The 288,358-nt window shown below is 35.2% G+C and overlaps 15 protein-coding genes, 1 non-coding gene and 1 pseudogene across 18 annotated transcripts; 8 read left to right on the top strand and 9 right to left on the bottom strand.

Moving 5' to 3' along the window:
* Nucleotides 1–6,982: 6,982 nt before the first annotated feature.
* Nucleotides 6,983–7,056, bottom strand: TRNAN-GUU (transfer RNA asparagine (anticodon GUU)). Its single transcript has one exon. It is a non-coding gene; the product is annotated as a tRNA-Asn (tRNA).
* A 46,672-nt stretch (nt 7,057–53,728) lies between these two features.
* fid (class I SAM-dependent methyltransferase fire dancer) lies at nt 53,729–61,389 on the top strand. Its single transcript, XM_090116872.1, has 6 exons — nt 53,729–53,915; nt 55,680–55,783; nt 56,453–56,656; nt 56,889–56,971; nt 57,091–59,078; nt 59,231–61,389. The coding sequence occupies exons 1-6, from the start codon at nt 53,729–53,731 to the stop codon at nt 61,096–61,098; spliced, it is 4,434 nt and encodes a 1,477-aa protein (XP_089972998.1). The 3' UTR covers nt 61,099–61,389.
* Nucleotides 61,390–65,829: 4,440 nt separating this feature from the next.
* On the bottom strand, nt 65,830–84,544 carry Top3beta (DNA topoisomerase 3-beta). Of its 2 annotated transcripts, XM_090116693.1 has the most exons (15): nt 84,313–84,544; nt 83,949–84,238; nt 83,201–83,420; nt 82,260–82,506; nt 76,830–76,947; nt 76,332–76,414; nt 75,980–76,116; nt 75,487–75,674; nt 74,821–74,937; nt 74,054–74,209; nt 73,009–73,263; nt 71,329–71,516; nt 70,417–70,566; nt 67,025–67,205; nt 65,830–66,466 (listed from the first exon to the last, which is right to left on the bottom strand). In XM_090116693.1, the coding sequence occupies exons 1-15, from the start codon at nt 84,401–84,403 to the stop codon at nt 66,335–66,337; spliced, it is 2,553 nt and encodes an 850-aa protein (XP_089972819.1). In that variant the 5' UTR covers nt 84,404–84,544; the 3' UTR covers nt 65,830–66,334. The 2 variants fall into 2 exon arrangements, with proteins under 2 accessions (XP_089972819.1, XP_089972818.1); XM_090116692.1 differs by lacking the exon at nt 65,830–66,466 and having other exon boundaries at nt 66,722–67,205.
* A 1,359-nt stretch (nt 84,545–85,903) lies between these two features.
* Nucleotides 85,904–92,916, top strand: Ndfip (Nedd4 family interacting protein). The gene is made up of 6 exons (XM_090116723.1): nt 85,904–86,121; nt 86,221–86,320; nt 87,694–87,824; nt 88,464–88,590; nt 90,687–90,872; nt 92,404–92,916. The coding sequence occupies exons 1-6, from the start codon at nt 86,119–86,121 to the stop codon at nt 92,505–92,507; spliced, it is 651 nt and encodes a 216-aa protein (XP_089972849.1). The 5' UTR covers nt 85,904–86,118; the 3' UTR covers nt 92,508–92,916.
* Nucleotides 92,917–107,793: 14,877 nt separating this feature from the next.
* On the top strand, nt 107,794–127,813 carry Mdr49 (Multi drug resistance 49). The gene is made up of 23 exons (XM_090116757.1): nt 107,794–107,963; nt 108,540–108,585; nt 109,021–109,214; nt 109,560–109,704; nt 110,049–110,149; nt 110,401–110,572; nt 111,039–111,163; nt 111,469–111,658; nt 111,977–112,198; nt 112,536–112,777; nt 113,212–113,299; nt 113,728–113,936; nt 114,375–114,547; nt 115,127–115,407; nt 115,614–115,765; nt 116,320–116,434; nt 116,924–117,173; nt 117,497–117,692; nt 118,430–118,592; nt 119,270–119,464; nt 121,156–121,365; nt 121,881–122,027; nt 127,313–127,813. The coding sequence occupies exons 1-23, from the start codon at nt 107,800–107,802 to the stop codon at nt 127,550–127,552; spliced, it is 4,020 nt and encodes a 1,339-aa protein (XP_089972883.1). The 5' UTR covers nt 107,794–107,799; the 3' UTR covers nt 127,553–127,813.
* Nucleotides 127,814–130,431: 2,618 nt separating this feature from the next.
* Nucleotides 130,432–139,644, bottom strand: LOC149897163 (putative pyruvate dehydrogenase E1 component subunit alpha, mitochondrial). The gene is made up of 8 exons (XM_090116720.1): nt 139,463–139,644; nt 139,305–139,379; nt 138,798–138,966; nt 137,474–137,697; nt 136,682–136,853; nt 135,520–135,669; nt 132,871–133,046; nt 130,432–131,877 (listed from the first exon to the last, which is right to left on the bottom strand). The coding sequence occupies exons 1-8, from the start codon at nt 139,514–139,516 to the stop codon at nt 131,698–131,700; spliced, it is 1,200 nt and encodes a 399-aa protein (XP_089972846.1). The 5' UTR covers nt 139,517–139,644; the 3' UTR covers nt 130,432–131,697.
* A 2,677-nt stretch (nt 139,645–142,321) lies between these two features.
* LOC149897162 (uncharacterized) lies at nt 142,322–143,200 on the top strand. Its single transcript, XM_090117035.1, has one exon. It carries the CDS (start codon nt 142,322–142,324, stop codon nt 143,198–143,200), a length of 879 nt encoding a protein of 292 aa, XP_089973161.1.
* A 9,914-nt stretch (nt 143,201–153,114) lies between these two features.
* LOC149897161 (U4/U6.U5 tri-snRNP-associated protein 1-like) lies at nt 153,115–194,418 on the bottom strand (annotated as a pseudogene). Its single transcript, XR_016458240.1, has 16 exons — nt 194,127–194,418; nt 186,165–186,264; nt 185,638–185,777; nt 184,522–184,657; nt 184,021–184,126; nt 182,196–182,284; nt 181,960–182,011; nt 181,441–181,553; nt 180,666–180,866; nt 179,745–179,873; nt 178,685–178,771; nt 176,754–176,921; nt 175,804–175,909; nt 169,629–169,803; nt 169,013–169,240; nt 153,115–153,591 (listed from the first exon to the last, which is right to left on the bottom strand). The product of XR_016458240.1 is annotated as a U4/U6.U5 tri-snRNP-associated protein 1-like (transcript).
* A 6,716-nt stretch (nt 194,419–201,134) lies between these two features.
* On the bottom strand, nt 201,135–221,194 carry LOC149897158 (WD repeat-containing protein on Y chromosome-like). The gene is given in 9 exon segments (XM_090116772.1): nt 201,135–201,661; nt 201,891–202,088; nt 202,352–202,493; nt 202,804–202,985; nt 203,233–203,444; nt 203,673–203,839; nt 204,181–204,306; nt 204,592–204,786; nt 221,071–221,194. Coding segments are annotated over 8 exon segments (1,356 nt in total). The 5' UTR covers nt 204,783–204,786; nt 221,071–221,194; the 3' UTR covers nt 201,135–201,523.
* Nucleotides 207,708–210,483, top strand: LOC149897160 (AN1-type zinc finger protein 2A-like). The gene is made up of 6 exons (XM_090116770.1): nt 207,708–207,957; nt 208,126–208,168; nt 208,858–209,044; nt 209,461–209,615; nt 209,899–209,998; nt 210,342–210,483. The coding sequence occupies exons 1-6, from the start codon at nt 207,903–207,905 to the stop codon at nt 210,477–210,479; spliced, it is 678 nt and encodes a 225-aa protein (XP_089972896.1). The 5' UTR covers nt 207,708–207,902; the 3' UTR covers nt 210,480–210,483.
* LOC149897159 (uncharacterized) lies at nt 215,664–216,465 on the top strand. Its single transcript, XM_090117034.1, has 2 exons — nt 215,664–215,800; nt 215,898–216,465. The coding sequence occupies exons 1-2, from the start codon at nt 215,691–215,693 to the stop codon at nt 216,463–216,465; spliced, it is 678 nt and encodes a 225-aa protein (XP_089973160.1). The 5' UTR covers nt 215,664–215,690.
* On the bottom strand, nt 220,141–225,723 carry LOC149897157 (ureidoglycolate lyase-like). The gene is made up of 7 exons (XM_090116767.1): nt 225,122–225,723; nt 224,704–224,962; nt 223,741–224,068; nt 223,238–223,412; nt 222,619–222,727; nt 221,734–221,988; nt 220,141–221,212 (listed from the first exon to the last, which is right to left on the bottom strand). Exons 1-7 carry the CDS (start codon nt 225,370–225,372, stop codon nt 220,961–220,963), a joined length of 1,629 nt encoding a protein of 542 aa, XP_089972893.1. The 5' UTR covers nt 225,373–225,723; the 3' UTR covers nt 220,141–220,960.
* Nucleotides 225,724–228,499: 2,776 nt separating this feature from the next.
* Nucleotides 228,500–237,764, top strand: LOC149897156 (splicing factor C9orf78). The gene is made up of 2 exons (XM_090116769.1): nt 228,500–229,042; nt 235,636–237,764. The coding sequence occupies exons 1-2, from the start codon at nt 228,622–228,624 to the stop codon at nt 236,133–236,135; spliced, it is 921 nt and encodes a 306-aa protein (XP_089972895.1). The 5' UTR covers nt 228,500–228,621; the 3' UTR covers nt 236,136–237,764.
* A 320-nt stretch (nt 237,765–238,084) lies between these two features.
* LOC149897155 (uncharacterized) lies at nt 238,085–238,969 on the bottom strand. The gene has a single exon (XM_090117033.1). The coding sequence runs from the start codon at nt 238,967–238,969 to the stop codon at nt 238,085–238,087; it is 885 nt and encodes a 294-aa protein (XP_089973159.1).
* A 4,892-nt stretch (nt 238,970–243,861) lies between these two features.
* On the top strand, nt 243,862–246,238 carry LOC149897154 (uncharacterized). The gene is made up of 3 exons (XM_090116656.1): nt 243,862–244,134; nt 244,217–244,529; nt 245,406–246,238. The coding sequence occupies exons 1-3, from the start codon at nt 243,863–243,865 to the stop codon at nt 246,195–246,197; spliced, it is 1,377 nt and encodes a 458-aa protein (XP_089972782.1). The 5' UTR covers nt 243,862; the 3' UTR covers nt 246,198–246,238.
* LOC149897153 (uncharacterized) lies at nt 244,538–247,513 on the bottom strand. The gene is made up of 3 exons (XM_090116657.1): nt 247,008–247,513; nt 246,777–246,877; nt 244,538–245,350 (listed from the first exon to the last, which is right to left on the bottom strand). The coding sequence occupies exons 1-3, from the start codon at nt 247,246–247,248 to the stop codon at nt 244,658–244,660; spliced, it is 1,035 nt and encodes a 344-aa protein (XP_089972783.1). The 5' UTR covers nt 247,249–247,513; the 3' UTR covers nt 244,538–244,657.
* Nucleotides 247,514–253,392: 5,879 nt separating this feature from the next.
* Nucleotides 253,393–254,982, bottom strand: LOC149897152 (uncharacterized). The gene is made up of 2 exons (XM_090117032.1): nt 254,883–254,982; nt 253,393–253,766 (listed from the first exon to the last, which is right to left on the bottom strand). The coding sequence occupies exons 1-2, from the start codon at nt 254,980–254,982 to the stop codon at nt 253,393–253,395; spliced, it is 474 nt and encodes a 157-aa protein (XP_089973158.1).
* Between the last annotated feature and the right edge of the window lie 33,376 nt (nt 254,983–288,358).

Here is a 288,358-nt window from a genome sequence, read left to right as displayed (position 1 = left end):
CAGTCCCTGACGAGGATTTTTTGTTTCACTGATTGGTATCTTTTTAAATACAAAATGCGAGGAAAAAAGAAGGTGCAGCGGGAGAGGTTTGAGATCCGTTTAGTATGGTCAAGGTTATTAGCGCATGTATAAGCCTTAAAAAACAGCTTTTTCCGTTCAGAAATGAATTTAAATTCATTTTAACTTTTTGTCACTAATATATTAATTGCTTGCTAATGTTTTTGATGCTGTTAAAATATTATATTGATATACATTATTGTAATTTACATGTAAAAAAAAAGATTTAAATAATCCAGCATCATTTTAATGTATTTTATGCCTGGGTGAATTAGTAAACGGAAGCTCTTATTTTGATATTTATAATAGTCCGGGATACATCGCCCATTTTTGCAAGTGATTACTATCAAGCTAATTTTTCGTGAGTAGCTTTATTTTGATGAGATGCCCAATAATTTCATGTACAAAACTCTCGATTGTGGTAGCTACCAGAGGAAACAAGGATAAAATATTTTGATTTGATGGTTCTCAAATATTAATTACTAACTGAATGTTTTTTTTTGTTCAATCTCAAGATAATTATCTAAATTATTCGAAAAAATATTTGTCCTACAAAATCTATGGTTTGATCAAAGAGTCCCCCTTTCCAATGTGTATCGATAACGAAGTCATCATAAATGATTACTAACCAGCTGATTTTTTTTATTTTCACTTATTTAATACTTATATAATTCAACAGACGTATTGTCCTACAAATTGCGTAATAAATATTTGAGAACCGTCAAATCAAAAATTTTTATCCTTGTTACCTCTGTAAGCTACCACAATCGAGAGTTTCGTACATGAAATTATCGGGCATCTCATCAAAATAAAGCTACTCACGAAAAATTAGCTTGATAGTAATCACTTGCAAAAATGGGCGATGTATCCCGGACTATAATTGTGAAAAACCGGATTTGAATTTAAATACCGTCTACATAATATATTATTTATTCCTCGTATCATTTTATAGATACCTATAGGTATACTAAAAAATTAAAAATGTTGAAACTATTGAAACTTAGTAGGTATTAATATTTCTATACTATAATATTATAAAGCTGAAGAGTTCGTTTGTTTGTTTGATCGCGCTAATCTCAGGAACAACTGGTCCCATTTGAAAAATTTTTTCGGTGTTAGATAGCCCATTCATGGAGAAAGGTTATAGAGGTATCATCACGCTAAGACCAAAAGGAGCAGAGCCACGCGGGTAAAACCGCGAGGCACAGCTAGTTATGTATATTAAGCAACACGACGTTATTTTTTTTTTATTTGCCTAATATTTTTGTACGTAAACAACTCCATAAAATTAACATTCAAAACCACCAAATACGCAAATATTACAAATAAGACTTCCTTTTTTGACTAAATAAGGCTCCATACGAGACGCGACCGACGCGACGGTACGATTAGGTAACGTGCGCGTGCGCCGTTTAGTTCTTTTCTAGCACAGCTATGTGGAACAGATAAATTATGTGACATAATCACAGATCTTAATAAATTACATGTTTGGATTGAATGTGTTAAAAAAATATATGTGAAAAATGCGGAAAATTAAATTACGTAAAAATCATACTTATTATTAAAAAGTGGCAGGTTTAATAGACCGCAACGTGTGCATAATATAGAAAGTAAAATTATTTTCTTTCGTTGCATAAGCATGTCGTACGGAATGTTTCTGTAATAAATAAGTTAATTATCTAAATAAATACACATTTCTTTTGAAAAAGTTAGTTCAATTATTTTATTTATTTTGCTTATGAAATGCCTCTATGTTATTAAATAAATGTATCTGTTAAAAATTCAATGACATTTTAATAATTTCTAATAACTCAATTTTATATAATAAATAACCAATGATGCGATTATAAAATCTCTCCGTAAATAAAATCGAAATGTAAACACGCTATATCGTGATCGAAGAAATTTAATTAGCCATTGAACCTTGCTAAAAAAAATCACTCACCGTAAGGGAGACGATGACACTACGATATCAAAATCCTATTCCCAAAATTACACTCACTTACTCGTTCGTGAACGAATTGAACCACAGTTCTATGGGACTGAACTTGAATGGTGCTTGGCGCAAGCAGTCGCGTTCCCAACGAAACGTCGACTGGCGTTTGGTGCTAAAGAACTTGGTTCCCCCGCGCATCGGTCAATACGCTACCAAGTAACCACACTTTCAAAGAACGACCACCCCACCTTTAACACAATCTACTACTCCTCCAGCTCTCAACTAACGTTTTAACACAGAAACGAACCAGCAATGTACTGCTGTTAATCTTTGTTTCCGCGGGACACATAAATCTTGTCACGCATCGTAAAAAAATTAACAGTAAAATGTTTTTTGTGAATTAAATTTTATTAATATTTCAAAATATATCCTTCAGATTTACGATAACATCCAAATTCTGCTCGTGTTCCTGCTATTTTGTTGGTTCGTTGTTTCGGGGTTCATTAGCAAATAATAAACATATACTTAACTGAAATAAATTTACATTTTATCGATTATATCTGAGGAGGAAATAAATTAATATAAAAACAATACGGTATAACCTTCTCTTTATGCATGCGAACTTTAATTGGATGTCTTAAGAGGACAACCAAGTTTGCATTCTATACAAAAGACTGATTTTTTGTTGTATCAATTCAAAGAACGTTGTACTTTTAAAAAGCTTGATAAAAAAAATGCTCTAGCCTCTATATATGGATGTCATGGATTGTGAGTCGAACTGCATGGTTGCAAGTTGCCATACTGTTTCACTACTTTTTTGGTGAAAATAACAGCAAAAATGTACGCCTTTATTTGTATATAGATAACCAAGAGATGGAGTCCCTTTAAAGGCGTTATGGGATATGATTTAATATTGAAATAAATCTTCTCAGTTTAGTTGACCGATACATCTTCTTTTGTATCGTTTTTAACGCAAACGAATCAGTGTTCTAAAGCCTTAAATAAAAACCTTATATATTTTTATTTGGTTTAGATTTATCTTACAATTTAGTATAATCCTCTAACTCTATCAATGTAAAAAATAAATATAATAATGTCATTATATGTGGGTTTGTTTATCTGATAAGTGAGTAATACCTTGTGTTGCATGCAGAATTACAATTACATATTATTTAATACAGTAAATATAGTTGCATGTGAAGTCCAAGGTCTGATTTAGATGATTATATTTTCTTAATATCAAAGACAACCTCAGTATAGTTAATTATTATCTTATATTTGTGTAATAAACTCGAAAACACGTAAAAATGTTTGTTTATCTCTCACGCGAAAGCTTCTGAACAGATTTTGACGATACTTGGCTGTGGTATTATTGTGGTACTATAAGCTTATGTACCAGAATAACATATAGATAAAAAAGCTTGTATAATAACAGGATCGTCCTCGGGTGAAACCGCGTGGCAAAGCTAGTGCATGTTTGTTACTCTTTCATGGGAAAACCACGGAACGCATTTTGATGATACTTGGCAGTGTTGTAGCTTATGTGCCAGAATAACACATACCTAGCTAAAACAGCTTGCTTTTACAGGATCTTCCTCGGATGAAACCGCGCGGCACAGCTCGTGTTATGTAATATAATAATATACAATTGATAATCTATTACGAAGAACTAGATATTATATAAATATCATACTATTTTAATTATATATTGAAGAAGAATAATTAAATGCAGAATAGTTTTTATAATCAATTTAATAAAAAATCAATGAAAAGTTTTTTAAGCGAATCTCCATTGAATAGTTTTTTTAGAACCTTCATAATAATTTTAAAAGTTAAAGTGTTTATCAAGGTTTTAATAACTCACGCTGTTATAAATTATATTTTTATTGTATAATATAATTTTATAGACAAATTATATTATTAGCCACGAATAATATGTTTATTAAGTTTGTGGTGTTGTTGACTTCGAATAATTATTTGAAGTACATAGGTATATAAATAAGAACAAAAAAGGGAGGACCAAATCAAAACACATCATACATATTTAAACGAAAAACCCCGACACAAAACGTCATCTTTATTTTATTTCTTCGAAGTATCAAATTCTACAATTTTATTTATGACCAATATACATACGATTCTGATGTTCAGGCAAAGTTCAAGCCTCTTTAAATGGGATGTAATTATACACATTGTACTCGGAAGGAATATTTCCTGCCTTTTCATGAACAAGGGCGAGGTCAATGACCCCGAGACCTTGAAGTTTACAAATAACATCTTCAAGTTTAGTCCTTCCTTTATTTGTAGAAATGAATGATTTTAAAGCGTACAAGCGAGCCTTTTTCTGACTTTTTCATAAGGTTTTTGGCAATGACCGTCAGATATCAATCAAATATGTACGAGTATGTATAGGAAATGCGTAATTTTAACACTTGATAAAAACAATAAGTAATTACCTATGCTGTATTTTTTTGTAATCTGTAGATTTCTATACGGATTTGCTGTTATAGAGTTATAGAGTCGAAAATCATAATACTTCGCGTTCGTAGTAAAGTAGGTATATTTAAATATATCTAATATATACTCTTAGATATACATCTATAGAGTATACACGTACGTATATGTTTCTATAGATGTATGTATGTATGTATGTATGTATGTACACTCTATAGAAACATACGAAATACCACGACACATTTAGAATGAACTCTTAATCTGAATTGTCTGATATGACAATTAAACTAGATATAAAATTCAGACTATACCACAAATATTGACCCAACATTTTGACTGATACTATTGATACTTCCAGCTACAGCTAATATTACTGGTTTCGTAAACATATTGAATTTATCTTGAACCCAGTTCAAAGTAATGCTGTGGCCATATTATTTAACATAATGTTTGTTCGCGAATATAGTACAATATGTAATTAATAGATTTTCTATTGTGTCTGTGATTCCGGGGCCTGAGCTATTAACAGAAAAGGTACAATATGTTAAATTATACTGTATACCTTCTTGTAAAGTACTAATACAAAATGTAACGAAACATATACAATACTAGCTTTCCGCCCGCGGCTTCGCCCGCGTTTTCAAAGAAAAACCTGCATAGTTCCCGTTCCCGTGGGATTTCCGAGTACTAATAGAAGAACTTGAAGACAACGACAAGCTAATAGGTATGTTAGTAAAATATTTGGGGCACTTATTTCAATTAGATAAAACAAATGAATAAAATTTAAGTCAGTCATAAATTGGCAAAATTTTGTCTAATAAATCAAATTAATTATCCTCTTATATGTATAATACAAATTCCAATTTTCTATGTTTCCGATAATATTCAGAAATGCTGATTCGCTCACAGAAAGCTACTCTACACAAAGGACACAGGTTATTTTTTCTGTAAGAGATAACACCCCAAATTTTGAAATTCACTACTATAGAGTCGATAGAACGATATAAATATTCATTGAATTGACTAGGTACTAATATTTTGCATAATAACTTCGAAGTATTCTAGTGTGGGCATATTATCTCAAATCGAATGTTGTAACAAGGTCATATAATATTTACGCTACACTTTCATGTCTGTTTGTTTCGTAATTCCGTTTATTTTCAGCTTACACTTTTCAACACAGTTAGTTGTTTATTATTTTGTATTGAATACATTTAAATCTATTATAATAAGTAATAACAAACGCATGATGCGTATGGTGCGTAATCTTATAAAAATAAAAAAAAGTCATAACTACAACGTTACAATATTAAATTAATGTTATTAACAGAAAAGGTACAATATTATACTGTATACCTGCTTGTAAAGTATTAATACAAAATGTAACGAAATATATACAATATTAATATTAATTTATGAGTATAGATGTGTAGGAGGATATTATAGCTACTTCGACTGAATTTAGAAATATAAATTGGTTAAATTTCATTAAATTGCTCTGAGCATTTGAAAAAAAAAGTCACTCGACTGAATACCTATAGGTAATATTTTTCGATAATCGGTTTTCAATAGTTATATATTTTATAATACTTATACAAACATACGCAGATAATAGATTTATAAGAGAATAATGGGAAGAAAATTCAGATTACTTAAAACTAAATCCAGAAAATTCTGGAGTTAATTTATATTTTACACAAGTAAAATAAAATCACTTTACACTTTGCTGAACCTCAAGTGGACTAAGGATATATGTTTAATATTATATTCCACATAAAAATAAAGGTTCATTGTCCTTTTTATCACAAAGATGGATCACTAAATAACTGTGAGAACGAGTTGCTTAATATTCAATGGTTTCGTAAATTAATGACAAATAATTTACGAGTTTGTCTTTTATAATGAATCCGTTATTTAAAGTTACCTAATGTTAATTATTATTTCGTCTATATTGAATAACGGTATTTTCACTACAAGTTCTTCGAGGATAAAATTTCATGAGACTTAGAAAATAAAAATACATATTTTATATTTTAATATACCTAGTTATGTAACTACTTTAAATCTAAAAAATTAAAAGTAAAATTAACCGTAAGTATCTCACATTACAAACAGACACAATTTGATTTTGATTATTAATTAGTTGTAAATTACATATCTATGTAATTGATTAAATTAATGGCATAAAATATAAAATATAAGGAAGCATTAATTAATGGTGATAGTGACAACAATTTAAATCAATTGCAAAAATAATAGAAACAAAATTGTTAAAAAAATATCTAAAGTGTCTCTACAAAATAGGTATCTCATTATTCAATTATTGCGTATAATATTATTTTTAAGTATTTATACGTATAAACATAAATCATTACAATTTTGATAATAATGTAAAAACAGTTGTTTTACATTTCATTTTTTTAAACTGTGCAATAAATGATATTAAATTTGAAAAATGCTTAATTATTTCACAATACACCACTATAAAAACAACATTGTAGATTATTTAGGTAAAATAAAAATTAAAAAAGTTTACGCCCCCGGGTGGGCTCGAACCACCAACCTTTCGGTTAACAGCCGAACGCGCTAGCCGATTGCGCCACGGAGGCAGATGAGCATGCATGTAAAATTACCAATTACCATCATCTATTGGTAGAGTTTTTTCAGAAAACAAAGTGCGCACGCGCGGGCGGCCTCCCGCATCGTTCATTGGGCGCGGGTTTTTGAATTATGAGCAAAACTGTACATTATAGGGCGTGGAGTTGACAGCCGTAAATTTTTTTGTGGTTAGCTATTGTCCTATGGAACCTAAATCTGATATTTCACACCGCGCAAACTTTTAGTTTTTGAGTTACGAATTTTTGAAAATTGGAAAATTTTACTCCATTTTAGCTTTGAAACGCGAACTTACTGTTATGACAGTGTCAAATTGACATACAGCGATTGTCAAACGCGTTTCATTTCAGGTAAAACATTTCTATCTAACAAAAAAAAATTATAATTTAAATTTTATTTATGAAATGTATATTTTTTAATAACAACATTAAAAATAATTATTATTAAGTATAGTTATTGTAAAATAGATTAAATAAAATAAAATTATTAATATTCGCAATTTATAATTTAACAAAAATATTAATTGTACGCTTTGTACCGTGGAACAAAACAATAACGACGTCATTTTCAGTTACCGTTCGTTTGCCGCCTTTCAGTCGAGATCGTTTCGTGCGTACTCCTGTTAAGCCCTAAAACTGTACAAAACTATTAAACTTTTACTTTTAGTATTCAAATAGGTAGCGAGGAGCGAAGCGACGAGCGTGTTAGGTTAACATTTGCGATTCCCACTCAAACAAAAAAAAACTACAGGTTAAGAAACTAAAAAGAAAAGCAGTTTACTATGAAAAGTCCCTTTATCGATTAGACACCTCAAAATAATGAAATTCAGGGAGCATGTTTCAAAAATTTAACCATAATGTTTATTACATTAAATCTGTCATATTTCAAATCAAAGAGCTAATGCAATATTACTAGTATTGAAAACTATTATTGTAAAGTAATAATTAATATTAATTGCTTCAGATCAATGTGGAACTGGAAAAAAATACATGCTTTAGTTATAAATTGATGTTAATTTGCATCCTTGCCTGCCAAAAAGTGGTAACAATCCAACATAACCTCAAAAACTTCATTTGTAAATATCTCGAAAACTATTAATTTCCGCGCCCCCCCCTTTACAGGGAAAGTTCCTAGTACCTACCCCCCTCCCTCCACCCCCAAATTCCACGCCCTATAATGTACAGTTTTACCGAATTATTTGATATCAAAAAAATTGGTTGTTTGTAAAAACAATACATAGGTTTACGATCGAGATGTTTACGTGATAACATAATGCAGTGGCAGCGCTCGAGATGAGACGGGAGATCGGTCCGTCTCTCTCTCGTTATACCTGCGATCGCGCTCGTGAGGTTTTGGTGTGACACAAGTTTATGAACATGTCACCCGACTAAAACGATTTTAAAAACGTTATCACGTTAAAAATTAAAAAAATTCAAAATTATGTATTTCTTTCCTTTACATAAACAAATTTGTGATTGGAACACTCCTAGTAAGCAAATAAAATGCTTGTGTCAGGAGGTTCCGCTCTTCCTTAACACTATTACAGAAACAGAAATAAAACAATATGAATGAATACAATGCAAAAACATAAAAGAAAAGAAAGAATTTAATAAAAAAATATCGGTATCGGTTGATTTATTATCGGCGATACCGATATATCGGCTTGCCGATATATCGGCCGATATATCGGTATCGGTATCGGTATCGTTACATCCCTACAATAATTATTTATCACAATTCGTTTAAGGGCTGATTTTTCAATCCTTGGTTAAAACTTATTCGTCGAATAATGTATAATACTATCTACCATTTACCATTTTTTATAGTGTAAAATTAACTCACATGATTTATTGTGGAAATCAGTCAGAGCAAACATTTACCGTTTACAATCGAAAACAGTTAGTTAATTTTGCTTAAAACTTATTTAATAGCTGTAACGACTACCAAATTATAATATTATACTTTTTGATAAGCTACTTATAGAATAAAATCAAATCTGTATTTGATTTGAGTAGATATAGATTATTATTATATTTTAATTTTTAAGTGTTCATAAAATATTGTTCAATTGTTAAAAAAAGAACTAGAATCATTCAGTAAATTGATATACTTTGTAATCAAATTTAAAGGGCATTGTATCTCTGAAGTCTAAAATAAGGAAAGGGCGTTGTTTGTTAAATATAATCACACATAAAATATTACAACATGTCCGTTCCATTTAGTCCGCAATTCCCATAGCCTTACCAACTGTCCTTCACCTTTAGGGAAAACTGGGCCAAAACACGATTTGCACAATCACTTCCTTAAAGGTTGACCTATGAGCTTTTAGCTATTAACATTATCTCTAAAATAAATTGAATTTAATAACATAGGCAGCAGATAAACTCAAAAATCGAAGCACTCTATCAAAACTTCCTCAGTCGTTACATTTGTTTTTTCTTGTTTTAACAAACGACCTATATCCTGCCTAAAACATTTTTTTCCTCTCCTAATACATACTAAGCATTTTTATAGTATATTTAATTCTTTAGTAAGATATAGATAGTAGATGCAGATATACTAAGAGTGACACACGTGTGCACTGTGCACACTGCACGTGTCTTTCGCTGCTCAGAATCCTAATTGTTGCCCTAATATGGTATATGACATAAGACTGAATCGTTAGTAAGGACAAGAAACAGCGTGATGCAATTGGTAGAAGATAAATGATTAGTTATTTGATAAACTATATCTATATATATAAAACTCAAAGGTGACTGATATAGTGATCTATCAACGCACAGCCCAAACCACTGGACGTATCGGGCTGAAATTTGGCATGCAGGTAGATGTTAGGACGTAGGCATCCACTAAGAAAGGATTTCCCGAAATTCTTGCGGGAATACGAAAAACGGGGATGCACGTACAAAGTCGTGGGCGGAAGCTAGTTCTACTATAATTTTGATTCTACTGAACTTCAGACAGAAGATTATCCTTATGAATCTAACGTCCACTAGGAAATATGTATTAGGGGTAAGTATTTTTATAAAACGGTTTTTTTAATATATATTTCACGTTTTGAAATTTTACATATTATAATATTGTAAGTATTATAATTTATACGTATTGAGTAATTTATGCGTAAATCTCTTATATTGTACTTCCATTTCATTATGTTCTGTATCTTTTGTCTTCAAATAGAGGCCAAGTGATGAAACACATAAAACTTGACCAATTCTGGGTCGTTAAGTACTTTATAAATTGTATTGTTAGTTTAAATAGATGACAGGTGATGGCTATATGAATAAAAAGAAGAATAGGGGGAACACTTTCATAAACTTTAAAGTTTTATTAAATTCCTCACATACAATAATAAATGGATTTGTCTGCCTCTTTATATTTTGTTAGTAGGTTAAGTTGTTCAAATAACTTCATACAATAATTAAACAATATTTTTCAATAGGTAAACAGTAGGTAGGTTTCAAACAAGCATTAGAACACACAAAATATAAGCCAACTCTTCGTAATTCTCAGATTCCCTCAGCTCTATAAAGCTCTATCAAGTGATATATCAAACTAAAACATAATTAAAACGAACCACACATTATTCCATCTATTAAATACAATCAAAAGTATGTTACAATGCTATTGGACATAACAATGGCCACCATTCAATCACGAAATTTCCCATCGTCAAAAGATAGAAATACTCTGGCCTATTGTTGCAATATTACAAAAAATAATATATTACAATACCAAGTAGATATACAAATTAATATCAATTTGGTATCATTAAAGATTTACAAATATGTAATCCTTATAATTGACATAATTGTAGGAACATAAAAACTGGAAATAGAGTATTGAATTGTAAAAAATATCTCGTTTAATATTAAGAGATTATCTTAGCTTAAAGATCGATATAATTAAAACAAAATAAAAAATAATAGAAATAATTGATATAGTTCGATTCAAATGGCGGTTCGGGAGTCAGGTGCGGGTGCGAGTGCGGGTGCGCACAGGTCCCATAACGTCCCGCTAATACCTAAAATTGTTTTCTGCGCATCGGATCTCGATCGTACGATGTTCCGAACCGCCATCAAGTTTGAATCGTACTATACAATAACTTTTTATTCAATAACTATCGCAAAGCTCCACCACCTAACTTCATATATAATTTTCGTTGCCATAAATTCCGTTACGCTGATCACCCGAACATATGCAACGTCAACATTTATTAATATATTTATTTATTTTATATTTATACCTATTTAGATTAAAACAACCATAATTATAAAATAGAAAAAAGGGCTCAGAGCGCTAAGAATAATTATAAAACAAGCATCACATATAGAATTATTGCCCATTGTTTGTAAATAACTTATGTACCTATGCTTTTTTCTTTAACTTTATCTACTGTAAAATGTATACTTTCTTTTCTCAACCCATCGATGTGATAAATGAAATCTAAAGAGTAACTTAGTACAAGTTTAGAGTTGAATTATTAGGAAACAGATGCTAGCATGCATACATAAAGCCCAAACGAAACCTCTTATTTTGAGGTGGCTATTTTACCCAAAAAACGGTTACGAGCCTTAAAAGCGTTGAGCCCAAAGATGCAAAATTATTACTTAAAACACATTCAACCTTTATTACAATTAATGTTGTACCCATGTTGTACCTAATATTATTATTACTTACAGGCTTTTGAAAATAAGATTATTATTACTCGCAGTTGTAATCTTTCAGTATAAATAAGTAGGTTTAAAGGAATTTCTTCGTTTTTTACTGGTAGTTGGAGTCGATGACACAATTGGAACCAGTCTCGTCAGGGAAAGATATAAAATTAAAATTTATAATACTAAGTAAATTATTGATATCCGCTTACATCAACGGAAAAGGTAGGTGACCTCATAAAATATTTTTATTCGAATAATAGGATGATTTAGTATTCCGTAGGTAAATTGTAAAAAGTTTTGCACAATAAAGTGAGCTTAGTAGAGCTACTTAATGCTTTTATTAAATTTACGTATACTTAAATATAAGTGTAACACAACTTACTGTAATTTATGAAAGAAATGGTGTTAGCATTTCATAATTAGACATTGCAATACAATTTGATAAACATTTAATACATATATACTTGAAGCTCCATATTACAAAATAAAGACATTTTAAGTTTGAAAAATCAGATGTTTTGCGCGAAGTGACAGTAGTACCCACCTCAACGCTTCGCTTATGAGGCGTGCAATAAATATCTATACTTTTTAGGCTAGCTCTATTTAAAATAATTTTCCAATTTACGCAACATTTTTAACGATGAGCAGTCTGCTTTTACAGGTCGTAGCGCTTTGTAATAATATCTCATGGCCTTCTTCAATAAATGGATTTATCACAATCCCACAAAAATATACATATTTCAAGTACAGTTCCTGACATTAGCGCCATCAACCTATCAAACAAACAAACTCTTCAGCTTTATAATATTACAAACAGTAAATGGATTGATTGGATATTTAAAAATGGTAATTAATTCTTACGGTCTCTTATTTTTTTATGTATATTGACATAATACACAAATAGCAAAAATATTTTTCGCTTCATCTAGGTATGTAGAAATAATTTATTAATGATGTCAATGACATCAGATGTTCTGAATTATTACTTAAGGGCTTGGTCTAGTAGTGCAAACAAATGCATCCTGTCATCCTATATGTAAATAATACAAATGTACTAAGGGAAAGTTGCTCCACTTAATTTTTAAAAATTAAATCATTCGTATAATTTAATATTCGTAACAAGTACCAAAAATGACAATTTGAAACAATTTTCGTGAAAATTACACCGGGTGATTTTTTTTTATCAGTACACAAGATTTGCGAATACTTTCTATTGATATCTTCAACTTCATGTTTATATAACTGATCAACTTTTACAAAGAAATTTGGACGAAATATAAAAAAAAATAAGCTTTCCATACAAAATGCATAACTCTATACATTTTTTTCGATCTAAGTTTCTTAGTGAAAGTTGTTCAGTTTAACTAATAAAACGGATAAACAAATTTTGTATAGATATAATAAAAAAAATGTAATGTTTGTGTTAAAAATTATAAAATAGAAAAATACAGAAATGAAAACAAAAGATATTTATTTCTGACTAGCTTCCGCCCGCGACTCCGTCCGCGCGGATGTCGCGTCTTCTACAGATTTATTATATTATGTATAATATATTATGTATAATATATAATATAATATATATATTTATAAACCTAATAAATCTTTTGCTAGCATTCTGATGCTTTATCGGTTGCACTGGATTTATCTCTTTTTTTTCAATCGCTTGAATGATATAGGATGGGTCCTTGATGGCATCGAATGCTGAAGTCTCGAATCAATCAATTCTGACAGTAGGCAATTTATGTAAAATCTTGATAATGGTCCATCATTTTATTTTGCCTAAACGTTACATACTTTTTTATATATTCTATTTTTAACGAATGATTCACTCCAGTCCAAACAGCAAATAAGCAGACTTCTGCTTCTGCAACGTTTAGTTGTCCCTGAATTTGGAAAAAATAGTCATGATTCTTATCTATGACAAAAGTGTTATTTTTTGCATTGTATTTCAAATATTAATTTTTTTTTAACCGCAACTTCCGCATTCATGTCTTTTGCCGGAATTAGACATTTAACTTCTACTAGTCCCATTTTCCCTTTTTGATATGGGAGTGTATAAAGTAATTTTTTTAGATATTTCTCGTTATACTTTTAAAAAGTTATTATTGTTATTTTGTTCATTAGGTAAAGTAATTTCGATATCAGTTTTAAGTTTTTTGATACCTGCAATAATAACGTCATAATCGCCTGCACATACTTATCGATTACACCCTGTATACAATCCACCATCCACATTCATAATGTTTTCCTGTCCTCCTCTCCTTTACGCTGTTCACCGATACATTTTAAATGAGTAAATCTGCAATCACTGAAGGATGTTTCATTGTGATCAGCAAATTTTCACCACTGTTGTCGATTATTTGTTTTTCATTTTTAATCAGCAATTGGGAATCATCAGTTTTGTTTTTTGCAGATTGGTGATGTACCCTAACAATACGTCGAAAAGGGAAAGCATCAACGAATTATCGTTTTTGTCCTCTTTTTTTATTCTTCGCGTCTCTGTTACTTCTGTTTGTTTAGTTCTCAACACCCACTGAATTTTCTATGTTATTGTGATCTTCCATTACATCTCAGTTTTGATGATGTGATGATAGTCCATTCGTTTTAATATTGGTACTTAGAGTTGGTAGACTAAACTAGAAATGGCGGACTAAATTTGTCAGCGCGTCTGTAAGATCAGAATATAAAACCAACATCCTGTATTTAAGTTACAAAATTAATAATCAAACAACATGCCGCTACGTTGAAAATGACTAGAAGAAAAAATTAAAACACCTCGGATCAATTTTGGAGTAAACAAATCATTTTCCCCGTATGGGGATTTCCCCGGATGAACTTGGGAAGTTCAAGTTCTCAATACAAGTTTATATTATATTTCGTATTTCTTAAACGAAAAATAAATATTTTTGGAACTTCAAAAAAATTATATTATAAGAAAATTTATGAGCTTACTTTAGTTTTAAAGAAATATACATCCCTTTACTGACACCCCGTAAAATAAAGAAATTGTTGCCAATCACCTTTGCAATCTATTTGGTTTCATTAACTTTATGTTCGAAGATAATTTTTTTTCTAGTAGTTACACGCGTATTTTTTTCGTTTATTTTCCATATCGAAATCAAATGTTTAAAAATACGAATATTTGCACAAAACTAAGATAAAAATAATCAATTAACAAAAATATTAAATTTAATGAAGTAGAGCAACTTTCATTTCGGTATGAAGGAAAATCGAGCGTAGAGCACACGTCAGAACGCTCCGGCCCAAGGAGCGCGACTAAAGAAATTCGCTAGGATTTTTCCTAATTATTTTAAATATATTTTAATATTTAAAGAATTATGAAAATTCAGAAAAAAAAATTTTTAAAGGATTAATACTCATTGGTCTTCAACCAACTCGAATAAATTAATGGAAAAAATAACTTTTAGCAGTATTTATCAATAGATTTTGTAAGGCAAAAAATGGGAAATTTAATGAATTTATAACGTTCTAATTAAGAAAATCATAAGTTTTTCGGCAATTGTATTCAGCAGTTTTTAATAACGACTATATAAGGATAACTAATAATGTGCTGATCAGATTGTGTAAATTGTAATCGGTTGCAACGTAGTGAGTGCACAAACTTAGCTCGAAATGTCTTTGGCGGAAAGAGACTTATCTTGAAGGCCTGATTAAGATAACATAAAGTAACTTTATAAATGTGAAAAAATTCACGTGCATTGCGTATATAACACTAATTGATAAACAAGAAAAAAAAAATTCAGTTTATCATTTCATTAGCCGGGAAAAAATTGTCAAATAACTTGTTGAAAACGCAATTTTGCTAGACTGCAGCCTTAAATCTAAAAAAAAATTGCTTCGGTTTTTCACCTTTACATAACATAATAAATAACTAAGTGTTTTCGATAGACTGGTTTTATTGACGTACTAATTATAAAGCTGCAGTATATTTTGATATTCTACCTATAGACTGGGGTAGAAGCCTTTGAAAATAATGAAAAGATAAAAAAAATCGCAGTCGGATGAAACCCATTAGAAAAGGAGGGGAATATGATAAAAATTTAAGGAAAAATAAATTACGGTCAATCCGAGTTCGGGAAGCGGGAGGGGGGAGCTTTTAAGAGAAAAAAATGGTTTCTCTCGATTTCCGACAAAACTACAAGTCCTATAGAAAAAAGTTCAATGTCAAAGTTGTAGGTAATTAAAAGTTCTACAACTTTTGTATTCACAATTTTTTCACATAACCTAAAAATTTAGGTGAAAAATTCAAAAAACCAAGTTTTTGGTCTTTTATTTCTATCTACTTCAAAATTTATTTTTTTTCTACGAAATTTGGTGGAAACTTACTTTATTATGTCCCAAATACACTGTAATTTATTTGATTGAAAATATTTATTTTTTCGCCTTATTTTGAATGAATACCAAAAAAATAACCTAATTTTCAATCGAAAAGTCACCTGTCAAAATATCAGCTTTTTTCAAAAACTTGGAGTGCCTTTTATTCATTGAAATCTCTACTTTCATATGGTGTAAAAAAAATAAACACCACCATAGTAAATGTTCTCAGGAAATGCATACAAACAGTGTGATAATGAGCTTTTACTAAATCAGGCACACTTCTTGAACTCTATATCTTCTCTTGTATCGGCTTTTCGGTAATATTTCAAAAGAAAAATAATTATCTGTTCTATGTTTAATATTTTACAGCATATTCAAAAGCAAAATGATGTCGATAAAAACATTTCAGGTAGTTCGAGAAGTGTGCCTGAATAGGTAAAAGCTAATTTTCAGACTGTTTGTATGCACTTCCTGAGAACATTTACTATGGTGGTGTTTATTTTTTTTACACCATATGAAAGTAGAGATTTCAATGAATAAAAGGCACCCCAAGTTTTTGAAAAAAGCTGATATTTTGACGGGTGACTTTTCGATTGAAAATTAGGTTGTTTTTTTGGTATTCATTCAAAATAAGGCGAAAAAATAAATATATTCAATCAAATAAATTACAGTGTATTTGGGACATAATAAAGTAAGTTTCCACCAAATTTCGTAGAAAAAAAATAAATTTTGAAGTAGATAGAAATAAAAGACCAAAAACTTGGTTTTTTGAATTTTTCACCTAAATTTTTAGGTTATGTGAAAAAATTGTGAATACAAAAGTTGTAGAACTTTTAATTACCTACAACTTTGCCATTGCACTTTTTTCTATAGGACTTGTAGTTTTGTCGGAAATCGAGAGAAACCATTTTTTTCTCTTAAAAGCTCCCCCCTCCCGCTTCCCGAACTCGGATTGACCGTAATTTATTTTTCCTTAAATTTTTATCATATTCCCCTCCTTTTCTAATGGGTTTCATCCGACTGCGATTTTTTTTTGTTTCAAAAATTATCTACTCTAGTCTACTACCTATTCATCTTACAGCCGATTTTTCAATGCTTGGATAAAATTTATTCGTCGAATAATGTATAAAACTGCCATTTTAAAAACGTATTCTAATTGCCCGTATTTGACAGTTTACGTGACATTTTAATATTATCGTGTAATACTTTATTGGACGGATAAGTTTTATCCAAGCATTGAAAAATCGGCCCTTAATGAAATAAAATTTATTTATTATCTACTGATAAAAACTGTACCCATCATTTTGTTGATACATATTTTAATAATTAATGTCCTTTGCGATCAGCTGATGGTAGATATTATCACAGTATTACCATTATTTTATTGTAATACTTTGATATTATTGTCTTGCATTGAAAAATATTCTTATTGAGTTAAAACGGTTGGAATTACTCTTCTCAAGCTTTTCTTCCCTGAGATACCTTGAAATACTGAAAGCATTTCTTATTGTGTTCATATAGTAGATCATACATCAAAATTGTATATAGGTATAATTACATATTATGTAGAGACAGTGTTGAAAGGGAAGTTATTTTAGCGTTATCAGCAAGGACACATCATTGTATTCTACTAAAACAAATAAAAAACATCCACTTAGTTAATTTCACGCGTGATTATCGGCGGATCTTGTATCATTAGCAAAAATAACTACTTGACCTTCACTCTTTCGACCAAACAAGGATCTCGTTAATGCCTCCGAGGAATCTAAATTCAGAGATAAATTCAATAGTTTTATATTTATTTTTTTCCTTTTTTATTAACATTTTTGCATAAATGTAACATTTCTCTGACCAGTTTGAAATGTCAAATGTCATTGGCCAGTAATAATGGGAATGCTTTTTTAAAAAACAAAAATTTTCTGTTGGTTTCCCCACGTGGAGCCTTATGTCACCGTTGCCTTTTTCAGGTAAGGATTAATAATAATAAAAAATATTTTTATTTATTGCTTCATGTTCTTAGGTACTCACTTGTTACGAAAATATTTAAATTTTGGCCACAAATTGTCCTTGGTTTTCACTTATCAAACAAAAAAAAATAGTTCCAAAAATAAAAGAATTTTTCAAAACTTTTGTAAATTTTTGATACAGTATGGATTAAAAAAACCTTGAAGGTTTTCTTAGGTACAATTTCAGAAATCCAGTTCCGAGAAATCCACTGAACTTTACCTTTTGAAAAAAGCGCCATCTGTTGATGTATAATAGTATCTCCATGTATTAGAAAGGCATTTAAGATGTCATGAGTAAAATATATAGATGGCGCTCTTCAAATGTTGTAAATCTTATAGGATACCCGAGGATACCCTATGTACCTAGAGATTAATAATTTGATAATAATTAATAATGGTAATACATGATTTAGAATTTACTATTCCGATATGAATACAAAATTATTATTTATTTTCTTTTCTTTTCCAAACTCCACAATATAGGTAGGTAGGTAATTAATTAAGATTGATGCTAATCCTTTCCACCAATGACTTAAATTATTTATTTTGATAATAATTTACATCTACTTTAGAATTGATACCTGAAGAGATAATGTAATTTTTTTTTATTTTATTGCACATTCTAAGTAATTTATCTATTTTTACTTTAATACTTAAAATAAACTAACTAGATAATATTTATGCATTATTATGCATTCATAATCTTTTAATAAAGAGACAATTTTTTTAGAGATGATGTATATTTTTATCCCTGACTATTCAGTATTCCTTCAGTAATTTGCACTTCTTCGTCGCGCCTTTTCCTCACTTTGCGATTGGCGGAAACGGCGTGACGTCATCGCGCCCACGCGGTCTGTGTGACGCAATCCGATCGATGATATAGCTATCCCGCTCACACCTATGAAAAGCAATGGTGTTACGTTTCATTCTTGAAGGAATGTTTCCAAATTCAAAAATCGTAGGCGTCCTCGTGCGTAGTCGATCCGTTTGTCAATGTAGTCTGCAACCATGCTCAAGAAAGGCTCAAGATTTTAAACCCTGTTTATTTACAATGTGTAATAACAACAATGTTTTTCGTTGTTATTTTAAATTTGATTTCATTTCTGGAACATTTAAGTTGTTTTATTTTAATGAATTTCAGTAGGAGTTGAATATCACTGCATCTAATATTTTAAAGACTCACCCTTCTTTGAAGAAAAAGCTTTTATTGAACATTGTGATTCTATATATGTAATTGAAAATATTTGGTTGAAAAGCAATGAATAGAAAACTGGAAAAGGGATAGATAGGTAGGTATCTAACGGGGGTTTGTTTTTTACTAAGTAATAAGCGTATTATGTGCTAAAGAATAAGGATAATTAAAATTATATATTAAACGTATATAATATATTCAATCATTGAACGGAGCTTTTATATGAATGGGAGGCTGACAGGCGTAGGACCGATGAAAATAATTTATTAAGTATTTTCCTTAGGTATTTTCATTGACAAGACGTGGTAAGAAAAACAAGGGTGTTGTGTTTAAAATAAGAAGTAAGAACATTGTGAAACAATTTACTCGATTTTCACTTGATCAAGTTTAATTTAAATACTGCCAATTAAGAACATAAACATAAGAACTTATACACTGTATTATATACTTAAAAATTGCTGTTATTTTGTTGCAATACCTACCTGCTTTACTTTTGTATGCAAGTAGGTGTAACAACTGCTATTTTGTCATTTTAAGGTGATGAATTAATTTTTCTAACATTTACGGCCCTTTTTAAACCTTCGTAATTTTTATATTATTAAAGTTGTCGTGATGAAAATTCTTGACAAGAAAGTTCAATAGTAACACAATACGTCTACCGTTTTAGAAACATGATTCCATGATATTTTCTCGATAGAAAAAAAATACAAAGTTCTCATTGTTATTTTTTTATAATCTCTGGCATCTTCAAAATAACAAACGTAAAGTTACGACTTTTTGGATATTAACTATAAAATATACAACCTATACGTCTACCGATTTAGAATTTTGAAATATGCGATGGTTTTGAAATAAACAAGAAATACTTGAAATTAGCGCGCGACCAGCCAATATAGCGAGAGCCGCCCTGTACCTTCCTACCCCGATCGCTGCACGAGTCATTCCCGCTACGGCCGTCACACGGGGAACTTGTGTCGCTCGCGCAATCGTAAAAAAGGGTGACAACACGATAAGACAAATGGGGACAATAAAGAAAATAAGAAGAAGAAACATAAAGGTTGGAGGAAAAAGAATGCTTACAATTGGAACAAATTAATGAAGTAAGTTGGTTTTATTTTAAATTTGATGATAATTGTATTATAGACGATGTTTGATATGTACCCCTGTTTTAAGTACATAACGAATGTGTAAGATTTTTTCATTTATAGCATAGATAATCTTTTCAGAAATCCGGAATCCAGAAGGAAAATAAACCCACTGATTGTTCACAATGTGAACCCACTCCTTCGTAAGTACCTTAATTCAGTCAAAAATGTATGTTATCAACGTTCTACTGGTTTTATCGCATGATTCCATTTTTAGCAAAAAGCAACAAAGTGCAAAGAAATAAAAAATCATGGTGAACTTAGTGGAAGTATGGCGGACATAATATGGAACAGGAGCTCATTGGAGTAGTATTATATTTAAAAAAAATACGAAATAATTTCAAGAATTACATTTCTTAGAAGGTGGTAGATAAGTATGTTGTATAAAGAATTTGATGTTGATATTTATTTCATTTATACTTACTACACCTGTGCGGGAAATTGCTTAGTAATAAAACAGGTTTATATTCATATTTACATAGTAATGTGAGTTTTCATTTCGAAAAATTTTGTGTAAGTATATTAAATTGAGTTCCTGGGTGATCTGGAAACACAATTGGGCCCGGAAGATGGCGCTGCAGTCACTCCTCCTAATGACATGAACCGATTTGGATGAATATTTGTGTGCACATTTCATTTTTGTGGGATGATTGGTTGATTCGCTTTCACATTAGCTAATATTATGTATTTTTGTTGTTAGAAAGTAAACTTAATTTAATGTTTATAATACATTATTATTGGTATAAATAAGCCAGTGTTCGTCTCACATTGCTGTACCTGCCTTAGGTAGGCAGGTACAGGGCCTAACTTTGTTCTGGCTATTTTATTTTGATTATTTGTAATGAATAATTACAATTATAATAGAGTGCAAAAAATAAATACATGCGTCAATATATTTTGTGTTTTTTTTTAAACAATTTTTTTATTTAAAAAAATATCATTCCGACCGCGGCTTTGCCCGCGTGGAATTGAGTATTTGAATGAAATTTTTTTTTGTGATAAATGGAAAGATTATATATTAGTTTTATAACAAAACTGTTTTTATTTTTATTTTTTTTGCAATAATTCAAAAGTTATTTCAAAATAAAAATTAGTCTTTGAATCCAGTACCGAAGACACGCCGACAACTCCCGAAGCGTCACCCGAGCGCGTGTGACGTCATAATGTTAGTTTTCACTCATTGCAGTTGATAGAAAAATAAATATATAGTTTGAAAAACTAAACAGGATAATAAGATAAATTCATGAAATTATTGTATTGTTACCGGGTTTTTATAAGTATACAAATTTAAATTAAATCCGTCGGTTTAGTGGGTTTAAATCGAATCGAAAGGAGAATTGGTTACATACAAACATATGTTTTAAGCTGATCCTGGCGATCCTTATCAGGATAAAAGGATAAATTTATGATATTATTGTATTGTCATCGGACCTTGATAAGTGTTCAAAATTTGAACAAAATCCGTCGGTTTTAAGTGGGTCAAAATCGAGTCGAAACTTCGAAAGGAGTCGGTTACATACAAACATACAGGACACAGGTGAAGCTAATAAAAGCGTGTTAATAATAATAATAAATACAGTGTTTTGATCTATTTAATTTTGTTGTCATTATTAAATTACATATTAATTACTAGCGGTCCGCCCCGGCTTCGCCCGTGGTACCTACATGTTTAAACTATCCTATCTCTCAAGTTGGATCGAACTGCACATGGTGTGCGAATTTTATTATAATCGGTTAAGTGGTTTAGGAGTCCATTGAGGACAAACATTGTGACACGAGATGTATATATATTAAGATATTAATTGTTAATAATATTATTTAAATTTATATTAAAAATGGCGAACCTCAAAAGTTATCGTTTTGTACCATTATGTACGAATACTACAAAGGCAACTCCTGACAAAAATCGGTGATCATAAATTGTATATCAACATCAAGAATATTATTTTCGTAACTAACTAACTAATTCGGAACCAACAAACAAATCGTATCTTAGCAATAAATTTTCAATATTATTGTCTAGTCACGTGTAATAGCCGTAAACGATATGTACTGCAGTTAATAGCTATAACATTATGACGTCACAATCTATGGTGACCAGTCATGGCGCGTTTGTAGTCACGTGATTCTAATTTAAATTTCATCAATTTTTAATTGCTTATAATTAACGGAAAAATAATTTTTTGAAGTTATTTGCATTAAATATCAATATTATTAATAATAAAGTTTCAAAATACATAAAAAAAATTAATAATTTTTTTTTATTCAAATACTCAATTAGGTTGTATCGTGAATCCTGTTTTATCCCACAGAAGTGTTCAGTTCGGATAAAAAGTATCCTATGTGTAAATCCAGGCAATTAGCTATATTTTATCAAAATTGGTAATGTAGTCTTGACGTGATTAAGTAACAACTAACAAAAAAATATACAAATTAACATCCATGATATCTTCCACTCTTGACTTTGACTGAGAAGAATTAGGGTTTATAACTTCTTTCAGAAATAGTACCTTTCATTTCTGGGCATGATGTAATATCTACGTCAGCATCAAATTCTATCTAAATCAATTCAGTAGTCCGCGTTATTGAGTACCATTTCATTTTTTCAGAGTAACAATATTTTTTGTTATTTTAAAGATGATTTATAACCTGTATTATTTTGTAATAAAGTAAACATTACGAAATAATAATAATTATTAATAATGTCTAAGTAGTTGTTGGAAAGAAGATTATTTGTTTATAAGCAAGAAAATAAAACCAATAAATCAACAATTGAATAAATGTATAACAATATTATAACTGTATGACGACTCCATACATGTTTGTCCCGAGTCGGCCAGCGGCAGCGCGGCGAGTTTGCAAGAATGACTTCGCGCACACCGGCGTTCGCGATAGCGAGCTATTAGACTCCGCCCGCCAAGCAGTGGATTTTTTTTTGTGTATCGTCTTAAATTACTTTTTCATTAAATTACCTTTACCATGGTCCGTTAACTATTTACAAACAAATTATCAATGTTATATTGTTAATCAAATCAAAGTGGTAAGGCGAACGGCCCGTGGAGTCATAAAATTAGTCACATTTCTACGAAAAACAGATAATCGACGTACGTTTATATGAGGTCATCAATTAAGCTATCGATTTAGTAAAAAACTATAATAGCTTTGTATATAAATACTGACTTATTGTTAGAAAATGTACTGTTGAATGATTTTAGTAGGGTAATATAGTATACGGTACCTAATGTGTGCAAGAGTCTCGAGTACTCTTTAATGAGAGTTTCACATTGCAGGAGAAATCAGAGGAATACAATATATGTATATAAAAGTGTATTATAGTGTATTAATGTGTGTAATAAATTTTATTAAACTTTCATTGTCTGAATCTCTATTTTATGTAAAGATTATGGATTTGCTTTCCTAAAAGGTTGACAAATCTTTTAAATGAATCAAAACTTCAAACGGTTATGAAATTTATAAAGTTACAGAATGGCTGAGAATAATGCTCATTTTATTTAGGCGCGGGACAGACACAAGCGTCGCGGCGCGCATCGGGCGCACTGCCGGCGTGCATCGGGTGCGCTATTGGCTATTTCCAAAGTTCTTTCATACAAAATGCACCACGTTTTGCACCACGTCCTTCTTCTACAGAAGGACGTGGTGCAAAGAGGTGCGCTTATGGCACGCCCGCGCCCGCGCCGCTTGTGTTTGACCCGCACCTTAGATTTAACCTATAGTCTCAACCCGAATAGATTCTGGGCTAGCGGTTTGTAAACTATAACTTGTAAGTCTTTTAAGATTGTGGACTTGATTTTATCGAGTGAAATCAAGCGCAGATAGCTAAAGAGGTTTTTTCTCTTCTACCTATTAGAAATCGAACTCATGCTGAGATTGATATGATTTTTATGTTTAGAGATAGCTAGGAGCTTAGATCTCATTCCCATAGGAAGATCCATTATGATGAGCATTTTAATAGCTCCAGAATTTATCCTTAACTTCGATAGGTGGCGCTACATTAAAAATGTGACGCGTATGGTAACTGTTAATTTTCTTTGACATAGCGGGCGGAACTGTAGACGATAGCTTGTCTAAATATAATACAAATGAATCGCCAAATGTGTTGTTAAACCTAAAACTCGTGAACGACCGATTTGGCTATTTTTAATGCCTTCTTAGGGCACAAGGAAAGTTCTATGAGAAAATTACGAAAAACAGGCAAAAGGGCAGGACAACGCCTGCTGGGGCTAGTACTAAATAAAATTGATAAAATATGATTTCTAGCCGTTTGTATGTGTGCACCATATCTGACCTTGATGTCCCATTGTCGAACTCTTCGCACTTGGCATCCAACTTGGCCCTACTATTTGGTTAAAAGAAAGATAAATGATCTTAATGTTAGGGCTGCCACGTTCCAATTTTAAGCCTAATCTATGGTTTTAAATACTATGGTAATTTCATAATTTATGGCATATATAATACAGTAAAGAGTATCATTGTATACTTGATATATTAGTCGATCACAATTTTTTCTACAATGCAACGACTACTAACTTACGTAGGTTTATTCCTACATTTGTCTTTACATTGTTTAAATAATGTTAAGCTAGTTTTAATATAAATTATAATTTTAACCTTTATTCACCGACTTATCCGATTGAATGAACGTAGTAGGCGTTAACTTTTGATATTTGGCCGATACTTCATAAGTCAACTTAATAAAAATCTAGTGAAGCATCTATGAGTAGGACTTGATATTTAAATATTAAGCAACCAATAGCATAATGAAACAAAAAAGTGTAGGTTATTATAAATAGATTTATAGTCTAGTAGTAGTCTAGTCACTTCGCTACTAATATAATGCATATGAAGAGCGATACTTTTTAGTCATACGTAAAATCAAAGCAAATGAGCAATCGGTTTAAGAAAAAACTGAAGCATTAATATTTCTATATTATGAGTTACAAATGGTCAGTTCATTATCAGCTGTTCTTCTTTTAATTTTATACGTATAATTTGCTCTACGATTCCAAATTAAATTCATACCAGTTGTATTCTAGCTGTAGGAACTATTATTTACACTTAAATGTATTCCAGATGTATTCTAGCTGTAAGTTGTGGTTGTATCTATTAGGTACTATGTATTCTATTATATGTCTTCCAGTTGTATTCTAGTTGTATCTATTACTATGTATTCTATGTATTCTATTAAAAGTATTTCAGATGTATTCTAGCTGTAAGTTGTGGTTGTATCTATTACTATGTATTCTATTATATGTATTCCGGTTGAATTCTAGTTGTAGCAGCCCTAAAAGTGCGAGCTATTTTTTGGCTCCAGCAAGTTGCGTCTAACCTCGGTCTAGCCAGACCGGCGCCGGAGCGTCTATTCCTGGCTTATCTGTGACATTGCGACTTATTGACGAAAGTAATGACATGTGTATGATGTTGGTATGTGTGTTGGTACCTTTGCTGCAATTCCTTAATGAAAAACTAGTAGAAAAAAAACACGAAAAAAGATAGAATTCAAGTTCCTTATAAAATCAGTGAATTTACACCACAACGTAGTATATATCTGTCAACTGTGTTTACACGCAGGTTTTTCATGTACCTACTAGATGTTATGAAATTTGAATTTTGAAATAATTATGTTCTCGATTGTTTGTTTTCAAAGCATAGGAAGGAAGAAGGAAGGAAGCTTTAAAAAGCACTCCTCCTTTCAGGTATATTTTTAATAGTTATATTGATGTGTAGACTGTACCTACTTAAATGCATAGATATATGTAAAAATATTATTGTAGATCAAAAAACAAGAGATATGTAAGGATTAAGTATTGTGCAACTTAACATGATTCACGCGCATGACGTAAATATTGCATAATGTACTTATTCAAAGCTAATCTTAAGAAAAACAAACACACATAATCCAATAATATCCAAGAATAATTGTTATTGATATAAACCTGTTTTTAGATTTAGGGCCGATTTTTCAATGCTTGGATAAAACTTATCCGTCCAATAAAGTATTACACGATAATATTAAAATGTCACGTAAACTGTCAAATACGGGCAATTAGAATACGTTTTTAAAATGGTAGTTTTATACATTATTCGACGAATAAGTTTTAGCCAAGGATTGAAAAATTAGCCCTTACATGAATATCGAGTATCAATACCAAATCAATATCAAAACGTAAATATAATAAGGGTAATATTAAAAATCACACATACATGAAACAAATTAAAAACAAAATTTGATAATAAATAATGACATGATAACATTAGTAAAATGATCATAAAGTAAATCATCCTCATAATGATTAATATATTATTGATTATATTATATTATTGAGCTTCTGCGTAGACTGAATAAATACCATCACTAATATTATTATCGGCTAAAAATACCTTCATATACCTTATAATAAAAACTTGCTTATGATAAAGCACGAAAATAGTTTACAAAAACCTCCGCTCCAGTTTTACAAATAAACCTTTATGTGTCAATAATGCCTTTCTTCGTAAGGGCAAATATTTTTAGTAAGGCTACGTCGTAGCTCCCGTAGCACGCTACGATAGTTAAAAATAGATAATTGATGTCATCCAAGCTAACCTCCGCTAATTTAGTCACCACATTTGATTGTTTTAATTTATTTAACATGTGGATTTTTTTAATTCTCAATAATTAGCCCAAATGACGTAATACGGCAGGTCATGGTTTATCAGGTAATGGCAAAATGTATGGAAGTTTTGAACGGAAGGCTCAGCTTATGTCCGTACATACATGCGCGTAGGTGTATTTTGGCGGGTAGTCAGTTCGCATGCGTGATCCGCGGCCGTCCGCAGTCCTGCCACCATTCTTTAGTTGCATACCGACCTCCTTCGCGAGAGAACGTATCGGTTTCACGCGTTTTCCACCAACCGTTTCACCAACAAAAAGTGTTTTTTAAACAGAAAATTGTACAGCAAAATTTGTGTTAAAAGCAAGAGGAGACGGAACAGAAGTCGATCGTGTTCAAATTAGCTCGCAGGAGCGACCAGGGAGGCGGAAAACGGTAAACAAATAGGTTCTGTGCTGTAGCGATTTTTGTGAATGAATTTAAGATGGTGGACGGCTATGCGCGATCGCGGAGGTGGCGTCGCCGTCGAGTTTTATGACCGTCGTAGACCAGTGTAGTGGTTGTTGGGATTTTTTTGGGTTTTCGGTGTAAGGTGGTGGTCAGGCGAGGCAGCGGGCGTGGCGAAGCGTGCGGTGCGCGAGTGTGCGTGCGATCGAATTGAATGAATGGAAATGACGTGCGGGCGGCTAATGTATGTTTGATAACTGCACGGTTATCGGACACTCTAGCCTTCTGAAGTATTATTAGATCAATTTCGCCTTCTTATATCGCTTTTATACTGCTCACTATCCCTGTCTCTATGTAAATGATGACTTAATGGAAATTCTGTGAAGTCTTTAAAAATAGATTAAGCTTCTGTGGCGAGCCGCGTTATTATTTTGGGATACATAAGTATAGTCTATAGGTAGTTATTTAATTGTACCGTCCTTATTTAGAAGACTCTGTATGATTGTGTATTTGCGTGTTTTGGGGCACGTTGGGATCGAAACAAATTGTTTACACTTATATACATAATATGAAACATACTTTTATTCTAATTTTAACTATTCAATCAATCTGGGTAACCATTTACTACATTCTTAAATTAATTTGAAATGTTAAGTTACAGTTAGCTAATTCCAAAGCGATGAAATTCTCATAGTTTTTTATCATTTTTTTTTATAAATAAATCCTAGTATACACGGCTTTTTATAAAATCCAATATTTTTCTATTCCATGTATATGCAAATCCGCTTGAAGCAGCATTAACAAACACAATGTCACACCAAGTAGTAACTTACAATCAATATTGCAGCCTTGTATTCAGATAGTCTGTTTGCATTTATGACGATTTTAACACGCGATTTATTTCTGTCCCTTTAAATCCGTGGCCATAAACGTTTGTTAAATTGAAACGGATACGGGGAACTTTATTTAAGGGACTCGTAATAAAACTAGGAGAATCCAATCTGTTTTATATTGATAGCTGGAAGCTTTTGTTTAATTATTAGATAGTCCGATAAAGGATATTTAAAAGTTATATTGTACTTATAAGTACATTTACAATTAATTGATGTACATTTACAATAATTTAAAATATTATGCCATAATAATGGCATACCATTATTATTACATAATATTTTTGCGAAATATTATGTAATAATAATGGCATATAATATGCTTCTAAAATTTTAAACTTATAAAGACAAAAGTTGACTGTCTTTCCGTCTTTTACGCCATGACGTTCAACGCATCAATTCGGATGTTTAACAAAAATATTTGAAGAAAGGGTCAAAGGTCACTTGCTGTTCATGTTTCTATCGCGGGTGAAACCGCGAGGTTGAGCGAGTATTCTCATATGTTGATCCCTTGTAAATTTATTTATTGCTTCTGTATGCACTGCTTGGGAAGCATTACTTACAATATTACTTTCTAAAATACGGGCTCTATCTAATGCCTTGTTACTACGTTGGAATACATTTAATTTTTCTAAATATCATAGAGACACTCGTTTAACGAATTTTAAATTTTAGGTATTTATTCAAACACCAAAACAAAGTAATAATCTGTTAAGTTTACACCTTTGTAAAAGAACATAAATTACTACAACCCTTATACCTCCAGAGTCCAGATATCGTATATTGTTATTAAGGTCATTATAACGAATATTAAAAAAAATCGAATCATCTTTCTTAATAAAAACGGCTAAGGAATGGAACTCTCTCCCTAGCTCCATATTTCCCTCACAATACGATCTGGACCTTTTTAAAGCGAGGGTGAACAGGCTACTTCTAGGCAGACGTGCATCCAAGTAGACCACATCGCCGCTTCTCATCAGGTGGGATCGTGGTCAAACGTCTGCCTATTCATTATAAAAAAAATCTTAAAATAACAGTTATATACCATCATACCACTAATTAAATATTTAAAACCAATTTTAACTGGGGCAACGCGCAAAGAAAGTTCACCAAATATAAGTTTACTACTTTTAAAAGCTCTAACATAGGTATTACAATTATATAGTACATAGAATGCAGTACTGTGAATCCGCATTTATACAGAGTAATCTATTTGAAGCCTCTAAATCTCATTTAATCTATCCCTTATTGCTATAAACGGAATTAAATTTTATGTATGACGTTTATACCACGGTTTCGGTTTAAAATAAGTGAATGTGTGAAATTAAAACTATGTGAGTTTTCATACGCTAGTCTTTTGGCTTGAAAATAAAACAATTAAGCGCGTCACACACGGTGAAGATACTATAATATTTTATCTTAAGATACTGTTATATTTTATATTACAGTATCTTAACGCATCCGGTATCAGCGTTCGGACCATCATTTTTCTTTTTTGTCATTGCGTACGACTCCTGTAGAACCGCCATCCTGTTACAAATGACCCACAAAATTTCGCGTCATAAAATATTATAGTATCTTCACCGTGTGTGACGCGCTTTATTGTAGTATAAAAAGCAGGGTTTGATCCACTATAAAGCATTTTATATAAATATATCTTACCCCTTCTAGTGAGCTCTATCTAACTCTGTTCGAAATTCTATAGATATATTACATTCTTATTTACATTATAATAGAATGGATGCATTCCAATAATAACTTATAACTTATTATAGGAATGGATCCTCAACATGTTTATGTTTATTTATTACTAATATATATAATGACATTTAAACTTCTTGAGGCGCGATATGAGTAATATTTCAAAGCCGCGTCATGGCAATTCCGTCACGTCATGTAGTAATGCGATGATTTTGGTTTCTTAGAATCTTGCTAAAGAAGTTGACATACTTCTGACACTTGTGCTCGGCACACACGCTCTTTTTTGATTTACTAAATGAATAAAGCATATCTACCTACCCCAAAAAAGTATGCATGCATGCATTCAGTATAGTTTTCCTCGTACTAAAATGTTATAAACACTAATAAAAACCCTCTCTTTCAGATCCACAGAACCTCCCTGAATAATCAAGCGAGCCACGTTGGAAATGTAAACCTTATTGCATACGTGAATACGGTTTAAATTCAGTTGACGATAACAAATGCGCTTGGTCAAGCACCATCGTGCCTGGTGCACACTATGACACGCTCGTTACAACATCACGACCTCAGAATATGATAAAGGTATGTTTTGTTTATATATATTAATTTCGTGAAATATTTAAAATATTGTCGTGGTCTGTGGACTATTTAACTCCGGTATTTTTAGGTTACAGGTACTAAGCGTACAATATTCTGCGAATAAGTTGAATACTACATGTTCGCTTTCAAAGTTTTTACTTACTTTGTTTTTAGGAAGAGTTTGAGCAGCTTATTTTGAATCTAATCATCATCATCACTACATAGTATAAAACAAAGTCACTTTCCCTGTCCCTATGTCCCTATGTCCCTTTGTACGCTTAAATCTTTGAAACTACGCAACGGATTTTGATGCGGTTTTTTTTAATAGATAGAGTGATTCAAGAGGAAGGTTTATATGTATAATAAGATCCATTAAGTAGTGGAGAAGTACTGTTATTTTTGAGGTTTCTAATGTGATGTCGTAAAAAATTACATTTATTCCGCTTACATTGCAAACGCAGGCTGAACCCTACGAGTTTTATCAAAATAATGTACTAAGTATTATACACATTGAAAAGGTCTACAGAAAAGTCCGCGATGGTATATGTCTATCTCTTATGGATAACCCACAATAACTTTTTTTTGTCATTTACTTTTTACGACAAATAATGGCTAATTTTTGAAGCGATTTTAACCAATACAGCATTAATCCTTAACCAATTAAATACCATGGATACATTGTTCATTTAATATAGATCTATATGGCCCTTTACACCGTATGATTTAAGTGAATATTTTCGAAGATATTACAGATTTAAAAATTGCGGGACGTAGCGTTTGCGGCCGCCCAGCTATGTATTTTATACCCGTGCGATGCCGGAGCGGGCCGCTATATTTTTATACCTATACAACGTTCACAATTTTTCTGTAGTGTATTTAGTATCAGCATTGCACCCGTGCGAAGCCGGGGCGGGTCGCTAGTATATATTATAAAAGCGAAAGTTTGTAAGGATGTATGGATGTATGGATGTATGGATGTTTGTTACTCTTTCACGTAAAAACTACTGAACAGATTACAATGAAATTTAGCACACATATAGAAGGTAACTTGGATTAACACATAGGATAGTTTTTATCCCGGAAATCCCACGGGAACGGGAACTATGCGGGTTTTCCTTTGCAAACGCGGGCGAAGCCGCGGGCGGAAATCTAGTATTAAATAAAACATTGTAGGGATGTGACATTTAAATTTAAAACAAAAATATAAGGATATCAATAGAGAATGAAAAATTCTACTTGACTTAAGAAGCTTTAAACAAGCTTTATTATATCCAAACACACTGCATAGTCCATAACGTGTCACGAAAATATGTACCGTAAATTAATTATTTACTTAATGGATAAGCTCCAAGAAACAAGGCAGTTATATTATAGTGTAGCATATGCCAAACATCTAGGTCGTGGACCGGGCGCTCAGCCAACCCTGTCAGAGGCAGGCGAAACCGCCAAATTTCGTTTCTTACAATACTTGTAACTTTCACAAACTGGCTGGATTTTTTTTCTTTTGGAATGTTCTGGCACGTTTGATATTCAAATTTCGAATTATTAAAAAAAAGAAAACAAAACGATCTGGATTCCTTTTTTACTAGTGAGTATTCAGTTGAGGTTAACGATTTTTAATTAATTAATGTTACAGCATATAAGTTTTAAGGATCATGTGTTTCATAGTTTGTTGGCATTCTTCGCTATTATTTATAGCATAACTATTAAGAATTCCGAAAAATGCATAAATTCGCTCAACCCGGGATAAGAAAAATAGCTCTACATGATTTCAAGAGTGATAAGTGACTGAATAGTCTGCTTTTTGTTTGTCAAATTTTCATGATCAGATCAGTGCTTCCAAGTATTACCCTCTACAAAATACGAAGTTGTAAACTTAAGCTCTTTTTCTTTAATTTATAAGAATACATTTAAATAAATTACGTTCATTTTGATAATATTACCTTTAATAACGAGTTATCATACATTTTCACACCTAAAAGTGTTTTTCTTTGACGTCACCAAGAAACTAGTGTAAAAAATAAACAGCCTATTAGGGAACCTCTCACATAAGATGCGGGCCACTTCTGTTGCGAACGCATCGTTGCATACAGTTTTCATAAAATATTTACCAAACTGTAATGCAAACTTTTTCTTGGAAATTGTAATATATTCTGCGAGATTTTGCGGTAACTTGACTTTATAGGATACTTAGAATAAGGAATTTATAATGTACATATAAGTTATGCCGCGCGGTTTCACACACGGAATAGCTAGTATTTCTTTACGTAGGTATGTGTTATTCTGGTATATAAACTACTTCACGAACAAGTATCATAAAAAATCGTTTGCTGGTTTTCGCGTGAAAGAATAACAAACATACATACACTCTCACAAACTTTCGCTTTTATAATATAACAAATACAAATAGTAGGATAGGATGAAGCATGTAAATACCTGAGCTATTTTATATAAGAATTAATACGTTGATATAAACAGGGTTGCGAATAATCGATAACTCTCAACATAATGAACATCACACGTTTTATATAGCTACCTACATATTAAGTATTGCATGCAAATTATGTATGTATTTCCATTACTCATTCACACACTTCAACCATAGATATAAATAAATAAATAATTTTTCACACACGGCACAATCTGACCCCATACTAAGCTTTCGCTTGTGTTATGGAAACCAGATGGCTGATAAACATACATAATATAATGTTTTAAATAAATACTTATATAGATAATTAACACCCAGACACAGAGCAAACATCTATGTTCATCACACAAATATTTGCCCCGGGTGGGAATCGAACCCACGACCTCTGATATATATAGCTATATATCAGATAAACCAAAGACAATCAGACATTTTGAGCCATCAAAATTCTAGTAAACGAAAAAATCTGTTCCCTCATTGAACGCTACCAGATTAATTGAAAACAATTCATTCAACAAAAATAGGTACACGTATTAATAGACTAATATAAATAACCAACTCTTCTAAAATAAAGTTCATAATTAAATTCGATATAGTACGAAATATTGACTACAAATAACCGTGTCTACATATTTTATCAACTCGGCATTTAATTGATATGGACGCCTATTTTATTGGTTTAATTGAGCTCGATAACAAACATTGATATAAGGTGGAAGTTTTATTTGCTAGTGAATAACAATGGAACTTTATGGAAACTTCTTTCTAGAAGATACAGATAAGGACTATATGCCTTTTGATTGATTTGTTATTTATTTAAATACTTTATTGTCTACTGCTAACAAAAAATACAAAAATACAAAAAAAAACTTAATATATGAATAGATTACCCAATAAGCAGTTATAATGAAATGAGTAATTTCTTATTAAATCTTTCTTGTAACGACAAATATACACGCTATTCTCTAAAATATTAGTGAAGTCCCGTGTCCCCAAGTGGGGTAAAGGGCAGATGCATATATCTAAAACATTAAAGATGGTAATATACCTACAGAGAATTTGCAAAAATACACTAAAAAAATTAAAATCTCTCACATTGTCATGATAAATAATAAATAATCTCTATCATCACACATTGTCATGATAAATAAATAAATAAATAAATAAAAATACAATTTTAAGGGCTGATTTTTCAATCCTTAGTTAATATTTATTCGTCGAATAACGTATTAAACTACCATCTCAAAAATGTATTCTTTGCCCGTCTTTGACAGTTTACGGGTGACATTTTAATATTATCGTGTAATACTTTATTGGGCGGATAAGTTTTAAACATGGATTGAAAAATCAGCCCTAAGTTGTCATTCGCAAAAGATAACATTTAACTACGAAATGCACCTATAGCTATTGGAGCGTGTCCAAACTTTACCAATTATTTCTAAAGTGTCATAATATTATAGCAACGTATAATTATAGTGACCTAGATGGTATATACAGTTGTTAATGCATATCCCCTATGTATGTTGAAATCTTTTAAACAATGCAACGCATTTTGATGCGTTTTTGCGTTTATTTGATAGATATAAGATAGAGTGATTCAGAGGAAGGTTTTAGTATATAATTCATTAGGTTTTAGACAAAAGCGGAAAACTAGTAGAAGTATATACACCTAATGTTAACTTATTTAACAATTATTCAAGATCAAGCGTAGAGTGAACAGGTACCTTGTAGGAAGTGCGTACCATCTTAGACCACATCTCAGCTTAACATCAGGCGAGATTGTACTCAAGTGCTTCCATATTCTCAATAAAAAAAACTAATTGATGCTATATCATCCGATCTTTCCAATTTACAGCCACCTTCAAAAATTCTTCAACAAAACCTTCACATAATTTGACGACCTCAATCGTATAAAAATTGAAATCATTTACCCAATGACGAGTAGCTCATTTCCCAAATACGGTAAACGTAAAGAGTATAAAGACTACAGTATAAAGACAACCTTGGCTCGGCCTCCAAGCTTTTTATGTAATGTAAAAGCTTCGCTAAAACTGACAGTCACAAAGCAAACTTTACCAGTGTCTGAGTTGTAATTCGTGGTTGGACATTTTCATCTACCATCATGTCTACGTTTATAGGTTAGGTTTTCAAATCTAGAAGTGATTAAGTATATTTCTTTTTTATTTTTTAAGAAAGGCGTTTGAAGATGAACAAAAACTATGAGAAGGTTTTTTAACAGCTTATACTTTGGCGTCCAAACCAAATTGACCAAATGTTACTATTACTCTAAATGCTTTGAAGGTATGGTGATCTAACTATTTCGTAAAAAAATAAGCATTTTATTAGAATCATTCAATGTATTATGCATAAAATTAATATAAACACCTTCGTACGTCATCTCCTGAACTAGAATTTTCTATTTCTATATTCACTTCAAGTCAACTTTTTATAACGGTGTAACATTTCCATAATATTTATATACCATATACCATATTTATATCGACCAACTTAATGTAACTCAATACTAATATCGTAACTTACTTTACTCTGGGATGACGTCATAACACACCTTCATTGATAAGGTGACCGATGATACTCAAAGTCGATACTATGCAAGCATGAATGGATTTTTCAAAGGTTAAGGGTGACAAATCAACATCGAGCTATGCTGCGCTGTACTGCGTTGTGCTGTGCTGTGTTTCTTAAGCTACGTTTTTTTAACAATTAAACGATGCTGCGCTGTACTGCGCTGTGATGTGCTGTGTTTCTTAAGCTACGTTTTTTAACCTTCCTATACTCGCGCGTTGGTCTGTGAGACCGACGAAACACATTTTCGTAATTATTTTTATGCAGGTAAATCCTGTGAAGTCGAGTTCCTTGCTAGTTTCCGGATTTGGGGCTAACTTCATTTTAGTGCACGTCGCGTGGTCGGCAGAAGTTCACGTGTCATAGCATTTGGCGCCAATCGGTCCATGAGACCGACGCGAGTATAGGTGCAACTTTTTGTGTAAGTATTAATATTATATATTTTGTACATTTATATATTTTTACAGACTTTGAATTCTTTATGAAGTATGTATAGTAAAATATATGTATGAATGTTGCTCTAAATTATATTTTGGCCAATTTTTTAGGCCATACTTCATGTCAAAATGAACGATGATCAAATCAGATTGTTGCTGGAAGAATCAAGTTCTGGTTCTGCTATGAAGACGAAAATGACAGTGAGGTGGAAGACAACGTGGAGGTACAAGAAGAGACATACGAAACCGAGCAAGACGATGACAATGAAGAGATATCTGAGGAAAAACACAGTGAAGTTCCAGTGATTTTTACTTGGGAAAAGATGGACAGACAAGGCTCAAAACTAAGCCAAACATAGATAAATATTATGTGCTTTGATATGTTTATTATTATTATTTAGAAGTTTATTTTGTTTTGAAAAAGAAGTTCTGTTTTTAATTTAGTTTTCCCTAGTACTTAAGAAAAACATCTCAAATTCGAGGACTGATTTGTGATAGACTATAAGTCAATAAAATAATTAATAAACTAAGTATGATCAATACTATTTTGTTTCAGTACATCCTAAACAATCTAGCTCAGTATAAAGTAATCAGCAGCTCGTGTAGTCGTTTATCTCGTCAAATATGACCCTATTTTCAAAAAAACGTAAACATATATACATAGTTGAATCCGATGAAGATGAAAGTGAAGAAGAAGCGGATATGGATATTTTATGTGTTATTTTGTCGTTAAAAGAGCCCAGTCACGGTAGCTTGTTACCTCACACCATACGTGGAAAAAAAGGAAAATTTTAATGAATTTAATGCGGCGATGGAGGGGCACGCAGCGTGCTCCAAACCTAGCATAGCTCGACACAGCGCAGCATGGCAGAGCTCCATAAAAACATAGCACAGTTCGGCACAGCGCGGCCCAGCACGGCGGGTAGCGCGCCTCGCTCGAGACTGCTGCGTTTTTAAACAGAGCGTAGCCTCACACAGCGCAGCACAGCATGGTTTGTTTGTATCCTCATTAAAATATTAGACGAGCGAGTTGACCAAACACAGCACAGCGCAGTACAGCGCAGCATAGCTCGATGTTGATTTGTCACCCTAAAGAACGGGCGTGTTCTTAATAGTATGGTATACAATTTACTGGAGTATCAACTATATGTTAACTAATTAACTAAATAGCTATTTAAATTAGTACAATAAAATCGTTAATGATGGCTTTAGTAACAAATACATTAAACAACCGATGTTATGAACATGTTATGAACATGTTCCGTATCCCAATTATTATATTATTAATTATTATATTCAATTAAGAAGTAGGAAAGCCAGAAACTAGTTACGGTTAAAAGCTTACCGTATGTAGAGCAAAGGTTTATAGATGTGTAAGAGATAAAATCGAAAACTTTCTTACCAAGTTTATCATTGTTTTTATTATTTCTTATAAGATAGGTTATTTTTTGTTCGATATTCATTGTTTAAATCACGGCCTTATTACGGCATTGCCAGGAAAAAATCGAGGCTAATATTAATACTACGAATTCTTCGTTCTAATAATACCTACGTATCGTATTGCACTTTTTTTATGTCTCTCTATTAAGCTTGCTAATAATACAGGCGCAAAAATAACCGTAGAGAGCTTAATTTATTTATTCTCGATGAATTTGATAGCTTCAAAATCAAACAACGCTAGGTATGCGAATCAAAATACATTATAGATAACACATGACCACCTGAAAAGAGGTCGATCAAGTAGCAAACATGATATGAGATGTCCTTTTCCATAATAATTTTAAATATTTTCAATAAAATAATTACTTAATACTAATGCAATGGTGTAATGAAAAAGAATACAATGTTTAGTCACAGTCAATTTCTACGTTACCGGTAAACATGAACAAGTTTTATGAATGATAATTATTTTTTTGTTACACGTGTAGCATTACAGATCACGCAAGTGTATGTCAAAACATATTTCTAGTTATTTCAATGGTGAAGGTTTTAGGATGCATAATTATTATAGTTTCCATGTCATTAATTCTCCACCTATAAAGATGAGGACAGAAACAGATATCAGTGCAGTTTATCTTAAAAAAATGTAAATTTTGGCTATAAATTCAACATTTTAGTTTTTTCAGCGGCGTCTTTCGAAACACAATCATAATGACATGAAATTTATTGTGTAATTATTAATCTTATATATAAAAATGAATCGCAAAATGTGTTGGTAAGCGCATAACTCGAGAACGGCTGAACCGATTTCGATAATTCTTTTTTTATTATATTCCTTGAAGTACGAGGATGGTTCTTATGTAGAGAAAACGTAAATATTATGTACCACGGGCGAAGCCGGGGCGGACCGCTAGTTATTAATAATTATTAATTGATAAATCTATTCAAAAATAGCTTATTTATCTAACCATACAACTTTAAGTTTAAACCAAGCAAATTGAGTTTAATTTATATTAAAAACTTTCAACTTATACACGAGTGTATAAACATCTGCAATACAACGATTAATATTATGCAAGTAACTTGAACCATAAACAACAATAAGTCACAAATAATTCAAAATGACCTAAATATGGTAAAGTACGATCTGCACAAACTTTATTCAGATTTCTGGAAGGTTTCCAAACACAAAACTAATCTACATATTGTAAAATAACTAGTAAATGATAATACAGCGACGTTCGTGAAGCGGATGTACTAGCGAACTTTGACCATTAAATAGTGCGTTTGGATTTTTTAAATTTTAATAAATCATCCTTTATAATATTTATGTAGAAACTTTATGGTATTTTATACTCTTCAAATTATACTAATGCAAGTTGTTTTACATATCCTTCGTTTCGTTTTGACCCTTGTTCTAAATAAAAGAAATATTGCAAAAAAGTAATATAATATTCAGAAATAATATACGTATACATAATATTTTAATAAATTTTCTAACGATTAAAATAAGAACGGTTATTTAGAACGATGCACCTGTCTTGCTTGTATCATACAATCGTCATTTACATTATGCTTTTAATCTTAATTTATAAAACAACATCTTTGCTAATCTTTCTCTCTTAATCTTCTTTTTCTATCTTCATTAGTGTTACGACTCAGATCAATTCTTGGTTACCAGAATCCCGTCCAGAGCACAGAAGAATCTATCTTCTGCCTCCTCAACTTAAGACTTAACTACGCCTGGTTGAAGATCACCACCTCCAAAGGTGCACTTTACCCCCAGAGTATCGTTACTGTCCCGCTAAGCGTTAAACAATCAATAAAAAGAAGAACAATTCTAAACCCAATTGACTTGGCCGCATACTGTATGCTTCTAAAGGTGAAGCCACACGAAACAAAGCTGCACCATACCCCCAGGATACCACTCTGACCTGTGCTAAGCATTAAACAATCAATAAAAACAAGAACTGAATGTAGATCAGTAGACTCAATGAGGTCACCGCATTGCGCGTGCCTGGCTCGGTTCGTTCAACCCATCTGCATCAGTGCACCGCATCAATGCACGTGTACGAAATATTATCATTTATGGTCCATTCAGGTACATATTGCCTTAACAGTGTTACCACAACAATGTGATTACCTCCTTGGTTTTAGTTAGCGCGGGGTGGAATCGATACACTCGATCAAATGTGAAGAGCGGGCTAGCAGCTTATGAAGTTGTATATAATATATGAGTATGTACACAGTGTATGTATTTAAATACTAGCTGTGCTCCGCGGTTTCACCCGCATTGCTCCGCTCCTGATGGTCTTAGCGTGATGATAACTATATAGTCTTCCTCGATAATTGGGCTATCTAACACCGAAATAATTTTTCAAATCGGACTAGTAGTTTCTGAGATTAGCGCGTTCAAACAAACAAACTCTTCAGCTTTATAATATTAGTATAGATAGTATTTGTAATATGTGTGTCGTATCCCATTCAGACGCTTTACTCATTCTATACTATTGCTTGAGGTGGTAAACTACGAATCGTTGTAACAAAATATGCTATGAGCTAGGTACTCCGGCTGTCCATTAAGGTACTTGGTAGTGAAAAGCTGTTAGTACATTGTCCCTCTCACTCATTCCTCCTATCTCACTCTATCCTTCAATTCTTTTAAAAGCGCAATAATTTGTTATTATGGATGCGTGTGGGCGATGCATAACTTTAAAGAAATATTACCGCTCTTATCCTGATGTAGAAGATAATTTCAAAAATTTATTTTGAGTGAAATGAAGAATTCACTACACGTTTGAATTTATGGTCTGTACTAAAACTAAAGTTATTTTTTTTATTCTTAAAAAGACATACAATATCAATTGTACACTCGTAATATCATTTAATGAGAACAATCTCTTACACGCAGTTTCGACCCGTTGATTTTCAAGAAAATATATGTATAACAATATTTTTCATTCAATGCTCCAAATAAATTTCTGAGAATACGAGTTTTACGAAATAATGTTTGTATTTACTTCGAATTCATAACTGCGCAATTAATAAACTTAACACAATTGTATGGTTTCAATAAAATTATGGAAGTAATCGTATTTTTTTACTAATTGGGAAATTTTTTGTAGTATTTAAATTGAATATACGCATGATCAGTTTTGTTATAGAGGATGCGCTATTTAATCAAATATTATTTGTAGAAACAATAAAACAATAAAAATATACAATTCTTAATAACTAAAAAAACTATTAAATTATAATAACATAGTATTTAATAATACTGATTCAATAATATCCGTTGCCAAACTAACACCGTATTCCGAAGCCAAGCCTTATTTTAAGAACTTTGTAACTTTTAATTAATGTTGGCACTGCCTCCCAGTCACACGTGGCCAAAGATAATATTTTTTGTCGGTTTTACACCGAAAACTTTTGTTCTGAATAATGAAAATTTCATAACAAAAGGTGCAGGTTAAACAACTTGCACCACAGTTCTTTAATGATAAACAAATAATTATATTAAAATTATGTTGATTGCCTATTCAGAGTCATCTATATAATATACGTAGAGGTATAAAAATGAAACCCATTTTCCTTGGTCACGGAATCACGTGTGAACAGGTGGACCGATTTCGATAATTCTTTTTTTATTATATTCCTTGAAGTACGAGGATGGTTCTTATGCAGAGAAAACGTAAATATGTACCACGGGCGAACCTGGGGCGGAACGCTAGTTCGTGATAATTTTGTTTTTATACCTAATGTACACAGACACACACAATGTAGAAATAAATGAACACTCGAAAAGAAACAAATAAACGTACTACCGTTGATTTATTTATTTTTAATAAAATTACGTTAAGATATTTATAACGTTAAATTCAACTCGTTTATGGCTACGCCGTAGCGTCAGTCTACGTTTTTTCGTAGCTAGATAGTGTTTTCTCAATTGATGTTACACACATGTTTTAAAGTAGAGTTTTTTAAACAATATCATTCTATGTTCTTTTAAATCAAATCAACATTGTTTAATATAACATAAATAGAACATGCTCATAAAGCCCTCATACCATACCAAAATGAGTAGATTTTTCTTCAATGTTTTGATCAAATACTCAATGCATGAAATAACAATTTCATTATTTTTTCCGTTTCATACAACATTCCAATTTCTACTCCTCTATATAATATAATGTGTAATAGATAATGTAATATTATACTAGGTTTACATTCTCTATTATAATACCAGCTGTGCTACGCGGTTTTACTCGCATTGTTCCGCTGCTATTGGTCTTAGCGTGATGATAATATATTTATAGCCTTCCTCGATCAATGGGTTATCCAACAGAGAAATATTTAAAAAAATCGGACCCATGGTTCCTGAGATTACCGCGTTCAACCAACCAAACAAACTTTTCAATAATATTAATAGATTTAAAACTCAAAAAATATCATCGCATTGCGCGTGCACTGTCACCACGGGGTCATTGACCCGCTAGTCGCATCACTGCAGGATGTTTTTAAATGCTTTACACTGAAAACACCTCTCACCTCCTTACATAACTTTATGCTCAGGAAAGTATGGAATCCTTGAATGCAAACTCTATGAAAAACAAAAATAACTTTGAAGATGAATTTTGAATTTTTATAAAGAAGCTTTTCATTTGATAAAATAGTTTCAGTAAGTTCAAATAGTCAAGCACATAGACATCTTCTAGCAAATAATTGTAATAAATTGTAAGAAACAAATCAATAGTCCTATTTAGTATTTACTATCTACTGATTATGTCTTTAAAATAATAAACTTTATGCATTTCATCACCCTTATTTCCGAGGAAGCGTAAATCTTCATTTTATTAATGCGGGGAATTTTGTATCATAAGAAAATAAAACTTGCAGTATGAATTAACCCGGAAATTCAAATTTAACTAACCCCCTGTATTACCTTATTGCAGTACACACTTCAAACACACAGTATCGATTCATGAAAGCATCAAATACAGATACCTAACTAGAACGCAGGTTCGATGACTCGTAATCCCTTGAAGCCATAATTCGATTCGATTGTATATCCGACCTGAGGGACTCAGTCTTTATTCGATTCCCTTCATTTTCCAGCCGGATTAAAACGGGAAATTGCACTATGCATCATTGGCTTAAAGACTGTTAAAGGATAGAATATGGTTACTAGGGAATAAATAATGTGACATAGTAGCTAGATTGTATATTAGTAATATATTATGTATTGTGATTGAAAATTTAGAAAAATAAATAGTTTTATGTATAAATCTACACTAATATTATAAAGAGGAAAAGTTTGTAATTATGTATGTATGGTTTTCACGCATAAACTACTGGAACGATTTTGATGAAATTTGGCACAGATAATCTTTAGACCCTGAGAAAGAAAATAGGCTACCTTTTATTGCGAAATATGTACCACGGGCGAAGCCGGGGCGGACCGCTAGTAACGAATATAACTAGAAAGCTAAGTTTCTAATAGATATAATAAGAAATTGATAAGAACAATAATCGTGAAAATTGTAGCATTAGGTACCTACGAATTTTCACCTCTACACTGTTTTACATACTGCAAAATAACTACTCAAAAATTATTTTTGTGTTTATTGAAGAAGGTGGAAAATATGGTTCTTTTTTTAGAGTAAAACCATTATTTTGAGGAAAAATGAGAAGTTCCATATGTTCGCCAGTAACATGACATTTAATTTATAAAATAAAAATAAATAGATCACATGAACACCAACATTGTAAATCCCACATCAATTATCGGCAAAGCTCAAATGTAACAAACACGTGGCGCTCCAGTTACTATAATATGTATTGTGTTATTTTTATTGCACGTGTATCATAAATCACTTTGTATTTCCCTAATTATCCATGTTTGTATTGAATCAACGTAGCTTCATAATAATAGAGTCGATATAATTTTAGCCTCGAAAAGGACACATTAGTTTTATGTTTACTTCCCCGTGTTTATATCCCATTTTGAACAAAGAAGGAACTTTCTTTTTCTGAAAAATATTGTACGACGAACTTTGTGTTTATCGTGTGGGTGTTGTGTATTTATAAAATATGGTTAAGAATGGATAGTTATCGAAGTTCAAGCTTAGCATAGTTTATGAATATAGATATTCCTAGAATAGCATTGTGTGAAAGATCCAGAAATATTCTTTTATGTGCTTATATTATCAGCTTATTTACATCCTTAACAAGAAACAAGGTATTTATATAAATAAATATTTCAGGACATTTTTCACACACGGCACGAACTATAACTCATATCTTTCCCATACTAAGCTTTTGCATGTGTTATGGGAACCAAATGGCTGTTAAAAATACATATACAATTTTTAAATAAATACTTATATAGATAATAAATATGCAGTTATTAAATGTTACATTTGCAGTTATTAAATATTGCATATGCAGTTGCGTAGACCACCGTAGCAATGACGATGTAAAGCCTTCGTTTACGTAAGGTACCTATTTTTAGCTACAATCGACCGTTGCAACTTATTTGGATTTGATCATATCTTATCTATGCATGTTAATAATTGTGGGGGACCTATTTCATAGGTTGTACATCAACAATATATTAGAAATAATATGTAGTAGCTTCTTAATGCTTAAAGATTAAACTTTTACGCTTTCTTCTATAAGGTTTACGTTTATTTATATATTTTAACCAGTATAGAGTCACTCAGACTATTAGTAGCAGATAATTTGTTGACAAAGTACGAATAACACGTTACAATTAACACTGAATGCATACGGAGACTTATAAGTGAGATTTCATATGAACTTGACAAATTGATAACTTATTAGGTACCTACAAATGTTTGTAGTTCTATAATATGATTCTAACTGAATTCTGAACTAACTACTGATATCTCGTTGCATGAAATGATCCTTCAATTTTCATTATTCAGTTAAATCACAAACTATCTAACAACCGCAATCAATTGAATAACTATTATGCACCATATAAAATAACAAAAACTAGGTCTATGAAAACGCAGTTTATTTTTACACACCCGATCACTGCAGCCGAACGCTATTTAAATACGGGTTGATCGATTATTCATCGTTTTGATTTGAACTCGATGCTTTTTGGAGTAATCTCAGTTTAATATCATCGATATAAACGTCAAGCAAATTGTGGATTGATTCATTGACTTGCATAAAATGTCGCGGATTCTATCGAATATTTATCAAGCGGAGGCATGACGGTTTTTGTTCTACTTTTTTAATGTTTAACAAGGGTTTAACTCAACTGTTGTTTTTATTACTAGACTTATTAAGTAACATTGGTGCCTAATTAAATTCCTTCTAAATAAATTTCCGACTATATCACATTTAAATTGAAATAATAAGCACTTGTTTATAAATCCGAACCATAATAAATTAAATGTATTTTAATGCTACAAAACTTAAAGTAAAGCCCTATTATATTCATATTAACACGATACATTAACTAGATAACTTCCACTATGCGAGGTATCAGCTAACGTTATCAGCGCATACATCAGCCACCGTTAAGAGGTGAAGGTTCCGACCTGAATTCGTCCTAGATGCGTTGCCGCGACAACACCCCTCCCCTTTAAACGTATTATGGGCCCTCTTCACGATGGGCAGCGTTGGCCCAACAATGATGGATGTTTGCCGCCATTACGGCGATAAATAAACAATGATAGTCGATTATGGACATTTAGACCCTCTACAAGTCTACATAATCGTGATTGCATTTACTCGCCCAACGCGTGTAATAAGGTCAATAAAAAAAAAATCAAATTCAGGTCAAATTGTAAATAAGGTCTATTAGACTACTCTGATGATCAAAATGTGACCTATACATACCTACATACCGTATAAGATTCAAAACGTGTTTTTTAAACTATTACATAAATAAAATTGTATACATGTTCATAGGCGAGTATTTTGGTAGGTTTTATATCGTTAATAAATAGTATACTATTCATAAGTAGGCCAATAGTGGAATGACCGCAACTACTATTTCCACAGGGAAAAACGTGTATGTAGCATGTATGTAGAGTATTTTCCTGATGTAGATAGGTACCCATAGGAAGATGTAGGTCATCTATTATTTATGTAATAATATAAGATTAACAATAACTAAACAAGAGATTAAAATAGATATAATTATATGGAAACGAAATTTAGGAAATATTGTCATTTCTCTTCTTGTAACCATAAAATTTATAGCCATCCAAAAATAGCATTGAATCCTTGCTAACATTATACAATGCTGTGCTATAAAAAGAATTATTCCAGCACGCAAAAATACATCCATTTTCATAGCAACATAGAATTTAAACACGATATTTTATAGAGTTGAATCTCTAAAGAATTTGTTTACATAAACAAAATAAACAAATAGTAAACTTTCTATCACATTTTCTGTCTTTTTGTATGTTGTTTATAGAAATAAAGAAACTGCTGATTCAATTTTGAGTTACTGCTTTACAAAGTTCACCATTCACACAAGTACACAATTCCTACTACGCATGGCTGGAGAAATAAAACTTAATTCTTATTTAAGTCCTATCCTCGAGAGCGTATAAAATATAAATAAAGTGAATCTATAAAAGCAGCAGCTGGCCACCAATCCTGTCCACGACTCGAGCTGTTCGCATCAGCGTTTCTCGCATAATAAAATTTTACCTACGTTATTGTTGAAACACAAAAGATGATATGAATGGCTTCTGAAATTGCCTACATTATTTCAATCTTTTAAATAGGACGTGTATTTGATTCTCTCATTGTGATGGATTTCTGCAGCTATACCCTAGTTTGTTTTATTTCGATTTTGTTCGTGGATAATGCTAGATTTTTGTTTGTTTTTTTTTGTAGATATAATATTACTATAAAGAAGTACATTAATTAGGTTGAGATTATGTTAGAATATGATATATTAATTACAGCGCTTATAATGATTTTATAATTAATTTTAACTGACTTTACAATGTACATAAGAGATTGTTATAAATAAATATTTCAGGACAATTTTCACACACGGCACGATCTTCTTCTGATTCTGATTCCATACTAAGCTTTCGCTTGTGTTATGGAAACCAGATGGCTGATAAACATACATATATAATTTTAAATAAATACTTATATACCTAGATAATTAACTCCCAGACACAGAGCAAATAAATATGTTCATCACACAAATATTTGCCCCGGGTGGGAATCGAACCCACGACCTCTGGCTTGGAAGGCAGGACCACTACCAACCAAGCCAACCGGTCAGTCAAACCTATAAATAAACCTATAACCTATAAACCTCAAAATATCTTTAAAGCACACGATACCACAGCTTAACCTAATTTTACAACTTATCATTTGAAATCATTTACATTTCCTGTAAATTTAAAATCTTCAACGAAATCAATTTTCCAATACATTAGATAATATAATCTGTGATCACTTTGAGTTCCGGGAATTCCCGTAAACCAGGTCACCAAGTGAGATACAGTGGAGTCATAAATCCACGGACGTGATCGCGCTCGCACAAAACGGTACTTTTACCTTATAATTTAACTAGCGGTTTGCCCCGGATTCACCCGTGGTACATAAATAACCTTTTGCACTTAGGGAACACGTACATATCCGTAGTGATGAAAGATTGCTTGAAATATTTCCAGTAGTTCCTGAGATGACCGTGGTCAAACAAACAAATTCGTCAGATTCATATTATTAACTAATTACTTATTAGTATAATCGAAGCATTTAGTACCTACCTATCTGCCCACGGCTTGGCCCGCGTAGTCAAAGGAACTTCCTTTAAGAATGATGTATTTAACCGCGACAATAAGTTATTATCCAGCCTCCTTAACCCTACAATAGTCGCGTATCTAAAAGTGAGGTGTATGGTCTACAAGGGTATACCTACCATTCTAAGAAAACACAAATAAATTAAAAAGTCTGTTCTTTTATTTATCTTCATTACTATATCTACATATATTTTCTATTTAAAATAATCAACAAAATATACAATCCATAAATAATATTATCATAAAATTGATCCGTTACGACGCATAAAGAAAAGCAAACAAACAAACACTTTCGCATTTAAAAAGGAAAAAGAGGCATTCATAATATAACTAAGGATGGATCAATTCTATGCTAAATCTAAACGTAGCATAGCGATCTGCGAATGAATCCAGAAAGTTGCATAGCGATCACTATTTTCAGTCACCTTCGACGGAACACCGTTACTGCGTTGAATAATGCAGTTTTCCATTTCAATATAGAATCGATTCTATTTGTGACTGCGGCTTAGTCCTTGTAAATCAATATAGCTTTAACGGAATAAAATATAAAATAATTTTCAAATGGGAGATTTTAATCTGTACTTATAATATTACATTGTTTGTAAGGACCGAAAATGTATTGTACTACTTTACTGATTTTGAAAATTCTATAAACAACTGCTCAATCTTAAGATTTTTTTCAAACTGTTATCTGTGTGGCAATAATAGCATTTTAAATAACCTTAAACGTTCTTAATATGCTATTTAGTATTTACCAAAGCAGTGTAAAATCAAACCATACGTGAAATTATAGGCGGATTTTCATTATTTACATCAAACATTGCAAGCTTTGTGTTCTTATTAGTTTAACAAAATCAATGCGAATCCGTGTATCTGTAGCTTAAAATAGAACCGGCTATAATTTGAGACTGGTCACAAAAGCGCATGTTTCCAATGCAAATGCTATTTAGGCGACCAATTGTCCATACTTTACTGTTGCGGTTCTAACTAAATTCTACCAATTGCAATGGGAACTGTTTATCTATAGCCTATGCTAATGCAATAGAATTATATAAAACTGCCTTACATTTAGATTGTAGATATTATAACTATGTGGACTTTTCGTAAACAAAGTTCCTAGCTTTGTCATCACCTATTTATAACTAAAATACTTTTTTTGTTTATAAACAATAGTTAAAATAATAAAAACAGGAAAAGTGCATGAAATAATGTTATGTCTATTTTTGTCTATTTTCACGTTATAGGTAATTGATGAAGATTAAATCATTCTGTGTCGAACATAGCTTTTAATGGAAACGTATAAATAGTATGTCGCAATGCATTATAAATATTTTATTTGCTACAACTTGTCCGAATGTAACTATTTAATAGGATTATTACAATCTCTTATCTATACATATAATAAAATCGTAGGAAAGTCAAAACTGTACATTGAATATTTTTTTAAAAGAATACATAATCCATGATCTATAATCGATATAGAAGCCAAAAACATAGTTTTTAGAATTTTTGTCTGTTTGTCTGTTTGTCTGTTTGTCTGTTTGTCTGTTTGTCTGTATGTTTGTCCAGGCTAATCTCGAAAAGTACTGCATAGATTGACTTCAAATTTTGCATGAATATTACTAACAGGTCGGGTGAGGCTTTTTTAAACATATTATCATGCTATCACCTCCGGGGGAGGAGCTGTGAACCTTTTTTTTTTCTTACGTATTCCGTGTATTACGACAGCGTACAATCTAAAGACTCATGTTTAAATGTTGGTTTCGGGTAAGCCATGCTATTATCTAGCTTTGCACAATAAAAACTATGTCATTTACGTAATTTGGGCAGAGAATCAGTTTAATGAATTTATTAGTATACAAATTTGAAACAGCGCCATCTATGAGATTTCGTAAAAATCAAATCAATTTACATGTTAACACTACTGAACACAATGTTAAAAATTAATAATTTAAATATAATTATGTTATGTTATTTATTTAACTCTTTAACCCATATCTTCCCTTCCCTATAAGGTGCGCTTATAATTCGTGTGAATATACTACATTTTTAAAAGTGAGGGTAGATGTTTATTATTTTAAGTCAAACTAGACACCATTACAGTTAATCTAATATTGATTGTGTTCATTGGTTACATTTTTAAAAATCTTCGTGTTTTAAAAATTCGATAACGAGGCGGGACTCGAACCAGCATTCTTTAGTGGTCGATTTTTTTCTATTCTTTATAAATTTATTGTTTATGAATTTATATTTATAAACAATAATACAAAAAGGTTAGTTCGTTGATAATTATTATTCCTTCATCATTTACATGTTGTAAGTAAAAATATACTTTGACTGTTAATACTTTTGTTCAGTATTTACCTGTATGATTATTGCTTGGTAATTAATATATTTTCATGTCGTATACCTAATTAAAAACATAAGTTTGATGTGAAACTAGCTGGATTTATTTTTACACACTCACAGTCTTATATTTTGTGTTAATGTTAAAATAGTATTTATAGTGTAAATCATAATATTTTTTCACAATTAAAAATATTTCCTTTTTTTGATGGTGTTGGCATCGAATTAAACCGCGCTGTCGTTTCGTTCACAAAAAGTGAAGTTATGAGGACCGAATATGTAGCCGCCTCAACTTACGGAAACGAGAGTAACCTGCGTTGTCTGTTAGTTATTGTATAGTCGAATTTAACGTTACATGGAAATTGGCATCTAATTATATGAATAATACTTATATTAAATCTGTAGAGGTCAATTCTGTACATGAAATATATTTCCTAAATAACTATCACGAGGTGATTAGGGATCGACACTGACGCCAAAAATTTTTGTCCGTCTGTCTGTCTGTATAACCGTTATAGAAACAAAAACTACTCGACGGATTTAAACGAAACTTGGTACAATTATTAGTATGAAAGAAATGTTCTCCATATTATATAAAAAATATCTCCCGACATCATAATTAATGTCTATCTTTTATGGTTGAGCTTAGGAGTTCAAAGCTTTCTGATTATATTTGTCTACTAGCTGTGCCCGCGACTTCGTCCGCGTGGAATAGTGACTATGGGACCTATGACCATGGGCTCAGGGTGGGGCAACAATATTTTTTTTTATTTTCATGCTTCCACTCCCACGCCCACTCCCAGGCCCACGCCAACGCCCACGCCCACTCCCCTTCACAATTGGTACCTACCAGATCAAAGCCAGGGTAAGCGCCCCACCCAGCCCCACCGTGGCTACGCCCATGCTGAATTACTACTTAACATACAATTATTGAGTAAATACGTACTACCATAAATAATTAAAAGAATTGTTATTAAAATTTCTTACTAAACTGAGCTAAAAAACTTACGTACCAACTTATATATAAAATAGTTACTACATAATATTGTAATTAAAAATTATGATTAGTATATAATATCGAAAATCAAAAAAGAAATGCCTATATAACTAATTCTACGTAAAATTTCTTTTAAATTATGTCATATTATTTTTTAGGAACCAGGGGGGGAGAGGAGCAAATTCTATTTCCTTCCTTTCTTAAATGGATGTTTTTAATAATGTATGGTGTAGCCACTGATCAGCTTAATCGATACTCAATTTTTATCAAATCCAGCAACAAATCCAAATTAGATGTTTCCTGTCTCACGCACGTAACTAAAGGCTGAAGAGAGAGAGAGGGAGCACGTAACTTAACCGTTTAGACGAAGAAAAGTGTATAGAAAAAGGAATAAATAATTTCATAAACTTCCCAACGATCTTTAAAAATAAATTATTATATCAATTTTTTCATTCCCACTTTTACCCCTATGTAGGTATAATAAGTGGATGAACCGATTTCGATACAATTTATCTAAGAACCAGCGTCGGAAAATATGCTGCCTAACAAAAAAAAGCCGCATCTAATTCGGTTTACCTGTTAGCCAGCTACGGTGCCATAGACAGACACACACACACACACACAGAAATACATAGCAGTCAAACACATAACACCCATCTTTTTGCGTCGGGGGTTAAAAATATAATACGACATAATAGGACATTTTGTGTGGAAAATTTACCTATTAGAAGTAACCATAATGTTAATTTGACCCCGCCCCCCCTACTACCTCAGCTTACCCCCAAACCCTTGGGGAATTTTGATATGATCATCTGGACATGTAAAGGAATAACTGTAGCGTATAACAGATAAATTACGTTTTATCGTACACTGTACAGTGTACAATAGAATGCCTTAGCAAATGTTCGCCGTGATTACTTATAAATTGTCATAACTTTTTTATTTATGAACCGATTGACATGAAATAAACACTAACTGTTAAATGAAGATTACCACAATACATTAGTGAAAACCGCATCTAAATCGGATAAGCCGTTTCTGAGATTAGCGTGCACAAACATACAGACAAACAGACAAAAAAATTTTTAACTACAGTTTTGGGTTCAACATCGATTTAATAATAACACCTGCTAATTTTTTTCTACATATTTTCATTGTACAGACATCGCTTTTCCACAATTTTATTATATGTATTGATGATGATGATGATTGATGATTATAACACTCTCAGTCCGTTTTAACTTAATTTTTATTTACTCGCATCAGTGCCACCTAAAAAATCTTTATATCGAAATTCGAGCAAAGCTAAGAAAATGAGAAATAAGAGTTCTCAAGGATCGTTAGAGGTAAGAGGCTTACTATTGACCGAAAACAACATATTATGTTATGCCGAGAACCTGAAACCGCTTCACAACGAGAATTGCGGCTCACAGCTGACCGCGAACGGCATGTACTATCCTGTGAGACCGAAACCTTCACTGAGAGGGTATAACGTCTCACAGCTGATCGCAAATGGCATATTTTATCTCGATAATCTGAAACTTTTACTCAATATGAAGACCGATTGACAAATGATAGGGTGCACCATAATATTATTCGATCTCTTGAAGATGAACATGAGCATAAGCAATGACTAGAGTAGGGACGCGAATATTACCATTATTTGAGACAAGATTATTTGAGACAAGTACGATTAATAAGTTTGTTTAATGAAAGATTAAGAATTGAAACTATTTGGTCTCTTGAAACGGACGAATAGCGAGAGGCCCGTCTTACTGTAGACAGATTTCGACAGTCTTAATGACTTAAGAGGTAAACATAGAAGATCAATCTACGAATTCGGTGGTGGGGTCCGACAAATATAAAAGTGGGTTTGCTTATAACCTCACAATTGATTACAGATCATCTTCTGTATAGGCGATATTAACGTAGTATGTTCTTTTTGTAATGCTTTAAAGAGGAGTAAGGAGTCGGCTTTCGTTTGAAGATACACCAGAACCTTTGAAATCACTACTTTTAGAGGAACATGTGCAATCTAAACAGTTCTTAGACAATATTCGCTCTTATAGTAGTGCGTTTTAAATGATCCTTTGGTGCTCAACAATTATCAGAGGATCCTTTCATGCTTACTTTTAAGATACAAGGTCAAGTTTATCATTTGATAGGATCCCTTTTGCCTGAAGGCCAACCTAAGTTTCTTCAAATATATTTTGTATTCGACTACAACGAATAGTCGAATACAAGAAATCAATATTTCTCGAATTTAAAATATTACAATTTTTCCTACAGTAGGGCGACGAATGTATTTTCGCATAGTAACGGAGGGGAACTCGCGGGGGGTCAAGTGATGCGGGCCACGTACCACAAACATGCTTAGTTTGTTGTACCGAGCGCGAAAGAAAGTCATCGTGTTTTTAGTAAAATTACTATGTAAACTAACGTAATTTAATACTTAGGTACATATTATATAATGATGCGCTCAAACTGTTAATCTACATTTAATTTAGATTATTATTTGAATTACTAAGTAATGTAGAATTTAAATCAAATTCATGTTTTCCTCAGATTTTCGATGTCCTCCGATTTTAAGATTTTCTTATCAGAGTATTCAATTTTAATGTAGTTTATTTTTATAAGAGACAATTAAGAACATTCAAAAATAAAGTGTCACGTATTTTTTTTAAACGACGAATGACGAAAAACGACGTAATCGCGGACGAAGTCGCGGGCAACAGCTAGTTAATTGAATAAGTAAAGAATAATGCTGATTACAATTTAATTAATCTGTACTAATATTATAAAGCTGAAGAATTTGTTGTTTGTTTGAACGCGCTAATCTCTACTACTGGTCTGATTTGAAAAATTCTTTCGGTTTTAGATAATTCATTTATCGAGGAAGGCTATAAGGCTATAATCATCTCGCTAAGACCAACAGGAGCGGAACAAAACCGCGGAGCACATCTAGTATAGGTACTGTATATTTATCTATTTTCTGACAATTAACTGTAATAAACCGTTTGCAGCGCGTAGCAATGGCGGTGCGGTGATGGCAGATGGCGCGGGCGCGGTGGCGGGCGCAGGCGAGTGCGCGGCGCGCGGCGCGGCGCTCGAGCGCGCCTACGTGCACGACGTGTACGAGCAGGCGGGCGAGGACGACGCGCCCAGCGCGCCGGCGCCCGCCGTGCGCGCCTTCCTCTCCGACCTGGACCCGGGCAGCCTTGTGTGCGACGTCGGTACGTCTCCCTGTTTCTTTTTTTGACGTGACAACGTCTTATAATTAGATAGAGCCGGCTGCACGCACGAAAAAACATGACTCGTGTGGCGTTACCTCGCTCTGAGGCGTTCCGTGCAAGTGAGAGCGCGGAACGAGCGATAAAGAAGCTTAAAAGTTAAAACGTTGTCATGTTCAACTATCGTCAGTAAACCGACTTTACAGACAACCAATTTTAGGTTTAAGTTCACGGCTACATCATGTTTTCGAAATTTCCCCATCCACTAACTCACAGTGTCATATCGCCATCAAAAATCTAACTCACATTGTAATTTCAATAAGCGCAAGATTTTATTTTTAAAACATTTTGATGATAAGAAAATTAAACAAAAAGAACGCGCTACATCGTTTCAGGAATTCGCTTCAAACCCCTATATTTAATTCAATTCTAAATATATTTTAAACGAAAACAATTTAGAGTCGAACACAAAATTATTATAAGCGCTAGGACACATGTACTGAATAATTAATTTGAGTTTGAGTAAACCTTAAAGTGGATATATGTATTATTAAACCGTATTGTGGAAGCAGGATATGAATATGATACATTGGATGCAACACACCTTATTCATCCATGTACGAATTCAAATGTTTAATTTAGTTTCCATCTACAATCTATTTTCCCCGTAACCGAGCGAATTAACAGTAGATATTAAACGATGCTCTACATAGTCTTAAGTCGCTAATCTCACTTGTCTTGGCCACTAATGTCTAATTCTCGTAGGTATTGTGAATAAGTGGGCGCGTTAATATCATCTTCCCACTCAGTTTGGTAAATATGTAATAATAACAGATAATTAGCATTTCAGCAGTACAGGCAAATGTCAAAACGTGGGAGTGACCTCGTGAATGAATAAAAATGTTTTTTCATGTCATAATTAGGATTGTTAAGTACGATTGAATGATGAACGTGATAAAAATTAATTGATTGGTTCCAATTATATTTGTTGTTTGTTTATTATTTTAATAAGTTTGTTTTTATATGATTCATTCATTGCTCTATACGGCCAAGAAATAATAGTACCTCATCCAGAAGTCTCACATAATTTATTTACATCTGTGTTATCACATTCTTAATTTATTCTATTTCTTTATTCAGTTCTTGGTCGTCAATTATCAGATTTTTCCAGGGGATTCTATAGATTATTTTTCCGACCCAAATATTGACCAATAGAATTGCACCATTCGACGTCACGTGGTACAACCTACATGGTATTATACTGATAATTTTTTGAAAATTTTCTCTGGTCGTTGACGTCAAACTGTTCAATTCTTCAATTCAATTGTGAAATTATTGGCCGACATTTGGGACGGAAAAATAATCTCCCGAATACCACACGAGCTTCAAAATTATCTGGGATTTCCCTCAAGGTTCCCTGCAAACAAATAAAGTCGTCAAGTTTTTCAGGAAAAATCACTCGCGCTTCGCGCTCGTGATTTTTTAACCTTGACTATAAACTTGACTCCTTCATTTGTTTGCAACGAACCTATCGGAAAATACCCGATAATTTTGAAGCTCTTGTGGTATTATAAGTGAATATTTAATATTATATAATTGATTTCTTTATTTTATACGATATTTTTTACATTTGAGTCAGTCATTACAGACGTTCATATCATACCATGGATGATGACTGATACATACATCATTATCTTCCAAAATATTAATAAATTATATGTAAATTACAAGACTAGTCTATTTTTACATTTAAATATAATATTTCAGGGTGCGGAAATGGAAAATACTTGAGTGTGAATCCTTCCGTGTTCGCGGTCGGCGGCGACAGGTGCTCGAGACTATCAGCGCAAGCCCACCAGAACAATAATGAGGTAAATAATATCTACTCAATCATAATACCTAATTATAATTAAGTAGTTAAAAACGCACATATAGGTTCTACGTATAGTGATATTTAACTATTAATCATAGTTACTGTGACTGAACAAATTCTATGCTCTATAATGACTAGGTTCCTTATAAAATACTATCTACTCTACCTATCATGTATCATTATCTATTATCAGCTAATACTACACATCTAGCCCTGAAAGCAATATAGGGATCAAATTAATTACTTTGAATAACTATCACTGCACTATAAATGAAACATCAACAAAAGTTGAAAAACTGTAATTTATTCTGCGACAACCTGCTCCCATATCGCGACGATTCATTTCATTGCTTTTCCTAACGCTTGGGCATCACATTTATCTGTATGTCACCGAATTGTGGAATGCAACTTACAGTTACACATGTACCTCTCAAAACTATTTTTGACGTGACAACGTCTTATAATTCGATAAAGCCGGCTGCACGCACGAAAAAACATGACTCATGCGGCGTTACCTCGCTCTGACTCATCTGAGGCGTTCCATGTAAGGCTTGAAGTGCGAGCGAGAGCGCGGAACGAGCGAAAAAGAAGCACAATCGGACGTTGTCACGTTCAACTATCGTCAGTAAACCGACTTTACAGACAACCAATTTTTTTGTTTATCCAGGTGGTCGTATGTGACAACCTCAGCCTCCCGTTCCGCGACGAGTCGTTCGACGCAGTGCTCTCTATCGCGGTGGTGCATCACTTCGCGACGGTGGAGCGCCGCGCGATGGCGCTGCGGGAGCTCGCGCGGATCACGCGGATCGGCGGCCGGCTGCTGCTCACCGTGTGGGCCATGGAGCATGAGGGACGGAACTTTCATTCACAGGTAGGTCAGGTTTATTTTGTATTGTATTGTATTTTTAGTTAAGAGCGGTGGCTGGTAGTTCGCCTAATGGGGGTCATAGCCACCCATGAACATTTGCAAAGGAGCCTATATAGGAGATTTTAGTATAATTAAAATAGTACTAAGTTATTTAAAAGTAAATTCATACGTTTAGATAATTCAATTTTTAATTAGATACTCTAAAATACATCCTCATTTTGAATATTTTTTTCAGGACGTCCTGATTCCATGGCACAGACCAGTGACGCTCTGTCCGCCTCCGCCTGGTCCGCGATTCCTGTCTGTTGAAAATGAGCAGTAAGTATCTAATTTTATAACGAAAATTAATTTACACCATAAAACGTTAAAATATTTGCACATATAATAAAAGCACTATATTAAATTGTTTTGTAGTCTAATATGAAATGTTTTTACAGGACAGCGGAACCATGGAAAAGCCGGGATGGCTCACCAGGTTCGTCGTCCTTGTCTTCACCAAATGAAACGTGCTATTCATTTGTGAGGCGAGCGTTACAGCGGTTAGCTGGCCGGCGATCCTTCCTGCCTTCGTGGAACCTAGGGACTAGGGTTAACACTAGACCGTGTCCTCGCGGTCAACCAGAACCACCAGCAGCAGATCTTCCAATCGAATTACGAAGATTAGACGAAGTTCTACCTCCTAGATTAATTGCACAACCATCTGACTCAACCACTTTAAAATCAAGAAGTCTCACGGACATTGCTGACATAGAACGTCACGCGATGGTGCGATCGAGGTCCAGTTTACCCAGTCTTGGTGCTGAAGAACGCGAACCACCGCCTTCCGAACCTCCACCCGTTGAAACTACGGAACGTAAGAAACCCAAATTAGTTAAACAAAAGAAATCTATTAACGAAGATGACGCGGAAGAAGATCTCGATAAACCTACTGACATGAAAAGTCTAGTCGAAGAAATGCCCAATTTTAAGGTTCATACATATAAAATGCAATCAAGAAAGCCTGGGGTATTTAAACAAACTTCATTAAACGAGGAACTCATGTCAGCAGAAAGGCTAAGAGAAAAGGAGCGATTAAGAAAAAATATACAAAAACAAGCGTCCCTCAATGAAGAGTATTTATATAGACGACCAGGAACTCTCGATTCAATACGTGACTCGATTTTCTCGACATCGGCTACAACTGCTAAAAAATTTCAGTCCCTAAAAAACGGCCTCACAAATAAGTTCAAAACTTCCACAACGAATATAGATAAGGTTACGGTATTTGTACGAATGCTGCAAGGTTGGAAAAATCATGGTCCTGTACCGGAAGTTCCTACACCAAGTGACAATAATACAACTAATGAAAAAAGCTGTCCTGAGCGACGACATTCTAGAGAAGATGGTTCCGATTCATCTAAAGATAGTAGTTTACAAAGTGATACTAGTGTCGATTCAGAAGACAGTTTCGCTTCAGTAATATATGTACCAAAAGCGGACGGCAGTGGCGATCCTTTATCACCGACTCCATTATCACCAGGTCCTACTTCCCCTCGATTAAAAGTATCATCGGTACCTACTTCACCACGTATGAAAAGCTCACCAGGATTACCATCTCCAAGAATAAAGCAAGCATTTCCATTGATTCGACCACCATCTTCACCCAATGCAGTACAAGCTGCTGCGAATTTTAACAAAATACTCGTCGCACAATACAGTCTTAAAAACTATTCCACAACAAATAACGTCCCTGTTGTACCTTTAAAACCTCAATCAAAGAGTCAACCTAATTCTCCACCAAAACCTGAAGAACAAGAGAAAATGATAATACCTCCAATTGAAAACCTGCCTATTATAAACAAAACTAAACCCATTCCTGTTCCTGAAATATTGGAAGAAATTGACACAATATCACCTATACAAGAAGAAGAAGAAACATCAACGGACGTTACAAATGAGCTTATTGCAGAAATAAACAAAGACATTGAAGAAATTCATAAGCTCACATTAGAAACTAATGATTTAGAACCTCGAATACTTCAAGACACGAAGCCGTATCCAAAAATAACACTTCAAACTGTGGCTGAACTACCAGAAATACCTCAATTCAAGCCTAAAGAAAGCAACAAATCCCCTGTCTCGGATAATTTAGATTCTAGATTGGCAGACAAAAGACGAAAAGAAAGAATACGACAAATAAAAGAAATGTTGAATAAAGGAATTCCTTCAATAAACACAAGTCGTCGACCACCGTTTCCCATTGTTCGTACAACCGGCAAATCTGAACCCATTGCTAAAAGCCATCCAAAGCTCATGTCATTGGAACTATTCAACCCAGCTATAGACGATATGGATAGTGACTCTAGTGGAGTTTCTTCACCTGATTCAGTCGATAGCGTAATAAGCGTAGTACCAGAGGAATTACGCAAGACTGCAGTTGAAAAAGGTAATTTTAAAAGGTTTTTTTATAATTAAAATAAACAAGTGACTGAATTTAATTTTGTATATTTAAAAAAAAACCATTTCTAATAGTATGGTGTTTGACCGATAAAAATAAATTATTTCTTCATTTGTATTCATGTGATATTTTTATTTCAGATTTGTCAGCATCCGAATTGCAAACCAAGAAGGAGGAAACTACCACTGAAGAAAAAACGCCTTTGATACTAAATACTCCGCAAAACCTCATAGAAGCAGTTGCGGAAGTTGCACAAACACTTGATGAAACATGTGAAACTGTTATACAGTCAAGTCCAAGATCCAAAAGGAAAAATTTAGATAAAATTGAAAGCACAGAGGCCATGGCAATTGTACAAGGAGCTTCTAGTAGCAGTAGCAGCAGTAACTGGAGCCTTAATAAGCTTTCGCCTGGTGATTTAAGAATATTGGAAGATAAATCAAGGTCTCAATCTCATACAAGTTCAAGTGGAAGTTCTTCGAGCTTAGAACGTCTGTCCCCTGGACGACGATCTAAGGATAGGTCCCCGAAACAAGGAAGTACCAGCAATTCAACATGGAGCTTAAATAGGTTGTCACCGAACCGACCAGAAGGACGTTCATTAGATGAAAACTATACCAAAAATCATCGTAGTCCGACACGCTTACCGTATGATTCTATCTCAATATCAAGTACAGACTCGGAGAAATCAATTTCAAAATCTGAAAGTTTTAACAGAATCCAAGCGAATGAACCCCTGGTAACGTGTAAATCAGATATGATTGCAAAGGACGAAGAATGGGTTGATCAAAATCGTGGTCAACATCTCACAGAGTTTGCTGAAAAATTGAGCGAAAAGTTACTGCAAGAAATAGACCAATATTCCAAACGAATAAACGAAGAAGATTTCGATCTTCCAAGTAGCAGTAGTAGTGAAAAAAGTATTTCACTGCGATTGAAGCGAGAAGAAGAGGACAGAAATACACAAAAAATATTGGATGAACTATCTGATAGTTTGCAACACCTTGAGGACCCATATTTATCTAAAGGCGGAAATGATGGAAATAATTTTGGTAAATTTAGCGACAAAACAAAATACGTAACGTGCTTACAAGACTCTCAAGAAATGGATATAAATAAATTATTTCCTAAGTGCAGCACTAAAACAAAGACCAAGAAAAGATCAAAGGACGTCGATCCGATTATTAACAAATACAGGGAACTCAAGAAAACTATGAAAGTAACTAGCGAAGAAGATATTTTCTTAAATAATTGTGCCAATATACAATATAACGTAAAGACAATCACAGATGATAAGACGCCCGAATTGACAGATATTAAAAACCCGGATGAAGACAGTGCAATATCATCGAGTAACGGAAATCCAGAAATAACGATCGATTCGGGCGCATATGACACAAGTCAATCCCTCGAAACTGGATATTCCTTAGAGTCAGAAATAAGCGTAGACTCACTTTGTACAAGCACGGATAAACGATCATCATTAAAAGTAGGACAATCTACCGACTCAAGCGATTTGGAGAAAATGGAGATAAGTCCGGAATCCATGACTTCCCGTTCCAGCACGAGCACGGCGCCATTAAAATCAGGGTTTTCAATAGAATCCAGTGACACGTCTGCCGGAAGCGACTGGAGTCGAAGAGACAAAACGGGAAGTACTGCGTCTCTGGGGTGTGCGAGTTTGGCATCGTTGCCTTCGTGCAGTGAATGTTCTAAAGACAGAAAATTCCTGGAAACGCGATCTTCGTCAGAAGACACTGCAACCATGCCCGTCGCGCCGCCCCGGCTGCCCCACGCGCCGCTGCTGCCTTCGCTCAGCGACGGGTCGGACAGCCTGCCCTCGGAAGGAGGAGCGGTGACCTACCATCGATACTACCACGTATTCAAGAAGGGAGAGCTCGATCAGTTAATCGAGAAATACGTGGAGAGCCTTCACGTGGTATCGTCGTACTACGATCAAGCGAGTTGGTGCGTTATAGCTGAAAAAGTTCAAGTGTGGACTATTTAAGTGTGGTGTGTCTTACGAACGTCATTTATTTTCGATGATCAACATTCCAAAGTAACCATTGCGACGTTAGACACTTTAGTGATGAATATTTCCAAGTGACCTTTCTTATGAACGCTTATCGAGTGACGAGGACCGTTTGGGATATTCGGATCTTTACCGTGTGTAAAACTACGCAAATGCCAAAGCGAAGCTTTTGTTTTTAAAAATATTCTAGTCACTATACTATAATAATTGTTATCTCTATGTAATCGTATTTACTCGCCCACTACGGAGGATAACACCCCTGTTTAAAGAAGGGCCTTCGGTGTTCTATGCGATTATAGAACTCGCATAAAAAGAAAACTAAGAGCTTTAAATAGTGAAAATATTAATTATAATATACTATATACTTCAGAGGCTCAAATAATATAAGCTACTCATAGCTTATTTATTGTAATCTACCGAACATGTATACCTGCTGTAATATTTCGTAGACATCTAATTACGTTTATACCGTTATTCAACACGAAACTGTTAAGGTCCATTCAACTGTGCTTAGGTATTCTATGACAATAACACGATTTCATTGCTTAAAATATTTAATATTGTGTAACATAATATCCGAACGAATTACTTGTGAAATTTTTATTTTAAGTTTTGAACAATGGTATAAACATTTAAAATTTTAATCGTATTTAAATAAAATGTAAATTATTTTCAGTATTATAATACCAAAGAGCTGGCCTCGCTGTTGAAGTTTTGTAAAAAGTATGTTATCTGCGTATCGTACCTTACTTTGTTGTTGTAATTAATCTGAACAATGTAAATTTTAGATTGCATGTACAGCTGTTTGGAAATACGTAATATTTTGTGCTGATATCTATTTGAATTTGATTATAATAAGAATATTAAGCGATCGTGTGGGCAAAATCTTAAGCACATGTTATCCAGTGATTATATTACATCAACTTATATAATATGTTCCCAATCTACAGCTATATAAAAATAAGTCGGGTTTTCCTTCTTGACGCTATAACTCCAGAACGCACGAACCGATTTCCACGGTTTTGCATTCATTGGAAAGGTCTCGGGCTCCGTGATGTTTATAGCAAAGAAACACAAACAAACAACAAAGACTTTTCTATTGAAATGGTTCTACCACTTTAAATTCTATTCGTGATGAAGATTTTGCGATGTTTTATTATATACTTATAATTTATATAACTATAAAAAATTTGAGTAAAAACAAAATAATTTCTCATGATACGACAATACTTATATATTCTTATTATAGCCATGTTCTACAATCTACAAAATACACCAAGCACTCTTATTGTAATACTTATTTATAGCTGTCATTATAATTTCGATTAATAGAGCAGTTAATTTTTTATTTTCCTTTTAAACGCTTTCGTGTCGACTTAATTGTATATTATTAATTAAACAATAATTAATAGTTTAAACTTTAACGTACATATAGGAAAAAATTACCTTTACAATAACTTAATATTTTCATTTGAATTATTTATAACTGCTCTACAAATCGTTATCGCAAATTATCTTTACCTTATATAATACTTGAAAGTACAAAATACTCAATATGTACCTACTTTTAAGTGTACTTTGCGCTGTTAAAAGAATAACATTCGTTTTGATACAAATATTTACTTAGACAATTTTCTTATTTGTTTCCAAATAATTGAATAAGACAAAACGAATTATATATTTTATTTTAATTATTAATAATTAGATAAGTTTATTTGTAATTAATGCATTATAAATATCTAAACACGTTACATAGACATTCGATATAACCAAAAAATAAAATGGCCGTCGCTTCGCATTAGACTATAATATTGCCTGAACATTTGTTGATAATGTAAATAATCGCTATAAGTACATGAAGCTATTAGAGTAATTATATTATCAGAATCAGTGAGATTATCATTAACATAGTATAGATAAATAATGATGCTGTACCTTTAATCTTTTACAGAAAGAACAATTTAATAAATGGAATACCTATGTCAATTCACAAATATTTCTATGATCAACATAATTTAATTTGATCATCCGATATAAATTTTGAGTACCCTTTACCTTTTCTTCGTTACTCAACTTGTTATTTCATTGCTTGACTTGATTATAATTAACTATTTGACAAAGCATTATATTACGATTGGGCTAAGGTAAAAATACAATGAAAGAATCTCAAGGCGTAAATATTAAATGTACAGCTGTGTCTACTTACACTAGAGTAATTTTAGAAAATAAATACAATACTATAGTGAATAGGACAAATTTTATGCACAATATAATTATAAATGTCCAATAATTCTCAGTCGTCACCTAAAACGACATTACAAAATAATATTTTGATACAAATAATTACTTTCATATTCTTTTCAGACAATATTAACATTTTTTATTAATATGTGCATATTTCTTGTGAATAGAGAAAAATAATTAATCGGTCATATTTTAAAATAGCAAAGTTGGCTAAGGAAATTTGGATCGAAATTTACGAGACTGCATTCATAAGAAAAATGCATTATTTATAATCTATAATAATATATATTTGACTATAGAGCGTAATGTAGAACAATCTAATAAGAAATTAAGCATGCAATTTATGCTATAAACAGTAATCAATTAACAAAATCACATACCTAATATTACCTACCTACAATGTTTTATCAACGCATATCAAATCGACTTTCCTTTGCGAGTTTCTTTTCGATCATTAATATTCATTTAAATGATTCATACAGGGTGATGCTTTTTAATTACAACAATTTAAATTTTAGTTGAAGGCACGTAGAAATAATTAGGTAATTAATATCCTTTTCTCCATGTGACCAAATCGCTATATATTTTCTGTTATTATCTATTGAAGTATATTTTATCTATGGTATAGATACTCTTTTCCATTAAAAATGTAATTAATTGTAAACAAAAATCTAAGGGCGTATTCAGAAAGAAAGCTTGAAACTTATAAGCGCTTATCGGCGCTTGTCATGTTCATATATTTTCCTGTCAGTGCTGGTAACCCGCGCAGGAAAATATATGAACATGACAAGCGCCGATAAGCGCTTATAAGTTTCAAGCTTTCTTTCTGAATACGCCCTAAGATCTTATTCATTAATGACAGATTAAGATACAAATTATAAAACTATAAATATTATACTTAAATTATTCTCAAAATAAAACTTTGTCTACACTAGACCAATATCAGCCTTACTTAATAAGAAAATAGATTATTCCTATTAGTGATTAAACGTTTTGGAAAAGGGTAAGAGTATCCATAAATTTATTTTTTCGTATCGCTACATACATTTGTAAATATAGTTTATGCAGTACGTAATAACATGCAGTTGCTGATCATTGGCTTGTCTGTGATAAAAATATTGTTATAATATTGGCACAATACCGCGATTACTCAAATACCTACTTTGTTTTATCCAGCAGAATGTAAATGTTGCCATTTTATAGTTATATTGTAGAAATACCGATTAAAACAAAGGGTTTCAAAATATTTCTTAAACATAAAAAATAAAGATAAATTACTACTATAAAACTATGTACCTATTGCAGTATTTTAAAATCACATAACCTACATGCATTTTTTGTTCATATTAGCACTATGAGTGAGAGAAGATTTTATAGAAAAGTTTATGATGTTTTTATTTAATATCACTGTAAAATGGCAACATACTGACATGATTTTCTTACACATAGATAAATGGATTTTAGAAATACATAGTACCTAGCTCTTCATTTACTATCATAGGGCGTATTCAGAAAGAAAGCTTGAAACTTATAAGCGCTTATCGGCGCTTATAAGTTTCAAGCTTTCTTTCTGAATACGCCCATAGACGCTAAAATTATTATAACGAAATCGAAAATTACATTGTGATATTTTATTAGTTTATTTTGAAACATTAATCCATGTTAATGCACAATTTAAAATAATAAATTTATAATGATTAAAAATTTTCCTCACGATGTTAACAGATAGCAAATTAGGTTTCAATAAATACATAGAATCGATCTTTTACGAAACGAAATTCGTTCAACAAAATATACAGTAATAAATTGTAAGCTTATTATACTGTATCTATACATTAGGTGACAACATTCACAATAAAATGAAGACTCAAATAATGAACTTGAAGTTTTATTTAGTCATACATACCTTACTAGCTTTAAGTGTTTCTAGAAATAAGGTATACCATACTTGTGTTTGGTAGTTACATATTAGTCCAACTTAAGGACATTTACAGAAACCTACTTCACGCTGGAGAAACTTATGACATTAGTACGCAGTAATGTGTTGAATTTTTAGTGTAATACAAACTATAGCTTGACCGCAACCGCTGTACCGCGCGCGCCCTAGGTATGTGCGGTGAGGCGGGGAGCGGGTAAGAAAGAGCACGAGTTATGAGTTAGAAAGAAACGGAACGGTCGGTACTCTCCCCCGCCTCGCCGCGCACATACAGCGGTACAGCCTTTTTTTTATAACGAAACTAGCTGTCTCTGCAATTTTTTTTGTTAATTTTTATTTCAATGCTAATGATAACACTGTGCCCATAAGCATTACGCGAAATATATTTATAAAAAATGTTGCAATAATTAAAAATTATTTCAAATCCTAATCTATCTCAATTTCTTGAAGACAAATACTGTTTTAATTTGACTTATAAAAAGTAAAGGAAAATATAAAATAAAACAAAGATATTCTTAAATGTTAAAAGTTTATTTTCTTTTAGTATAAATATTACTTACAACGAAATGCATTACTTAGCTTAAATATTACTGACAAAAATGCACATAGACACGACATACATAGTTCTACAATCAAAGTAAAACCAAGTGAGATGATGTTAGTAATAAATATAATTAGAAATGATCCACCTATTCTTGTTTTACATACCTCAATTTTTTTTACTATTTTGACGTTTAGTAATAGAAATTTAAAGGACACTGGTTAAAAATAATATCTGCAGGAAAGCATATATGAGAAAGATACAGCTTTCTAAAAATTAATTTTTATTTATTTCTGTAATAAATTAAGGGGACATGAACATCTTGTGAGTTATATGTATATTACATACGCACAGTCTCACAGAAAGTACGTTAAAAACGAGCGTTATATGTAAGCACATAACATTCACACTAATAAAATCTTTATAGTATGGTTGTATGTCTATATAAACGTATTTTCTTTCAACACGTTTTGAATATACGCATATAACATTCACACGAAGTACGCAGCGAGTTGCGCCATCTTGTCCTTGGGCTGCTTATTACGATGTTTGTTATTTCGTGCCCTCCCTCCCCGCCCGCGCGCCCCCCCACCGCGTGACGTCACCGCACGGTGCTTCTCCACCTGTAAGGGGAAATGTGCCTTATTTCTATAGAAATAGAGTTCATTTTCACTTTGCGGTGATTCTTAGAATAGTTACAAGTGCATAGGCTTATGGACATAGAGTTCATTTTTGTTCAGTTAAATGTGTTTGTGATATGTTTATTTTCTTAGAATTATACAGTCATCTCCCTGCGGGAAAAGGGGGTTATTATCAAAGGCATAAAGATTTATCGATTTAAATCTGTCAAGGTTGTGCTATTTGCAAGGTATTGTTATTTTTATAAAGGTAAACAGGCGCGTGCGCTCGGCCCGATACTCCACGTGACGAGCTAGTGAGGGCACAGTACCAGCGCGGTGAACGCCGGCTCGCAGTACAGGCACGCGGTCATGTCGGTGAGCGCGGCGGGCAGGCGCGTGCGCTCGGCCCGATACTCCACGTGACGAGCTAGTGAGGGCACAGTACCAGCGCGGTGAACGCCGGCTCGCAGTACAGGCACGCGGTCATGTCGGTGAGCGCGGCGGGCAGGCGCGTGCGCTCGGCCCGATACTCCACGTGACGAGCTAGTGAGGGCACAGTACCAGCGCGGTGAACGCCGGCTCGCAGTACAGGCACGCGGTCATGTCGGTGAGCGCGGCGGGCAGGCGCGTGCGCTCGGCCCGATACTCCACGCTCACTAGTTGCGCGCCGCAGTCACCGCACGCCTGCTCGCTGACCGTCACGCGAGATGCGTCCTCGAACACGTTTATTATCACGTCGCATCTGAAAATCGATCAGATTATACGGTTTAGTGTGCTTGTGAAACGTTTAAATATTGGTCCTTCGAGCCGGATGGTAGAGAAAATGTGGTCACATCATTTGGGGGCTCGTCCGGGAATGAATATGAATATGAATCAAAAGAACAATAATGGTTCATCATCAGGTCGCATCTGCAAATCGATCAAATTATACGGTTTAGTGTGCTTTTTAAACGTTTGAATATTGGTCCTTTGAGCCGGATATTGATGATAAAAAAGGATTCAACCACGATAATGATCACGTCGTGTTGTAATAGACGGGTAAAACACAGTTGACAAATACATACAGTTAGGAAACTAAGCCCCTGTGATGAAATTATAACGTAAGCACTGTCAAAGCTATAGGGCGGTTACCTTTTTGATATTTAACTGACTTCAAAATAAAGGAGGAGGTTGTCAATTCGGCCGATATATTTTGTTTGTTTTTTTTTTCAAAGTTGCATTTTGTGGTAATTTCGAGATTGAAACCCGTAAAGATACAATAATGGTGTCCTTTTTTGTATCGAAGATATTAATTTACAAGAAGAAATATTTCGAATATATACACAGGTTTAAATGAAATGAAATGAAATGAAATGAAATAATGTACCTACGATTTTATCCTTGTTTTCCTTGTTTTACTAAATACCTGCTAGTAATGGACGCAGAACGCTATTTAATGTGCCAATTGTTTTAGCTCAATATTTGTAGAGATTGTCTAATCTAAAAATGAACGCCCCTCCACTAAACTTAATTGTTTCAATGTGTGAGGACAAATAATTATTGAACCACTTTATATGTGTGCGCGCGTCGATTCTACTGCAAACTTTGACACTCGCGCACTGATTTGTCAACTAATCGGGCGATCAGTTCAGGTGCCTAGCATTGTATGGCGGGGAGAGCGCGCTATGTACGGAATGACACGTCCGTTCTGTCGTGCATCGCGTCATTTATGCACTAGTTGGCCAACTGGTCCTGTCGTTCGGGCATGGACGGGACTGGAGGACTGAACGACCAATGAGGCAGACCAATTTGTGTGTATTGCGTCTATACACGTACTTTGAATGTGAGCGTAAACACAGTGGAGGGGCGTTCATTTTTAGATTAGACAATCTCTACTTATATTCAATAATTATTTTTGACCAGTATTTACAATAAAATTTATATTATGTAAACTAAATTATATTTAAAACGAAAAATTAAACCAAATTCGTAAAAGCAAATATGCAAAAATAAATTAGTATAATTATTTTAGAGGAGCATAGAACCTCGTCCTTTGTGTTAATTTAGGATGAAAAAGAAAACAATTTGTCAGGCTAGTGCTTGACAAAGTGGTGACGTCACGATTATCGATAAAAATATACCTTTTATGTATTTATATACAAATCATATGAGGAGACACAACATCATCATACAATTATTAAACCAAGAAACTGTTACTGTCGTGTGTTAAATATAAATATGCCATCAGGTCTACCAGAATCTGATGGCATATTTATATTTAAGAAATAAAAGATTTTCATGTGGCAACTTATTTGACAACTATCAAATTGGTTGTCAAATTATTTGTCTTTTTTGCAGTTGATAAATAATTTTTAGGATTTTGTCTAAAAAAATCTTCGAAAATGTCGAAAAAGCCGCTGTGATCACAAGCAAGAGGTGTTGTTTATAATGTGTATAGAAAAATATTTGATGAAGAAGGGTCAAACACATCACAATTTTCAATTTAGAAGATTTTATTGGTAAATTGGACTTACCCGCTTTGATACTTTCAATTAAAAAATATTATATGTAGGTAACTATAATATTGTTTGTTGATTGGAATATAATTTTATGAAAACTTATTACAGGAGTTTCCAATACGGCTATTCGTCAAGTCCAAGCAGTCCAAGTAAATTTTATAATGTGTGTATCTGTTATAATACTTACGAAAATAAACATAGTTTTATATGGTTTTATTTTAATTATTAAAAATTATAAGCAGTCTAGTTTTCTATCGATATAACATCGATATTTTCACATGGCATAATGATAATGAACATACAAATATAGGTAATAGGTATGTGTAAATAATAATATGTATTACCTGTATAAAAGTAATATGTATAATATTATACATGTAAGTATGTACCTACATAATATTAAGTGGATATCTCATTATTAAGTACATACAGTATTGTCCACTTATGTAATGTGACTAATGATATTGAGAACAAACTAAAAAATAAGCAGTATCAAGATCGTTCAGTCCATTTTCCCTAGGGTTGCACACTCAAAATTTTGATTTCCCTAATTGCCATCAGATTCTGGTTTACCTATATATTACCGTATATATGTCGTGGCCAAGAAGCTTATATCTAATACTCTGGAGATTTCACTATGAACGTTTACTTGTCACGGGAAGGTATGACTTTGAATAACGCCTGGTTGTTCCTTCATCCCTTTCACACCAACTTGCCAAGTTAGGTGTGAAAGGGACAAATAACTTAAGTGTTAACTACACTTAAGTTTCACAATCGTTTTTTTTTTGCATATAAAATAATGGTCCTTCGAACCGCATCGCATAGGTAATGTAGGTAATAGGAATCCAAAATATGTCGCAACTGGAGATCAATGTTGTTGCCAGTTTATTTAATACTTCATAATCTAAATGTTGCAGTTATTTTTTGGAACGAAGTTGCGAAAAGGGGCTAGAGGGAGATAACTAAGACGAAAAGTTGTAACGACACTTTTTGTTTTTTTGTTAGGCGTGCGCGTGTTTCACTGTCTCACAGAAAGCAAGCCAGTTATTTTAGTAACTGCGTTCCATCCGTTAGTCTCTTGACACCTCTCAAGTATTTTATTTTTTTTATATTGGTCCTTCGAACCGAATGGTATCTGAACATAAAACAGCTGAAAAACTGTGTTGTAAGATGGTTAAAATACGCTGGTGAAATGAAATGAAGTCGTGACGAATTTTTTGCTTGTAACATATTGGTCCTTCAAACCGGATTCTACAATGATTTAAATCGACAAACTATTTAAAAATTTGCTTTACTAAAATTTTTGATAGTTGAAGTATTAAATGGACTTTAATACAACAAGAAATTTATTATTAACATTAACTGTTGCGGGGAAACATCGATCTTTCAAGAAATCTAATAAGATACGTAACTGAACTGAACACTAATTTAAACACATAGCAATCGCATACATACCTATTACAGGCCAATTTCCATTTAGGAGCGGACGGGTCGAGTACCAACACACCATCACAGTCCAAACAACCGGACACACCTGTCGAGTTCACGCCGTACGGGCACGTCGGGTGCGTACACGAGTTACAACCGAAGCCTTTCTTCATGTCCCTGGAGGAAAATAATGTTTTTATTAAATACTTTTTTACACATTCCCTCACGCTTTAATAACTCAGGCCCCGGAATCACAGACACAATAGAAAATCTACCGATCGATGGACCGATCGGGCCGTTCGGGGCTCAATGGGTTAATAGGTTATGGAAAGCATAAGCTGCAAGCACTCAAAACACAATTTTTGATTTGATTTGACATTTGCTATCAAATAGTGATATGTATTAAAAAAAATTATTTGCAGCTGTACGGGCACCCAGACCTAGCTGTAAGGGCATATTTACCTGAGCAACCATTAGTGTTATAGTAGAAGGGAAAGACTATCAGGCACATATTATTATCTACAACAACACGCTTTTCACATAAAATGTGCCTGTACCGTTTATAGCATTAGGGGCAGACGGCACCTGTAGGGGCATTCACCTGAACGGCGGGTGGTTGTAGCAGTAGGGGCAGACAGTAGTACCTCTAGGCACATATCTAAAGGGCGCATGATTATAGCAATATGGTAGACTAGCTTTCCGCCCGCGGCTTCGCCCGCGTTTTAAAAGAAAACCCCGCATAGTTTCCGTTCCTGTGGGATTTCCGGGATAAAACCTATCCTATGTGTTAATCCAAGTTACCCTCTATATGTGTGCTAAATTTCATTGTAATCGGTTCAGTAGTATTTGCGTGAAAGAGTAACAAACATCCATACATCCATACTTACAAACTTTCGCCTTTATAATAGTAGTAGGACTATACAGCTGTAGGGGCATCACCTGAACGGCGGGTGGTTGTAGCAGTAGGGGCAGAGCGGGAAGCTCTTGCCCTTGGAGCCGGTGGACCAGGAGAGCAGCTCGAAGTCGTCGAGTGGACACTTGAGCTCGCGGTAGATGCGCACTGTGCCCTGCTGCGGCAGCGTGTACGTGTCGTCGCAGTGCGAGCAGTGCAGGCGCGCGGGCTTCGCCTGGAAACAAAAAAAATAAAATTTATTTGCAACTTCAAATATAACATTACAATATTGCTCTGCCTTCTGAACTAGGTAAATACCTGTATCTCAGAAGGCAGTGCCTTCCGTTACAACTTCCATATTACATTATATTTGGCAAGTTAACAAAATAAATTTTAGTGACTAATGATGAAAGAATACAAATTAAAAGATTAAAAAATAAAAGTATAATTATGATTTGGGCCGATGGACATAGTGTGTGAAAGTGTGAGTATGTGTGAGTATACAATATATTCATTAACTAGCTTACCGCCCGCGGCTTCGCCCGCTTTGTCTAAAACCTAATAAATTATATACTAAAACCTTCTTGAACCACTATCTATTAAAAGAGACCGCATCAAAATCCGTTGCGTAGTTTTAAAGATTTAAGCATACAAAGGGACATAGGGAAAGAAAAAGCGACTTTGTTTTATACTATGTAGTGATGAATTAATGAATATTCGAAAATTGTACACGCAAAAAATACATTTACAGGGTTGTAATAGTGGATTATTTAGTACTAGCGTGAAAGGATGGGAAGATGGGATCGCCCCGCATCCCTCAACTAGGGTTCCCGGTCTACACTATCTTCTTCTTCTTATATATAAAAATGAATCGCAAAATGTGTTGGTAAGCGCATAACTCGAGAACGGCTGAACCGATTTCGATAATTCTTTTTTTATTACATTCCTTGAAGTACGAGGATGGTTCTTATGTAGAGAAAACGTAAACATGTACCACGGGCGAAGCCGGGGCGGACCGCTAGTTTTATATAAAATTAAGAAAAATCTAATCTGCCGCTTGCGTCCTATGTACGATTTTTTTCGTTTAATATGTTCTAAAATAACGGTATTCCTAAATTATGTTAAAAAAATTCAATTTCTTACAATAGTTTTTATGTCGCTTTAATACATGCAGTATTTCCAAAGCTATAACGTTGAGAAGTTTAGGTTTAAGTTTTTGCATTTCTAGGATCACGCGCGCTCTTGCCATGTCTGGCACCGCGACCCTACTTATTTATAAATACATTTTTTTTTCTTTCGTCTTCGTTTTCCAATAACCTCTAGGCTAGTGTGCTTGTATTTGAAAGAAATATTATAACTGACCCGCTCCCACTTAGTACTTGAGCGTCCAAGCATATTGTAATCAAGATATAATCTTTTGACAAGTTGTATAAACCGACACACAATGTATAAAATGTCATTTCTTATTTTTCTACTTATAATTATGTAAAAGTTAATCTCTATACCCTAAATAAATATAACAAAAAAGACGGGTTGCACTCCGGGAGTGCCGGCAGAAGTGAAAACTTGATTATTAATGTTGAGCATGTTTGATATTTTGGAATGGTATCCGTCTTACGCTTTTTCGATCGGGTCACGTGTGTGTCCTGGCGCGAGTTTAAGATTTTATACCCCCATTACAGAAAAAAAGAAGTTTTCACTTCAACAAGACGCGAAATTCCAATTACCTGAATGTATCTCATATACCGTCGACACTTTCCACACCTGGAAAGCGCTTTTCCGCTAGTTTTAAGCGACGAAAAGCTAACTTCAAACAGCTGATCCATCGCTTCCATACTCCTCACAAAGTATTGGAACTTTCTACGGAATATTTCTGTGGTGTGCGATAATACTGCGTGGAAATCTGCTCGACCAATGGCGATAAGGTTCAATTGTTCTTCTACCGCTGAACGCATCGTTGGCAATACTAGCTCGGGGTCAATCTGAAAAATATATCAAACTTTTTGTATGACTTTTTAATATTAATTACTCTGTCAATAAAAGAGCTGAAGAATTTTTCAAATAAACAGATATTTTATTTAATACAGTACTTTTATTATAAACCTTATTTCTCAAACCAAACATTTATATGTAACTAGCGGTCCGCCCCGGCTTCGCCCGTGGTACATATTTACGTTTTCTCTTCATAAAAACCATCCTCGTACTTCAAGGAATATAATAAAAAAAGAATTATCGAAATCGGTTCAGCCGTTCTCGAGTTATGCGCTTACCAACACATTTTGCGATTCATTTTTATATATAAGAAGATTATAATCTATACATGTAATAGTAACATGATTATTAATGACATGAACAACATATATACTTACATAATTTAATTTGAAAGTAACCAGTAAATAGAAAACGATTTTTTAGTTGAATTTGAATTTGATTTTTATATGATTTTTTTACGTTTTGTTTTATTTCTATTACACAACAAATGTAAAATAGATTACGCAACAGGCTCAATGAAAATAAAAAAGATGGGTTGCACTCCGGGAGTGCCGGCAGAAGTGAAAACTTGATTATTAACGTTCAGCATGTTTGATATTTTGGAATGGTATCCGTCTTACGCATGGAATATAAGGGCTAAAAAAAAAAACATCCGTCTTACGCTTTTTCGATCAGGCCACGTGTCCTGACGCGAGTTTAAGATTTTATATCCAACGCCGCTAAAGAAGTTTTCACTTCAACAAGAATGTAATAGAGCAAATAATAATTCATACAACTTACCTTCTGATACCCATGTACAAGAACCACTCCCAAGCTGGTTGGCACCAACCGCCTGCCGCTGCCAACATTCACATAATTTCGTTGGCAGATGTTGTTTATATGTACTGGTATAGACGCATCTGTGCCTATACCGTGCTTCTCCATTAGTGTGATCAACTGAAATGAATTTTGTATTTGGTATACAGTGAGTATTTATTTTATTTAGTTAATTTAGTAATTAATTCTTTATGTATATGGTATACAGATTATTTATAAGGGGTGCATTAAGTTACCATCAATGCATAGTATCCTTAATAGATTGGAACAGAGTGTGTTTGAGCTTTGTTTATCATTATAAATAAATTAAACAATCCATACTAATATTATAAATGCGAAAGTAACTCTGTCTGTCTGTCTGGTACTCAATCACGCCTAAACTACTGAACCAATTTGCATGAAATTTGGTATGGAGATATTTGGATACCCGAGAAAGGACATAGGCTACCTTTTATTGCGAAATATGTACCACGGGCGAAGCCGGGGCGGACCTCTAGTATAATATAAATAGATCTATATACTATAATATTATAAAGCTGAAGAGTTTGTTTGTTTGTTTGAACGCGCTAATCACGGGAACTACGGGTGCGATTTGAACAATTCTTTCGGTGTTAGATAGCCCATTTATCGAGGAAGGCTATAGGCTATATTATATCATCACGCTAAGACCAACAGGAGCGGAGCACTGCGGGTAAAACCGCAGAGCACAGCTAGTTAAATATAATATGTACCTCAGCTTCAGTCAGATAATCAGGTGGTGATGTTTGACACTCGACTAGTCTGTGATCATGAGCACGTAATTCTTCGCCTACATTGAGAATTGGTACGAATTCGTCTTTACCGAATGCCTGCAAAATAATGAGATGTTATTTATATTACAATAGGAAAATAAATAAAAAAGTATGTTTGTGCAAATAATTTTAATTTAAATAAAATGCATCAAGTTCATAAAAAAAGTTGTTCTGTTTCATTAGATGATTATAATAATGTAATGCCTAATTTTTTATAGTAAATTAAGAAAATGACAAGTATGTTGTCTGCTGTAGATATAAATAAATATTATACAGACATCTTTGTTTATTAATTTTCTATTTAACAGTGTGTATAACATCATTTAAATTTGAACACTGAATCCTACTAATATTATAAATGCGAAAGTTTGTGAGGATGTATGTGTTTGTTACTCTTTCACGCAAATACTACTGAACCGATTACAATGAAATTTAGCACAAATAGAGAGGGTAACTTGGATTAACATATAGGAAAGGTTTTATCCTGAAAACCCACGGGAACGGGAACTATGCGGGTTTTTCTTTGAAAACGCGGGCGAATCCGCGGGCGGTAAGCTAGTGTAAATATAAACAGTGCACAACTCAGTGTTTCCATAAAAGCCTCACCTGCCAATGCATAATCTCTGTATAACCAGGATCAACCAGAGTGTTGCCAGTATAATGAAACGTCTCCGTGCCCACTTGAAAAGTGATAACAGTAGATAGATATTTGCAATCTCGACTCAGTGTTGCTATAAAATGTCTCGTCACATAGTCGTATATACGCCACATGTCACCGTCTAGTTCTGATTCGGCTGTAATGTTCATAAATAAGCTGTTAATAACTTAATTTAACATAAAAACAACGAAAATGTAATAAAACATCTTTAGAAATGGGAAGACACGATAGAGGAAAGTCATTTATCTAAGTACTGATTGTTTATATTTTACTAGCTGTGCCCCGCGGTTTTACCCGCCGTGCTACGCTTTATTGGTCTTAGCTAAACTAAAAAGACGAAAAAAAGATTGTAAAATTATATTGTTAATCTATTTTTACAAAATGGGAGAATTCATCCAAAAATAGGGTATTCAAAGAAAAATAAAAAAAATATATACATACTTGCTGGTTTCATAGGTGTAATAGGTGGATGGTCGCCTACATCCTTGCCTTTCTTTGGCTTATTAATACCATTCGCTATGAGGGCTTTAACTTCCGTGCCCCATTTATTTGAGTTCTGTTGCTGACGAAGTGTGCCCCTAAAAAAATAATTGATGAATAAAACATTAAATTCAAATGCTGTTATAGAACTTAGTAAATAATGCACATTTATAACATAGATTGAGTGTTAATTTGGTACAAGAAACCCACTGTCGCACCTTTATCAGAAGTAATTCTCACAAACTGTTTGTAAGTTCTATCAATTTAAAAATTTTGAACAAAAGAAAATCACGAAAATATCTTTTGTACTCACATCAAATCATAATTTTCTGGATAGCTGGTTGTTTCGGTACGAGGATACGAAATGTAACCTTGTGTGTAAAGACGTTCTGCAATCTGAAAATATTTTTACATTTATTTTTTCTTCTAAACTAGCAGTCCGCCCGGCTTCGCCCGTGGTACATATTAACGTTTTCTCTACATAAGAACTATCGAAATCGGTCCACCCGTCCACGCGTGATGTCTTGACCAAGGAAAACGAGTTTGATAATTCTTTTGTGTTTGCTATTGTCAGGGGATAGATCTTAAAAAAAAAAAAAACTTTAAACTTTATGCATTTGACAGTTCGCGCAAATACAGGACAATATCTGCTGGTATTTAACAAAAAGTCTAAGTTATTAACATTTAAACTCATTCTTCTAGTCGAAATTTTGCTCCAAAATACATAATATAGTCTGGATAACCACATTGGCTACTTTGTAAACACATATAGATAGAAGTAAACCCACATGCCACAGCTAGTCACACATACCTGCATTGCACTATGAGGTCCAATACCCAAGCCCGCACTGGCCACTCTCATCAACTCCACTGTGTTTAGAGCCACTGGACGAGCTTTCACCTTTTCTTTAGCCTGAATGTTAGTAACGCTGTAAAATAAAATAGTTAAGAAAATGAGTTTAGATCCTACTATCCTATCCTATCCTACTATAATATTATTAATGCGAAAGTTTCTGAGGATGGATGTATGTGTGTATGTTTACTCTTTCACGCAAATACTACTGAACCGAATACAATGAAATTTAACACACATATAGAGGGTTACTTGGATTAACACATAGGATAGGTTTTATTCCGGAAATCCCACGGGAACTATGCGGCTTTTTCTTTAAAAACGCAGGTGAAGCTGCGGGCGGATAGCTAGTATTTTATAATAATTGTTTAATATACTCTCAGTGCCTAGGGAATATATTTTTTAAATTATGCCCTTGTTTTGTCCTAAATTAAAAACTTAAACGCACAACCTACTACCATATAACTAACTTTATGAAATTGAATCAGTTTTTATCCATTCAACACTGATTTTGAATAGAACTTTTTAGAAAAGATAATTTTGCGATTCATTAGTTTCAGCTTTTACATCTGAATTTTGTTATGTGTAAAATTGTAAACATTTATCAACTAACACATAATCTTATACACACACAATTCTAAATAAACTTCAGATTTGTTAAATAACCCATATATTAGAAATCTATACATATAATAAAATCGTAGGAAAGTCAAAACTGTACATTGAATATTTTTTTAAAAGAATACATAATCCATGATCTATAATCGATATAGAAGCCAAAAACATAGTTTTTAGAATTTTTGTCTGTTTGTCTGTTTGTCTGTTTGTCTGTTTGTCTGTTTGTCTGTATGTTTGTCCAGGCTAATCTCGAAAAGTACTGCATAGATTGACTTCAAATTTTGCATGAATATTACTAACAGGTCGGGTGAGGCTTTTTTAAACATATTATCATGCTATCACCTCCGGGGGAGGAGCTGTGAACCTTTTTTTTTTCTTACGTATTCCGTGTATTACGACAGCGTACAATCTAAAGACTCATGTTTAAATGTTGGTTTCGGGTAAGCCATGCTATTATCTAGCTTTGCACAATAAAAACTATGTCATTTACGTAATTTGGGCAGAGAATCAGTTTAATGAATTTATTAGTATACAAATTTGAAACAGCGCCATCTATGAGATTTCGTAAAAATCAAATCAATTTACATGTTAACACTACTGAACACAATGTTAAAAATTAATAATTTAAATATAATTATGTTATGTTATTTATTTAACTCTTTAACCCATATCTTCCCTTCCCTATAAGGTGCGCTTATAATTCGTGTGAATATACTACATTTTTAAAAGTGAGGGTAGATGTTTATTATTTTAAGTCAAACTAGACACCATTACAGTTAATCTAATATTGATTGTGTTCATTGGTTACATTTTTAAAAATCTTCGTGTTTTAAAAATTCGATAACGAGGCGGGACTCGAACCAGCATTCTTTAGTGGTCGATTTTTTTCTATTCTTTATAAATTTATTGTTTATGAATTTATATTTATAAACAATAATACAAAAAGGTTAGTTCGTTGATAATTATTATTCCTTCATCATTTACATGTTGTAAGTAAAAATATACTTTGACTGTTAATACTTTTGTTCAGTATTTACCTGTATGATTATTGCTTGGTAATTAATATATTTTCATGTCGTATACCTAATTAAAAACATAAGTTTGATGTGAAACTAGCTGGATTTATTTTTACACACTCACAGTCTTATATTTTGTGTTAATGTTAAAATAGTATTTATAGTGTAAATCATAATATTTTTTCACAATTAAAAATATTTCCTTTTTTTGATGGTGTTGGCATCGAATTAAACCGCGCTGTCGTTTCGTTCACAAAAAGTGAAGTTATGAGGACCGAATATGTAGCCGCCTCAACTTACGGAAACGAGAGTAACCTGCGTTGTCTGTTAGTTATTGTATAGTCGAATTTAACGTTACATGGAAATTGGCATCTAATTATATGAATAATACTTATATTAAATCTGTAGAGGTCAATTCTGTACATGAAATATATTTCCTAAATAACTATCACGAGGTGATTAGGGATCGACACTGACGCCAAAAATTTTTGTCCGTCTGTCTGTCTGTATAACCGTTATAGAAACAAAAACTACTCGACGGATTTAAACGAAACTTGGTACAATTATTAGTATGAAAGAAATGTTCTCCATATTATATAAAAAATATCTCCCGACATCATAATTAATGTCTATCTTTTATGGTTGAGCTTAGGAGTTCAAAGCTTTCTGATTATATTTGTCTACTAGCTGTGCCCGCGACTTCGTCCGCGTGGAATAGTGACTATGGGACCTATGACCATGGGCTCAGGGTGGGGCAACAATATTTTTTTTTATTTTCATGCTTCCACTCCCACGCCCACTCCCAGGCCCACGCCAACGCCCACGCCCACTCCCCTTCACAATTGGTACCTACCAGATCAAAGCCAGGGTAAGCGCCCCACCCAGCCCCACCGTGGCTACGCCCATGCTGAATTACTACTTAACATACAATTATTGAGTAAATACGTACTACCATAAATAATTAAAAGAATTGTTATTAAAATTTCTTACTAAACTGAGCTAAAAAACTTACGTACCAACTTATATATAAAATAGTTACTACATAATATTGTAATTAAAAATTATGATTAGTATATAATATCGAAAATCAAAAAAGAAATGCCTATATAACTAATTCTACGTAAAATTTCTTTTAAATTATGTCATATTATTTTTTAGGAACCAGGGGGGGAGAGGAGCAAATTCTATTTCCTTCCTTTCTTAAATGGATGTTTTTAATAATGTATGGTGTAGCCACTGATCAGCTTAATCGATACTCAATTTTTATCAAATCCAGCAACAAATCCAAATTAGATGTTTCCTGTCTCACGCACGTAACTAAAGGCTGAAGAGAGAGAGAGGGAGCACGTAACTTAACCGTTTAGACGAAGAAAAGTGTATAGAAAAAGGAATAAATAATTTCATAAACTTCCCAACGATCTTTAAAAATAAATTATTATATCAATTTTTTCATTCCCACTTTTACCCCTATGTAGGTATAATAAGTGGATGAACCGATTTCGATACAATTTATCTAAGAACCAGCGTCGGAAAATATGCTGCCTAACAAAAAAAAGCCGCATCTAATTCGGTTTACCTGTTAGCCAGCTACGGTGCCATAGACAGACACACACACACACACACAGAAATACATAGCAGTCAAACACATAACACCCATCTTTTTGCGTCGGGGGTTAAAAATATAATACGACATAATAGGACATTTTGTGTGGAAAATTTACCTATTAGAAGTAACCATAATGTTAATTTGACCCCGCCCCCCCTACTACCTCAGCTTACCCCCAAACCCTTGGGGAATTTTGATATGATCATCTGGACATGTAAAGGAATAACTGTAGCGTATAACAGATAAATTACGTTTTATCGTACACTGTACAGTGTACAATAGAATGCCTTAGCAAATGTTCGCCGTGATTACTTATAAATTGTCATAACTTTTTTATTTATGAACCGATTGACATGAAATAAACACTAACTGTTAAATGAAGATTACCACAATACATTAGTGAAAACCGCATCTAAATCGGATAAGCCGTTTCTGAGATTAGCGTGCACAAACATACAGACAAACAGACAAAAAAATTTTTAACTACAGTTTTGGGTTCAACATCGATTTAATAATAACACCTGCTAATTTTTTTCTACATATTTTCATTGTACAGACATCGCTTTTCCACAATTTTATTATATGTATTGATGATGATGATGATTGATGATTATAACACTCTCAGTCCGTTTTAACTTAATTTTTATTTACTCGCATCAGTGCCACCTAAAAAATCTTTATATCGAAATTCGAGCAAAGCTAAGAAAATGAGAAATAAGAGTTCTCAAGGATCGTTAGAGGTAAGAGGCTTACTATTGACCGAAAACAACATATTATGTTATGCCGAGAACCTGAAACCGCTTCACAACGAGAATTGCGGCTCACAGCTGACCGCGAACGGCATGTACTATCCTGTGAGACCGAAACCTTCACTGAGAGGGTATAACGTCTCACAGCTGATCGCAAATGGCATATTTTATCTCGATAATCTGAAACTTTTACTCAATATGAAGACCGATTGACAAATGATAGGGTGCACCATAATATTATTCGATCTCTTGAAGATGAACATGAGCATAAGCAATGACTAGAGTAGGGACGCGAATATTACCATTATTTGAGACAAGATTATTTGAGACAAGTACGATTAATAAGTTTGTTTAATGAAAGATTAAGAATTGAAACTATTTGGTCTCTTGAAACGGACGAATAGCGAGAGGCCCGTCTTACTGTAGACAGATTTCGACAGTCTTAATGACTTAAGAGGTAAACATAGAAGATCAATCTACGAATTCGGTGGTGGGGTCCGACAAATATAAAAGTGGGTTTGCTTATAACCTCACAATTGATTACAGATCATCTTCTGTATAGGCGATATTAACGTAGTATGTTCTTTTTGTAATGCTTTAAAGAGGAGTAAGGAGTCGGCTTTCGTTTGAAGATACACCAGAACCTTTGAAATCACTACTTTTAGAGGAACATGTGCAATCTAAACAGTTCTTAGACAATATTCGCTCTTATAGTAGTGCGTTTTAAATGATCCTTTGGTGCTCAACAATTATCAGAGGATCCTTTCATGCTTACTTTTAAGATACAAGGTCAAGTTTATCATTTGATAGGATCCCTTTTGCCTGAAGGCCAACCTAAGTTTCTTCAAATATATTTTGTATTCGACTACAACGAATAGTCGAATACAAGAAATCAATATTTCTCGAATTTAAAATATTACAATTTTTCCTACAGTAGGGCGACGAATGTATTTTCGCATAGTAACGGAGGGGAACTCGCGGGGGGTCAAGTGATGCGGGCCACGTACCACAAACATGCTTAGTTTGTTGTACCGAGCGCGAAAGAAAGTCATCGTGTTTTTAGTAAAATTACTATGTAAACTAACGTAATTTAATACTTAGGTACATATTATATAATGATGCGCTCAAACTGTTAATCTACATTTAATTTAGATTATTATTTGAATTACTAAGTAATGTAGAATTTAAATCAAATTCATGTTTTCCTCAGATTTTCGATGTCCTCCGATTTTAAGATTTTCTTATCAGAGTATTCAATTTTAATGTAGTTTATTTTTATAAGAGACAATTAAGAACATTCAAAAATAAAGTGTCACGTATTTTTTTTAAACGACGAATGACGAAAAACGACGTAATCGCGGACGAAGTCGCGGGCAACAGCTAGTAATCAAATACATACACAGCCTCCTTTATCTCCTTGATACCAGCAAGGAACATATTGGCAATGTCTTTTTCGAACACGCGGACCCTCTTCCATTCAAGCGGCAGTTCACGGCCTTCACTTGTGGAGGCCGTGACTCTTAATACCCAATACGTCTCCGGTTTGAATGTCTGGATGTCGTCGTGACGTTGAACACAGAATCCTAGAGTTGGTGTTTGACACGGCCCATATGATATTAGGGATGAATCGAGGTCCCCATATCGTCCTATGAAAAATGAAAAAAAATTAGCCAAAAAAGTTTCGTATAATTTTTTTTCGGAAACATGAATTGTGTTAAAATTAAAATGATGAATGTTAAGCATTATTAAAATTAAAATTGTATATTTTTTGCACTATAAGTGAAACTACTTGTGATTTGTATTTATTGCTCATGCAATAGAAACTTTGTCATGCAAGTTTACATGTCTGAGTATGTCATAACATTTAAATACTCGTAACTTGCTTTATTAAATTTCCTGTTGCTTGTTAAAATATTGCTTACCAGCAAGTGAAAGAGTAATTAAAATTGACCCAGTCCTATAAAAGTTTACCCACAACATTCATACAAACATGGAGACATGATATTATATTATTAGAATGTTTCATTCTTATTACATACTAACTGTTCCCCACGGTTTCACCCGCATTGCTCCGCTCCTGTTGGTCTTAGCGTGATGATATAAAGCCTATGGCCTTCATCGATAAATGGGCTATTGAACACTGAAAGAATTTTTCAAATCGGACCAGTAATTCCTGAGATTAGCGCGTTCAAACAAACAAACTCTTCAGCTTAATAATATTAGTATAGATTGTAATATTTGTAAGAATTTGATTTTCTATACATTCGCTGAGCTATGGTTCACATTATAAAAGTCCTATTGCTTCAATAACCAAACCAAATGAAAAATATAATATCTAACCTTGAAAATACTTTGTCTGATATCTAGTAAAAGCGCATCCAATTCTTAGATCCAGTTCCTGCCTGGCGTCCACACTGCGAGATTCATTCTCGTTCGGCCGTACTAAATTCAGCATTGCAGCTTTAATATCCTTCTCTGTGATAGCAGAGAAGCGGGCCCTGTAGGTCACTAATGGGGAGTACACATCGGCTTTCATATAGGGTCCCACACATGTCATTACCTGCAAATAACATTACAGATAAAAGTAATGTGACATAAAACTATTTTTGTTGAATAATCTAGCATTGTATGTGCCACAGTCAACTTGTTTAATCCGTCAGTCCTCGGATCACAGACACAATAGAAAATCTATTGTGTCTCGGCCCGATCGGGCCGCTCGGTGGTCAATGGGTTAATCAGGCATATATACAGTGTGGAAATTATTGATGGGCCCTGGAGGGAAAGTACTTGAAATACAAATGCAGTAAATATAAATGCAGTTCTATTTCCTTTTAAAAATTAAGGAATGTTTCCTTTCAGCAAAATTAACTATCTTCAGTATTTATGGTACTTTCCCTCCAGGGCCCATTGAAAATTTCCACACTGTAAAGCTAGCAGCCAGAGCCATCTCTAACTAAATCTAATCATCTCCAATGTTAAGAGCAACCAGACAAAATGTTCAAGTTCAACAATAGTTTACAGTGTGTAATGTAAACTGTTTAGTGTACATTACTGTACAGAATAATAATTAAATAAAACAAATCCATACCTCAAAACAAATATTTTCTCCTTCTTTATCACAATCCAGCCATAGAATCAAATAATCACATCCCCTTGCTTCCTGAGCCAGAAACGCCGGTATGCGTAAACGCGGCATTGCCTCCTTTTTCTCAGTTGGACAACTGAACAACTCTATAGGATCCACTTTGTCCCAATTGTTGTATTTACCAGTAAAGTCTAAGCTCATAACATGCCCGCAAACAGACGTCATCTTATATTTCACCGGCTCATTTTTGAATGTTCCCGTCCATTCGTGAACGGAACAAGCAGAGTTAGAACCTGAAATAATTAGAAATATAATACCTACCTGTACAAAATAAAATAAACATTACATATTATTGTATAAATAAAACCTTTATTGGTCGTGCATTTGCCATTGCTAAGTATGTTAGCAAGACTTTGTGCTAACGATGGCTTTTCAGCCACCATCAAAGCGGACTTCATCGTGTTAGCCTTTTATAGTAATTCTGCTATCATTCCTTGAGAAGAAAAATCTTTAAAATTGTTTATAATTATGATAATCGATGAACTTTCTTGCGGTGGTGCTCCCGATCCAAAATCCAATTTGACAAGTGACCATGACAAGTGACACAATGAAAAACCCTTTTTTGCTGCATTATAGTAGGTATACACTGGAGCATTTTCTCGAGCATGCATGTGTGCTCGTGTAAGAGTGGCCGTACACGGGCGGCTCGAGCAGTTAACGGCTGAGCCACAGTATTACAATATCTATACAGTACGGCGACGAATGTACTTGTGCAAACGGAGGGGAACTAGCGGGGGGTCGGGCGACGCGGGCCGCGTACCGCAAACACCTCAGGGCAAACACGCTTAGTTTGCATTACCTAGCGCGAAAGGACGACGCAGTCGTATTTTTTGTGTAATAATTTTATTATACATACTTACATATTCTATAATGGCGCGCACAAACTGTTCCGTGTATGGATGTAAATCTACATCGAAATCCCAGAAGGAAAAAATATTTTAGAAAGATTGTATTTGTATCTGTAGAATTTAAATCAAAGCTATGTTTAAGATGTCCTCATTATTTTCTTATCAGATTGTTCATCCCAATGCAAATGCATTACTTATATAGTTAAATTTTATAATAGACAATTAAGAACATCCAAAAATAAAGTGTCAGGTAAATATTTAGCAGTGCAATATAAGTAATTATATATAAAAGCCAAATAGTTACATCAGATTTAATAATCGAACTTATTTTGAATGTACATAATATACATAAATGATTACATCATAATAGTAATAATCACAATTGTTTTATTTCCCATTTATGTTCCATATTTTCGTGTGGCAGCGTAAGTACTTACCTACACTGGCGGCGGCATCACGCGACATCAAAGGCGTTGCCTTACTGTAGGAAATAATATTGTAATACTGTGGATGAGCCACGTACACGGACTGCTCGAGCGGTCGATCGTTGACTGCTCGCACAGTTGACGGCTTGAAGCGGTCGTGACGGCTCGAGCAGTCCGTGTACGGCAGTGAATGAATGTCCATAGTAGCGGTCCGTGTACGGCCACCCTAACGTACCTACGAATGTACGATGTGCTCAGCGAATGTGTGAACTTTCTAACCGACTTCATACGGTCATACCACAGGGTCATACCATTTCATTGTACGGTTTGTACCTTGCATAATGTTTGCGAAATACGTAAACTCTTTGGTTTTTTTTTATTACATATTTTAAAATGGAGAATCACTGGAGAATGCTCGATGTTCCCTTACTATTGAAATGCCCTCTGTATAGGCACCTTTAATGAATAGCTAATAATATGTTTAATAATTTTTTAAGGTAATTTATCACATAATTTATAGACAAATGCATAAGTTTTTGTTAATTAGTGGTATTCTTAAATATTACAACTTCTTAAATTTGTTTCAGTTCAGAAATGAAAATGTCAATAATGTCAAATCAGTAAATGTCAAGGCTTATCCCGTCTGGTATATTCTGTGGAATATCATAAATCAATAATTTTTGCAAATTAGTCGTATTTGGATTTGTTGAACTTGTAATAAATAATAGTGCTCATTGCTCCGTGAAAAATTAGAAATTCGTATAATGCGCTGTGGTTGCTCAGCTTATCTTTGATCATATTATTAAAGAAAAGTGTTGTATTATTTTGAACTTCGTGAAAATGGTATGTGGCATTGTGAGATTTACGTAAACGTTTGTTTGTTATGTATGTTTGCGTTTAGTGAGTTATTTCATGTGTGAAAGTGTTAAACTATTGTTACAGAGTCAACCTCGTATGGAGAATATGTGTCCCCCGACGCACCTTCGGGTGATGTTGCCTACATCATTGGAATCAAATATGCCTCCAACTTACATCGATATCAGTATGTACTTGCTAATATTTATCATACTTTGTGAATTATTCATATAACGCTCTAATGTTATTGGCCATGCCACATTTGGAGACTTGAATGATAAATTTAAATTTCATACATGCTGTACTTCCTTCTAAATTATTTTCTATATAAATACGAGGTATAATATTCACTGTCATACTTCCTATATCTATAAGGTCATGATTATTTTATTAACACACATCAATGTTATATTGAATGTATGTAACCATTGTTGTTTTGAAAGCAATAAAATACCTATACATTTTCTATTGTAACATGTTTGAGATTAAAATATTTATGAATCACATGTTCCAGCTATGTAAGGAAAATCTGAATAAAGTGAATTCATGATAACATACTTTAGTATTAAAATAATATGGAATATTCATTTTCAAATAAGTATATTTACAAATTATGTTAACAGTTAACACATTTGTTGACGCAAATTCAGTGTATATGTTATCTATAGTAATATTATAAAGAGGAAAGATTTGTATGTATGTGTGTATGGTTTTCACGCATAAACTACTGACCCGATTATAATGAAATTTAGCACACATATAGACTTGGATTAACACATAGGTTAGGTTTTATCCTGGAAATCCCACGGGAACGGGAACTATGCGGGTTTTCAAGCTAGTTAAAAATAATAATTCAATCTCAATCAATGTTTCTCATACACATACTAATTGATTGTAATGGTTAAATTTTAAATGTAAACAAATCCAGTTCCATTAGTTTCTTGCAAAAATATACCACACATACAAATAAGTTCCTACTATAGTAAAAATAATTATAGTGATGAGTGAATCATGTATTCTTTTCTTTAAATCTTATAAATGTGTGTGCATTTATTTATATGATGGTAGATACAGTATAAAATATATCTAATGTGAATTGGTTGTAAAATGAGAGATAAGTTGGAATATGAATGATAAGGCAAATAATCATGTGCTCATCTTATTATGGCCTAAAAAACTTCTAAACAACATAGGTACTTGATATAATATGTACAACTAAGTTCAAAACAATTAATTAACATTTACTTCATTTTTAAGTACATTTATCGTAAATGTGTGTGAACTATTTTTTGAAGTTAGTAGAAAATAGTCAATACTTACTAGCTACTTATTATAATAGACTAGCTTATAGCCCGTGGCTTCGCCCGATTTGTCTAAAACATAATAAATTATATACTAAAACCTTCCTCTTGAATCACTCTATCTATTAAAAAAAACCGCATCAAAATCCATTGCGTAGTTTTAAAGATTTAGGCATACATAGGGACATAGGGACAGAGAAAGCGACTTTGTTTTATACTATATAGTGATAGTTTTTTTACAAAGCACATATCTTTCTAGATAACTTGGATATCCCCCCACCTCAGCCAGATTTCTCGGCGCCCCCTCCCTACGATGTGGCGGCTAATTCTAAGCTGCCAACTTATGAAGAGGTCCAACGTGAGAAACAAATGGAAGGAGAGGGACCTCAAGTAAGTTATTTATCATTACAGCATAATTTTTTAAAAGTTTTAGGGAAATTATTACAATAACATAATAATTAAAATATAATTTTGTTCACATTTTTAGGAAAGTATATTAAGATAAGTTATTCATATTGAATGAGGCATCTTTTCATATAATAAAGTTATAATGTCAGTTATAATGTCTTTTGGAACTTAAAAAATATTATTTGAAAAGATATCATGCAAACCATTATTGGGAGGAGGAAGTAATATAGTAGTATAAATTTGATAATAGACGAACTGAAAAACTGAACTGCCCCCCTAGTCAAGTGGCTTTCTGTTAGCGTAGCGTTCAATAGAATAGACTACGAATGTATGAGATTGACGTAGGCTGTAGATAAACGTATCTACAGGTTACGTCAATCTCATACATTCGTAGTCTATTCTATTAAACGCTACGCTAACAGAAAGCCACTTGACTAGGGGGGCTGATGTTGTAAACATTATCATTTATCACCATCTAATCCTAAATAACATAAACCTGATCCTTATAAACATTATTTTTTTTAATAAAGATATTTATATGATTCATTTTTATATTTATCTCAGTTCAACCAACTTAGCAAACTTTTCCATATTTTTTTTAATATGTATATTTGTGCACAGCTACCGACGTCTCACCCGACGATCGCGGCGTTCGTGACAGTGGAGCCGCGGGAGGGCGGCGCTGAACAGTTGGACCCTGAGAACAACCTGCTCGGCACTGATATTATGTTCTTGACGTCTTTCTTTGGTATGTATATTCACATATTCACGAAAATGATACAAAAAATATTAGAAAAAAAAAAATACGTCAAATTTTCATTGTATACTGTATAGCTATAGAATGTTAGGTATATAGCTATATAACGTTCTTAAAAAAACGTATAGGCCACGCAATGTAGGTATGGGTGTATTTCGATACCTTATGTTTTGAGATAGTATTTAAAAATAGCAACAAGAGGGAATGCTTTAAAACAGGATTATCCCTAAGAGATGTCTGAACGGTGTTACCTTTTACTAAAAAGTGTCCCCAATAGCCTATTTCCATTTTCCCACATTTTAACGTATATTTTCATACAACAATAGAAAATAATTGTATGAATACATAGCTAAACAGAACATATTCAGCTGTGAAACCGGGCAAATAAATATAACTGAAATATATTGATCCAGATTTATTCTTAGCGCCACCTCCAGTTAATTATAATGTCGACCTCTTTCCGTTCGTTCCTAGTACTTTTTCCCCTCTGTATTTGTAGTGCGATATGACACACCTGTAAAAAAAGCGTGTGTGCTGAGCACACGTGTCAGAAGTGAAAATTGTTTACCAAAATCGTCGCCTTATTCCATGACGTGACGGTATTGCCATGACGCAAACTTAAAATTTTACTCTAAATGTGCCTAAAGAAGTTTTATTTCAAAAAATCATAGTTAATATCTACATAAATCTTTTCGTTTATAAGTTACAAGGATAAAATGTTTATTTTTTAATGATTGGGCAACTGAAGCCTTACGTGTTGAGGAAAAAATCACAGGCACAAGGAAATGGTATAATTGGGCACGTGACATCACTGCTCACGTTATAATTTGAAATCAAAACTTTATCTCAAAGGGAAAACCTAGACGACAAAAAAAAATAGATAAAACAGGAATGTTTGTAACGTCGTAGTGCGAAATCTCGAATAGGGGTCATCAACCAAAGTGACCCCGGATTTAGTTGCCAATAACATTTTATTGTAACCAGCAGTATCTAGATCACATTCCATTTCCATACAAGGCCGAAGCCCTGCGTTCGATCAACAGAACGAAGTAACAATGAATCTAAATAACACTACACTAAATGACGTTTGACCTTTGCCCTTGCGTATATCCCTGGTACGCCCGATCGATAGAGCCTTGCATGTTGATTAGAATGCGCTCAATTCAAACTTGTTATTTATAGAGCTTTTGTCAAACTAAATGCTACACAACACACGTTTCGATTAAAATTGTAAAGATTAAATTGACAACTAATTTGAGTATGGAATTGATCAAATTTCTATAAGGAATCATAAATACTCAAAATCGTCCTTACTTATCCTATACAAATCATTTTAAAGCAACTTTAAGAATAGTGATACGATTTATTTCAGTTGCTCAAATCTGTAGCAATCTCAAATCTGACTGATAAATACAATGTTTTTATAAACACAAATACTCGAACAAGTCGAATTACTTACTCTAAAGACAAAGGATGTCCAAGATAATCTATTATCTTCTACATAGCTTATCAGATAGCAAGAATGAGGAAATCGGGTGTGAATCACACATTGTACAACAAATTATCATCCACTGTGACAATGCAGAAAAATATAATAGTCTACACTCAGTCTACACCAATTAAATGTGAATCAACTTAAAAATATTATGTAAATATTATAAAAGAGCAGTATTATTATAAACGTAACGGAAACATGGAAACCATTGTCTGGTTTCAAACAACAATATTTTATTAAGTTTAAAAAAAAAAACCAATTGTGTATGATTAATTTTCTTCTTATTACTTACATCTAGCTAAATATAAAGTACCTACACCACTAACCAAGTTATGTACTAAATAGCATTTTTATCGATTTAGTATCAAACTGACTCAATTTCACACAAACATACGGAAAATGGTTGTTCACCGTTTGTTTGCCGAAAACGAATAACAAAAAATTAGTTAGAGCGAATTTCAAAGAAGCAGAAGATTGCTCATCAAGTCTTGGCGGCAAAATTTCAAAATGGGGAACAATACAATAATCCCACGAATTTATCTTATTAAAGCATGTGCATTCCTCTAGAATAACCAAAAAATCCACTTTCCAGTGGCATTCCTATTCAACTGGATCGGATTCCTGCTACTGATGTGCTTCTGCCACACGGTGGCTAGCCGCTACGGGGCTCTTGCTGGCTTCGGCCTGTCCCTAGCTAAGTGGACGCTTATCGTGAAGCACTCTACTGAACTGGCCTCGCACGAGAACTCGTGGCTGTGGTGGCTTATTATGGCTTTTGGTGAGTTTTATTTATTTATTCATTCATTCATTCATTTATTTATTCAAAACACAAAACTGCTGCTACTGCTTAAATACTTTCTAGTATCTACATAAGCTTTTTCAAACGACTGACTGACCGGTTGGCTTAGTTGGTAGTGGCCCTGCCTTCCAAGCCAGAGGTCGTGGGTTCGATTCCCACCCGGGGCAAATATTTGTGTGATGAACATAGATGTTTGCTCTGTGTCTGGGTGTTAATTAATAATTATCTATATAAGTGTCTATTTAAAATTATACATGTTTGTTTATCAGCCATCTGGTTTCCATAACACAAACGAAAGCTTATAAGTATGGGATCAGATCGTGCCGTATGTGAAAATTCTCCTGAAATATTTATTTATTATTATTATTACATAAACGTTAATCAAATCAATTCTTAATTCAGTTACCGGGCTTTTTCACGCGAATGTTAGTGTTATTGAATAATATGTAGATTATTACATATGGTATAGAAACACTTAATTTACCCTCAGATATTTCGTAGGTGCAACCATGCGGCGCAGCTAGTAAGCTTACGAGGCGTAGTACAGTAACAAATGGATTTTTAAGAGACACATAACATAAAATGTATTAAAAATAAAAGATCTAACAGAAACGCATAAATTAAAGGAAAACATCTATACATAAACAACTAAAAAAACCAATGACGATTTTTAACAATCAAAACATTAAACAACAAGACCTCATAGAAATGAATAATAAAATATTATCATGTGTGTCATACCGATTACGTAGTAATGACTGACAAGATAATGTTTTTTAATTGAAAATGGTCTTAAATTAGAAAAGTTACATATTGATAACGGATTATAAATGCGCCGTTCAATGTGTACACGTAACTCTACAGTTTTTATCGGCTTACCTTTGTGTATAAATGAATAGACCAAAGATTTGCCGTTTCCATAATATGTAGGTAATTATAGCTATGTATACAGGTATAACTTGAACTTAGAACTTATTAACTTAACTTAACTTATTACAAAAAATTAAATAGACCTGGTTTAAACTCAAGACTATAAAGTCATGGTTTAACTTTAGTTCAGAGGTTTAAACTTGTCATTTTTGCCAGGCTTTTACTTGGATCACGGTTTTAATACGTTTAACACCGGGTTTTTAGCTAGTACGTGTTTTGTAATACAACAGCATATTATGTATAAATAAATAAACAAATATTTTTATTTGACAACAAAAAACATATATGTACTTGCAATTATGGGATTACATACTTACATACAACTCAAGTAGTTACAATTAAGTGAGATATTTGAACAATGTCTCCTATGCTAGGAAATGACCTGTGTTCTAAGAGACATTTATTTAGTTAAATACGTGTAAGTATAACAACTATACCATGCAGGTAATTAGTAAGTATCGCCTTAGCCACAACTTGATGAAAATATGAAAAAAAAAAACTTGTAACAAAATAAGTATAAAATAATAAGTAAAACATTAAGTAAATATGTATATAAAATTGCAATGTTAATTTGTTCCAGGGATCCTAATCTGCGTGCGCGCTATCATCCAATATCTGAACATAAAGCGCGGCTGGCGTCTGCTCTCGGGCACGGCTCAAGAGCGACTGCTGTTCTTCTACTAAATTACTCAAACGCGCACCATCCGTCTCGCTCGCACTCGCACGTTACAAGTACACCGTGAATGCGAGAAAGAGATAAAAGATAGACATCTCAGGTGATGTAAAATATAATATGTTATGTTGGTTAAATATTTTGTATTCCTATGTGTCATAATTTTGTTAGATCTTGGGATTATTTCAACCAAATTTATTTTTTTTTCATTATAATATGATAAATTGGCAAAATTATATTTATTTAGATATGTAAATATTATTTTAGATTTATTTGTATATATTCCACTGGGCTAGTGTTAAATATTAATTAGTTTAATACCTTGATTCCAAAAAAAAAAAAACAATTTGATCGTGTTGTTGTATGTAGAATGTAAAATCTGTGTACTTTTAAATGGTAATATCATTGTTGTAGATCTTTAGATCTATGATATAGTTGGGTCATTATATAATAAAGGAATAATTTAAAAAGTTTCAGTGAATTCATCATTCTGAATATATATTTCTCAATCAATTCTATTTGAAATTCATTAAATTTAGTGACTTGTCTTCAATCAAATGGAAAATAAAATGTTAAAAGTCAACATTCCGTTAAGAAAATCTCATAAAATGCACAAAACTTATTGATTTTTTAGCTTTAAATGTCCCAACTATAAGATAAGATAAAATGTATAAGGAGAAGCGGTTTCATCTTTGCGCACCAAAAATTTGTTACTTTATTGTAATAACGTCCAAATATTTATGATTTAAGTGCAATAAAATTTCTAGTGTTCATTGTGTTTTTAATAAATTTTATTAGTTTATTTTTTTATTGTTTTGTACGTGGTTTTTTGTATTCAGTATGTATCAATAGGTTAAATATCATTTATCATTATTTTTATAGGCAAGAATTGTTTTTTCTTTTATAGTGTGTCAGGTTTGAATAAATATAATTTGGTTTACCTCTTATAATTCATTTCTTTGTTATTTTTACTACATAGAGTAAGTTCATAAAACTTGTAATGATAAATCATTTTTTCTTGTATAATATGAAACGCCTAAGCTACGCCTACATCTCAGTATGTATTTATATACCTAATTTTTATTTACATTAACCCAAAAAATACTTATGTTTTATTTAAAACTAGCGGTCCGCCCCGGCTTCGCCCGTGGTACATATTTACGTTTTCTCTACATAAAAACCATCCTCGTACTTCAAGGAATATAATAGAAAAAGAATTATCTCAATCGGTTCAGCCGTTCTCGAGTTATGCGTTTACCAACACATTTTGCGATTCATTTTTATATATAAAGAAGATAACTAATACTATTTGAGAATGTATAACATTGGTTAAAGCCACTGAGGCTATATTTGTTGTTTAAATTTTGAAAATTTTCAACTACTTATCGATGTTTAAAAATAATAAAAACATGGATGTATAACTTATAGGTGATATATATTTTATATTTCAAAAAAATTTCTTTACCAGTCTAATAGTGAGTGTTTCGTAACCATCTCATATATTCTAATTAATATATAATTTAGTGCTTAATATATCTTTTTGTAACATAAGGTCTAGATTTAGCACAAAATGTGGATGTTAGTACTTCCTCACGCGAACGCGTGGTTAATGCTTAGTTTTAAGTGATTTTCTTGTGAATCTAAAGCTTACATTGTTCTATTATTTTGTACATTGTTTGTGTAAAGCTTGCTCTTATTATTTGTCATTACAATTTTTAGATTTTAGGTACATTAAACCTTTAATTCAAATATTGTTTTGTAATTATTACTATGAAAAATATTTTCAAATTCCAATGTATTACTTCCATAATAAAGATGATGTAAGTGTGAATAGCTTTTCTTATATTATTTTGTCATTTTTGTAATATGCAAAATGTGTGAAATTGAGATTCCAACAATGTAAGTCTTTAGGTAAGTGTGAAGTACATGCTGTGATGAGAGTTTGCGAAATTTCTATAATATTTTGCCGTCTGTAATATTATTTTATATAAATACAGGTCGTACTTGACTGGAAATAAATTTTAATTATAATTACACGTGTGGTTTTTTTCAAGGCTAATAATCATCTGCTCCAAATGTAAATTAAATATTCATATATTCATTGAGTACAGCTATAGACTGTATGGTATTTAAGCTCGTTCAAGACATTACTTTGTTTGAAACTAGTCCCACGGTTTACTCTTATTATGTAAGTAACTTGTATACTAATCAGACTACAGCAAAAATATACCGACCGAATTGAGAACCTCCTCCTTTTTTTAAGTCGGTTAAAAATGTAAAATATCATTTACCAGGTTGGTCATCTGTAATTGCTTGTTGGAGTATCAAACATTTATCCATCCTTACAAACTCACGTTTGTAAGTTTAAAGTTTATCAATATTTGAAAAATTAGCTCATTTCAATTTACTAAGTTAGTTTACTTATTTACTACACAGTAAATCACTTTTACATATATACTCAAATCTCGTGGGACCGTTTATCGTACTTATACAAAAATGCTATTACAATTTATTAAAAATATAATACAGCTTGGAAAGATTTGTTAAAATGGCATGATAAAGTACCTACGTCTACATTTTATGTTACTAGCTGCTGATCGCCTCTAGTACAAGTGATGTGACTAGACCTCTATGTTAAACCTAAAAAGTTTCAATACTTTTACTAAACCTCATGAAACCAGGATATAAATAGATCTAATCCATAAAAAGCTCTTAGACTTTTAAACGAGAATTTCTTCATACAAAATTTTAGCGCATCACTGAACTTATTCGAACTAGACATGAGACACCTACGTAAGAACATAGGCGTAGGCGTAGCATGCATTTCGAAGAACATGGAACCACAGCATGGGACTAAATAAGAAACCAAATAACTCCCTATAAATTGGCTCACATTCATAATTCATATATCTATCACGCGGCTTTTCATAGATTTCTCTCCTTGGCAGTGAAATAGTCAACTGAACCAGTTCTAACTGCTTATAGCGGTTTAACCAGTTACCTAATAAACGTGTGAACACTTACTTAAATTAACTGAAATATAACATGGACAAACGTTTACCTCATATCTATACATATAATAAATCTGTAGAAGGGTCAATTCTGTACATTAAAAATATTGAAAAAATAAATAGCAGGGGGTGTTACTGGATCGATATCAAACCCAAATATGTGATTAAAAAAATTTTTGTCTGTCTGTCTGTCTGTCTGTCTGTCTGTATGTGAAGACATCACGTGAAAACTAACGGTTCGATTTCGATGAAACTTGGTATAATTATACCTTATTATCCTGGGCGTAAAATAGGATACTTTTTATCCTGGAAAAATACGTAGAAAAAAAATTATCTTAATTTTTCAGTTTTATCCATAGACGTTGTTCTGTAGAACCGCGAACACACGTTGCGTATTATTAAAGGCCTAGCCGTATTTGGGTCCAATAGATATTAATAAGATGTCATTGTCAGAGTTAATGGAGAAATAAACCATCCACGCGAAGACTGACATCCGCGCGGACGGAGTCGCGGGCGGAAGCTAGTTTAGAAATAAAATCATAGTTTATTGATAGCAGTCGACGTATTTTATAAATAAAACTGTAAATTAATTTGTCGGTAAGCGAAAACGTAAGTATAGGTATCACAAAAAAATATCAAGTAATACTTAGATTTCAGAAGTTATACAAGTTGTGAGTATGCAAGGCAAAAAATAATTACATGTAAAAAATTTACTATTTGAAAAATCATAAACTTAGAAATAAAACCACATACATTTCAATTTTCACGTGCATTCAGTGTGTAACACATGACAACCGATTAAAATGTCTCACTCTGAAAGCCTCTTTCTAAATTTTATTAATTCTAGACCGCTGAAAATATTTTTCATCTTACATTGTTAGTAGGTCAGTCGTAAGTATAGGAAAACTTGAGTATATCACCCAGATATCGTGTACTAGCACATACCGCATTGCTTACAAGTATCTCGGTTGCCAAAAACTACCCAGCAGTAAGCTGCCAAGTTTCGCGCAGGGTTGACGTCCCCTAAACGTCCGCCATATTCACCCCGTTTTCCCGCGTTAGTTAAAATTTTCGCGCGCAACACGTTCGGATAGTAGCAACGGTCCTTATGAAGGAAGTAACTACGAAACTCTGTTTTCATCATACTGCAAATTTGTTTTTTGGAGACAATAATTTCTACAGTATACTAGGTAATTTTTGAATTTAATTATATTCAAGTTACTAATTTGTTGTTAATGGTTTTAATTTTTAAACGAAATTCGAGTGAACAATATTTTTAGTGAACACTATGTGGGTGTTCTAGTTAAGTGGTTCGCTTAAGCCATTAACCTCCTAAGGACCAAGCTAAAAAAATCCTATTCTGCATTACCACCCATTGTTCTCACCTGAGTACATAAAAATACAACAGACCTGCCACCCAATGGTATTTTTTTGTTTTTTTTATTGTTAGAGTTAAAATTTACTTGTGGGATTTTTTATCTGTGTAAAATATAGCTTATAGAATACATTTCTGAAAAAAAAAACTCGTTTTATTTTGTTCCCATGTGATCACATCAGACCTAAGTGAATCCAAAAATTTTTTTATTAAAATTAGGTTTTACTTGTAGATTTTTTTATTTACTTATGTTATAACATATGAGATCATACAATAACCTCTAAAAAGTATACAAAAGAATTAAAAACAGTTTTTCTTAAATTCTAAATGTGTAAGTTTACTACATATTAGGTAATAAAATATCTAAACTATCTGAACATAATGTTAAAAAAAGAAATAAAAACATTGGAAGTACAATATTAGGAACTTGAAATATCAATGAGCTAACTAAACATCGATTTGGAAACAAATGGTGGGTCTCCTAAGTCTTCATCACTAGGAATAAAATCTCCGTCAGTCGGCTAGGAAATCGATGATATTATAATCGTCACGAATAACTGAAAAAATAAGGAAGATAACTGTTTATTTTGATTGCAATAGTAATTCCTGTTGACAGTTTAAATAAATTATAATCATAAAACAGGACAATTATACTCAAAATTACTGTAAAACAACAAAATAAATTATTAACTAATTAAATGTTTTATAGTCATTGACTACCAATGTCTTCAACTGAGTACAAAAAAAATGAAAATAATGTTGTAAGTAACGACCAATGTTCTCACATGATCACATAAAAATTATCCGTGAATTTAAAAAATACAATATGAATTGTTTCGTTAAATTTAATTAAAATACGTTCCTGTACTGTTTTTACTATTTATTTTTCAATACCAAATGAAAATCAAGTGAGAGATTAATATGATAATTAACGATTTAACTTACCTCTGTTACGTTGACCAGCCATTTTAAAAACTTGAACTAAAGTATTTTAAAATTCTGTGATTGGATAACCCATTTACCTACCAAACCTAATAGTTCAATTCAGCCAATCGCGTTACACAGTGATCATAGGCAGAAAAGCGCGGTATTTTTTAAGATATTTCGAATTTTCGATTTTGTCATCGGATGAGGACGGTGGTTGGTAATTTAGTTAAAACTTTTTGGTGCTTTGGGTGGTAATGGTGATGGTGTTTATGTACTTATATGAGGCCATTGGTCCTTAGGAGGTTAAAGTCAACGATTCTCAACGATTGGCACAAATCCAAGGGATGAAAGATATTGCTCATATATGAAAAGCATCGATTTATGTAGAGAATAATACCTAGGTATACTGTACACAAAATTATCTTGGATTGTGGTCTCAAATCTCAATCAAAGGTTCTCGTCTTTCTTTTAAAACTGCCCGTTTGATTTGTTATCCCTTTATAATTGGTCAATTCCTAACTAAACAGTTTCCAACTAAACACATCGTAAAGTTTAATAACTTAGGTCATTTCAATGTTATAGGAGGAACAACAGTTCCTCTGTTTTATTTTTATAAATTAAAAAAAAAAACAAAATAAAAACAACCGACTTCAAACTTGCACGTCTTGCAACATTTACAAATACAGACAAAAATGCTCATAAAATAAAAACTACTGGGCCTATCCGAATAAAATTTTTATGGGACCAATTCGACACCATCCCGCATCGAACAAAAAAAGAATCACGTAAATCGGTCCAGAAACCACGGAGTAATCGGTGTACATACATAAAAAAAAAACATACCGGCCGAATTGATAACCTCCTCCTTTTTTTTGAAGTCGGTTAATAAAACAAAACAAACCAATAAAATACAATACAAGTTCGAACAAATGCTAAATGTGTCTTAAAAATATTAATTTTAAAATAAAATAATTCAAGAACCTCCAAACTTAAAAATCACGTAAACGGTGAAAAGCTACGCGATGAGTGAAAAATGAAAATAGCGTCTCGGAAAATGCATCTGCAGTAATTAAAACTCGTGATTATGTCACTCCAAACTTCCAAAGGGATTTAACACATATATATTTCAGTTAGGTGTGTTTATTTGATACATATTTAATTGTTTTACTGTATCTACAAAAAATCAACAAAAATGGCTTTATTGTTAAAGGGCTTTTTCAGGCGATTTTTTAACATTCAATTTTCACCATGAATTCATTTCCTATTTCGATATAGCATTAACTTCCTGAAATATCGTACTAATTTTATTATGGAAAATGAACTATTTACTTTTTATCCAAAGTAAATAATATTTACGTAGTTACTGCAAATTAAATCAGTCAATAGGGAGAAACTTCCCATTGGTGAAAAACATGAATTGAACTGCGCTTCCACTACTGAAAGTTCATTCAACTATTCGTAGTTATATCTACCTACAACTGCTTTTTGTTGTGTACATGTATTTAAATACTTTATTTCTGCTTTAATACAATTATATTATATTCTCAATTGATGCGGACTTTTGCTATTCTTCATCTTCTTCTGCATCTTAATTCGACAGTCTTCAATTTATACAAATTTAAACCACCACTTCATTTGCATGATACCTTACTTAGTAACCAATATTCTATTCGTTATTTATGCTTAAATCGTTTACCACCAGCAGTTCAACTAATCACTTTTTGCACCATAAAGTTAATAAAATTTGCATTCGGGGTGAACCACGGGTGGGTGAACCTACTCTGCTTGACTACAGTCTGGCGTCGCGTCGTGTCGCCTGGCGCCCTGTTTACGACCGAATATTATGTCATATTGATCAGTGTACTTTTTACTCAGTATTTACACGGAATATTCATTGCATTGCTAATAATTTCATATATTCATATCTCCAATTTGTGAGGCTTTAACTCCCTTTTGATAGGCCATTACAAGGAATGGCCTAAGAGGTCCTAGGTAGTTATTTGCGATATAATTACAGTAATTATTCTTACATTAGCTCTATCTATAAAGCTTCCGAACTCAGATCCAACCAGAATGGTTGAAATTTATAGAAACAGATACCAAATTAGATAGGTACTTTTCACACGCACATGTGCCCTTTTTTGCAATTAAATTTGAAATTCCACCTATTCTAATGGTTCAAACACAGTTAAGTCATCATCAACTTATAAGCTATTGCACGCCTCACAAGCGAAGCGTTGAGGTGGGTACTACTGTCACTTCGCGCAAAACATATGATTTTTCAAACTTAAAATGTCTTTATGTATCATACATTGCACTTGTAAGATAATACATACACACACATATTAAGAAAAAACACTATTTTTAACGTTCATGATATTTTTGATGTCATTTTTGTTATTTAAACTAGTTAAAAAACAGTTTAAAAAAGTTCTGTCTTGGACGTCCGTGTGTCTGTATGTGCGGATCCTTTTTCTTGTTAACACGATAGCGACCGAAATACTTTACTAATCGAGTCTTTTTTTTTCTCTTACGCTTGAGTATGCTCAGGAATAGAACCCTTTCATTTTTCAGGGTCTGATTCGATGTGGTTTAATTGTTATTAAATAAACAAAAATAATAATTAATAAATATTTATTAAAAAAAAATTATGAGGCGTGCACTTTTGGATTTTCCAAATTATTTTTACTTAGTTTAACTATTCAGTCGAATGATACGTAGGGAGGTCCAAAAGTTCGCGGAATGAAGGGGATGGAGTGGGCTAGGGTAGTTCGCTTCGCTCGTATCACATCTACCTTATGTTATTATTCTATGTTATACATAACTTTACTATAAAGTTATGAGGAAATGACATATTGTCCATAAAAAATCCACATTCTATAATATGTATACTAATTAATGGCTTAAAAAAAATATTACTTAATCGAGTTATAACCTGAATAAGGTTTTATTTAAATTCCAACAGGTTAGCATTTTAACTTCACTTTATTAAAATTCATGAGCTCATGCATCATCTTAAAGGGTTTATAACGATTTCATTTTAAAAGTCAAATCTACATGATTTATTCACGGTACGCTTAGTGATAATATCAGCGGTTATTAGATTATTTTTGTTGTGTTTGACTGTAATTTAAGTTATAATTCAGAGCTATAAATAAAAACTGACGGATTCAAAAAAAATTAAAATTGTACCTATATAAGTTAGTGAGTAAAGTAGATTAACCTGTACAATTTGGTATTAATTAACGGTTCATAATAAAACGGATTCCAAAAATATCGCGATAAAAGTCAAGTAACTAGGTACTTATCAAAGAATATTTTGTAGTAGGTAGTTTTACTTTTAGGCGCCGTGCTTAAAATACCTTTCATACTTCTTCTGAATCACAAAAAATTCTTCAGTCCAACTTCGGTCAGCGAGTTTATACAAATTGTATGACGCGACTGTTTATAGAGACACAAGACGCGCTTCCGGTCTAAAGCCACCCTGCGCAATGCTGACGTCACAACAAAAACAAAATCTTATATAACAGTCGCGTCAGCGGACGTTGCACAACCAACACCTGTCTACATCTTTGCAGACCAACCCTTTGTAATAGAGAACATTATTGTACGGCAAATTAATTATAATAATAGATAATGCACTGGCATCTATTTGGCTTGTGACAGTGTCCTATTATATCGAGACACTCCGAATTGGCAGGCCCTTGAGCTAATTCAAAGTTAACTAAAATAATACGTCTACTGTCTCGTTGTTTGGTATGGCATTGCGAGCTGTCTTCGTGCTTGATGAAGTATATACGATATACCTTTGAGACTATTTCATTGACCTGCCATGTTATGTAAAGTCAGTAAAGATAGATTATCTTCATTTTTATCTCAATAAAGGTATAGTAGGTTTCGTTATGGTAGGTACTTCCTACATTATGTACGCCAATCATCTCAACAATGAACGTTTTTAAATAAAGTTTCTAAAATATAACTAACTATGTATTATATTTTTAGTTGATTTATGAACCAAATAAAAGGTAAGGTCTCGTCCATGTCATGTGTTAACTGTTTTCGAAACTTTATAATATACTAGAGGTCCGCCCCGGCTTCGCCCGTGGTACATATTATTTCGCAATAAAAGGTAGCCTTATGTCCTTTCTCGGGTATCAAAATATCTCCATACCAAATTTCATGCAAATTGGTTCAGTAGTTTAGGCGTGATTGAGTAACAGACAGACAGACAGAGTTACTTTCGCATTTATAATATTAATAGTATGGATTTACAACCCTCTTCGTTTCGTTTGTAATATTTGGCGATGGTTCTCTCTAGTCTCTTCTCCCACACTCTTCAAAATACTCTATCATACTTTTTGCAAAACAACCAAAAAATAAACGCCATACGCAGTACGCTCACAAAACAAACAGAAAATCTGTGCCTGTCGCGAGCGCAGTCGCGAGCGACAGGCACAGATTTTCACACAGAGATTTTCACACAGAGATTTTCACACAGAGATTTTCACACAGAGATTTTCACACAGAGATTTTCACACAGAGATTTTCACACAGAGATTTTCACACAGAGATTTTCACACAGAGATTTTCACACAGAGATTTTCACACAGAGATTTTCACACGGAGATTTTCACATAATATAAATAAGCATATTAGTTAGTAAAATATGACCTTGAATCAATTTCAATTTGGAATAGTCCAAGAGCCGGCTGGAGAATTTCGTAGCACTAACTCTACGTGAAATGACATGAAGTTACTCGCACTTCTGTAGTCAGAGTGGATACAATCTGTGGGATACAAGAAGACAATTTCGTTTATTTGCGTTATACTTCAGAAAAGAAAGAAATGTTTGCATTTCCTTGGGATTGAAGATATTGTAATTTTTCAACTCATTTTCGATGGAAGAGATTTAAAGCGTTAAAAATGCTAAGTAATTCTATAATATCGTATCAATGGAATATAACGTACTTGACATTGTTTTCTAATACGATTTGACCGATAATAATGTTAACAAGTGTCGGTCGTAATTTTATCTAATATTTACACTGATTAAAACAATACATCTACCCAATGGACGTTGTGATTGGAATGATATGTCTTATTGAATGAAATCATAAATCGTATAAAAACATAAAGCTGGATAAAATATTTATAATTTTTATTTCATGGGGTCCTCCCCGACTTCGAACTGATATAAGCACTCAGGGATAACCTACTTACATAACCAATGTCGAAAGAATTTTTGAAATCCGTCCAGTAGTTCCTGAGATTAGTGAGTTCAAACGAACAAACAAACTCTACTAGATGTAGAATATTTATTGCGAATCACACTACTCAATAATTGTCCTAATGTTTACTTTTATCGTATTTGTGTCATGAACAACCTCCTAAATAATAATTCATTTCAATAGATTTTCAATGTATAGTTATATCTAGTTTAGATCATAATATCGTCTGTGTTAGTGGATATACCACGGATAATATAATAATCCTATAGTTATAGTAAGAATCATGGGCGTAGCCACGGTGGGGCAGGGTGGGGCGCTTGCCCCACCCTGGCTCTGACCTGGAAGGTACCTAACCAAATCTAAAAAACTTAATTATCTAGGTAACGACTACAAAACTTAATATCCGTTAAAATATTCTCATTTCTCACTCGAAAGTTGTCAGTCGACACAATTCACCACAGCAATTCACAAAAAGCTTGCGCTTCTATGTTGCATGATTTAAACCACCTTTGGTGACAGAAAAAGTAGTGTAGTACCACAGACTAATAATAATAGGTAGTACTGTGACCCCATTCAAAACTGTTTTTATTTAGCCAAATTCGCACTAAATTTCCCATCCAATTTCACCTTTGTTTTAGGTTAAGGGTCACTTACTGACCATAAAAGCACAAAAAGCTCACAGATCCAGGTGGTGCTTCGCTCGCAATCTTAAATAAAAGTTTTTGGCCGATATCTCGGAAACTATCCACTTTAAGGCAAAATATTTGGATTTTTTTGAATACATCTTTTATACGTTGTAAACTTTGTTGTTAGACTTTCCGTTTACGATTTATGGCCTATTTAATGAGCCGGTTAATCGTTTTTGGCAACTAAAAATATTTAAAAAATGCATTAAAAAATTTATAAATAAGTAACTACTTAAGTAAAAAAAAATAAAAAATTTTGTCGTTTCGAAAACGGCGAAAATCCACATGCATTGGAAATTTCTTCTTCGTTTTCATTAATCCGTAAAAAAACTTTTGGCCTGCCACGTCACCCGCCGAGCGGCATTTCTACATTGAACGTACAACAACTCAAAAAATATGGGCACTAGAAAAAATTTCAAACACATTTATTGATGTTTACAACAATTATTGATCAATCCAATATTTTACGAGTTATTAGCCAAAAACGATAAACCGGTTCATTAAATAGTCCATACACCGTAAGCAGTAAGTTTTACAAAAAAGTTTACAGGATATAAAAGATGCGAAATTTGATTTTCTACAAAAAAGTCTATGTAACTTTAGCCCTAAAGTTTTCGAGATATCAGTCAAAAACTATAAGATAGCGAGCAAAGCTCCACCTGGATCTATCAGCATTTTGTGTGTTTATGGACAACTAGCTTTCCACCCGCGGCTTCGCCCGTGCAGTCAAATAAACCCGCATAGTTCCCGTTCTTGTGGGATTTCCGGAATAAAACCTATCCTATGTCCCGGGGTAAAAAGTAGCCTATGTCCTTTCTCGGGTATCAAAATATCTCTATACCAAATTCCATGCAAATTGGTTCAGTAGTTAAGGCGTGATTGAGTAACAGACAGACAGACAGAGTTACTTTCGCATTTATAATATTAGTATGGATAAGTGACCCTTAACCTAAAACAAAAATGAAATTTAATCGGAAGTGCGAGGTTAAATGCTTTATTTACTGAGTTAAGTCTACCATTTGAAACTTAGAGCATTTTAATGCAAGATTTGAAATGGTTTATTTTTCCATTGACATGTATTATGTATAGGATAAAAAGGAATCATATTAGCTATTGTATTAGAAAGATAAACTATATAATATAGGGATGAAATTTGCAACATAAACTAAGACTGTATCTTTTGTGTTGATTTATTCATGTGATATTATTTCAGCTTGATACCGCCACGCGTTCTTGAAAAAGAAGGTCTTTTTTGTCTAAAAAGTCTGCCTGTCTGTTTGTCTGCCAACACCCTTTTTCTCAGGAACGCATGGAGGTATCAAGCTGAAATTTATATCGAATACTCAAGTCTACGGTCTCTTAAAGCTGTGAAAAAATCAAAATCAAAAGATACAACCGTTTTATGCTGCAAATTATCGCAAATTTCGTGCGCGATTCCGACTCGCACTTGGCCGGTTTTTTTTTGCCCCACCCTGTGCTCATGGCTAGCTACGCCCATGGTAAGAATAGGTGAAGTAGCATACTAGGCTTGGTACCGCATTGCAGCTACGACTGAAACAGATGGAGTCACGACAATCGATTTTTAAATCATAGTTATACAGATAAAAACCAATAATGTTGTTATTATAAAATTAATAATGTTGATTAAACTTACCAATAACCTTTAATTAAATCGCTATAATTAAAGAATTGTCTGAACATTTCACGAAAAAGGAGCTCGTATCTATTCCATTGAATCTTTCGCAGTTTTTAGAGATTTATTTGGTAAAATTTTCCTAAATTTCATTTAATGATACACTTAGGTATTTAATCATTTTTTAGACAGCTAGCTTAGACATAATTTACCATGAAACAATAAAGCCTCGGTCTAATGCTCGTCTAATGAGAATTCTTTTGTATTTTCATGAAAAGATAGATCTTTTGAGTGATATTTTTGTACATAGGGCTATATCTGGAAATCGTAGGCGTTATAGAACTTCCTATATTGTAAGAGCCACTTCAATAATACTGTATTATTGTGTCACATTATCTAGGTACATACCTACTTGACATTAACTTGATTTGATTTTTATTTTTAATTGATTGAAATACCTATACAAGAAAATCGTAAAATTAGAAGTGTACACACACAGTGTACACATATTATCAACTCTTATTTAAAAACGCATTTTTTCCTTACTTCCTTTGAGCAGAGTCATGGAGGATGTCTAAAGGACCCTACCCATGTTACCCTTGTAAACAAAGCTCACGATCTTATAGGAGAGAACAGATATAGAGGATACTTATTATCACAACTTTATTTTCGCATAGATAAGAAAATATGTCAAATTAACACTCTCACCTATGTGTCACAACACTGCCACTTCTTTATATTTTATTTTCTGGCATTGACGGCTTTTCGGCGATAAAATGAGAGAAATTAAAATATATTATGTAGAGAAATTTCGAAGTGAATGTGAACAGCTACACAACAATCAATTATTTATTATGTAAACTGAATAAGGTAAATACATAAAAGCAGTTTTTCGAAGCAATTTCATTCTAGGTCATTAGGGAAAACCGTTTTCATCGAGCAACTTATTTGCTTCAAATACAATCCAATCATTTTTATAGGGAAGAGTTGAGAACATTGGTTGCAACACAGAATAATAACTTTTACATTTGATATAAAAATTAGGTGATCTATATAATTTCCGGGTTGTTGAAGCCGGTTTTGAAATTTTGTATAATAGTAAAAGTTCTTCAAAAATCATAAATCTTTAAAATTTTTACAACTCCACTGACCATACTTGAGTCATTTTAACGATGCCTTGATATATTTATCATTGTTAACTTCACTTTTCAAAATTGCGCTAAAATAAAATTATGTACTTTGCATATTATTATCTATTAATATTATTGTTCTATTTGTATTTGTACTAGTTATTTTTATGATTCCTGATAATCATTTATTATCTGTATTAAATATGATGTTGGCCAATCAGAATATTCCCGCCAAAAGCGTTGATTGGTCGCGGTTCGCCTGCATTGACCAATGAGAAACTTGGGTTTTTTCGCGGGAATAGGGAAATCTTTGGATTAAAAAAAATAATTGAACAGAGGAATATTTCTGTTTAATTTTTTTTTGTGATTTCTTTTAAATGTTTTGGTAATTAAAATAATAAATATAAGTGTAGTGACACCTCGCTCTGAATCGCGCAAGCGAAATGTTTTCGCTACAGAGCTATATATACAACTTTCCGACATCATCCATCGGGGCCTTCACGGCCGGCCAGTCGAGTAGACTGGTCGAGGATCCTCCCTTTTTCGATGGAGGAATTCCACCTTCCTTCCTCCACAGTGGTGACCCCTGACAGTTCACAACTCCTTCTGTCCATCCATGATGTCCATGCTCACCTATCCCTTCCCCGCCTACGATCACCGCCCGCCAGCCAGCGCACTCGGTTTAAAATGGAGTCCTGTCCACTACCATGTGCGATCGCGCATGCTTGGTCAGCTCCACAGCCATCCTCACTGCACACTCCGACTCACTGGAGCATTACATGCAGCATCACCGCACTCAGTTCCGACTCACCGTGAACTAGCGGCTTCCTGTTCCGACTCACTGGAACATACCTGGCACTGGCAAGGCAACTCGTACTACGACCTTCGGTCTCGGAGGGGAGTCCTGTAGTGACACCTCGCTCTGAATCGCGCAAGCGAAATGTTTTCGCTACAGAGCTATATATACAACTTTCCGACATCATCCATCGGGGCCTTCACGGCCGGCCAGTCAAGTAGACTGGTCGAGGATTCTCCCTTTTTCGATGGAGGAATTCCACCTTCCTTCCTCCACAATAAGCAGATTAGAAATAAAAAAGCTTCATATATATTTAAAGCGTATTCCGGAAAGTGTACTGTGATAATTCATGAACAATATATTTTTGATTTGTAAAATTACTTACTAATAGAAGAAGATTGAAAGAGCCAACGAGTAGTTTTAATTTATTTTCAATTAATGTAGCGGCTTGAAATGCCAAACTAAAGAAAAAAACAAAATATTATATAAAAATATTTCCAGAACTGTTGAGTCGAGAATGAGACGCGATGAATCTATAAAGAGCATAACAAGGTTTTCGTCGGCCCGCCGCAGCGAGCAACGGCCGGCGTTGACGCTCGGCCTCCGACAGAATTCGTTGACTATCAGCACACTCGCGCAGCAAGCGGCTTATTTAGCTGAAAAGGCGCGGCAAACAGAAGCGTGAGTAAAATAATATTTATTTATGTAGGCATTATTATTTATCAAATAGTTTAAGTTAGTTAGTTAATATAGTAGTTTTGAATGTGAAAAAAAAAGTTATGTATTCTTTCGAAATTATTTAAGAATAACTACAATAATTTGCGCTTAGGTCAATTATTATTAAAATATGTTTATAATTTTATTAAACATTTATAAGGAGTGTAAATAAAAGCATGGGATTATGAATAGTTTTTCTATCAACATTAATGTGTTTTTAAAAATATCTGATATTATTAAATTCTAAGTAGCTTCTGATATTATCTATCTACTCACGCGAAAGTTTATTATGAAGTAAATAAGTTTTTTCCTACATCCCTTTAATAAAAGCCATTTAAAACACAAGTATTAGGAAATAATAAAACAAACATATTTGTTTAGCTGCTCAAGGATACCATATAGCCATGGGAAAGGCTACCAAACGGTACGCACCGCGACCAGCTTAGCTTGCAACCATGCCTCATGTAATGAACATTCATTTGCGTTACATCATTATTTGGTAGCGTTATAATGTTTTTATTGTCTCATGATCGTTTTCAGCGGGGATCCCAATCAACAAGCACCGCCTACTTCTTGGTTTAGACTTGTGAGTATCTCTCTAATTGATAATATAATTAATGATTTGTGTTTGCTTAATTCTTACTTATTCCGATTTGTTTAAAAATCGAATAAAATACCTTTAGGCTATGTACTAAACATAAAACCAAAAAATTATCCCATTAAACTTTCTCCGTAATCATCTTTTAATTTCCTTCAAGAGCTGAGTTTTAATTTCCCATCATTAACATAACTATTCCTCTAAAATGTTCGCTTTTAAACTTCAATTCGGTTTTTTAGATTCGGTTTGATCCTTGCGTCTCTCAATGGCTTGATGGTGCCGGTTGGCATCTTTGTGTACAAATAATTCACATCACTGCAAAAACTGCTTTGAAATCGCACCTTAAAATCTACCCTTCTGTCCTTGTTATTAAAACCCTCTATGTCCAATAAAGAAAAACTTATCACCCGCTTTCTACGACAGTTTCGATTCGCGAAACCATGGGAGCTCTTAATACTCCTGTTCGGCTTGATCTTTGCGTCTCTCAATGGCCTGATGGTGCCGGTCGGCGTGATCGTTTACGGCGAGTTCACATCGCTACTGATAGACCGGACTGTGATGACTGGGACTTCTACCCCCGTGCTGCTTATATCGTGGTTCGGAGGTGGAAAGCAGTTGTAAGTATAAGTTGATAGATTTAGTGATAGTCGGTAAAGAATAAGTTTGAAATATTAGGGTGGTAGTAGACTTTGGGGTACTATGAAGTAGAAGAGAATTTTTTGTGTAATTTATTAGAGTAGTAGTAGAATTTTATGCGTAGAGATACTATTAGTAATGTGAGAAGTGGTATTACAGATTAATTCATAGTTAGAGTAGAAGTAGAGTTTAATATGAAGTATTATAAATTAGCATAGTTTAAAAAAATGCATATCACCGTGCAGCATTATCTTATCAAATAGTCTTTTAAACTATCACTACCACAAACATTGCCAAAACATTTATAATAATAATTGAATCTCTAGAACGAACGCAAGCGCCGAAGAGAACAGATTAGCGTTGATTGAGGATTCCGCAGCTTTCGGCCTCGGGTGTTTTGCCTTCTCTGTTATCCAGTTCATTGTTGGGGCTATCAGCGTCGATCTGTTTAATTATGTCGCGCTGAAACAGGTACAAATCTGTATAATATTATGTAAGTAAAAAATAACAATGAGAAAAAAACAACTAGAGCTATTTTGAATTTTTTGTTAAATCAAATATTATTGTATGCAATAGTTATTATATTTTTTAAAGGAGGATTCAGTTTGTTTATTCTAGATAAAAAATTGCTATTTCTATCATATATTTAATAATTACTAGAAATGGTTGCAATTACATCATCACCATAAACAAAGCTGAACCCTATGACTTTTTTATTTTTATTTATTTAATATCTTCTGTTAATAATAAATTATTAAAACTTAATTACTTAAACTACTATTTTTAATACTTTAATTTTTTGTAATTCAAATCAGATCAATAGGCTAAAGGAGAAGTTCTTGCAAGCTGTAATAAGACAAGATATCACATGGTACGACCTGAACACTTCCATGAATTTTGCAACAAAAGTATCTGAGTAAGTAACACTTTAATTATGTGTATGCTTTTTTATTCCTTATTTTAATTTAAATAAACTGTTATTAAAAAAACGCTTTCGAATAAATCATTCAATAAAAAAATTCTTGGAGATTCTCATTTTTATATTTTAGGTATTTTAGTAGTTTCTTCTTCATCATATTTAAGTGTACTTACTTTGTATTAGATACTTTATAATTTAATAAATCATTGAAAAATAAACATTTTGATCCATTGTTTATATCCCCCCAGCGATGTAGAGAAATACCGCGAGGGTATAAGCGAAAAAGTGCCAATGCTGGTGTATCTCGTGATGTCATTCGTGACGGCCGTCATAATATCGTTCGCGTACGGCTGGGAACTGACGCTGGTCATTCTGTCATGCGCGCCCGTCATTATAGCCACTACTGCTGTTGTTGCTAAGGTAAATAGTTGTTATATATTGCTTTCTTTATAAAATACTAGCTTTCCGCCCGCGGCTTCGCCCGCGTTTTCAAAGAAAAACACGTTCCCGTAGGATTTCCGGGATAAAACCTATCCTATGTCCTTTCTCGGGTATCAAAATATCTCCGTCAAATTTCATGCAAATTGGTTCAGTAGTTAAGGCGTGATTGAGTAACAGACAGACAGAGTTACTTTCGCATTTATAATATTAGTATGGATATGCATGTGGGATATACTGCCAGGGTATTAGCGAGAAAGTGCCAATGCTGGTGTATCTCGTGATGTCATTCGTGACGGCCGTCATAATATCGTTCGCGTACGGCTGGAAACAGACGCTGGTCATTCGGTCGTGAAAAAAATTCTCATTTATAAAGCATCTGAGCATTTAAACACTTTATAAAACTAAATATTTGATAGTAAAATATAAATTCAAATTCAAATACCAGATTCAATCGTCACTAACAACACAAGAGCTAAAGGCATACAGCGTAGCCGGAGTCATCGCAGAAGAAGTATTATCATCCATAAGAACTGTGGTCGCGTTTGGCGGTGAAGAGAAGGAAATTGAAAGGTATGTTCTTGTGAAAAAGATTTCTTGATATTTTGCAAGAAACGAATTAATTCTAAACTTATCTAAGCCTATGAAAAACTAGATTGGTTGTAACTTTTCCGTTAATTAGGTAGCTGTCGCGTTACGGAAAAATGCAATATTTACTGTAAAAGTTCTCATTTGGTAGCACAGGAGTATTTATCGAACAATTTTGAGGCCACCTGTTTTTCCAAAGTTAAGAATGAAAATTTACAAATTAATTAAGTTACTTCCAATTACAACAGCAATTTTTTACAAATTAATTAAATTACTTTCAATTACATTAGATATTCAAAACGGCTGCATCCAGCACAATCTATGGGTGTTCGAAAAGGTGTCTTCTCCGGGATAGGCAGTGGAGTAATGTGGTTCATTATCTACGCGACATACGCACTCTCGTTTTGGTACGGAGTCGGGTTAATTTTGGAGAGTCGGCAAGAGGAACAGCCTGTATATACACCAGCTGTTCTGATGATCGTATGTATTTAAACTTTTGTGTTTTTGTGAAACCTATGTGATAAAAGGATTTAAAAAAATATTGTTAATAAGCAGTACTCCTCATAATCGTTAGATTGTGTTATCCATTTCAATTGTTATATCTTAATGTGATCAGAACTACACTTTGAACGCAACAATACCCAAATTGGCAAATTATGTCGATTCATCTAGATTTCTAACTACATACAAATTACAAATATATCAGAAGTATTTGCCTACCTTCACATTTATAAATCTTTTATCGTATTTTATTACCATACTTATAGTCCGAAATCTAAACAATCAATTTATTCACAGATATTCTTCAGCGTCCTACAAGGTGCTCAAAACGTTGGGTTAACAGCTCCCCATTTAGAAGCAATGGCCTGTGCAAGAGCCTCTGCTGCGTCCATCTTTGCTGTACTGGATCGAAAGCCTCGAATAGATAGCCTTTCTACTGAAGGCACTAGACCTGAACTTAATGGTGATTTGGAGCTTAAAGACGTGTACTTCAAGTATCCAGCGAGACCGGATGTTCAGGTAATTTTGTAGCTATCGAAAAAAAATTCGATAGAAGATTGGTGTTTAATTCTTTCAAACATTGTTAGGATATTACCTTTTTTAACCCATTGAGCCCCGAACGGCCAGATCCGGCCGCGACACAATAGATTTTCTATTGTGTCTGTGATTCCGGGGCCTGATGGATTAATAGAGCGGCATATGGCCTTATGATGATAGCAACTCTGTCGGGCAAGCACGTGACCAGTAAGGAATACAACTTCTAGTGAACTTAAAAGTTATTTATGCGGAATATACATAAAGCCTGCATCCTTATATCTATTTTCAATACCACCATGAAACCCAAACACAATTCCAGGTGCTAAACGGCCTATCCCTCAAGATAAACCGCAACGAAACAGTCGCCCTCGTAGGCTCTAGCGGCAGCGGCAAGTCCACAGTACTGCAGCTGCTGCAGCGCATGTACGACCCGGACGCGGGGTCAGTGACCGCGTCGGGGCACGACCTGCGCACCGTCAACGTGAGGCACTACCGGGGGCACGTCGCGGTCGTGGGGCAGGAGCCGGTGCTCTTCGCGGGCAGTATTAAGGAGAATATACGGTGAGGCACAATAAGACACGTTTTATTATTATTAAGGTGCGAGTGTAAGGACTGCTGATGAAAGAAAGTATATGATTAGGATTTTAGTTTAAAATTTAAATTTCATAACATGAGTAACTATGTCGATGACGCGAACTTATAAAAAACTCTCCTTTCAAAAAGTGATTAACGCGTTTGAAGAAATTCCCAACTGCAAACAAGAAAGAAAAAGTATATAGCTAACGTGAAGAACATATTAACTAGAATTGTAGGTTAAATTTGAAATTTCATAGTGTGTCGGTCACGCGAGTCACGCGTATGCAGCTAAAAAGTTCTTAAAAATCTTCAAATAAGAAAGGAATACATGTCTTACTTTAGCAAAAGAATATTATTTTGCTAGTAAGTAAAAAGTGAGCGTTTGCAAGTTATAATTGAGGATTTATTACTTTTTTCAGGATGAGTAACCCGTCTTGCACCGATGAAGAAATAATAGTAGCAGCGAAGCAAGCATACTGTCATAGCTTTATCAAGAATTTACCCAATGTAAGTAACTTTATATAAAACCATTGTATACATGGTTTCTATAGATGTAAATTATGTTATGTTATCTGCGACTTAAATAACAAGTCATGTAAGATTGCTATTACGATGACGGTGACGTTATGACGTTGGCAAGAAGCTTATATCTAATACACTGGAGATTTCAGTATGAACATTACTTGGCAAGTGGGTGTGAAAGGGATAAAAAACATACAGGCGTCATTCAAGGTCATATTTTCTTGTTAATGTTCATACTGAAATCTCCAGTGTATTAGATATAAGCTTCTTGGACGTTGGCAATGATGATAATTTTGTTCATTCATTATAATATTGACGATGATAATGATGTTTGTGAATCATCACCGATAATTGTAAGGGTGATGACTATGATTATGATTTTGATAATAATTCTAATAATGATAACAATACAGGGCTACGAAACAATGATAGGCGAGCGCGGTGCCCAACTCTCTGGCGGGCAGAAACAACGCATCGCTATCGCACGTGCTCTCGTGCGTCGACCTAAGATACTTATACTCGATGAAGCGACTTCTGCGCTTGATTCGCACAGTGAAGCTAAAGTACAAAGGGCTTTGGATGCTGCTTCACATGGAAGGACTACGATCATGGTCAGCCATAGGTAATGTATAAGTTATAAGTACTCTAGATAGTTATCAGGTAATCCTTGATGAAGCGACTTCTGCGCCTGATTCGCATATTGAGGCTAAAGTGCAGAGGGCTTCAATGCTGCTTCGCATGGTCGGACTACTATTATGGTCAGCCATAGGTAATGTATGGGTATACTATGTGGTCAGACATCGATGAATATAATGTATGATGTGCTCTGCTAAGTTAGCAAACACAATGCATGAGTAAAATATTAAAATAATTTAAATTTTTAATTTTATTTTCGCCCGAGTTAAAATCGATTTTTTACAACATAAATTCATCATGCATAGGATTGATATTCAGGCACCTGTTCAGACTCACCGTAAGTTATAAACACGAAAATATTTTGTAGTTATGTCACATATATAAATCAATTTGTAATACCTCTGAATATCATTTTATATTTTAGGTTAGCAACCGTTTTAAATGCAAATCGTATAGTATTTATCGAAAAGGGTGAAGTAGTTGAAGAAGGGACTCACGAAGAACTACTAGACCTAAGAGGGCGCTACTACCAGCTTGTATTGCAAAACGAACCGAGCATTGCGCCCAATCCCAACGCGCCTGAAGAACAAAAGAAACGTGAGTGAAGTACATATTGAAATGCCATCTCCTTTTTTCCTAACTAATACACTACCTTATCCTTAGTTCTTTTGCCAAAGTAATGTCTTTTTGTATGTATAGACGATTTGGTAGTTTTACTATCTACGATACTATTTGAGTCATAGTATTATAGGTACTTTAAATTTAGCAATTGACCAACTCTATGTACAATGAGTTCATTGTTAGTTGCAAAAACTGTAGACTGAGTTAGTTTGCTTTGTTTTATAATTATATACAATGCAGATTTGTAAAGCTGAAAATGTTAAAAACCGTCAATCGTATCTTGACTAAGATTAATTATATTTTTGAATTTGAAGTAGGTATTGCGCGCTAGTTTGTAGTTACAATTATTAGAGCGTATACAATATATTCTTTAATTAATTAACAAATGCGCATGAAATCAAGAAGAACCAAGATACTGTGAAATTTCCTTTCCCGTCCTCAATCCTTCTACTACCAGAGTCCAGAACACACAAGGGAAAAGTGAACCTCACCCCGATGGCACATTTGTGGCTTTCTCGTACCCAACAGTAGAACTAACTCTCTATAACCTTGCAGCTAACTTTGATCCAACCGCAGATACGAAGTTTCGTAGAGCGAAACTTCAGAAGCTGGAGTCCGTTGATTCCATCAAGAGTTCGTCAGCTGATGACGATTCTGGTTCGGAAGACAGTGTTGTTGTTGATGAAGCACCGCAGAAAGACTTCGAACCAACAACTTGGCAGATTCTGAAGTTATGTGAGCCTGAGAAGTGGTTGATGCTTATCGGTGTGTTGGCGGCCGTTGCTGTGGGCTCGTCGTTTCCGTGCTTCGCTGTACTGTTCGGTGAAACTTATGGTGTAAGTGCTATTTAATCTGTCTTGACGTTTTGTTTTGTAACGCATCATATATAAAATTGAGGATGTTGTAAATAAAAAATATGCACTTGTTTATTTTGTATTTCTATATTTTTTAAGTGACATTTTTCGACATGAAACCTACAATTTTCAGTTGTATTTTATCCTTAAAAATTTCATATATTTAAATAAAAATATATTTTTTCCAGCTTCTAGAAAGTAAAGACGAGGACTACGTTCGTTCAGGAACCAATGTTATAGCGGTGCTTTTCCTCCTCGTCGGCGTGTACACGGGCTTTGGTATCTTCTTCCAGATATTCATATTCAATTTGACAGGCGTTAGACTTACTGCACGACTCAGGTAATATTTTAATTTGTATACGGTGACAACCATGTTAACCCGATTTTTCCACCGATATCCTTTCTCTTATTATTTTCCCCGTCTCTGTCCCGTTCTTTCTACTGTTTCTGTATTTTTTCGGCAATAAGGCAATCCGCTTTTTAGCAATAAGCATTTTTACTAGCTAAATAAATTTTTTGTTAGAAGGATCATGTCCAACGACTCCATCCTTTATCCTGGTATTATATTAATTATAGGTATTAGAATCTTTTTTAAGCTATTGCATAGCTTCTATCGCGGGCCTTAAGCGCGGGGACCGAATCGAGAAATTCCGTAACGAAAAACCTCACGCTCCCCACTCCGACGGGCGCGGAGGTGTGGCTTGAAGGCATAGCATGCAATAGCTTTACCGCGGCAGTCCCCGAGTGCCACACATCTTTTTTTTTAACGTTCGGAATGTCGAGGCCCTTTAACAGAAATGAATATTACATAAGTTCTGGTGTCATGATGTTTTTCTTTAGTTCGTAATTCACCTCTATACGTATAACAATAAATGTTTTATTCGCATGTACAAGGGTTGGCGCGTTCCGTGCAATGCTGAAGCAAGAGATGGGCTGGTTCGACGACTCGGTCAATGGTGTCGGTGCGCTCTGCGGGAGATTGGCTGCTGATGCTGCTGCTGTACAGGGGGTTAGTATTTTGTGTTGTATTGTAACTATGTTTAATGTAATTAGCGTGTTTTAGCATTTTTTACATGATTTAAACACAGCCGGTTGTTGTAAGTTTCTTTTGTATTTTTTCTTATTGGAACAATATTTTACAATAACTTTTAGTGACGCTTTTCATGTCAATGTTAGTACTTCGTGAGATTCGGCTCTGCACTATTTAGAATAGAGACTTTGTAACAAAATAAACCGTATTTTAAAGCACTTTTAAAATACGGTTTATTTTGTTACAAAGTTTAATTATGATGGTATATTCATACATAAACGACAGCGACATGTATTCATTCAGTGACAGGGCTATCCCTGTCACTCTGCTACACGTGGAAGATGACACTTATCTCGTTCTTGTCGATTAAAGACACACACAGGTGACAAATTTCAAAAGAGAAAAAAAAAAACATTCTTAATTTCACTGTTTATGCCAATAGCTAAACTTTTCATACATTACACGTAGGCGACCGGCACCCGCATCGGCGCGCTTATGCAAGCCACAGCGACCATATTCATCGGCATCTCTCTCTCACTCTACTACACGTGGAAGATGACACTCGTATCATTAGTGTCGGTGCCGATGGTGATAGCGGCTGTAGTGCTCGAGAGTAGAGTACTCGCTGAGGGAATAGCTACTGTTCGTGAGGCGAGCAATCGCGCGAATACGATAGCGACTGAGGCGATTACGAACATACGGACCGTGTCTGCGTTCTGTGAGTTATTTTTTGTTAGTGTATCACATGGTTTCTACCTGGGTAATTTTTTTTTTTTTATTAACCATCTTTATTTAAATTAGACCCAATACACTAGAAAACATTAAAAGTCATTCTTGAGTTATAAATGGTGCAACTAGCTCTTTATACATTAGTTTTTGTCCTTATACATTAAATTGTCCGTGAATATACATATTTTGTAACGTAATATACTATTTTCCACTAAAAACATTATAAATATCTTAAAATGAAACAAATAGATGAAGATTTGAAACATTTAACAATTTGCCTAGGCAAGTCATTAAATTCTAATATACAAACAGGTGGAGAAGAAGGCGTGCTAGCCCGCTACCAAGCAGCTGGCGCCAGCGCAAACGCAGCAGCGCGCGGCTCGATGCGCTGGCGCGGCGCCGTGTTCTCGTTCGGGCAGACCGCGCCCGTCGCCGGCTACGCGCTGTCGCTGTGGTACGGCGGCATTCAGGTCGCTAACAAGGAGGTGCCCTACAAGGACGTGATCAAGTGAGTAACTAATGTGGCGTAGGTGTAGGTGTAGGTTGTAGCTGGCAAGCAGCTGGCGTTAGTGCAAACGCAGCAACTCGCGGCTCGATGCGTATGAATTGACAGAGTGATGATGAATTTTAAATTTTTTTATATGAAAGCATGTATGCCTGTTATGTTCTTAAAGAAATAAAATAGAAAATATTTTGTTAAGTTTGAGACAAAGCCTTAGTACAAAGCGCACGAAGCCGCGAGCGGAAAGCTAATATTTCGTGTACAAAAAATATCAAGTGTATCTTCGAAATAAAAGGAAGTACCATTAAAATCCAAAACACTTTTCACTATAGTAAAACTTTTCTCCATAAACTCTTGAAATATAACGTTATGAAATTTAAGACTTTTTAACGGATTTTAAATGCGATTTATTCATTCTTGTACGGTTCGTACACCTGGGATGCTGCTGCTACTAATAAAACTAAGCTGCTAAATAATATGCTTTTATGAGCTATAATATGAAAACGAAAATGCTGTGACATAAAAAAATGATGATTTTGCACTCTGTGCGGTTGCACCGTACAATTCTATTATTTTCAGTCTCCCCGTGACCACGCTCGCTGTAAAGTGCTCGAAACGTCGGGAAAATAATAGAATGAATAAATCGCGTTTAAAATCCATTAAAGAGTCTTTAATTTCTAAATGTTATAATGCTCGCGTAAAATTAAACATTAGAAAATACTATATAAAGTTGTACATACCAGGGTGTCAGAAGCGCTAGTGTTCGGCGCGTGGATGATGGGCCAGGCGCTCGCGTTCGCGCCCAACTTCGGCGCGGCCGTGCTCGCCGCGGGCCGCGTCATGACGCTGCTCGCGCGCAGACCGCTTGTGGAGACCACACACGCGCCTTCTGTGCCGGAGAACTTTGTGAGTATAATGCATACCTTATTTATTTTAAACACGAACATATATACGCAAGTTCACGTACGAATATATGCATGCACGCACATACATTAGGTACGTACAGACTACAGACCGAATTAAAAAAAAATACTTCAAAACCAACAAGGGTTTTCGTACGTTTGTGCCTTCATGTTTGTGTATTATGAAATTATTGTATTCTGTTATTCTCTATTTGGTATACATGTACAATAAAGTATATATGTTACAGTCAAAACCCTGAACCAGTCATTATTGACCGGTAAAAATTAGTCAATAAGGTTATTGATTAAAGGCATCGGTCAATATCCTTATTGACTGATTTTATCTGACAAAATACAGGTTATTGACTGGTTCAGAGTTTTGACTGTAACATATATACTTTATTGTACATGTATACCAAATAGAGAATAACAGAATACAATAATTTCATAAGACACAAACATGAAGGCACAAACGTACGAAAACGGAAAGCCCTTGTTGGTTTTGAAGTATATTTTTTTTAATTTGGTCTGTACGTGATGTATATGCGTGCAATTCGTACGTGAACTTTCGTGTATATGTAAGTGTGTTCGTACGTATTTGCGTGCGAACGTATGCGTTTCTTCGGAACTTAATTATATAAAAACTACTAATAATACTAATTATGACGTATCCGGCACCAGGTAGCCGAGGGCAAGATCCAGTACAAGCACATAAAGTTCCGCTACCCGACGCGGCGCGAGGTGGAGGTGCTGCGGGGGCTGTCGCTGGTGATCCCGCGCGGCAAGCGGGTGGCGCTCGTGGGGCCCAGCGGCTGCGGCAAGTCCACGCTGCTGCAGCTGCTGCAGCGGCTGTACGACCCGGACGACGGCGCCGTGGTGAGTGCGTGCAGCGCTGCAGCGGTGATCCCGCGCGGCAAGCGGGTGGCGCTCGTGGGGCCCAGCGGCTGCGGCAAGTCCACGCTGCTGCAGCTGCTGCAGCGGCTGTACGACCCGGACGACGGCGCCGTGGTGAGTGCGTGCAGCGCTGCAGCGGTGATCCCGCGCGGCAAGCGGGTGGCGCTCGTGGGGCCCAGCGGCTGCGGCAAGTCCACGCTGCTGCAGCTGCTGCAGCGGCTGTACGACCCGGACGACGGCGCCGTGGTGAGTGCGTGCAGCGCTGCAGCGGTGATCCCGCGCGGCAAGCGGGTGGCGCTCGTGGGGCCCAGCGGCTGCGGCAAGTCCACGCTGCTGCAGCTGCTGCAGCGGCTGTACGACCCGGACGACGGCGCCGTGGTGAGTGCGTGCAGCGCTGCAGCGGTGATCCCGCGCGGCAAGCGGGTGGCGCTCGTGGGGCCCAGCGGCTGCGGCAAGTCCACGCTGCTGCAGCTGCTGCAGCGGCTGTACGACCCGGACGACGGCGCCGTGGTGAGTGCGTGCAGCGCTGCAGCGGTGATCCCGCGCGGCAAGCGGGTGGCGCTCGTGGGGCCCAGCGGCTGCGGCAAGTCCACGCTGCTGCAGCTGCTGCAGCGGCTGTACGACCCGGACGACGGCGCCGTGGTGAGTGCGTGCAGCGCTGCAGCGGTGATCCCGCGCGGCAAGCGGGTGGCGCTCGTGGGGCCCAGCGGCTGCGGCAAGTCCACGCTGCTGCAGCTGCTGCAGCGGCTGTACGACCCGGACGACGGCGCCGTGGTGAGTGCGTGCAGCGCTGCAGCGGTGATCCCGCGCGGCAAGCGGGTGGCGCTCGTGGGGCCCAGCGGCTGCGGCAAGTCCACGCTGCTGCAGCTGCTGCAGCGGCTGTACGACCCGGACGACGGCGCCGTGGTGAGTGCGTGCAGCGCTGCAGCGGTGATCCCGCGCGGCAAGCGGGTGGCGCTCGTGGGGCCCAGCGGCTGCGGCAAGTCCACGCTGCTGCAGCTGCTGCAGCGGCTGTACGACCCGGACGACGGCGCCGTGGTGAGTGCGTGCAGCGCTGCAGCGGTGATCCCGCGCGGCAAGCGGGTGGCGCTCGTGGGGCCCAGCGGCTGCGGCAAGTCCACGCTGCTGCAGCTGCTGCAGCGGCTGTACGACCCGGACGACGGCGCCGTGGTGAGTGCGTGCAGCGCTGCAGCGGTGATCCCGCGCGGCAAGCGGGTGGCGCTCGTGGGGCCCAGCGGCTGCGGCAAGTCCACGCTGCTGCAGCTGCTGCAGCGGCTGTACGACCCGGACGACGGCGCCGTGGTGAGTGCGTGCAGCGCTGCAGCGGTGATCCCGCGCGGCAAGCGGGTGGCGCTCGTGGGGCCCAGCGGCTGCGGCAAGTCCACGCTGCTGCAGCTGCTGCAGCGGCTGTACGACCCGGACGACGGCGCCGTGGTGAGTGCGTGCAGCGCTGCAGCGGCTGTGCCCGGGTCGCACGTAAAGTAAAAACACAACTGCTGCAATAAGAAATACATCGTGAGGTAAACTGCATTTCCAAGAATAAAAAGCTCGTCAACATGTGAAACTAGTCAACTTGCGTTTGTAAAATCACTGTTTCATCAGACGGTAAGTGACGCATCCTAAGCTAGTTGACTACTAAGTTACTAAAACATATACTTTCCTTCCACTTACAGTACCTGGACGAGCACAGCATAGTGGGCGACATGCGTCTATCGACACTACGCGCGAACCTCGGCATCGTCTCCCAAGAGCCAGTTCTGTTCGACCGCACTATAGCGGAGAACATCGCGTACGGGGACAATTCCCGGGACGTGCCTATAGAGGAGGTGGTGAAGGCGGCCATGGCGGCTAATGTGCACACGTTCATTGCTGCGCTGCCGTCTGTGAGTATTGTTGCTGTTCTAAGGGCTGATTTTTCAATCCTTGGATAAAACTTATTCGTCGAATAATGTATAAAACTACCATTTTAAAAACGTATTCTAATTGCCCGTATTGGACAGTTTACGTGACATTTCAATGTTATCGTGTAATACTTTATTGGACGGATAAGTTTTGACCAAGCATTGAAAAATCGGCCCTAAATGCCTAAAAGTTTGCCTGGCAGAAAGCACTGTTTAGTGATAAGGCCGCCAATTGTACTACATTATCATTGTTTCTTTTCTTTTATGTTATAAAATAGATTTTGATAAGATAAAATAAAAAAAACAACATTCATACCTTCATTCAATGCATGAAATTTTTTAATTACTCTTTGTACGCAAAAAAGTCTTTGTCACTTGAGTTGCCTGGTAGAGATCGTATATAAGGTGGCCTTCTGTGCATTTTTATAAATATTTAACTTTTAAATTCTATCCTATACATTGTTTAAACGTAATTATAAATCATCTTTTACACACAGGGCTACGACACTCGTATCGGCGCCCGCGCATCCCAACTCTCCGGCGGGCAGAAGCAGCGCATCGCCATCGCGCGTGCTCTCGTGCGGAACCCGCGCGTGCTGCTGCTTGATGAAGCCACGTCTGCACTCGACACACATAGCGAGAAGGTGATACAGACACACAGATATACACACAGATATATGTACACAGACAGAGACACAGATATACACAGATATATATGTACACAGACAGAGACACAGATATACACAGAGATATATGTACACAGACAGAGACACAGATATACACAGAGATATATGTACACAGACAGAGACACAGATATACACAGAGATATATGTACACAGACAGAGACACAGATATACAGATAGATTTGCACACAGTGTACATCTGTATGTATATACAGATATATTGTACACAGGTCACAGACATATCCATAGAAACAGCGCAGCAAAGTGATACACACAGATATACACAGAGATATATGTACACAGACAGAGACACAGATATACAGACAGATTTGCACACAGTGTACATCTGTATGTATATACAGATATATTGTACACAGACATATACACAGAAACATTGTACGATTACCTAATCGTACAGACAATACATGTTCCCGGAATGCAATGCGTCGATGCATATTTTATTATATTGTATTAATTATTATTTTAAGTTTTAACACACAGTCAGTTCGCCATCGGATTCCGCACCGGGCGGAGTGGAGCTCCGCCCGGTGCGTCATAAAACTCAATCTCATCTAATCCCAATATAATGAAGAAATAAATATATCTCTTTATCTCAATCCCAATCTCATATCTTATCTTTTACTCCCCCTTACATTGGTCCTTCGAGCAAACGGTGAATTGCGGGACCGGGACAAAAAGTGTGCATAAAGTTTGTGCTGTGTTTGTGTGCGTGGTTCTGGTTTCCGTGATCACATTGCGACCTCGGTGCTTTTGGAAGGCACCACACATATCTCCACATCTCTACCCTGGTGTCTTGGGGGGACACCACACCTCGACCTCGGTGCTTTTGGAAGGCACCACACATATCTCCACATCTCTACCCTGGTGTCTTGGGGGGACACCACACCTCGACCTCGGTGCTTTTGGAAGGCACCACACATATCTCCACATCTCTACCCTGGTGTCTTGGGGAGACATCACACCTCAACCTCGGTGCTTTAGGAAGGCACCACACATCTTCATATCTCAACCTTGGTGCCCTGGAAAGGCATCGCATCTCTACACATCGACGGAATAATTCACATCTCGGCGCGGCGTAAGCGTAACTTGAAGCTAACCAAGTAAGGTTTCTTATTTTATCTCTTATTTTCAAACATGTCGATGGAGGATATCTTTGCTACCCAAGAGCAATTAATAGATGCATTGGATAAGCTACATATAAACTTTAAAAAGGATGGAGCGGAGCGAAAGACTCCCGATTATATACGACGAAGACTAGAAACGCTAGAACAATATTTTGTAGACTTCCACAACAACCATATGATACTTCTATCTTTTAACGATCACTCTCATGAGTATTTTGCATTCAATAGATATGATCAAATTAAGAAAAAATACAATAACATAAAGACAGCCTTGCAAAATTATAAATCTTTAGAAAACCCTAAATTACAACCTCCAACCTTTCAAACCCCGTCAACCTCTCATGAATATCAGGAAAAACCTCCCAACAATATCTCCAATATAAATAAAACGGAAGAGCTTATGAAAAAACAAACAACCAATTTTAAGGCATTTTTGCGAACTGTTTCAAACATAAATCTTGATCTTATGTCGGAAAAGTGGGAATTTGAGGATATCCTAAAGTCCTTGCAAATCCGCTGGTCGGCAATTGATACCTTGCATTGGGAATTAGAAAATGAATTGAGCGGAACGAACACAGAATATGAAGAACAATTTACTAATTATGAAAAACATTACTATAAGTTAAAAACAGATATTAATAAAAAGATGTATTCTCTATCTCATATAGAAAAATCAACCCCAAAAGTAGAGCTGCCTACATTCGAAGGAAATTACATGCAATGGGTTTCCTTTAAAGATCTATTTACGGAAACTATTCACAATAATCCGTCACTGTCTAATGCACAAAAGTTACAGTTTCTTAAGAGTAAAGTTAAGGGCGAGCCTGAAAAAATGATACAACATCTCCAAATTAGCTCCGACAATTATCTCATATCTTGGAATATTCTCAGTCATCGTTATGATAATAAACGATTAATCTTTACATCTCATCTTAATAACCTCTTAAATATCCCTAATCTTCAATATCAGTCATATCAACATATTAAACGGATTCACGATGTAACATATGAGAGCATCAATGCAATTGAAAACCTTGGAATTAACGTGTCATCTTGGGACCCTTTTCTTGTTTGTATATTATCTCAGAAGTTAGACCCAGAGACATACAATGATTATATGCAATCCTTAAAGTCGCCCAGAGAGATACCTGTATTGCAAGACTTTTTACAGTATTTAGAAACCAAGTTTATGACGCTAGAGACCTCACGAAAAAAGCATGAAAGCTACACTACAAAAGCATTTAATCAACCATCAAATCAGCATACACATTTAAGAAACTACAAGAATCAATCACCCTTTTCTAAAAGTTATAATAATAAATTTAAACAGAGTTTTAATAACCCATATTCTACAAATCATGCTATTTCGCAAGTAACTTATTCCAATAATATAACAAATGTAAAACGCAAGCGGTGTCCGATGTGCAATTCCAGCGAACATCGCCTTTATACATGTCCGACGTTATTACAAATGCATCCTTATGAGCGAAGAAAAACGGTTGAAAACATGAAACTTTGCCTCAACTGCCTACATTACCACGATGGAATGAAATGCTTTTCACAGATATTGTGTAAGCAATGTAATAAAAATCATAATACCCTTTTACATGAATGTTTCACGTCACAAAATATGACACCGGAAGCCTCACGTTCAAGGTTACACGGGGCTCGGTCGAAACCTTTACGCCAGCAACAAGAAAATATGAACACATTAGTATCCCCTCCATGTGACCCCAGCGAAATACCTATTACCCGCTACTGCAATTATCAAGGTATCAGATGGATCTCACCTTAACACGAGAGCGCTTCTAGAACAGTGCTCACAAATCTCAACTTTAAAAAATACCCCGTAAAATGAATATATCAATGTAATCTTATTTTTAAATAGCAACATCCAGCAGTTATATAGATGTACCTTACTCTAAATCTTACTTTAAATCTATCTCAGGAAGACCTTTAAAAGAAAATTTAGAAGAAAAATTGGGTGCGTCAAAATCTTAAATGTATCGCCTAATTTATGCAATTAGAAAACAAATTAATAAAACAACGTCAATTAGCACGCGATAATAAGCTATTCATATCGGAATACAAAGAACTCAGACATATTATGATACCCTGTGTGTCGCACGCCGACTTAAGGCCCAGTGGCCACCTACCGCGCACCTTACGCGCGGAGTCATCAACTACAGCCTTGCGAGTTGTGTTCAACGCTTCCTAGAAAAATTTAAATGGATTAACCCTTAATTATCTCATTTATAGAGCGCCTAATCTGCAACAAGACCTTCAAATCCTAATTGTTAGATGCGCCAATTTAAGTACGAGTTTACGGCGGAATTGATCTCAAATCCTACAAAGCGACAATTTTTGTCCGAAATATTGAAAATCTTTGATCCCTTTACAAGATGAGATTACATTATAAAATAATGTGATGATTATAATTATCTTACTATGAAACGATCTATGTATTTTTAAGCTATCACTGTTATCTACAAAATATATAAATACTATTAATGAATCTACCGAGTACCGACTATGATAAGGAAGAAATTAAAACCTCGAAAACATAGAATTCATATCTCAAAATAATGTACCATGATAAAAGAACATTTAAACACAATGCGACGCTATAATATTACAGCGTGCGCACGAGTTCGACGAAATGGAATATTATAATAACATTTTATTTATGAGTGATTCGTTTGATATGGGAGCTGTATGAGTATATTTTAATTGGAATCTTGGTTGTTGTGGTTGTTTATGGAAATAATAACGTTTTGGAAACAATTGCTTCGTCAACGAGCTTCAGCAGAGCCGGCGGTGGAGGCTGCGACCAGTGTCGCGGTCCCCGCCCGGCCACCTCCAACCCCAGTGAAAAGTGATTATGTGATAAGTGTTAGTGAAATAGTGAGTGTGATGTGCGCGTAAATAAACATGACCAAATCTTTCGCTTCCCAACTTAAGTGAATCTCTGTAAAGCTATTATAAAAAAAATTGTAACAATCTTGTAACCCTATCGTAAAGAACAAATGTATCTTAATCTTATAATTATTGTATCTTCATCTTGTAATCATAACTAACACAATCATTTAGTAAATAGACACAAAATTGTAATATCACCTTGTTAGTTTTAAGTTCATCTTTCATCAAGTTACTAACCTTCACCTTTTTCTCCCCCGGGAACATGTACGATTACCTAATCGTACAGACAATACATGTTCCCGGAATGCAATGCGTCGATGCATATTTTATTATATTGTTATATTAATTATTATTTTAACACAACAAGTTAGTTCGCCATCGGACTCCGTACCGGCCGGTGCGTCATAAAACCCCATCTCTTCTAATCCCATTAAAGTTAAAAATAAATATATCTCTTTATCTCAATCCCAATCTTGAATCTCATATTTTATCCCTTACAGTGCAGCAAAGTGTACTCACACATATACATACCATATAGACAGTCACACAGATATACATATGCATTAAACAAATACAGATATACATACATATCCATTGAAACAGCGCAGCAAAGTGATATACACACAGATATACATACCATACAAACAGATATACAGAAAGATGTACGCACAGATGTAATGTACACAAACATATACACAGATATACACATTACACATTTATTATACATAGACAGAAACACATTCACAGAAGCCAAGCAGCAAGACAAAGCATAATCAGCAGACTTACGAGAAAGGGAAGCACACATGTTTGCGCATGCGCAATTTTCGCATACGCATGTTTATTGCTTACACATATAAAAACTTACGTACACAGACATAATTTAAATATTCCAATAATATTTTGGGAACACCCCTATTTTATTAAGTAGTTAAAATGTAGTACGAACCATAAAACATAAAACATTGTATCAAAAAAAATTGGTTGTCTGTAAAGTCGGTTAACTGACGATAGTTGAACGTGACAACGTTACATGGAACGCCTCAGAGCGAGGTAACGCCGCATGAGTTATGTTTTATTCGTGCGTGCAGCCGGTTCTATCGAATTATAAGACGTTGTCACGTCAAAAAATCGTCATACATACCATGAACCATCAGCTGTCTAAACCTAACTTTTTACCCGCAGGTAGTACAAGAAGCTTTAGACCGCGCTAGCGAAGGGCGCACTTGTCTCATAATAGCCCATCGTCTAGCGACCATACAAAACGCAGATATTATCTGTGTGATCGATAGAGGTGTGGTCAGTGAAATGGGAACACACCAAGAGCTTATGGCCCTGAAAAGGATTTACGCACGATTATATGAATTACAGTGTGGTTTTGTGGAAGAAAGTGAAGAAAATCTACGCGAGGAAGCTGAAAACTGAACATCCTCCATAATTTCACCATATATCCTCCCGGGAAATTTATTAACCATAATGAAAATCCCCTCCCTCTAAATCCTAGATATCATTTCCTCATTGCTATATCCTCATTTGACATATTATCTTCCTACAATATCACCGTTCAAGCGAACTTGCGCCTCTATGAATTACAATGTGGTTTTGTTTAGAAAAACAGGGAGGGAGAATTTGCGTGAAAAGGCAGAAAAACGAATGCTGAACTTACGCCTATAATATATTATGTACTTATATATCAAATACATACAAAATAATACCCCGATATCCATCTACCCTGCGACGTATAAAAATTAACTATTTTTAAAAGTTTAAAAAACATTCAAGATTTTTCAATGAATTCAAACTCGGGAAAAACCCAAACTTGTAAGAAACTAAGACTTTGATAATAACCAAAGTAATAACTTTGGCTTAATAAAGCTTAAGCTGAATTGGCTGTTATAGAAATAGAATCCCTTGTGATAGATAATAATAAATTGTAATTATCTCAATGTATACATTTAATATTAGATAAGAATATAATGGTATAATAAAAAAAAAAAAATAAAACCACTTATGAAAATAGGATCCAAAGCGTAAATAATACTAACATATAATATTTTTAATTGTCGTGTCTCAACTCGAAATAAATCTCGCAAAATTTGTTTTTTTTTTTATTACTGATTGCATCATTCTCTGTATGATGTTGTAATATAATATATTTATTGTCTAGTCAAAAATATCTAATTAAATTAAGTATTATATTGCATTCAAGATAATAAAAAACATATAAATCAATAACTATACTTACGTTTTATAAAATTTTAACCCTTATGTATTCATACTCACTGTAAAATTTCATAATGAGACAATATTTTAATGCCTTATAATAAATATTATATTATTATTGCATAAACTTTAAACTTCAGCTACTACAGCCACTTTACTATGGTAACAAACCAACTACTTAGTGTAAGTGAAAATTTAAGTGAAACTTAAAAATCTTGGCAATTCTTTGTTTAAATACTCAGATTAATATTATATTTTTGTTCTTTTAGTCCTGGTTTTAATTAGTATGTTCGAAAATTAGAGGTACAAGCATTAAGGGGAAAATATTAAATATATATTAAAAATTCGCAACATTATAATAAATTTTATTAAATTATTAGTTACTGTGTACTGTGCCTACATTTCAATACGCCAAACGCCTAACCTGCTACATTTCAAGTTTTTCAGGATATCAAAAAATCAAAAACCTAATTGGATATCAAGCTTTACTAAATATTATAACTTTATAACTAAGCTATTATATACTTTTGTATTTCGAATAATATTTATAAATGTAATATAAAGTTTGTAGCGAATGCTTTAATCATATCGTGCCTTTCATTTAATCATGTGTCTTAAATGCCTAAATAGATTAGGAAAAAAATTGTCCATTAACTATTGGTAAAAACGATAAACAAACATTCGCTTTAAAAGTAATATGCGTGTAATTAGCATTTCTAGTGTTAGGAAAATGTTTAAAATCGTGCTCAATAACAGTATTTGTAAAGAATATTTTTATATTATACGTAAATAATCTGTTTTTGATTAGTTTAATAGTTATTTGTAGATAAATATATTAAAATCCTAAGTATCAACTGTTGTTTTATTTTATTCTCTGAACCTACCTACAAATCCATCAAACTAGAGAAATTCTGTAAAGATCAATGATGAGAAATTTTTAAAGGAAAGAAAATTCGATCACGTGGCAGGCGTCGTCCCGCGTCTTTTGCCATACCAGGGCAACGCCTAGGCCCTAGCCCATCCATACTAATATTATAAATGCGAAAGTAACTCTGTCTGTCTGTCTGTTACTCAATCACGCCTTTACTACTGAACCAATTTGCATGAAATTTGGTATTGATATATTTTGATACCTGAGAAAGGACATAGGCTACTTTTTACCCCGGGACAAAGGATAGGTTTTATCCCGGAAATCCCACGGGAACGGGAACTATGCGGGTTTTTCTTTGACTGCGCGGGTGAAGCCGCGGGCGGAAAGCTAGTAGACTATATAGTTATATACTATTACAGAGAGCCTAGCGGCTAGCCTCCGTGATCCCCCCTCGCAAGTAAAGGACAATGTATCGATACAGCTTGAGTTACGCATATTACTCGCACAGCTGCTTTCCAGCGGAGCATCTTACTCGTACCGCTACATAGCATTTGCATTGGTAGAAACGTTAACAAAGTTTGATAGCATAACTAGCTATATATTTTTCTGTGACATTTTCGTAGCACATCTCTGGTGGAAAAGCACCATTATGCAGCTATGCTACGAAAATTTAGAAAGTATGTGACCGTATATTATACTGATGCTATGCTATGTAGCGGTGCGAGGATGTACTAGGACAATGCGTCGCCGCAAACAAGCTGCGCGTAGAGAGCTGCATGGATAAAATATATGATCGGTGGATATCTGTAGTGGATATCAAATGACAACATTATGCATCCGTATCATAGCATAGCACTGGTGAAAAATCAACCTTAGCACGCCCTTAGTATTGGAAATGCAAGTGGCTTCTTTTTATTTTTGGGGCAGCCATCGACCAAACCTTGTTTTTTTTATATAAAAAAAGTGTTATACTTAAACAAAACTTACTATGAGTTATGACATGTAGATTTCTGGAAGTTTGCTAAGTATTTTATATTTTGCATTTTCTAAAGTTTTGTAAGAAATTGATGAAGATAGAATGGAATGTGTTTTAATATTAGACATATTATAATATTATACAGAATCAAGTCTTCCTGATTTTGTGATTTTAAAGCTGTACATGAATACCTTCCAAATCATCCATGACAGGGTTTAGAAATAAAACAAAATATTAATTCTATATTTTTATTTTAAATAAATAATTACCTATTACATACAACTAAAATGTGCGAAACGATACAATATTTAAAATGTTGGCAGTACACATGAACATATAACAAAATAAATGTACATATAACTACAAAAACAAAAAGAATAAAAAAAAGATAATCTCAAATAAAATGTATATCTTATTTAGGGAGTGTAAAAGTAACATTTCACTAAAATATGTATTGATAATGGTAACATGATAAATATTTCCAATTCAACAGTTTTTTTACAATTTAAAAGACACTATATTCCCGCTAATACTTATCATTTTAATTTTAATACAATATTACCCTCAACAAAAAAAATAAAAGAATAGTGCAAGGCAAACAGAAATTGAACACTACAACCATTTCAAAATTACTATATTTATGCTAGTTTTATTCCGTCTCAAATTTAAAAATGTATATTTTCTGGTATTGTCCAATTGCAACTTTTCAGAAAATAATAAATTCATTGTTCAAGTTGGATTTAGCAGTTATTCTTTATAAAAAGTGGCCATTTAATTAAAACGTAACGGAAAATCGTGGTTGATTCATAACATTACATTCAAACAACATAATATAGCATATCATAGATGATAGAATAAATCAGAAAAATACGTTCAAAGCCAGACATAGAAATAAAAATGGACACTTTTTACAAAAAGAATTACGTCTGTTTAAATTACTTTATAATTATCAACTCAAATTAATACAATTTTGCGAACACATCAATTAATATCGAACAAATAAAGATTTTTTTTTCAATTGCATGAATTTTTCAATGTCATTAACCTAACAAGAAAGTACGTATTCAATCAGTCGGTATGTATAAGAGCGGAGCGGAGAAACAACCAATAAGATTCCATCACTTAAACATAGATAAAGTTTTCTTATTTTTAAAATAAGAAACTGTTTATCCTTACGCCGCTACGATACAAAATATGTCCAATTGATATATTTACTATACGATTATATTAACAAATTTCACAGTGGAGTTAAATCACGTAGAATTTCAATTCTTTGTCAAACGACATTCAAAAACAGAAATTAATATCATCACGTTTTACACATAAAAAATCTTTATAAAAACGATCACTAACTTTACTGGTGGAAAAGACGAAAATAACAGGAGAATAGGCCTTAAAGTTATACCCTCGCTTCGCAATAACCATTTTCCCAATCGAGTTTCAATCGAGTCGAGTTTCTTGCGAGTTACTATCGAGTTTGTCTCCGCTCTAAGTTTTCACTTAATTCCGTGGCACAACTTCAACGTGTTGTAAAGGAGCGGCAGGGTGGATGCCTCTAATGACATGTTCCAAGTTATTATAGTAAATATCGCCGGAAAGCTCCTCATTGCCGACTTCAGCTTCGGTTTTCGCTTGTTTCGTCGCGTCATCTACCTCTTTGCGTACTTTCGCGTCGATTTCCTGTGAAAATAGATTTTATAGTAAACTAGCTTTCCACCCGCGGCTTCGCCCGCTTTGACTTAAACATAATAAATTAAAAAAACCTTCCTCTTGAATCACTCTATCTATTAAAAAAAACCGCATCAAAATCCGTTGCGTAGTTTTAAAGATTTAAGCATACAAAGGGACATAGGGACAGAAAAAGCGACTTTGTTTTATAAAACAAAGTCGCTACATAATATATATGTAGTGATTGAGATAACTTTCATGAAACCAATGACAGAATAATATATTAACTCAATAAATATGTTTTTAACATTTGTGTGATTTCTAAATATTTTAAATACGAATCAACCACCTTTTTTTGCCATCGTTTTCTGCAATTAGTCATCCTATTGTACTAATACATATTATAAATGCGAAAGTTTGTGAGGATGTGTGTGTTTGTTACTCTTTCACGCAAATACTACTGAACCGATTACAATGAAATTAAGCACACATATAGAGGACTTTAACACATAGGATAGGTTTTATCCCGGAAATCCTATGGGAACGGGAACTATGCGGGTTTTACTTTGAAAAACGCGGGCGAAGCCGCGGGCGGAAAGCTAGTAAGACTATAAGCAGATGAGGTGTCTGCGCGAGATTTACTTTACTTTTAACCAACAGACTACGCTTTTCTCCTTGAAGCGGCCTAATGCGATCAAATTGAATTCCATAAAGTGAAGTCCCATAGGCAGTAAGGGGGCAGCAGTAAGGGGCAGATGCATTAGGCATACATCTGTTTCACTGATCCATTTCCTTTAGGGACAAGTCGGTTATCAGCCTTCTGTGTCCTGCCAGACCGAGACATTTTTTTTTCTTCGTCTCCACCGGGAATCGAACCCAGGTTCCCTCGGTTCTACGCTCACGCGTCAACCACTGTACCAAGGAGGCGGTCAAATTGAAGTCCATACACCCTAGCAATTCTGAGTCCTTAGAAAGTTACAAAGTCCTAAAGTTACTAAAGTTCACCTTAAGTTGATCCGGAGTGACCAGTTCGTTGGACACAATTTTCTCCTTGAACGAAGTGATAGGATCCCTCGTCTGTCGCACCTCTTGCACTTCGTCCCGGGTTCTGTACGACGTTCCCGGGTCGGACATAGAGTGACCCGAGTAACGGTATGTTTCCATCTCCATTACTAGCGGTCCTGGACGTGTGAAAAAGTATTGAATGAAAAAAAATGTATGCGTGTACTAGAGTACACACGTAAGAAGTGAAACTTCTTTATGACACGAGTATGGCGTAACGCAAAAATGTTACACTAAATTTTTGTCCAACCCCGATAAAGAAGTTTCACTTCAAAAATTCTTTATTGCATACGATTGGACATGATTTAAAAATATTGTAGCTACATATAAACAATATGTACATACAAACATTTATCTATCTAGACTTTGTTTAGAAGCGCTTTTGAATTGTCAAAATACAGAAAAATAATAATTTACCACCAGTTCGGCAACAGTAGAGAAGAACTGGCAAGGAACTCCTTAGATGCTCTTTTAAAAGCATAACAATGTAAAATTACATACTAATACATATATTAAATTTATGATCATGCCAGAGAAGGCATGACTGCCAATATCAATAAGAGTAGAGGTAACTCAAATGTAAGTAAATTAAAACATATAATATAAAAATGAAATTTCCATTTATGTACATTCAACAAAATCTGTTGATAAACCTTTTTTAAAATAAGCAATAATTACAAAAAAGATGGGTTGCACTCCGGGAGTGCCGGCAGAAGTGAAAACTTGATTATTAACGTTGAGCATGTTTGATATCCATCCGTCTTAGGGTGACAAATCAACATCGAGCTATGCTGCGCTGTACTGCGCTGTGCTGTGTTTGGTCAACTCGCTCGTCTAATATTTTAATGAGGATGCAAACAAACCATGCTGTGCTGCGCTATGTGAGGCTACGCTCTGTTTAAAAACGCAGCAGTCTCGAGCGAGGCGCGCTACCCGCCGTGCTGAGCCGCGCTGTGCCGAACTGTGCTATGTTTTTATGGAGCTCTGCCATGCTGCGCTGTGTCGAGCTTATCACTACATAGTATAAAACAAAGTCGCTTTCTCTGTCCCTATGTCCCTATGTCCCTTTGTACGCTTAAATCTTTGAAACTACGCAACGGATTTTGATGCAGTTTTTTTAGGGTTCCGTACCTCAAAAGGAAAAAACGGAACCCTTATATGATCACTTTGTTGTCCGTCTGTCTGTCCGTCCGTCTGTCAAGACCCTTAAATTTATACTTGAAATTTATATCAATTACTCAGGTCTACTGTCCCTTGAAGCTGTGAAAAAATCAAACTTCTAAGCCAACACAATCAAAAGATACAGCCGTTTATGCCGCAAATTTTCAACACTTGCAAGGGAATCAAAACCTACAGGGTGCTTCCCGTGAACTCAGAATCTTGAAATTTGGTACGAAGCAACGTCTTATAGCATAGATAAAGGAAAAATTACGAAAACCATAAATTTTTAGTTACATTACATAATATATTTTTTTTTAATAATTTTAAACTTATTTGTACGGAACCCTCGGTGCGAGTCCGACTCGCAATTGGCCGGTTATTTATTAAAGATAGAGTGATTCAAGAGGAAGGTTTATATGTATACTAACATCCATTAAATAGTGGAGAAGTACTGTTATTTTTGAGGTCTCTAATGTGATGTCGTAAAAAATTACATTTATTTGAGACGATGTAATAAAAGTTTCACTTTAAAAACAGAACTTCTTTTTCAAAACAAAATAAACTTCTAAGTAATAATAATAAACATATCAAAGCACATATTTATCTATGTTTGGCTTAGTTTTGAGCCTTGTCTGTCCATCTTTTCCCAAGTAAAAATCACGGGAACTTCAGATATCTCTTCATTGTCATCGTCTTGCTCGGTGTCGTATGTCTTTTCTTGTACCTCCACGTTGTCTTCCACCTCACTGTCATTTTCGTCTTCATAGCAGAACCAGTACTTGTTTCTTCCAGCAACAATCTGATTTGATCATCGTTCATTTTGACATGAAGTATGGCCTAAAAAATTGGTCAAAATGTAATTTAGAGCAACATTCATACATCATACTTCATACTTCATAAAGTATTCAAAGTCTTAAAAAATATATAAATGTACAAAATATATAATATTAATACTTACACAAAAACTTGCACCTATACTCGCGTCGGTCTCATGGACCGATTGGCGCCAAATGCTATGACACGTGAACTTCTGCCGACCACGCGACCTGCACTAAAATGAATTTAGCCCCAAATCCGGAAACTAGCAAGGAACTCGACTTCACAGGATTTACCTGCATAAAAATAATTAGGAAAATGTGTTTCGTCGGTCTCACAGACCAACGCGCGAGTATAGGAAGGTTAAAAAACGTAGCTTAAGAAACACAGCGCAGTACAGCGCAGCATAGCTCGATGTTGATTTGTCACCCTTACGCTTTTTCGATCAGGTCACGTGTCCTGACGCGAGTTTAAGATTTTATACCCAACGCCACTAAAGAAGTTTCACTTCAATAAACAAAGAAAAAGCTAGATCGTAAATTTCAATAATGAATCCAGTTAGGTTCATTATTTTAGGTAAAAAAAAAAAAAACTTCAATAAACAAAGAAACCAACCTTTCCCACTAGTACAATAGTCGATAGCGTATCTAGTAGCTTCCCGTGTAGCGATCACATCCATACCATCAACCCAGATGCCGGGAATGTAATCACCTCGTGAATAGTACTCAGTACTCGCTGACGAACGGTCCACACTTGTGCCCATACCTGGACAAATTGTTAATAGATGTGATATCATAGAATTGAAAAATAATTTATTATTTACTAGGTTTCCGCCCGCGGCTTCGCCCACGCAGTCAAAGAAAATACCCGCATATTTCCCGTTCCCGTGGGATTTCCGGGATTGCGTCACTTTCCCGGGATAAAAAGTAGCCTATGTTCTTTCTCGGGTATCAAAATATCTCCATACCAAATTTCATGAAAATTGGTTCAGTAGTTTAGGCGTGATTGAGTAACAGACAGACAGACAGAGTTACTTTCGCATTTATAATATTAGTATGGATTATTTGGGTGTAAAAGAATTCTTTGTTGAAATCTTCTTTTACTATGATAGACAGGATCAAAGTATCAAGGAATAATGTTCCACTTTAGGAATTATGATACACTTTATGATAAGGAGTATTCTCAGAAATAAATTATGATATGTTTTGGTTGAAATCGTTATACACATATATTTTAGTATTTCTATGTACAAGTATTTAACTATTTTAATTTATTTCATGTGTCCAATTGCTTTGCTATTCAATTAATGGTTATTATAATAAATGCACTATAATGGATCAAATATTGTTGTTTTATTATGTACCTATACTACTTACATACCTCCTATAAAAAAGTAATTAGCAAGATCTGCTTTGTTACAAATCATTAAAATCACCAATATCATAAACCATCTAATTTATCTTCATCTAGATTAGAACAACTACAAAAAAAAATTGGTTGTCTGTAAAGTCGGTTTACTGACGATAGTTGAACGTGACAACGTCCGATTGTGCTTCTTTGTCGCTCGTTCCGCGCTCTCGCTTGCACTTCAAACCTAACGGAACGCCTCAGAGCGAGGTAACGCCGCATGAGTCATGTTTTTTCGTGCGTGCAGCCGGCTCTATCGAATTATAAGACGTTGTCACGTCAAAAAATGTACCCAGGGACCCATGAGAGAAGTTAGTAGTTTAGCTAATTAATGCAAAAGTAAAAATGAAAATCTCAATCACACACTAACCGTAACCATTATTCTCGCACACAAACACGCAAGGCAAGTCCCACAGTTTCGCCATATTGTACGCTTCAAACAACTGTCCCTGATTGGCCGCGCCGTCTCCGTACAATGCGAACGCAACACCGCCGTCGCCGCGGTACTTGTGCGCGAACGCCAGACCCGCGCCGAGCGGCACCTGCCCACAGATAATATATTGTAAATGTCAATGTCAATGTCAGATGCGCACAGATAATAAATAGTAAATGTCAATGTCAGATGCGCACAGATAATATATAGTAAATGTCAATGTCAGATGCGCACAGATAATAAATAGTAAATGTCAATGTCAATGTCAAAAGTAAATGTCAATGTCAGATTGAGACCACAGATTATAGATAAAACTTAACTATCAAATAGATTATAGTAAAAAGGTGTAAAAAAAAAGATTATACGAAATGAATGAAAGAAAAGCAATCAAATTGTCATCATTTAAGAAAATTAAATAAAAAGCAGTAAGTTCTTGTGTTTGATTTTACCGAGTATTATACATTTAGAAATTAAGATTATATATTTTAAACGCGATTTTATTCATTATATAAGTATGCGAAACGTCGGGATAATAGTATGAATAAATCGCGTTTATGAATCTTTAATTTCTAAAAAGCAGATAGGATTGTATTTACCAATGTTATTCCTGTGTTTGAATTAGTTAAATAAACAGTTAAAAAAACTACTAGAACAATTTAAAAAGCATTTCACCAGCATATTTCATTTGTAACATCTAAGCCGTGCTTAATTAATTATTATTTTACACACCTGTGCACCAACAATCCCGTTGCCACCAAAGAAGTTCCTCCCGTACAGATGCATGGAGCCGCCCTTGCCCCTGGAGCACCCGGTCCTTCGCCCCGTCAGCTCGGACAGCACGCCGAGCACGCTCACGCCCATCAAGTGTGTCCAACCGTGGCAACGGTAGGCTGTTATCACTGTGTCCACATCTCGCATGGCCGCTCGCATGCCTACTGCTACCGCTTCTTGTCCTGAAAGCGATTGATTAAAGTGCGTCACACACGGTGAAGATACTACATATACGAACCATATACATATAGACCCGAAATTTTTTGGGTCATTTGTAACAGGATGGCGGTTTTACAGGGGTCTTAGTACGCAATGACAAAAAGAAAAATGATGGTCAAAACGCTGATACCGGATACCTTAAGATACTGTAATATAAAAAATTTACGGATAAAGAAGCCGGGGCGGACCGCTAGTATTATAATATAAAAGTAAGGAAAAGTATTGGGGTATGATGCTTGTGGTTGAGAGAGAGACATTTTTAAAGTGCAAAGCTACCAAAATCGTCGCCTTACTCTATGATGTGACGCTATTGCAATGACGCGACTTTGAAATTTTACTCTCAACGCGCCTAAAGAAGATTCACTCCAAATAAATAATAAATTTATAAAATTTCATCAAATTTCATCATGATTTAATTTCATCTATAAGTAAAAATTTAATCATATTAATTTGTCTTCATAATATGAGATATCTTATCTTTTCCAAGTCTTTTAAAATCTGGCTTATCAGCACATATCATAGCATTGTAAATAAGATATTTTTGATTACCAACAATAACCGTGTAAGATAAATCAAAGAAAATATAAAAGAAAGCTGCTATTTTCTACCAAACATTAGAATTTATGTAAAAAAAGGCTAAAAAATTATAGATGATTAATTACAAAAAATAAAAACTTTTAATTAATTTATTACTTTGAGAAATTTAATTAAAAGGATTATTATCACCTTTATTCATTATGATTAGTGTTTATATTTAGAAATAGAACAATTTGATATATTGCTTTTTATTTCAAATCAAGTGCATCCAATAATTATAAGATAAATAAATTAAGTAATACTAGCTTACCGCCCGCGGCTTCGTCCGCTTTTTCTAAAACCTAATGAATTATATACTAAAACCTTACTCTTGAATCACTCTATCTTTTAAAAAAAAACCGCACCAAAATCTGTTGCGTAGTTTTAAAGATTTAATCATACAAAGGGACATAGGGACAGAGAAAGCGACTTTGTTTTATACTATGTAGTGATAAAAATTAAATTAAAAAGGAGACTTATAAAATACCTGAGTATAAGTGACAGAATCCACGGATGATCTTCTCCTTGTACAGATTGCCGGAAGCAGTTTCAATCCTGCGCAGGACGGCCAATTTCTCATACAATTTAAGTGCATCTTCCGCGGTGAGTGTGGCTGATGTTGCGGGGCCTTTATCCAATTTATGGAGTTTATAAGGCTGGAAAAAAGTCATAAAAAAGCTTATAATTCCACAATCAATATTATATATCACAACAAATAAAATAAAATATCACTGGATAATTTTCTAATACAATTATTTGAAATACCTTAACAACATATTGAAAATCTTGTAGGCTAAGAATTTTATCAAAACAAGTTCAAAGGAAAACATGACAAACTTGACATTTTGAAGGTTATGTTACATAATTTTATATAGCAACCAATTTAATTAAATATTAAAGAAAACAGTTGTATTCGGATTTTTATAACAAAAACTTCAACACAAACATCCCTTCACTATCATAAACCTAAAATATAACGAAATAAATCCGGTACCTTGATTTCGAATGTAGATTCCGATTTCGTACTATAATTTTGTTTTGAAGCAACAAAAGCTGGGGCGGCTGTTTTCTAAAAAGTTAAAAGTAATATGATTTTACAAATTTAACAAACATATGGAACCAAACAAATTTTTGGGCAATTTTTTAACCTACCGTTACCGTAGAGCCAGTTATAAGCTTTGCAGCGGAGGGAATTAGCTTACTCATTTTTTCTATTATGGTTTCTATGAAGCCCAGATTTATTAAGTGATCCAGTAAAGGATCACTTTCGTTAAATTTTGTTTAAAAATCAAGATATTTAAAAACCAACCCCAGTATCGCTGCTCGATAATGACATGAACTATGAAGTGACGGACGACGGTCAACATTGCGTTGACACTTGTTAATGTCATTTTTGTCATTTAGAGGTCATTTACAAACGTTTTGAAATTTAGGCAATATGTTTTTGGTTTTTGTTATCTTGATCTAGATCATATTATAACATGATACAAAAATCTATTGAAAAAAGGTAAATAAACATTCTTGCTGTTTATTAAAAAAAATCGTTTTCGTTGTAATCCATGTGCAAAAATTTTTAAGCGCTTATTACACTACACTAAATCTAGAAAAGTGTAATCGCAATTAGCAAGTCAGCAACATATATGTAGAAGTCAGGATGATAACTGACTGATTTATTTATTTAGAAGCCTAATTACAAACGCTTTCAGGAAGTTGTAATCATTACAACTATATAAAAAAAAGTATAGAAATGCTTTACATTACATTTTAATGTAATATTTTATATAGCACAATATTTTCACGGGATAATTTTTTATTTTTTTATTTATATAATTGGATATTAAAAAATGGAATATATACATCATAATACGCATTTTCTGTTACCAAAGATCATTTTCAATAATAATACCTACTCGCAGGATAACATTACTTTTAAATTAGAGATGCCACGATATTAAATAATAATTTGGAAAATCCAAAAGTGCACGCCTCATAATTTTTTTTTAATAATTATTTATTAATTATTATTTTTGTTTATTTAATAACAATTAAACCACATCGAATCAGACCCTGAAAAATGAAAGGGTTCTATTCCTGAGCATACTCAAGCGTAAGAGAAAAAAAAAGACTCGATTATTAAAGTATTTCGGTCGCTATCGTGTTAACAAGAAAATCCTCCGCACATACAGACACACGGACGTCCAAGACAGAACTTTTTTAAACTGTTTTTTAACTAGTTTAAATAACAAAAATGACATCAAAAATATCATGAATGTTAAAAATAGTGTTTTTTCTTAATATGTGTGTGTATGTATTATCTTACAAGTGCAATGTATGATACATAAAGACATTTTAAGTTTGAAAAATCAGATGTTTTGCGCGAAGTGACAGTAGTACCCACCTCAACGCTTCGCATATGAGGCGTGCAATATTATGTGTACATATGATGCCAAATGTGAAGAAATTTTATTATTTTAACAAATGATATTAAACCAGTCGAACTGTGACTCATCAGGGGCCTTAGACAAAGTAACAATTACAAAACGATAACGAAGTTAGAAATCGCAAAAATGTATGGGATTGACATTAGATAGACCACGTGATCTAACGCGGCGTATGTCAATCCCATACATTTTTGCGATTTCTAACTTCGTTATCGTTTTGTAATTGTTACTTTGTCTACTGGGCCAGATGTATGTAAGTTAGAATGGATGTTTAGATATAAGATACTCTAATTCCTTGCCTATGTATAAAAGCAATAAGCGTATGGAGTCTTCCTGAAAACATATTTATCTATACGAATATTATAAAGAGGAAAAGTTTGTAAGTATGTATGTATGTATGTATGTATGGTTTTCACGCAAAAACTACTGGACCGATTTCAAAAATTCTTTCACCATTAGAAAGCTGCATCTTTACTGAGCAACATAGGCTATATTGCATTTTCAAAAAAATTAGATATCCTTACCAAAAATGCAATAATGATGGTAAGGTGTAAAAAAATCCTCAATAAAACTTCTGTCATCGCGTGCGCTGCGGAATCTATTGAAGATAGAACAAAAAAATGTTCTACGGTATTATAGAATGGATCAATATCTACAAGAAAGTCCGCGATACCATATGTCCATCTTCAGTAGTTATGTTACTACAACAACTTTTTTACGTTTTCAAAGTAAATAGAAGTGCCGATAGTAATCAAACCATGTTATCCATACACATATATTAATCCTTATCCAATTAAATGACGTTTTATTATAGACTGTTTCAATACCAGCAAAATACTTTTTAAATGAAAAGAATCGGATATTCCATTCAAATTTAAAAAAAAATTCATTCGCGTACTCGTCGTCGGCACGAAAGTATCAGCTCCGTGTTTATAAATTACAATAAAATATTTACAGTGTTAATCTGGATCTAACAGTCTAAAATAGTAAAGTGCATCTCCCAGACTACCTCTTCTAATGTTTACTAGTGCTAAAATATATATAATAATTATGTGTTAAGTATAATAAGTACAACAGTGAAATACCCAATATTCAACAGTGAATTTGAACAAATAAGTTACTGTAAAATAGTGTTCTAAGTGTTTAAACTAAACATTATTACTCAATAAAGCGATAAATAAAAATAATAAATTCATAATTACAGTGAAAACGAAGTGCAAATAAAAAAAAAACTGTGTTCTTTGTTCGTAATCAAAGGTCAATGACTCAGTAACTTCGATAATCATAACGTATTTTTATAAGCTACATATCATCAATAATTTCGCTGTTCCAACTAGCGCATCGGTGGCTGAGTCGGATAGACTTCGGTCATAAATCATCTGAACCATAGTTCAAACCTCGCATGGCCCTACTTGAAAATATATTTCAGAAATTGTTTATATTTATTTCCTCTTGAAAAGAGTGTATGTATGGTGATCAAAAGGTAGCAAAACAGCAAGGAAAAAAAAAAAAAATTTTTTTTTTTTTTCTCTCTTTTTTTTTTATTATTATTGATAAAGTTCTTTTAAAAATGCAACGTACTCCACCAATGAGCAAAACCACACCGCATAACTCGGATACCGAGACAGCAAAATTTTATGATCCTACAGACAAAAAGAAGGGTGCAAATCCTAAACGCCAAAAACGTCGCAGGGGATCGCAAGAAGAAGATGTACATAAAACTAGAGAGGATCACCAACAATTTAAGGAAGATATATTTAACAAAATTGACGCTTGGAAAAAAGAACAAGAGCTAGTGCTAAAGAAACTGACTGATGATATTGCTGAAGTCAAGCAACAAAATATCAGCATTCAAAAAACAAACATTGAAATCAGAAACACAAATTCGGAAATAGAAAAATCCTTCCACTTCTTGTCAGAAAAGTATGAAGATCTTAAAAGTGCCGTGACACTGTTGCAGAAAGAGAGAAAAGAAACTTTAACTTATATAAAGTCTCTAGAGGATCAAATTGATATGATGCATAGGTCACAAAAATCCACCATGATTGAAATTCGAAACATCCCCCCCACTCCCGCTGCGACGGCTGACCTCTTATCGGTTGTCAACAAGACATGTGATTCTCTGGATGTGCCTATTCAATTATCTGATATAAAAGATGTTTCCAAAATAATTAATAAGTTCAATCAAAAGAAACCCTCAGCGACTGTTTTGGTGGACTTCACTACCATCTCTGTTAAAAATAAAATTCTATCCAAGGTTAAAGAATTTAATAAAACTAATACTCACAATAAGTTTAATTCGCAACACATTGGCATCCCTGGACCCGTTGTTCCCATATACATAACGGAAAGCCTCACTGCCAAAACCAGAAAACTGTTTTACTTAGCTCGACAATTTGCAAACGTCCATGGATATAAGTTCTGTTGGACAACGAATGGCAGAGTGTAGGGTCAGGGAGGAAACAGTGACTCGGATTTTTTCGATACGCTCAAAAATATAGTAAATAATATATAATCAAAGTGATTTTTTTAGATCTTGAAGTCAGGTTACTACATTTCACTATTGTGTCATTATATTTTCATTATACTTTAAATTAATTAAACTAAAAAATAAAATATAAAAAAATAGATTTGAGTCACTGTGTACCGGTGGATGTATACAGTGACTCAATAGTGTAGTACACAGTGACTCTAATAGTATACAGTGGCTCAGTGAAAATTAAAAAGATATACTTAATCAAAATTCTTTATTATCTTTCATAAAATGACTAATACAAATGTAGGAACTTCACTATATGAATTAATATAATCGGTCTTAGAATAAAAAATTAAAAAAATAAATAAAAAAATTCACAAAAAAAATAGATATCTAATATCTAATCATCGTCAACTAATTCACAGTATTAAAATTAAAATCGATTGAAAAATAATAAAATGGCTGTTCCAGGCATTAACGGTTTAGGTAGAATAAATTTTAAATCGTCCTCTTTTACAATAGACAGATCGGGCTTATTTGGCATAATAAACTTATCAGTACCAGGCTTTCGCCTCAAAAATGATATGTAAAATTCCATGTTATCATTTCGTTCCTCTAACACTTTTCCCATTTATAAGGACTAGATTTCCCCCCGCGGCTTCGCCCGCGTTTTCAAAGGAAAACCCGCATAGTTCCCGTTCCCGTGGGATTTCCGGGATAAAACCTATCCTATGTGTTAATCCAAGTTACCCTCTATATGTGTGCTAAATTTCATTGTAATCGGTTCAGTAGTTTTAACGTGAAAGAGTAACAAACATCCATACAAACTTTCGCCCTTATCGTATTAAGATCTCTATTTTTTGGTAGCTAATTGGACAACAAAATATTCGCCTTCTCGAGGTGAATGAGGTAAAGGTTTTTTTAAATCTCCATCCGTTAAAATAATGTTTTCGTTATCAGTGTCAGCGTCATTTTCATATCCATGATTGTTATCTGTTGGCCATTCCATGTCGTCATCCGAATCTTGTAATAATACTTCTTCATTTTCCATTTCTTCATCACTGCTGCTCTTACTGTTCGAGTAATTTTACTTTTCTTTGCGTCATATTTTCTTTTTCCAACAACAATTTTTCAGATGTGTCGCTAGCAATTAGCCTGCGTCTTGGATTCGTATGTTTTCTGTTATTTTGTCTAGGTTTGGCTTTTATTGGATCTCTGAATTCAAATGGACTTTTAAAAGAAACTTGTGAGGATGAGATCGGTGGTATGTTGACGAATGAACTCGATGGTATGTTATTAGATGAAATCAATGGTGTGTCCATAAGCGAAGTTGAGGGTATGTTAATGGATGAAGTTTTCTGTGATAATGTTTGCATTCGGTTGGTTGTCTTCTACAGTTTCTTTGAAAAACATTGGCTCTTCCAAGACACATAATGTAAGTGGTTCAATAGACTCATTTGTCTTGAAATTTATAGGTTCGTTAGGGCTCCAACTGTTGATCGTCAAGAGTTTCACAGTTTTTTGTCTTTCAATAATATATTTTAAGGGTAGCAAATGCAACACCGACCTTCTTAGATGCTTGTCTTATCGAGTCTCCATTTCTTATTAATAACCACCCTTCTTTAAAGTTTTATTGTGTTGCTTTTCCAATTTTTCGTTCTGCAGATTTTTACCGTGGCATTTTATCAACAAAATATAATAAATAAACAAATTACCTAAAAAATCAAAAGGAAGACATAGAACTGCATAATATAAACTGAAGTAGGTACACAGTGGCTCACGAGTCACTGTGTACCGCTTCAAATTGAGTCACTGTACACAACTCCGTCATTTTGATTATTTCATATTCAAATGGATCGAAAAATCAATCAATCAACTGAATTAAACATACAAAGGCAATCTGCATAAACATAACTATAAGACAGAAAAAATGATTACAACATTTATTATATACTTTAGATATTAAAATCAAGCAAACTTATGTTGAAATTATAATTTTGTGAGCACTAAAACAAAAACACGTGGTGGCCCCACTGTTCGGCGCTTGAGTCGCCGACTGACTGGTTTGTACAAGTCTGAGGACCGTTAGCTTCAAACGAGGGAGGTAGACAACAACTGTGTACGTCTTATTCTAGCCGAACTAGTAATGAGTCACTGTAGCCGCCTGAGTCACTGTTTCCTCCCTGACCCTATATGAGAAAAACGGACGGTGGACAACATATTCATATCAAGGAAGAAAATCAGCTGCGACAACTGAATGAAGCGACAGCATGACTTATATTATCCAAAACCATTCTCATATCCATACATTATGATAGTTATCGAAATAATTTATTGTTAACTCTATTTCTCCCTATATATCCTATTTATGATCTTTTACAAAGAACTGTGAAAAACCAACATACACATTACACACGTTATTATACACAACACAATATCCATAATAACAAGGAATTTAATCTGTATTTACTTATATTACTTTGCAAATTAGCACGTGCTTATAATTCAGATGATCATTGTATATTTAACCAGTGCATGTCTAATATTCGGGTCCCTAATTTAGCGAAACTTTTAATATGCTTTCAAATTCGATGACGATAATAATATTTATACTGAGTTAGAAATAATTAGTGAAATCGATTGTACATATCTGCCGAGTCCTGCAGACTTTAGTAGCCCAGATAACCACAAATCGCTATTAATACTAACGGTAAATATCCGCAGTGTCCACAAAAATTTCGATCAACTTGCTCTATTTTTGGCATCCTTAAACTCAAATATAGATATTGTCGTTTTAACAGAGTGTTGGATAAACGGGGACAGTATAATACCAGGCTTGAACTCTTATACTGCCATAAAAACAAGTAAAAGTCTCAATCAGAATGATGGCGTTATTGTATATATTAAAAATCACCTCAAATATACTTTTTCGGAACCGGAAATGGAAGGTGGGAATTGTCTTCTTCTAACAATTGAGCGTAATCTTTCTCTTATCTGCTCCTATAGACCACCAAGCCTTCATCCTTCACTGTTTATAAATTCGCTGGACAAATTGTTAAGCACTATCTCAAATAATGAAATCATTCTGACTGGTGACATTAACTTGGATATTCTTCCCAGTAACACTACGGGTTACGCGTGTGACTATCTGAACATGATGTACTTCCATGGACTTAGACAAGGAGTAAATAAACCAACACGGATAAAATCTTGCATAGATCACTTCATGTTAAGAACAAAAAAAAGGTGTAAAACTGTTGTTTTTGATCCCTTGACAGATCATGCACCTATCCTTCTAGAAATCAGCACGTCAAAAGATAAGAACAATAATGAAACGCTGTATAAAACCATCTATGATCATAAGCTTCTCCCTGACTTAATAGACAATATAAATTGGTACGAATTCTATAAGATACAAGACCCAAATGAAGCTGTGACTTTCTTCATCGATAAAATTGAATCTGCATTAAATAATTGCAAAATAGTTAAAAAAGTTCCCAACCGAAAAAGACCCCTGAAACCTTGGATTACTTTCGGGCTTATTAAATGTTTAAGAAAAAGAGATAGATTACATAAAAGAACCAAAAGAAACCCCACAGATCTTGCTTTACTCGATGAATACAAGAAATATAGAAACACATGTAATAACATCATAAAAAATGTGAAAAAGTCATATTATAAAGACAAATTGGACAAAAATTATGGCAATCCAAAGGGCATGTGGAAGATAATAAAGGAGGCATGTAGTCTATCGAACAACAGAGCACCTAGCAATGAACTTTTAAATTTAAAGTATGATACGATTGACGCATTGAATGTAGTCAATAACTACTTTATTTCTATAGGTGGAACACTCGCAAAATCTACCCTTAATTCACTGAAGAAAACGGAGAAGGAATTAACACTAGATTTAAAAAACGATGAGTGTCCTAAAAATTCTCTTCTACTTAGTCCTACTGATCCTCAAGAAATATGTGGGCTCTTATCTAAGCTGAATTCCTGTAGTGCTTCTGGCTATGATAATATACCTACCCGCATATTTAAAGAATTCAGAGACCTCCTGTCACCCCACATATCCTATATATGCAATCTAAGTATTAAAACAGGAGTTTTTCCAAAGCCTCTTAAAAAAGCCATTGTTATCCCTATCCATAAATCAGGCGACAGATCATGCCCCTCTAACTATAGACCTATTTCTCTGCTATGTACTTTAGCTAAGATATTAGAAAAATGTGTAAGCAAGAGACTTACTCGCTTCTTAGAAAAAAATAAGCTCCTACATAGCAACCAATTTGGATTTAGATGTGGAAGATCTACTGAGGATGCCACACTGCGGCTCACTACACAAGTGTCAACGCATCTGGATGAAGGATATAAGTGTCTAGGAATATTTCTAGACCTTCAAAAAGCCTTCGACACTGTGTCCATCCCAATTATGCTTGCTAAGCTGGAGCATGTGGGCGTAAGGGGCCTTCCCCTTGCCTGGTTTACAGATTACCTGTCTAACAGAACGCAATCTGTGCGTATAGAATCTAAACTGAGTAACGAGGGTGAGGTCTCTTATGGAGTGCCGCAGGGTAGCACTCTCGGTCCTATGCTGTTTCTGATATATGTGAATGAGCTGTGTAAACTAAATGTGGCTGACTGTGAGGTAACTATGTTTGCTGACGACACGGTTATATTATTTAAAGGTAAAACATGGAAAGAGGTATTTAAAAAATCTGAAAAGGGACTTCGAGCTGTGACCGGGTGGTTGGAGACTAATTTGTTAAAATTAAATGTATCTAAAACTAAATACCTATGCTTTTCAAAAACATCTGCAATTAGTCCAGCTGATCACCTGGACCTTACACTACATGTTTTTCCGTGCAACCGTGATTCCAGCAGTACTACAGGCTCATGCATGTGTCCGAAGATACAGAGAGTTCCCCAAATAAAATATCTTGGCATTATAATTGATGATAAGCTTAACTGGATTCCGCAAATTAGAAATGTCTCAACGCGGATCAGAAGATTAATATATGTATTTAAAACACTTAGAAACTTTGCAAGCAATGACTTAATAACTCTAATATATAAAGCACTTGGGGAATGCCTCATAAGCTACTGTATAACATCGTGGGGAGGAGCAGCAAAAACCTATCTCTTAGAAATTGAAAGGTCTCAGCGTGCGCTTTTAAAAGTAGCTTTCAAGTTACCATTCGACCACCCAACTACCATGTTATACTCTAAAGTGAAGATTTTAAGTGTCCGAAAACTATTTGTGTATCAATGTATACGGCGTTATCATAGATTTAATAACAGCAACGAGTATAACAAAAATAGAAGAGTTGCTGTTCCAGTTCCGTGGACTAAATCCAAATTTGGACACAGGCACTATAAATATATTGCTCCAAAACTGTACAATAAAATGAATAAGTTTTATAATATTACTGCTCTGAACAATTACCAAATTAAGGCTAGAATTTTGAATTGGTTATCTAGACTTGACTACAATGACACAGAAAATCTATTATAAATTCCTTAAATGGATTAATTATTAATACAGGTATCCACAAACACAAAGACACACACACACACACACGCACCCACATACACACATACACACACACATGCACGCCTGCACACACGCACACTTACATAATCTTATTCTCCTAATTAATATAGTATTGATAATGGTTTTGGACTTATTGATTTTTTTTTTTCTTTTTATTAATTTTAATTTTTAAAATATTAATTTCCATTTCTTGATTTTTACATTTTAATATACTTATCATGAATCTTAATTCTACCTTTTAATTGTAATTTTAATTGATTGGATATTGTAATTTGTAATATTTAGCTATAATAACTTAGGTACTACTAACTTACATTTTATTGTTATGTTGATTGTAACAACTTATAATAATAGTGTTGCATTGTTTCGATTTAATATTGATTTTTTGCTGATTTAATATATGTTGCTCAATTTATTTTATAATTACTAACTTATTTAATTTTAGATGAATTTATTTATGTGATGATATAATTTTCGAAATTTGTTTTGGACGTGCTTTATTTGTAATTAGATACCTAGACACATTTTGTTTTTTGTTTTGCTGTATGTACTTATTTGTTATTGATTTTTTTAATAGTTTTAATTGCATGTAAATTTTTAATTTATTTTTGATTTTATTTAATTTGTCTCTGATTTTTTTCGTGTCATGTAACTGTAAATGGAAGACACAGGCTCCTGAAAAACAGTTCTTACTATCTTAGGAGCCTGGGTCGCTCTTATTTGTAAAATGTTTTAAGTGGAATAAATGATTTATTTATTTATTTATTTATTTATTTAAATGATATAACGAATTTTTAAAAGTGTCAATCTACAGAAAATAGTAGGTATACTGTTCGAGCAGGCCGTAGTGCGGGGGTCACGGAGGAATTCTACCAATATGCGTCTTGACGAAACACAGTGGGGTTTTGGTCGGTAGGAATCCGACATAACCCACGGCCCCTCCCCCGGAGGCCGTGGGTATCTATGAAAGATTTCCCCACTAAAACAAAAAAAAAAGGCCGTACCTAGTGCGGGACGGGGTAAAGGTGATTTTCATGTGATTAAAAATTAAACCGTATAGTCCGTATAGTCCGACCTATAGTAGACTTTTCACTGTAACGATATCGCTATCTATGCGGGTGAAACCGCAGGGCATTGCTAGTGTATAATAATTTATAATGAATAATAGATTAAAGTTTTATTGTGAATCTGTACATAATTTAGATTAAATTTTATATTTTAATACAGAGGCATTAATATACGTAAAATGAAGTAATTTTAGAACATTCCACTATTTTTATTGCTCAATACAATCATTATAATGTTTGAAAAATTCAGTATTTACAAGACACAATATAGATTATTTTTAGAAAAAAGTTCGGTAACTATATTGAAATGAATTGTTTTGTAGTAATTTACATCCTTTTTTAAATTATAATATTGTATACTTTCATAAATGATAATTACTCGTAAAATTATTGTCTAAAAGACTTTTTTAACTGGCAGCAATATAAGTGTGCTATGTATATCATTAAGGTTGTTTACAGTTGGAATGATTGTTAAAGATAAATAAAAACATGAAAATAAAACGGTGTTTTATTTGTATCCTTTAATTTCCTAATTAACAATATAATTTTCTAGTTGACCCGAAAAACATTGTTCTGGTAGGACACGCTTATTACTGGGTTGTGAAAAATAGATGTTGGCCGATTCTCAAACCTACCACTACTACAATTTTTATGAAAATTTGTGTATATCACTCAAAAAATTTCATAAAAATTGGTCCAAATTGACAAAAATATATTATTATACTATGTACCGTACATACATCCATATGCATTTGGTAAAAAAGGTTATTTGAGACACTTAAATTTTATTATTGGTATAAAGCGCATGTAGAAAATGAGAAATTTTAAATATTCATGCCAGATCCAATCATACACAGTACACACAAATACAAAAAAAACGTACAGAATGTACGTGCATGACTCTCAAAACAAGCAGAGGCTAAATAAAACGCATATTATTCACTCATTTCGTTATTTAATATAAATTATGAAATAGAAAGTAATACAACATGAAATTATTCATAAATTATTATAGGGAATACAGAAATAGCATAATTAGCACATGATATTCTTATAAAAGTACCATAAAATAAAAACTATTTAAAGAAATTAAAAACTTGACCTATCTTTTACCAAGTTTCATAGGTTTGAGCTTTTCACATTTAACTTGTGTAAATTGTGTTCCACTCATACCGATGCAGTAAGTGAAGTCTTGTATGGCTTCCAGTTCACAACTCCTACTTGGCATCGGATTTCCCTCCACCATAACTCGGACCAATCCAACTTCAGCTGTTTTGCATTTTAAACTCTCTTGGTATCGGATCACCCGTAATAGTTTTACTAGACTTTCATGTCCCAGGTTATTATAGGACAGATTAAGGTAAGAGAGACTCAAATTGCCGATAGAATATAAGTAAGAATCTTTGCGTATAGTGTCTCTCGCACAAAATGTTTCGTTGTTCGGTCCAATGAGATCAAATGTCATTTTCTTTGCTTTAGATGCAATATTGTCCGTGGGAGAGAGTGGCTCAGAATTAGTGATGAGAGCCGTAGTGCTCTGCCGCTTAGGACGAACGCTCCTCTTCTTTCCACTGCCACGATCGTCCAATGATTTTGCGACGGGCGTATTGAGCAGTTCCTTATAGCATTTAATATAAACTTCTTTTTGTCTGTTTAAATATTCTATACTACGTGCTCGTTTTGATACAATTTCATCATAAGTCATAGGAAATTCCATCAAACTACTGAAGATGGCTGCCGCTCCACTGTCTGAAATTTGGTTTCCAGATAAGTTAAGAAATCGCAATTGTCGGTTGCTGCGCAGCATTGAACCTAAAGCAATGGCGCCATCGTTGGTTATAGTGTTTGAAGCCAGCGACAAAACGCGCAGGGTACGAGATGCGGGCTGTGGGTAAACTAATTGAGCAGCGATACGAATACAATCTCTATCGACCAAACCGCACCTTTCAAGACTCAAGTACTTTAAGTTAGTTTGATACTCGAGGAGCAAATATTGATTGTAGTGCGCAACCGGAGAATCGTCCAGGCATATTTCTGTTATGTGGGACTGTCGCAAATGTTTCGTTATCTCATAGATGCTGTAACCATCGATAGCTCCCCAGCGTATCGTGATTCTGTTCAAATATGGAGATATGGAAGACAAAAGCCTATGACTTCCAGGAGCAGCTGAGGCACTGAGGTGCGCTGGAACAGCAGTTCGACGAGGTGGCCGGCGCTGTCGCAGATCGCGATGATCAGCACCATCTGGCTGTGGTCGGTGACGCCGAACGCTAACTGTGACTCCGTTTTTTCCTTTTCTTGAGACATGCGCGCGGTCGACGTGTACTGCATGATAGATCTTTCACGTTTTGTTTTTTTATTCTTCTCAGATACACTCACATACTCCTCTGAAAAATATGTATTTATTTTGATATTCCTCTTTTATTTGCATCTAATATATTTATACATTTTAATTCTTAAAATATAAGTTGCTGTAATTAGTTACAAATAAAATAAACTTACTCTTAACTCGTGTTAACACTCTGACTTCGAATTGGGCCTCCATTTGGTAACATGCGTATGGAATGAATGCAATAATATCAAGAGGCGTCGGTCGAGTCAAACTTAAACGGGTCTCATTATCCGCCATTACTTAATGAAAATAATCTTCTTAAAATTAATAAGTTGATTTTATATTTGTGTTTATTAAATCTGTTAAACTGTGTTATGACAGTATTTCTTGTTTTTTTGACTCCTTTTATCATTGCTCATAATATTTTCTGCCAGTAATTTATAGAATTTTATTTGAAACAAAAAGTTACAAAAGAAGTTACATTTCGACAGCACGTTATCAAGAGCCTGCCGAATGCCTGCCTGTTCGTTTACGGTGTCTGTGGGTGAATAGTATGTGTGATTGTAAACACCAAGCGTGTGGAGCCAGCTCATGTTATACAAATAAGCATTATAGAGCACAACACGGATATATATGTACATTTAATGCATATCCAGGAAAATCATATTTTTTGGTTCTTTGTTGAACTATGTTTATTTAGATTTTAGACAGATAACTTTACATTTATGACAAATGCAATTTTGTGAGAAACCTCAGTATAAATATGCAGCTAAATAAAATAAATTTTGTATTTATTATTCAAATTTGTATATCTGTAGGAAGATAGATGTCATTTTTAATATTCCCTTAAATGGTACCTACATTTCCTCTGTAGGTAGGATCTACACTACTAAGGTTTGCAATTATAAATAAAACACACATTTTCTGTTAATAATTTTATTCATATTAAAATAGGATACATTTTTATGAAGAGAATGGAATAAAACTTTACTTTAATTAATTAGAAAAGACAGGTAAGTATACAAAAATTTAATGAAACTATACATAGCTAGACACTGAAATGGTTTTTATTAACGATGCAATTCATAAAATCAAACAAATGAATTACACGAATATTGAATACAATTGATACCAACACCGTTTTTACACATTTGTTACACAAAAATACTTTTTACATCTACAATTTCATTATACTATGTCAATTTTTCCATACATCTGAACTATTTTGTAATGGGCTTATGGTTGTTATTATTATGTATTTTAGGATATATATTATAATGGTTTAGTTGTTAGTATCCCGCTTGGTGCCGCTCAGCACAATATACGGCGAGTGTGTTTCTTTCTGTTTCTGCTGCAGCATGTGCAGTGTGCCCAGCGGCGTGTCCGTGGAGCTCATCTTCTTCATCAGCTGCAAGTTGACATTTAAATGTTAGAAATTATTTCATTTTATAGCAGGTGATTTTTCAGGTAAGAGAGCTGACAGATGCTTTAATAGGTCAGGGAGCTGTAACAGGTGCTTTTACAGGTCCAGAAGTGCTTTTACAGGTCCAGAAGCTGTAACAGGTGCTTTTACAGGTCCGGAAACTGTAACAGGTGCTTTTACAGGTCCGGAAACTGTAACAGATGCTTTTAACAGGTCAGGTAGCTGTAACAGGTGCTTTTACAGGTCCAGAAGTGCTTTTACAGGTCCAGAAGCTGTTACAGGTGTTATATCAGGTCAGGGAGCTGTAACAGGTGCTTTTACAGGTCCGGAAACTGTAACAGATGCTTTTAACAGGTCAGGTAGCTGTAACAGGTGCTTTTACAGGTCCAGAAGTGCTTTTACAGGTCCAGAAGCTGTTACAGGTGTTATATCAGGTCAGGGAGCTGTAACAGGTCCTTTAACAGGTCAGGCAGCTGTTACAGGTGCTTTTACAGGTCCAGGAGCTGTAACAGGTGCTTTTACAGGTCCGGAAGCTGTAACAGGTGCTTTTACAGGTCCAAAAGCTGTAACAGGTGCTTTTACAGGTCCGGAAGCTGTAACAGGCGCTTTTACAGGTCCGGAAGCTGTAACAGGCGCTTTTACAGGTCCGGAAGCTGTAACAGGCGCTTTTACAGGTCCGGAAGCTGTAACAGATGTTTAATCAGGTCAGGGAGCTTCAACAGATGCTTTTACAGGTCAAGGAGCTGTAACAGGTGCTTTTACAGGTTCGAAAGCTATTACAGGTGTTTTAACAGGTCAGGGAGCTGTAACAGGTGCTTTTACAGGTCCAGAAGCTGTAACAGGTGTTTTAACAGGACAGGCAGATGTATCAGGTGTTTTATCAGGTCAGGGAGCTACAACAGATGCTTTTACAGGTCAGGGAGCTGAAGCAGGTGATTTTACAGGTCCGGAAGCTGTTACAGGTGCTTTTACAGGTCAGGGAGCTGTAACAGGTGCTTTTACAGGTCCGGAAGCCATAACATGTGTTTTAACAGGTCAGGGAGCTGTAACAGGTGCTTTTACAGGTCCGGAAGCTGTAACAGATGTTTTAACAGGTCAGGCAGATGTAACAGGTGTTTTATCAGGTCAGGGAGCTGTAACAGGTGCTTTTACAGGTCAGGGAGCTGTAGCAGGTGCTTTTACAGGTTTGGAAGCTGTTACAGGTGCTTTAACAGGTCAGGGAGCTGTAACAGGCGCTTTTACAGGTCGGGAAGCTATTACAGGTGTTTTATCAGGTCAAGGAGCTACAACGGATGCTTTAATAGGTCAGGGAGCTGTAGCAGGTGTTTTAACAGGACAGGCAGATGTATCAGGTGTTTTATCAGGTCAGGGAGCTACAACAGATGCTTTTACAGGTCAGGGAGCTGTAGCAGGTGATTTTACAGGTCCGGAAGCTGTTACAGGTGCTTTTACAGGTCCGGAAGCTGTCACAGGTGTTTAAACAGGTCAGGCAGATGTAACAGGTGTTTTATCAGGTCAGGAAGCTGTAACAGGTGCTTTTACAGGTCAGGGAGCTGTAACAGGTGCTTTTACAGGTCAGGGAGCTGTAGCAGGTGCTTTTACAGGTTTGGAAGCTGTAACAGGTGCTTTTACAGGTCCGGAAGCTATTACAGGTGTTTTAACAGGTCAGGGAGCTGTAGCAGGTGATTTTACAGGTCCGGAAGCTGTTACAGGTGCTTTTACAGGTCCGGAAGCTGTCACAGGTGTTTAAACAGGTCAGGCAGATGTAACAGGTGTTTTATCAGGTCAGGAAGCTGTAACAGGTGCTTTTACAGGTCAGGGAGCTGTAACAGGTGCTTTTACAGGTCCGGAAGCTGTAACAGTTGCTTTTACAGGTCCGGAAGCTGTAACAGGTGCTTTTACAGGTCCGGAAGCTGTAACAGGTGCTTTTACAGGTCAGGGAGCTGTAACAGGTGCTTTTACGGGTCCGGAAGCTGTAACAGGTGCTTTTACAGGTCAGGGAGCTGTAGCAGGTGCTTTTACAGGTCCGGAAGCTGTTACAGGTGCTTTAACAGGTCAGGGAGCTGTAACAGGTGCTTTTACAGGTCTGGAAGCTATTACATGTGTTTTAACAGGTCAGGGAGATGTAACAGGTGCTTTTACAGGTCCGGAAGCTGTAACAGGTGTTTTATCAGGTCAGGGAGCTGTAACAGGTGCTTTTACAGGTCAGGGAGCTGTAGCAGGTGCTTTTACAGGTCCGGAAGCTGTTACAGGTGCTTTAACAGGTCAGGGAGCTGTAACAGGTGCTATTACAGGTCCGGAAGCTAATACAGGTGTTTTAACAGGTCAGGGAGCTGTTACAGGTTCGTTTACAGGTCCGGAAGCTGTAACAGTTGCTTTTACAGGTCCGGAAGCTGTAACAGGTGCTTTTACAGGTCCAGAAGCTGTATCAGTTGCCATTACAGGTCCGGAAGCTGTAACAGGTGCTTTAACAGGTCCGGAAGCTATAACATGTGTTTTAACAGGTCAGGGAGCTGTAACAGGTGCTTTTAAAGGTCCGGAAGCTGTAACAGGTGTTTTATCAGGTCAGGCAGATGTAACAGGTGTTTTATCAGGTCAGGGAGCTGTAACAGGTGCTTTTACAGGTCAGGGAGCTGTAGCAGGTGCTTTTACAGGTTTGGAAGCTGTTACAGGTGCTTTAACAGGTCAGGGAGCTGTAACAGGTGCTTTTACAGGTCCGGAAGCTATTACAGGTATTTTATCAGGTCAGGGAGCTACAACAGATGCTTTTATAGGTCAGGGAGCTGTAGCAGGTGATTTTACAGGTCCGGAAGCTGTTACAGGTGCTTTTACAGGTCAGGGAGCTGAAACAGGTGCTTTTACAGGTCCGGAAGCTATTACATGTGTTTTAACAGGTCAGGGAGCTATAACAGGTGCTTTTACAGGTCCGGAAGCTGTCACAGGTGTTTTAACAGGTCAGGCAGATGTAACAGGTGTTTTATCAGGTCAGGAAGCTGTAACAGGTGCTTTTACAGGTCAGGGAGCTGTAACAGGTGCTTTTACAGGTCAGTGAGCTGTAGCAGGTGCTTTTACAGGTTTGGAAGCTGTTACAGGTGCTTTTACAGGTCAGTGAGCTGAAGCAGGTGCTTTTACAGGTTTGGAAGCTGTTACAGGTGCTTTAACAGGTCAGGGAGCTGTAACAGGTGCTTTTTCAGGTCCGGAAGCTATTACATGTGTTTTAACAGGTCAGGGAGCTGTAACAGGTGCTTTTAAAGGTCCGGAAGCTGTAACAGGTGTTTTATCAGGTCAGGCAGATGTAACAGGTGTTTTATCAGGTCAGGGAGCTGTAACAGGTGCTTTTACAGGTCAGGGAGCTGTAGCAGGTGCTTTTACAGGTTTGGAAGCTGTTACAGGTGCTTTTACAGGTCCGGAAGCTATTACATGTGTTTTAACAGGTCAGGGAGCTGAAACAGGTGCTTTTACAGGTCCGGAAGCTATTACATGTGTTTTAACAGGTCAGGGAGCTATAACAGGTGCTTTTACAGGTCCGGAAGCTGTCACAGGTGTTTTAACAGGTCAGGCAGATGTAACAGGTGTTTTATCAGGTCAGGAAGCTGTAACAGGTGCTTTTACAGGTCAGGGAGCTGTAACAGGTGCTTTTACAGGTCAGTGAGCTGTAGCAGGTGCTTTTACAGGTTTGGAAGCTGTTACAGGTGCTTTTACAGGTCAGTGAGCTGAAGCAGGTGCTTTTACAGGTTTGGAAGCTGTTACAGGTGCTTTAACAGGTCAGGGAGCTGTAACAGGTGCTTTTTCAGGTCCGGAAGCTATTACATGTGTTTTAACAGGTCAGGGAGCTGTAACAGGTGCTTTTAAAGGTCCGGAAGCTGTAACAGGTGTTTTATCAGGTCAGGCAGATGTAACAGGTGTTTTATCAGGTCAGGGAGCTGTAACAGGTGCTTTTACAGGTCAGGGAGCTGTAGCAGGTGCTTTTACAGGTTTGGAAGCTGTTACAGGTGCTTTTACAGGTCCGGAAGCTATTACATGTGTTTTAACAGGTCAGGGAGCTATAACAGGTGCTTTTACAGGTCCGGAAGCTGTAACAGGTGTTTTATCAGGTCAGGCAGATGTAACAGGTGTTTTATCAGGTCAGGGAGCTGTAACAGGTGCTTTTACAGGTCAGGGAGCTGTAGCAGGTGCTTTTACAGGTTTGGAAGCTGTTACAGGTGCTTTAACAGGTCAGGGAGCTGTAACAGGTGCTTTTACAGGTCCGGAAGCTATTACAGGTGTTTTATCAGGTCAGGGAGCTACAACAGATGCTTTTATAGGTCAGGGAGCTGTAGCAGGTGATTTTACAGGTTTGGAAGCTGTTACAGGTGCTTTTACAGGTCAGTGAGCTGAAGCAGGTGCTTTTACAGGTTTGGAAGCTGTTACAGGTGCTTTTACAGGTCCGGAAGCTATTACATGTGTTTTAACAGGTCAGGGAGCTGTAACAGGTGCTTTTACAGGTCCGAAAGCTGTAACAGTTGCTTTTACAGGTCAGGGAGCTGTAACAGGTGCTTTTACAGGTCCGGAAGCTATAACAGGTGTTTTAACAGGTCAGGGAGCTGTTACAGGTTCGTTTACAGGTCCGGAAGCTGTAACAGTTGCTTTTACAGGTCCGGAAGCTGTAACAGGTGCTTTTACAGGTCCGGAAGCTGTAACAGGTGCTTTTACAGGTCAGGGAGCTGTAACAGGTGCTTTTACAGGTCCGGAAGCTGTAACAGGTGCTTTTACAGGTCCGGAAGCTGTAACAGGTGTTTTATCAGGTCAGGGAGCTACAACAGATGCTTTTATAGGCCAGGGAGCTATTACAGGTGTTTTAACAGGTCAGGGAGCTGTAACAGGTGCTTTTACAGGTCAGGGAGCTGTAACAGGTGCTTTTACAGGTCCGGAAGCTGTAACAGGTGTTTTATCAGGTCAGGGAGCTACAACAGATGCTTTTATAGGCCAGGGAGCTATTACAGGTGTTTTAACAGGTCAGGGAGCTGTAACAGGTGCTTTTACAGGTCCGGAAGCTGTTACAGGTGCTTTAACAGGTCAGGGAGCTGTAACAGGTGCTTTTACAGGTCCGAAAGCTATAACAGGTGTTTTAACAGGTCAGGGAGCTGTTACAGGTTCGTTTACAGGTCCGGAAGCTGTAACAGTTGCTTTTACAGGTCCGGAAGCTGTAACAGGTGCTTTTACAGGTCCGGAAGCTGTAACAGGTGCTTTTACAGGTCAGGGAGCTGTAACAGGTGCTTTTACAGGTTCGGAAGCTGTAACAGGTGCTTTTACAGGTCCGGAAGCTATAACAGGTGTTTTATCAGGTCAGGGAGCTGTAACAGGTGTTATATCAGGTCAGAAAGCTGTAGCAGGTGCTTGTACAGGTCCGGGAGCTGTAACAGGTGCTTTTACAGGTCCGGAAGCTGTAACAGGTGCTTTTACAGGTCCAGAAGCTGTAACAGGCGCTTTTACAGGTCCGGAAGCTGTAACAGGTGTTTAATCAGGTCAGGGAGCTTCAACAGATGCTTTTACAGGTCAGGGAGCTGTAACAGGTGCTTTTACAGGTCCGGAAGCTATAACAGGTGTTTTATCAGGTCAGGGAGCTGTTACAGGTTCGTTTACAGGTCCGGAGGCTGCAACAGTTGCTTTTACAGGTCCGGAAGCTGTAACAGGTGCTTTTACAGGTCCGGAAGCTGTAACAGGTGCTTTTACAGGTCCAGAAGCTGTAACAGGCGCTTTTACAGGTCCGGAAGCTGTAACAGGTGTTTTATCAGGTCAGGGAGCTTCAACAGATGCTTTTACAGGTCAGGGAGCTGTAACAGGTGCTTTTACAGGTCCGGAAGCTATAACAGGTGTTTTAACAGGTCAGGGAGCTGTTACAGGTTCGTTTACAGGTCCGGAAGCTGTAACAGTTGCTTTTACAGGTCCGGAAGCTGTAACAGGTGCTTTTACAGGTCCGGAAGCTGTAACAGGTGCTTTTACAGGTCAGGGAGCTGTAACAGGTGCTTTTACAGGTCCGGAAGCTGTAACAGGTGCTTTTACAGGTCCGGAAGCTGTAACAGGTGTTTTATCAGGTCAGGGAGCTACAACAGATGCTTTTATAGGCCAGGGAGCTATTACAGGTGTTTTAACAGGTCAGGGAGCTGTAACAGGTGCTTTTACAGGTCAGGGAGCTGTAACAGGTGCCTTTACAGGTCCGGAAACTGTAACAGGTGTTTTATCAGGTCAGGGAGCTACAACAGATGCTTTTATAGGCCAGGGAGCTATTACAGGTGTTTTAACAGGTCAGGGAGCTGTAACAGGTGCTTTTACAGGTCAGGGAGCTGTAACAGGTGCTTTTACAGGTCCGGAAGCTGTAACAGGTGTTTTATCAGGTCAGGGAGCTACAACAGATGCTTTTATAGGCCAGGGAGCTATTACAGGTGTTTTAACAGGTCAGGGAGCTGTAACAGGTGCTTTTACAGGTCCGGAAGCTGTTACAGGTGCTTTAACAGGTCAGGGAGCTGTAACAGGTGCTTTTACAGGTCCGGAAGCTGTAACAGGTGTTTTATCAGGTCAGGGAGCTACAACAGATGCTTTTATAGGCCAGGGAGCTATTACAGGTGTTTTAACAGGTCAGGGAGCTGTAACAGGTGCTTTTACAGGTCAGGGAGCTTTAACAGGTGCTTTTACAGGTCCGGAAGCTGTTAAAGGTGCTTTAACAGGTCAGGGAGCTGTAACAGGTGCTTTTACAGGTCCGAAAGCTATTACAGGTGTTTGAACAGGTCAGGGAGCTGTTACAGGTTCGTTTACAGGTCCGGAAGCTGTAACAGTTGCTTTTACAGGTCCGGAAGCTGTAACAGGTGCTTTTACAGGTCCGGAAGCTGTTACAGGTGCTTTAACAGGTCAGGGAGCTGTAACAGGTGCTTTTACAGGTCCAAAAGCTATTACAGGTGTTTTAACAGGTCAGGGAGCTGTTACAGGTTCGTTTACAGGTCCGGAAGCTGTAACAGTTGCTTTTACAGGTCCGGAAGCTGTAACAGTTGCTGTTACAGGTCCGGAAGCTGTAACAGGTGCTTTTACAGGTCCGGAAGCTGTAACAGGTGTTTTATCAGGTCAGGGGCTACAACAGATGCTTTTATAGGCCAGGGAGCTATTACAGGTGTTTTAACAGGTCAGGGAGCTGTAACAGGTGCTTTTACAGGTCAGGGAGCTGTAACAGGTGCTTTTACAGGTCCGGAAGCTGTAACAGGTGTTTTATCAGGTCAGGGAGCTACAACAGATGCTTTTATAGGCCAGGGAGCTATTACAGGTGTTTTAACAGGTCAGGGAGCTGTAACAGGTGCTTTTACAGGTCCGGAAGCTGTTACAGGTGCTTTAACAGGTCAGGGAGCTGTAACAGGTGCTTTTACAGGTCCGAAAGCTATAACAGGTGTTTTAACAGGTCAGGGAGCTGTTACAGGTTCGTTTACAGGTCCGGAAGCTGTAACAGTTGCTTTTACAGGTCCGGAAGCTGTAACAGGTGCTTTTACAGGTCCGGAAGCTGTAACAGGTGCTTTTACAGGTCAGGGAGCTGTAACAGGTGCTTTTACAGGTCCGGAAGCTGTAACAGGTGCTTTTACAGGTCCGGAAGCTATAACAGGTGTTTTATCAGGTCAGGGAGCTGTAACAGGTGTTATATCAGGTCAGAAAGCTGTAGCAGGTGCTTGTACAGGTCCGGGAGCTGTAACAGGTGCTTTTACAGGTCCGGAAGCTGTAACAGGTGCTTTTACAGGTCCAGAAGCTGTAACAGGCGCTTTTACAGGTCCGGAAGCTGTAACAGGTGTTTAATCAGGTCAGGGAGCTACAACAGATGCTTTTATAGGTCAGGGAGCTGTAGCAGGTGATTTTACAGGTTTGGAAGCTGTTACAGGTGCTTTTACAGGTCAGTGAGCTGAAGCAGGTGCTTTTACAGGTTTGGAAGCTGTTACAGGTGCTTTTACAGGTCCGGAAGCTATTACATGTGTTTTAACAGGTCAGGGAGCTGTAACAGGTGCTTTTACAGGTCCGAAAGCTGTAACAGTTGCTTTTACAGGTCAGGGAGCTGTAACAGGTGCTTTTACAGGTCCGGAAGCTATAACAGGTGTTTTAACAGGTCAGGGAGCTGTTACAGGTTCGTTTACAGGTCCGGAAGCTGTAACAGTTGCTTTTACAGGTCCGGAAGCTGTAACAGGTGCTTTTACAGGTCCGGAAGCTGTAACAGGTGCTTTTACAGGTCAGGGAGCTGTAACAGGTGCTTTTACAGGTCCGGAAGCTGTAACAGGTGCTTTTACAGGTCCGGAAGCTGTAACAGGTGTTTTATCAGGTCAGGGAGCTACAACAGATGCTTTTATAGGCCAGGGAGCTATTACAGGTGTTTTAACAGGTCAGGGAGCTGTAACAGGTGCTTTTACAGGTCAGGGAGCTGTAACAGGTGCTTTTACAGGTCCGGAAGCTGTAACAGGTGTTTTATCAGGTCAGGGAGCTACAACAGATGCTTTTATAGGCCAGGGAGCTATTACAGGTGTTTTAACAGGTCAGGGAGCTGTAACAGGTGCTTTTACAGGTCCGGAAGCTGTTACAGGTGCTTTAACAGGTCAGGGAGCTGTAACAGGTGCTTTTACAGGTCCGAAAGCTATAACAGGTGTTTTAACAGGTCAGGGAGCTGTTACAGGTTCGTTTACAGGTCCGGAAGCTGTAACAGTTGCTTTTACAGGTCCGGAAGCTGTAACAGGTGCTTTTACAGGTCCGGAAGCTGTAACAGGTGCTTTTACAGGTCAGGGAGCTGTAACAGGTGCTTTTACAGGTTCGGAAGCTGTAACAGGTGCTTTTACAGGTCCGGAAGCTATAACAGGTGTTTTATCAGGTCAGGGAGCTGTAACAGGTGTTATATCAGGTCAGAAAGCTGTAGCAGGTGCTTGTACAGGTCCGGGAGCTGTAACAGGTGCTTTTACAGGTCCGGAAGCTGTAACAGGTGCTTTTACAGGTCCAGAAGCTGTAACAGGCGCTTTTACAGGTCCGGAAGCTGTAACAGGTGTTTAATCAGGTCAGGGAGCTTCAACAGATGCTTTTACAGGTCAGGGAGCTGTAACAGGTGCTTTTACAGGTCCGGAAGCTATAACAGGTGTTTTATCAGGTCAGGGAGCTGTTACAGGTTCGTTTACAGGTCCGGAGGCTGCAACAGTTGCTTTTACAGGTCCGGAAGCTGTAACAGGTGCTTTTACAGGTCCGGAAGCTGTAACAGGTGCTTTTACAGGTCCAGAAGCTGTAACAGGCGCTTTTACAGGTCCGGAAGCTGTAACAGGTGTTTTATCAGGTCAGGGAGCTTCAACAGATGCTTTTACAGGTCAGGGAGCTGTAACAGGTGCTTTTACAGGTCCGGAAGCTATAACAGGTGTTTTAACAGGTCAGGGAGCTGTTACAGGTTCGTTTACAGGTCCGGAAGCTGTAACAGTTGCTTTTACAGGTCCGGAAGCTGTAACAGGTGCTTTTACAGGTCCGGAAGCTGTAACAGGTGCTTTTACAGGTCAGGGAGCTGTAACGGGAGCTGTAACAGGTGCTTTTACAGGTCCGGAAGCTGTAACAGGTGCTTTTAGAGGTCCGGAAGCTGTAACAGGTGTTTTATCAGGTCAGGGAGCTACAACAGATGCTTTTATAGGCCAGGGAGCTATTACAGGTGTTTTAACAGGTCAGGGAGCTGTAACAGGTGCTTTTACAGGTCAGGGAGCTGTAACAGGTGCCTTTACAGGTCCGGAAACTGTAACAGGTGTTTTATCAGGTCAGGGAGCTACAACAGATGCTTTTATAGGCCAGGGAGCTATTACAGGTGTTTTAACAGGTCAGGGAGCTGTAACAGGTGCTTTTACAGGTCAGGGAGCTGTAACAGGTGCTTTTACAGGTCCGGAAGCTGTAACAGGTGTTTTATCAGGTCAGGGAGCTACAACAGATGCTTTTATAGGCCAGGGAGCTATTACAGGTGTTTTAACAGGTCAGGGAGCTGTAACAGGTGCTTTTACAGGTCCGGAAGCTGTTACAGGTGCTTTAACAGGTCAGGGAGCTGTAACAGGTGCTTTTACAGGTCCGGAAGCTGTAACAGGTGTTTTATCAGGTCAGGGAGCTACAACAGATGCTTTTATAGGCCAGGGAGCTATTACAGGTGTTTTAACAGGTCAGGGAGCTGTAACAGGTGCTTTTACAGGTCAGGGAGCTGTAACAGGTGCTTTTACAGGTCCGGAAGCTGTTAAAGGTGCTTTAACAGGTCAGGGAGCTGTAACAGGTGCTTTTACAGGTCCGAAAGCTATTACAGGTGTTTGAACAGGTCAGGGAGCTGTTACAGGTTCGTTTACAGGTCCGGAAGCTGTAACAGTTGCTTTTACAGGTCCGGAAGCTGTAACAGGTGCTTTTACAGGTCCGGAAGCTGTTACAGGTGCTTTAACAGGTCAGGGAGCTGTAACAGGTGCTTTTACAGGTCCAAAAGCTATTACAGGTGTTTTAACAGGTCAGGGAGCTGTTACAGGTTCGTTTACAGGTCCGGAAGCTGTAACAGTTGCTTTTACAGGTCCGGAAGCTGTAACAGTTGCTGTTACAGGTCCGGAAGCTGTAACAGGTGCTTTTACAGGTCCGGAAGCTGTAACAGGTGTTTTATCAGGTCAGGGGCTACAACAGATGCTTTTATAGGCCAGGGAGCTATTACAGGTGTTTTAACAGGTCAGGGAGCTGTAACAGGTGCTTTTACAGGTCAGGGAGCTGTAACAGGTGCTTTTACAGGTCCGGAAGCTGTAACAGGTGTTTTATCAGGTCAGGGAGCTACAACAGATGCTTTTATAGGCCAGGGAGCTATTACAGGTGTTTTAACAGGTCAGGGAGCTGTAACAGGTGCTTTTACAGGTCCGGAAGCTGTTACAGGTGCTTTAACAGGTCAGGGAGCTGTAACAGGTCCTTTTACAGGTCCGAAAGCTATAACAGGTGTTTTAACAGGTCAGGGAGCTGTTACAGGTTCGTTTACAGGTCCGGAAGCTGTAACAGTTGCTTTTACAGGTCCGGAAGCTGTAACAGGTGCTTTTACAGGTCCGGAAGCTGTAACAGGTGCTTTTACAGGTCAGGGAGCTGTAACAGGTGCTTTTACAGGTCCGGAAGCTGTAACAGGTGCTTTTACAGGTCCGGAAGCTATAACAGGTGTTTTATCAGGTCAGGGAGCTGTAACAGGTGTTATATCAGGTCAGAAAGCTGTAGCAGGTGCTTGTACAGGTCCGGGAGCTGTAACAGGTGCTTTTACAGGTCCGGAAGCTGTAACAGGTGCTTTTACAGGTCCAGAAGCTGTAACAGGCGCTTTTACAGGTCCGGAAGCTGTAACAGGTGTTTAATCAGGTCAGGGAGCTTCAACAGATGCTTTTACAGGTCAGGGAGCTGTAACAGGTGCTTTTACAGGTCTGGAAGCTATAACAGGTGTTTTATCAGGTCAGGGAGCTGTTACAGGTTCGTTTACAGGTCCGGAGGCTGCAACAGTTGCTTTTACAGGTCCGGAAGCTGTAACAGGTGCTTTTACAGGTCCGGAAGCTGTAACAGGTGCTTTTACAGGTCCAGAAGCTGTAACAGGCGCTTTTACAGGTCCGGAAGCTGTAACAGGTGTTTTATCAGGTCAGGGAGCTTCAACAGATGCTTTTACAGGTCAGGGAGCTGTAACAGGTGCTTTTACAGGTCCGGAAGCTATAACAGGTGTTTTAACAGGTCAGGGAGCTGTTACAGGTTCGTTTACAGGTCCGGAAGCTGTAACAGTTGCTTTTACAGGTCCGGAAGCTGTAACAGGCGCTTTTACAGGTCCGGAAGCTGTAACAGGTGCTTTTACAGGTCAGGGAGCTGTAACAGGTGCTTTTACAGGTCCGGAAGCTGTAACAGGTGCTTTTACAGGTCCGGAAGCTGTAACAGGTGTTTTATCAGGTCAGGGAGCTACAACAGATGCTTTTATAGGCCAGGGAGCTATTACAGGTGTTTTAACAGGTCAGGGAGCTGTAACAGGTGCTTTTACAGGTCAGGGAGCTGTAACAGGTGCCTTTACAGGTCCGGAAACTGTAACAGGTGTTTTATCAGGTCAGGGAGCTACAACAGATGCTTTTATAGGCCAGGGAGCTATTACAGGTGTTTTAACAGGTCAGGGAGCTGTAACAGGTGCTTTTACAGGTCCGGAAGCTGTTAAAGGTGCTTTAACAGGTCAGGGAGCTGTAACAGGTGCTTTTACAGGTCCGAAAGCTATTACAGGTGTTTGAACAGGTCAGGGAGCTGTTACAGGTTCGTTTACAGGTCCGGAAGCTGTAACAGTTGCTTTTACAGGTCCGGAAGCTGTAACAGGTGCTTTTACAGGTCCGGAAGCTGTTACAGGTGCTTTAACAGGTCAGGGAGCTGTAACAGGTGCTTTTACAGGTCCGAAAGCTATTACAGGTGTTTTAACAGGTCAGGGAGCTGTTACAGGTTCGTTTACAGGTCCGGAAGCTGTAACAGTTGCTTTTACAGGTCCGGAAGCTGTAACAGGTGCTTTTACAGGTCCGAAAGCTATTACAGGTGTTTTAACAGGTCAGGGAGCTGTTACAGGTTCGTTTACAGGTCCGGAAGCTGTAACAGTTGCTTTTACAGGTCCGGAAGCTGTAACAGGTGCTTTTACAGGTCCGGAAGCTGTAACAGGTGCTTTTACAGGTCAGGGAGCTGTAACAGGTGCTTTTACAGGTCCGGAAGCTGTAACAGGTGCTTTTACAGGTCCGGAAGCTGTAACAGGTGTTTTATCAGGTCAGGGAGCTACAACAGATGCTTTTATAGGCCAGGGAGCTATTACAGGTGTTTTAACAGGTCAGGGAGCTGTAACAGGTGCTTTTACAGGTCAGGGAGCTGTAACAGGTGCTTTTACAGGTCCGGAAGCTGTAACAGGAGTTTTATCAGGTCAGGGAGCTACAACAGATGCTTTTATAGGCCAGGGAGCTATTACAGGTGTTTTAACAGGTCAGGGAGCTGTAACAGGTGCTTTTACAGGCCCGGAAGCTGTTACAGGTGCTTTAACAGGTCAAGGAGCTGTAACAGGTGCTTTTACAGGTCCGAAAGCTATAACAGGTGTTTTATCAGGTCAGGGAGCTGTTACAGGTTCGTTTACAGGTCCGGAAGCTGTAACAGTTGCTTTTACAGGTCCGGAAGCTGTAACAGGTGCTTTTACAGGTCCGGAAGCTGTAACAGGTGCTTTTACAGGTCAGGGAGCTGTAACAGGTGCTTTTACAGGTCCGGAAGCTGTAACAGGTGCTTTTACAGGTCCGGAAGCTGTAACAGGTGTTTTAACAGGTCAGGGAGCTACAACAGATGCTTTAACAGGTCAGGGAGCTGTAACAGGTGCTTTTACAGGTCCGGAAGCTATAACAGGTGTTTTATCAGGTCAGGGAGCTGTAACAGGTGTTATATCAGGTCAGAAAGCTGTAGCAGGTGCTTGTACAGGTCCGGAAGCTGTAACAGTTGCTTTTACAGGTCAGTGAGCTATAACAGGTGTTTTACCAGGTCAGGGAGCTGTAACAGGTGTTATATCAGGTCAGAAAGCTGTAGCAGATGCTTGTACAGGTCCGGAAGCTGTAACAGTTGCTTTTACAGGTCAGTGAGCTATAACAGGTGTTTTATCAGGTCAGGGAGCTGTAACAGGTGTTATATCAGGTCAGAAAGCTGTAGCAGGTGCTTGTACAGGTCCGGAAGCTGTAACAGTTGCTTTTACAGGTCCGGAAGCTGTAACAGGTGCCTTTACAGGTCCGGAAGCTGTAACAGGTGCTTTTACAGGTCAGGGAGCTGTAACAGGTGCTTTTACAGGTCAGGGAGCTGTAACAGGTGCTTTTACAGGTCCGGAAGCTGTAACAGGTGCTTTTACAGGTCCGGAAGCTGTAACAGGTGTTTTAACAGGTCAGGGAGCTACAACAGATGCTTTAACAGGTCAGGGAGCTGTAACAGGTGCTTTTACAGGTCCGGAAGCTATAACAGGTGTTTTATCAGGTCAGGGAGCTGTAACAGGTGTTATATCAGGTCAGAAAGCTGTAGCAGGTGCTTGTACAGGTCCGGAAGCTGTAACAGGTGCTTTTACAGGTCAGGGAGCTGTAACAGGTGCTTTTACAGGTCCGGAAGCTGTAACAGGTGCTTTTACAGGTCAGGGAGCTGTAACAGGTGCTTTTACAGGTCCGGAAGCTGTAACAGGTGCTTTTACAGGTCCGGAAGCTGTAACAGGTGTTTTATCAGGTCAGGGAGCTACAACAGATGCTTTTATAGGCCAGGGAGCTGTAACAGGTGCTTTTACAGGTCCGGAAGCTGTTAAAGGTGCTTTAACAGGTCAGGGAGCTGTAACAGGTGCTTTTACAGGTCCGAAAGCTATAACAGGTGCTTTTAACAGGTCAGGGAGCTGTTACAGGTTCGTTTACAGGTCCGGAAGCTGTAACAGTTGCTTTTACAGGTCCGGAAGCTGTAACAGGTGCTTTTACAGGTCCGGAAGCTGTTACAGGTGCTTTAACAGGTCAGGGAGCTGTAACAGGTGCTTTTACAGGTCCGAAAGCTATTACAGGTGTTTTAACAGGTCAGGGAGCTGTTACAGGTTCGTTTACAGGTCCGGAAGCTGTAACAGTTGCTTTTACAGGTCCGGAAGCTGTAACAGGTGCTTTTACAGGTCCGGAAGCTGTTACAGGTGCTTTAACAGGTCAGGGAGCTGTAACAGGTGCTTTTACAGGTCCGAAAGCTATTACAGGTGTTTTAACAGGTCAGGGAGCTGTTACAGGTTCGTTTACAGGTCCGGAAGCTGTAACAGTTGCTTTTACAGGTCCAGAAGCTGTAACAGGTGCTTTTACAGGTCCGAAAGCTATTACAGGTGTTTTAACAGGTCAGGGAGCTGTTACAGGTTCGTTTACAGGTCCGGAAGCTGTAACAGTTGCTTTTACAGGTCCGGAAGCTGTAACAGGTGCTTTTACAGGTCCGGAAGCTGTAACAGGTGCTTTTACAGGTCAGGGAGCTGTAACAGGTGCTTTTACAGGTCCGGAAGCTGTAACAGGTGCTTTTACAGGTCCGGAAGCTGTAACAGGTGTTTTATCAGGTCAGGGAGCTACAACAGATGCTTTTATAGGCCAGGGAGCTATTACAGGTGTTTTAACAGGTCAGGGAGCTGTTACAGGTGCTTTTACAGGTCCGGAAGCTGTAACAGGTGCTTTTACAGGTCCGGAAGCCTTAACAGGTGTTTTATCAGGTCAGGGAGCTACAACAGATGCTTTTATAGGCCAGGGACCTATTACAAGTGTTTTAACAGGTCAGGGAGCTGTAACAGGTGCTTTTACAGGTCCAGAAGCTGTAACAGGTGCTTTAATAGGTTAGGGATGTATGTGTTGTGCATATGTGTGTATGTCTAGTGCGCACTGACCCCCTCCTGCTGCTGCTTCTTGATGAGCTTCTCCTGCTTGTTCTTGCCGGGCCCCTTGCCGTGGAACTTGTGCGAGAGGTAGCGGAAGGCCTCCTTGGGGCAGAGCGGCCGCCCGTCGTCGTCCGCGTACTCGAGCTTCACGTTGGTCTGAAGTTGGTCTTCTCGCGGAACTCGCTGCCGCCGTGCGAGTGGTGGTGCCGCTCGCGGCGACCCGCCTTGTCGTCCTCGCTGAAAATGTAAGTGATCATTTTTTTTAGCACTATAGACTATGGGAGGCACGGTCAGTGAAATTAAATGAAAAAACCAATCTTGGTAACAATGTTTTCTTTTTGTAATATTTTTTTGTATTGCCTATACATGTTTTTTTTTTGTATTCTTTATAAATATTTTCAACTGTGAAAATGCGTTACCATCACAATACATCCCAACAATTTATGATATACTTTTTTTTTTGAAGTACATAATTAGAAGGTTAAAGTGTGACAAATACAACATTTTATCACGGGACAACATCTTATATTCGTGCAAATTTTCTTCGCGCATAACACTCGGGCTCAAAGTTAGTACAGTCCTCCCTGCCCCCCTTCAAACTCAACACTCATACTACCCCTCTCACCCATAAGTCTTATCCTCAATCGAGTAATGTTTAGCATGCAGCAGCGCATGCGCAGCGCGGGGAGCAGCTGCAGGTGCTGCGTTCTTCTCCAAGTAGCCCTTGCTGAGCGCCAGCTGCAGGGCTCCCGCTACACCTGCACCGAGTGCTGGTTCAGCTGCCAGACCTACTGACGAACCTGGAATACATATTAACAAATATAGATATGAATCACAAATGTGTTGGTAAGCGCATAACTCGAGAACGGCTGAACCGATTTCGAATTTTTTGAAGTGAAAACTTCTTTAGCGGCGTTGAGCACTTTTTCTGTAATGTGTATACCTTTATTAAGAAGAGCTGGAACGTCAACACATTTACACATTGCACATGTTAGGCCGGGAGATACTGACACAAAATTTCGGGTCATTTGTAACAGGATGGCGGTCTAGAGGGGTCTTAGTACGCAATGACAAAAAGAAAAATGATGGTCAGAACGCTGGTACCGGTGGACTAGTCGCGTGGGCTTTAGTCACACTCGTCGGATAAATAGCGAAAGTCCAACGATTTGTAACACAAAAATTTTAGAATTTACCGATAGCCCTTAAAAAAGATGTAGGTAGGCGGTAGTGTCATGCCATACTTTTACGATGTGACTTACAGTCCGCCTTACCGACGTGAATGCGTTGATTTAAAAAAACAATTCAACCATTTGTACCGGGCTAACTTTTGCACAGTTAACCATCGTCGTGCAGCCATTTACTAAAATCGCCATGCCATACTTTTCGGACGATTCCAAATAGTCGCCATACCGCGGAAAATCTGCAAATTTTTGAATTTTTTTTTCTCGCCAAACGATGTGTGTGATGCCCTACATTTTTTTTTCAACAACTCCTGAATGATTATAAATAGAAGTGTGATAATGCCATACCTGTGGGAGGTGGCGAATGTGTGTAAGATTTTATTCGTAGTTACACCGGAAAAGTATGGCATGACACTACCGCCTACATCTTTTTTATGGGCTATCGGTAAATTCTAAAATTTTTGTGTTACAAATCGTTTGACTTTCGCTATTTATCCGACGAGTTCGACTAACGCCCACGCGACTAGTCCGCCGGTACCAGCGTTCTGACCATCATTTTTCTTTTTGTCATTGCGTAATAAGACCCCTGTAGAACCGCCATTCTGTTACAAATGACCCGAAATTTTGTGTCAGTATCTCCCGGCCTATGTGTAGCTTTTATTTTGCAATTGTTTATAAATACAGGGTGATGTAATTGGTGTAGTACGAATATCTAAAAATCTATGAAGAATTTTGTGATACAGTAAATGGAAGAATTATAGACTATTTTACAGTATTTAATAAAATCATTTAATTTTTTGTTCATTTTCATTAGAAATGTCAATTTTTCTCACCAATGTGGAAATTTGGATGATAAGGATCTTGTTAGAAAAATATAAATTTTGACTAAAATCGGCATTTTTTTTTTTTTCAAAAATCTAATTACTAATTAATTATCAGAGTTATCACCATTTACAATAATTTACAAACGATATCGGTTGTTCTTACTTACTTAAAATTGAATACCAATGTCTTATTGCGGTATGTGTTCTTTGGAAGTGTTCGTAAAGTTGTTGATCTAAAACTAGCTTTTTGGATCTCGGGCATAAGGGAAAAGCATTCCTAAGCATAGATAATATTTTATTTCATAGAAAAACTTCTTCCAAATTTACCACCTCAGTCAGTTTTAGTACTCGATAATGCATCATACCACAACGTCGCATCGGATCCAGTACCCACATCGCATTCAAGAAAAAGTGACATGTTAGCTTGGTTGGACAAACATATAGCTAGAGAGCTAGCGCAAAGCTACCTGTATGTATTTGACCAGACCTAGATTTTTGTGTGTTGATTCACCTATACCTACTATACATGAGATGAGGAGTCACTAAGCCCAGAGTGGTGGACGGGGCGCGCGCTCAGGTAAGACAGGTGGAAATTTTTGGCGAACTTTGAAACCATTTGACCACGTCTGCCATTTTGATATTTGAAAATAGATTATTATTACTATCGGAAAATAACAATGGCAGACCATTATCACGCGGATAACATTCTGGCAGACACTTATGAAAGTGCTGAAAAAAATACAATTTTGAAAGTATTTGACCAGATCTGCCATTCATATATTTTATTTATTAGGGTCTTAAAAACTTATTTTCGAAACGGCAGACATTTTCATTGCGTACAGACTTCAGCAGACAACAAAAACTAGCTACTACATGGTCAGATCTATGCATACAGTAGGTACTATCTCTGTAGCTATTTTTTTCCATATATATCAATATTATTCTCACTCTAGCCTATAGTATTTTTATTTTATATAGTTACTAGCATTCAAATAGTCTAGGTTTTATACCTGAGAGGGCTCTTTTCGGTTCCCACTCTAACGGTTATTGCCAGATGTTTTCAGTACAGATTAGATACTAGCAGATACATCACTTCCATGCAAAAGTGAAAATTACTACGCTTTATATAGCCTAAAAAATCATAATAATAATAATTACGCTTCACAGCAAGAAGAAATGTACCATATGTACCTACTCGCACAAAGTCGATATTGTGTTGCCTACCGTTCGACTCAATGGCTAGGGTTGTAACTACCTTTAATAATTATTACCAAACTAATAAACCGAGTGATGCGAAATAACCATAATTCTTTTAGAGTTTGATAAAATGATCAGGCATGTATTTTCTTTAATCCTTCTCTGAATTCTCGGTTACTAAATTGTATCGTTGAAATTATTCTTAATCGCGTAAATTTAATAAATAATCATATGGAAAACACTTTTCATTTGTTTTATTACTTTCACGCCCAACTACTATACAATAATTACGTTTTTTCGGTATTTTGACGAGAAAACGCAGGAAACATCCGTTGTATCATTTTAGATAGATTGTATATTTTGTATCTGTAGAATTGAAATCAAAGCTATGTATATGTTGTCTCCATTCTTTTCTTATCGGATTGTTGATCCCAATGCGAATGCGTCACTTAAATTTTATAAAAGACAATTAAGAACATCAAAAATAAAGTGATACGTAAATATTTCACAGTGCAATATATGTATTATGTAATTAATAATAATTATATATTTATGAAAAAATAATTACATCAGATTTAATAATCGCAATTGTTTTGAATGTACATATGAATAAATGATTACATCATAATAGTAATAATCACAATTGTTTTATTTCCCATTTGTTGCAACCCTAGCATATTTTCATGTAGCAGCAGAAGTACCTACACGGGCGTCGCGGCGGCATCGTGCGACATCAAAGGCCTTACTAGGTAAGTTTATAATGATTCATTCTTTAATAATTATTTTTGACTTTACTCATTTCTTTTATTATATATAATTTACGTTTTACTTTTACAGAATCCGATTCAATGGATTATAAAGACGAGTCACACAAAGCCATACGATAGTGATGATGAATGAACATTTCAATAAATGCATGCGTGTTTTTTTTATGTTGTTTTGTAATTGTTAATTGTTTCTTAAATAAAGAAATAAACTAAATATTTAAATGATGATTTGTTATATTTGCAACACAACTTTATATTTGAGATTCTTTACGAATGTATTTAGTTTTGTATCATCAAATTTATAAATTTTATTCCATAGTTTTCAAAATTTAATGTAAATGACCATAAAAACATTAATAAAGTAAATCATTGATGTAAGGTCAGGGAACGTAATACATATATACATCTGACCATGTAGAAGCTAAGTCTTGTTGACTGCTGAAGTCTGTAAAGTTTTGTTGTCTGCTGAAGTCTGTACGCAATGAAAATGTCTGCCGTTTCGAAAATAAGTTTTTAAGACCCTAATAAATAAAATATATGAATGGCAGATCTGGTCAAATACTTTCAAAATTGTATTTTTTTCAGCACTTTCATAAGTGTCTGCCAGAATGTTATCCGCGTGATAATGGTCTGCCATTGTTATTTTCCGATAGTAATAATAATCTATTTTCAAATATCAAAATGGCAGACGTGGTCAAATGGTTTCAAAGTTCGCCAAAAATTTCCACCTGTCTTACCTGAGCGCGCGCCCCGTCCACCACTCTGGGCTTAGTGACTCCTCATCTCATGTATAGTAGGTATAGGGGAATCAACACACAAAAATCCAGGTCTGGTCAAATACATACAGGTAGCTTTGCGCTAGCTCTCTAGCTAATAATATACCATATCCAGAAAGAAACACAATACCTATTCTTTATGACATTATTAAAAAAAATAAGCCAAACTATACACAATTTTTACTTGATGCAATCCTCAAAGATCATGGACATAGTGTATTGCGCCTTCCACCATCCAGAACTCAACCCAATAGAGTTACTATGGGGCATAATTAAAGGGAAAGTAGCATCACAAAATGTGAACTTTAACTTGAAAACTGTGGAAGAATTATTTAGAAAGGAAGCAAATGCTATTAGTCTGGATATGTTTAGTGACGTTTGGAGAAAGACGCGAGAACATGAGGAAAAATATATTCAATTAGAACCAAAAGTAGATAATTACACTGACTCATTTATAATAACATTAAGAAATTCCGACGACGAAACATCGAGTTCTTCGAGCGATGAAAGTTTCAGTGAAGTAGAAGATTACGATTATGATTAAATAGATTCTTCTTCTTCTCTATAGATACTGCTTTCTGAATTGGTGGTAAATGTTAAAACTGTTAAACTGTTATGACGATTCAAAAGTGCTTCTAGAAGAAGTCTAATTGTATAAATGTTTGAGTTTGAGAAAACCAATAGTGTGAAAATTATACAATAAACATGTAACACATATTTGTTAGCGCGTATTGGTAGGTATTACGTACTTCCTACAAATATAATATTTCTTATATATCTTTACTCGACCAAAGTCAGGACAAGACTGCTCCGCAACTGCAGAAGACGTCCGTTATTTAAATCATTATCAAAACAACCATCCGTATGTTGGGAGTGAGCGTACACGTGTTATTTGCATTGTTTTTATGACCTGAAATTTAATTATTATTTGATAATTGAATGATTATTAATACTTTTATCCAATTGATTATTATTAGAATAAATAATTAAGTTCATCAATTGATTTACTTTTAAATTATAATTTTACAGGTAAATTATGAGAGCTTTCTTATATTTGCATATATTTATCTACAATGCACCATTTTACAATTCAAGTCTAAAATGAAACTAGAGTCGCATTTATTTTTGAACATACTGTAAGTGAAATTGCATAAGTGTGAGTACTGTGAACATGCCAGCTTTCCTTAATTGACCGATATAAAATCTTAAACTCGCGTCAGGACACGTGACCTGATCGAAAAAGCGTAAGACGGATGGATATCAAACATGCTCAACGTTAATAATCAAGTTTTCACTTCTGCCGGCACTCCCGGAGTGAGTCTTTTTTTTAAATGATATTACTTGAAGTACGAGGATGCTTGTTATGGTGAGAAAACGTAAATATGTACCACGGACGAAGCTGGGACGGAGCGCTAGTAATAGATAAATGTCTATTATAATATGTCTACTGTTGAACCTGATATGGACAATAACAAATCGTTAACATCACGTTTAAAATAGTCTTTAATTCCAATATTTGACTGACCGGTCTTAGTTGGTTGTGACCCTGCCTTCCAAGCCGGAGGCCGTGAGTTGGATTCCCACGCGGAGCAAAAATTTGTGTGTTGAACATAGATGTTTGCTCTATATCTGGGTGTTAATTATCTATATAAGTATTTATTTAAAATTATATATGTATGTTTATCAGCCATCAGTTTCCATAACACAGGCTAAAGCTTAGTATGGGATCAGATCGTGCCCTGTGTGAAAATTGTCCTGAAATATTTATGAAAATATTTATTTATTTAATCAATCAATGGTCAAATATCGCGTTTAATTAAAAAAAAAAATGTTGTGTGGTTTTATGAAACCACGGTAAAAGTGAAACTGTTCGAACGGTTCCGAACACTGCTTTGTGTAGCGCATGTCGCGTGACGGTCGGCTGCCGAGTAGGTATACCTACTCGGCAGCCGCGATACACGCGACATGCGCTACACAGACCAAAAAGTTTGAGACGATGTAATAAAAGTTTCACTTTAATTATTTCTAAATAGCAATATTTATTTAAGTACATACCATCTACAAGGTCAGCGGGTTTCTCACTGCCGATGTCGACTCTGCTCCACGCGCCCGAACTCTGCTCCACCTCGGGCTCCCCCTCCACTTCTGTCTTCTCGAAGTCCTACACTCATATATTATTACATGAATTGTTATATATTTCATTAATTAACTAGCTTTGCCCGCAGTTTTACCCGCAGTGCACCGATCCTGGCCTTAGCGTGATGCTATCTATATAATATAACCTACTAACAAACCCGGCGAACTCCGTTTCGCCACCTTATGTTTAAATACCACCTTCATAGTTTAAACACCGAACGAAATGTTACGTAAGGCGCTGTATGTGAAAAATTATTTTCCCGGTTTTCCCGCTTTTCTGTTGAAATGTTTCCTGAATTTTCTTTGCTACAAAACCTCACGGAGCCAGAGACCTTTCCAACGAATGCAAAACCGTGGAAATCGGTTCGCGCGTTCTGGAGTTATAGCGTCAGGAAAACCCGACTTATTTTTATATAGTAGAAATAAGCTTGCCTCGATAAATGGGCTATCTAGTACCGAAATAAACTTTCAATTGAAACTACAGTTCCTGAAATTAGCGCATTTAAACAAGCAGACTCTTTAGCTTTATAATATTAGTGTTATTTGCAAATTATGAACAAAAAAAATCTCGTAGAACGAAGTGCTTATCTTGGGCGGTTCATGTTCAGGCTCATCAATGTTGAACAAAACATCAGAGAAGATATGTACAGAAAAATAATGATCCCAGTAGAATTTATTCATGAACTCTCATAACCAATCTGACATCAACCACTGCTCTAAATATATATTTTTTATCAATGGGTAGTATAGTGGCGATATAAGTGGCATAGTACCTCAAAAGGGCCACCCACCAAAACATTTGCCAAATTCTGTAATATAAAATATTTTTCCGCGCTATACCACCATTAAAAACATAAAGTTAAACATACCATAATCTCAGTAGTAGTATCTCTGTTCCCAGCGAGCCCGTACGTGGGAATATCCCCCAGGGTGCGACAGAACTCCGCAGTAGTATCATCTAACACCATACCAGATCCAGCGTCTTCCTCATCAGACATGTGTTCTTCCTTCTTCACCTTCTCGAGGATTTCTTCCACCTGGTGATAGGATATGGACATAATTTGAATGTTTGTTCGACATTAAAATACCTGTACATATATTTAAAACACAGAAAAAAAACAACTGCAAAAAAAATGTGTGCGTGTACTAGTGTACACACGTAAGAAGTGAAACTTCTTTATGACTTTATTTTTCAAAAAATAATTTACTATATGCAACTTTACAGAAATACGTCGAATCACGCGTGGTAGGGATAAGAAAAAGATGGCGCGTAACGGAAAAATGTCACGCGTAACGAAAAAATGTTACACAAAATTTTTTTCCAACCCCGATAAAGAAGTTTCACTTCAAAAATTTAGTCAAATTTTTATGTTGGAAGGATTGTTTGGTACATTTAGACCTCATTCACACGAGAGTTAAAAAAGCGTTGCGTTAAAACCCGGCGTTGGCGCTTTTTAAACGTTCTCTCTGTGGTTGTTCATACTAACGCTTTAAAATCACTCATGTCTCGTCTCTGGCTTCAGTAAGACGTGGAAATGGTTTCTGCTAAAATAATTACGTAATGTCAGTTGCGTAATATCTTTATGATATTTATATTATTATATTTGCTTAGAATTCCTCGGAAAGTTTGTTCTTAATAAACCACTTGTAGGTACCTACGCAGGTATTTGTTCAAACTCGTCATCGATAAACATGTTACTTAAAGGAATATGCTAAAAATACCTACTGTTTTAATTTTTATATGTTAGGTATATTTGAAAGAAAGAAAGAAAGAAAGATTGGCACTAGCGATTTGTGTTATTAAAAGACGAAAAAGAAAACAAAAGGCATTCTGGGTACATCCTCTGAATTAACAGAGATACTTAAAAGGGCAGTTTGTGACACTGTACGAAGAGTTAAGGCAATACCCCGGAATTTTTTTAATTATTTTCAAATGTCTATAACGATTTTGAATACAGGAACGGACGAGACTCCACATCTATAATTAATAGTTCGGGATCAACAATCCACGACATCGTATCGATTTTCTGATGATTATAAGCACAACAAACACGTGCTACCGCTGAGCGAGCGTGCGGCATACTGAACGCAGCGCCGGCGCTTTTTTAGCGCTCGTCTGAATAATAGTAAGAAGTTTCCTATGGTCTATTTTATTTAACGCCCAACGCCGAGCGTTGAAAATAGAACACTGCGCGATAAAAAAGCGTCGCGCTTTAAAAGCGCTGACGTGTGAACATATACTTGGGAATGCATTTGTTCTATTTGGACGCTTTTTTAACGGACGTTAAAAAAGCTCTCGTGTGAATGAGGTCTTAGAACCAGTTTCACAGCTTCCTAGTATATTTCTATTTCACTTGTCTGTCAGTTAAAATGATAGATAAAATACAAAAATTAACATCAAAAAGTATCAGTGAAACCGATTCTTTACATACATGAAGCATAATTATTTATACTAATATTATAAAGCTGAAGAGTTTGTTTGTTTGAACGCGCTAATCTCGGGAACTACTGGTTCGATTTGAAAAATTCTTTCGGTGTTAGATAGCCCATTTATCGAGGAAAGCTATAGGTTATATATCATCTCGCTAAGACCGACAGGAGCGGAGCACTGCGGGTAAAACCGCGGAGCACAGCCAGTCAATAATAAATCAAGTGAACATTGAATAAAATGGCACACAGATAAGTTAATAATTTAATTACTTTTCACACACAATACAATCAAAAATTATTTATTTAAAAGACAATTAAGGTAAATTGAGAAAAGCATGATGTAACAACATGATAATAAATATAAAATACCTGTATCGTCTGTGTGCAGCGGCGCGTTGCCCGCGGCGTAGTCGTCCACGTCGATCGGCTCCTGCTTCGGCTTCTTGCGGAACTTGCCCTGTACACATTATTATATAGTAAACTAAGATTCCGCCCGCGGCTTCATCCGCGCAGTCAAAGATATACCCGCATGGTTCCCGTTCCCGTGGGATTTCCGGGATTGCGTCATTTTCCCGGGATAAAAAGTAGCCTATGTCCTTTCTCGGGTATCAAAATATTCCATACCAAATTTCATGAAAATTGGTTCAGTAGTTTAGGCGTGATTGAGTAACAGACAGACAGACAGAGTAACTTTCGCGTTTATAATATTATAGTATGGAAGTATGGATTAATTTTTAAAATATAAATTATTTTTAAAGACATGTCACATTTTTAATGTATTGTTAGAAACAAATCCCCAACTGGCAACCCAAACCAAGGGGGTGCTTATAAAATGAGTTGAACAACGGATTTGACACTTTCCGTTTGGCTCTCGGACGTAACGGTCGTTTTGGTTGTGTCGATTATTATTTTATTGTTGATGAAGGTAGACATATTAAATCATTTTGTAAGGAATAAAACCTTTCTAGCCTCTAGGTTGAATTTAAAATCCCTAAGGGTATGTATATTAACTGCTAATGTTGGAGGTGTCTACATATATGTAAACATGACATAGTTTGATATTATATATGAAAATATGTACTTCTACTCAACGAGAAATGTCCCTTCATCGTTGTTACTTCACATCATCTCTACTATCTCATTATATTATTTTATTGTCAGAGAGGTCCATATATAGCACAAGCCTATCTACCATATCATATACATTATATAATATATAATGTATATGATATGTTATTAGGTTATGTATATTATACATTACACGAAGCGTATATGCCAGAAAAAACAACTAATAATTAGAAGACTGTGACCACACTCGCTGTAAAGTGTTCGAAAATAATATAATAAAAAAAATCGCGTTTAAAATCTTTAATTTCTAAATGTATAATACTAGCGTAAAATCGAACACTAGAAAAAATAATAATAATTACCTTCTTCTTGAACTTCTTGAACTTGGCGGATATCTCATGTTCATCCATATAATCAGCTGCAAGTTGCGGCGCCGGTATTGACAGGGACTCAAGTCTCTTGTCCGGACCTCCCGCTAGACGCTCTTGACGCTACACACAAGTTAATACAATAATTATATTATTGATACTTTGATTATACAAATAAATATAAAACATACTCGACTAAATAATTCAAACAATTAATTACTCTTTATTTAAACAATTAATTAGAAAAATAGTACTCACTGATATCATTTCTTCGTAAAATGATTAAAAAAAGTTTTATTGAAAAATATAAATATGTAGCTCTAATTTCTGAACATTTTCGCTTATTACTTTTTTATTTATAGTTCTACGACAAAAAGTTACTGGACCAAATTTGTACAGAATTTAATTTGCAACAAATAATGTTAAAACAATTTTTTTTTATCAGATAAGTAAATAGTTTAAGAGATACATATATCGTAAAAACCATTTCAACCGCTATTTTCAAGATGGTGGCCGTGGGACAAGGGTGGCGACCCCACAAATTTGGTGATAGCTTCACACTGACTCCCCCCCCTACACATCAAAAAAACAAAATTGCGTCCTCTAAAAAATTGCAACCCCAAATGTAACTTTTCAATGGACTACAAAGGAATTTTTGAAGTGAAACATCTTTTAGAGTAAAAGTTCAAGGTCACGTCACGGCAATACCGTCGTTTTTGTATTTTTTTTAATCTTGCTTAATAAGTTTCTCTTCTGACACGTGTGTTTGGCACACACGCTCTTTTTTTTCAGCACACGATACAGAACAATAACCTATCTGAACACATATTACAACACACTATATATCTCCCTCACACGCACACATGGACGCACACATGCACGCACACATGCACGCACACTCACACACACACTCACCATCATCTCTCTAAACCGACTAGCTTGCAGCGCGGCTTCGTCTCCCAGCACGAAGCCTTTATCCGCCTTCTTCTTCTCAGGGTCTATAGTTTCATCGTATTTAGAGAGAAGCGGGCGAGCGAAACCGAGTGACGCGGCTAGTTCACTCTCTTCGTCGTACGCCTGGTAGCCGGCGGCCGCTTTGCGACGCTCTTCTATGTTCTGCGAATATAAGTTTAATCCATCAGGCCCCGGGATCACAGACACAAAAGGAAAATCTTACTGTGTTGTGGCCCGATCGGGCCGTTCGGGGCTCAATGGGTTTATGTTGTTTATAAAACCTTTACGATAAAAGTTGCGTTGATTACTGTGTATGTAGAAGTAGTAATCGAAACTACATTTAGAATAAAATTGATTTACAGCTTAGTATTGATTATTCATTGTTGTGAAATATCTCTACTATACGATTTAGCTTTTATAAATTGTTCGCACAATTTATGGGTAGTTATATTTTATTAAAAAAAAAATTATTATTAGTTCTATTTCTTTATTGCTTCGCAGACGATTCTAGCGAATCAAACATCGTTAAAATTTGGTTCAGCCGTTCTTGAGTCATAAATACATTAATCAACATAACTTTCATTTATATATTTATTAACAAGCAGTCTTGTATTTTTTTTTAATTACGTTAAAAATATTTAACAAATCAAATCAATATTTATATTTGTAACTCGACTCGTAAAAATGGCAGAAAACACTATAAAAACTACATTTTAACCACACTTAGATCACATACCTTCTTATACCGCTCCTCATCTACCATGTTAACATTGACAAGCACATCCTCACTGTCCTCCGCTAGCACGTCCTGTCAGCTAGAGTTAGTATCGTTTCGCGCTCTTCTGGTAGCTGTTGGTATAAATAGTTTTTAAATTATTTTAAATAATAGATAGAACTACATTAATATGTTCAATCTACAGTTAAATCGAAAGTTTAGTCAAGTTCAATTTATGGTAAATTGTGGGGTTAAGGTAAACGCGCCCTCAACCCAATACTAGAATTATGCCACAAAACTCTCGCCTTTATTGCTTTCACAATACAGACTACACTCGCACGTACCACAGTGACGTCATGCGCGATGCAAATTATACGGACTCAATACCAAATTTTTGCCAGTGAATTCTAGCCCCTATAGTCTAGTCTCTTCTCCAACTCACCACTGTGACGTCATGCCCGACGCGCGGACTTTGTACTAGAATTCTACCAAACAATTCTAGTCCCTATATCTATAGCAATACAGACGAGTGTCACGTACCGCAGTGACGTCATGTGCCACGCGCAGCCCCCGCAGGTGCTTCTGCGCATAGCTGCGGCTATGCTGCTCAATCCTGACCCTTACATCTATCACAATACGGTCGACACTCTTTAACGAAACCCAATACATTTCTACTGCCAGACTATTCTCGCCCTTATTGCTAACAACATAAAGTCTCTTCTCCCACGTACCGCAGTGACGTCATGTGCTACCCGCAGGCCCGCAGGTGCTTCTGCGCGTAGCTGCGGCTGCGGTGCTCCTGCTGCTCCTCAGCCACTAACGCGCCAACACCGAACTCCGCGTCCAGCTCGTCCAGCATTGCCGCCTGATAACACATAAATATGTTAATATGTATTATGTTTTATAGCATTCGAGTGCTTTTTGACGTGACAACGTCTTATAATTCGATGGAGCCGGCTGCACGCACGAAAAAACATGACTCATGCAGCGTTACCTCGCTCTGAGGCGTTCCATGTAAGGCTTGAGGTGAGCGACAAAGAAGCACTATCGGACGTTGTCACGTTCAACTATCATCAGTAAACCGACTTTACAGACAACCAATTTTTTTTTATGAAAAAAAAAAGCACCGTTTATAGGCTTTAATAAAAGATTTAAAAATAATAGCGTGTGTGCCGAGCACACGTGTCAGAAGTGAAACGTTCTTTGGCAAGATTCAAAGATTCGAAAATCGTCGACATCGAAGTTCGTTCGAATTGCCATGTAATCTTTTACAAGTGTTTACAAGTAACAAATCTATACTTATAAGTAATAAATCTGTAGAGAGGCCAATTCTGTACATGAAATATATTTAAAAAAAACTATGAAGGGGTGATAAGGGATCGCTACTGATGCCAAAAATGCAATCAGTAAAATTTTTGTCTGTCTGTCTGTCTGTCTGTCTGTCTGTCTGTATATTCGCTATAGAAACAGAAACTACACGACGGATTTTAACCAAATTTGGCACAATTATTCTTCATACTCCTGGGCAGGTTATAGTAAAAGAATCATGTAAATCGGTGTAGAAACACCAAAGTTATACATGAAATACGCTATAAGTCATCGCGCGTGAATACAGAATCATGCCATAAGGATTATTTTTGTGTATCAGTTGCCGCGTTCGACGCGCTTCGCGGCGGCAGCTATAAAAAGGCGGCGGGTCTGCACCCGTTTCGCGTTGTCACGGCATCACGTGTGAACGGCTGAACCGATTTCGATAATTCTTTTCTATTATATTCCTTGAAGTACGAGGATGGTTCTTATGTAGAGAAAACGTAAATATGTTCCACGGGCGAAGCCGGGGCGGACCGCTAGTAAATAATAATATGATTCGACCCCATAATATTTAAAAGTATTTAACATTATTGCAAGTTACATTTAAGCTGGGTCAATCGGTCGCCCATTTAATGCTTTTATAGTAGAGCCATTTTAATAGGCAACATTTGACAGTTCAACAAAATTCAACAATGTAACCTAGTAACGACGACATAGAATAACATGATATTTCGTTTTGTTAGAACTGCACATTTGCTTAACTTTTTTCAAATAAGATTACATATTTATAATAATAATGACCGATACAAGTAATTTTAAGATTTAATTTTACTGATAAACCATTCTAAACATAATAAACAATTTCTGAATTAAAGAACTGACGTCGCTACAATTTTGTATCAATAAACTTTTTTTCTTTTTAAATACCAGAGACGTTACTCTAAAAATCGAAATCTGACATCTAGAATCGAATGCATTGATTAATTGTGAATAAAAATCATCATAAATTAATAAATGTGTTTCAAGTTCGATTGACAAATGTTTCAAGTCAGTATCGATTAATTCACTTTAATCGATGTTTTTAAGCATGTTTACCTCTCTTCGAAGATAAAATTGATAGACGTCAAATGTTGCCTATTAAATTGGCTCGACAGTAAGAATCAAAATTTCATTTCAAGTTTATAGATAACGTAAATTCTTTATAAAACGTATACTGATCTATAACATTCAAAGACACATTAGATAAAAGATATTAATATTTATCACAATAAAATAGAAATAGTATCATACCCTTTTCTCAGCTTCCCGTTTCTGAAGTTCGAGTTGCCGCGACTTTTTGATCCAAGCGGCCGCGTCTTCGTCATCAGACCCTTCTGTTAGAAGTGTTGTTTTCAACCTGAAAGTACACAAAAATATAATTCCCAATACATAATAAATAAAAGCTTTAAAATACACATACAAATAAATTTTTGTAGTCAGCAAATTTTTACGAAAAAAATTCCCGTCTCAAGTGACAGATTTTGTATGTAATCTCGTGAAAAGCAGAACACATTCAAAGGACACGCTATTAGAAATTTTTTCAAAAAAATAATAAGATAAGACGCATCCGGATGTCTTATTTTTTTTCAATACAAAATATGTTTGTGCTAAATTTGAGTGCTTTCCATCCAATCAATTCATTATAAATTTAATGTTAGTAAAAAATGTATAGCATAAAAATCCCAACATATTATATGCAGAAAATAGTATTGATAGTATGTATGTATGCATGTAGTGTGTATATAATCTCACTTGGTCTCCATCTTTCTCTTCTCCCTTCTCTCCTCCAGCTTCTCTCGCATCTTGTCCGACTTCTTCTGCGCCGCGATGTTCGGCGCCGGCTTGTGGTAGAACTCGCCCAGGTCGTCCTTGATCTTGCCATCTTCCGCTGTTACAAATAAATAAATAAATAAATATTCTAGGACATTATTACACAAATCGACCTAGTCCCACAGTAAGCTCAATTAAGGCTTGTGTTGTGGGTACTAGGCGACGATAAATATAATATTTTTATAAATACATATATAGATAACACCCAGACCCAAGAACAAATAATTGAGTTCATCACACAAATATTTGCCCTGACCGGGGATCGAACCCGGGACCGTCGGCTCAGTAGGCAGTTACTTTACCACTGCGCCAACCGCGTCGTCAAATGATTCTTACCTTAGTAATTACTGAGTAGGGTGGTTAGTAATAAGTAATAAATACTACTATTGAGTATTGTAGTAATAACTCTGGAGCATGCAGTTTTACTCGCTTGGTACCTGTGCAAACCATGTGCTAAGCTAGACTATAATAAGCTAATTTTGTTGCACTAACAATATGACAAACTTTCCAGTTTATTTTAAAAGTAAGATAGGATAATGATTAAATTTAAAAGAACCAAATTGTATCATCTATACATATAATAAATCTGTAGAAGGGTCAATTCTGTACATTGAAAATATTGAAAAAATAAATAGCAGGGGATACTGTGTTACTGGATCGATACCAAACACAAATATTTGTGTTTGTAATTTTTTTAATCACATATGTGATTAAAAAAATTTTTGTCTGTCTGTCTGTCTGTCTGTATGTGAAGGCATCACGTAAAAACTAACGGTTCGATTTCGATGAAACTTGGTATAATTATACCTTATTATCCTGGGCATAAAATAGGATACTTTTTATCCCGGAAAAATACGTAGAAATAAATAAATCTTAATTTTTCCGCGCGGACGGAGTCGCGGGCGGAAGCTAGTTTGCAATAAAATCTATAATTATTTGCAATTTGTAAATTACGACGCAAAAATCATATCATAAAATAAGTTGTGCATCACTATAATATTCAACATTCTGTACAAACAAATGTTTAAATAGACTCACCTGGTTTTTCAGCGACCTCTAAAGGCTTAAGACCAAGTTTGGCTCTTAGCTTATTTGTCTCCTCTATAGAGAGGCTCTCTTGTGCGTTGGCCGGAGCGCTCACGGGAGATTGGGACCGCTCCGCCTCCGCGCTTTTCTCACTGCAATATTGTTTTTTGTGATTATAGTAAATATTAAATAATTTTAAGCGGTTAATGCGGTATGTGAGACAGCTGCACTTGTTTCAGAAAAACATTCAATCAGTCAATTTTTAAAACCAGCAGTACTTTAAGTGCGCACATGTGTATTGTAATAGTTTAAAAGATCCCACCGCAGAATTAGTGTGTTCATAGTTTTTTTGATGAAACATGATGATATATCGACTAGGTTGCCAGTCAAAATTTGGCCGCAAGCATTTTTAATCATAGACGATTTGCCTTAGCAATTTTCAAAGTCTGATGAAAGGGAATATTCTCAAGATTTCTAACTGAAACAATAATTATTCATTTAATTAAAATATCACAACAAGTATCTAAACAATATATCACCTGTTTCTATCATCCTTCTGGCTGGGCGCGGCGCTCGTGCTACGGGAACGAGATCGATCTTCCTTCGACTGCAGGTGCGAGTTCACCGGTACTTCCTCAACTATAACAAAATTATGTAAACGATTAACTACAAAATATACATGTCATTCAATTAAAGACAAAAATTTGCTCAATACTTTGAATACATTAGAATTAGACTGTATAATCGGGAATCAATTATCATTTATATATTTAACAAATTTTAGACAATAAATAACGGGAAAAATAAATTGTACATTGAAAAGGATATCTTGCAGTCTGAACAAATTGTAATTTTCTTTCAGCATGATTTTTATAGTATGGAATATTGTTTTTATTTTATATATGAATAATATAAAAATGAATCGCAAAATGTGTTGGTAAGCGCATAACTCGAGAACGGCTGAACCGATTTCGATAATTCTTTTTTTATTATATTCCTTGAAGTACCAGGATGGTTTTTATGTAGAGAAAACGTAAATATGTACCACGGGCGAAGCCGGGGCAGACCGCTAGTGAATGAATAAAAATCTCATAACTTCAGTTTTCTAGGAAGAACCAACTATGAAATCATATAATATTATGTATTTTAGTAGTATTATGTATACAGGACATAATCCTATTTTTCAATTTCCTACACACTTCACAAGAAATTTACCATCTCAACATGAAATAGATTTGATTTTTTAATTTGGATTTTCAGCAATCAACCATTAAAATCTATGCTAATATTATAAAGCTGAAGAGTTTGTTTGAACACCCTAAAGGCTATATATCATCATGCTAAGGCCATCAGAAGCAGAGCCACACTGGTGAAAGTGAGGGACGCAGCTAGTAACATATAAATGGCTTTATTTATTTACTAGCTTTCCGCCCGCGGCTTCGCCCACGTTTACAAAGAAAAACCCGTTCCCGTAGGATTTCCGGGATAAAACCTATCCTATGTCCTTTCTCGGGTATCAAAATATCTCTATACCAAATTTCATGCAAATTGGTTCAGTAGTTAAGGCGTGATTGAGTAACAGACAGACAGACAGAGTTACTTTCGCATTTATAATATTAGTATGGATTTATTTAAATTAAATACACACAACAGGTCACGATCTTGCCGGACCAATAGGCGACATATCAATTTCGGGAGCAGATCGCAACCCAACAAAATGTGTACAATTACTACAACAATGAGATACAGCTTACAGTTATTTGAAATGAAATGAAATGAAATGAAATGAAATGAAATGAAATGAAATGAAATGAAATGAAATGAAATGAAATGAAATGAAATAAATTTATTTGTCCATTATATGATTTACAATGAATGTACGACAGTGGGTCCCAAACTAAGTGAAATACTTGTGTCTTGGGACCCTGAGTTGCGCTTCTTGGTTATATACATATGTTATGGACAGTAGAAAGTTAACAAGTAGGTAAATAATCTAATGTAATGGAAGTTAATACAATTAATAAAAAAAAAAATAAAAGAAAAACAAAGTACATTATTTTGCGGTTTGGAGCACGCGTGTTCGTGATAGTGTGTGTGTGTTTAAGTGTGTGTGTGTGTTTAAGTGTGTGTGTGTGTGTGTGTGAGTGAGTGCGTGTTTGTGTGTGTGTGTCATTGTTTGTGGGTGAAGGCATATTGTTATAGTGTGTGTCAGCTCAGTGGTCCTTTAAGTAATTGTTCGGTTTCTTCAAAAGACAGCGTATGTAACCATTTCTTTATGACCTTCTTGCATGTGTAGTTCGATAGTAGTGTTATGTTACAATGTTTGTTGACACTATTGTATATCCGAGGAAACAAAAATTTTGGACATCGTTTAGCTAAAAGGGAGGATGCACGAGGACATGGCAGTGAGAATGTACGCCTTGAGGTGAGTTTTTGAAAGTCCTTTCTTATTTTTAAGGTTCTGTGAGTAGTTAACACAGCCTTGAGAACGAAGAGCTGCCTGACTCTTAGGACTGCGAACTCGCTATACAGGTCAGCTGTTGGGAAGCGGAAGGGTTTTCTCAGCATCACCTTTATGACGGCTCTTTGCGCTCTCTCCACAGTGATGAAGTTAGTTATTCCTGCACCCCCCCAAACAGATATGCCATATTGCAGAATAGATTGACAGAGCGCGTGAAATACGGAGGTGAGAATTGGAAGAGGAGCACAATCTCGCAGTTTTTTCATTACATAAATGAGTTTTCTAGTTCGCGAAGACAATGTTTCGATGTGAGATTTGAATGATAAGTTTTCGTCCAGTATGATTCCGAGATATCTTATAGTTTTTACACGTTCCACTATAGTACAGTTTTGGTCGCAGTTGTTTAATTCAGGATTGTTGCACGTATGAAATTTAACTTGGAGATTTTGATTTGGTTTCGATGCCTGTGTTTTGGAAAAAGCAATTAATTTAGTTTTTTTTTATATTTAAAGTTAGGAGATTTCTATCAAGAGCTTTAGCTAAAGTTTGGAGTCCAGATTCTGCGAGTTTGTACACCTCATCCCATCCATTAGAATGGAATATAATGGCTGTGTCGTCTGCGTAGGATATTATTTGAGCACTATTTAGGGGTAAGTTTACTATTTCGTTTATGTACAGGGTAAATAAGGTGGGACCGAGTATGCTGCCCTGCGGTACGCCAAATTTAATTGGTAAGACCTCACTCGCTATCCCGTCTATTTTTACATATTGTTTGCGGTTAGTCAAATAGCTAGAGAACCAGTCAAGCGCAAGGCCCCTTATTCCGACTGATTCTAACTTTTTTATGAGCAGACTCGGCGATATGGTATCGAACGCTTTGGCTAGGTCGATGAATACCGCCAAAGCTTGTTCGCCATTTTGTATATGCGAGGCCACTGAGTTAGTTAGCAGCATGGCAGCGTCTTCCGTCGATTTACCCTTTCTGAATCCGAATTGCCTGTCACTAATAAGATTTTGTTTATCTAGGTAGTTAAGTAGTCTTCTGTTAACTATCTTCTCAAGAAGTTTCGATAAGATGTTTAATAGCGCGATGGGTCTGAAGTTTTCAGGGATGTCGACTGGCCCCCCTTTATGAATGGGGGTTACGGCTGCAATTTTCCAGCAATCAGGGAATGAGCCTGAACTTAAACTCAGGTTAAATATGTGGGAAAGAGGTTTAGCAATAAAAGGCCTTATTTTTTTCAATAAACGTGCCGTAATGCCGTCAGGTCCAGGCGAGCTATCGGATTTAATCTGTGAGAGATACTTGTCGACTTCGGATTCATCAGTAGGGAGGAAGAAAAAAGAGTTTATCGACGGGGTGGCCAGTGAGTGATTGTTTGTGAGTGTTTGTTCTGTTGCAGAGAGCCTGTTTAAGATTGTATTAGAGAGATTTTTGCCAACTGTCGTGAAATAGTGATTGAGTGAATTTAGTGTGTTGTTGTGTGTGTCATTAGCTAGTTTTATCGAGTCATTTTTGTGTGCGGAAGGATGTATGATAGATTTGAGTGTATTCCAGAGTTTTTTTGGGTTATGCTTAGTGTCCTCTATTTGCTTGCTATAGTACTCGGACTTTAGTGTGAATAGAAGCTTGTTACAAACATTTCTGTATTTCTTGTAAGTGAGACGCATATTTTCATCGTAGGGATGTTTTTTGGTGAGACTGTGCAGTTTATCTCTACGTTTTATGCATTTGATAAGATTCGGAGTTATCCAGGGTTTAATGTTTAGTTTCTTACGACTTATGTGAACTTTTTTTGAGTGTTTATCAATGATGTTTAGTATTAGAGTTGTGAATATAGTGACTGCTGTATTAAGATAGCTGCATGAAAGTACGTTTGACCACGTTAAATTACTGACGTCATTAGTAACCGCTGTCTCGTCGATAAAAAATTTCCATCGGATACGAGGAGAGGGGCTCTCTTTATGATTGATTGTAGTTGCAGCAATAGCGATGTCGTGGTCTGTTATAGAGCTTTTGTATACAGCACCAGATTGCCCAAAGGGTGATTTAATAAATATGTGATCCAAGCACGCATTCTCTCTAGTCGGAGCGTTTATGACCGGAACAAGCCCATGCGATGCCATGACATTCAGGTAGTCGTTTCGTTTGTTATGAGCCGGATTACATATGTCGATATTAATATCCCCTGCAACCATTACTGTTTGGTATCTGCTTAATGTACGCAAGTTTTCGTCTAGAGAGAATAAGAACCTGTCTATGTTTGAGTAAGAAGGAGAACGATATAGCCCTAGTATAACGGTATTTGTGTTAATTTGAATGAGGAGACTATCGGAGTCAGTTATGTTCGATTGTAAAATGGTCTTGGTGTAGATGTCTCGTAGATAGATAATTATCCCGCCATTTTTGTTGTTCTGTGTAATTGTCCTAGCTACAGTATATCCAGGTAAAACATCCAGTATTGTACCATCAGAAAGCCAACATTCGGTTAAAACGATAATGTCAAAATTAAGGTTGAGGTTTACTAAAGTAACTGCAAAATCATCAAAGTTGCGTTGATAACTTCTTACATTGAGCGTTAATAATTTGAAGTTAAGTCGTGTGTTGGAAAGCTTTTTTCTGCAATCTTCTGTGTTTTCAAAAGTAAAGCATTCCACCTGTAAGTATTTATCTAAATCTTCAATAATATTAACTACAGCCATAGATGTGAATTAAAACGAATGAAAGTATAACGATGTGGAGTTGCTTTATATGAAGTGCTGTGGAATGCCAACGTGCGAGAAAAGATGGAATGCAGAAAAGTATATGAATAATTCTTGCACACGAAAAATTAGTTTTTGGGATGTCTTTGTAACGATGCAGATGTTGATAAAGATTTTTTGAAAATTCAGTACTGGTATAAAATAAATTGTTATGGTTGGTGTGTAGTGTGTAAAATAGGATGTGTGTCTGCGTGATCTTAAAGGTAGTGCATATTATGTAACAATATTGATTAAGAGTGTTTGTGAGTTGAGTATAATATGTATAAAGTAAATAGTTGTAGTGTGTGTATAGTGTGTAATATAGAATGTGTGTCTGCGTGAATTTGAAGGTATTACTTAGATAACAATATTGATAAAGAGTGTTTGTGAGTTGGGTAATTGTGTAAAATAGAGAGTTGTGGTTAGTGTGTTGTGTGTGATATATGATGCGTGTCTGCGTGCTTTTAAAGGTATAACGTAACAATAATACAAGAAGATTCATGCGATAATTAATTAAAACATAAGTTTTATGCAAATTAAAAGTGCTAGCTGTTATTATATAATAATAATCAAGAATTTTGAGGAATTTTACGGTGTTGCCTTGGAACGCTCCATAGTTGCAGTTATTGGTTTTCGGAGGTCGGGGAACCGAGCGCCGATTCCAGGTCTTGCATGGTCCGAATGAGGATTGATGGATTTCCTTCTTGTTTTCGCAGAAGTATAGAGCCGTTCTTTGTCCAGCAGTATTTATACCCACGTTCTTTTGAGCGAAGCTTTGCGATACGAAATAACTGGCGATTTGAACTAGTAAGCCGTTCATTAACGTACAGTGTCTTTGGCGCACCAGGGACTTCAATATCGGATGACGATAGTGCATGTCTACTTTTTGCTGCTTTGAGGAATTCGTCGCGTTTTAGCCGGCGCAGAAATCGGATGACGAGATGCCTCGGCGGTGTATCACTGGTATCCTTAGGCGAGCGCCGCCGGGGCCCCACCCTTGTAGAATAATCGATGTCGTTGTCCTCCAAAGAAACTCCTATTTTGCGGGCAAATACTTTAACTATGTGAAGCGGGCTTTCGTTGGGGAATTCATTGACGCCGGAGATCTCGATTTCGTTTCTTAACGATGTTTGGTTTTGTGACTCCAGTTGTTCACGGAGACTCGATATAGTTTTGTTTAAATTAATTATTTCATTGCTATGGCATTCTAGAATTTTAATTCGAGTCTCGTAGTCGTCGAGGCGAGTGCTACAATTGGAAAGATGATCAGTAACGGCTTTCATATGTTCTTTTAATTCACTCATGTCCGAGCGAAGGAGTTTAATATCGTTTGCGAGCGATAACAAAACAGATGATTCATTCGACGGGCTCTGCGACGAAGCAATCGGTCGGCGGCCGCTGGGACGGATGGTCACGTTGTCGCGCTCGTCACTTAAATTATTATTGCGCACCGGCGTGTTTGTATTGTCTCGCTTCGGTTCCTTGCATAAGCACGAAGGACATGCCCAATGCTGTTTAATTTCTTCAGATATTTTCGATACATTAACACATATGGGATGGTATGAAAGTTCGCATTTGCAGCATTTAATAAAGGTTGTTTTTAGTGGCTTGTTACAAGCGGCGCAGTTGTTATTCATGTTAAATGACAATATGCGTCGGTGAATAAGATTAAAAGATAAGTAATAGTGACGACTTGCCAGGTAGTTGTGATGTTGCGGTTAGAGTTGGATGGGTGAGTCACTGATTTTTTTGCAAGAACTGTACACGTCCACCTTCGGTGAGATCAAAAACGCAACTCGCCGAAGCGAGCGTTCGCATTAAAAGCGTGTTACAATAATTCATAATTAAAAATTCAATAATTAAATATTAGCTTTGTTCCTACTTGATATTGTGGGGAAAAGCTAAAATAATTTGGAAAATCCAAAAGTGCACGCCTCATAATTTTTTTTTAATAATTATTTATTAATTATTATTTTTGTTTATTTAATAACAATTAAACCACATCGAATCAGACCCTGTAAAATGAAAGGGTTCTATTCCTGATCATACTCAAGCGTAAGAGAAAAAAAAAGACTCGATTAGTAAAGTATTTCGGTCGCTATCGTGTTAACAAGAAAATCCTCCGCACATACAGACACACGGACGTCCAAGACAGAACTTTTTTAAACTGTTTTTTAACTAGTTTAAATAACAAAAATGACATCAAAATTATCATGAATGTTAAAAATAGTGTTTTTTCTTAATATGTGTGTGTATGTATTATCTTACAAGTGCAATGTATGATACATAAAGACATTTTAAGTTTGAAAAATCAGATGTTTTGCGCGAAGTGACAGTAGTACCCACCTCAACGCTTCGCTTATGAGGCGTGCAATAAATCAAACAGAATAAGTCCAATATCTTCATTCATCTAAGAAGATAAAACAATTGCATAGAAGTGTGATAAATATAAAGAATATTGTATATTTACTCAGTGTAAATCAGTTTTGATTTTTTAAAAATACTTTCAAAGTGAATTCATTATTTCAATGCAAAATTATTATGTATTTAAGTAAGCAACTTTTTAGCAAGGAGTAAATTTAAAAAATAAGTTTATTAAAGTATGATTTAAAAGTATTCAGATCAAAGTGAAACTTAGCCGATATTTTTACAAATTTTCTGTGGATGTGTTTATATTCAATAAATATTTATTTTATTAAATAATTCTGTTTTACTGTATCCAATATGTTAGCACAAATATGCTCAATTGTAGTCTTCATTGTTATGTGCATTTGAGTTGATTTATCAAAATAATATCCATGGAGATTTAAATAATTATGATGTTAAAAGGAGATGTGTTGTTCTTCTTTAGACAGACAGATTGCAATCAATTCTATAAAATGTATAAGCCAATTCACTAGTAAATAAACAAAAACGATAAAAATCACAGATTTCTATCTATCACCAGAAAAAAAGTGTTTACGAGTTGTAGGTAGTTTTACTTACAGAGGATTTAAGACTGTAATGATTAAGTATCTCTTTTTGGTATTTTCTTTTGAATGCCGTTTCTATTAAATACCTACCTTAATGTAGAAGCACTCGGGATGAGCTCTATCTCGAATGCCACCAGTCTGAAAACGTGCAAAATTTGCCATTATTTTGTCAATTATATAAGACGCTATCTCCAGCAATCATATTCGAGTTGATTTCAAACCAATTCCCAAGTTAAACTATAAATTTGTTTCATGTAGAGGTTATTATACGAATATCATTCTCGGAGATTAGCGCTTTGTAAAAATTAAGTAATGAGAATACTAACCATCGGGCGAGCGATCCTTCTTGCGATCTTTGTGTTTTCTATGGCGTTTTCGTTCCCGCTCCTCGCCATCTAATGGCGAGCGTGACCTACTCCTGTGCTTCTTCTTTTTAGATTCTTTCTTGCGTTTTTTGGATCCCATATTGTGTTTTAACCTTACTACTGTATATATGCGATTGTTGATAATAAATTTATGTATATGAACAAAGATTCACGTACAACTGTTTTTACTATCAATCAATAAAACGTATCGATAACCACGCAAGTTTTGAAAACACATCCAGATTGACAGTTGAACGTCAATCTGACATTTGACGTTAAGACTACAGACATTGTAATACAGGATAGATTAAAAAATTTGGTTCGACGATTTACACCCATGATTTACACCAACTATAGAATATCGCTGAGTCGGTAGCGCATACCTTAAGCACCTTGAGCTTTGCATTTATAACTTTTAAGAAAGTTTTATTTTCATTCTATAACAAAAATTAAATTTCACCGAGGATATATTTTGAACTGGCTTAAAAAATAAATTATCACTTTTGTCATCTTTCATAACTAACTCTTCTTTGTAAAAACATACAATAGACCGGGAGATACTGACACAAAATTTCGAGTCATTTGTAACAGGATGGCGGTTCTACAGGGTTCTTAGTACGCAATTGTTATTTTATATCGACAATATCACTCATATACGAACTATTTAGTAGCGACATGTAGTAAGAAGTGTGTTAGGTTTTGATATGTTCGGTTTTTAAAATATAGTTCTTTGTTCTTGTCTGTCGATTCAAGCGTTTTATTTTATTAGAGGTTATTGGCCCAGATTTTTTAGTTGAAAATGACGACGAATTATCTTGTTAGTGTGCCTAAATTGAAAGGACGTGAAAACTACAGCGAATGGGCTTTTGCGGCTGAGAATTTTCTGGTGCTGGAGGGATTGTCTGATTGCATCAAGTCGGAGACTGTACCAGCAGAAATAGGAGCAGCAGGTGACGCGAAAACCAGAGCTAAGCTGATCATGACAATAGATTCGTCGCTTTATGTGCATATAAAAAGTGTACAAACGACACATGAGCTGTGGAAGAAATTGAAGAACCTATTTGATGACTCAGGATTCACGAGAAGAATCAGTTTGCTGAGGAGTTTGATTTCAATACGACTCGAAAATAGTGCTTCAATGACTTCGTACGTGACACAAATCATTGAAACAAGCCAAAAATTAAGCGGTACGGGCTTTAATATCAATGATGAGTGGGTCGCATCGCTTTTGTTAGCGGGATTAACAGAAAAATATTCCCCTATGATAATGGCGATTGAGCATTGCGGCATACCATTGACATCAGACGCCATTAAAACAAAATTATTGGACATGGAAGAAAGTGGAAATGGCAAAGACAGTAGCGCTTCCAATTCCAGTGGAGCATTTGCGAGTTATAAGATGAAACGGAATGTTGGTAACACTGAACAGATGTCAAACTTGTCAAAGTCAAAACCAAAAGTCATTAGATGCTACAAATGTAAACAAACAGGACATTATCGCAATCAGTGTACATTTTCGGACAAAAATGCGTCGAATACAAATAAAAATGAACGCACAAGAAGTAACGCGTTTAGCGCCGTGTTCCTAAATGGTGAATTTTGTAAAAGTGACTGGTATATTGACTCCGGGGCGAGTGTTCATCTTACCGCGAACGAAGAATGGTTGTCAAATGTGTCGCGAGATGTTATGATCAAAGAAATTGTCGTGGCAAATAAAGATAAAATACCAGTAGTATGTACTGGAGATGTGCAGATTACGACAAAGACGCATGTCTGTGAATACGATATTACAGTGGAAGATGTATTATGCGTGCCGAAGTTGACTACAAATCTGTTGTCTGTTAGTCAACTTATATCAAAAGGAAACAAAGTTTCATTCAACAATAATGGATGTCAGATTTTCAACCAAGCAGGAGTATTAGTGGCTACAGCGAGTCTGTTGAATGGTGTGTATAAACTAAACATGCCTGAGTGTTGTTCATCGGCTGCAGTGATGGTGTCCAGTGAAGTTTGGCATCGACGTCTAGGTCATGTCAAGATGGAGACAGAGAGTGATCTGAAGGTACAGGAAAATTGTTCAGATGAAGTGAATATGGTTCCAGTGGAGGAAAAAGACTTGACACCTCAGGAAGATTCACTTGAACAATCAGAGAGCTCGAACACAGATGACAGCAGTGAACTATATGTACCTTGTGAAGAAGACACATTAGATAGCTCTGAGACTGGAACAACAGACAGTGAAGACTCCATTATATTGAACAATGTCAACATAATATCTGGTCCCCGGCGTAGGCAGCAGCCAAACAGATATGGATTTGCAAGTGCTTGTATAAAAGATGACAACATGTTCATGGATGAGATATCCTTGCAGGAAGCTTTGGAAGGTCCAGAGAAAGAACATTGGTTAGCGGCAGTACAGGATGAGCTACAGTCATTCGAGAATCATAGTGCATGGGAACTCGTAGATGTACCAAAAGATGGTACTATAGTGCAGTGCAAGTGGGTGTTACGAAAAAAGTACGATAGTGAAAACAATGTGCGTTATCGTGCTCGTTTGGTCGCAAAGGGCTTCACCCAAAAATATGGTGTAGATTACACAGAAACATTTTCGCCTGTAGTGAGACATACAACCCTTCGACTATTATTTGCATTGTCTGTAAAGTTAGGTATGGATGTTCACCATTTAGATGTCAAGACTGCTTTCTTGAATGGTGATTTAGAGGAAACCATTTACATGAAAATGCCAGATTGTTATAATAGTAGTAGTTCAGATCATAAAGTATTGAAACTTAAAAAGGCCATTTATGGACTTAAGCAAGCCTCTAGAGCTTGGAATAAAAAGGTTGATAATTGTTTGATCAGTAATGGTTACAAAAGGTCAAAAATAGAACCATGTATGTATACAAAGAATATTAATAATTGTAAGACCATTGTGACAGTCTATGTCGACGATTTCTTTATATTTTCCAATGATATAATTGAAACTAATAACTTGAAACAGATTTTATCTAATAATTTCAGCATTAAGGACTTAGGTGAAGCTAAATTATGTCTTGGAATGAATGTAACCTTCAATAAAGATAAAGGATATGTAACTTTGAGTCAGGAAGCTTATATTGATCAACTTTTAAGCAGATTTAATTTAAGTGATTGTAAGACTGTTGATACTCCGATGGAGGTCAAATTAAATGTAAATAAAGGTCCAGTAGGGGCAAATAGTCATGTGCCCTATCAAAAACTAATTGGTAGTTTGATGTACTTGTCAGTCTTAACTAGGCCAGATATTAGTTACTCTATAAGTTTTTTAAGTCAGTTTAATAATTGTCACACAAAAGAGCATTGGGAATATGCAAAAAGAGTATTAAGGTATTTAAAACGAACTAAATGTTATGGAATAAAATATTGTAAAGAAGGTAATTCAGAAATAACAGGCTATGTAGATGCTGATTGGGCTTCTAACTCTGAAGATAGGAGATCATATACTGGAATGTGTTTTTTGTTATCTGATGGTGTAATATCATGGGAGTGTAAAAAACAGAAATGTGTAGCCCTCTCTAGCACTGAATCAGAGTATATTGGTCTATCTGAAGCATGTAGAGAAGCATTATATCTTAAGGAATTACAATATGAAATAACCAATAAGATGTACACTATTTGCATATTTAATGATAACCAAGGTGCGCAGAAGCTGTGTGCAAATCCAGCATTTCATAAACGTACAAAGCATATCGATATTAAATATCATTTTTGTCGTGATCTAGTAAGAGATAAAATTGTTAAGGTGCTGTATTTGCCAACAGCTGATATGCCAGCTGATATTCTTACTAAAAGTTTATGTTCAGCAAAACATTTATAAATTTATGTTGCTTCTTGGCATAGTTTGTATAGAATAATTTTGTATATGATTGTTTAGTGAATATTGTGATAAGTAGGGGTGTTATTTTATATCGACAATATCACTCATATACGAACTATTTAGTAGCGACATGTAGTAAGAAGTGTGTTAGGTTTTGATATGTTCGGTTTTTAAAATATAGTTCTTTGTTCTTGTCTGTCGATTCAAGCGTTTTATTTTATTAGAGCAATGACAAAAAGAAAAATGATGGTGTGAACGCTGGTACCGGCGGCTTAGTCGCGTGGGCGTTAGTCGAACTCATCGGAAAATAGCGAAAGTCAAACGATTTGTAACAGTATGGCACTTATTTTTCCTGTAAGTTTGAGGATCAACGAATATAAATACAAAATTTCAAAGATCTAGGTGTTGGAAATCTTCACTTATATAAATTAATAATAAATTTATTTTTCAAGTATGACAGCACTTTTTCCCCCTACTAGAAGTATGGCAAATATAATAATGGTCACATTTTATCAAATACTCTCCAAAAAGCCAAATGCAATACTGGTACAAAAAGATAGGTGAAATAAAAAATTTTTGCAGATTTTCGGCGGTATGGCGGCATGGCGATTTTCGTAAATGGCTGCACGACGATGGTTACCTGTGCAAAAGTTAGCTTGGTACAAATGGTTGAATAATTGTTTTTTTTAAATCAACACATTCGCGTCGGTATGGCGGGCTGTAAGTCATACCGGAAAAGTATGGCATGACACTACCGCCTACTTCTTTTTTATGGGCTATCGGTAAATTCTAAAATTTTTGTGTTACAAATCGTTTGACTTTCGCTATTTTTCCGACGAGTTCGACTAACGCCCACGCGACTAACCCACCGGTACCAGCGTTCACACCATCATTTTTCTTTTTGTCATTGCGTACTAAGACCCCTGTAGAACCGCCATCCTGTTACAAATGACTCGAAATTTTGTGTCAGTATCTCCCGGTCTACAAGCATATTAATTTTTATGAAATATTATATATTTTTAGATTCATTGAATATTCAATAACATGGTAGAAGAAACAAGACCCACACCTTTCGATCTTATAACCTTCCTGCCCTATGCTTGCAAACAATTACAAGCTTCTTTTGATGTGAAAATAGAAACTCGAATTCTGGGTTAGTTTAGTTTTTTCTCATAATACCTATTTCAGTTCCTACCAATTCACCCGGCTTCGCCCGTGGTACAAATAAAATAAGCTAAGGCACCGTATTTTCCATTGGTGAAGTAATTTTTGACATTGGTCCAGACGTTAGATCTAGAGCCTAGAGGAGATTTCTCCACATTCTATTCAGCGCTACAGAACTACTCAAATCGCTTATAATGTTAACTGAAAATGTGGGTAGTCTGTGTTTTCTATTTTTATTTACGTGAATATGCGTTTGATTAATTTATTTATTTGTAATTTTTCAAAATCTAGGTTTTAATATTTATTTCAATGTTTTTAGAGGAATATGTAAGTGCACAAGAAAAGAGTAAAAAACTAATCCGAGAGAAATCCATAATGTAAAACACATCTCCGACGCCAATGTCACCAGAAAAAATAGAATCTCCCGTGGTATTCCTGAGTGATGACCAAGACCTGGAAATCGTGTGCATCTGCGCCGTGTGTGACACTGCTGGCCGCCTCATAGAGTTGCTCTTCCAACGAACAACTATTCCTAGACTCCTCCTCAAAGTTGTTAGAGCGTAGACGCACTATGCGGGTAGCCGCATTGCGGGTAGCCGTCCGGCTGACCGCAATCACAATTATGTACGTAATATTCATTTCTATGCGCACTGTGCGGTCTGCGGTAGCCGCATCGCAGTGCGAATAGAAATGAATATTACGTACATAATTGTGATTGCGGTCAGCCGGACGGCTACCCGCAATGCGGCTACCCGCATAGTGCGTATACGCTCTTACTCTGTGCATACCATATCAACCCTATCTTAATAAAATATCAATACGGTTGAGCACGATCAACGGTTACGCCCTACATGAGATCACCAATTGTCTTCCACAATCGCACATCACAGAACTATGCCTCAATGATTCTCCAGTACTGCAACGCAACTACTATTTGCTACTCGAATATCAAACCCAATTGAAATGTTTGAGTCTCGATCGGTGTGAACTAGAGGATGACGATTGTGCTGCAATTGCTGCTAAGTTGGGTGTATCCCCTTCCAGCGTCGAGAACTCTGTACGTTTTATCTCTAGTTTCTAATTCTATATCGGACGGGGGCGCCACAGCATTAGCAACGATGCTTCGAAGTAATCGGCAGCTACGTTTCCTCAATCTATCTGGAAATCACATAACGAATACGGGAGCGTTAGCCATCTTTCATAGTCTTATGGAATTCTCAATGACATACGAAGAGATTATATCGAAACGAATGCGAAACATACAGTATATAAAGCTACAGAAGGAAGTTTATACGAAATGTTACAATGAATTGATCACTACGTTCCATAACCGCAAGTCGATCGATGAGCGCAGTACGGGACGAAAGAAAATCATGCCAGCCCCCGCCAAAGCGCCACGCACTGCGCTCGTTAGCTCCCGACCGAGCCAGGCGGATAACGTCGCCTTAAAAGCCGAGATGATGACTCTCGACCTGATCGGCGCATATAACGATCCGTTTTGTGATAGGGATACCGTACATAAGAATGAGTACCTATACTCGATCGGTAACATGAGCCTTTCGTATCTGAATTTGTCCCATAACTATCTAGAGCAGCCGAGCATAAAGAAATTGGTGGAGGTGATGCGGTATCAGTCCAATCTAGCGAGGAAGCCGCAGCCGGGTTTGGTGCGTGTTGTGATAGAAGGAAACCCACTGCCGCTGAGCAGCCGCGAACTAGACGCTCTGCAGGACCTGGCGGATGCAGCGGGCGCCAACCGACTCGGGGGAATCAAAAAAAGTGAGAAATTCAGGGGGAAGTTGAGATAGCTTTTATAGGCATTTTAATGTAATTTAGATTTATGATACGTTTTAAGAATTTCATAAGTTTGTTTACCTAAGTTTTAGATATAATTATTAGCAATAAAATAATGTAGTTTTAGAAAAATATATAAAGTAAATGAAACAAGATTTAAATTGGAACTTTTATTTTAACAAGTAATATTATAACATCAGCTTTGAAATAAGCACCCTTAGAGGGATAGTTTTGCTGCATATGACAACACAATGATTAAGCTGCATGTTAGCAATAAGATCCAAAGCAAGCATAGTATTTTAAAGCCACTTTAACTAGTAAAAATACATAAACTAAGCGTGACGTACACAGAGCCCTATAATTATTGAAGCGATTCTATACATAAGCTGGATGACACGTGGAAGTCAAATGGATAATTCCTTAAAGCATGGTTTAATGCTCTAAGGATAATTCAGTTATTTCATTAGAAGCCTTGATTGAAATACGTACGAGCCGCCGCACCGGCTGCGTTAATTAAATAGCACGTGCGTTTTCAACATTTGCGTTAAGAGGACGTGTGTGACTCGAAGTGCGGTCGGCGCGTGTTGGTGCGGCGCAGGCGCGTGGCACGAACTAGCTCGGGCGTAGCGGGCCGCCGCACTGGCTGCGTTGACGCCATGCGTAGGTGCGTGTATAGCGGTATCTAAGCGTATACAAATAAAGTTATTATAATGTAATAAATGGAAAAAAAATCTGGATAAACATTTAAGTTTTAAATTTTCTTTCATATTAAGTAATTAACCAATTTGAGGATCATACCCGCATGAAATAGTTCTCTCACAGTTATAGCCTATAGGCATGCGTGTGGTGTAGTGTCAGAACTTGAAAGAAAATTAATCTTTAATTAAGTACTAAATGAGTTTTATCCTTACGGTAGGCAGCGAGTCATCAAGCACAATAGCAGTAGGTTGTTCTGGTCTTGGCGGCAAGTTGAAATATCGGCCGAGCAGCGGTTGTGGCGACGGTGCGCCGAACGTGCGCGTGCGCAGCTCCGTCTCGGTGATGTCACGTAACTTATCCACCTCCACCTGCCCAGGCACGTAACGGGACACGTAGCCACTGCGCTACACCTAAATGATGTTTATTACATTGGTGTTAAGCGACATAATAATCGAAATATTCATAACAAAAATATAATGTATGTAATGAATGAAAACTTAATATGTAATATAATATGTGTATAAAAGGAAAGCCATATAGCCATATATCGCATAAAAATCTAACTGAATAGTAGCAGAATATGGATGTCATCAAATAAGTTGTCTTGTGTGTTGCGTTTGGTTCTATACGGAGCTATAGGTTAGGTTATTCAATTATGTACTTATGTACAGACCTTGAAAGTGGTGAAGCTGGCGACTTTGCGCACATCAGGTGGGAAGCGTGGCACGTCGAGTGACCACGGCACGAAGCTGCCCAGCGTGCCCACGTACTCGCCCGACAGACGCCACGCACGCACGCTGTAGTCTGATGAGCCGCTGATACACACACACATTATAGTAGCAATTAATTCAATGTACAGCGATTATTAAAAGTTATTGGCTGGAGCTGCTGCTGCACGAGTCAGACTCATGAGTAAAAAAATTACCGTGAATCCTGAAAAGAGTAAATGAAGTAATCGTGATATAAAGGTAAACTATGAACAAATCGTTTTTATTCAACTTACAGCAACATACACTTTATCGTCTGAAATACAAAACTAGTTTTTTGTATTTTACGTATTTATTTGTAACTTCTTACTTTACCGACTGAAATACAAAATTGTCGTTATAATATGACACAGGTTACCTAAACAGCAGCTCGAGGTGGTCGACATAAGCGAGCGCGGTGACGCAGCGCAGGTGCGCGCGCGCGGAGCTCAGCAGCAGCGGTAGCGGCTGGTCGCGCACGCTGCGCTTGGCGCGCCCCTCCACGCGGTCGCGCCACAGGAACGGGAACTGGAGCCGCAGCTGTGGCATGCTCACGTGCTCCTGCGCAACGACCAACGAAAATAAGATATGAAATTATAATATTCTCTTGGTATAGGAATAAAGAATGTCTTGGTTGAAAAACTTTATGAAAACTTATGCACATTTGTGTATGGCAATTTAAAAAAATGAGCAGTACGTCTATTATTTCTTTAATGAAATCAAAAGTGGAATTTATAGATAAAAGATAAACAGTTCTATATTATATGTATTGATGCAAATAAAGAATATTTGAATTTGAATAACCTACCTTTTCGAGCGTTAGATAGTTCGTCATGAGCCAAATTTTTATGTATCCCACGGTGGTCCCAGTGAACAGGTAATTATTATCAACGTCGGTGGCGAAGGCCGACACGTAGTCCCCGGCGGTGTGGATGCCCTGGAACGCGCCCTAGATACCGCCAGCTGGGTGGTCTGACCAGCACTGGATTTGTCCATTTTCCAGGGACACCATTAGCGATGCTGGAAAAAATAATTAAATGTGAATATGAAGCTAATAAGTTATCCAATGGTTTTATTCATTTAATGATTTCCCTACGATCCTTTCCTAAAATCACACAAGAATGGATGGCAAAAAAATTAAGCCATTCAGCCTATAAAATCAGAAATATCTTTGAATCATGTAGAATTTATAGAAGATGTGTCAAAGTCAATTGTATTAGAATTTTCATAAATGTTATGTAGGCTTACCAACACGCATATGGCATGGTCGCGTCTGCAGGAAGATCATGGCGTGCACTGCGAGCTGGCGCATGCGCTGAGCGCGCGCGGGCAGGCTCACCGTGGACACGCGCCGCGCGCGCGCCTTCTCCATCGCGGACGCTGCGTCGATTAGAGACTCGCGCGCACCACCCATGCTGTACATACAATAGTATAGAACAAGCTATTGAAGCCTGCCATGTTGTAATTGAATTAAATCCGTAAATTCAGAAATAAGAAATTGTTTTTGAATTTCTTTTATAAGTCATCTTGTTGATGTTTCCACATCTCAAAAAAAACGTGTCTGCTGTTGTTGTTTTTTTTTTCATTTAACAATTACTGCGTACATAATTTTACAGAAACTTGATTACGTATTTACTCTGTAAAAGTACAGGTAAATATACTGTGCAATATAAGTGGACAAAATGACATTAACTAATTAGAAGTAAAAAAAAAAACTTCTTTTTTATTACGCAAAACATTGATAGGTAATGTTTACCTAGGGCGGCGCAGTATGGAGGAGCCGCGGTGCGCGCTACTTCCGGCAGTGGTGGCGTGCGGTGACGCGGCTCGTTTGTTGTATTGCATCTTTATGCGAAGCATCGGCTCCGTACACGAGAATCGTCTGCGGAATCAAGCAAAAATTATTAATAAATGTTATATGGGTCTGTGTTGTGTTGTAATGCGTTGCGTTGCGTTGCGTTGCGTTGCATTGCGTGGCGTTGTATTGTATTGTGTCATGTTGTGTTGTAATTGTTTGTGTGTAATTGTGTTTTATTTAACGATCGTTTTATCCAATAAGAAATTAAAGACTAAAGCTTCCGAACGCTATAAATTCATTTTAGGTGGAATTTCTTCAGTTAGCACAATGTGCCATCATCACAATCCTACATAACACTTAACCACTCACCGATACGGCTGCCCAGTCTCCAGCTTCCAGAATATCAGCTCGGAATTATAGGACGACGTGGCGAGCGTGATGGGGTGCCGTGCGGCGGCGGCGAGCACGTCGTCCGTGTGCCGCGTCTCCCATGCCTTGCCCGTGCGTGTAGTGCCGCCCTCCTCGAACTCCGTCACGTGCCGGTTCCAGCCGACCGCCATTATGCTGTGATATATTATATACGTGTGTAAGGGACGGTGAAAACGTGGGTAGAGCAGCCTTGCAAAACTTTAAAATTTTATGCAAACTATGACCAAAATTGCTATCAATTACGACTTACACTGTTAATAGAAGATAAAAAAAGTGCACGCCTCATAATTTTTTTTTAATAAATATTTATTAATTATTATTTTTGTTTATTTAATAACAATTAAACCACATCGAATCAGACCCTGAAAAATGAAAGGGTTCTATTCCTGAGCATACTCAAGCGTAAGAGAAAAAAAAAGACTCGATTAGTAAAGTATTTCGGTCGCTATCGTGTTAACAAGAAAAAGGATCCGCACATACAGACACACGGACGTCCAAGACAGAACTTTTTTAAACTGTTTTTTAACTAGTTTAAATAACAAAAATGACATCAAAAATATCATGAACGTTAAAAATAGTGTTTTTTCTTAATATGTGTGTGTATGTATTATCTTACAAGTGCAATGTATGATACATAAAGACATTTTAAGTTTGAAAAATCAGATGTTTTGCGCGAAGTGACAGTAGTACCCACCTCAACGCTTCGCTTATGAGGCGTGCAATAATACCGTCATATCCTCCAACATTGCCTTTCCAGCCTATCTTTGCCCAAATAGAAATTTTAACTTTCCCGAGTGTTTATGTGGAGTAGCATGACATTTAAGACTTGTTTTGTTTTTTGGTAGAAAATTAAAGTCTTTTCTCGCAATACTGATTAGATAGCACATGTATAACGTCAATCAGTCTGCTGCTACATGTCGACAAAGAAGGAGATGTTTTGGTGGTTCCAAATTTTTCTAAAAAAACTTGTCTCTGATCACTGGGAATCAATTAGAATACGTGAATATTTCTTATTATTTATTAAACTAGAATATAAAAAGGAGGTTATTTGTTATTTCCAAGCAAAAATACGTAGTATTATAGGAGTTTTGTCGCTGGGCAATGTTAGGTTAATAAACGTAGTATGACCTATCCCAACATTGCCCAACCGTTTTGAGGTGCTAGGGCTGACACATTTTTAACAGACTTCTCAAATAGGTAGCAAAGTAATTTTTTTTAGGTGTAAATTAAGTACACAGCATGTTTTTTCTTTTAGGTACCTAGGTAGGATTGTACGAGTATGTATGCCTAGCTAGGTACTTTTTAAATGTTTAGTAGAAGTTACGTATAGGTACATAAATATTCATAATTTCAATTTCATTTTAAAGATATACCTAGAAACAGTACGAACGCAATATTATTGCATGTGTACCTACCTATTACTTGTTACCCACCTACATATTTTATTAAACTTAATTTTTTCATCCTTTACCTAGTTTATTTTTTTGTGACAACCCTAAACCCTAAAGATTTTTGTATGAAGATTGTGAGAAAATTACACCTAACTTTGCCCATACAATTTAATGAAGATCTACTTATTTTGGATCATATTTTGTAAGAGATTCAGCATCTTTACCTTGTCTTGTACTTTGTCTCTTAAAAACAGCTGCGTAAGTCTTAAAATGGCTGAAATATTAAAGGTGGGCAAAGTTGTATACTTTTCCACCTTATTTCGCCCACCTCTTTCTTCCTTATTTTTAGAGAAACTATTAAGAATATAATTATTTCAAGTATAGGTAAACCAGAATCTGATGGCAAATTGGGAAATCAAAATTTTGAGTGTGCAACCCTAGGGAAAATGGACTGAACGATCTTGATACTGCTTATTTTTTATTTTGTCCTCAACATCATTAGTCACATTACATAAGTGAACAATACTGTACTTAATAATGAGATATCCACTTAATATTATGTAGGCACATACTTATATGTATAATATACATAATACATAAATTACTATACTATAATACATGTTATTATTTACACATACCTATATTTGTATATTCATTATCATTATGCCATGTAAAAATATGGATGTAATGATAATGCAGATCAAAACTAGATTGCTTATAATTTTTTATAAAATAAAATAAAAATAAAATAAAACTATGTTTATTTTCGTAAGTATTAAAGATACACACATTATAAAATTGACTTGGACAGCTTGGACTTGACGAATAGCCGTATTGGAAACTCCTGTAATAAATTTTCATAAAATTATATTGTAATCAACAAACAATATTATAGTTACCTACTTATTATAATATTTTTAATTTAAAGTATCAAAACGGGTAAGTCCAATTTACCAATAAAATATTCAAAATTGAAAATTGTGATGTGTTTGACCCTTCTTCATCGAATGTTTTTCTATACACATTATAAACAACACCTCTTGCTTGTGATCGCAGCGGCTTTTTCGACATTTTCGAAGACTTTGTAGACAAAATCCTAAAAATTATTCATCAATTGCAAAGAAGACAAATAATTTGACAACCAATTTGATAGTTGTCAAATAAAATTGCCATATGAAAATCTTTTATTTCGTAAATATAAATATGCCATCAGATTCTGTAGTTCTGTAGTAGACCTATATATCTATTCATTCTAAATTCAATTCCCTACTCAAATAACAGCATCAATTCTGTCCATATTTTGTTTTTTCTTGTATATGATCAAAACACTGTGAAAAGCGGGCAATGTTGGAGGATATGACGGTATGTAATATGATTTTGTAGTACTTCGTTTATAATTTCTGCATCTGTTGTTCAAAAGCACAGTATGAGTGTTTAATTATCCATAATCTAATTCAGTTTCTAAATTAAGGACAGTGTGATCAGAAGCTTAATTGCTAAATTGAAGGTAAGCGCCTAACCTAGCGTGTCGAAAATTTATTGAAATAAACAATACAACTTGTCGCAAAAGCTAATTTAACTATATATTATAAAAACGTACGTGAATGTTACATGTCGATTATGGGTGTCGGTGATTTTTACAAGTGACACTTGACATTGACACTGATGACACATTTTGACGAATGACGAAACGAAACATGACGTTTTAAGTTTAGTTTTGAGAAAAATGTTATTTCATGTTTTGAATGACTAATATAGTAATTCTGTTCATATATAAAGGGTACACGAAAAAGATTTCGTCATTTTCAGACCTCATACGTCCGTTTTTAGTTCTATAACGTTATACTAGAATTTTCTATAATGGAATTTCCTCATATTGGAAAAAACTGTTGCTACAAAACGTGCAACAAACTTGGTAAGTACATAAAACAACAAAGAATTCTTTCATTTTCTCTTTAAAATTTAGTGTTTTGATATGTCATAGATGTAAATAATTATTGATGCAGATTCAGCCAATATCATCAAATGTACTTTAACACTAATCAAAATAAATACGTAATTTAAAATGTCTTTACTATTTCAGACTTCCTGCCTATGAAATGTGACGCTTGTCGAGAGGTATTCTGGTAAGTTTTAACTTTACTTAAAAAATTGTGAATCTACAAATACTGATAAGTAAAACAGTGTCAAGGTCTGTTTAACAACACCCACTTTTTGGCCTTTTTGTTTCATGTTGCGAAACATTAATTATAAAGTTATACAAAGAATAGCAAGGAGAGATCTACATATCAAGTTTCCTGATTAGTAGTATTTCCTGTATTCTAACACTTCTTTTGTTTTAAAATCTCACTTATCATCATTCTTGTTTATTAGAGCGAGCGCGCACGAGCAACTTTGTCTCCGCAACTATTTTGTCTGTTTAACAACACCCACTTTTTGGCCTTTTTGTTTCATGTTGCGAAACATTAATTATAAAGTTATACAAAGAATAGCAAGGAGAGATCTACATATCAAGTTTCCTGATTAGTAGTATTTCCTGTATTCTAACACTTCTTTTGTTTTAAAATCTCACTTATCATCATTCTTGTTTATTAGAGCGAGCGCGCACGAGCAACTTTGTCTCCGCAACTATTTTGTCTCTTCACCCATGGGCTAGTATGAAAGTGCGCGCACGTAGCGACGCAACTCCCCATACAAATTGATGGGAGAGACAAAATAGTTGCGGAGACAAAGTTGCTCGTGCGCGCTCGCTCTTAAATTACAAAGATCTTTCATTTCTTTCTAACTTCAACTAAGAGAGAGTTTTCATTTTCAGTTCTGACCACTTTACATATATAAAACATGATTGTCCGGCTCCAAATACGAGGGATGTTCAAGTCCCTGAATGTCCTTTATGTGGTAAACCAGTACCAGGGAAAAGAGGGGAGCCTCCAGATGTGGCTGTAGGTGCTCATATCGATAACCAGTGTACTTCAGACCCAGCACGAGAACGACGGAATAAGGTATAATGCAAAGTTTTTTATTATTATTATGCTTAATGCACTGCACTAAACACTAGAGATGTTCTATGTCGTTCATTTAATTATTCTGTTTTTAAATAGTTTCTAAGTTCATAACTCAATAGTGCGCACTACTAATTTGTTATTTTCATAACGTGTTGTTTAATACAGTGTCAATGTTGACTAGTGAAGGCAACTTACTGTGAACAAAAAGATCTTAACACAAAGCTTAATTACCAAATTTGTTGCAACAGCAGGGTCATCATACTGTATAGAATAATAACACAGTGAAAATTGTAATTTAAATGTTTAAGCAGGGCAAAGCCGCGGGTGGGCGGTCTATGGCAGTACACAGTACATACATTTTCCTTGTGCTCAAATATCATAGCCTATACTAAATAGTATTTCATATATTACAGGTGTTTACAAACAAATGTTCATACAAAGGGTGCAAAACGAAAGAAATGGTGCCTCTTGTGTGTGGCGAATGTTCGTTGAACTATTGCTTACGACATCGACATGCAGCGGACCACGCGTGCGAAGGAAAATTCGCTGCAAAGAGAAGAAGAGCTGCGTAAGTGTTTTTCAATATTTTTTTTAATCTATTGCATAGCTTCTATCGCGGGCCTTGAGCGCGAGGATCGAATCCAGAAGTTCCGTAACGAAAAAACCTCACGCTCCCCACTCCGACGGGCGCGGAGGTGTGGCTTGAAGGCATAGCATGCAATAGCTTTACCGCGGCAGTCCCCGAGTGCCACTCGGTATAGTTATATAAAAGTTATATATCCAATATAAATCCTTATGTATTTCATTTATAAAAGATGATGCCGTAATAAGCGCGTACTTGTTCTTTACAGTGAAGCAGCAATGGCGAGAATGAAGGCAAATGAAAACAAAATAGCAAATGGGAGACAGATACCTAGTGGTGTTACAACTGCCGATATACAAGGAAATATGGTAAGTCAGATAGTTTGATTTATATAAATGTTGCTCTCTGCTTTCTACCACCAAGTAGTTTTTTGACTGCAACTATATGCATTTTAAGTCATAAAAAATTCCATATAGCCTCTTTTTCTAAAATCCACAAAGTAAAAAAAAAATTGTGGTTCACCCGAGTGAAAAGTGAAAGTGGTTTAAGTCACCGGTTGCAAAGCTAGCCCACTACCGTTACAAAGTAAAAAATCAGATTAATTATGAGCATTTTTTACTGAATAAATGATATAGAAAAAAGATAACACAAGTTTTTTTCATAAATTCAATGAATTAATCACAAAAAATAATTTATTATTATTATTTACAGACTGAAGACGAAGCATTGGCCCATGCTCTAGCATTATCTTTACAAGATGAAGGGTCCAGTGTTCAAAGTAACGACATAATGAGTAGTATCAGACAGAGAGTGGGCGGTGAACCTAATTCTAGATGTACTGTATCTTAGCGACACTTTACGTGCATCCCCGTTTTTCCCCGTTCCCGCAAGAATTTCGGGAAATCCTTTCTTAGCGGATGCCTACGTCCTAACATCTACCTGCATGCCAAATTTCAGCCCGATACGTCCAGTGGTTTGGGCTGTGCGATGATAGATCACTATATCAGTCACCTTTGATTTATATATATATAGAAGAACAACATTTGCCTGAAGTTAATAATCAGTCCTTATAGGCCCTCTTCACAATGGGCAGTATTATGCGAGTAGAGGCAATCACGATAGTGTAGAAGAAATATACTGACATTGTAGATAGTTATTCATAATCGCCGCGCCGTGTCAAACATCGACGATCATTTGTTGGGCCAACGCTGCCCATTGTGAAGAGGGCCCATAATCCAAGTTGTAAGATTGATCTATATATTTCTTGGGAACATCTTGTCAATAACCAACCTAACGATTGCTTGTGTATATTGCCTCCTAGATAAGAGGAAATAAATATTAATTTACGGGCGTAAAACATTAAAATATCAATAGGTTCCACCAAAAGTGATTTCTGATTCACATTTTACTTGGATTAATGCTCAATATAATGTTATAATGAAAAAAGTTTATGCAGAATAAGATTTATTTCTTTTGACTAAGCTATAGCTATTTATAGCTAGCTAAATAAATAAGCATATGAAAATATGCTTATTTATTTTGTGAGGCTAAAGTGAAATTTACTGATAACAATTTGGACTCGAGTCTAGCTTGTAACATCTATATTTCTACTAAATTGTGATAAAATTTGACACATTTTACCGTTATAAAAATGTAATTTGCTTATGTGTATCATAACATGACAATAAGTTTTATTATTCTCACTTTAAAATGTATATTATGATATATGTGTCGCAGACAAATTGTAGAATTTCGCCGTTTACAAACGGCGTCCGTCACTTTATAAACGCTCAGCATATTGTAATATGCCGAGGATTTACTTTTTCCAAATGTCCACTGAAAAAAAAAACAATTGTTAGCCTAGTGGGTTAGGTTTAGTTAGTGTTTTTTACATGTAACCTAACCCACCCTCATATCCAAACCAAAAATTTCTGATTACGAATTCTCGACATATTACAAAATGCCGAGCGTTTGTAAACGGCGAAATAATACAATTTGCCTGCGACATAAGTATGTAAAATTAAAGAATAACCACATACATACTATTTCACAATGAAATAAAGGTATAAAATATTTCTATTTTGCACAAGTTTTCACTTTATTTACAAAAATCTGTTTTTCCAAATTTCTACCCACATTACCTTGAATATACGCACTTCTAATGAAACTTTTCATCATTGTCAGTAGGTTAATTATATTTTATATTATTTAATTATTTGCAAATTTTTTATCCAAATCGTTTGTAATCCTAGTGAAAAATTATGTGGGGAGTTGTAATGTAAACTTATAAATGTGTAATAAAAAAGACGAAGAATTTATATCCTTAAAATAAAATCGTTAATTGAATATGACTATGATTTAATTTTTCATAGTATATTGCTAAGGGAATTAGTCGATTGATATGATACATACATACAGGTTTTGTTAATAATATAGGTAATCATTTTATCGTCTTATCAAAGGAAAAGGGAAAACACCGTCTTTATTTTTTGTTCCATAATATATATATCAGTGAACATTCAAATTCATCAAAATGGTGATTGGATTCAGTTTTATTAATTCATTCCGCCATTTTAATTATGTTTTTAACTTCTGGGGTTGATACCGGGGGAGGGGGGGTACACATGATCTTTACTTTTTTTCTTGATACTTAAAAATTGAGAAAAAATATTGTATATTTTATTAGTCACAATACCAAATTTTATTAATAAATCTTTAATCTATGTGTTAAATGAAAAGGGATACAGAAAGGTAATCACATAAAGGGTCGATTTCACCATTTCCTGTTAATGTTATTCGTATACTTATCTTACATTTGTAATTTTTCGTTTTAACTGTCAGATAAGCATAACAGAACATATTATCCAAAAGTTATGAAAGCGGCTGTTAATCAGTACATTTTAAATTGTTACTTGAATTTATTTGAATAGCTATTGGATTATACAGAGGTTATTATAGTAGGTTTTTGTTAACGATAATATGCACAAATCATGAAAGAATATTATTGTTATTACTTACTTACTCTAAAAATTCCTCATGTGACACAATAGTGGGAAATATAATATACGGCTAATATAATATATTTTATAAATGTTAATAAGGAGGATATTTCATTTTTAATAAACATTTTTTTTGCGTTATTTAAATATTCTATTCTTTCCTGATTCGAGTTGCATGCTATGTGTTATATTTATCCCTTGTGTAGCTTTTAATTTGATTTTGTGTTTAAAATCCTATAGTAATCACAAATTGAGCACATTATTTGAATTTTTTTTATTTTATAGTTAGTTTCTTGTTAATTATTATATAAAAATATATTTAATTACACATATATTCGAATTATAACAACAATTATTTATAATTAATGTACAAATCTTAGATTATGGATTGGTCTCCGCGCGCGCGCTACGACTAGATACCGCCGGCGTACTTGAAAAATGCGGCAACTAATAGTACGCCGAATTCGGCGTACCCAAGCCAGTCGTGTCACAAGCATTGTGTGGAGAGGGCGAACTGATAGTTTATAAAGATTTCGAACAAAATCTGAAGTAAAATGCCTATTTGTGTCATAAAACTATTTAAAAATAATACAACAAAAAATAAGAAAGACACTGGGATCACGTACCATCACTAAGTATCGTATTAATCGAAATTTCTCCTTTACTTCGAAAATTTTTTCTACGAAAATACGACGCCATTCAGTGTTGCCGTACTGCATATCCAAAAAAATACACGTGGTTGAGGAAATCTTTTAGCAATATTTTGAACTTTTTTTTTTTCAATACTATTACTAACACATGTATAAAAAAGTATAATAACAATAATTTATTTCTGTTTAACCATGTTTAACTGACTCATATAATATGTTTTTTTTTTATTACCGCTTTTTTACTTTTAAACAACCTTTGTGACTATAGTATAGTAGCGTCGCAAGTGGATTTGAGTCGCATGTTCATGGATTCGATTCCCGGCCAGGTCAGGATGAAAAAAATATTTTTCAAACTTCTTTCCAAGATGCCAGATTTCCCATTTATTAGGTAAAATTTATGTAGCTGGCAGCCCAATTCTTCACACACACTAGCGTCTTTACAAATTGCCTAACACACACTACAGAAATGAGTTGCCGCACTCACAGAGCTATTATTTTTAGGTGGGGCGGTATCTAGTCGTAGCGCGCGCGCGGAGACCAATCCTTAATCTAAGGTACAAATATTGTATATTCTTGAGTATTTAATTTTGTTTAAGGCTAAGTTTGTGACCAGAATAGTACCAATTATATAAAATAAACATTGCATTTTAAGAAATGATGATTTTGTACAAATATTCAACATTTTACTACATACATATTTATCACCAAGCTTTCGCTGTGTTCACAATAATTAATCTCTATTGGGAAGTTTTAATATTTTTGAGATAAATATATTAAAATGAAAGACGTATTTTTGTGTTTTATTTATTTAAAATTATAATGATATTGTCAACATTGTATACTTAATAATATTATATTCATTGGTATCAGTTACATAAGTAGGATAATAAATGAATACCTATACTTACAATAATATTGTATGTGATAATTTATTACATATATTAACTAAATACCATACAACCTCTTTGGTTTAGATAAAAATATTGGTGATAATACCATATAACAATAGATACTGGTATTAAGAAGCTGAGACCTAATTTTGTTAAAATCAGGAACGAATTTGCATACGTAAGTACCTACTTCTTTATTTCAGCCCATAACATAATTAAAGATACATATAAACACAGTAGGTACAACTACACAACACTAACAATAAATATACAAAAATGTTTACAGTGTAAACTTACACTGGCCTACTATGGCCTACTACTTACTTGTGATCTTGTGATCACCACAGAGCAAGTAACATGTGGCAACATTTTTTCAGCTATTTGACGTTTGACGCTTACTTTTCAAGTTGTCATTCTTGTCAAAAGTCAAAACTATTATTATATCAAAGTTTTTCGAGTTAGAACTTGTTGTATTCGGTTGTTTATAAATTTAATAGTAAAAACTGCACTTCAAGTGCAGTTTTTACTATTAAATTTATGTACGAAATGGATGAAGACGGGACTTCTGAAGTTGTAATGATCAATTGTGGTACAAAAACAAGGCCACGGCCGCGGCGTGGACGTAAACGAATTACAATATCAGCTTCAAAGTAAGTGACATTTCACATCAATTTGAGCTGGAATTTTAGGATAAAATTTAGGATGTGGACCGTCGAGTTGGATATCAGCGATTTTATAGCGATAAGATAAGACTCTGAGAAGTAATTTTACGAAGTTTTAACCTGCGCAGCCGCTTATTTTTTTTATAATAAAATAAACAAATTTGTTTAATTTTGTAATACTTTTCGTAATTTTGACGTTGACAGATGCTCACTAGCAAAGGATTCACATATACAGCTTTAGAGATATTTTTATCACAATAATGCTTTATAAAATACATAAATTATTTTAGTATATTATAAAAGTAGTTAAAATATGTTAAATTGGTTATTAATATTTAAAATTTGAATTTTTCATAAATATATTTAAACGCAAAGCGGCCATTTTGTTTTCGAGCGTCATGTCAATTTTGCTTGCGTGATGCGTCAGTCACCGTTTGTTGCTTTTACAGTCGGGACCGTTTTGCGAGTGCTCCTGTAAAATAACACGTGTGACGTGTGTCTACCATGGTGTCTCCGAAGCCCCAGGTTTCCGATTACGCTGCGTTGTGTGAAGTGCAAGTGATGGACTCTTGTGAGCCGCTTGTCACGGTATCCGCGACGCCTTCGTGTAGTGCTCAAGTGTTGGACTCTTGTGAGCCGCTTGGGCCTACTCCTAACTCCAGCAGTGCAAGTGATAGACTCTAGTGAGCCGCTTGCATCTGCAGCGCCTATGTGTAGTGTTCAAGTGTTGGACTCTGATGAGCCCCTTGTGCCTACCACCACCACACATTCGTCTTCCGCCGAGCTAGTAGCTGGTCCCAGTGGCGTAGCTGGCCCTTGAGGGTCTGCTGGGCCAAGCGGGATTGGTGATCCTAGAGTCATGGCTGACATAGTCATGTCATCTGACGAGGAACCCGAGGTGGCTCCTGGAGCAAGACCTGCTTCAGGATCATCGGGAAGACGGATCAACCCTTATTCATCTGAAATCAGGTTAGCTATATTTGTGGTTATAATCGAAAATCTAATATTATATGGTATCAACTACAAACACGCAGATTATAAGAATAATTTTATTATTCTGTTATAGATCCATGTGGAACTGGCGGAGGGTCTTTAGCAGACTTGGCACTGAGGAACAGTGTGTAGAGTTTGCTGAACAACGCAATCTGCTGCCGAGGGTAAAAATGTGTGCTTACCATAAGAGGCCGATGACATTTACCCCTGAAGCAGGCCAAGTTGGCAAGTTCAGATGCCGTAAAAGCAATTGCCGGACAAAATCACAGAGTCGAGCAGCTGGAACGTGGTTCGAAAATGTGCATCTGAATTTAACATTTATATTTCAAATAATGTATGCTTTTAGTGAAGGTTTACCGTATCACCAAACAAAAAAACAACTGTGCTCGGATAATAACGCCACTGTGCTAAGTGATGCCACAGTGGCCGACTGGTACAACTACTGTCGGGAAACAATAGTATTATACGAACTGGAAAATCAGGAAGACCAACCCAAAATAGGCGGCCACGGAAAAATTGTGCAAATAGATGAGTCTAAATTTGGCAAGAGAAAGTACAACCGTGGCCGTCACATTGAGGGCCACTGGGTAATCGGTATGATTGCAGATGGCAGCGATGACCTAAGACCTACGCAAGTGTGAAAGGGCTGCACTTCCCGCAGCGCTGGAGCAGAAGCAGAAGCAATATAGTGCAACTGGAGGGAGTTTGGGAGTGGAGGGAAGGGAAAGGTTTATCCTACCATCCATTATTTGTAACTTTCTCCCCTCCCCTCCCCACACCCCCCATTGACGGTCCACATTCTAAATTTTTACCTGTTCCAGTTTCTTTTTGACTGGACAGAAGAACAAGTTGGTTCAAGTTTGCAAAAGTCTGTTCATGGCAACTTTTTCAATCAAAAGTTTTAGGTTGAGAACAATCTGCAAAAATGTCTTTAATGGGACCCTTCCTAAAGAAGGAAGAGGTGGAGATCACAAAGAAAAAAAAAATTGGTTGTCTGTAAAGTCGGTTTACTGACGATAGTTGAACGTGACAACGTCCGATTGTGCTTCTTTGTCGCTCGTTCCGCGCTCTCGCTTGCACTTCAAGCCTTACATGGAACGCCTCAGAGCGAGGTAACGCCGCATGAGTCATGTTTTTTCGTGCGTGCAGCCGGCGCTATCGAATTATAAGACGTCACGTCAAAATTTGAGAAAAATTACCTGCCAAAGAAAGCCATTATTCTCGAAATCAATCAAAGAGAATATATTTGGATAGTTCACTTAACATCAAAAAGTTGTTCAAGCCGTATAACAACTCTGTTGGAACTGATCTAAAAGTATCATGTGGTCTATTTAGAAGAATTTTAATTGAAAATTCAACATTGGATTCAGAGCACCCACAAGTGATCAATGTTCTGCTTGTGTACTGCTTGCAAATAAAATTAAAAACTGCAAAGATGCTCAGGAAAAACAAAAATTAATTACAGAAAAAAGAATTCACAAATTGCGAACAAATGCTTTCTATGATTTAACAAAGGTAGATGATCCACAAAGTTTTGTTCTTCACCTCATCAGTTGTAAAATCATAGATTATATAAAGTATTTGTGTAACGTAATGAGCGTTTTCTCGACAGCCGCAAATTCTTAGTTGTGAAAGCGCAATACTCTCTAACACAATAAATAATTTGCCAAAACAATGTAAAACAGATTTTATTCATGGCACTGTAGACATATGGAAATCATTAAATTACAACAATTGGTTATTTACAATCACATAATAGCAAATAGAATGCCCAAATTCCCATGTTGTCGAGGAAACTATCATTGGAATTGGAATCTTAATCATCCCTAGAAATTGTATAGCTCATTCCAAGAATATTAAGTTGTTACCCAAATCCGTGATCTATTCAGTAAACAATACCCAACATCAGATAAACCCATATTTTAGTATTATAAATGATAGTTGCTGTAGCATAGATAAGGTTAAGTTTAAATAATGAGTCTCCTGTAAAACTATCTAATGTTGATTTAGACGTTTTCACACAAGAAACGAAATTTAAGTTAAACGCAATATCTAGCGCTGCGGATCAGATCACTGATCAGCATTTTATAATGAAATACGAGACTCATTATTCCGTAATTTTAGTTTTAATAAGTATAAGTAAGTGTAATAATCGTATTTTTGTCTCATAAATTAGCCTTATGTTTCAAGACCGGTAGCTGTCCTTGTCTCTTCCTTAAACCGCGTGAAATTGAAAACATCCCAATGCCAAATATCCAAGACACCCCCTTGGGAGAGTCCGCTTCCATAGAAAGTTCAACCCTTTCACCTAAACTTAATCAGGACCTAGTACAAGAATTAATTACTAATTTCATACTTTTCTTTTAGTTTCACTTAAAATCTAAACTACGTAATTTAACCCCGTAGTTTAGACTACCCCCGGGAGGTGTTATATCCCAAGACTGTATGTATTAATTCATACAGCCATCCCTTAACTATCCTGTCGGCTGTCAGCACATTCCATTCCCGCCATCATTCCTACACGTCCCTCATCAATCAGTCTAGTTCCAACATCCATCGAGTACGGCTGCCGGCAAATTCGAATAATTCAAATATCGTGTTTTAAGTAATAAAAGATTTTTTTTAAAAGAGGTTTTATTCGCCTCGCGTAACAGTACGTACATTACTTATTTTAAACTTATTTTTGTTGATTTCAGGATTATAATCCTGACTGCCTGACTTGCCAGATTTCAAAATTGGTCGGCGCGTTATAAATGTTTCTAATTTTTTCGAAAACTTAAAGAAATTTCAAACCATGGACCACTTAATTGCGATATGAGGTGTATCGAACTCATCAACGGCAATTAAAATCGGTAAAAGATACTCAAAAAGAACCAACTTTTCAAGAAATCGCTGTTATTGTGACGGATAAAATTGAACGATAGTGGGCGAAGGCATCTCTTCCCATCGTTTCACATACAAGAGTGACTCAAATGTTGCAGGCTTACCACACTAAGTGTAAGAATCTACTGAAATCACACCCAAAAATAAAAATAAAAGACCTAGAAGAATTTCAGCGTACTGGAAACATTATATTTGATATTAGTGCCTGTTAATGTAAAGATTTAATGAATTGCACTTGCCTAAAAGAGCGGAAGGTACCGAGAAAAGAATGCGACTTTTTGCTAGATCAACGTACGTCTCGAAAAATGTTCATTGGTAACGTTGATATCTCCAGTACCAAACAAGCTACAAAAACTTTAAAAAGAAAGCTACAAAAGCAAGAATACGTTTTAAAACACCAAGCAACCTGCTCTAATACGTCAAACTCCGCCATTCAGCTTAACATCTCAAATTCTACGGATTCCAGTGAGCCTGAGTGTGACGACAAAACACTGCAATTAAAAGAAAATATTGTAACGCCAATTACCAATGCGCAAAGTACTAATTATTCTTTAATTGCCAAAACTTGTGACAGGTATGAAATTCTATAACAGTTATCAAGAAGAACGCTTATTAAATCCCCATTTACTTCCTATAAATACACTAAATACCTAGTCAACTTTTGGGGCCTCATTTTAAAGTTTTGTTTTTATGTTCCAAAACAATTTGCTTGTATACCAAAACACCATCATACCCAATGAAATCTAAAAATTTTAGATTATATTATTGCCGCAATGTTTTTACATGCAGTAACGGTTTTGCCAATTGAAACCATCAATCAAAAGTTTATGGAGGCAGGACATTCAGAGATGGAATGCGATAGTGTTCACTCTGCAGTAGAAAACAGAGGGAGGCATGTGGATATCTACACACCAGAGGGATGGTACACTGTCGCACGTACTGCTAAAACAACTAAGCCCTATTACAAGATCAAAGAGTTGACATTTTCAGATTTTATTGACTTTAAGTCATACAGTAACACAGTTATCACAAATAATAATAAAACATATACTGGTGACAATATGAACTGGCTGTTATTAAAATGGATTCAATATCGAAAAGAAAGTCCTAAAACGATATTCTTCAAAAACCGATTATCTGAAGAAAATTTTAAATCTTTACACATACAGCGCATAGCTCTACGATCTGCTACGACACCATGTTGTGATTTACAGAAGCTCTATAACAAGAAGCTTAAAATACCTGCCAATAAACTTAAAGATGTAAAAGATCTCTGCGCAAAAGGTACCATACCTTCGATTTATCATGATTTTTATAACAATCTGGAAGAAGGACCAGTTAGTGACAACTCAGAAAGTGAATAACTTCCTTCAAAATTCCTCATATCTCTACATTACTTTTTAGGGTTCCTTAATAACTTAATAGGTAGACAGTTGAAATTTTTACAAAATGTGTATTTCTATTGCCGCTATATCGAACAAATAATAAAAATCAAATTAAAGTAAAAAATAAAGGGGGCTGCCATACATGGAAAAGCAGTCGAAATATATTTTTTTTTTAATGAAGAAATGGGGAATATCTAAATACCTAGTTTTAAGAAAGTGATTTATTCATATGTACGGAACCCATAAAGAGCGAGGCCCGACTTGCCCTTAACCGATTTTTAACTGTTAGTTTGATTTATTTCTTTTTAATAAAAACAAATGAAAAAGTAATATTATTTTGTATTTATATTCACTCTACTCCGCTTATGCCTTTTTATCTAATTAGATTATTATGTCATCAGATTAAAAAGTCAATACGACAAGAGAGGTAAATGACTTAAACCCCGTATTATGAGTATTAGATTGTCCATAAAATAGTAGTCAACAAGCCTAAGCCACATAACTTAAAAACCATGATATTTTGTTACCTTTTAATTATAGCATTCAATGGTAACTTGTTTTAATAATCTAGGGTTAAAGTTTGAACTTTCTACTAAAATATGACGCTGATTTATGTTAAAATAACTGTTTTTACTCGCATCATTAATTTTTTGAACGTCCATAACTCAAAAGTGTAGTTCTGTGGAATAGCTCTATTACCTTCCAAGGCGACGAAATATGTATCTATAATACTTTAGTCATAATTTATCACTGGTAAAATATATTTTGGTCCCTTAGGAATATTGAATTCCAAAACCCGAAATTCACAAGTTAAAATCAGTCGTAACTTACCGTTCAAAATATGCACCTGCACCATAAATATTATGAATTACAAATTACTCAACAACGATTTGTTATGGAGTGTTCTAAATTTGTGATTATCGTTAAGATAACTGGTTATAAATTCTGGGGGATTTCTGAATAGAAATAATTCCATACTCATATATTTCGACGCGGTTAATCTTTTGCGCTCTGCGTTCGAACGACACAGGTTTTTGTGCGCGTGGGTTGCGAAATTTGATGCGGTTTTTTCAATTAATTTTACCGTCACGTTGTGTTTTGAGTCGTCTTCTAGAGGAACCTGTAAAAAATACAAATTAATAATTACAGAGGTAATTCAAATGCAAAATTAAAGAAATCTTTATTAAAATTTTCTACTACATATTATAATTCCGAAAGAATAAAAGTGTGTTTATAGTTTCGAATTAGTTCTTGAGCTGCTTTGAAAATAAATGTTAAGAACACCTACTATGTAGATGCAAATATCCATAAGTTCATCAAAAATTGTACCTACTCAGAGATGCTGCAATAATGTTAAATAAAAAAAAGACGGGTTGCACTCCGGGAGTGCCGGCAGAAGTGAAAACTTGATTATTAACGTTGAGCATGTTTGATATTACGTCTTACGCTTTTTCGATCAGGTTACGTGTCCTGACGCGAGTTTAAGATTTTAAGTATACCCCATTACAGAAAAAGTGCTCAACGCCGCTAAAGAAGTTTTCACTTCAAAAATAAAAAGCCGCACGTTCTACCAGCTACTTGTATCTATAAAAAAGGCTATTATTGAGTAATCAAATGAAATTAGGTATAAAATTCACTTACAGCAAAACGTATCCATTGCCAAATCTGCCATCTGGAAATTTCCGCGGTGGCGGAATCTTCCACGTTTCCGCTATAGAAGAAATGACCGATACCGGCCAACCAATGGTATACAAACAGTATAGTTACTGCCACATTATGTTTGACACCCGGAAGAGTGACGCCCCCTACAGGGATACTTAGTAAATCGAGTGGGGTGATGTTTATATCGAAAATACGATTTATTTGGTTTGGCGTTGTACTACTTTTCTTCCAGAGCTGAAACCATTAATTAATTTAATATAGAAGGACTAAGACAAGGGTTAAAAGGTTTATTTTTCGCCTCTTAAAGAATAATCATAGTTTTGTATGACCAAACAGTCGTCAATAAAAACAAGGAAATACAAACAAAAACCTATTCCACGCTATCAAATCAATCAGTTATTTATTTAAATGAAAATTAAACAAAATTCGTCGAGCATCTAGAACCGTCTTTGATCCTAAGAAAATGTTTAATCCATGTGAAACTAATCTATTAGCTAGGTACGGATGAATTTGCATTGTAATTGTTATCAAGTAAAAAATTAATTAAGATTCATCCTTAATACAAAACGAAGATTATCCTATGATCCGTGAAATTGTTGCAACTTGCAAGATAAATGGAATTAATTATTTACAGAATCTAGTCAATCAAATTAAACTCGTTGTTTTTATTAATTAATTTCTCAAGAAAGAATCGATAGTAAGCTACCACAGAACACTAGTACTCGTACTTTTCCCGCGTAATTTTTGACATTTTTCATTGATGCTTCTGTATAATCTATAATAACAATTTGTTATTATTTTTTTTAAATATTATCAAATTATTTTAATTGTACAATTCGAAATTTAAAATTAATTTCAACTCACGGCATTAACATGTGAAACCAGTCTTGTATCATACACCATGAATCCATCCATTCCCATTTCTATTTCTTTCAATTTTGACTCTAATACCTTATTGATAACCACTTTTGAACTGAAACAATTCAATCAAATTACTTTAGAACTGAAATAATTAACATTACATTACATTAACTCGAATAAAGATAGAAACACCATGGGATAAATAATAAATAAATATTTCGGGCAAATTTTCACACACGGCACGATCTGATCCCATACCAAGCTTTCGCTTGTGTTATGGAAACCAGATGGCTGATAAACATACATAATATATAATTTTATATAAATACTTATATAGATAATTAACACCCAGACACAGAGCAAACATCTATGTTCATCACACAAATATTTGCCCCGGGTGGGAATCGAACCCACGACCTCTGGCTTGGAAGGCAGGGCCACTACCAACCAAGCCAACCAACCCGTCATTCATGATTCACTCAGATATTCATAGGATCATGTTCATCATCATCTAGAAACAAACGAATTTTTGTAATCGGTCCAGTAGTTCCTGAGATTAGCGCGTCCAAACGTACAAATAAATTCTTCACCATTATATTAATAAGTACTTATAGATACTTACACATCGTCCGTCCCCTGTGAGCCAGGTTTCAACATGGCCGCCGCCATACCACCCGTGGCAGGCGCATTACGTAAATGACATGTATTTACAACCAACTGCATATAACTTTTAAGAAATCTCTTCTCTATATTCACATATTTATTCCTGTCCGGCAATAAAAATTCTTTTGTGTTACCTGTAAATATAATCTATACTGTAATAATATATTTTATCATCTTAAAAATTTATTTGTTAGTCCTTTACTATATTCCTTGATATATATATATTATGTAGTCCTTGATTATAATTTCTATTTTTTCAAACACCATTTTCTGTTATAGCGGTCTGTCCCTATACAATTTTTACAGATAACCTTTGAAATGGCTTGACCTATTTTATGGGACTCTCACTTGGAGATAGCTGTTCATATCAAGAATAAATTGAGCAACATCTATTTAAGAACCATTATATTAAATTAGAGTATTGTCAACATATGAATTCTCTAGTACTGAATATTAACTTACCAAATTTATTGATAATAGAGCCACAATAATCCCAGATACCACAATTCAAGCCTAAAGAATGTTCTCTTAATGCAAATAATATTTCGTCCATTTCAAAAGTAGATATAATATTTTCGATCAACACACAAGCTTTAACAGTTCCTTGTGGGATGCCCAATTCATCTTGAGTCCAGACAAATATATCGTTCCAAAGCTTCGCTTCTGAAGCTCCCTCTAGTTTGGAAAGGTAGAAGAAGGGCCCACTGTTGGCTTCATACAGCTTTTTTCCATGGTGATACATTAAAATGCCAAAATCTACGAGAGCTCCACTGGCTTCCTTGCCATCTATCTACAATGTTTTTTATTAATTTATATATATATATACTAGATTTCCGCCCGCGGCTTCGCCCGCGTTTCATAGGAAAACCCGCATAGTTCCTGTACCCGTGGGATTTTCGGGATAAAACCTATCCTATGTGTTAATCCAAGTTACCCTCTATATGTGTGCTAAATTTCATTGTAATTGGTTCTGTAGTTTTTACGTGAAAGAGTAACAAACATCCATACATCCATACATCAATACTTACAAACTTTCGCCTTTATAATAGTATTAAGATTAAGATTTTTGCAGTAGCATGTAGGTCAGTGAAGTAAGAAAAGTCAATTTCTTGTTAATAATTGTTAACCTACATGGCAATTCAAATTTAATTAAAATTTAAAAGTATTATACGTGAAATAATCCATTATGTACATCTCACAGCTAGAATAATGCATATTGAAAACATTTAAAGGATAACATACACGGTGAGCTTGGATTGAAATATTTGATAATACGCCATAGACTTTGTTTTCAATGTCCATGCTTAGTAAAAATTCTTCTACATATTCTGTTTTGTTGTATAGTACTTAACTCATAAACAAAGAGTAATTGTCCAATTTTTATAATTTGTCCAACTAGTTACATAAAAATAATTGAGAACTTACCAAAATATCATGATCAATCATATTCCATGCTCTTGGCCGTAACATAAGAATAGGGCATGTTGTTATACTGATCGGTGCCCCAACCAGTTTACCGTTCACAGCCAAATATATATTTTGAAACGCAACCAGCTGGTTCTTCCAAGTTGGACAATGGCCATCGTCAAAGTCTACTTGTATCCCTTGCACATCACTTTCTAAAGCACTCACAAAATGAGCTGTATTCGATGCAGAGACATCTCCGAGATCTAAATGACGATTCCTTAAAAAAAACGCTTATTATAGGGTCTGATTGAAATACATATAACTCAAATACCAAGCATTTTTATGTTCATGTTAAAGCGATGAAATGGAAGAAGTAAAGAAATGATACCATTATGAGAAGCATATACCCAGCATGACAGCAGCCCATAATACATACTGCAACCGGGATGGCAACGGCGAAATTTTCCATAATTTATCACTCCGTTCTGAAGAACATTTAAAATCCAACGTATATGATGCTTGCAATTCAACTGAACGTCGTAATCGCGATTTATGCAGTTCATCTATTTTATCATCAAATTGTCGATGTAGTTTCGTTAAAAATTCTTTAGTGCCTTTGTTAAAAATTTTCTTTTGAACTTCCTCTAATTTTGGAGGAGGCGATTGTAAAAGTAAAACATTAGCCATTTTATTTTTTTACGTCTGTTCCCGTCTCGAGGTTGGCTTGTTCTAAATGATTACTCATTTCCTTATTTTATTACATTCGGTAAGGCCGAAGTTCAAACGCTTATCAGTTATTTTCTTATCATTGTTGCAAATTAAAATTGCATACATGTACAAAATATTGACTTTACATATTATTTATGTAGAGTACATTCATCGTATCTAAGTAATAAACCAAAATTATAGCTTCTGCTTAATTTAATCAGAAAGTATCGTATTTATAGTACATATTATAGAAATTTATTAGAACAAAACTCAGTCAGAAAATATAAAAAAAATGTACTGTTTACATATTTTAGATTTTAGATGACATTTGACAACAGACAAATGACAATTTCCATTGTCCAATGTTTTTTTTTTAAGGTCTAATGGCCTTGAGAATGGCCTGGATACAAGAGAATTTTATGATACAGACATTGCACCTGTGCATTGCACTCTGCACTAATTACACATCCCTAAATTGAGCTACTAAATTTCAAAGTCATTTGAACACAACATTTAGAAAAGCATATTACTCCGTAACATCACACATTACCCGATCGATTTTTAATGAAATGATGACCGAGTAATGTTTAATATGTGAAGTACCACGTACAGATCATATTGAAAAATAGCAATAATAACTGCAATACTTATATCGTAAAATTACAATTTAAGTAAATATTTAAAAAATTTAGTTGATTTTCCTTCATACTTGGCCAATGGCCACGTACTTTATGTTGCTTGTAGTCTTGTATTGTATTGTAATAAATGCAAGCAAAGCAAATAAGCAAACGACGCTGACCGAACGTTGCCGAAGTGATGAGTGATGCGAGTGATGTTTGTAACTGATGCGACGTGATGTTGCATTACGTCAATTACGTGTCAAAGTGATATTATGATATTACTTTTGTACTATTAGAGCGTTTTCACACTATCCGATCCGATATCGGATATCGGAAGCCGATAGCCGATATCCGATATCGGAGGGAAGTAAAATGTATGAAATATGTACCTGTCTTTCACATTGTCCGGTCCGATATCGGATATCGGAGCCGACACCGATATTCCCAGTGGCTATCGGACGATAATGTTCAGTGTTGCCAACTCAATTTTCGAAAAGGCAGTATACCAACAGCAAATAAGCACTAGTTTGTGTATTTTCAGTCTTAAAGGGCGCTCAATCTTTAAAAAAATTCTTTGCATTATATTAAAGAAACACTCTATTAAAAGAAACCTTTTTTTATTAAAAAAACACACATTTAAGTATTTATAGGCATTTAAAATACGATTTATACGGCAGGTATTTTTATTTGCCGTATTAAAATATACGGCAATTGGCTGAACTGAAGTAAACAAAAATATATTGATTGCGTTCTTAAATTCAAATATCTATCTTCGAAAACATTAATGTCTATCATCTTTATTTTATCTTATTCTGCCTCGCTCCTCCTCCTACTCGGATGTTGGTTGTGCTGTTTATTGTATTGTTGTCATTGAGTAATTTGTTTTTAACCGACTTCAAAAAAGGAGGAGATTTCACACCGATTTTATTTTTATTTTGAATTTACAACAAAGAATACAAAGTTTGAAAACTCTTAATTCTAAAATAATTGCTTATGACAATAAAATAATTTATGTATCTTTACTTACAGGAAATTACAACAATCATATTATTAAAAATATATTTGAACGAGTGACAATATTATTTTAGGATATTAGAGTGAAATAAGAAAAAGAAAAGAAAATGTGAACAAAGATTGTATCACTTAATAAATTTATCATAGGTAATAGGTATTACATGAACTTTTATAAATGTATGTAGTGAAAAAATGACTAAATGACTAGGTACGTCTTGCTAAAAATACATTTAATAGATTTTGAAAGGTATTTACTAATATGTATTACTAAAACTATTAACTAATACTAGGTTGTAGCAGGTATTGATATAAATTTATTTAATTTATAATGTGTTAACATAAGTATATTATGTTATACAAATAATCGATATCAAAACTATTTAGTAAATAGCACATCTAAATAATATGCAGAAATTTGTGATATCAAATCTATTTTTACATTTTACTTTTCTTTTTTGAAGTTGTTTTTCTTTAACGTAGTTATTTTTAATGTACATGTACAACTATGATATAACATTTGATTTTTTTTTAATTATACCTACCTTTTTTTATCAACTGGCAATTTAGTTTAGTTTTCTCTAAAAATTTCTGGCAACACTCATGATGATATCGGAACGATTTTATCGGACAATGTGAAAGGGCAAATTGTATCCGATATCGGATATCGGCTATCGGCGTCCGATATCCGATATCGGATCGGATAATGTGAAAACGCTCTTACACGCATTTACCTACCCATGTCTAAATTAGTTATCTGTGTTCACTGTCTGTGTTTCTGTTTCCGTCAGTTCCAGCTGGTTATTGGTTAATGTGGTTAATGGTTTCCGTAGGTTTCCGTCATACTTCAGTATTGCACGCCTCATAAGCGAAGCGTTGAGGTGGGTACTACTGTCACTTCGTGCAAAACATCTGATTTTTCAAACTTAAAATGTCTTTATGTATCATACATTGCACTTGTAAGATAATACATACACACACATATTAAGAAAAAACACTATTTTTAACATTCATGATATTTTTGATGTCATTTTTGTTATTTAAACTAGTTAAAAAACAGTTTAAAAAAGTTCTGTCTTGGACGTCCGTGTGTCTGTATGTGCGGAGGATTTTCTTGTTAACACGATAGCGACCGAAATACTTTACTAATCGAGTCTTTTTTTTCTCTTACGCTTGAGTATGCTCAGGAATAGAACCCTTTCATTTTTCAGGGTCTGATTCGATGTGGTTTAATTGTTATTAAATAAACAAAAATAATAATTAATAAATAATTATTTAAAAAAAATTATGAGGCGTGCACTTTTTTACTTTACTCTATGGTCATACTTGCTCTGTGCCCTGTGGTTTCCGTTTAGCTGCTTCATTGTGCTACTGCTTCATAAAATAATAGATATTCTGTGACTGCTTCAAATTGAATTCAGAATTTTGGTTTTATGCATTCTCAGAGGAATTAGGTTTATTCCTCTGAGTATGCATTTATATCGTCACATCGTAGATTTATATATTCTTTTAGTAACTTTCATCGAGCCATTGTTTTTTTTTATCTTTCGCGGGAGTTCATTGTTTTGAAACAACCTGTGTTTATCAGTTTATTACCATGGAAAGCAATGAAACGCAAGTAACAGAAGAAATTAAATTTAAACCTAAAAAGAAGAAGAACTTGCGTCAACGAGTTAAATTGGAAGACGAAGACGAAGAGGATGAACAGCAAATTTTGGCAAAATTGGAACAGGCGAAAGAAATTCAGAGGCTTCGTGAACGACCAAACGGTGTGAGTATTATTGCTTTGGCGACTGGACAAAAAACAACACTAGAAGATGAAATTACATGTAAGGATCCATTTAAAGTCAAATCCGGCGGATTGATTAATATGCAAGCGTTGAAAGGTGGCAAAATCAAACAAGTTGATGATGCTTATGATACGGGTATTGGTACTCAGTTTTCTGCTGAAACAAATAAACGGGACGAAGATGAAGAGATGATGAAGTATATTGAAGAGCAACTGGCAAAACGAAAAGGTATTCATTCATTTCTTTACTCCTATCTATACTAATATTATAAAGCTGAAGAGTTTGTTTGCTTGTTTGAACGCGCTAATCTCAGGAACTACTGGTCAGATTTGAATAATTCTTGTATTAGATAGCCCATTTATCGAGGAAAGCTATAGGCTATATATTAGACCCACAGGAGCGGAACCACATGGGTGAAACCGCACGTCGCAGCTACTAATATTATATAACCTTTACAAAACATAAGAAACCATATTAATTTATGCAAGCATCATGATACAATTTTGTACATTTATAATAATCAGAGTAGAGTGGACCTAAATTGGGTTGAACTTGCACAATGAATTTGAATAAGCACCATAAGTGTCCAGCATTCAACTTCAAGGACATTATAGCAAACAGTTATTTTGAACTACAGTGTAAACTCTATATAACGTCACTTAAGGGACCGTGCATTTTTCGACGTTATAGAGAGTGGTCGTTAAATGGAGAGAAAGGGAAAATTGCATGATTGGTCCCGAGACAGGAATATTATTTTGACATTGCCTACGAAACCATGTTATCATCGCTTGATCAAGGTCTTCATATTGAGGTTTCTTAAATTTTTTGGCAGATCGTCCATCTTCTTCGGCATGCAGAATTTTTTCTTTATTTTTCTACGACTGCATTTCTGAGAATCTTCGGTATGTCAGTAAAAAAGAATGTACACAACTACATTTTCATTGATTTCGGCAACTTAGTCAGTACTTCCTAGTCCTAGTTCCTAGTGTTAATGTCTTATTGTGGTCGTTAATTAGAGTGAGCGTGATGCTATATGGAGTGTATTATTGTATAGACAACAATATAAACCAACCAAAGTCGACAAATCTTGACGTTATACGGAGTTTGACGTTAAATGGAGTGTCGTTATATAGAGTTTACACTGTATATTATTAAGTAAATATTGAAATAATCTCAACATGGCCTAACAATGTACCATAAATAATGAATATAAATTTTTAGCAAGGTCAACTCGGCGCAGATCGGCATACTTCATTTAATTTAATTCATTAGATTTTTTTGCCATTTCTATTATATTTTTGGCAAGTTTTATACAATGAGGTGATTAAATATTTGGATGACTATGAAAAAATATTGTCAATATTGCTTTAAGCTTATCGATTAATTAAACCATTCAATTTCGAAAAAATGGTTAAGTAGACGGAATTTACTACCATGTCGGAAAAGACCGTCTAATGAGAAAAATACCTATAAATAGTCGATTTACTTGAAGAAAGACATTGTGTATGTGTATGTGTTTAAAATGCATTTCAATGTGTGCTGTCGTTTATCCAATCTGCATTAATTTCAAAAAGTAGCGTTTGTCGGGTAAGTCCGGCACAATCCTCCAGTCAGGTGTTAAAAACAGTTTCATTACTTTTAAAAAACTTTGTTTTGGCACTTAAATCACCTTTATTGAAAGATTTCCAGTTATCGCAGGAATTGAACTTAAAAGAGAGATAATATTATGTTCTCCCTTTCTATATTTATAATGAAATAAAATTATGCTTATGTACACGCCGAAACTATGAAATAAAGTGTTTTAAGCAGGGTTATTACAAAAAAACATCGTTGTTTAAAACATCATGCTTAAAACAAGTTTAAAACAAATTGTAAAAAAAAACATGTTTTTTCCACCTGTTTTAAATCAATGTTTCATACATTAGACTAGAGTAGATAATTTTTGAAACAAAAGAAAATCGCAGTCGGATGAAACCCATTAGAAAAGGAGGGGAATATGATGAAAATTAAAGGAAAAATAAATTACGGTCAATCCGAGTTCGGGAAAAGGTAGGGGGGAGCTTTTAAGAGAAAAAAATGGTTTCTCTTGATTTCCGACAAAACTACAAGTCCTACGGAAAACATTTCAATGGCAAAGTTGTAGATAATAAAAAGATCTACAACTTTTGTATTGACAATTTTTTCACATAACCTCAAAATTTAGGTGAAAAATTCAAAAAACCAAGTTTTTGGTTTTTTATTTTTATCTACTTCAAAATTTATTTTTTTTCTACGAAATTTGGTGGAAACTTGCTTTATTATGTCCCAAATACACTGTAATTTATTTGACCGAAAATATTTATTTTTTCGCCTTATTTTGAATTAATACCAAAAAAACAACCTAATTTTCAATCGAAAAGTCACCCGTCAAAATATCAGCTTTTTTCAAAAACTTGGGGAGCCTTTTATTCATTGAAATCTCTACTTTCATATGGTGTAAAAAAAATAAACATTACCATAGTAAATGTTCTCAGAAAATGCATACAAACAGTGTGAAAATGAGCTTTTACTAAATCAGGCACACTTCTCAAACTACCTGAAATGTTTTTATCGACATTATTTTGCTTTTGAATATGCTGTAAAATATTATACTTAGAACAGATAATTTTTTTTCTTTTGAAATATTACCGAAAAGCCGATACAAGAGAAGATATAGAGTTCGAGAAGTGTGCCTGATTTAGTAAAAGCTAATTATGACACTGTTTGTAAGCATTTCCTGAGAACATTTACTATGGTAAGGTTTATTTTTTTTACACCATATAAAAGTAGAGATTTTGATGAATAAAGGGCTCCCAAAGTTTTTGAAAAAAGCTGATATTTTGACGGGTGACTTTTCGATTGAAAATTAGGTTGTTTTTTTGGTATTAATTCAAAATAAGGCGAAAAAATAAATATTTTCAATCAAATAAATTACAGTGTATTTGGGACATAATAAAGCAAGTTTCTACCAAATGTCGTAGAAAAAAAATAAATTTTGAAGTAGTTAAAAATAAAAAACCAAAAACCTGGTTTTTTGAATTTTTCACCTAAATTTTGAGGTTATGTGAAAAAATTGTCAATACAAAATTTGTAGATTTTTTTATTACCTACAACTTTGCCATTGAACTTTTTTCCGTAGGACTTGTAGTTTTGTCGGAAATCGAGAGAAACCATTTTTTTCTCTTAAAAGCTCCCCCCTCCCACTTCCCGAACTCGGATTGACCGTAATTTATTTTTCCTTTAATTTTCATCATATTCCCCTCCTTTTCTAATGGGTTTCATCCGACTGCGATTTTTTTGCACTTTTTATTATTTTTAAAGGGATCTACCCCAGTGTACATTGTTTTAAACAGGTTTTAAACTTACAAATGGGAAAGATAAATAAAACAATTTCAAATGGGAAATTATTATTATTGCGATATTTTATTATTGCGAAATGTTAATTTAATTAACTTAATTATATTATTAAGCGGTTCGGATCGACATTCTTCATCCGAACCGCGAGGGACTGGAACATGCTTCCTGAGTATGTGTTCCCCGACGAGTACAATATGGGGGTCTTCAAGCGAAGAGTGAACGGGTACCTTCTAGGGAAGCGCGCTCCATCATAGGCCACATCTCAGCTTACCATCAGGCGAGATCGTGGTCAAGCGCTTCCCTATCACACAATAAAAAAAAAAAAAAAAAATATAACACTAGTCAGTCAGCTAATAAGATAATTGAAAGAAAATAAGAAATAATTTAACTTAATACTTAGTCAACTAATAAGGATTCCTCCAAATGCTCTAAATTTTGGCCACTCTGGGAGATTGTATTTTTTTTATTCATATTTTTAAAAACTGAAACAAGTTTCGCGGTTTTTTCATTTGGTAAACGATTTCTTAATCTGGACTGTACCAACCCAAATGTAGAAAAAAGTCTTTCTACTCCTGCAGAGGAAGCAACTGCAGCATGCAGTTGGCATGCTAGATAATTCATGTCCGAGCTTAATTTCCCTTAAGTGATTGCCACCATGTTAGTGGGTGCACTTCCAATGCATACTTCGTAAAAAGATACTCATTAAACGGGAAAGAATATGCTCTGCATATCCTTTCCAATCACTTTTGTTTTTTGTCACTACATCCACAACGGGATGAACAGCAACCAGCTTTACATTGACATGATATTACTTCGAGGTTTTTCAATGAAATTGACTTTACTGATGAAGTAATTGGCAACAGTTTGTTGTCCTCAACCTTTCAGCTAGAGTCTATTTATAAGCTAAATTCTCATAATTCTAACGGTTACCGAATTTTTTACATTTAAAAAAAAATTTATTTCATAAAATGTTGTTTTTTGAAAATACTTCAGTTGTTACTAGTTTTACATAAATGAATCCTAGGAATGAAATAATGTTTATTTAATTATCTTTCAACTGACACCTTTTTTAAGTAAATCGGTCCAGTAGTTATCTAGATATACCGCATAATAGAATGGCTCGACGGCCATCTTTGCTACGTCATAACTCCCCCCTCCATACCCCTAGGAAGTGACAACCGCACTTTTTGTGTTCAGAAAAACATTAAGAGGATATCAGTAGTTCGTATGGCGGAAGTGAGTCCCACGAAAATCGTTATTTGAAGACTTTTTAACGAATGGGTCTCACACTACACGGTTTACAGGATATATTCCCGCTTTTCTAAATCCATTACGTAGGACCTGAGGATCTATCTCAGCATATATATACTTGTCCAATTACTCTTGCAAAATCACTTTTTGGCATAACACGCCCGACGTTCAGCCGCTGCCAACGAACCAATTAGGGATCCCATCGGTGTTTGAACGACTTCATAACTGCAATATCCAATGGTTGTAAAATATGACTGGTGTGCGGCGGCAATTTCAAAATTGTTATGTTTTCTTTGCGAGCCCCTTCAATGATTTTTATGCCTACGTGTGTGGAGTGTCCATCGTTTATAAGGAGTACTGGGCGTTGGTTTTGGACAGCAGGCAAAAAACTTAAAAAAAAAAAAAAATTCAAACACCTCTGTCTCCATCCAACCATTTTTTGTTGCGGCATAAGATGTCCCTGGATATGCTTCGGAAGATGTCCATGTATCCCATACATTCTTGCCTTTGTAGACAATTAGAGGCGGTGTCTTCTCTCCTGAAGCACCGGCACCAAGTAGAACTGTAGTGTTATCGCGTCCAGGTGAAGAAATAATCCTAGTTGCTGCATGACCTTTAGCACCAATGATTTTAGTTTTGGCTGGGTCCTTGAAAAAGTTCGTTTCGTCGAGATTCCATATGGCTGACGGTTTATTTTCCAAATTTAACTCACGTATTTTACTTTCGAGGAGATCAAAATATGGATAGATTATAAATGGGTCAACGGCTCTTTTTCGCGCGCACTCTACAGCCGTCGTATGGTCATCCGAGGTATTTTAAATTTCTTTGACGCACTGTATCCACTCAATATGCCACATTCCACCTCTCGCACGGCTTCTTTTAATTTTTCTTTCGAGTAGGACCCTCTATTTGATTTTCTTTCATACTTTCCCATAGATTGTGTTTTTTTAATATTACCTGAAAAAAAAAAAACTGTTTTAATACAGTCTTAAAAAACTGAAGAAATATAGAAACCCTAAACCATAAAATAAAAAAATGGAATATTCGCCACTGACATTTGTAACTCAGAGTAGGGTTTGATCGATATCGTCGTATTTAGCGTTGTTTTAAAAAACGTCCACGTAAGTACCTAAACGTTCGTTGAAAACATGTTACTAAGAGTACGATACGACACAACCGATAACACGAATATCTAGTTTAAGAGTAAAACTCATGGTTACTCATCACGCTAGAAGCTGAAAAATACGAATCAGTCATAAAATTAGCTTAAGCGTAAAAGGTTTGTGACATCTGAAAATGGCGAAGATCGGCATATGCCGGCATATGCCGGCATATGCCGTGTTTCCCTCCAAGTACTAGACGGACTTCTCCACTATTTCAATTTGAGGTTAAGTTTTTGCCACTAGATGTAACTTCGTAAAAAATATGCTTTATTACATTCTAATATTATAATTAGGTACTTAAAGATATTGATCATAAATGAACTTACCCAAACAAATCCTCTTTTAAATAAACAAATAGCACTTAAAATATTTTTTATGCCAGCGTGGTGCTGGTCGTGTTGCGAGGTCTGTTTGCTAAATAAACGTATTTTCTTTCTTCTTTCTTCTCTCAAGTTGTCAACCCGACTAAACTTTAGATGTCATTTTTTCTCTTTGTAAATAGTGCCATCAATGCCAATTTATTAATAACTAAAACAGTTTAAAGTTTTTGAAGTTCGGGTTGTCATTGCTTATTGTACGGTCCTACCCGCCAGACGGTCTTCGCCGAGTTGATCTTATATCAAATTTCAAACTTATTGTTTTTATATAATTGTTTGAAAGAAGCAAACCACTAAACATTAACACAAGCTTTAATTGGTTGAACTAATACAGGTTGTTGATTAAAATATATATTATGTTCTATAAAACAATATTTAACAAAGTAATGTTTGTATAATAAAATTGATATGTTTGTATAATATAATTGTGATTTCAGTAAATAATATTCTCCATAATAGCTCTTATGTGGACAATTTATTTGATTACTAACTAACCTATTATTATTTTTTTACCTATAAACTTCAATAAATAAAGGAACTCTTCACTTATGAACTATTTATTGCAAAAGATTTCAGTTGTGTCATCTTAAACTAAGATCATACTTCTACAATAAATAACACATCATGAAACTAGTCCTTTTTTTTGTAATTTCAGAAGGAAGTGATAAACATAAAAAAGAAAATGATGAAAATGACACATTAAAATATTTATCACCTGAAGAAGCGGCATTGCTATCATTACCAGAACATTTGAGGGTTTCCTCCACGCATAAGTCTGAGGAAATGTTATCGAATCAAATGTTAAGCGGCATTCCAGAAGTTGATCTAGGTATAGAAGCTAAAATTAAAAATATTGAAGCGACAGAGGAAGCCAAAATGAAATTACTTTGGGAGCGGCAAAATAAAAAGGATGGACCGTCACAATTTGTTCCCACCAACATGGCTGTAAATTTTGTACAACATAATCGGTTCAATTTAGAGAACGCTAATGTTAAGAAGAGGAAGGTCGAAAAGGAAGAAATTGTAAAGAATGAAGCTAGAGTTGTAACATCAATAGATGAAAGTGTTGACAAAATTGTTAAAAAAGCAAAAGGCGAAAGAGCAACTGATGATTATCATTATGAGAAGTTTAGGAAACAGTTCAGGAAATATTAATGTGTGTTGAGTACATTGTAATTTTAATGTAGTAAGTGGAAATTGATATTTTTAAATACTAAATAATGTCTTCAATTGAATAAGTCTCTTCTGACTTATTCTGCTGGTATAGGGAATACTCAAGTTGTATAGGTAAACCAGAATCTGATGGCAATTAGGGAAATCAAAATTTTGAGTGTGCAACCCTAGGGAAAATGGACTGAACGATCTTGATACTGCTTATTTTTTATTTTGTCCTCAATATCATTACTCACATTACATAAGTGGACAATACTGTACTTAATAATGAGATATCCACTTAATATTATGTAGGTACATACTTACATGTATAATATACAATTATACAAATTACTTTTATACAGGTAATACATATTATTATTTACACATACCTATATTTGTATATTCATTACCAGTATGCCATGTGAAAATATCGATATAATGATAATGTAGATCAAAACTGCTTATAATTTTTTATAAAATAAAATAAAAATAAAATAAAATTATGTTTATTTTCGTAAGTATTAACAGGCACACATTATAAAATTGACTTGGACAGCTTGGACTTGACGAATAGCCGTATTAGAAACTCCTGTAATAAGTTTTCATAAAATTATATTCTAATCAACAAACAATATTATAGTTACCTACATATAATATTTTTTAATTTATGGTATCAAAACGGGTAAGTCCAATTTACCAATAAAATCTTCAAAATTGAAAATTGTGATGTGTTTGACCCTTCTTCATCGAATGTTTTTCTATACACATTATAAACAACACCTCTTGCTTGTGATCGCAACGGCTTTTTCGACATTTTCGAAGATTTTTTAGACAAAATCCTAAAAATTATTCATCAACTGCAAAAAAGACAAATAATTTGACATCCAATTTGATAGTTGTCAAATAAGTTGCCACATAAAAATCTTTTATTTCTTAAATATAAATATGCCATCAGATTCTGGTAGACCTATACCTTATATTTTTATGGTTAATTATGTATGTTAGCTGAAATCATATCGTGGCCTGAACTGCCGTCCCTACGAAAGGTGCAATAACTCGGTCAAACCTGATTTCAAGAAAAACGCCGGAAAAGATTTTATTTTTGTTTTGATTGTATCTCCATCACTATACATGGTATCGGATTGAAACTTTCACTACATGATGTATAACAATGTAGAGAATATTATGTGGTACTTAATGTTTTTCCCGCATTTATTCCCGATATAAAAATCAATAAAATATACAATAATGGTAAGTATTATTACTATGTAGAAAGAATGTTTACTAGTCATAACCGCAACAAGTAACCTATTTAGTGCACTAATGGTCAGGAAACATGATTCATTTTTGACTAGCAATTCATCGTTTTTTTAACTGCATCCTAACCAAATGTGCATTAAGTTTCTTATTTATTGCGGTTTTCATTAGTAAGAGACAAGTTTAAAACGTTCGAACAAGTGAACATAAGTAATTTCTATATCTAACCCAGATACTTCAAATCGAATGGTCCCTTTTGCCCCAAGGGTGGGGTAAAAAGGACCGGTGCTGGGGTAAAGAGGACCAGTGTAATTAAATAGTTTTCTAAGGTTAATTAAAGCAAGTAAATAAATGAAAACTATTTGAAATCAACCAGTCTTTATTTTAATTAAAATAAACTAAACAACTTTACTTATTTTAACTTATGGCACAGCATTTCAGTCTTAATTAGTCCAGCTTTTTGCTCCGAAACCTATAATGTAACATTAACATAACTTTTTTACAATGACTCGTCATCTGAGTCGCAATTAATACATACATAGGATGACATTGAAGGATTAATACATTTCTCGTGGGACCAACCTTTGCAATTAGAACATTGCATCCAGCCTTCCCCAGGAATGCTCTCCAGGTATGATTCACAGCACACCAAGCAAAAACATTCCTCTTCAGAACTAGAACTGTCCTCCTTTTTATGATGAAGCGGTAGATAAATCAGCGGCTGCTGGGTCGCTAGGTATTAACAAGCTTGGTGATGTAGATGAAATAGGTGGATTAGTTTGAATAGCTGCGGGTAACTCAGAATTATTATACGGCTCAGTAGACGTAGAATTTGTTGCCTGTTGATTATTAGGGTTTGGTCTATCCGTCACATAGCTTGGAGCGAAGTCCGATTCATTAAAAACTTCTCGATTGAATGGATAAGCGCCCGTTTTTTGAAACCCATTTGAAATATTGTTGGAAGTTAGCGCCAATGGTAATGCAGTTCGAACTATTCCTGGGAGGTCATATATAGTCATGGTTTTGCCGGGATTGTTACGCATCCATGCATCTTGTGCTGATGACAAATACTTTTTAAGTGGACCGAATACTGACACATCCAAGGGCTGCAGCTTGTGTGAACAGTGGGGTGGATACGAAAGTATCACTACTCCATTATCTTTGGCTAGATCCAATACAGGCAAGGAGAGGTGAGAACAGTGATTATCTACTAGAAGCAATACAGGAGAATCTTTACTTGGTTTTACATAGCTAATGAAATGTTTCATAAATTGCAAGAACTCCACATCAGTCATCCAACCGCTTGCATTTCCTGCACCTATGCATTCTGCAGGCCCATCTCGCACAAAATGATTCTGATATTTCTTCCTGGGAAACACAAACAATGGTGGCACGGAACCACCAGTTGCTGAAACAGCAACCAGTAATGTAACGTTGGTTCCTCTTTCAGCGGATGTGACTGATCCAACGTTTCGTTTCCCTTTAGCCGCTATAATTTTAGAGGGTTTGGAGACAGTTGATACGCCCGTTTCACTGGCATTCCATATTTGAGACCCTCTAAATCTGTGACTATCCATGACCTGAAATACTCTGCAACATTCGTTCGATTAAAAGAAGTTGCCCTACTCAAACTGGTAGCTTCTGGTTTCCTTATGGAGAGACGGTCGTTTCTTGACAAGAAACCTTGTAACCAATCTTTGCCAGCCATTTTATTTACATGCCATGTGTTTGGCATCTGAAGATTATATTTTGTGGCACATTCATATGCGAAGCGACGAACATCTTTTGGTCCTAAACCATGAAAGATTTAAGCAACAGTGGGAATCACTTCGCAAAATGAATCTTAATAGTAGTTAAAGTACACAATCGTTAATATTACTTTTCTTTATTTTAAGGCACAATTTGAGATGTGACAAGACAATGTTTTATCATTGTAACTTATAACTACCTAATTAAATATTTTTAGTCGAAGTTCGGGAAGGTTCGAAGTTCGAGATGTTTCTCGTAAGTTTAACCAAAAGCCTCTCCTGGTTTCAGGCATCAAAAGTACTATTGAAGTCAATAGTACTTTTGATGCCTGAAACCAGGAGAGGCTTTTGGTTAAACTTACGAGATAAGTAAAAAATACGAATAAGATAGAAGTATCTTTTCGTTCTTTTGTTATTCCTCTCGATGAATTCTTGTTTGCAAAATTAGGAAAGCATTTGTTTTTAATTATTTTGACTTGTAGAAAATCTAGTTCTTTCGTTTATCATCAGTGGGTAGCTCTTTGCTTTATTGTAAACGCTCCTCTTTCGGCTCTGACTGCCATGATGTCTTTTAGATAGACTCTGGGTTCCATGTTTCGAATTTTATGCTGCATCCTCATAACTGTAAAAATCGGATACTGTCATCACTTTTACTATGCTTCTTTTTGAATTCTTATTGAAAATATTTTACTGTAATTTATTCAGCAGCAATCAGTTGACTATTTACTATGTTCACCAGAAAACTCATAAACGCCCAGTTTTTGTTTTAGGCTGCGCAATTGTCGGCCCATACAACGATATGTTTCATGTCGCGTTCATGAATAAAAAACGATCTGAATGCTGAAATTATATCTTCTTGGCTTCTACCAGAGACAGTTATAAAATAATTATTGAAAAAACACAAACAAAAGCATTCAACATAACCATAATATGCACTTTTAGTAGGAAGTCTGAGCTTGCATCTTTTTTATTAGATTTTCAATTCTAGGCTGAACGGGCTCTGTCGACTGTCGTCCAATGCAAATCCCCAGCAATGTCCAGCCTGCTTCTGTGTTTGGTTTTAATAACAACAACCACCGAAAAAGCTTTCTCACACAGATTCGTACTTGAAAAGGGTAAATACAGTTTCAGTTCTGCTTCTGCTATTCTGGGATAAATCTGAAGACATTTAACCCAGAAGGAGGGCTTATGCATTTTTTCAAAGTCGTATTTTGCAGCAGAATCATTTTTAATTTCCAATGCTTGCTCCTGTAGTTCTTCTGGCAGCAATTCAACATCAATATGGTAAGGGTCCGTTGTTAATTATTGGTAAATGTGATTATCGCAGACGTATTAGTTCATCTGTAAGGTGCTGCAGATGATACGAAATTTCGGTTCAATTTAACGTCTTTGAAGGGAGCTTCTTCAGTAATTGCGAAAAACTTGGGAAAAGAGGAAAAGGGCTTTTTTTTTTCAAATGATACCACCTCTCAAAATATGCTACTGAATATTGTTTTCAGTATTTTGGGTAATTCTTAGTTTATTAGAGTAATAGATTAATTAAATTTTACTAAAAATGTTTTTGAATTTTTTTTAAACCCCGATTTTATATGAAATAGTGAAAAATAGTAACTTAGGCACGTTTTTTGGTCCAGAACGTTACCTAAGAATATTTTGCTTTTGAAATAAAACTAAAGTTAGAATTGGGTTTTTTTGGCATGTAGTAGCTTAATAATTGTCCTGTCTAGCAAATAAACTTAAACTCTAGTTAAAAACGAAATAATTACTTATTGTAGGTAACTTGTAACAAATTGTCATGACCGTTTTCGAAACTTTTACGAAAATGCAATTTTTAACTTTTATTTCATTAATAAAATAAAAGGGCAAATCCAATCAAAATACGCCAATCAGTATTTGAGAATGCATTTGTTTCAAAAATATAAAAAAAAATTCACAAAATAAAGAAAAACTATATCAAAACTCTTCAATATTTCAGGGGACAGTCACGTATATCTGACCTATCAGTAACATAGTAAAGTTGAGGTCAAACTGGGTCTAATTAAATACACCCGCTTACCTTACTTTTCATCATTTTTATTTGACTTTTATTACTAGTACTATTTTGCACATGTTTACGTATGATATCAAAAATAAACAATTCAGTCTATAAGCAATTGTTTTTAAAACTAGCTTAGGTTTTAAAATTTTCACTTAGTATGGTAAAGTGGTTCTTAAATTAATTAAATCACTTTGAAATAGTTTGTACTAATAGTTTTTCTAGTGACTTCCTTGCTACCGACATAAACATTGCGATGTAGAGAAATCGCTTGTGCGTAAAGATTTTGTAATTTAAATGCATCTTCACTGTAACGCAAACAGCAACCTAACAAATCATCCCACACAAATTTGTCTACTAAGATATGTTGTGCTTTGTATACATCACCTCTACCGGCAGCTATAGCTTGTGGATCGTTTTTTATATCACGTTGAATGCGTCCACGCCATTGTATAGATTTTCTTAAGGAATTTCTCGTAATTTCATTCACAATCCATTTTTTGTGACAATTTTTATAAAATTTGTATATACCGTAAATAAACAGTAATTCCACAGTACTTGTGTGGTTCGCTAGCTGTCTTATATCGGCATTATTTGCTCCTGCTGCATTTTGGGCCAAAATAAATTCCTCTTTACTATTTGTAGATCCCATTTTTGTAGATCAAAACTTAGCATAGAAATAGCAAAATGGCTCACGTCCACTCACTACAGTTTTTATTCGCTACTGACGTTTACAGATTCATGCCAATGCTGCCAATTCTGGAATATAGTTAGTACTGGGTGCAAATATTTTTTTTACTGACTAAATTCATAGGATACCCCATGAGAAAACTTATTATCAAAGAAAAAAGGCAAAAGGGCTGGTATTAGGGGCAGGGCTGGTATTCGGGGCAACCACCCTAATCCAAAAGAATATATTCAAAGTGACGCTTTTGCACCTTACATATTTTAAGTAAATGTATGGTACAGCTAGCAAAAAAGGAAACCAAATAAAACTATTTTGTACATATTTATGAAAAATATATATTTTTGTACAGGTATCAAGGACAAGGAATTTTTTGAATCATTTCGTCTGATCGTCTATTTTTAGAACAAATTTGTGTTAAACTCTCATATCTGTTTCTTGTAATGCTGCATCACAAATCTGTTCTTCATACTCTGGAGTGTCATTTTCACCAGTAGCTCGGCTCAGAACTTCCCTGTAATCTTATATATAAAAATGAATCGCAAAATGTGTTGGTAAGCGCATAACTCGAGAACGGCTGAACCGATTTCGATAATTCTTTTTTTATTATATTCCTTGAAGTACGAGGATGGTATTAATGTAGAGAAAAGATGTGTTTTTTGTACCACGGGCGAAGCCGGGGCGGACCGCTAGTATGTATATAAAAATGAATAGCAAAATGTGTTGGTAAGCGCATAACTCGAGAACGGTTGAACCGATTTCGATAATTCTTTTTTTATTATATTCCTTGAAGTACGAGGATGGTTTTTTATGTAGAGAAAACGTAAATATGTACCACGGGCGAAGCTGGGGCGGACCGCTAGTAATTAATATCATCTCGGCTCTCCCATTCATCACCGAAATGTTTTTGCAGTAGTTTCTTTACATCTTCCAATTTTGCCCTGTTTAATACTACTTTTTTTTATATATATTTTATTTTTATTTTTATTTTTTTTATATTTAATGCGGTTCGGATTAAAACCAGTCAATGTTTTGTTTTTTTTCATTATATTTTTACTCAGCCCCGCGTCAGCATTGTAATGAACTTCCCCTCTTACCAAAATACGATTTGGCTTTCTTTTTAAATAAAATCGTTTTGTTTGCTGGAATTGGAAATGCCAGTTCCCAGGTGTTCGAACTACTTTTTCTAACTCCGATTTCCAGTCATATACGTCATCAAAACGTTTAACTGTACCATACTTCTCAAATACTTCAATGTACTGATCGGGAGTTAGAATGATCTCCATATTCTTGATTTCTTTTTCAATCAAACCAAATACCCGGTCCGGTGGCAGAAAAGAATGGCCAGGAACAGGGAATACCAATTCTACTGAGGTGATATGTTGTGGTGCACAACGATTCAACCAGTTAGAGCACATTCCAACCATTGTGGTATTTTTGTTTTGAGCTCCACATCCATCGGCTACTAGTCTTACAGTGGTTATATTTTCATTGAACGATGTGTTTTGGAGACAGTCGAAAACGGCTGATGCAATTTCATTGCTGCCTTTACGATGTTCGTCTTCTGTCCAAGTGTACAGTGTTACATTTTCTCGCTTCAATGTATTTTCCGGAACAGTCCTGACAACGGCAAAGTTGTATATATATAGTTGTCGGCTATAATAAGCGGCCTGGTCAGATACTTTAGGTAGTACTTGGTTTTTTTGGCAGTCGAATGAAAGTACCATTAAATCGTCTCTTTTTTCCTTCAAGAGTCTGTAAAATGCTCGTGTTTTCAATTTATGGACCCGCATTTCAGCCATTAACAATGCTTTCTCAGAAGTCCTCGTACATGATTTAATTTTTTCTGTAAGCTCACTGCACTTTGAACAGGTATCGGTTCGAGGGCTGCCAAATCCTAAATTGTAACACCTTGTGAAAACAGATCTGAAATAGCATTCTAGAACTTTCATACCCTCTTCGCATTGTTGACAGTATAGTTTCCATATTTTACGGATATTTAATGGTACGTTTACACGCTTGCCAAGCCTTGGCAAACTGCAAACAGTCCCAAGCCTCCACAAATCTCGTTTGGCGTTTGAAAGGCGTTTATACGCTTGTGTATGCGTCAGTCTGCAATATACATCCAAGCATGGCGGACACCGAACTTGTGACGGCTATTGCTTTTGGTTTAACGTACTTTTATTTGAAATGTAAGCAAAGTGAAATAAAAAAAAGGAGAGCTCGACGACAGCGAAGATGGTGGATGAAAAAGATTCATCATAATCGTACCAGGTATCTACCTATTTTGATTTAACCATTATCTGTTGCAGTTGAGTTATGCCACAATACTTACGATATATTTTATTTGTTACAGACAATTTATAGAAGAGAAATTTAATGAACTTTTATATGAACCATCTGGAGAGTTTGATAACTTCTGCCGAATGAGCTATTCTGATTTTGAGTTTTTACTGCAAAAAATTTCACCAATGATATCCAAGCATGATACAGACTTCAGAGAAGCTATACCAGCCAAATTTCGTCTTGCCATTACGCTACGATTTTTAGCATCTGGTGATTCTTACAAAAGCCTTCACTACTTATTTAAAGTATCTGTCTCTATGATATCAATAATCATTCGTGAAGTTTGCCGAGCTCTTAATGAAATTCTAAAGGATCTAGTTAAGGTAGGAATAAAACAAAACATTATGTTATACATTTATTTATATTTTAATAGAATCATAGGAAATCTGTTCTAAGAATGTATGTTAGCCGAATGCTTTATTGTTTAATTATTTATTAATTTAAATAAGAATTATGTCGACGAATCAAAATCTTCGAAAGCATTCAGCATAGCCATGTTTATAATGTTGGTTTCACGTGAGGCTGGGTTGATGATTTGGTCCGATATGATACGAATAGATGACGAGGGTGCTGTTGATGTAGACGGAGCTCGAGCTATTGGAGTTGGTATATGTTTTGCCATGTCTGGCGCTGAATAAGAAGTTTGTGTGTTTGGAGAGGGAAAAAAACTTTGGTTGTTAAGAATAGGTTCAGAATAAGCAGGAGATGGTGTTGAATACGCACCAGCCATTGACGATGGTCGAGAATAATATATATGACGCTCATTTGATTTTTGACTGATTCTGTTAATAAACAACCCATCTATTTGGTACATCATAATTTTTCTTTCATCAGTTGACAGTTCACGTAGCTTTATAGCCAATAATTTTGCGTATAGATCGCAATCATCGTCTTTGTGAGCAGGTATATTTTCATTCTGCCTTTGACCCAAAACATTTGTTAATTGTCCAAAAGCCACGGCCATTTGCTTTTCAGCCGTTTCAGAAGCAGGGCGACGACGTTTATTAGTAACAGCTTGTATGGATGGTGGTCTGGATGGTGATCTAGATGGTGGTCTGGATGGTGTGGTAACCGTACTTGTACGGTCTCTTATCAGAGGGTCATCCTCTGTCTGATCTGTATCTTCTTCTATTTGTTGTGATTGCTGCAAAAAAAAATAATATACTTAAACTTACACTTCATTTACTTTCTTTTTACAGATGCCCACCACAGCAGAAGGATGGCTTAATATAGAAGAAGGATTCAGGACTAAATTTCCACATTGCATAGGTGCATTGGATGGCAAGCATGTAGTCATTGAAAGCCCAACGCATAGTGGAACAGAGTATTTCAATTATAAGAAAACTTTTAGCATTGTCCTTTTGGCTTTAGTGGATAGCAAATACAAATTTGTATTCGCAGACATCGGGAGTCAAGGAAGAATAAGTGACGGCGGCGTCTTTAATAATTGTTTACTATGGAAAAGAATAATTAGAAACGAGATAAATTTTCCACCACCATGTCCACTTTCAGGATCGAATATTAATATTCCATACGTGTTTTTAGCTGACGGTGCTTTTGCATTGAGTCAACACGTAATGAAACCCTACCCTGGAAACCATGAAGTAGACTCACCAAAAAGGTTATTTAACCAAAATTTATCTAGATCCAGAGTTGTAGTTGAAAATACGTTTGGAATTTTAACCTCAGTTTTCAGAATATTCAGACGCCCTATCAATTTAGAACCACAAACTGTAACGGAATTTACGATGACTTGTGTATTACTACATAACTTTTTGAGAACAAGTAAAAGTTCTTCAAATCGATATACTCCTCAGAGTTCGTTTGACGTATATGACAGTAGTGGAAATATGGTTACCCCAGGTTCATGGCGTAGAGATAACGACGAATATAATGCATTGCAAAATTTACCACAAATACCACGAAGATCTCCGGTGAACGCCAGAGAAGTCAGGGAAGAATTTACTTCATATTTTAATAGGATTGGATAAGTTGATAAAAATGTATAAATAAATGTAGGTATAATAACCAACCGGTGTTTTTTTTTTTATTTAGAACTAGCTTCCGCCCGCGACTCCGTCCGCGCGGAAAAATTAAGATTTATTTTTTTCTACGTATTTTTCCGGGATAAAAAGTATCCTATTTTATGCCCAGGATAATAAGGTATAATTATACCAAGTTTCATCGAAATCGAACCGTTAGTTTTCACGTGATGCCTTCACATACAGACAGACAGACAGACAGACAAAAATTTTTTTAATCACATATTTGGGTTTGGTATCGATCCAGTAACACCCCCTGCTATTTATTTTTTCAATATTTTCAATGTACAGAATTGACCCTTCTACAGATTTATTATATGTTTTAGGGCTGATTTTTCAATCGTTGGTTAAAACTTATTCGTCCAATAACGCATTAAACTACCATTTCAAAAATGTATTCTTATTGTCCGTATTTGACAGTTTACAGGTGGCATTTTAAAATGTTACGATAATACTTTATTGGACGGATAAATTTTAAACCAAGGATTGAAAAGTCGGCCCTTAGAATAAATAAATTTATTTACTTACTGTTTCGGTGTTTATCCCTTCATTGCAAGTATATACTGGTAGTAAAAATGACTCCATGATTTCGTAAGCATACCAAGTTGGATTGTATATTTCTTCGGCACCTAAAATAAAATAAAAACATCGAAAATTAGAGCGAGATAGTATGGAATAATCGAGAAACTAACCAACGCTTTTAAACAGTTACACCTTGCAGACTATCAAAATAATTATAAATGTATCGTAGGAACATACCTGCGCCAGAACGCATAGATTCACGTTTTTTTTTCAAGTGTTTGCGAAAAGTAGTCATCAATATCTCTTTTTTATTTTTTATTTCCTTTACTGGCCTTCCAGTAAGTTTAGAAAGACGAATCCATGCATCTGCTTGTTTCTTCTTATCTTTATGATTTGCATCTTTCGGATTCCAGATGCATGGTTCCAGTTGGTAATGTTCTAGAAACGAAAGACTCTCCTCATTCGACCAGCAACTCATTTTTTATTTATTTTTTGTAAAATCAAGCAAGCGTGCACTCATCGCGAGATCACGATGGCTACTAAACGCGGACCAACATGTAAATGCATCGCAAGCGCTTGCCGCAAACGCCCTTTGATCTGCGTAAAAAAACCGACACTCGACTGGATCGGAAGCAAGCAGGCACAAGCCCACGCAAGCCAAGCCAAACGCCCTTTTTACATGCTTGCGATTGTCGATCCTTGCTAAGGCTTGGCAAGCGTGTAAACGTACCATAAGGATGATGACAAATACTTTCTGATGACTGTTGACCTGCAATAGTGGGATTCGATGCATTGAAATTTCTCGATAAACGCTTTGACTGCTATAAGCTTATTTCTATTTTTAGCAGAGGTATGATCGCCTCCTCTCCTTTCTTGAACTACTGACCCAGTAGCTGTAAATGTTTGGGAAACTTTTCTAATTCTGTGTGCTGATATGTTCAAGATCCCCAAGAAAGTTTTTTGACACACTAGAAGTAGTTTCGTATCTCCTCTCCTCCGAACATAAAGTTTAGTTGTATGTTCTGTAGGTTTGCGTACACCCACTCTCGGACGCCGTCTTTTGATTTTTGTAACTTTACAATGTTTTAGTATAAAAGCGTCTTGATCTTTTTTGTTCTTTGTTTTATAAAATTCACCATGAAAACTTTGTATATCCAGCATTGTTATTTTTTTGCATTTAAAATGCTTATTATCTTGGCCATGATTATAGTACGACATAAAAGAGATGAAATTAATTATTTTGGAACTAATTCGTTTTTCATTACCTGGCAACCCTGAATTGGCAATGTAGCTGTCAAGTTGAATAAAAATTTGTTGTTTTTTTCGTGAAGTGGAGAATTATTGAGATAAAATTGTTATTTAGAACAAGAAATTTAAATAAAAAAGGAGACATCATGAAAAAGGTTAAACGTAGCGGTGTCCGTGATGTGGTGTATAAAGTTTTTATTCGGTGTTTGTCCGAATTTCAAGCTGGAAATTTATTGACTGATTTGGAAAACGTTTACAAACGTACAGCAGAATATACCGGTGAGATTCCATTTATTTTTGCTTAGTACTACGTAAAATAGAATATTCCATTAGTGACGAGTGTTTAATGTATGTATGAATGGCGATTATTACGTTTTCGCAATTTAATTTGAGGTTATTTGTATGTAAACAAAAACTAGTTTTTATAGTGCGACCAGCACAATTTGAGTCAAGAAGTCCAATCCAACCAGCCTCAAATAAAGTACCTAGTTTAGATTTTACTACATAGTATAGTGATAACTGTTTTCATACAGCTATCTATCTATTAATCAATCAAACCATAATAAAAAAAATCATATTTACTGTATCATATTTACAGATACTGAAGATGCCCCGTACCCTCTTGCCAGTACTTCGAAACAGAGTGATGATCAGTCCTTTGAAGGAGTAGAATATTTAGATTTTAATGAATTATATTAATGTACAAAATTTATCTACAAAAAAAAATAAAAATATGTGGTTTTCAAATCGCCTTGTTTTTTTCTACCCGACGGACCCAGAAAGAGGGTAATGTGTTTGAGCTGCATGTATGCTTGTTTGTTTGTATGTTTGATTCTATGTGCGCCTCTGCAGTCTAAGCACTTGACCGATTTTTATAAAATAACTAATTCCAAATACATTTAAGTAAAATTTGACCTAGGTAGGTCAATTAAAATACTAATGTATTTTTGTCTTAAAATTACACTATTGCTACAATGAAACAATTATAACGGTTTAAATCGCGGTATTTATTTTAGATTATCTAAATGAATTTTTGGATTTTTATTCTATAGTATCAAGATCGCTTGCGTCGCAGTATCAGTGTTGCTATATGAGCGACGGTGGCGCCCTCATTTATTTTCATCTCTTTTGTGTCGCACTGTACATGAAGGTAAACCAGGCGGTGTCTTAGCCGAATATCTGCAATACCAAAAGATCACATTTAAAACAAACCAGACTAATAAACCAAAAGGCCCTGCCAAAAGTCATAAAAAAAGATGCAGGATAGCGGGTGAAACCAGGAACCTATCTTACAAAAACAAATTAATTGTATTGAAAACATGCATTGAAATCAGAGCACAAAACACCGTCAAAATAATACTTTTTTTATCATACTTAAGTCAACATCGCATTTTTTGACTGACGTTACTAGCACGTTTATCAGGACGAAAACACCTACCTTTGAACCTTCGCTTTTGCTCTTTTCCACGTCTCCGGAGCCCTGATTCTTTTCCTCGCCTTATCGGGAGGTACTTCTGCGACGTTTTCTTCCATATTTTGTTTATTTAACACACAAATAACTCTTAAAATGGATAACAAAACTCACACGACTTGACTAGCAACAATCATCCGACGCCATGCGACGCCATTACAAAAGTGTCATGGCTGACAGTTCTGCGACTGCTGTGATTGGTCAATTTGGACAGTGGCGTATTTGCAATTAAACTGTTGAGGACAGTATCGTTTTAGCTTCTCAACCGACTTTTTGAACTCGATTTTCGATGGGACAGTGCTTAAATTGCATTCAAACGAGCTGAACCATCCGACAGGTTATAAAAAACACCGCCAGATGGCATTATTAGTTAAGTTTGAGAAAAAATGGACAGTGGCGCTTTTGCTTTTAGCCCCCTCATTTGGTGTAACACGTACGACACGTTGAATCTGTTAAAGAAAATATAATATTTCATAAACAATATAAACATGTGTGAGCACATTGACTCCAACGAAAATATTAATTAACAAGCCAAACTACCTTCATCGCTGTCTCCCAAGCATTTATCACACAAATAATCAATTGTTGTTAGCCCACCAACGCAGTCATCGCAGTAAAATAATTTGCAGGCCATACATTTTGTTTTCTTGTCAAGAATTGAGCAATCACAACCATTACAAATAAGAAATTTAATGTCATGCTTTTTTATTAAAGTTGCATTACTTTTTGTAATTCTCTTTGTTAGACGTTTGTTCTTGTTTTTGGCCTCTAATATATCGAGTTTAGTAGAACTAGGTCCTGAACTAAGTGATTTACAGGTATTATCTGGTAAAATATCTAAACTCTTTTTTGTTGTACAGTTCAGTTGGTTATTATATTCATCAAAACCTGGTCCTCGAGAATTAGACTCTGCATCGGGCAAAATATGTATAGGCAAGAAATCAATATCTTTCAAATTAAATTCAATATCCATAGGCAAATTAAAAGTTTCTGATTTTATTTCCAGGCTATCTTGTTCATCCATGGGGAAATTTAGGTTTTCTGATGTAATATCCAGGTCATCAACTTCATTTATGGGCAAGTTCAGGTTCACTGGTACGATTTCGGGAGAAGCAACTTCATCCTTAGGATAATCCAGGTTTTTTGAGACAAATTCCGGTAGATATATTTTATCATTAGGCATGTTAGAGGTTGGTGTAGTATCCAGGTTATCAACTTCGTCTATGGGTAAATTCAGGTTCATTGGTATGATTTCGGGGGAAGCAACTCCATGGGTTTTTATCTTCCATATATTCCTTAATGCTGTAATAGGCTCTCTGAACTAATACGTTTTTTACATAATTTTTAAATTTAGCACTACTAAACTCTTTGATACTATGAGGAATTCTGCCTATACCTTGGCCCATAAATGAGTTTTTAACTTTCGCTAACCGATAAAATGGCATTTCAATTTTATTTCTGTTCCTTGTGCCATAACAGTGTCTATCTCCTACTCTTGTGTGTAAGTCTGCGTTATAAAGTCTTATTGCCTGAAATGGCATCTTTAAATTCAGTGTAACTAACATTTATATTAAAGACTAGCTTTCCGCCTGCGGCTTCGCCCGCGTTTTCAAAAAAAAACCCGCATAGTTCCCGTTCCCGTGGGATTTCCGGGATAAAACCTAGCCTATGTCACTCAGAAATGATGTAGCTTTCCAACAGTGAAAGAATTTTTCAAATCTGCCAAGTAGTTTCGGAGCCTATTCAATTCATACAAACAAACAAACAAACAAAAAATCAAACCCTTCCTCTTTATAATATTTGTTATATATAAAGTTTATTACCGTCCGTAAAAAGGAATTGTGCGTTTTCTTTACTTGTTATTAAAGAAAACGCACAATTCCTTTTTACGGACGGTTTCTTTCATCGGTCTTTACATTTCCCATGACACTGAAGATTCGTTCCACAAAAGCATTAGATATGGGAATACTACATACATACTGTACGATTTTCAACAAATTTGGCGCTGCTTCGTTGTTAAAAAATTTGCACCACATATTAAGCGAATTCCCTTCCAGTGAAGAGAAAACACTGTGGAGTGCAGCTAGTTCTTCTAGCCTTCAGGAGGAGTTTGCTGCTTCCATGATGAGATATTAATGGAATATTATTTATTTTATTAATGCTTTTTTTAATACAAAGTGATAACAAATATTAAAACAGCTTAATCATGCATATAAATATACCTGCCCCAAGTGACTGGAATTATGCTGTTTTAAGAATTTAATTAGGACAAAAAAAGTTTTATAATCTTGTTCTTCATTACAGGCCATTTATCAGAAAAAATATCAATATCTATTAAATTTAACAACGAGTTATAATGTCTTAAAGTTCTTGTAATAGGTGAATTATTGGTAATAGGTGTCTAATAGGTGTCTAATAGGTGTCTTGTAATAGGTGAATTTGTTTTACATGAGGGTAGAAAAAATAATTTATAAGAGCTAGGACGCTTCTGTCTACAAGGCACAATATTTATATGATTAAGAAGTTCTGGACAATCAACTTTACCATTTAATATTTTATGCAAAAATGCCATATCTAAAAGTTTGCGTCTGTTATCTAGGGAGCATAATTTAAAAAACTTTAATCTTTCGGAATAAGAAGAAAGCTGTAGGTTGTGATGATAAGAAAGTAGGGACAAAAATCTTTTCTGAATCCGTTCGACTCTGTACCTGTGCACGTCGTAAAAAGGAGACTATACTTGAGAACAATATTCTACAATATTGCGACATAAACATAAATATAAAATTATTATAGTTCTATAATTTTTAAATTGTTTTGTATTACGTATTATAAAACCTATTAATTTGGAGACTTTAGTTGCGGATTTTCAGTCACCGGAAAAGCGTTCCAAGTAACAGAACCCTCGATTGGACACGAATGGAGTGCTCAAAGGAAAAGATTCCCTTTCATTCTGCGCATATCGTGCGAGGTATAATAATTTAAAATAAAATAAACTTAATTCCACACGATAGTATTGGTGAATGGAACATAGCTCGTGCACTGTGGCTTTATCCCACGCGCTAACCATTCTACTATATTCAGCCACTGAGGCAAAGCCGACACCACGACTTGAAGCAGGTAACGGGATGGCGAGTGTCTGGACTGTTACTTTGAGCGAATCAATAGCCCGTTCCAACTCGATGTCCTCTCTATACTCTATCCACCGAGTCAAGTTAATATAGCGCTCTCTCTGTCACGTAATCCCATACAAATGACAGAGACAAAAAAGTCAGTGGGCGTAAACCATTCTGAATGTACGTACACACTGCGATACTCTTAAATAAAAAATAGCTTTCTTCCCACGACACGACGACGCCTTTGGTGAAAAATTAGGCTTACATTAGGCTAGTAGAAGTTTCTTAAAATAAATAAAAAAAAGCTTTTATTAAATTAATTATTTAATGTGAAGGAAAAAACAAGAGTAATAAAATATTTACATCATTTATTTTCATTATAATTTACGTAATTATTATAATTCAAAAAACCCCCGACACAAAAATAATCTCTAAAAAGTATAAACCCTTCTCTTTTTGCATCGGGGGTTAAAAATATATTAATTACTATCCGACGACGTATCACTGCTACCGTTTTCTACATTTTTATGAATTTGTCAGTCATTATTTCTACATTCCTATCCATTGCGTTCATTTTTGGCTCTATTATTTCTTGTACATGTTTGCTACAATTTTGCCACTTTTGGGTATTAATATTTTGAATCGCGTTATTCAAAAGGTTTCTTAATTCCGCCATTTTGTAAGTTGTGTTTTCAGCGGCAACTTTACCTTTTACTTGAGCCCAAATTAATTCTATGGGATTTAACTCGCAGTGATACGGCGGAAGTCTTAAAACAGTTTTATTTTTAGCTTATGCCATTTCATCTACAGCACGTGCTTCGTATCGCTTTTTGTGTTGCTTAACTATGTTCAACAGTTCTCTTTTAAGTGAATCCTCATCAAACGTAATATTTTTTTCTTTTAACCAGTCGATAATTTCTTGTTTTTTATTTTTTTCGGTAGGTATTTTCTCAGTTTTCCTTGAGTGATAGGAGGCATTGTCCATTACAATCACACAATTATCATCTAATTTGTCAAATATTACTTCGAACCAATTTTCAAATACTTCGGCGTTCATGTCTTTGTGATAATCCCCTTGTTTTTTTGATTCGAACACGTGCAGACCTCCGTCGACGAACCCATCTTCGCTTCCAATATGTGTTATTATTAGTCTTTTGCCCTTACCTGACAAACAAAAGAATTGCAGATAAGATATTGCAAACTTTTTAGATAAATAGAAAAGTATAACGAATTGGGCCCATATTATTATTATATTACTGATAAATGAAATCCCACCAAAAACATTTTCATGTAAAATGTTGCCAAGACGAGCCCATATGACTCACACTGTCAAAAAGTTATCAGATCTCATGTAGAGCCAAGCTTCTAACACTACACGCCCTAACTCTACAAGGCCTAACTTCACAAACTCTACACCTTAGTCAAAATATGTGGCTTGGCCATTTCGCTACATTCACATCGGCGTAAGGTGAAAAATTAATTCACTGTTCATTACTTTTGTGTTATACAATAGTTCTTGTAGTAACGAACGGCCAAGCCACATATTTTGACTAAGGTGTAGAGTTTGAGAAGTTAGGCCTTGTAGAGTTAGGGCGTGTAGTGTTAGAAGCTTGGCTCTACATGAGATCTGATAACTTTTTGACAGTGTGAGTCATATGGGCTCGTCTTGGCAACATTTTACATGAAAATGTTTTTGGTGGGATTTCATTTCTTTTTGTAGGTTGTTTGTAACAATTTTTTTTTAACAAGGAGTACCTATACATATATATATCTAGGGGAACCAAGTTTTAGATTATTAGATTAGACTCTAGCGTCATCAAAATTTAATTTAAAATTACAGGTCTCATACAAACTCCCATCCCCTAGTTTAAGGGGTTGGGGGATGAAAGTTACAAGTTTTATAATTTTTTTGTTGTTTGTGTGCTAATACTAGCTTACATACAAAATTTCAGCTTTCTAGGACATTAGGAAATACCTTAAGAATTTTGATGATCATCAGTGAGTCAGTGACGAAATTAGCGTTTTTTAGATATAAATAAAATCTGAAGTATAAAAGCTAATGTAATTAAAACTTAATATGTTCAATAAGTCCGCTATTGACAATATATCCCGAAAATTTTGTTGATCTAGCATAATCCAAACCCAAGTTATGAGGGTTCAAAAAAACGTCGAAGCGCTTCGAGAAAAGGTAGGTAGTGCCCGTGCGCGTAGTCGCTTGGCTCGTCTTGGCGGGGGCACTACCGTGCCCCCAGATTATTATTGTATAGAAAATAGTCATACCTGAAGGATTTTTCAAGCCCGTTGTTAAACCGTTAATAAAGGCATCTCGACTGCTTTTCACAGTTGTGTCTTCCCATGCCCTTGATTGTGTGTCCTTCATTCACCCATGTTTCATCCAAATAGTATATTTTTGTCGATTTTCTCTTGCATTTTTGATAGCTCGAAGATAATTTCGGCGCCAAAAGTATATATCATCACGATCCAGTAGTAAGCTGTTTCTGCCGTGTTTATTATATTTGAAACCAATGTTTTTCAGTATTTTATGCAGTGTGCTTCGTTTGAATATCCCCAAAGTGCCATCATCACTGGTTTTCTTCAAAATTTTGCACTCTGCACAGCTCTGCACACTTCACTGGCCTGGACACCTTCACGTTGACCTCGCCTAGCACCTCCCGCAATTTGGCGGCAAGAACATCCGCTTCTTTTGTGCTGGAAGCACCAGGGATCTCCAATATCCTGGCACCGGTAACAGCTTGCCTAAAGCGTATCGCACCAATGCCAATCTCACCAAGATCGATCCCACGCCGCGCCTCCGTCAGGATCTTGGCATAAGTAATGCCACGCTCCTCCGCTCCCGGCTGAAGGGTCAGGACGACAGCCGAGGAAGAGGGGGCATGGAGTTTGTGCCGCTTTTTGCGGGACTGCGCCGCTGGCTTCTTCGCCTTAGCCCCCTTTGTTTTCTTCCCGCCCTTCCCGACCACAGTCCATCCTTCCTTTGGCTGCTCTTCCGGGGGGGGGTCTGATGTTGGGGGCGCGACTTTGCTGGCGGGTTTTGAATCCGCCACGCTTTTCAACGCCACTTTCTTCTTTTTCTTCACCTTGGCCCTCGGCTCCATGGCCGTAGCCGTAGCCGCAACCTGTACCGCCGCTTGTTGCTTTAAGGCAGTCTTTGCGACCGGAACCGCAGCCCGCTTCACGGCCCGCTGTGGAGCGGACCCCGTCGCCGATGTGCTTGGTTGCGGCAGCGAAGCAGCCATCGCATATGTCTTCTTCGTAGATTGCGGGAGAGGGGCAAGGTCATCGGTCGTTTTTTGGACGGCCTCCACTGTCCCTCTCCTACTATCCGCCGCCAGCGGCGGTCTTACGCGCTTAGCCGGCGGCAGACGCTCTTCTAGTGCCTCGAATCTGGCATTGATCATTCCTCCCACCTGACGCATGATGGACGCTACCAATTCAGCGTCAGGTTCTCGTGGTTGAGGCCGCTCTTGAGCGCTTTGCGAGGTCTTCACCTTTTCGAGCTCCTTTTTGAGGAAGTCGATCTCGGCCTGTAGGCGGGAGTTGTCCGCCTGCAGAAGCCGTGTCTCCTCTGAGACTGTGAGCCGCTTGAATTGTGCCACCGACAGTTCAATGTCGTCGTGCGCCAATTTGAGGACTTTTTTGAAAGTGGTCTTCAAATTGTTTGACCTGGACCGCACCTTCTCAATGGCGGCCAAGCTATCCGCAATACGGAGGCTAAGAGCCTCCGCCGTGTTTCCTTCCTCTATTGGTATGGGGGGGAGGGGAGCGCTAGCACGCATCGCCTCGATGCGCTCAGCGCACTCCGCGACCTCCTGCTCAGCCTGCAACTCTGTCTCCAGTTTGCGCGACGCGTCCAGTTTGGCTGCACGCCGAGCGGCGCACGTACCCGGCGTGCGGCCCTTCCCTCTTTTGGATGTTTTTTGGCAGGGGGTTTTTGGACCCCCAATCCCATCCTCCGAATCCGAACCGGAGCGGCTCCTATCTAGGGACCTCTTCCGCCACAGCCTTCCCTTTTCGTGGGATTGCATATCCACCACGCTGTTGGCTGAGCTTGATTTCGAAAGCCCCACCGCTCTCGTCCGTCTTGTCCTTGCGTCATCCGAATCATGTTGTCTTTCATTGTCCAAATTTATTTTGCTAGAGTCGTCGTTAAATGGGGCCGGGTTAAATGACATTTTTGTTCCCACGAGTATGGGGGATATAAAAGTCGATCCGGACGGTGCCCCCTGCACCCGGGTAACCCTTATACACCATGGAGGTCGGGCGGTATCCATGGGAGGCCACAGCTAAAGCTCACGCACTCCCGAGCCAAACTGTCCAAAAGGGACAGGAAATCCACGCCGCTGGACTGAAACGCAGATTTGAGGGTTTTTTGATGAGGTGTCCTTCCTCTCGAACCGGCCGGTTAAGGCAAGCCCCCTGGTCCGTCGTAGCTGCTAGACTAGACTAGACTAGACTAGATTTGCGGCCGGATTTAATTAGGCAACCATATATTATAATAAATAGAAAAAAATTAGCTTTAATTTGATATATGATTCATAAATGTGCGTTATGAACGTAAAAATGAATCGAAATCATACCTGTTTGCACCAGGCTGCCAAGATGTTGCGGCCAGGTGAAAAGCGGCAACCGTGATTTTTTAGAATTTTTATATCATTTGACGTGATGTAGACTACATTTTATTCAAAAAACAAGTGAACGAATTTTTTTCCCAAAAACCGATTAGAAAAATTTTAATTAAACATGCTTGCGGCCAAATTTTGACTTGCAACCTAGTCGATATATATTCTCCTAATTATAAATATACATAAAAATTCGGTTTTCAGCAAAAAACGATGAACGCACTAATCCTATATTTATAATTTTTAAAAGCCAGCAACCCTTATTTGCGGCGGGATTTAATTAGGCAACCATATATGATAATAAATAGAAAAAAATTAGCTTTAATTTGATATATGATTCATAAATGTGCGTTATGAACGTAAAAATAAATCGAAATCATACCTGTTTTCACCAGGCTGCCAAGATATTGCGGCCAGGTGAAAAGCGGCAACCGTGATTTTTTAGAATTTTTATATCATTTGACGTGATGTAGAGTACATTTTATTCAAAAAACAAGTGAACGAATTTTTTCCCAAAAATCGATTAGAAAAATTTTAATTAAACATGCTTGCGGCCAAATTTTGACTGGCAACCTAGTCGATATATATTCTCCTAATTATAAATATACATAAAAATTCGGTTTTCAGCAAAAAACCGATGAACGCACTGATCCTGCGGTGGGATCTTAGACTAGTTCTTTCACGGCCAAATATTCAGTAGAGAGATGATGACAAAACTCTTTATAACTAAAATAGGTTTATTAGACGTTTGATAATTTGCATGAATAATATAGTAAGTCTTAAGCTATTGTTTTTACTATAAAATATAGTTAGGGTTACCTACCAATATTCGCTTCCTGTTTAGCTACATGAAGGGGAAACCCTATTAGTAATTCATCTGCTAACGGTTCACGTTTCAAACCAATTGATGGAACAGCATGTTTTTTTAATTGGGTTTTCTTTTTCTTAAAATCTCTGGGTTTGAAATGCACTCCACACACATGTTTTAGGGAATGAAGTTTCTCTATAGGCAGATAAGCCAAATCTTCTATCCCGACCACTTTAACCCATTGTTTGCACCTACAAAAAAACAATATTATTAAACATAATTTACACTGAGATAGAAAAAAAGTTTATAGCGGTAGAAACAAGTTTAAAAACGAAAAAAATGTGGACAAGTTACATCAACAGCAGGCATGTTAAGCTAGTCAATTCCCAGAGACTTCCATTTGTCACAATATATTAATTTCCTTGGTCCGGTCAACCGTACCATAGAAAAATCAAAAAACACATTTTCCATAGTTTGTTTTTTCCATGTAAAAAAATTAATGCTTTTTATTATAAAAATGATAAAATATTAATGATAAATGTGCAGTACGGATTCTATAAATACTGACCTTGCCTCGTCCAAAGGAAACTTTGCAAGAAAAAAGCGTTTTTCACCCTTCTCTCGACCGGATTTGATCCCACACACTTCGCATGTTTTATAATGCATACTAGCTTCGCCCGCTTTGTCTAAAACCTAATAAATTATATACTAAAACCTTTCTCTTGAATCACGCTATCTATTAAAAAAAACCGCATCAAAATCCGTTGCGTAGTTTTAAGGATTTAAGCTAAGGGATTAGGGACAGAGAAACTTTTTTTGAGAAAAAAAACGACTTTTCTTTTTTTTTCGGTTAATAATGTGACGTTGACAGTAATGACAATACTGAAAGAAAAAAAGAGATAGATTCTGTAAGAGTAAAAAGGACAAAAATACCCGCCATAGACCTTAGTAACCGTTTCATACAATCTTTTTTTTTTATATAGAAGCTGCGGCTGCAAGTCACAATGAATGCACCAACAGTCCAAAGTACACGCCAGGTCACGGAACAATAACAATAAAATATGAGCGCGTCTGCACAGTACGGGTACCACGATCAGACTAAAATATACACGGCAGGGGCCTTAGTATACAAGGCAGGGGCCTTAATATACAAGGCAGGGGCCTTAGACAAAGTAACAATTAAAAAACGATAACGAAGTTAGAAAACGCAAAAATGTATGGGATTGACATACGCCGCGTTAGATCAAAACGATTATCGTTTTTTAATAATTGTTACTTTGTCTAAGGCCCCAGTGCATTAACGGTTATCGCTGACCAATCACAAACAAGTCTATGTTTTCCGTATTAACTTGACTCGGTGGATAGAGTATAGTACGTAGTACATGTAACTCAATGTATTACTATGATTTTTATGATTTGCAAACTTATCAAATGAGTTTTTTTCACCGTCAGTAATGTCTTCGAAGTCGGGCTTAAGTATTGAAAGAAAGAAAATACATTTAATCCAACACACATTATTGCGCAAACTTCCCGTCAAGCTTTTTTTGTTTCATTTTTGTCCTTGTACTCTGTGCAAGTTTTGTCCCATATAAGTGGCTTCGCTTCCACCAAAGTTATCAATAGTTCGATATCTATCTCAATTTTATAGTTTAGAAGAAGGTATGCAGTATAATTACGAGCGTCGTCGAGCGTGCGACAGAACTACGCACGCGCGTACTCTCGCAGACTGTACCTGGGCGACTGACCGGCCGGCGCGTCTGAAAGCTAGCTGTTGCTGTTAGTTCGGCCGCCGGCTAACCGATGCCTGGCGACCGGACGCACAGTGGTGGTTCCGGCGCGCACCCGGCAACCGCCTGCCGAATAAATTACATGCATACATGTTTCATATAAAGCGCTCTTTTCTTCTTTCTCTCTTCTAATTCCTCGCTTGAAAGTTTTGACGTTCGTTTTATTGACTGTTGTCTTCTTTTCTCTAATGTCCTTTTTCTCTGTATTTTATTATATTTTTGTTTGTTTTTTCTTTCCATGATGTAAAGGAATAATTTTATCAAATTAGTGTAAAGTCTGAGAAAATGTTTGCAGAATGCTCTGCGCGTGCGTACCGCCGTACCGGTGTCACTCAGCTGTAGTACCAAAATACAGAAACACAAGCGACACAATTTTTTTGGTAATTTTTTGTTGAATTTAAATTGACGATTATTAATTTTTCTATCTTCTTTTAAATTTTTGAAAATAATCAAATCGAGATATTGTATCATTGCTACATCTGTTAGCTACCACAATTAAAAATTTTCGCATAGGAAATAGTTGGGCGACTCACGAAACGAAGCTATTCACGAAGATTCAGCTTGATAGTAATTATTTTTATATCAAGGATCTGTACTACTACTTTTAAGCGTAGGACCGGGATAACGTACCACGCAATTTGTAGGACAAGAGAGATTTGGAAAGAGGGGACTCTTTGATCAAACCATAGATTTTGTAGGACCAATATTTTTTCGAATAATTTAGATAATTATCTTCAGATTTTTATTTATTTATTTATTTATTTAAATAGGTACACATCACAGCTGACAATTTTGACTAATTATACACAAATTTAATCACATTTTGCGGTAAAATGCCAGCCAAATTGTATGTACACAGCACAATTGAGGTTAAAAAAAAAATTATTAAAAATTACATTATTTAGCAAAATTCATAGATCAAGTAAAATATTTTTTTTTAAATACATGTCATAAAATAAATTGAATCTAAATCATAGTACAGATAAATATCACATCACTATAGCTACAATACATTAAATTACATAAAATACAGTTAAATCAAAAAAATTCAGTTAGTAATAAATATTTTAGAACCATCAAATCAACATATTTTATCCTTAATACCTCTCAATGTAGAGTTTCGTACAAGAGATTATTGGGCGTCTCATCAAAATAAAGCTATTAACGGAAAATTAGCTTGATAGTAATCAAGTGCAAAAAAGGGCGACGGATCCTGAACTAGTAGCTTTCATACCATGACGATCCGTTGAATATAGGAACCGAACATAAATCACTAACTATGGCCAAATTCGACAATAGACTTAACTTTTTTCAATTATACCTTACTTTTTCATATACAGGGTGGAAAATTTTTATGGGCCCTGGAGGGGAACTACCTTAAATCCCTAAGTTAGCTCATTTTACTTAAGAGTATACATATTATGTATTAAGATTCTACATTTGCATATTTGTCATTGTCGTAACTATTTTGGCACTAGTTAAAATTGTATTAACCTAATAAGAACATGTAGATATAATAGCAAAAATGAAAATAAAATATTTGTAACAGTCTTGGTTGTTATAGAAATACCTACCTAAAGTTGTATCAGCTGTTGAACATCATCACGGTCGATTTTTTTTGTCATTCTAAATGTTAATTCTGGTTTCTTCATTGTTTTATAGTATTTAATTGAGAGATATAGAGTTCCTCGTCTATAATTTTCATATCTTCAATTTGCCCCACAAAGTATTTTCATTTTTGTCTGACATACACAAAGTATTTTCATTTGTATCTTACTAAGACATCATCCCATCCAATAAGAAGCGGATTCATGTTCATTATTAGTTAAGTCTATATCAGGGGTGAAATCTATTGCCGCATCAGTTTCTTCAATATTAAGACTTTGTGGTAAACTGTTGGAATTTAGATATCGTCCCCAGCATAATAAGTGGCTATTTGATGTTCTTCATTAGCATTGCATACAATATCAGGGTTGAAATTGTCTATCGCGTCGGTGTCTTGAATTATATTAAAAGTTTGTGGGAAAGTGTAGGAACTATTATCTTCGTCGTCGTTGTTTAAAATACTATCTGATACTACATCCATTATGTCTGAATCGCTATGGCAACTAATTGAACCGGAAACACAAGTTGTTGAAGATGAACGTTTTCTATATCTGGCTTAACTACTACACTACACTAGTTGTTAATAAAATTAAAAATATCAATGGCACAAATCACAATAGTAAGCACGTCATCATTTCTCTTGCGAACATCTAAGGACTGGAACTCTATACCGAATACAGTTTTTCCACCTTCTTACAATCTATCAAAATTTAAAGCAAATGTGAAAAGGCACCTTCTAGGTAAACATGTTCCAACTTAGGAAGCGTTGTCACTTACCATCAGGTGAAACAGCGGCCAAATGTTTACCTATTCATGAATAAAAAAAAGCTCCAACGCCAACATAGTCTGTGCATGCCTCGTGCACCCAACACTGGCAGTCGTCGCATTTGATCCAGTCTTCATCTGGAGGCTCTGTGTACCGTCCGCTACAAAAAACACATACAACGTTATCAGCAGATTTCTTGTTGCGGGTTGAAACATTTTTCTTTATACCAGAACTCGATGCCGTCAGTCGTTTGCTGGCTACTTTTTTCTTGGCCGAAGGAACATTTGTTATTTTTTCCTGTATTTTTTATTGGGATTTTCTGTTTCTTTATTTCTATCTCTCTTTGCTGCTGCTTTATAGGAGTGCTGGTCAAAATTTCAGCCTTTTGTATTTTCCGTTTACGTGATGTTTTAGGTAAAGTTTGTTTAGGTATAGGACGAATATCCAATGGGGTTACTTTTGATGTTGTAACATGGTCAGGTATAACTGAAGACGTAATGCACCCCTAATCATTTAAACATCATGAGTAATAGATGGTTATAACTCATGAAAATGCGTCTCAACCTAGCATGTTATCAATTAAAGTGGTCCAGGCATGTTTTGCTCTGATCCGAGCGATAAGTGGCGATCTGAAGGCGAATCCATCGCCAACACCTGGTCTCCTCTCACCAACCAAGTTTAATACGCCCATGAAAAAGTCTTGCGACTTAAGCTCCACTGGTGTCCAAAAATCATCCAAATAGCCAATAGGCAACGACTCATCAGCCCAGGCCTCTCCTTGGAACAGTCGTTCTGGGTTACGGAGCCCAGTAGCCATGTTGCATACGAGTACTCTATCAAGGGCCCTCGTATTCAAACTTGCCGATAGCATCCAGCATATTTACAAGGACGGAAAAGTTCACGGGACACGCTCGAATTGTGTCGCGGTCTTCAATGGTCATGATGGGGCGGTAGAAGTCGCCAGCGTCGTAGTTGAGAGTGTTTATCTGTTCACTCTTTACACTCAACAGTTTGTATTTAAACTGTGCTAAAGTTACCCGATAAAAGGCAAAAGGTGAGCAGCGCGGTATGCGGTCAGGTCTACGACCGTACAGTTCATAAATCTTTTTAAATAGCGACTGTGTGTAGAAACCCACAGCCGTAGTGGTGATGGGATATCGGCTGCCGTTTTCTGTGTTGAGAAATTAACTGCTTTCTCAGCTGTTAAAGCGTCGTCGAAACCGAAGAATAGCTTTTTATTAATATGATCTTCTATGCGTTTTTCGGCTTCTTTAGTTTTCGGGTGATTCTCCCTGAAAACATTTTGGCGTCGCTGGTCACGCTTCCTTTGGCTAGGAGGTTTTCCTTGGGCTAAAGTTTTCCATTTGGCTTTTAAAAACTTGCTCTATCTATCAGGTAGCTACCTTAAAAATTTCAGCACACACACACACAGCACAGCGCAGTTGGCAAAGTGCAGCATCCTCAAAATTAGTTCAAATCGATTTCGGCTCATAATGGACTTGACAAATTGCTGTTCAAAACATTTGTTAGTGCTCCAGTACAATGATAGTTGAGGTAGTTTCACTATCCCCATCCAAATTAAAATGCCAAAGAACCGTTTAATTTCATGGCAATAAATAAACAAATTAATTACAATAACTTGACTGTATTTTAAAGAACAATACTTATCTGTCTAGAAAGAGATTGAACCCTCAACTTATAAGAAATTTAATAAAAGAGTTTTACGATTTATCATTTATTTGAATAAAAAATAAAATACAACACAAATCAACAGCTTTATCATTAGGTTATGATATCAATTTTTTTGACCAAGAATTAATACAAAGTAACCATCTGGCTGACTCATCACTTAACCTATTTCTATGTTTTCTAATAACTAATGATGCTTTAGAAAATAACCTCTCAGCAGTTACTGAAGTTGCAGGTATTGAGAGAAAATCACGGGCCATTTTCGATAAAATCGGATACTCTGTCTCATGCGTCCTCCACCAATCTAAAATGTCTTCCGAGCTGGCAGTTCTTGGTTTTCTCAGGTACTCCTCCAACTAGTCTACCACGAAGCCTTGAAGACAAGATCCAGATGACGTCGAGGGACATTCATAGAGTTTATCAAAGTCTATTACGTCTTCATCTTCATCACATACTTTATTTTCTTTTTCTGGTAATTCCAGAGATTTGTTCAGTGAGTGTAGACTTTTATATTCTTCATAAAGTTCATTGAACTTGCGCAGACTTTCTGTTTTAAGTTGCTTCCCCCACATAATCAGGTCAAAAGTCTGAGCCTTATGCCTTGGGTCTAAAATTAAAGAAGTACAATAAATCCAGTTGCTCTTCTTGTAATGTTTAAGCATTTTGTCTTGAGCTGCTTGGAAAGCTAGAATGAGCCTTTCATCCACTTCAGATCAATTAGGTTTCTCATCTAACTGTTTTACCATGGATTCAATTTTATCTAGCAAGAGATTGAATGATACAATGACTAGCGTACTAGCGACTACGACTAATGTAACATATTTGTCTCCACCAAGTTTTGTATTTAAAAGTTTAAAGTTTATTAGAAATTTATGTAATTTTTCGAGTACCTGCCATTCATTAGCTGTGATTTGAAAATCATTTAATTCGGTGACAGAACTGCACAATATGTCAATGCCCGCTCTCACTTTTAAACCAAATCCAATCATATCATGTGTGGAATTCCATCTCGTTGGACAGTCAAGAATGGCATTTAGATTTGATGGCACGCCAGCTGCTTCACAAGCAGACTGAAACTTCTTCTTCACTATCTCACTTCTTTTTATTTTACTGGAAATACTGCGTAACTTTGTTACAGATGTACGCGAGTCAGCAATATTTGGTGCAGATTCTTCATCTTCCTCATCCTCAGTTTCGTCTGCATAGTCTTCGTACTGCTGATCTTGCGCGTTAGTGTCAGACTCACAGTGTAATGCTAAGGTCTTTAATAAATCATGTACACCAAGTTTTAAAATGTGAGCAGAGCACCGGAAATGTTGATTGTCTGAATCAAAGTGTGGCGGCAGCTGTTTGCCCAGTTCATACATAAATTTGGTATTTGCAGTTGCGTTGTCGACCGTGATACCATGTATTTTATATGCCATATTCCAATAAACATTCATGGAAAATCGTTGCAATATCTTCCCCAGTATGTCGACCGCGTGATGGTATAGTATAATTAGGAACTACAGATTGATACTTCCATTCGTTGTCTATACAGGGTGTCCCAAAAAATAGTGTCAAGCGGAAGTCCTGAGATAGAACACCTCTTGGAGCATCCGAAACACCCCCATGTATGTTCCGCAATTTTTTGTAGTTTTCGAGATATGAATTTTTTACTTAAATTTTGAGAATTATTGACCTACTTACACAACTTAAAAAAATTCAAAAAAAAAAGTATAACACATTTTCGAGATATTTTTTTTTTGCAACTCCATTCTAATGTATTGTACTTTAATGCTTAAAACATTCGTCTTCGTAACTTTGATGGAAGTTTGAAAAATTATGGTACGAAGTAAAAAATTACGGTCAGTAAATTATGTCTTTAAATTTCAAATTTAAATTTAAAATCTGAATAGGTAGTTTCATGGCTCCTAAGTAAATCTAAAAACTGCGCCAGACTCTCAGCTTTCATTAGAAAAAAGTATGGATTAAAAAAAAGTAGTACTGAGCGGGCTAATTTTGCTAAAATTGGACTTCAAAGGCAGATAGGTAGAAATTTTTTTAAATTAGCCCTTCGGTACCGAAGTTTTTTTGGGCATTTAATCATTCTTAGAGTTAATTAAATTGTTAACAAATCGTAAATAAACAATAACAAAATAATATTGTTAACAAAGAAGCTCAGATTTCGAAAGATAATTTTTTAGAAAATTTTTGGACTCGCTGTAATTGTGTGATACTTAAAAATTAAATTAAGTAACAAAAATAAAATCTTTAAACAGGGGAAGCTAAATGAAACAAAAAGTAACTATTATTCATTATTTATTATAAAAAGTTTTCGAAATGTCTCCCTTCCTGCTCAATACAAATTCTGCATCTTCTGAAAAAGTTTCTTTCGTTCGTTTTCCTTTAATCGAATAAACGCTATTCTGTTGTTTTTTATTTTTTCTTCTGCGTGTCGCAATTTTGTTCGTAGTTCTTGTACGTTTCTTATTTCTTTAGCGTAGACCAATTCTTTGTAATATCCCCAGATAAAGAAATCAATTGGGTTTAAGTCTGGGGATCGTGGGGGTCACGCAATGGGCCCTCCTCGCCCGATCCAATTGTTTCCAAACCTCTCATTTAGGTGTTGTCTCACAATGCTCGCGTAATGGCATGGAGCGCCATCGTTTTGAAAAAAACATGTTCCTTCGCGTTAAGAGGTCTACATCTTCCAGTAAATTGTGGAGATTTTCTCTTAAAAATTCCAAGTAGGACTCACCGTTCAATCGGTCAGGTAGCTCGAACGGACCAATCAGCTGTCCGTTTATTATGCCTGACCACAAATTCACACTAAATTGCTCTTGAAATCTCTCTTTGGTCTTTTCAGGACTACTACCACCAACCTTTTCCTTCCTATCCGAGATAGACTCTACATCAATACTAACCGTTTCAGGTGACTCTGAACATGTTTCTTCCCTAAACAATACATTTCGTTCTATGCATATCCCCCTTTTATTAGCATCCCATAATCTATATCCCCCTGGAGCATATCCAACTATGTATTTTCAATTTCATACCACGAGGGTCTAACTTCATTCGGAGTTGTTGAGGAATATGGGTATACGCAGATGACCCAAATATTCTAAAATTAGATACATTAGGACGTCTTCCTTCCCACATTTCAAATGGTGTAACATTAAGAGAAGCAGTGGGACTACGATTAGTGACATATACCGCATATCTTAGAGCCTCGCCCCAAAGCTCTTTAGGAAGCTGTGAATCTAACAATAATGCACGCGCCTTTTCAGTCAGAGTACGATTCATTCTCTCAGCTACTCCGTTCATTTCAGGATTATATGCAGCAGTATACTGCAATACTATGCCCTTTTCATCACAAAGATTTAAAATTTCTAGAAATATACTCACCACCATTATCTGACTTTAACTTCAATATACCATGACCAAAATGATTAGAAAATGACGAAAATGAAGAAAATGACTAGAAACACTACTTGGTCTTGCGAAATCCGTAAATGTATCGGATCTATATCCAGTTTCGGCTTCAAATATTATATTGTTGTTCAGATGTTTCACAATAGCTTTCATTTGTCGATCCATTTGTCTTAACTGACCCGCAATATAATCTCCAACTAAACCATCCTCATCTTTTGTCACATTTGGTCGTTGCGAGACATTCCTCATTATATTCAATGCTTCGGATACCAACTCTTTATTTGGGTTGATTTTAGGACGTTTATTTCGATGCCAAGTTGTATTTTCTGGCGACATCTGTGGTAAATCATTTTGATTTGATTGTGAATCTAGTTGTGAATCGTGGCTCGTCGACGGTGTGTCCTGCTAAAAAAGACGAATGATTAAACCTTTTTTTTAAATCTTTATTTAACGAGCTTAATCACAATATGAATATGTCGCTCAGATACACACATACTTATAACTATTTTACACGCTAATACATAAATTCAGTAATTGAATAATTATATCTAGCTACAAATTTAAGGAGACTGATCCGAGGCGAAACTTATTCTATATAATTTGATGATAAAGGAGAATGGGCATTTTACTATGGAAGTTGGGCCTGAACACTTGAGTTGGACCAATACATATGAGATATTGATTTTATAATAGATTATAACACATACATAACGGGAAAAATATATATAAAAAAATAATCAACCGGGTTTTTGTACAGTCACATCAAGTTTTATTACTTTGTGTATACTATTTTTTGCAATTAATAACTGTTGCAAGACAATGACAATATCTTTATGTTACTCCTATTCACTTTCACTTACAAAGATGTACTAATCTGAAGCCGTCTAATAACCAAAATACACTAATATTATGTTTTGTAACAGGTACCTATACCGTGTTTATTATAATTCAACGTAGTTAGTCGTTTTTTATGGTTAAACTCAGTCACTCCAATGACATTTAGGTTTATATTTACTTCACTCGAATTAAAAACACCGTTATTGTGCGCAAAATAAATAAAACTTTTTGCCTTGACTGTACAAGAACCCGGTCGATTTATTTTTTTATTTTATTTTTTTCGTTAGGTATGTGTAATGATCTATCACAAAAACAATATTTCGTGTGTATTGGTCTTAGCCCAAGTTTCAGGCCCAATTTGCCCATTCTCCTTTTATTTCTTTCGCATGGGGGTTAGATAAAATAATGTTAATGTCAGCAAACGTTTTTAATATGTTGCTACACTCAGATAATCGGTAGGCTGCATTACGGGAACATTCCATCAATACACGCGTTAGGTCCTCTGGAACACCGCATTGCTCACAATTCGGTGACAAGACCTTCTTCATCAGAAAGATTAAACCTTAAAACCCTGAAATTATGACCCTCCGTAACTACACACACACACACACACAGACACTTGAAACTTATAACACCCCGTCGTTTTTACGTCGGTGGTTAAAAAAATATTTACTTACAGTATCGGTGGTTCCAATAGGCACATTTTTATTTTGCAGAAAATTTATTGATTTAGTGTATGTACTTTTAAAGTATCTTACTGAAGCTGGTGTTAATGATGGAAGAGAAGAAGGTGAAAATAACACAAAATTTATACTTATTGTATAAAATATGGTTTTCAAACACAAGTTTACATTTGAACCTGTGTTTGAAAACTATATTTAATATTTATTTAAATCTAATCATTAAAATCTCAGTTCAAAAGTATTTTCAGTACTGATCATTCTTCAATATTATGACATTTACAAAAAAATAAAAATATAAACAATCAAAATCAGGGATTATCTTTATTTCTGACATTAAGGGTGCACTCACACACATCAGTCACCGTCAAGTCACCGATGACTGATCGGTGACGGTTCGTGTACGTATCCACAAACACCAGTCACCGTCATGTTGTCCGTCAGTCACGTCGCCGGTTTGACTGAATCATTGAACACATACATCAGGTTAGTCAGTGATTAGACGTGTGTCACGCTAGAGAACATGTAACAATTGACGGTAGCACGACGCTGACTGAACTGAGACGTGACGGCACCGGGTGAGTGGGGATAAAAGTATGATACATGTATGGAAAGATTATTTGACGTGCCTGACCGGTGACGTCACTGATAGATTTCGTGCCGGCGACTGTCGTGTGGGAACAGACTCATACTAGAACTATTGATACATATTTTTTTTTAATCCTGTCCGGTGACGTGCCGTGACGGTGACTGATGTGTGTGAGTGCACCCTTAAGATACATCGGAACTTTCATTATGCTCTTCTTCATTTTTACTTTCCCTACTGCCGCCACCACCTGTGTAAATCATTTCATCGATTAATTCAATTCACCTTTAAAAACAAAACCAAGAAGGGTATGTAATAGCAGCTCTATATCATTCCACACAGAGAGAACACGTGCAGTCACCACCAATATTTAAAGATGACTGACGGATTTTTGAGTTTTTTGACTGACAGGCTACCGTCACCTACCGCCCGGTTTGTTTTTGATTGTGTATGACCGTGAATTGACTTCTATTTCTTTTGAACAGGGTGTAAAATGCAAGTGCATTGTTTAGGGCTCTTACGATTCAACGATTCGAGTGTTTTCGGAAATACGACAAATACCGAAGATTTGCATGCGATCTAAAATAAATGACAATACTTATAACATAAAGTGATCTAAAATTTACAGTAAGGTAGGTTATTATAAATAAGCCTAAGTCAACCGATTCAATGACATTTGTAAATTGATATTCGATTTCATTTCAGATATCTTTAACAGACTTATGTACTAAATAAAGGAAAATAATGTAAAATGAAACAAGGTTAGTGAATCGTATAATAATGATTTATTATCGTTATTCCGATATTGTCATTCCGTCAATGTTTATTGACCCCTAAATAATACCATCTTATTACTTATATTACGAATTCTTTCGTCGGTAAGTCTTGATGGGTCAGCCAAATAATCATGGTCTGTATCGATTATCCGTAAGCTTACCACAGACTCTTCCTCATCGTCAATTGAGGGTGCATACGTGAACAAATTTATTTTTTTATCATAGCGCATTTCACTAAATGTAAAATTTTGATTTCTTCTAATGGGATGCAGTTTCTTGTAGTGAGATGTTTTATTTCGCCGTGAACTATGAGTCTTGTGTACGCGCTTTGGAATTGTGTTGCAGTAGGATTATTGTTAAAGCCACCTAAATATATTACTATATTATATATAGATAGAACTAAAAAAAACATTCCAGATGATCCTGACTCATTTTGTATACAGGCACAAACTGTAACTTCTTAGAAGCAAAGACCGGTGAATATTTCTTAAACTCTGAATACATATATGTATATAAAATCAAAAAATCCTACTTTTCTATTTGTTTGAAATATAGGGACACCTTTTAATTTAAGGCCTATCAAGTACAGTAGAACTCTAATTATCCGAACTCCGACTATCCGAATCGCCGATTATCCGAATCACAAAAAATTATCCAAAAAAAGTCAAAGTGCGCTATTATTCTTCCCCCCGCGAAGCCAGTGTTTGCGCGTCAAGTCTTGACTTGACTTGTTGTGCCTACACTGACTTGAGATGTTTAAAAAACAATGATTTTTATTTCTAAACTTGTATATAAGTAGGTACATTTTATTTATGTATTTAAAACATGTGAAAATTTCATGTTTCTTTCATTTAATTCAATAAAAATATAGTGCAATATCAAAACGTAGCTTTTATTCTCTCCAATTGCAAATTAAAAAAAAATTATTATCCGAATGGGTCTTATCCGAATATTTGATTATCCGAATGGGTCCTGGACCCCATTAATTCGGATAATTGGAGTTCTACTGTAATTCCATTTCATTAAAAAACGTTTCGATTTCTTTATAATTTGCATCATTCATTGGTTTTTTGAAACCGAACGTATGAAAATTTCGGCTGTTTAGGATATCAAAGACTTTGTTGATATTTCTTATAAAATCCACAGTTGCTTCCGAATCATCAAAGTCTGCTAATCCTAAATCTTTGGCTCAATCTCCTCAATTTTTATAAAATTTCAATTGACTCCGCTACCGAATTACTAAAGGTTTGAGCTGCCAATTTCACTTTCATTATTTGCTTCGCAAAATTTACGTGTTGATTTCGGAGTTTATTAGACAAGCCTTCGCCTTCACTGTTTTGTAATTTATTGAGAAGAACAATAAACTCCCAAGATATTTTTTGTTATAAAAATCGGTGAGTTCTGTCTTTTCCCCTAAGGTATTTTTCACCAATTTCAACATATGTGCTGGATCAAGGAATATGACTATATCTTGATTATTAATTTTAAAATATGTTTTAAGATTATTTAATTGTGACGGATCTAAATTACAATCTGGGCATTTGGCCATGGCAAAATTGGCAGGGCACCCGTTCAAAGTTAATGAAATTACTTGTTCACCACAAGAAACTAATAGCTTCACACATTGCCTATCTAAATTTGCTTTTTGAGCTCCTGTGCAACCATTTATCATAAAATAGCCCACTGGAATTTCCCAATTATCATTAATAGCTGTAACCATAAATAAAAGGGCTTACCTTGCAACAGCAACATTATCTCCATCTAACGCTTCGCCAAAATTTACTAATCCGACACACTTCTTTCCATCCCATTGAATATGTTTACGAATCGCTATTTCGTTAAGACATACTGCGACAAAAATTTGTTTACCTTCAGCGCGCTTGACTAATTACTTTATACACTCTAGTGAATCCTGGACTGCCATCAAAACTTTTATACCAAAAACGTAGCGTTGACGGATGAGGCAGACAGCATTTTCGTCCGTATAATGAGAATGTATCCAGGTAGCGACCGCCGCAGGTAGCGACCCCTCTAGGCAGCAATATCAGGCTTTTGTATCAATACCAATCGGACATTTATCATAAATAGTTTCTGCTCTACGTTAGTGCTCTATCAAAAGCTTTTCATTTTATTCTCTCTCCGCACCTTCACTATATTTTATTTTCGTACCGAAAGTATCGCATTTCACACACGTATCAATATAAGGCGCCTTAAAAGAAAGATTTAGGGCTCTGAAAACCCATGAGTAGATGGTGATAGATATTAGATTTTCATGTATCTCACAGTAAGCCTTGTACATGTCCTTAATAGTTAAATGGGGTAGCAAAAAGTTTACTTAAGTTGACTTACGTAAAGAGGGAATGATAAAAATTGAGCTTTAACATCTTCTAGTTCTAGTCTTTTAAAGACCTTAAATTAAGCACATGTATGACACAACCACAACTACTGTCTGAGATAATACCAGAGACCTGCGAAGCTATCATTAGAGTACTCAGCGATTACCTAATAGTCCAGGAGGAATCGGCGCATGAGTACCGAAAACTATTCCACCTCAATTTTTTTACGTGATCCTCTTCAAATTGCCCTACTGATGATATAAATGCATGTTGCCATGGGGCAACCTGGTGCCATATTGTTTAAACCGAAATTGTTTAAACAATTGCAAGGAATTGTTATTTTTCAACCGGACAAATTTTTTTTATATTTTTTATCGAAATACCAATAAAAAAGGTCCAATTACTTTTCACGATAAAGTTAATATTTTCAAAGATATGAATTTTTTAAGGTTTGAAAAATCTCAAATTTGGGTACTTTCGACCCATGAAAAATATATTTAAAAAAAAAATAATATATAAGTAATATTTTTTTTTCAATTCTCTATACAATAGTTAATAATATTGTTAATAGAGATTTAAGAAAATTTCATTGTTTATATCTGTTTTTTAATTGTTAACTTCGCGCGCTCACAAGTACGCGCCGCTTACCTTTAAGTATCGCCGTCTCTCTCTTACTCATGCGCTGCATCGGCCTCTGTGTCTTGAATCATTATTTATCATTTATCTTAAAAACTATCAACTTTATCAAGATTTCTAAAGAGAGCAATCTTATTAATAATTAAATTGTCTACAATTTGTTTCTTATATATTTTTTTCTGAAATCAATTTTTTTAAAGTTATTTAAGCATAAATTGAAACATGTAATTAAAATTACTTTTTTGTCAGTTTATATTACTTTTTTGTTATTGAAACAGAAAGTAAGGTAAAAGACCCAGTTATTGACACTGGCCTAGTTGTTTGACACTCGCAATTTGATTTTAATTAAAAGAATGAAATGTTCTCAAAAAACCAAAGATCTTAAAATTTTTAATTCAAAAATTATATTTATTAATTTATTAGAATTGATTTGTTTTTTTTTAACTAAAATAAAATTTAAAGTGTCAATAACTAGGTCTTTTACCTTATTAATTACATTGAATAACTTCTTCAAACGAAAGTTATAGATGGAGAAGTATGAAATAATAAAACAAGATTTAAAAATAAGTATTTATTTATTATCAATATTATTTTTATATATTATATTCTTACAGTCTTCTGAATCACAACCACATAGAAGTATGCAACTTATATTATTTTTTTTACAATAACAAGCTTTGGTTTTACAGGCTTTCTTACAATTACACGGTTTTTAGGGTTCCGTAGCCAAAATGGCAAAAACGGAACCCTTATAGTTTCGTCATGTCCGTCTGTCCGTCTGTCCGTCTGTCCGTCTGTCACAGCCGATTTACTCGGAAACTATAAGTACTACAGTGATGAAATTTGATGGGAATATGTGTTGTATGAACCGCTACAAAAATATGACACTAAATAGTAAAAAAAAGAATTGGGGGTGGGGCCCCCCATACATGTAACTGAGGGATGAAATTTTTTTTTTCGATGTACATACCCGTGTGGGGTATCAATGGAAAGGTCTTTTAAAATGATATAAAGTTTTCTAAAAAACATTTTTCTTAAAGTGAACGGTTTTTGAGATATCAGCTCTCAAAGTCGTAAAAAGTATGTCCCCCCCCCTCTATTTTTATAACTACGGGGTATAAAATTCTAAAAAAAATAGAGGTGATGCATGCTAATTAACTCTTTCAACGATTTTTGGTTTGATCAAAGTATCTCTTATAGTTTTTGAGATAGGTTGATTTAACTGTAATTTATTATATTTGCTGCTACGGAACCCTTTGTGCGCGAGCCCGACTCGCACTTGGCCGGTTTTTTAAGATTAGTTGGGAATGGGCTTTTATTCATAAATAAAGGTAGCAAAGTACCATTCTCTAATTTGTAGCCGAAATTCGTAAAATCTAATGTTTTATATAGGGGATTCAATGCATTTTTCCAAATATACGTTTGAGCAGAAGCTCTAAGTGCATGCAATTGCAAGGCATCTGATGTGCACGGAATTTTAGACAGATTAATATTAGTACCAAAGCTACGAGAAAAAATTATTTGTCTAGCTTCATCTGCGGTGCTACCTTTTTTACCCAAAATATTTAAATACAAGGTTTCTAAACCTTTCAACTCCTCACTACTTAATACTAAGCCATTACCAAGAGGGACTAAAGCATCACGATTTTCTTTTATTTTCATCATTTCTAAAGCTTTTTTTTTGGTGCCAATTTTACTAGTCGTATCACAGCCCGTAAATGCGTGTAAAGCAGGTAAAACTTCACAAACCGGGTAAGTTAGAGAATCAGCTGCTTTGTGACACGAAAGAAAGCGTGATTTTTTATTATTAATTTTCATCCACAGTCCGGAACAACCACTTTTTTTCAACTGTGACCAATAATAAATACATAATACAAAAACATCAGTGTCTACACTGTGAATTATTATTTCAGAATTCAACTGAATATTATAAGCAGCGTGACAAAAAATTCGAGTATCAGCCTCAATGTGATTGTTTAGTAATTCTGGTACCTCTACAATTTTTTCACCTCGAATACTAAAACATTTACAAACATTATCAAAGCCGCCAGAAATAATTAGTTCTTGATCATCAGTAAGTGAAACGTACTGTAAAATATTTTGACACAGAAATCTTACTAACTCTAGCTTATTTTTCGGACTTGTCAGAAATGTTGAAATATTTTTAGGGATTTTAGTATTGGGCCCTTGAATAACTATTTCACATGTTTTTATATTTTTGGCTCTTAATGCAGATTCTAAAAACTTAATACTTTGATTGTCATACCTATCAAATATAATATCAACACGCGTAACTTTCGGCTTTTTAAAATGTGATGTAACATAATTAAAAAATGTTGTAGCAAATTCACCAAACGTTGCATGTTTAGAAAGCTGCAACTGATGTACTACTGTCATTCCATCAAACAAATGTATTTTTGAATTTAAAGAAGAAAATGAAGTCATCGAAGTTACAGTACACAATGTTTCTTTCTCAATCTCTTCCATTAAAACAGATTTAACAGATTTTTTATAAAAACCATCATTATCAGCAAGAGCTTTTGGATAATTTAATAACTCGTATTTTGCTAAAGAATCTACACTATATTCTCTTTGAACACACAACATTAGAAGTTGTTGAATGTCCATTAATTCTTTGGTTTCTTTCAGTTCTTTACTGTTTTCATTTTTAGGTTTAGTTTTTTCAGTATACGCAAAATTTTTTACTAAAACTCTAGGCACACGATCGAAAATACTTTTATCTTTACGAATAATACGTTCTTCCATAAAAGATTGTAATAAATTTTCACCATTTTCTTTCAATGATAATAGATATTTGCTTGTCTCTTCACTTGCTAATTGTCCATTTGAAATATTAAATAAGCTTGTGCAGCCTGTCATATTATCAAATATATTTTTACTCTTTAAATTATTTACAATAATGTCAACATCTGTATCGTCTCTTTTAATTTGACTCGGACTCCATTCATGATGACTAAATGCGCGAATATCATTCGCAGGATCATCATCATGTAAATCACAGAAAGATAAAAATGATTGGTGAATAGAATTTTTTAAAGGGTACAGCAAAATCCACCTTTGCATAGCATGTTCATTCTGTGTTATGCCTATTAAACCACCACTAATTGCTGATGATCTATTTTGAGACTGCTCTAATGCTAAATCACTTCCAACACCGTTAAAAATACCCTCTTTTCTCTTGACTGACATCATTCCACGGTTTAAATCAAACATTACAATATTGGGCAGTTGAAGCATATCTTGAAGATATAGAGATACTCCTCGCGCATATAAATAATGATTCATACTAAAAAAGTAAGGCAACATTTGTCGCGTTGATATCAAATGAAGCTGGAAATTTCCTTCTCTATCAGCTTTAATCGAATCAAAGAGAATTTCTACCATTTCACAATATCTATTTAAGTATAAAAAGGTCTCATTTTCATGACTTTTAGTATTTAAAAATTCTATGAACTTATCAAGAAACCATTTAGACGCAGTAATTATTTCTGAAAAAATTTGACGAACTTTACAGTTATCGCGATCAACTATAGCTTCTCTTAATAAATTGAATAAGGGTAATTCTAACAAATATTTGTCATCTGAATTATCACAGCACTTCAGATACTCCATTATTTGTAGTACTTTTATACTTTCATACAGAAGTTTATGTGCTCTTACGCCTCTGTTATAATGTAAGCCACTAAAGATTGATTGCACAGTATTTTCACCATAAACATCCCCATCGACTAGAATATTTTCAATGCCAGAACCAGCTAAATACTGTCCCAAACAATGAAGCCAGGTTTTTTGCAAATGAAAAGTACCAATTCTTAATATTAATTTCGGAAAAGGAGTAGGAGTTTGCATTTGAATAACCTTAGCTATCAAATATATTGCCATATCTGCACTTAAAACGCTATATTCTTTACCTATTTGTTCATTTAATAAAATATAATTCTTCATCGCTGTAAATACAACATCGTGTGAAGTTGGTGCATGTGGTAGCAGCTCGCAAAACCCAATCTTGGAAACAGAATTGGAATCATCACTGAGCATTTGACAGAACGGAGACCAGCTAGGAACAACATTTTCATTGCTGCGCAGGATATCGTTATCTTCATCAATTTTTAATTTACTTAGAATCCAAATTAATTCTATGTTATGAGTAGTTGTTACATCAAGTACATTAATGTCTGCATAATTAAGGCATAAGGGTTTCTTATTAGTCACTACAAAATGATCAAGAGGTTGAGAAGATAAAGACTCACTATTAATATTCGCAACTTCTTGTTTTCTCACTAACTGAACTTGATTCTTTGATCTGGTAGATTGCTCTTGGTATAATATCATTGCTGTAACATGTGTTGTATTTTTTCCGCTCAGAGTTTCTTCTAAAAAATCATTATTATCAATAGCTCCATGAAGAAATAGTGACGAATCATTCACAATGTTAGTAGGCCTTCTTACAGCATTACAATCTTGTTCATAGATAATTTTTTTAATCAACAATTCATCTAAATCTAATAAATCTGTGTAGCTTACACAGTGTCCTAGTTTAAATAATATGTTTATGATATGTTTTGATCGAGTTAAATGATGAATTGTTTGAGCGAGAGCTATATGTTTTGAACTATGCACTCCTTTCATAACGTAACAAATATCTGTAAATAAAACTTTAGCACGTCTTAATTTTGTGTCAGAAAAAGATTTTTTATTAGTTAATAATATTTGAAAGAAATAAAGCCATGTCGGTGGTATTTCAATATTTTCCAAACTTTTATCAATGACGTTTTCATCGCAAATATATCCTGAAGTATTAACATCAATGTTAGAAATAACTTCGTTTTTTAATTGTTCAGCACATAGACGAATTATTTTTCTGGAATCACTCGATTCTCGAATTTTTTCAGCTAATAGTTCTAAAGGTATATTAACCATAATGACGACTGCCGATTTAGATTTATCTACTGGATGAGAAAATAAAATTTTTTCTCCATATTTTTTAATTAAGAGATCTTTAGTTATTTCGTTGGTAGCAGATAATTCTTGATTCTCGATATAGCTGTTGAGACGTTTAGTTAAGAAACTTAATTCGTAAGCCGTCGAGTTGCATAAAGGGATTTCAATTTCTTTCAATAAATCTTCAAATGCTTTATTAATAATATCATCAGGAATCTTGGCACTTGGTCGGCCACCTTTATTATTTGAGTTTTCAGGAACATATAAATAGCTTTTATAACAAAATTTATGATACTTAACTCGCTGAGCGAGAAGACAGTCAACCGAATCAAATGTACATATTTTTTTAAATACATCATCCATTTTTAGGCGTGCAACAGTTAAGAATTTTTCAGCTGCATCATGATCAGATAGTACATACGTCGTTTTTACCTTATTTTTTTTTAACTGGCCACATATTATGCACAGATCGCTGCCGTTCTTTTTTGGATTTCTGGTGGACCGACGAGGAGTATAAATTGTACTTGAAGTTGAGGGTTCCGTTAACTGGACTTCCGGAAGATTTTCATCTTGTTTATGTAGTTGTATTTCTCTTCGCCTAATTTTTTCTTCACTTGTGTAACTTGCATAACAAGTTCTATGCCACGAAAATGTTTGTTTGTCAAGAGAAGAATTAAACAAATTTTCAAATCGGATAGCGGCCTCATCTTTTCGTCGATAAGCTGCACGTTGTACAATTATATATGTATCAGGCTTCGGATTTTTCACTACATTGTCAGCAATTTCACAAAAAATACATGGTAAGGTATCATCAGAATATTTTCTTTTCTTGGGAACAACTAAAAACGACATGACACTCACATTTATTGTAACGAAAAATCACAAAAACTAAAAATATATCCATCTAAAAATGTTAATAACACACGAAATCACTGTAATGGGTGCAACAACATTTAACAATCTTAAGTCTTGAACGAAATAAAAAAGACTGAATAACGATGAATAAAAAACAAAAGAATGATCAGTTGAGAATCGACATGCACTAACTTGTATTTTTATTTTAAATGTTATATATAATCAATAATTTTGTCACAAGAACAAACAAACATCTTGCGGTTTAATACAAAGAGTAACCTTGAGAAAATAAAAAACAAAGAAAAGAATCTTTTTCTTACTTAGACACAATCATACACACACCATGATATATATTTATAAAATTAGTTTTTATTTTATTTTTTTTCAATTTATTTGAATGTTTTTTCTAAACATCCAAGTGCGTACCCAATATAATTTTATTATTTATAAATAATTGTGATTTCAAAAAATGTTCAAATACTATTATATCTTATTATTGTTGAGATAAATGCAAAAATTACTTATGATAATAACAAAAAAGTAATATAAACTGATAAAAAAGTAATTTTAATTACATGTTTCAATTTATGCTTAAATAACTTTAAAAAAATTGATTTCAGAAAAAAAGAAACAAATTGTAGACAATTTAATTATTAATAAGATTGCTCTCTTTAAAAATCTTGATAAAGTTGATAGTTTTTAAGATAAATGATAAATAATGATTCAAGACACAGAGAGGCCGATGCAGCGCATGAGTAAGAGAGAGACGGCGATACTTAAAGGTAAGCGGCGCGTACTTGTGAGCGCGCGAAGTTAACAATTAAAAAACAGATATAAACAATGAAATTTTCTTAAATCTCTATTAACAATATTATTAACTATTGTATAGAGAATTGAAAAAAAAATATTACTTATATATTATTTTTTTTTTAAATATATTTTTCATGGGTCGAAAGTACCCAAATTTGAGATTTTTCAAACCTTAAAAAATTCATATCTTTGAAAATATTAACTTTATCGTGAAAAGTAATTGGACCTTTTTTATTGGTATTTCGATAAAAAATATAAAAAAAATTTGTCCGGTTGAAAAATAACAATTCCTTGCAATTGTTTAAACAATTTCGGTTTAAACAATATGGCACCGGGTTGCCCCATGGCAACATGCATTTATATCATCAGTAGGGCAATTTGAAGAGGATCACGTAAAAAAATTGAGGTGGAATAGTTTTCGGTACTCATGCGCCGATTCCTCCTGGACTATAAAGGTATGTATTCAATAAAACAACTTTAAAATAAAATAAATAGATTATTTATTTTTCTATAGTAACAAACATGAAGTTGGCGGTTCTGTTAGCAAGTATTATTTGTTCGGTGTATCCTTACTTTCGAAATCATAAAAATTTAAATGAAAAAGTACGAATATCAATTCGAAAAATTACTTTTTTAAAAATCAAATATTTATTTAACTCCTTCCCCTTTCCTCTGACTACTCGTTCATTGGATTGTTGGCAAATCATAGATTTGTGTAACGAGTCATCGGATGTAAGCTCAGAGGACACTATGTGTTGTTATGATGATGGAGGAAGCTGAGGTAATGTTGATGATAATGACTGACTGAGTTGAAGTGATTGTGATGTATGTGAGTACTTATGTGATGGTTATGGCTGTCGATGCTGTGGTGAGTGTGATGGTGGCGGTTGATATGGTAATGGCTGGTGATGGTATTTGTGATGGTGCATATGGTTGTGGTACCTGCTGCTGGTACGCGTACCGCTGACCATAACATTATACTGACCTTATTTTTACATTTATTGATGTTTCAAAAGTAAGGACTCCTTGGAGTCTGTTTTTTTTAATTGTCTGAGTAGTCTGATCTCATTAAATGTTGCTATTTGGCTTCCATTATAATGTTAATTATTTGGCACTGTATTCTCATTTGTAAATATTCCGGCAATTGGCATGTGGTATCGCACATACTCAAGAAAAACTTTTCCATACCACTATAGTCCTTTCCACCTAAGATGATTTCTGTGACACATCGATTATTGACACGTGTAGAGATGTCGGTTACTGAAATCGTATCAATTGTTTCCGATAATCGATAATATTCTATATGGAAATGAAATCGATTTGAATAAAGTACCAAAAATAGTTTTTTCGGCATTTCGCCAACAATTAACTAAGGAAACTTAGCAAACAACAGCAACAAAAATTCAACAATAACAATTAGTAAAAATAACAGAATACCACGTAAAGTATCAATATAAAAATGCAACTTGTATACAAGGCTGACGTACTCGTACAGACGATTGACTCGATTGACAAACGATCACAAGAAGGGCGCCGATTATATGATTTTCCAACTCTATGATTTTTCAACGATCCATTTCATGTACACGAATTGCGTAGGTATTATATTTTTGTGTTATTTTATTTTATTTTTCATTATATTAAACTAAACAATACTGTTTTTTGATTTATAAGCTTAAGATGTTTCATTTTTACATTTTTGGTAATAATGCCGCCATAAAATAAAAATATTATGCACTAAAATTATTTTGACTTTTTAAACATAAAATGCGTAATTCGGAACACGATGAAGTGTCACAGGAATCATCCTAAATGAAAAGGACTATAGTTTCGCTTTTTGAGCATGCTTCTAACCATGCTCCAATAACTGTCTTCTTAGGTAGTCTCTCTCGGCAGTTCTTTTCTCCCTTTTTTTCTGATCATCTTCGAGCATGGCATGGATCGTTTTGTTTTTTTTTTATTCTAGATTCTTTCAAAGAATCCATGGACTCATCGCCTTTTAAGCTATCATAGTTCAGGGTATCTGTCGTGTTTCTGGAACTAATTCCTACGTTTGTATGTTGATGTCTATTTTTCATGTGTGGATTTAAAAACTCCATCAATTTTTTTATTTTATTTTTTTTTCATTTCGGAACAAAAAAATACATAATAACATAGTACTCTGCCAAACTATAAAACAGTTTGTTGGCAGATGTACCTCCATTTTACATCATCTTATAAATATACATCTTTCTTATGCAACAACTACAATTTAATCAAATTTGATATTTAAACTAACAATATTACATTTCATGGCCAGGCATAACACAATCTACAAAAAGGCTCACTCAAATGAGTCACCGCCTACAATGGATCATCAACGCATCAGCTCTCAAATGCATTCAGAAAATATCTACCTAATTCCTTCTTAATCGTTCCATCCTCTCCTAATTTTCATTGGGATTATATTAAAGAGTTTTGGCACTATGTACTTTCTTTGTCTCTGTCCATAGTAAATACAATAATGTGGCACTCCTAATATATTTTAGTTCTTACTAGCTGAGCCCGCGACTTTGTCCGCGTGGAATATTGTCTGCATAGTAGTTACTACTTGACACACAACTATTGAGTAAACATGTCTTGAAACACGTTCTACCATAAAAAACTAAATTATAAGCACTTACAGATTAATAAAATAAATAATAATACAAAAGAACTGTTAGTTAAATTACGGTTAAATTAATTACTAAACTGAGCTAAAAAAGTTAGAGAGGAGTTCAGAATTTCCAGTATGTGGCTTTTGTTTATTCCAGGATTGGTTAAGATGAGTTTCGAGAATCGAAGGTGATTTAGAAGTTGGATTAGGTGGTTCCAATTGCGGACTTCTACTTCCTATGCCAAATGAATCTGGCAATGTCACAAACATTGTCAGATTCATTTGGCATAGGAATCAGCCTATCGGTTACGTAGGATCCGCTGAACTCCGATTCTGGAAAAATGTCTTCATTGAGGGGTGAAATTCCGGTGACGTGAAAACATCATGGCTAAAATTATATAAATATATACTTGCTATTGGCGCGAATTAAATTTTGATTAAGATACAAGCTGAAACTGACCTGTAAATAGCAAAAATCGGAAGAAATTTTGAATTACAACTGCGGAGGAATCACCTTAAAATAAGACCATTCGCAATAATAAAACCAATTTTTAAAACTTTGAGTAGCTACATAAACAATAAAAACAATTAATTACAACATTCACACTCATCAGTTGGATAATGGTCATACATAGCAAAGTTGCATCTTTGGCACCAGAAAAATTGACAATTCTATAACACTTTTATTTGTTCTGAATTCATAGTAGAAACAAAATGCAGAGGATTATAAGACAAATTTGGAATATACCCGCAGCCATTAGAATATTGCTCAAAATTAGATATTAAAAATGTAATGGTAAATGTAAAAAATATGAATGAATGAATGAATGAATGAATGAATAAATACTTTATTTGAACCAGAAACAAAATAATAACAAAAAAACACAGACAATAGAAAACGTACAAAAAGGCGGCCTTATCGCTAATACAGCGATCTCTTCCAGGCAACCTTAGGTCAAGGATCATGAGAATTACGTCATATATTGAGGTCGATGGTGCACAACACTATTTATAATAAATTATATATACATAGAGATACAATACATAATTAAATAGATGAGTATACAACATAATAATATAATATACATATACACACAAACATACATTTCATAAAGATAAATAGTAATTATATACTTGCTTTTTGAACTCATTCAGTGTTTCTGCTCGTCTGATACTGTCGGGCAGACTGTTCCACAGCTTGATAGCACGAACCGTAAAGGAGCCATCATAGAAATTTGATCTATGAACAGGAACATACAACAGGAGTTTATTAAAGGATCGTGGGGAACGGGCGGAGGAGCTTAAGAATTGGAAATTACTTTTTAGGTAGGAAGGCGTGTTATAGGAGAGAAAAGGATGCAGTACAATAGGTTAACGATGTGAGAGTTCCGGCGGAGTCTGACATATAGATAATGACCTGTGATAATGACATATAGAAAAATATGTTTTGACGATTGACAATTGACGATTCGAAAGTGCTTCTAAAAGAAGTCTAATTGAATAAATAAATTTTTGAGTTTGAAAAGAAGATGAACAAATTATAAAATCTTTAAAAGTGAGGCTACCACTACACTTTTCACAAAAGTAAAAATTGCATGTTATGCACTTTGTGACTTCATGCATCAAAACGGACCGTTTACATTGATTACATTTTAATTGTCGACTTACAATCGTTCACAGTGATTTATTTTTTGTTCAGATGTGTATTTATAATTAACATTTTGTGAAGGTTTTAAAATAAAGAATTTTTATTCCCTTACAAACTTCCTCCAGAACTAAGAGGCGTGCCATTTTTATTATTACGGTGATTTTCCTTGTCTGAAGATGATGATGATGGCATCGGCAATGTATCTACCGCGCTATTATCAATTGATGCTTCTGAAGATATATGTCAGTACATTTTTTTAGAAGTGCGTGTTTGCCAAACAGATATTGAGAATATGTAGGCTCATTCTCAATATCTGTTTGGCAAACAAAATCACAACTGGTATATTGGCAACGTCGTCCATTGATGATATTAGTTTGGAAACATTGCCAATGTAGTTAAACTTTGCGGGAGCGATTTGACTTTTTTAAAAAGAAATAAAATTAAATTAAAATTAAACTTATTTAATTACTTAACTATAACAAGTGGACGATTTGGAGTCACAAATGTTAATGCCCAGAATTACATACATGGTACCATCGATACAATATTGCGAAACAAATGTTTTAGACTATAGTGACACAATGAGATACGATAAACTTACAGCTAAACTTTAAAACGATCAAACTATCATTAGAAATAAAATTACATTTATATATAAAATGCTCGATAGTTTTATCAATTCTACTGAAGTCTTAAATCAAAATTCTAATATATTAGATAAGCGTTTAAAAATTGTAGAATCTATGATTTAGGTATTAGCATCTAAGGATAATCATTGGGTTTATACTACTTATGTTGTAAGCCTTTTAAATTTATTTGTTAGTAATTTTCGTTCTATTTTTATAAAATTAGGAGAAATAGAGACTGCTCTAGCATTTAGTAAAGTATCCATATTACATCAAAGTATTATTAATTCTACTGGTTGTTGCAACATTTAATTCTTATATCTCAAACTGAAAATTTAGTGTTTAAAGCGAGTGAGGCAAATTTAGTAAAACTAGAAGAAACTATTAATGTTAAATCGTTTATTAAACAAAACCAGATTACGTTCATAATGGAGGTTCCAATTACAGATAATTATACTTATAACTATTACAAATTATACTCTTTACCTATGTACCGTGCATCCGATAGTAAAACCCTTTCCATTTTTCCTAAATATCCTTACCTGTTGGCAAAAGGGATGAAATACTTACCTATCGTAAAACCGTGCCGATCGCTCGCTGCTGGAGAACAATTTCTATGCGATGAACAAAATCAAACGCTATATCCAGAAACTACTTGCATAGAACAACTTTTTTTTGCTAGTATTTTATTTTTTTTCCCTGGAGTCTGTACTGTTGTTATTCCGGTTTCGTCGCAATTATATATATTTTTGGGAAGAAATTTGTGTTATTCCATAATTTCCTCCAACAGCTTAAAAAATAACTGCACCTCCTCTTTATTGAACGCTGTTATTCGATTTATACTGGTTTAAATTCATACTTTCCGCATAATCAAATGCCACTTTCCTTATTTGAGTTGCGGTACAACCATAAAATATATTAGCCATCTTTTTTATAACATCAGCTAATTTTTCTTCTACTTCAGGCATAAATACTGTACGTCTTCCGAGACGTGGTTCTAGGATAGTCTTCTTTTTGTATCTTTTTTGTAAGCTCGAAAATGGGATACCAGTACATTTACTAGCTTTTCTTATAGAATAACCCTCTTGTTCAATAAGAAGTATGGCTCTTTGGAGAGCCTCGGATGACCAGTTGGCTTTTTCGGTTGTCCTTACTCGTACTTTCGGCATCTAGAAACAAAAATATTAACATTAGACTTTTGCGGGTAATGGTAATCACCTGCGGACAATGGGGGTCACTTGACTCTCATTAGCCGCTACTATACTGCGAACAAAATAATAACAATATAAAAAAAAACCTAAGTTTGAATCGTAATATAAGAAAGACGCTTATCACAATTTTAAACATATAGACTACCTTTCTACAATATACAAAATTTGGTAAACTTAAAAAAACGACACTCTCCTCTAATAATATTTTTACGTAATATTACACTGACAACGCGCGAAAACAACACACACAATCTCTCAGCGACGGGCAGCGGTAACTGGCGGGAGGCGTTCGCGACGGGGCCGGCGGGTGTAGAGGGGGGTGTTTTAGGCATGTTCCTAGGTTTCGGGTGCGTAGTTTCGTAGGTATGCCTGTGATTCCGATTGCCCGCTGACTCCAATTACCCGCCCTTCCCTACACTGAACTTTTTTGCAGCCGTTCGTATTGGTGTTTTATGAAGACGAACATCGGTCACTGCTGCAAGCATTGCAGCTTCAGTATAATTTAGGAATGCGCCCTCTTTCCCAAGCATCTACAAGATGAAAAATTGGTTTTAGTAATAGACCATAGCCATAAATTCGTACCATAAAGTTAGTCAACTACTAAAGAAAATCAATCGTTTGTTAAAGTAAATAAAATAGTTTATTTTAATTAATTATTATATTATGCAGTATATTTACAAGATGCAGAACTTAATCAAAAGTTGACCACCATGGTCAATTACTAGAAAATCACAGTCAAACGGAATCAGTATTGGACCACCCCTACATCTCAATTTTGCCAACAAATCTTCAAATTTTAATTACCCAGTCATTTAAATAAACCATAAACGAATAAGAAACGAAAAACACTTACCGCTTACCGTCAACAAGGTGACAAAGTTTCTCATTTTCACCCTTCCCAGAATACACTATCGAGTTATATGTATACCCTTCTTGAGAACACAATTTATAAATTTTTACACCATACTTATGGGATTTATTTTTTATATATTACCTAAAGGAAAGCCTACCCCGCCACGGTATCATTGATTCGTCTATAACCAAGTATTTTCCAGGAGTTAGCACTTCTTGAAATTTTTTGTTCAGCATTGTAATGAAATCTTCAATTTTTCTAATCTTTCTGCTATTGTTGGCGTTTGCTAAATCACTGAAGTGCCAGAATTTTAGTATTAACAAAAACCTATCTCTGGTCATAACAGACACAATATATTCATTTCGATATATGGATTTCTTTGACCAATAGTCATTTATATGTGGCACTTTGTTGAGACCCATAACAAGTAATACTCCGAGAAAAGAATCTACGCATTTATTTAACATTACAGAAAAAAAAAAATAAAAAAATATTATAAAATATTATTAATATCAAAACGGTATTGCTTGTTATCTTATGCTAGGCGTCCATTAGAGACGGATCGGGGCGGGTCGCATCGCAACGGGCCGTCTCTAATGGACGCGCTGTTTGCTCCTGCGTCCACCTGTACGGGGTGCGGCGGGCCGACTAGGCGGATTTTATCTAACAGACGCTCGCCGCTCACATCCGCCTGCCTGCGTCCACTAGACGGGTCAGGGCGGGCCGGGCCGCAGCGCACCGCCGGCAGAAATCCGCCTGCGAAGCGATATCCGCCAATGCGTTGCGGCCCGCCCCGACCTGATTCGTCGCTAATGGACGATGTTTCATACAAAACATAGGCCGGCGTATTTTTGCGTTGCGATGCGGCCCGGCCCGATCCGCCTAGTGGACGCCTAGCATTACAGTATAAATAAATAGTCGGTTATAAACTATTAAAACACTTTATTTTATTGCACTTTGAAAATATTAAAATCACATCAGCTTATTATTTTATTACAATTATTTATTTCTTATTGATGCCCATGAATTTATACATAGCCGCCATCGTGCTGATTCGTTGTTTAATCGATTGCGATGTTTACGAATTACAAGCGATGCTTTGGAGAATAACCTTTCAGCAGGGACTGATGTAGCCGAACTAGACTTATCACACTTTATTTGAGGGCAGGTCATAGTAGCGTCATTGAAATCGCAAACAAAAAATGAGTTACATTTACATGCAAAATCAGACTTGTTGCACTTTAGCATTACGCCGTTACAACAAGTTCACGGAACGTTATGTGATAAATCTGAGTTACTGCACTTTCCTTCGGGACAAATGTGCGAAATCTTTACATCATTGTTTATGTGACAACGAACTTTTCAACAATTATTATTACATACAAAGTTGTATTTGTTGTATTTTTCCTGTGTACAGGTCATCGATTTTGTGACTACGAAAATTATTATGACAATTTTGTACAAAATCGGTATCGGACTTTTTAAATTTCGGTATAGTATTTATTGTATATAGTATTTATAGTATATTATAGTGTATAGTATTTTCAACGTTATTCGCATAACAGGTACACTTGTCGTTAACGTTACATACAACAT

The sequence above is a fragment of the Colias eurytheme genome, chromosome 26, assembly GCF_061535395.1.
Source record: "Colias eurytheme isolate Ceu_HAF_F1 chromosome 26, ilColEury1 Martin Lab GWU primary, whole genome shotgun sequence".
NCBI lineage: Eukaryota > Metazoa > Arthropoda > Insecta > Lepidoptera > Pieridae > Colias > Colias eurytheme.
This window is presented reverse-complemented; position numbering and strand designations above follow the sequence as displayed.

Excerpts from the sequence above, each read along its gene's own strand:
- fid (XM_090116872.1), top strand. The coding sequence starts at position 53,729 with ATGGCAGATGGCGCGGGCGCGGTGGCGGGCGCAGGCGAGTGCGCGGCG. Across the intron at positions 53,916-55,679 it reads CAGCCTTGTGTGCGACGTCG|GGTGCGGAAATGGAAAATAC; the intron begins GTACGTCTCCCT and ends ATAATATTTCAG. Across the intron at positions 56,657-56,888 it reads GACGGAACTTTCATTCACAG|GACGTCCTGATTCCATGGCA; the intron begins GTAGGTCAGGTT and ends TATTTTTTTCAG.
- Top3beta (XM_090116693.1), bottom strand. The coding sequence starts at position 84,403 with ATGAAGTCCGCTTTGATGGTGGCTGAAAAGCCATCGTTAGCACAAAGT. Across the intron at positions 76,415-76,829 it reads GACCTCATAGTGCAATGCAG|ATTGCAGAACGTCTTTACAC; the intron begins GTATGTGTGACT and ends AAATATTTTCAG. Across the intron at positions 73,264-74,053 it reads TTGTACATGGGTATCAGAAG|ATTGACCCCGAGCTAGTATT; the intron begins GTAAGTTGTATG and ends TATATTTTTCAG.
- Ndfip (XM_090116723.1), top strand. Across the intron at positions 87,825-88,463 it reads TGGAAGGAGAGGGACCTCAA|CTACCGACGTCTCACCCGAC; the intron begins GTAAGTTATTTA and ends ATTTGTGCACAG. Across the intron at positions 88,591-90,686 it reads GTTCTTGACGTCTTTCTTTG|TGGCATTCCTATTCAACTGG; the intron begins GTATGTATATTC and ends TCCACTTTCCAG.
- Mdr49 (XM_090116757.1), top strand. The coding sequence starts at position 107,800 with ATGAGACGCGATGAATCTATAAAGAGCATAACAAGGTTTTCGTCGGCC. Across the intron at positions 109,215-109,559 it reads TTCGGAGGTGGAAAGCAGTT|AACGAACGCAAGCGCCGAAG; the intron begins GTAAGTATAAGT and ends TTGAATCTCTAG. Across the intron at positions 110,150-110,400 it reads TTTGCAACAAAAGTATCTGA|CGATGTAGAGAAATACCGCG; the intron begins GTAAGTAACACT and ends ATATCCCCCCAG.
- LOC149897163 (XM_090116720.1), bottom strand. The coding sequence starts at position 139,516 with ATGAGTAAGCTAATTCCCTCCGCTGCAAAGCTTATAACTGGCTCTACG. Across the intron at positions 139,380-139,462 it reads TAACTGGCTCTACGGTAACG|AAAACAGCCGCCCCAGCTTT; the intron begins GTAGGTTAAAAA and ends TTAACTTTTTAG. Across the intron at positions 131,878-132,870 it reads TCACTCCGGATCAACTTAAG|GAAATCGACGCGAAAGTACG; the intron begins GTGAACTTTAGT and ends CTATTTTCACAG.
- LOC149897162 (XM_090117035.1), top strand. The coding sequence starts at position 142,322 with ATGCAACGTACTCCACCAATGAGCAAAACCACACCGCATAACTCGGAT.
- LOC149897160 (XM_090116770.1), top strand. The coding sequence starts at position 207,903 with ATGGAATTTCCTCATATTGGAAAAAACTGTTGCTACAAAACGTGCAAC. Across the intron at positions 207,958-208,125 it reads CAAAACGTGCAACAAACTTG|ACTTCCTGCCTATGAAATGT; the intron begins GTAAGTACATAA and ends TTACTATTTCAG. Across the intron at positions 209,045-209,460 it reads CACGAGAACGACGGAATAAG|GTGTTTACAAACAAATGTTC; the intron begins GTATAATGCAAA and ends CATATATTACAG.
- LOC149897159 (XM_090117034.1), top strand. The coding sequence starts at position 215,691 with ATGGCTGACATAGTCATGTCATCTGACGAGGAACCCGAGGTGGCTCCT. Across the intron at positions 215,801-215,897 it reads CCTTATTCATCTGAAATCAG|ATCCATGTGGAACTGGCGGA; the intron begins GTTAGCTATATT and ends ATTCTGTTATAG.
- LOC149897157 (XM_090116767.1), bottom strand. The coding sequence starts at position 225,372 with ATGGCTAATGTTTTACTTTTACAATCGCCTCCTCCAAAATTAGAGGAA. Across the intron at positions 223,413-223,740 it reads CTCTATTATCAATAAATTTG|GTAACACAAAAGAATTTTTA; the intron begins GTAAGTTAATAT and ends TTATATTTACAG. Across the intron at positions 222,728-223,237 it reads TCACAGGGGACGGACGATGT|TTCAAAAGTGGTTATCAATA; the intron begins GTAAGTATCTAT and ends GAATTGTTTCAG.
- LOC149897156 (XM_090116769.1), top strand. The coding sequence starts at position 228,622 with ATGGAAAGCAATGAAACGCAAGTAACAGAAGAAATTAAATTTAAACCT. Across the intron at positions 229,043-235,635 it reads GCAACTGGCAAAACGAAAAG|AAGGAAGTGATAAACATAAA; the intron begins GTATTCATTCAT and ends TTGTAATTTCAG.
- LOC149897155 (XM_090117033.1), bottom strand. The coding sequence starts at position 238,969 with ATGGATAGTCACAGATTTAGAGGGTCTCAAATATGGAATGCCAGTGAA.
- LOC149897154 (XM_090116656.1), top strand. The coding sequence starts at position 243,863 with ATGGTACGTTTACACGCTTGCCAAGCCTTGGCAAACTGCAAACAGTCC. Across the intron at positions 244,135-244,216 it reads ATTCATCATAATCGTACCAG|ACAATTTATAGAAGAGAAAT; the intron begins GTATCTACCTAT and ends TATTTGTTACAG. Across the intron at positions 244,530-245,405 it reads TTCTAAAGGATCTAGTTAAG|ATGCCCACCACAGCAGAAGG; the intron begins GTAGGAATAAAA and ends TTCTTTTTACAG.
- LOC149897153 (XM_090116657.1), bottom strand. The coding sequence starts at position 247,248 with ATGAGTTGCTGGTCGAATGAGGAGAGTCTTTCGTTTCTAGAACATTAC. Across the intron at positions 246,878-247,007 it reads ATCTATGCGTTCTGGCGCAG|GTGCCGAAGAAATATACAAT; the intron begins GTATGTTCCTAC and ends ATTTTATTTTAG. Across the intron at positions 245,351-246,776 it reads AAGGGATAAACACCGAAACA|CAATCACAACAAATAGAAGA; the intron begins GTAAGTAAATAA and ends TTTTTTTTGCAG.
- LOC149897152 (XM_090117032.1), bottom strand. The coding sequence starts at position 254,982 with ATGAAGGACACACAATCAAGGGCATGGGAAGACACAACTGTGAAAAGC. Across the intron at positions 253,767-254,882 it reads GGGCTTGAAAAATCCTTCAG|GTAAGGGCAAAAGACTAATA; the intron begins GTATGACTATTT and ends TTTGTTTGTCAG.